This window comes from Zosterops lateralis (assembly GCF_965231275.1).
Source record: "Zosterops lateralis genome assembly, chromosome: 3".
Taxonomy (NCBI): Eukaryota; Metazoa; Chordata; class Aves; order Passeriformes; family Zosteropidae; genus Zosterops; species Zosterops lateralis.
In genome coordinates, this window is record NC_139764.1 from 20,310,395 (window position 1) to 20,592,421 (window position 282,027).

Genomic DNA, 282,027 nt, shown 5'->3' on the forward strand with positions numbered 1-282,027 from the left:
ATTCCATGAATTAAATAACTGTATGCAAAAAGGTTGGCTTTGTTCCTTGGCTTACATCCTTTCTTGGGCACCTGGGTCTCTCAGGGCAGAATGGGACTCTAAGAGAACCTGCAAAGCAGAAAGGCTCCCTGCTTTCTTCCAGCTCCCTTTCATATTTCCTAGCTGGTGTTTGAAGAGCTGTTACCTGCATAGACCTGCCCTGAAAGGTCCTACGGAAATGTGTAAGAAATTCTTGGCCTTTGTTTTTCCAATGCCTTTGTGGAGGAGAACTGCTTGTCTAACACCAGCATGCTACCAACATCATGGAATCTTCCCTCGTGGAGACTTCACTGTCAGGCTTTCACGCAGAGAAAGGAAATAGTGAACTTTCAAAACTCTTCCATAGATTTGCAAGGAAGCAGAATTGAGTCAAATTTGGTTATCTGTGGGTTTAGACAAAGGGAAGTTTCTCCACACTGCTTGTGTTTACAGGAGAAATGCACCAGAAGGTATCCTCCCTTGTTAACTCCTGTCAACAGTGGAGAAATGTTTCTTTCACTCAAAATGACACTGCACTAAGGCAAGTTTGCAAATATCTGTCCTATCCACATTGTAAGCTGAGTAAAAGATATTTACGGCTACAAAAAGTGATGAAGAATTCTTGATGTCAGGGAGCAAGAAGAGACTTAGCACAGCATCTCTCTGCAAGAAGGAAACATCCATTACGTATTATCCCATGCATATGGATAAGTACATATTTAAAGATTCATCTCCCTGGTTTTAGACTTAAATCCTTGTGGAAAACAGTGTGTGTCTTAGGAATCCTGGATGCAAAATTATCATGCTTCTGCTCAGTGCTGTTTAACTGCCGAATTAATCAAGTACAATTGCTTAAGGCCCTAGAGGGAAGGATGTAATAAATCTTGGGAGTATTTGTTCTGGTTTATGGCTGGGAGAAACTGCGTAACATTAAATCAGATGTTATAAACATTTGCAATGGCACATTTTCCTTACTCGGGGCATTGTGGCATGAGTCTTGAGAAACTAAAGAGGGTATGTCCTGAGGACTGGATGCATTTATTCTAATTTTTTCTAGCTGACAGCATTGCTTTGCGCGGGGTGGGAAGGGGCCGGGTGCTGAGGAGCTGCACGCTGTGCATCCCACGCTTTCGGGTAGAGGGCAGTCGGGTACCGCACACGGGGCTGGGAGCCCAGCTCCGGGCTGAGCCTGCTGCCCCGGCCTGGGGAGGGAGAGCGTCCCCCAGCCCCAGATAAACTTCCCTGGAGTGGAGAAACAGAGAGCTGGATTTCATTGTACCCGGATTCTGATACTGCTCTGGAGCAAGACAATTTGCTGATAATACATGGATCTTCTCTGCACTGGGAGCAGGAGCTACAGAGACATGCAGCAGCCAGTTGAAAAAACTATCCTGGCCGAAATATGAATCTTCCTGAGTTTAAAATGGAGCTGCCTTGAGCTGTTTTCCTCCCTGCAGTGGGGGACAGTCCCAGTGCAGCGAGCAGAGTGTGCTGTTCTCATGCACAGCATGTCCTGCCCCTGGGACATCGATCACTGGAAGCAAAGCAAGGAGGCAGAGCCTCTTTCCCGGGAAAAAAACAAGTGTCTGCCATTCCAGCAAAAGGAGCTTTGTCTCACTTTAGGGGATAATGTCCTGAGGCATTTGTGGGGTTTTATGCTTCTTATTTACAAGTACCTGAACAAGCTGGTTGGATCATGCTTGTTCACTGCATGCTTTGCTCTGAACCCTTCAGAGCTGCTTAGAATCTTTGGAAGGTCTAAATGACGTCAGCCTGGATAAGGAGCCAAAGCTGGACTCCTCTTGTGCCAGGGAGGGAAGGGTGAGATGAAGTTTCTGGGTTAAGCCCTGAAGAAGAGCCAGTCCTACTCCTTGTTCCAGCCAGGGATGGGTGAGAAACTGCTGCTTCTGCCTCTGGTGGCCCAGCCTTCCTCTGCAAGAGCTGCTTGATCATTTGCTGGGTGAAGGACTTGGAGGGGCTGTGATTATTGCATTGTCCCAGTAGTTTGTGGCCCTAGACTGGGGACAAGAGCTGGGCTGTTCCACAGGGAATAATAAGCCCCTGTGGTACCAGGTCTTCTTCTTGCTCAGGTGTTTGAGAGTCTCTGGATGATGGGAGGATGCAGCTGCTTGAGTTGCTGGAAAGAGTCTCTTGGGAAATGACTCCAGAAGCTGCATGGCAGAATTGGAGCTTTTGTTGTTCAACTGGTTCAGAGGAAGGCAGAAGACAAAAGGCAACCCAGGGGCAAATGTCTGCTGCTGAGGCAGAGCACGTAGTGTTCATTCATCCCCTTGGACTGTAAAAGCCCAGCTGGGGACCACTGGGACCACCTTGATTGCACCAGTATTAAATCTGGTCCCATGTCATTCAGCTTCTGTGGGCTTCTCAAACCTTCCCAGTAGAACCTGCACAGCTGCTGGGCAGTGCATCAACCGACAAATCAGCCCTGCTTTAAGAATGCAGCTGAAAGCATAAAGGATGCAGGATGGAACTGTGTCTGCAGAGGGGGCTGAGGGTCCTCTGCTTCACGTCTTGCAGCGCCGGCAGTGTAAAGCACATCCCCAAAGTTGCACAGGGCAGGAGCCACCTGCCACAGCAGCCTTGCAGACACCCCAACCAGCTGGCTGCTTCCCAGCTGGTGTTGGAAGTCTTGTTAGGAAGATGTTCCCTGCTGAGGGGCTTTTACTCATCTGAGGGATATTTTTGCTGTTTCCCATTGGGTTGATGAAAGCACAACTTGTGAGAATCAGAACATGCTTGGGCAGTGAGGGACCTTCCCCTCTCTGGGAGCAGTGTCTGGGTGGGAGCTGCAGTGGTGAAATGCCTCAGGGTTTGCCTATCATGGCCTCAAATCCAAGCAAATCCCCAGCTCTGATGCTGGCAGTGCTGGGGATGCTGCTGATGCCCATGAGCAACAGTGCCTCCATTTCTCTGCTCCCTGGCTCCTGCCCTTCCCAGGCCAGTGCACCACACCTGTGCCTCTGACCCGACAGCCCAACGTCACACCAGCTTTGTTTGCAACAGCTGTAGAGAGCAGCAAGGCCACACCATAAAATATGACCAATTTTTATCAGAACAATTTCCTGGGAAGCTTTCTTCTTTCTTTTCTTTTTTTTTTGTTTTGTTCTGGGCTTTTTTTGTTTTTCTCCTTCCGTAACATAACTTTAGGTTTTAAGAGGGGAAGGAAAATAATAAATAGTCTAGAGAAAATAGATTAGTGGGACCATGTCTTAGGACACTGGAACAAAGGGACATTCAATGAAATTAGAAGGTGGTAAATTCAGATCAGAGGAAGTTTGGGGTTTTTTTTAAATGTGAGGTGATTCCAGGCTGAGGATCTCATTGCCTCCAGAGGTAGCAATGGCCAGCAGTGTGGTGGGTTTTGAAAGAGCTGAAACTTGGGTGGGCTGCAGGAATGCTAAGAGTTACCAAAGTCAAGAGAGGGTGCATGGTATTAATTGGGTAGAAATGCTAAGCTTTCATGCAAAGATGAGCTCTGTTTATCACAAATTAGGATCTGCAGTGGGATGGGTTATTCAGTGCTTGGTGGGAATCCAGAGGCAGATCCAAACATCCCCAGCACAAAACAGTGGTGCAGAGAAGCTCATTCAGGGAGCCTGAAGCAGCACCAGAATATGAGCACAGAATATGCCACAGGGCCACCCTTCTTCTCACAGGCTCAAGCTTTCAGAGTTTCTCCTCATGTGAGCAGGGCTTGGACACAGACGCTCTGGACTTGCCTCTAGTGAGAAACTGTGAGTGTCAAGAAACTTGGGTTTTATTCCTCTGCTTCAATGCTGTTGTAAAAATAAATGTCTTTAGAGATATTCATAAAAGTTAATGGAAGTCTTGAATAGAGCTTTTTTCCCCTCCTACCAACCTAATAAAATGTATTGCTTTTTCTCCCAAGTATTTTTATATTAGCAGGCAGCGGCTGCTGCTGGAGAAGGACTGTTCTAGTGCTGTAAAATGACTCCAGATGGAGACTCTCTTGCTGTTCACTGACTTCAGGCTCAAGCAAAGCTGAAACGTAATGCTTGTCCTGATGGTCACCATCCTCAGCCAGGAAATATGGGAATGTGTTTGGCTCAGGGAACAGCGGCAATCTCCCCATATGATGTCTGATTTATCGGACGTCTGCTAAAACAATAGTTTTGGAATAATTTTTAGATTTGCTTTAAGAAAAGGAAGAAAATGAAGATGAATGAAATGGGACTGGTGCTCTGAGCTTGACAGGCGTAGCACAGAAATCAGTCCCCACAGATTTGGCGTTAACAGTCGTACTGAATGTCTGGATCCAGTGCTCATGACAGATCATTTTTCCATCTGCTTGGGAAAGTCATGGCTGCTCTCTCCCAACAGCTGACACGGAGATGCAGCCAAAGCTTCCTCCTGGCAGGCTGAGCCAGCAAGGGCTGTAGGTGCCCACCACCATCAGGACCAAATGCTATAAAAAAAATTAAAAGTAGAAGACTTGTGTGATGCTCACTGTGCAGGGAAGGAAAAAAACCTGTTTTTTCCAGTGTGCATAGGTACATCACTGCTGTGGTGGCAGTGAGGTGAGGAGCTGAGCATGTCCAGGGTGAGCTCAGTCCTGCTCAGGACATCTCTGCAGAGCAGCTGGTATCCAGACATGCTGCTGCAGCAGCAGGAGGGCATCCAGTCCGGAAAGATTATACCATTGCTAGAATGCACAGCAGCAGTAGTGGAATAAGGATTTTCTGTGCCTTAATGCTGAAATGCTTCGGGATTTACCTATCAAGCTCTGAAATGCAAGCAAAGAAAATCCTGGCTCTGGTGAAGCACTGAACAGATGCTCCCTCTTGTTCCTTCTGGTTTGGAAGAGGCAAAGGAAGTTATCTATTAGCTTATCTAGGATAAGCTGTATAGTAAAAGAGTCTTTGCATCATCCCCCCATTTTGTACTCGCAGAGAGCCCACCCCTTTCTCACCTATGAGACAATTTATGCACATTTCATGTTTTCTTTGGAAATGGCTCGCACTAAGCTAAACTTTTATTCCCTTTCTCTGTAGCCTGCCAGGTTTTCTGCTCTTTTCTAAGTGACCCACACTCTAACAGCTTGTCCTGGCTGCTGTGCTATTGTTCTGCACACATGTGCTATCACCGCTATTGCTGCCGGGCTGTTTGTCTTTTGATTGCCTGTGGCTGGAAGATTAAGCCTCAATGAGCCCCGTTACTTTCTCATGGGTTTTCCTCTCCTGCAGCAACTCAGCCTGGCAGGTGACTTTGCCATTGTTGTGCCGTCTGGGGCTACGTACGCACGTAGGAAGTTCACTGGGGAGATTTCTACATTTTCCTTTCCTGCCGAGGGATCTGTAAACACTCTGTCAAAGCCAAGCATTTGACTTTTCTGTTGTCCTCACGGCAGCACGCTGAGGGTCAGCTGTGCGCCATGATTTTCCCCAAGAAAACTTGGGAGATTTCAAGGAGGGGAATTGTAATCCATTGTTGGATACCAGTTCAGTCGGGTTTCCTTCTCCACTGAAAACAGCCGACAGGAAAGCAATTACAGGAGCAGATGTGACTTGTGACGTAAATGTTACTTCTGGCCCTTTTGTGATTTTTCTTTTTTTTTTACTAATCCAGTAGGGTGATTCCAAAGCAAGTCAGCCGGTATGTGAGACACATGGGCCTATGGTGGTCATTTCAAGCTTTTCCTTGGCTCAATCAGATCCAGGGACAATTTGCAATACCTTACCAACCATTTTTAAAAATAAAATCAGCAAGTAAGAGGAATTTTTGGAGCAACTTCAGTATGTGCATCCTGTGTAATTGCCTGCATGAGTCCCACTGCTCTGTCCACTGACTGATGTCTCTGTTGTGAGCAAGGTATTGAAGTGTTGTTTATAATCCCTTTGTAGTAATAAATCTGTAAGTGTTTTCCAGCTCATGTTTCTTTTCAAGACAAGTTAATTCCACAGCCTGAAGTCTGGAAATAAAGCTGGTTTTAACTATTTAGGTCTTTTAAAACACCTCATTTTTAAGGACATTGTGTAATTTCTGCTGTATCAGATGGAGCTGTTACAAAGTGTTTGTAACCTTTCTAGATGCTCACCTGTTTGGATGTTTTGCGAGGATAAGCCCAGTGGGCTGTCAGGTTTGATCCTCAGTCTGGCCAACCACTGGTCCCCTGGCACAGCCCCTTCCCTGAGCAGCCTGATGTCCAAGTCATCCTAGGGCTGTGAATTTTCCTCCCAGAGATCTGCAGCCCAGGAGCTTGTGTCTCCCTGCACCAAAAGCTGGAAGTGTCCTTGAGCTTCCTTGATGCCAGCACAGCAGTGTCTTAGTGCTGTCCTTGAGCTACACACCAGCCTTGGAGTCCCAAAGGGAGTGGTAACTACTGGAGCCCTGGGAGTCAGGCCCTGAGGTTGCTCATCTCTTTATGCACAGGACCTTCATTCTTCCCAAACTCACCTGGCATTGTCTGCCCAAAGCTCACGTGTCAGCTGGAAACTGGACACACAGGTTGTTACTGACTGGTGGCAGAGCCAGGCACACATCTGGTACACATCTGGCTCAGTGGGTTCCCATCTGGGGGCAGAGGACATGTCTTCTCCCCACTTTGCTGCACCCAGCACTGCAGGGGCCCCTCTCCCTGCCCATAGCCCTGAGCACTGCAGCGTGCAGAGACAGCACAAGTAGTGGTGGACATTGGGCCTGCTCATGAAGGAGGGCACTGTAAAGCTGGATTTACTCCATGCCCTTCACTGGCAGAGGTTCTGCTTTCACATTCTGGGGGGTGGCCGAGGAAGGGAAGTTGGCAGCCACAGCTGGCAGGAGTGGCCACCAGCAGGCTGCAGCTCCCAGTGGCACCTGTAAATGTGAGGGCTGACTCTGTTCTCACGTTAAGTTATTCATACACTCATATTTCTGGCCAGAGAAAACTTTCTTCCAAAATGTGCCCTGCCTCATTAGCAGTCCCCACCCAGGGACCTCCTTTCAACTTCTCCAAGCTTCCCAGCATCTCGCCACAGGGACCAGTCAGGGACACAATAGCTCCAGCCTGTTTATTTCATTTCACTTTTCCTCTCCTCTTGGCCGGCAGCCAGCAGAGATGTTCTTTGCAAAGATAATAGTTTCAACTTAATCATTCACCTCTTATGTGTCTAAAAGGAGTTAAGGAGACTGGAAGTTTCCAAGAAAAATAAATGAACTGAACTCTTTCGAGGGGGCCTCTTTAAGGCTGTTTTATTGATTTAAAAAAAAAAAAGGCAAAGCAGCAAGCTGTTCCTGTACATCACCCCTGCCCTATTTATTTTTTAAATCCATGTTTAAATTTGGAGGGACAGTCATGAATAGAAGGATTATGAAGTGTTTCTCTTTGTGAAGGGATTTGTGTTTAGAGAGATGCTTCTAGCATGATACTCTAGTTGTGTTCATTCTGGGAGTTGTAAAGCTGGATCTGTATCTCAGGGGACTCCTTTCTCAACCTGCATGTGGATGACAGGCAAAAATTCATCCATTTATTTGGTTTTGGTTGGTTGGTTTTTTTAAGGGGATTGTGATTCTGTGTGGTTCATTTTGGGTTGTTATTTTTGTCATGCCCCGAAGCTCTGATGTTTCAGAAAGTTGGAGGACCCAGTCCCTTGATGATGGATCCCTTTGGGTTGCCTCTAGCTAAGCAGCCACTATCACCAGCTCCTTTTGGAAACAAGACCTTTGTTTAAGCCACAGAAAACACATCTTCCTTCCACCTGGCCTGGCTGAGAGACAGTGATTAAAACCCATATCTTTCCCATTGGCACATCCTGTCCATGAAGCTGTTAAGAAAATGCATGTCCTTGGGAACTGTTGATAAAAATAAAAGGTTTTCCTTTTGAAAACATTTAACAAAGGCTATTTTTTGCCTTTTTTTAATTTTTTTAAACTGAAAACCTGAAAAAATTGGATGGTTTTGGTAAAGAAGCTCATTTGTAGCTAGGGTGGATTAAGACACCAGCAGTAAGTCTGAATCTGAGGAATGAGCTCCTAAATCATACAACTTCAGGGGAATACGTATTTTCATATAACCCTCAGAACAAAAACTACACTATGGTGGACCCTAAACCATTGGAAGAACCAAATGCCATCTGGAAAGGACCAACAGGCTGCTCTGAGCTCAGGCTGCTTTTTCTTGGCTCTCTGGGATGGGGCTGTGGGTTGTGATTCTGTGATTCTCTCTGTGGTTTTCCTACCTTCAAAGAAGCCTCTTTCCAGAGAAGAGTGAAGTGTCTGAATCCATTTTTCTTCTCCCATGGTTCTGGCTATCCCCTGAGCAAAGTGACTGCATGGTGCTCTGAGCTCTCTGTTGTGGTGCAGCCTTTTGCTCATGCTCAAGTATGTGCATGTATATGTACTTAGCACCCTCTCCCTGCAGCTATGGAGGGGCTCTGCCTGATCCCACCTTTGGAAATAGGTTTCCTTGTGGGTACAGATTGAAGTACTCATGTAAGTGTTCATAAAATAGTGGGAAAGGGAATAAAGTTTGAACTGTCATTCACTATTCATAAAAATTCCTGCAGTGCCGACACCCATTTTCCAGATTTTGACGACTAGGGGAAAAATTGTCCTGCCAGGTGGAGTAGGATTTCTAGTTCTTCTTTTCAGCAAATGAAGGGCTGAATTTAGCATGCTTGGAGTGAGATGGAAGTGAGACATCCGTTCTTCTCCTCCCCCTCTTTTTCCCTTTTCCCCTGGGCATGCAGCACCCTCCTCCTTAGAGAACACAGGCATGTTAATTTTCATGAGGCTGTGATGAGGCTCGAGGCTGGCTGTGTGTTTCCCTTCCCCCTCACTGAGCACTCCAGTAACCACACATTACCCAAGCCCAGCGTTTTCTGCATGACTCAGATTTTTTTTTTAAGAACTAGAATCCAATGGACATTTTCTTCGCTGATACCGCTGGGACTAGAGGTCTTTTTTTTCCCACCAACCTTAAAAACATGCTGATATACTGCAAATATTTTTTTTCCTTTGCAATATTTTGTTGTTATTAAAACAGCATTAACTCCCACAGCCCCAAAGGATGGGATGTCTCCTGCTCTTTTCTCCCTTCCTCAACAGCTAATAAAAAAATAAAAAAAGGTTAATTAAACATAAAGCACTGAGGGACACTTGGACCATCCTTGATGGCTGGGCTGAGCTGGGGGCACTGGCAGGTAGGATGGAGACATGGCACAGGTTGCAGCACCCTGGGGTGCAAAGGAGATAAGGAGAAACAGCTGCCATCCTGACAATGGATCATGCTGGAAAAAACCTGCACTTTTCTTAGACCTGAGGCATCCAGCTGAGGCTGGGCACCCATCAACCAATGCCAGGTGAAGAGCAGAAAACACCTTTGTGAAGGCAAAGGTAGTAGTCCCTCTGTCACCCAGGATCTGGGTCCCAAATACAAACAAAAGTGCTGGGCCCATGATTAGGTTGAACAATAAGGCAGTGAGCTCCCACTCAAAGCCCTCTGAAGACAAGGAAAGAGGTTTTGGAAGGGCTGGCACCACATTTGGTTGCACCGTAATGTGGCACACATGATCTGTATGCTCTCCGGTGCTGGAATCGTGGATTTGTGGTGGGTGTCTGGGTAGATCCTCCTGCTGGCTCGGCACAGGGAACGCCCAGCCCTGAGCTTCCCTGGGAAGCACAAGTAACATGTGGAGCCAATGTGTGATTCCTCATGTGAATCCCAAGGAGTTCAAATGGACAGGTTTGGAGCCGTGGTTCCCATCTGACATTGCCTGCTTGATGTGATTATTCAAGCCTGAATTCCTTCAATTGACAGCCGTGCTATTTCCAGTCTCTTAGTCAGCATATACCACTCCGCTTCCCAGTCTGATGAGACCTGGATTTTCCCACAGTCCTCCTTAAATGGAAACACATTGTTCATCTTCATTTTATTTATTTATTTGGTACAAAAAAACAAGATACTGCTATAACTTTGAAGTGCTGGCTTCTACAACGGTTCCTTTTTGGAGCAATGGGTTTTCCTAAAAGCCACTCTCAGCAAGATCCTTATCAAACTTTCCTTAGCAGGAGACAATGAACATTTCACAGCATGAAGAGGAAAAAAAAAAAAAAGGTTGGTGAGAAGACAAATGCACTAAGTGAAGAGATAGACAGGGTGAAGATGAGATCCCCCAGCCTTGTAAACACAGATTATTTTCTGTCTAACCTACAGTTTCCGGACATTTCACTTATTGAGTCAGTTCCAGAGTTAATTGAGGGGTGAAAATGGGGACCTGGGCAATGTCTGGACACTTTCATTTGGAACCCATAAACTTCACACTCACGTGCCCAAATACCAAGAACCTCACTACCAGTAGTTGCCAGGGGTGGCAATTATGAAGGGATGTGGTGGGGAGAGGTGTCTCTGCAAGCCACCAGGGATGGCTTTCCAAAAGGGGTCATACTGGGATCAGTTTGTTCCCTGCTGGCTGCAAAACCAATGGCTGACCTGTGTGGTGGCACTTGGAGCTGTAGGAAGACAAACCTGCAGGAGCCTAGCTGCCAAGCCTTTTGGGCAAGGGGCAACATCTCCCACAGCCTGCCCAAAACCTCTGCTGTGTCAGATCAATGCCAGAGGATGCTCTGGGTGGGTTACAACCTGTGGTCAGCTTTAGACCTCTCCTAGAAATGCCAGTACCACTGGACAGCTGGCACGGGGGGTAAGCAGGCACAGAAATGGATCATCCTAGCCCAGCATCTGCCAAGTGTGAACAGCACCTGCCAGCCCAGCTCCACGAGAGCTCCATGGGGACAGGCCCTGTGGGTGGCCAATGCCCTGGGTCAAGGCAGGGGCCTGGGAGCTGGTTCTGCTGGGGACAATGACTGCTGTGCTCTGGCTGAGTCCAAGCAGCTCTATGCAGGCGGGTGGCAGCTTTGTGTGGAGGAAATGTGTCGGCTGGCGTCTGCCGTGGGGGTTTTTTTGGGTTTTTTTTTTTTTTTTAGCCTAATTGTATTTTTAATTATTTGTCAGATGGTTTCGAGCCAAGACTGTGCAATCAGTCAATGTTTGTTGGTTAAAATAGAAGTAAACACTAGGTTATATAAACAAAAGAGTGCTCTGGTTTATTGCCTAGGGATAACACCGGCATTGTTGCGTGGATCCTCATCTGAAGGCTTTGAAGACTGCTTGCTTTATTTATTTTTCTTATGATGGATAACTTTGTTCTATTTGCTCAGCTTCTTAAGGGCTTGAATAGACAAGGGGTGAAGTGCAGCAAAGGTGGGTCTGGCTCTGAAGGGGCCCGGTGGGAAAATGTGTTTTTGGATTCTGCTCTCATCCCAAAAATGTCTTGCATTTCACTACCTTTAGATAGCTTACAAATTGGAAATGCCAAGGAATCAGAAACTTTCACTCCAAAGTCAACTCTGCTTTCATTAATAATTATTTGAAGACAGCACTGAGAGAACAAAACACTGCTATGTGGAGCAGAAGGAAGCCTGTGAGGAATTCAGGGCTGAGCGAGGGTTCAGCCCCCATCCACACTGTCAGGCTGGATGTCAAGGATCAGCATCCTGAGATGCAGGGGAGGTGTTCACAGGAGGTGATGGTGAGAGGTGTGACACAGAGGAGAAAACAGAGCTGCCCTCCAAGCAATAGCAGCAATAGAGGAGCCCCGCCACTGCTGGGGAGAGGCAGGTGGTGGGATGGGCAGAGCTGTGTCCCTGGGGCTGGGGAGGGGCTGAGCCTGGCTCAGATGACCTCCAGCACCCACAAAGACAAGATTCAGGGAGCACATATCCTCCTAATTTCTTCATGTGGGAGAGATGTTACAGATTCCCATTTTACAGATGGGAAAATGGAGCAGTAGAACACGAGGACGCACATTTTCTTGCCTAACATGAGACTTGACTTCTTCCTTTGGGCCTGACCTGGTATCATCCCTCGCCTTGTTTTGTCATAAAGTTGCTGCCTGTGCCTGTGATCCGCTTCTACAAGTCCTGGAGATCATTACAAATAGTATTAGATTTATCACTTCTCTGTGTAACGTGCCAATCCTGGCAGCACGTTGTGAGAGCACAACAGCAACAAGAAGCATATGTTCTGCAAGTCAAGTTAGTGGGATTTTTTTTCACTGCCAAGGACAATAATTTTTTTCCTTTTTTTTTTTTTTTTCAAAATAAACATCATGCTGGAATGTGCTGCAGCAAATGGCTTGGGCTCTATTATATTTCATGCAGCTTTCTAAACAATTTTCAATCCTGCTGGCCCAGTGTCAAACAGAAGGCAACCAACAATAGCAAAATCCCATTAAAGCTGAGAAGGTTCCTTCCTGAGGTGAACACGGCCAGAAATAGTAATCTTGGCTCTCTTTTCAATTTGGCATTGGGGACTAATAATGCCTGTTCTCCTAATGGAAATTATCTAATTTCATCCAAGTGCAGCTCCAGAGAGAGCTGGGCTGACGCACAAACAGTCAATATAACAACATTCTTCTTGAAGAGCTGAACAATGGGGCTTTGGTGGGACCATGATTAACAACGTCAAACTAAGAACAAACAGAAGGTGTAAAAATAGGCATCTGAGGAGTTGACACAACGGACTATTTTTCATCTGTAAGGCCAGAGGAGAATAGCTTGTTAAATTGTATGCTTGGAGCACTTCATCAGATGTTGTGTGGAATGAAGAGAAAAAAAATCCATTTCCCATCTGGGTCTGAATGTACTAAGGAACTGCACATGCCTTATTAATATAAATCACGCTAGGAGTATAATTCCCATTAGCATTAAAGAACCATTTTTCAATGAAATACTCTTGCCCCAGGAACACCTAATGAGAAATAATGATGTTTGCTTCATTTGGAGAGAATAGTAAAATACAGTGTGGAGATGGAGAAGGTGGAGAAGCGTTTCTTCCCTCCAGCGCGACAAGTTTTTGTGTCTGCTGTAAGATATCCCCTAGCAGAGCTGTATCCAGCCTCTGTGCAGAAGCCCCCAGAGGTGGTAGGGAATGGTGATGAGGGGAAGGGCTCCTCCAGAAAACTGGAGCAGTGCTATGGGCCCAGGGTCAAAGCACTGCTGTCCTGTTTCCCGCAGGCCCCCACCCAGGCTGGGTGAGAGAAGGGGTCCAGCATCCCTCCCTCCACCCCTGCTTCCCTCCACCCCTGCTTCCTCCCCAGGGCAACCTCACATTTGGAGAGAGCTGAGATGGCTTCAGGCCATCTCCACCCCCTTACCCACAAGGTTCAACCTCACACTGTGGAACTCCTTGTTGTTAGCCTAAAAATAGCCCTCCCCAAAACCAAATCGCCACTCCAGACATTTTTTCTCACATCTTGAGAAAAAGCAGCAGCTCCTACATTTCCCTTTAACACTGAAGCCACAGCTGGTCTCACAGTGTGCCTGATACATTAAAAAAGCAGAAGCATTAGAAGTGGGTGAAACCACCACACAAGTCATTAGCTCTGTTGCCTCACCTGCTTTCCCAGGACTCTGGCTCTGATATTTGCTCTGTAGAGACTGCACGTGCCCAGGGTGAATGTCAAACCCTGTGTTTGTGCAGGCAGAGTGGCTCCCAAACCTCAGCATCACCTTGCTTTGATACTGAGGGATTTACTCTCCTTCCTTGCCTTAAGCACTGCAGCTCCTAATGAAAGTGGAGCCTTGAAATGTTGGACGAAATTCCCACCTCTGGTTAAGCAGGTTTCTTTTCATTTTTACAAAATCTCAAGTAGCCATTCACTCAGTGTTATTTTTAGAGCATGAGAGGGGAGGTGTGTGTTTTCTGGGGTCTGTAAAACCCCCAGATGTGTGCTGGGGCAGTGGGATTTTGTGCGGGACACGACACAGTTAACTTGGCTCTGTGTTGTGGCCGATGGCATCCAAGAATGACCCCGCTCCCCCTTGCTCACCCCGCAGGTCACCCCCTGCTCAGGGTCTGCCAAAATTGTGTCGTTTTCTTGTTCTCCTTCCTCCTAACAACAATAAAACTGATGAAACGTATGGAAATTGCTAGTAATGAAAGCAAATTGCACCAGAAGTAATACAACACCATGTTGCCCTCAGCCTCAGCTTTCACACCTGGTTAGTCCCCAGAGCTCCCAGAAACCAACGCTTTTCTCCATGTGAAAGTCCCAATCCCCCCTCCACACCCAGCCTTGCTTCCTGCAGCCCAGCCCTCAGCTCAGCCCCCTCCCTGCATCAGCCGACCCCTTTTCACCTTCCCTTTGGCCACTGGTCCTTTCAAACAAGATAGGTCATCCTCTTACATGTCTCAAAACACCCGAGATGGGAGACAGACTCCTCACAAGGAATAATTTCTCTACTTCCAGGCTTTGGTGGGTAGCAGTATCCCACAGAATTGAAAGTAGCTTGGCATGATGGCCATTCCTGCCTCCTGTCTGCAGGCATTGCTGCTGCCTGGGTCTGGCAGAGTCCTGGAGAACGTTCAACACCCAGCGGGTGCCCAAAGCATCCATGGGGGTCCTAGGGAGGAAATCTGAAAAAGTTTCAGAGGGAAGAGTAAAGCCTTGTGGCTGAGCTCACTCCCAGCAGTTCCAGTGGCGATGCACCCAGACCGAATGTGACCCAGGAGCGTGGTTGTGATGGAGGATTTTATTGTCAGCTTGCACTAGAGGGTGCTGCTTCGTTAGGGTTTGGGAAAGATCACAGTGGTGAGACCGTCTCCGATGTCTTTATTCCTTGCAAAGTTAGGCTGGGACCTGAAACGTGTTGAGATTCATATTACCATTCAGCGTGGCCCCAAAATGAAACAGATTGCTTAGCTGGGAAAATGAGAATGTCTTGGCTTGGAAAGGAGTTTATACATCTGGGGGGCAAGGATAAACATTTGGGTTAGACACTGTGACAAATGAAAGGAAAAACTGGTCAGTCTTGCCTTTTTTCTCTCCATTCCGCAATTCCTACGTGAATGGATGCTTCAAGGAGCTGAGAAATCAGGAAAAAAAAAAATTAAGGACAGGACAGTGAAGGCAGACATGAAAGATAATGAGACTTTGGAATTCACTGCTACAGCACTGATAATCAAAATCTCATTATAATTTTTTTTTAGAAAAAATAAAAGCAAATTACCTTTTATGACCACTACAGTTTTTTGGCTAAGATAAAGGTAACCAGATCCCAGGCACTGAGATATAAAATGATGTGTTAGAGGTATCAGTAGGAAATTACTTCCCCTGTGTGCTGCATTGCTGTGTTGACTGCACCTCCTCTGTTTTTGTTTCCATTTGCTGAAGGCGTGGAGGAGCAGCTATTGCTGTAGGCAGCATCCCAGACCCACACCTGGGAAAGGGATACCTTACACCACCCTGAACACCTGCCCACCCTCCTGGGTGTCTCACAGGAAGGGGACCTGGGTCTCTCACAGGAAGGGCACCTGGGTCTTCCAAGAGCTGGTGGAGCCTGGCACAGGGAGTCTGTGAGCTGTCCAACTGATGGCTGGACTTCATTTAGAGTGGATTCAATTCCAGTGAGGGAAGCAGAGCTCTGGAGGGTGATATATACATGCTGTATAGCCTGGCACACTTGTTTATGGGCCCATAAAACTCTTTTGGCTGGCACTCCCCTTTGGCATCCACCAGGAAGCATCCCCCTTGGGCAAAAAAAGGTTAAAATGGGACTTTTTCTAAGGGCCTTGATGACATCATTTTCCTGGTGTTTTATATATGGTAATAGCAAGGAAATAGCTGGTTTTAAAGTTGAGCTGATATGTACCTACTGTATTTATATCCACTTTGAACATGAAAGGAGGGGTAGAAGAAAAACAATAACTATTCTCAAATCCAGATGAGTTTTACAGAGTAATTTTCTTCTAGAAACTTGACTTCCTTATGGGGTTGATTTTGCCTTTTATGTGTCTGCATTCTGATATCTTTATTTCCAGCTTCCCCACATTTTTGACCACTGTTGGCAAGAAGGAGGAAACTGTTTCTTACTAAGATTTTTATTAGGCAGTTATTAGTATTTCCTTCTTCAATATTGAACGGCTTTTCTGTGCAGTAACTTTAATGTACTGCTGCTGGAGAAGCAAAGGTCCAAAGGCATGAGCCACATTTTGTGGAAATAGACTGGGATTGTTCTGGCAAAATCATAGAGATGATGATCCATTATGGGAATAAAAAAATAAAGCATTTAGTTTTTATCTTGCATCTAAATATCCAGCTTGAACTGAAGTACCCTGAGCCTGTCCTCAACAGCAGTAGTTTATAGTTTATAACTCAGTTAAGGAGCTGCCCATTCATATCTCAGCTGAAAACAGGTGTACTTACACCCTTCTGCCAGATTTAGCAAATACCTGTGGATGGTCTTTTTTCACTGAGAGTCGAATCACCTTCATTTTAGGCAGTAGTGCTTGTTTTCAGACACTGTGCACTGTGCCAACTAAATCCAGTGTGTGCAAGCAAATACTTCCCCGATGGGCGGTTGCACATGAGAGCAGGGGGTCAGCACTTCTGCACGTCCTGTCACCTTTAATCAGCCACCAGAGGGTTAATTGCACACCAGCTCTCTGCAAACCTCTCCGTTGGTGAGGCCTGGAAAATCGCAACTAGCCCGTGATAAGTCCCCCTGCAAGCAGATTATGGCCTGACTGCAGCGTGAAGGTGGAGTAAGCTATGAAATCAGGATGATTGGATGGTGTACATGATATGATGCTGATGGAAAGGAAAACAAACTCGGGGGCTCTCCATGCGTGAAGGACCCATTTTAGATTGCAGAAAGCAGTTACGAGAAGCAGTGCTTAAATTACTGTGTGACCTGATGAGAGACTAGAACAGACTAGAAGATGGTCACAGCAGTCCTGCCAGCCTCTCTCTCAAATGCATTTTTCCCTCAACACCCTCATCCTGGCTGGCCACATATAAAGAAGCTAGTTTGGGTTACTGTGGCAGTATAAACCTTCTTACTGGCAGAGTTAATTTGACATCCCCAGGGATAGGAGCAGACAGGCTGGAATGCAGGGAGAGTGGCAGACTGGCGCTTGTAACTTCAAGCAGCTCAAACCATCATGGCATTGCAAGCCCACAATTCCTATCTCCCAGCATCAGGTGCCTAAAAATGGGATTCACAAAAGCCAGCACAGTGAGCAGAACCCATAGGAAACCCTGGAGAAGGGACGTTCTGATCCTGCTAGTCCTCACAATGTGGCCTTATTTCCTGGGGGCTGTGAAGAGACACTTCTCTCCAGCTGATATTTCTTACGCTGACCCTTCTGTAAGATTTATGAATCTGCAGATTTTCACACACACACATGCACAAAAAAAAAAAAAAAAAAAAAAAAAAAAAAAAAAAAAAAAAAAAAAAAAAAAAGAGAGGGGAGAAGGAGAAAGAAAAAGAAAGGAAAGATCCTTCCTTTCTTTTGTATGCATGGCTGTGCCCTCCCACATCCCAGATCTCTGAGCCAGGTACTAAAGAGCAGAGGTAAATCCATGTTTTCAGGTCCCCTCTCAATCTGAAGGGACTTGAGGGACTACACAGCATTTGGGGAACTACGAAAAGTCTCTCCCCGTGAAACCCCTCAGCTTCCCATGCTCTAATGTGTTTCCTCAGAAAACAGCAGCTTCAGCAGTTGAAAGAAAGCCACAGAATGCAAACGTGCAAGTGTGAGAACAAGTCTCCAGCTCAGTGGCTGGTGTGCTGTCCCTGGGGCTGGGAGCTTCAGGCTTTGATCCACTCTCACATATGGACCCGTTCAATGGGACCTACTCTGTACTGCTGGACCATATGGACAGTTCTTGGGACTGCTCACATGCAGAAAACCCCATGGAGTTTTCAGACAACTGTAATATAGACATTTCAGAGGAATTTTGCTTCAGAGGAATTTTGTTTCAGAGCAATTTTAGCATTCCCTGTGGACTCAATTCCCATCTAGGATTCCTGGGTGTGCACTCCAACACCTCTCCTTGTTACAAAGCTGCAGGTGAGGGGGAGGATCAGGCACTTCCCTCCAAAAGCACACTCTGACCCGAATTCAAACAGCAGCTCAAATACACCCGCAGACGGCTGAAATCCTGCCCTCCTGCACGGAAACCCAGATCCCGCCTGCTTTCCGACGCCTTCCACGCCTGCTCAGCAGATGACATAACATCAGTCGTGACTTACTGACACAGGTATTCAACTAAATAACGCGTGAGACAATGGAAAGGAAACGCCAAGGGGTTGACCAGCTTAGTCACTGCGTTCGCTTGCGGTTCTGGGCAGTTCCTGCCTGCGCTGCTTGTTGAGCCTTTCAGATAACGAGCTGGGGGAAGCCCCTCCAGCCCCGCTTCCAGCGGCGGATCCCGGCCGGGGGTCTCGGGACAAGCAGGGGCGGCAGCCGCCGGGAATCCCCTGAGCCCCAGCCCACCCTGCAGCCCCAGCCCCGGGCGGGAGGGGCTCCCCAAATGCCGCCGCCTGCTGCTGGCGCGGCCCCCAGAGCGGGTTTTTTGGAAGTGGGAGGTTTTTTGGGAGGGTGGAGAAGCCCCGTCGCAGGGACTCGGCAGATGGCGACAGAGCACGGGCTTTGGGGGGTGCCCGGCGCTGCCCGGGGCGGGGGTGCGGGGGTCCTGCCAACGCCGCCCGAGCGAACCTTCTTCCTGCAGGGCTTTCCGTGAGGATTAAATATTTATTTATACAAGCCCACTTCCAGAGTCATATAACAGTATTTTCACTTTTTAAACGTTTTTGTACATCTCGCACATATAAGTTTCTAGATACAAATATATAGGAAGAATCAGAGCCCGTACAGAAGCCTGAAATCCAATAGGAAAGGCTCAGGCCGCGGGTGACAGAGAAGGAGGCTCGGGCTGCCTCATCCCGGCGGGATCAGTGGGATCGCCCTGCCCGCAGCTCGCCGGGACAGGCATTTGGCCGAAAGGGCTGTCCGTCTGTCCGTCCTTCCCCGCGGAGCGCTTTCCCTTCCCGGGATGCTCCCGGCCCCGTGCCCTCGAGCAGGGACGGAGAAGCTACAGAGCCTCGGGCTTAGTCCTATTTTCCCCTCGTACGAACTCGAATAATTCTTTTCCACCTCCTTTGTCGGCCTCGAGGAAGAAGGAAGAAGAAAAAAAAAAAAAAAAAAAAAAAAAAAAAAAGTCCTTCGAGACTCCATTCCTAAAAAAAAAAAAAAAAAAAAAGCAGCATCGCTTCTGCCGCACAGTTCATTCGCCTCCTTCTCGAGTCCCTCGGAAAGCAAGATTAAAGGGGAAAGTCGCAGCTGTATATTTATGTTTTCATTGCTAGAAGGGAATTGATTTCCTTGCATTTATTTTTGTAGTTGCAATACACAAGGGCGGATTTGCGTCACCAAAGCAACTTGCTGGTCGAGATAAAGTTGCACAAATATTGAAAAGGGAAGTGCTCGCGCTCATTATGAAGTTTTTCTCCGGAAGAAATAAGGATTTCTGCTGTATCCTAAAATACTAAAGCCGCTTCTATTTTGGGACAAATCTCGCAGGCATATCCGCTCATTTAGTCCGAGTTGGAACCTCTCAAAAAACAGGAGATGACCTGGACTGCAGCGAGCCCCGGGTTTCCTGCAGCCTTCTCGCTCCTTGCGCGGGGAGGAGGGGCCGGGAGCGCGCCCCGGGCAGCAGGGAGCCTGCCCAGGCCTGCGGGGACACAGGACACCCACAGCACACCCCTGTCCCCGGGAGGAGGGACAGGCCGGGGGTGAGGCAGGTGCTCCCGGCTTGGGCCGCGGAGGATGCGCGGGGGGCGCAGCGCAGCCCCGGGAGAGCACCTGCCCAAAGCCCCGGCCCTCCCGAGGCCCAGCCCGGGGGTGAAGGGCTTTAGTGCGAGGCGTTCGGTCTTTCCTTTCGGGTTTTTTTAGCGCCCGCGGGAGCCGCGGCCGTGCCCGGGTGGGGTGTGCCCGGTGTCCCCGCAGACGGGCCCGGCCCTCCCGTGCTGCTCATCCACGGGCCCTGCGCCGCAGCGAGGCCAGAACAGCTTTGAAATCAGCTCCTAAAATAAATAATAATAATAAAAAAAAATAAAAAAATCCAACCAAAAAACCTACACACAAAAAAAGGAGAAAAAAAATAATGAACGAAAGAAAAAACCCACTGCGTTTGGTTTTTGTTTGATTTTTTTTTTTTTTTCTCCTTGACCGCCCGGTGAGCAGCCTCGGGCTGGTCCAGCGCTCCGGGGCAGCCAGTGCTGATTGCAGCAATAATTTACCGGGGCGCTTTGCGGCCGGGCTGCAGCGCCCAGGGCACATTTCGTTGCCCGTCCCTCGGGCGGACTGGCCCGGTGGCTCTGCCCGGCCCTGGGAACGCGAGAGGAACCGGAGTCGTTCGATCTGGTTTGGAAAGCAAGAGGACGGCGCGGGGGTCAGGGAGAGATGCAAGAAAAAGGGGCTTTCCGATGTCGAGGCAGGAAAAATTGAGACATAATCAACCTTTTCTCTCGCCGCCTTCCCGTTTCGGACACACCTTGGCAAGGCAGCCCGTCCTCATCTCTCGGTTTTGCCTCGTTAATAAGAAGCAAAGCAAAGCAAAGAGATATCTGGCTTTTCCCGGGGCAGCAGCCTCACCTCCGCCCCTTACAGAGCACGGTTATGGCCGAGGAACGCGTTCTCTCTGTCCCGCAGGTGGTTTCAGTGTTCCCACCTTCATACCTGGAGAAAGAAAAATAGTTTGGGTTTCTGGTGGTTCCACGAAAATGGTCAGAATTTGGGAAAAGCTTTGGAAAAAATAATATGATGTTTTGGAAACAAAATCAAAGCAAAATTGCAATAGTCCGACCCGGCAGAGTGTTCAAAATGACAGCGACTGCTTTGCTTGTACGAAAACTAAAGAAATTGTTGATTTTCAGAGTTAAGTCAGGACAAATGTGGTGTAAGAGCAGAGGGAAAAAAAACCACAAAAACACCAAAAACGCTTTCTATAAGTTTGTCCCTAAATCATCGCAGTGAATATAGCGTATGATTCTGGTGTGCTGGAAAAAATGAGGGTAGTTCTGTCATCAAAGGTTTGAGAAATTGTAAAGCAGTTTTTAAGGTGTAATTGGTGTGCAAGCAGATGCAGCCACCGAGATGGAGAACCTGACAAAAATCAATCGTTAAAATACACTACTGTCAATATAATACTTCGAATAATATAATTAATCGCTGCTAATGCAGGACCCAACGTGTCCTGGGCCCAGAATATCTGCGAGCTCCCATAAATACATATATTGCGTGCATCAGCATAGACTCCTTCCCTTCCAGACTATCCCAGGCTCATTTCTCCGGGAAGGAAACACATTTCCTTGGGAATCGTTTCCAAGAGGACAGACCTGCTTCCAATAGCCAAGAATTTTCCCCGCGCGTTTCTTTCAAACCTTTGGAAACCGCGGCGACCTTGCGCTCTATTTTTTTGTTGTTTTTTTTACGGGGGGTGGAGAAGGTGGTTGCTGAAAGTCGAGAGCTCAATTTAAGCTGGGGATAGGTGTGTGTTGGGGCGCACTTTGTGGGGCAAAGTACCAGTGTTTCTGTCTCGGGGCGGCCCCGGGCCCGGCGCTCCGTGGGCGTGTCTGCGGGCGGCGCTGCCCGGCCCCGCCGAGCTCGGATTGGGCGTGGGGAGGGAGCGAGGGCCGCTGCCTGCCAGAGAAAGTTTTGGGGAGGGCTGGATATTTTTTTTTTTCTTCCCCCAGCGCGAGGAAAGGGGGTTTGGTTTGGGTTTGTTTTGTTTGCGCCGCTCCGCTCCTCGCCCGCTCCGCTCCGCTTTCTTCGTCCGGCCGCGGGTTCTGGGGACCTTTTAATTTTCGGGGTTATTTTTTTTTTTTTTGTCTACTTTTTTCGTCATTTTTTTGGTGGTCGGCTCTCCTTTCTCACCCCTCGGGAAGCGCTGCTCCACCAGCCTCCTCTCGGCCCGCCATCCCTCCCCATGCGCCGGGGGCCGCGGGCAGCTCCGCGGCGCGCACCCGGGAGCTGAACTGCGGAGCGGCGCGTCCCCTCCTCGGGCAGGATGTACACGGCCGGCCTGGCTCCTTTCTACGCCTCCAACTTCAGCCTGTGGTCAGCGGCGTACTGCTCCGCCTCGGGGCCGGCGGCCGGCGGCTGCTTCCCGCTGGACGCGGCGGCGGTGAAGAAACCTTCCTTCTGCATCGCCGACATCCTGCACGCCGGCGGCGAGGCGGCCGCGGGAGCCGCCGACAGCCTTCCCGGAGGGCCGGGCGGGGGGATGCCGGCCGCGCTGGGAGCCGTGCACCACGGCGGTGCCTTCCACGCCGCCGCCTCGCCGCTCCGGCCCACGCCCGTCGTGGCCCCCGACGCCCCCGCCGCCGCCTTCCCGCCGCGCCTCTCGCCGCTCTCGGCCGCTTTCCACTCGCAGCACCACCGCCCCCCGCAGCATCGCTCCCCCGCGGCGGCGGCGAGCGGCGGGGGCGGCCCGGCCCCGGCCCCGGCCCCGGCCCCGGTCCCGGCCCGCCTGCCCGGCGGACACACGCACGGCTCGGCGCCCGCGCCCGCCAGCAAGGACCTCAAATTCGGCATCGACCGCATTCTGTCGGCGGAGTTTGACCCCAAAGTCAAGGAAGGCAACACGCTGAGAGGTAGAGAAATTGGCTTTCCCGTGCTAACGCTCTCGGTGCTCTGTTACTTGTGCTGTGATTAGCGGCTGCGCGCCCGCGGTTTGAAAACTTTCCGGTCCAGCCGAGAAAACAATTATTTAAAAAAAAAAGTTATAAATCGGAGTCTCTAACAGCTCTGACTGAGCCATCCCCCCACTCCCCCCGACACGGCAGAGTCGGGGCTCAGGGCTGGGAAAACAGCGATAGAGTGAAAATAGCCAGCGGAGCGCTCCGCTCTTCCCGCAGCGCCCGGGGATTCCTGTCTCCCGGGGCACAGCGCCTTTGTAAAAGGCTTTCGCTGCAATCCATCTCCCCTCGCGGCCTGTAAACATCCTGACCGAGGGAGTAAATATGCCGGAGGATGTCTGGCTGCCGGGGCACGGCCGCCTCTCCCGAGGAGAGCCCTGGGGGCGGGAGACGCTGCTCGGTGCCACCCGAGCCCCTCCGAGCGGGCTCCCAGTCATGCCGGGTCGTCGGTCTCGGCCGCGGTGTAACAGAGCTCTCCTTGTTCCTGTGCTCGCAGATCTGACCTCCTTATTAACTACGAGCCGCCAAACTGGGGTTCATCTCCCCAACTTGCAGCCTTCCGCCGGCCAGTTCTTCGCGTCTCTAGAGCCCATTAACGAGGCCTCTGCCATCCTGGGTCCCTTAAACACAAACCCAAGGAGCTCAGTGCAGCACCAGTTCCAAGACACTTTTCCAGGTACATCTCGTCCCTCCTCGACCCTCCCGTGGCGCAGGGCCCTCCGTCCTGGAGCAGCCCCTTTCCTCCTGGAGGGACCCGCCAGGCAGTTTTGCAAGGCTGGGGTGTGTGTAGAGAGGTGCAGATTTTGGCCAAAGCCGGCCTGCGTGGGGGGGAGGAAGAGCCGGCTAGGGCCTGATCTAGGGGACCGTCCCACCCAGTGCAGGAGTAATAACCCGGGCTGAGAGAGGAGAAGAGGGGAGCGGGGAGAGGAAGAAATTCGGGTTCCAGACAGCTCCACCCGCGCCCGGGGCAGCGCAGGAGGACAGGACACGTACTCATGGGGCAGGCAGGGCCCTCCCTGCACACTCCAGCTCTCATTCTAATCGATCTAAGGCTCCCTTTCATTATTAACGCCGTGTCCCCCTCTCCTCCCCCGCTTGTCTCTCCCCCTCCCCAGGTCCGTACGCGGTTCTGACCAAGGACACGCTGCCCCAGACGTACAAGAGGAAACGCTCCTGGTCCAGGGCTGTTTTTTCCAACCTGCAGAGGAAAGGTTTAGAAAAACGGTTCGAAATCCAGAAATATGTCACCAAACCGGACAGGAAGCAACTGGCGGCGATGCTGGGGCTGACAGATGCTCAAGTAAGAACGGCCTCGGTTTTATTTCAAACCTTACTTCCAGTTTAGATGGATACCAGGGGGCAGGGAGGTTTCACAGTGTTTTCCCTTCCTTTATCATAAGTGGGGCTGTCTGAGGAGCTGCGCCTGGCCCCGAGCATCTCCCCCGCAGCCCGGCGCCGAGTTTTTTTGCCTGTGTTTTGGGCACCCAGCACAGGCCGGGCGGAGAGACGAGCGGGGCCAGGGCAGACCATCAGTGCGCGCTTTACTGGAGTGCAATTTGCTGTAGGAGGCAGTTTAAGGCAAAGGAAGTAGAAGTGAGAACGCTGTCCTTAATGTCCCCCTTTTTTATGTTGTTTTGTTTTTATTTATTTATTTTTTTTTGTGTTCTAAATCTTTCCCTGCGTTGTGAAACCCCTCGTTCTGAGGAAGTGAAAACACTTCTTCAAACGGAATCATTAAACGCCACTCTGTAATGATTCCACTATTGAGGGCCCGCAGCGCGCAGAATTGTATAACGCTGCGGTTTCTTGAGCAAGATTTGGTTTCCTGGAAGAAGAAGTAGAAGGGGAGAGGAAAAAAAACCCATCCAAACAAACAAACAAACAAACACGGGGTGGGGGGTGTGCGCGGTATTTATATACACAAACTAGAAGGAGGAAAAAAACAAAACAAAGCCCTGCAGTAGCTTAGGGATGTGGGCAGCGGGAGGGGAGGACGGCGGCTCCTTTTCTCTCTCTCTCCCGTTGTATTCCCGGTGTCAGGGGTCGGGCTGGGCGCGGTGCGGGGGGCCCTGCCGCCCGTCTAAGGGCGGCGCGGCCGCAGGTGAAGGTGTGGTTCCAGAACCGGCGGATGAAGTGGCGGCACTCCAAGGAAGCGCAGGCCCAGAAGGACAAGGAGCCGCCGCCGGAGCCGGAGCCGTCGGCCCAGCGATCCGGAGCACCGCCCGCCGGCCCCGGGGAGCCCGAGCGCAGCCCCAGCCGCTCCGACGGCGACAGCGACAGCAGCGACGCCGAGTCCCTGGACATGGCCCCCAGCGACACGGAACGGACTGAGGGCGCCGAGCGGAGCCTGCCCGCCGCCCCAGGGCCGGGCAAGTCCTCGGGCAGCACCGGCCTGCCCTCCCCGCCGCCGCCCGCCGCCAGCCCCGAGCCCAGGAGCGGCCTATAGTCGGGGCGGCCCGGGACCTGAGCGCTAATTTATCTCCCTTCCCCCGCCCCGGGAGCGCGGCAGGGCCGGCCCAGCCCCGGCCCCGTTCCCGGCCCGTTCCCGGCCCGCTCCCGCCTGTGGGCAGCGCCCGGCCCGGGGCGAGGGGCTGAGGACTGGGGCGGAGGGGGAGCCCCGGCCCCGGGGCGGCAGAGCGTGAGGCGGCCGCCTTTCCCTCGGAGCTGCTCGCAGGAGACCGGGGAATCTCCTTTTTTAATTTTTTTTTTTATTATTATTTTTTATTTGAATTCTCCGTTCCCCGCCCCTCGTTCTCTCCGAGTAAAATCCGAGCCAGGGACTGACTGCGAGATCGCTCTCCGAAATCCTCACCTTTCCCCGCCCCACCCCCCCACACCAATTTACAATGTGAAGTATTTTGCCAACGTCCTCATTGGTTGCAACTTGTTGCTTCGAATAATCCGGCCAAGAAATACTGCACTGACAAAATATATAAATATATATATATATATGTATATATAACTCCTGTAAATAAAATGTTTGCTATGGTTTGTAGCCACGTCAGTCTGTTGACCAGGGGCGAGGGCCTGGCGTGGCTGCCCCAGCTTTCTTCACCCCTCTCGAAGGCAGCAGCTGCCTCTCCTCGCCTTCGCTTTTTTTTTTTTTTTTTTTTTTTTTTTTTTTTTTTTTTTTTCTTCCTAACGAAGGCAGTGGCAAGGACTGGATTTGATGACACAGAGCTGTGCCCCGATGAGGAAGCTGCCAATGACACCGGTGGCCCCGTGTGCCGTGTGAGGAGGCGGCTTTTGGTGACGGTGCCGGGCGGGGCCGGGCTGTGTGACCGCCGAGAGCCGGCGGGGCAGTTTTGGGCCTGAGTTTTGGGGTGCAGCGGGGTCGCGACAAAAGCGTTGGATTTGTTTTGCTTGGCTTCGCTGAGCTTTGCTGTCGCTCCGGTTCGCCGCGCGCCTCCCCGCGAGCCCCCGTGACGTCACCCAGGCGCTGTGACGTCACACGGGCCGATGGCGGGGTGGGGGTGGGGTGAGCACCGCGGCCGGGGGGGACACACGGCGGGTTCTCCCCCTATCCCGGTGAGCGCGGCCTCGGGGCTCCAGCGGGACTCCCCGGGGCTCCAGGCCGGGATCGCACGGCTCCGCTCGGGTCCAGAGTTAGCTTCGCCCTCGGAAAAATATAAAGCGCCGCGCTGCTCCGCGCTCCGGCCCTCCCGGGCCACGGGGGAGAACAGGGGCCGCTCCTGAGGCAGCCTGCTTCCCTCTCCTCCCGTGCCAAGCACAGGGATTAGAGAGGCGGCCGCGGCAGTGAGCAGCCCCCGTCATTCCCTCTGTAAGAGAGTTGTTTGCCTCGGCGCAGGAATCTGCGGGAGTCGGGATCCCGCTCCCGGAGGCAGGACAAGGGCAGGAGAAGCTGCCCTCCCCTCCCTCTGCCCCACAAGCTGGGCCGATGGGCACTGAGCCTGAGACATCCCTAGAAAGAAACGGGAGATAGAGGAATAAAGCGAAAGACAGGGACAATGCCGGTGTCCTCCCGCGATGGGGAGGCGGGTGCAGGTCTGGCCTTCGCCTGCTGCTTCTCTGAAAGCTCAGGCGAGGAATCCTTCGGGCCGAGGGGTTTTCCGGGGAGGACAATCTCCTCGGGGCCACCCTTGTTAGCGAGAGCAAAGCCCCGAGGAAAGGGAAAGAAACACAGAATTCCCCCACCAGAAGCCCTGGGAAGAAGGAGCTGGGGCATTCAGCAGACCAAGAGATGTCTTGCCGGACGAAGAAGGGGCGGGTGAATTGGTAAAAAAGGTGTAACCGAGAGGGCAGAAGCAGGACAGGCAGGGTGATCTCCAAGGGGGGAGAGCACGAAGTTCTGATGCGTTTCTGCGCTCCCGGGGCACCGGCCCTGAGCCACCCCTCGGGACAGAGAAATGGAACTGGGGAAGAAATTATCTGGAAGGGCTTTGTGAATTAATGTTCAAGGCTTTTAAAGCCTTGTCGGGGAGGGAGCGAGGAGGTGCCACGGCTTATCGGGGCACGGTTGGGCCCCTCAGTTCGCTTTCAGCCCCGGAAAGCGGCTGCGCCCATCAGCGCGGGGTTTGCCATGGTGTTGGAATCCCCCAAATGCAGGGCAAGGCGCGGGACAGATGTCCAGCCAAACACGACTGTTCCTCCTCCGATAAACCACCGTGTGGGGCGGCTCACGGAACCGCAGGAATCTGTTTGCCTCTGGAGTTTGCTTCCTGAAGACTGGCCCGTGCAGGGGAGAGGGCTTTGGAGCGGCTCTTGTCGGATGAGAAAGGAAAAGCGCGTCGGGAAAGAGTTTCTTTTGCCCTGGGTTAGAGGAATGCGCGTCTCCTCCAGCGGGGAGCTGCCTGCGCGGGGCCAGACCCCTCCACCTCCGCCTCCCCAAATAACGGGGGCAATCCCACCTGGACTTGGGGTCGGGGACAGAGCGAGGCAACGCCTTTATGGCATCATTTTAAGATAACACGGCAAAAAAAAGGGAAGGAAATAATGCTGCTGTTGAGACTCGAGCTTTGGATAAAGATGCTCAGGTCGGAATGCAAGAGATGGGATAAAATTTCTTCGTCCTGAGCCTGTTTTTTGTGCTCGGTGCACCTGGGGGGCTGCTCGGGCCAAGGGGCCAAGTGGCGGAGGGGAGGATGAGAGGGTTTATTCCCCTCCCCGGGCTACAGGGAAAATGGATTAATTGTATCCCTCTCCACTTTGCTCCTGCTGTACCCGCGCAGGTAGAGCAAAGACAGGAAAACGAGTTTGGGGAGAGATGCTCCCATAGAGGGATTTGTTCCCGTCTCTACAGGAAAGGGAGTTTTCCCCATCCCGCGGGGCTGCACTTACTGCTCCATTTCCGCGGGAGAAAATCGGGACAATGTCGTGAGCACAGGCGGCTCCAGCGCCGTGGGCTGGCGGAGGCGACACGACCGCGGTGCAATGCGACACCCCCGCCCCCAGAACAGGTCAAAGAAAGCTTGGGAGAACCCCTATTTGTTTGCTTGTTATGGCCTGGTAACAAAAAGAGGCTCTTGATGTTGTTGGTTGTCTCTGAACGGGAGACGCCTGAGCCCACTGTTTTACTGCCCACCCGAAAACACTCCACGGTGTTTCAGCTGGGGGCAGCCCCTTTCCGGGCGGTCTCTTCGCCTCCCCTGAATCCGCTGTGACTCCAGATCTGTGTCAGGCACGGCAGCCCCCCGGGCTGTCCCCGCCCAGCGCTGGGTGACATTGGGGTGTCTGTGGCGGCGGGGCCGGGGTCCCCAGAGGGGCTGGCAGGAGCTCCCGGCCGGGGCAGACCCTCCGCACAAACTCCTTTCGTTGCTTCCCTTCCCCACTCGGACGCCCCGGGAGATTTTTCGCGCTGATTTCCTATGAAAAGTGGTATGTGAGAGCGAGAAGCGGGAGCGACAGGCGCTGCCGCACGGAGGTTTTCCTGCCTCCTCCTGCCTGGCATGAATGGGAAATGGGGTTTGTACAGAAGCGAGAGGCCTCGCCGTGCCGCTCCCATATCCCAGCCCTGGCAGGGATGCTCAGCCCGGCTGATCAAAGCCGGGTCCGGCCGGTCGTTTTCCCGGGAAGCATCTCACCAAGAACTCCACCTTTCCCGGGCGCTGCGTTGGGAAGTCCAACGAGATACTTTTCTTTTCTCCCGACTCCCCTTACCAGAGACCTCCCATCTCCAGAGACCCGAGTCAACCTCAGAAATAACAGCCACATTAGAAAAAAAAAAAAAAAAAAAAAACAAAAAAACACCCCAACAAAACCCCAAAACAATACTAGAACAAAACAGAAGCAATATTTTAATCAAGCAGTCCAGGGTGTGAGAGGGAGCTGGCCCCAGGTCCCGCCGTGGTTCCCCCCCTGGCTGCTGCTCCCAGCGAGACCCGAGTTCGCCGCCCTCGTTAGCAGAGCGAGACCGGCCCCGCTCCTTAGGAAAATATTTTTATTTTATTTTAATGTCGGGGCTGAAGCTGATGTCTTAAAAAATAATTGTTTTCAGACCCCGGTCCGCTCGGCATCGCCGTTTCACACTCGCAGGCACACACGGCTTTCCCTGAAGTTCATGCCTCGGGACTGCCTGGCGTCGGCAAGACAAACTGCAATCTCCAAAATGTCAACTTTTGCCACAATCTCGACTGAAAAAACCACCCCCTTCTTATTGCTGTTGAGCGCTCATCAGAAATAATGGCTGTTTACACAAAACCTTTATTCACTTTCTTAAATAAACACCAGCGAATTCAAATAAAGCAAAGCCTCAGCTATAATTCAAGCTCAACGTTTGCTGTGTGTATTCTCGGCTGCGGACCTGGAGAGATTCCTCGGAGAGAAATACGAGGTCTCTTTGCATAGTCCACCTCCATTAGCTGAATATGCTGGCTCACCTCGGCCAGGTTTATACTGCTTCGGTTCTCCTTTTCCTCCCTCTTTTTTTTTTTTTTTTTTTTTTTTTTTTTTTTTTTTTTCCCAAGCTAAGGCGGAAATATTTCCTCCCTTTTCCCCAGCTCCTTTTTACAGAGGTGTGGTCCTGACGCTTTTTCTTTTTAAATCAATTTGCAGAAGCCTCTTCCCCTCCCGTTTCACATCCCCGGCTCGGGAGCACGGCCGCCCTCCACAGCCGGCGGATTTTGGGCTGGCGAGCCCGGGGAGGCGATGCCGAGCTCTGGCTTATCTGGGGAAGAAGCGCCTGTAAACGCGGCTGGGGCAGCGGGGAGCGGGTCCATCCATCGCCCCTCCAGGGAACCGGCTCCATCCCAGCGCTGCCCTCCCGCTCCCCCATCTCCGCCGCTCCCAGGCCGGGACCGGCGGCCCCAGCCCTAATGAGATCCATTAAGGGTATTATTGATGTGGAGCTTTGCTGTGAGGTCCCGGCTGGAGGGAAGCGGGGCTCGGCCGCAGATACAGGCGCTCTGATCTGCACCACCTGGCTGAAACCAGAGAGCCGCCACTTCATTAATGGCTTCAGCCTTTGCTAATTGGTGTCTTTAGGAGCCCAGCCAAATTCTGCTCGGCGATCTTTGCAGGCAGCTTTTGTTTTTTTCCCTCCTGCCGGTGACAGTCGTTGAGGGCGCTCAGAGGCGATCCCGGCCGGGAAGCCCGACAGCCCCGACGGGCCGGGCCGGGCCGGGCTGGGCTGGGCTGGGCCGGGCTGTGGGGCCGCTCCGGGCACCTCCTGCCCGCTCTGCCTCCGCCGGCAGCACCCACCAGCCATCGTCACCTTGAGCCAAAGTGGGAACCCGCAGGTGAACCCCGCAGAGCAGAGCCAACCCCGCTCCCGTGGCCTCGGTGGCGGCTGCGGCAGGTGACACCAGCGCAGGCGGGGCCAAAGGAGCCCTGTGAGCCACACCCGCCCTGAGGAAAGCCAGCACAGGGCCCGGGGCTGGCCCTGGCCGCTGGGACAGCGGGGAAAGAGCCACGGGGCCGGTCCCGGGGGAAGGGGAGCGGCAGGGGCAGTGCCCCGTTCCCGCAGCAGCCCCGAGCCCCCGCGGCTCTCCCGGCACAGAGACCCGGCCGAGCCCCTCCCGCCCCCCACCCTCAGGCCCAGCTTCGCTCCCGGCCCCGCGGTCTGAGCAGCTTTTCGGAGACTCGAAGGGCCGGAGCTAATGAAATCCGCTCGCCGCAAATCACAGAGCTCTGCCGTACGCTATAATCAAACTGCTGCTTGCCTTAAAAAACCCGGGCCACCCTCCTCCACCCCCGTTCTCCGGGCAAACCCCAAATCAAAGGGTTCTGGCCATCACACCCCTCCAGTTATGGCTGGTCCCAGGCCATCTGTGCCGGCCTTAGTGCCATGACCAGCTCCTTTCCTCGGCCACCAAAACAGGAGGCTGCTCGGGACCACCCCCGTCTGCTTGGTGGGTGACCCGCATGGCACCTCGGGGGTGATGAGAGGATGGGGATGCTGGAGAGAACAGAGAAGTTTTGGAGGGTTTCTTGCCCGGCAGCCCAAAAGAGGGGTCGGTGGGGAAGAGACACCCTCTCGCAGACACACGGACACACAAACCACATCGGCCTCATTTCCCCGGTAATGTGTCACCAGCCGTGTAAGTCAAGCATTCAGGGGTCAGACACGGCTGATAAATCACGGCGAGCGGGGTTTTATCCTCCTCAGGGCACCGCGGTCAGCGGGCTTTGCTGAGCCACCCCGCGGGCTGTGCCCTGTGCCGGCCCCGAGGCGGAGGGTCAGAACCGATCCCAAATGAAGAGACTCTCCTGTCCTCCCTCGCCCCCCTCGGCGCATTTAAACCGGGCTACAGAGGGCTCTGACCCGTGCGGGGCTGGCACAGACCCCCCAGCTCCACCAGACCTCCGAGCCCGTCCCTGAATGTAGCCATGGGAAGCAAGAAGAGGCAGGATGAGATGCCGGCCCGTCTCCCCGAAAATACCTCAGTACAATTCTAAAATGCATGAGCTCCCAAGCCGGCCCCCGTCGCTAGAGCGCTCCACGCTCCCATGGAGCAGCCCAGGACCTGGCCCCAAGCCTTGTCATTGTCCTTTGACACCACATAAACAAAACATGGAGCTGCAGATGAAAAATAACTCCAGGGAATTACAGCCTGTGTTTTACAAGCAATCCATTTGAGGTTTTCTATTATCATCATTATTTTAACGGCGGTACAATATGTCGGAATTCTCTTTTTATCATACAGATACCCGCAGGTGTGTATTGGAGTGTGCACATGTCCACACATACGCTCATGTTTATATGTAAAAGCAGCCCATTGCAAATACCTGTCTGTATAGATGACTAGACTGTGCGAGGGCATCAATGGCTTTGAAAGACCTTTCAAAGGTCTTTTAAAGGCAAAAGTGCCTAGATTATGTTTAAAAGTGCCTATTATGTTTAATTCCTGGCCGTGACGAGACCTGTCTGGATCTTAACAGAGCTGCCCAGGACAGTGACTGACTATAAGATGACTTGATGAAGCAGCGTGGGCTTAGTTTACAAACATGGGCTGTGGATGAGGAGAAAAGGGTTAGACTGCAGCTGATACAGCAGCCTCTACTCATGGCTCCAGCCCTTCAGCACGGCTCGGGAGTATTTTTACTCGGGAGTATTTTAGTGGTGTAACAGGGAGGATGTGGAGCTTGGTTCTCGCCCGGGCTTGGCTCTGTACGGCTTTCCTTTTTACTGTGGTTCTTCAGCTCTCTAGCACTTAATACGCTCAGTACCGTTCGCTTCACAGCCTTGTGTTCCCAAGGACAAATCTTAATGTGGATCATCTGGCCCAAGTGTCCCCATGCCCGCAGTGTCCCCTCCCGCCCTGTGACCGCGGCCGTGGCGGGGTGGCCGCCGGTGGCTGAGGAGGAGGAGTCCCCTGCTTTATCCCCAAGCCTTTGGGAATGTTGTCCGGGGTGGGGTGGAGGTGGGAAAGGTCCTGACGCCCTTCCTGGAGCTGTGGATTGCTCCGACCCCCGCAACCCACCCGGGGCGGATCGGGCTCCTCTCTCCGGCTACAGTAGACGTGTTTATTTGTGCGCCCACCCCTCCCCATAAATCCCACCATCTATAATCATTATCTACATGGAAACTTTTGCCCCCTGCACCCCCCCAGGACCCACCCCCCCCCCTTCCCCCACCACCCCCCTCCCCAGCCCTAGTTAGCGGTGATGATTTTAAAAGCATGCGATGATCTAAGCCCTAATACTAATATTATGCATCATTTGGACAGGATAACCATGCCACCTTGTCAAACGCCGCCTCTTTACAGAACCCATTTGCCGCATGGCAGAGTCATAAGGGCGGTGATGGATGTGCCGGGGACCCCCCCGGCGCCCCCCGGCTGGGGCAGGAATGTGCCGGGCGGAGCCCCCGAGCCCGCGGCCGGCCCGCACCCCGCCGGCGACAATTTATGGTCTGTATATGTTTGCTGGCTCCAGATATCGGCAACGTAATGGATGGCTGTATTTTATGAATCCGAGGCTCGGATCGAGGGAGCTCGGGAGTCCCTTCCATGTATGGTGCACTCCTGTCTCGCCCTTAATCCGCCCGGCAGGCAATAAACCTCCCCGCTAAATGCGCCGGGAGATAACAGACAACTTTTATTGATTACCAGAAAACGCTCGAAACTAAATAAAGGGTTTTTATGAGGATCCCTGCGAAGACCCTTTCCCCCGCAAGCATTAAGCGCAATATGGACGTTTTACTGTGTGTAAACTGTGAACTTGTTTAGCCGTAAAGGCTGGAGCGGGCGGGGGGCGGATGAAAAGAGCGATGGGAGCCGAGAGGAGCCGGGCTCGGAGATGCCGCCCCGCTGCCAACCCGGAGTGTCCCCGCTGAGCCTGCGGACATCCCCTCGGTCCCCTCAGTCCCTCTCTCCTCTCCCTTGCTGAAGGAGTGGGTGCGGGAACCTCTCCCAAACCTGAAATCCGGGAGCACCGGAGATGCGGAGCTGGGAAAGAGTGAGAGGAACCTCAGAGCGGCGTTTGGAGCGGAACTCGGGGGATTTATCGCCCAGGAGAGCCCCGGGGCGGCCCACTCGTGTTTTAAAGTGGATAATCGTGGTTCCTCCACTTTCCCCTCTTCCCACAGGCCTGGGTGGGGGACATGCTAGAAAAGAGGCGAATTGATGTATTTTATTGTATTCCGACCGTCTTCTTTACAGCCTCAGAGGTGTAAGGGGCGTAGAAGTCCCCGCCTGGGAGAGGGATGATATTAGAACGGGCGGGGAGGGAGGGAGAGGTCCGGCATCAGCAGCCGGGCTCTGCCCAGGGACAAGGTACAGACCTGCCCGTGGTGGCTTCACTCTCCCCGGGGTCTGCACCTCCCCTCCCCTGCCGAGAGCACGGACCTCTTCGGGGAAAACAGTTTCATTCTTCCACAACACCCTGCAGCAGCACACGGGACGCCAAAGGCATCACGAAAATCAAAATGCCCCGTGGTTTCATTCCCGCTGGTGTTTCTGTCCATAGGCAGCCGGGTGGGAAGTCACAAAAGTGTTTTTTTTTTTTTTTTTTTTTTTTTTTTTTTTTTTTTTTTTTCTCCTGCAACCTCACTGCCAGCCTTCAGCAGCAAGAGGCAAACGGTGTTGAGGTTTTTTCACCTTGTCGTTGTCCTGTTTGCCGCGCTTGGAAAGGTAACTGTGAAATCACTCAGTGCCTGCGACTTGTATCGCGTTTCACTGGAAAGCCATAAACCTGTCTCATTCCCTGATGTTTCACGATTTACTTACGAGCATAAGGGAAATGCTTGAGCAATGTTCCCTCTGCAGCTCTCCTCCGGCGAGGAGAAGCCAAGGGAAGATGCTAATATTGCCATCTCATTTTACAATTTATCCCGTCTACCCCAACAAGGGATGTGCACAATCCAAGGTGCCGCAGGGTTCAGTTTCTGAGATCTCAGGGATCACACTCGCCGAGCCAGTGGATTATTTAGCCTGCCCCTCATTGCTGATAAAACCTCGGCTTTCCTTTAAACAAACAAAGCGATCCAGAGCCGTTTGTCAGTCCCGCAGAAGTCCGGTGAGCAGGATGCCCCGGCAGGGATGTCGTGTGTGTGCCCGTGTCACCCACCCGTGTCACTGCTCACCCCGAGCAGGATTGTCCCCTCACCAGCCACCTGCACAGGGAGCCTTGTCCTTCCCCGTGCAAACACCCTCCCTCCAGCCCACCATGTGCTTTATCTCTAATACATGTGCTTCTCTATGCATACACATATAATATTTTGCTGGCCCTTGTTTTTAATTAATCATTTTTCAATTTTTATTTTTTTTAAGGCGCAGGTTCATAAGGAATATTTAGCCCATTAGCTAAATTAGCTGGCAAGAACCAAACCCAAACAGAAAAGACACGGGCATCAGTATCTGCAGAACTGGAAAACATTTGGAAGGTTGTTATATACACTTCAAGTCATAAATTAATAGCCGGTTTATTCTTCAATCAGGAAAAAAGCCATTAAGGTTTGTTCAGCTCTGGTCTGTGGGAAAATAATTTCTTTGATTGAGTTCCCCTTAAAGACCCCCAGAAGTTTTCTCTCCTCTGTCATGAGCAGTCTGCTCTTTCCTGTCTTCCGGACGGAGGGAAGAGTTGGACCTCTGGAGAAAAGCAGCTTTTCAGCATCTTGAATTTCACTTTGCATCTGTCTTCCTACCTGCTGATTTCATTTCTCTTTGCATTCGAGACCTTTCTAAATCTGCCTAGAGAAAACTGTGGGATAATGAGAGTTGTGTATCATCTTTTATCAGCTTTTTCTTCCTTGCTGGTGGCCAACATTGCAGCTCTGAAGAAAACAGACATTTGAAGGCAAGGGGCTGAGGAGTGGGAAAGCACAGCATGGAAAGAAATTCAAGTTGAGGAATGAGAGGAATGGATAAAAAAAGGCAGGGCTGATGACTTTTTCATTGCATAGATTTCCTACAGGAGCAGTGGTTCCCGATCCTGGCTCCGCTTATTTATTTAGTGTGTTTCTGAAATGCATGAGCTCCAAAGCCAGCCCGTGTCACTGGAGCACTCCACGCTTCCATGGATGAGCCCCAGGCCTGGCCCACAGCCTTGTCATTAGAAAGGAGCTGTTCTCCAGCCCATGCACCCTCTGGCAGCATTGCTGGGTCACTCTGCACAATTTACTGACTCACTCCCACCCACCCTGGGGTCACACTGAACCCCAGAGACCACCGGGCTGCTGCTGTGAGGTTGGGAGTTTGATATCAAAGGGCCATTTGCCTTGGAGGTAATCAGACTTTCCCTCTTCCCACTCAAATTTGCAAGGTGCTATTTTAGGGTTCCCCTTGGCTGATGTTGGCACAGATGCAGGCCAGAAGGCTCTGGCAGTGCATGGATTCCAGCATGGTGGCTGTCCATCCCCATGTATGGTAGGGTTCAGGAACTGATGGGCTGCTGAAGCCTTGAGAATTGTCTAGCCCTCCTTGGGTCAGTGCCCCTTTCAAACTGAACCCTCAATGTCCCTCCTGGGCCAAATTTCAATATAGGTCCTGTTCTTTTTAGTCCAGTACAGGTGGTGGTTGAGAGCTTACCAGCCCACAGTGCAACCTCACAAAGACCCACCCCATTGTTTAAACTGAGCACATCAGCACCAGTCCTAAGAAACAGAGAGATCTCTTTCCTTCTCTTTATAGAGTTTGAGGTAAACCTACTGTGGAGAGCTGTGCTTTGTGTGGACCTCTGCCCTTGTGGTGAGACTCACCCAATCCAGCAGCCCGGGAGCCGGCAGTGATGAAAGCCTATGTCAAGATCTATCCTGTGAAAGACACTAATTAAAATAAGGGATTTTCTGCTGGGGAAGTCTCAGTCCTGGAGCTAAGCTTCACTAGTCTGATGCATCACAAACAAGGTTTACTTAGGCTTAAATTTGTCCCCATTTTTTTGCCAGTTCTTCTATAACCATGAGGCAGAAAAAGAATCAGGGCAAAAAGAAAAAAGGGATAGCATTAAGCCTGCTGGTAGAAAAAAACCCTGAGTTTGTTTAATCAATTTCTGACCTTTCAAAAAGAAATTTTAGTGTGATAAAGTATTTTAAAAGCAATTTATAAAAAGGACAACAGGTAAGATTCCTTGAATGAAATTGTTTAAAAAGGATGGTGTGGAATAATAATCAGAAAAATGAGTCAAATGAAAGCCTAGGCTGCTCCTTGTAGGAAAGAGATGCTAAGTGGGTATTTTTCATCTATGGTTGTCTTTTTTTAAAGGCAGTTGACTAAAATATTCCTGAAATGTTCCTGTGTACCAATAATGGGCCCTGCATGCATTTTCTTGAGCAATTATTTAATCTGCTGTTGCACTGGAATGTTGAATTTTTTTCAGCTTTGACTTTTCTAAGCTCATCTCTAGTGCAGTGAAAGCTTTTGCCTTGGTACTAACTGTGAGCAAGAAGTGATTCAGAGGCATTTAGTGCCTGAAGCTGTTGTCTTGGATTCAGCCAGGGTGGAGTTAATGCCTCCAGATGTGGATTGGAGATCACCTGTGACAGAAGGCTGAACTGCTGAACTGCTCCCATCAAAACAGCTTAAAAGGCAGGAGGTACCTTCTGCAAATGAGTATTTCTGGGAACAGTTTCTATTTCTTTCAGATTTGTTTTGTCCCTTGAAGAGTGAGATTCATCTGAAACGCCCAAGAGGGTATTGAAGGAGCTTCATCTGGGGCCATAACCCCATCCTTGTAATCCTCAATGAGATGGTGTTACCTGAGAGAGGTAGTGATGGTGAACTGATACACATTTTTTTATGAATCTTGTGACTGACTCAATTTTCTCTTACTGCCTGGGAATGATATATGAAAATGCATAGGCATCCCATGCCTGACTGAAGTAAAATGTTCTCATCCATGGCAGTGTGGAGCTCCTGAGAGACAATTCCTCCTAACTGCCCTTTGCTGACTGACAGATTCAGTTTGTTCCTACTCAGGCATGTGAAACGAATCCGGCTTTCAGCTGCTGTATTTGTTTTTTGTTTCCAGTGTGGATCCATTTGCTTGGCACCATTTTCTCAAAACTTTACTTTTGGATTGCACTGTCAACATTACTGTGTGAGAGCTGAGCTTGCTTTGCACAGGAGCACAATGCAGACCTGTGCAGCACATGGAGCACATTACAGTGAGAAGCCACCTGTTGAAATAGCAGAGATCATGCCATTTTTTACATATGCACAGCAAAAAAAGTGCAGAGATGGGCTGTTTGAGATATTTCCAAGGCCAGAGGTTGTTGAAATATTGATGGAAGTACACACTCCTTCACTTCTATGCTTCTGAAATACAAAATATCCATTAAAAGTGACAGACTCGAAGCCAAGGCAAACAATTTCGTAAGCTAAACTTGAACACTTTCACTTGCAAGTACTGATCTTGTGATGACAGATTCATTTTTCCAGCTCTGGCAAATTTGTTCCTACTGTAGCCTTGCTGGAAATTACCCTGCAAGTGTTTATAATCCTGTCCTACTGTGAAGGACTCCTTGTGGGATGCATAATTCAGATGAAGAGAGGACCTCGTGGCTATGGGCAAGGTGGGTCTGTGTAAGTGTCATAAAATGGTTTGGGTTGGAAGGGCCCTTAAAGAGAGAGGTTCCCTAGTTCCAACCTGCCTGCCATGAACAGGACACCTCCCACTAGACCTAGATGCCTAAAGCCTCATCAAACCTGGCCTTGAACACTTCTAGAAGAAGGACATCCACAATTTCTCAACAAGTAGGTCTACATTTTGCCTTTTGCACTGGAGAGCCCTGGTAGTCTTATATCATGCTACACATATAACTGTATTTTGACTCACTTTTAAACTAAAATAAAAATATCCAGACAGTGCTTTGCACAGCAGTTTAACAACTGTTAAATGTATAAATAGACATCACATACTAAAATACTGTGTTGATATGAGCCATATAAACAGAAGAGAGCAGAAATACAGTAGTCTTTTTAACCCAATCTAATTTTGTGTCTAGACAAGCTTTACTCAGCACCAGAGTCTGCCTCAGTGCTGCTTTCTGGTACTCGAGGTAGGTGCAGCACAGTCCTGCCTCTCAACATTATTAATTTTCCTAGTGGGCTGATGCCTCTAAGAAAAATGGCAAAAACATTTCCAAGACTGCCACTGGAGTCATGGAATGTTTAGCCTGTGAATCCAGGGGTCTTCGGTACCAGCAAGAGGCTTGCAGTGCTTTTAGCACTATTAATATTATGGTTCTGATCACAGCTGATGAGGGAAGGAAGGAAAGAGAAAAAGGTCAGAGTAAAAGATAAGAAAGAGGTGGTGGAAAGGTATAGAATTTTCCCTTTTATCTGCATTTTTCTGTGCAAAAAATGTAGAGCTTCTGCCAAGGCATTTATTTATTCGTTGCTATGAAAATCGCTTTGTGTCCTAGTTTCAGCAACGTTAATATATTTTTCTTCAGTAAGTGATTATCTTTTATGACCAGTTTAGACTTATATGGAGGTGCAAGAATATGCCATAAAACTCTACACCATAAGCTGTGTACAGGACATATCAACTACTCTAAAGTGATTACATTAATGAGAGAAGAGCCAATCCTTCTTACAACTTCGTGTTACAGCAGATGAGCTCAGTGCTGCTGAGGAAGACATTAAATCCTGCTGGTGCAGAAGGTAGAGAGACCCACTATGTGACTACTGTTTCAAGAAAATATGATGCAGATACAGACCTAGATCCAAGTATGGAAATTGGCTGGTGGGCCCCTGAGGTTTTCTGGCAACTCACATGCCATGGAGGAAGAAGAAACAGCTGCTGCAGCTATCCCTGGAAAAGATGACAGTGAAGGGAACTCAGCCTTGCAGAGGGATCCAGGTCGCTGTGAAGGAGCCATGAAGCCTCAGGCTGGTGCTGTCAGGGAAAGCTGTGGCATCACCAAATGTGGCAGCAAGCCAAGCTCCTGATCCAGCATGTCCTGGAGCAGAGAAGAGGATCCCTGGGGGCAGGAGGGCATGCACAGTGTGTCTCAGACATGTGAATGCACACATGCCCACACACAGACACATACCTGTGCCCTCCCCGTGCCTGGCATCCCATGGCCAGGGCATGAGATAGCAACATTTATGTTCAGCCTGGTTGTGACAAACATGTATTGATACAATAAATAAATGTGGCTGAGGTTTACAGTTCAAACAAGCTTTGAGGAGCCATCACAAATCAGCTTGTCATGTCGCCACCAGCTTTACAATCAATCTCCCATAAAGGGCTTAGGCTCTGACTCCTTTCTCCAGTTTGCTTATTTTTGTGGGAAAACTGGCTGCAAGCGAGTCACTAAAAGATGACTGGACTCAGACCTTTCTGTTTTTAAATGAGCAAAGAACTCTTAGAGTTTAGCAGTAGAGCCCACGCAGAAAAAATAAAAGGATCAGGAGAAAAGCAAACAAAAGCCATCCACCTCTGTGCTAATGGCTTGGGTCTGGCCCTGGCAGTCAGAAAGGCTTGACAGAAATTGCTGCTGAAGCAGGGGAAGTTGTGGGCAGCTAGAGCTGGAGCAGTTGTGTCACACTGTAACAAACGAAGCCCTGATTTGTACCCTTTGAATGCTGTTCAGATAACCCCCATCACACACTTAAAATCAACTTTTGGATTCCCTCACTGTTACCTCCTTCTTGTCCTGCTTCAACCCTGTGTCCTGCTTTCCACCAAGGATACGGAGAGGAGCTTCACCACCTTTTCCAACGGGCTTGGCTCAGAAATGAAGCCTCTATCCTGGGCAAGGCAGGTCCATGTGGCTCTGGGAGGGTGTGAGCTCCGGTCATAAGGTGATCTCAACCTTCTGTCTGGGGTGATGTGAGATATCATCCTGCCCTTTTACCCCATGGTCAGAGACAGCCTGGAGGTGCTGAGCTGTGACCTGTGCCTGCTCCTGCTGGTTGCCTTGGCTGGTTTGCCTTTCCCAAAATGCTGCAGACAGAAGGGGTTCCTTCCTCTGTCTTTGGATGGCCAAGAGGGCTCTGTGCCCCCAGTGGGACAGCCAGGGATCACCTCTTGAGTACCCCTGGCATTTTTGAGATTTCTACCCTAAATGCCTTGGAGCAGGGACTCTCCTTTTGGGTACGGGGACACCTTGCCCAGCTGAATGTGACCCCTGCTTTTGTGGTCAGTATGAACATACCCACAACACAAGGAGAGCTCAGAAACATCACGAATATCATCAATATACCAGAGCATCATGCAGGAGCAACACAGCCTCTCTTGCTTTTACCTTTTCTGCTCTTCTGAACCGGGCTAATGGTTTCCATGTTTTTTCCACAATGACTCCCAAATGTTTTTTCCTGACCAGCATGCTGAATGGCTGTTTCATTTAGCACATCATCATTAGCTTCCCTCCTTGCTACCAGACACATTATTTTGCCTTTGCCTTCACTGAAAGGTATTTGCCATCTGCCAATTTGTTCATGATATCAGTGTTGTAATATTGCTTTTAATAATAACAATAACTGTACACTTGGCTCCCTCCTGGTGCTTTTCATCAGATGTCATAGTGCTCAAAAATCCAAATTGCTCTCAATCCTGTTACAAAACTCATTGTCACCAACTTTATCCCTGAGTGCTGCAGTCCAAGTCTCAGCTATCCAGTTTTAGGCTCTTTTCCAGATGCCCCTGGCACTTTCTGTATGAAATGCTTCTATTCCAAATCACTATCTTTGATTTTGTAAAGCAGTTTTTTACCTATCTAGTTCCAGTCTACTCCTATACTGCTAAAGAAACAGCAAGGAGCTCCCCACCTCAAGGGTAACTCTTTTGTCCTGCACTTTGTCAGCTGTTCTGTGTGGCCAAAACCCCTCCTGCAACACACACTCCCGGGTACATGCCAAGGCACTGAATATCCAAATCACTTATATTTAGACTCATATTTACTACAAATGTTTCAAAGGTAATCTACCCACATCTCAGCAGGTAGCTTTCATGCTGATAAAGTCAGAAATGAGGGTAAATGGTACTGATGCTCCCTTTCAAATTTGGCTAAGATGGATTTCCACTCTTTCTTTCCCATGCAATAATATCCCTTAAGATCTCAGCAAGCTCCACTGAGATGAGTTCTTGATGTTTTAGAAATGAAGCTCTCCTGTTGCCTATTAAATATTTTTTCACACCCTTCCTTCCCAGAATGCTTGCCTTTTTTTTTTTTTTTAAAGTAAAGGTATTAAAGTAATTGCTCCTGAGGGATTTTTTGGTTGTCAATTCTTTCACACCGTTTTAGTCATCGCAGTTCTTGCTTGCCTTAGTCTGGAGAGCCCAAATTAGGAGAGGTGTGTGCAGAACAAAGCAAAAAGTGAAGAGAATGAGAGAAGTGATACAAAGGGATTTTCCAGCTCTGTCAATAAAATTACCACAACAATAACTTCCTTCAACATGTTTGTTGCTAATGGACCTGCATACAGAACTACTTACAGCATAATACTTTCAGAGATTAGAGTTCCTTTTTCTGTTTGCAGGATATCTGTGCATGAGACCAAATGCCTGCAATTTTCTTACTCAGAAATGATTCCTCAGCCAGCTGTGAGCTCACACAACACAAACACAGAGTTCACTTGTCTCTCATGATGTAGCTGCCATCCCCTCCTTTGCCATTCCTACCTCTGGGAAGCCTGGAAGATCATCTGAGCCTGACCAGAGCTACACTTCAATGCTACAGCTCAAGTACAGAAATGAGAAAGGACTCAGAGAGAGACACACATGTCTGTGCACAGCCAAGGGGCCTTCAAATGGAGCTAACAGGAACCAGGGTGAAGGCCAACAAAAGGGGAAGCCTTTCCAAGGGTTTAGTGGATGCTAGAAGATAGCAAAATTCAAGGGGAAACAACGAATTTATGTCAGAATTTTTGCACAGGGACACCAAGGATGTAAACACACCAGGCATGGGAAGACTTAGAAGTCATTAGAGGCAGGACAGTGTGAAGGAGGGGTTGTTTAATAAGTCACCCTGCTTTTAGAACTCCTCCCTGGCAGCCTGAAGCTGTCCCTCTAGAAGACATGACTCAGGGTCAGAATTTTGGTCTTCTTAAGAAAGCTCTAAGAGAATTTTTGAGTGTGAATGTTACGGGGTGAATGGTACTTCAGCTGCTCATTCACAGGCATGCAAACAAAAATTGCCCTTTTCCCTCCTGTTATTGTCAGTAAAGTGCTGCTTCCACCAAAAACGGAATGGAGAAGAAGCCGTAGAAAGGAAATGTCACTGAGCATAAGAACTTCATCAGGACTGGTGATCATAAGACACTTTTCTAACTGTTTACCCAATGCTCACAGCTGAATTTCACTATTGCAGAAATAAAAAGAACAGATACTTCCCACAGGAACTGGAAAAGCCTCGGTTATTTGCCAGGTAATGAGCTCATTAAAACAGAAACCCCTTCACTCTCCCCATAAGAAAATGAAAGTACAACAGCTTACTGTGATTATCAAGGAAAATAGGACCAAGGAGTTGTCCCAAGCTGGAGGCAGGCTCATCCTACTCATCCTTTCCTTTCCTTTTTTTTTTCTTTTTATTTTATTTTTTTACTGGCAGATCCTCCTGGAGAGGCATTACAGCTGTAATCAGGGATCTGTTGCTTGTTATTGCAGATGGTACTGAGGTGAAGATGAATGCCAGACACATTAGGCTTAACGGGATGGGTTTTTAGCAACTTGAACATGTTGATGAAAACAGGAAAGCTAATAAATAAGCCACAAAGGTCGAGACTGTAAAAGGCTTTTTTTTTTTTTCTTTCCTTTTTTTTTTAATGTGTGGAGCTTCTGGGGCACAAACAAATATTGTAGACACATTTTTATTGTTTAAACCCAGTCACATTTGCAATCTGTTTGGACATCTGACTGACTTTAAACACTTCTTAGTGTGAATCCAGGCTAAGAATCAAAGCCAACAGAACAGATTAAACCAGGCTGGTGCTGAGAAAGAGGCACTTCACCCTCCCTGGCTGACCTGGCTTGTGCATGAAAAAGACACCTCTCTTTCACCTCTCTGCCCATTATTTTTTAAAGCCTGAAATTAGGGCAGGATATTAAACAGTGCCATTACTGTACCAGTGCAATGGAATATATCATTACATTTTGTGGTGTATTGTGAATTAGGTCTGGGTTCAAACAGGACTGCAAACTTCAGTAGGTTACAGTGAAGACTCAGGAAACAGATTTGAGTGTAGGGATCCTTTCCTAGCCCCTGTGTGCACAAATCAACCCAGCCACCAGCATTAATATAGTTCTCTCTGTGTCTTAAGATATATATGCATGCACCTTTGCCAAACACACTTTTTTCCTAGGGCTTTTTTTGAACATAAAAACAAGGGAAGAGTGCAGAGGTTGAACCAAGCCCTGTCTAAATCTATGTGGACCTGGCTGGGATTGTGTGTGAGCTACTCATGAAAAGATAGTTTTTCTTCCTAAGAAAATATGAGGGGGAACTTGAACCTCGTCTTCCTGTCTTCGCTTCTGCTTCCAAGTTGCTTCTTGCTCCATTACAGTGGTTCTCCATTAAGGTGAATGATGTTTTCCTGAACTGTCATTTAAGGAGGCATTTTTGGAGCAACTCAATAGCTATTTTAATTTCTGGAGCTGTATTTAATAGCTGTTTAATTTATGAAAACATGGCTTTGCAGAATGCTGACTCAGAAATACTTATATATGAGATTTAAAAAGTAGGATGGCCAGAACAGGGAAAGGAGAGGTGAAAAGTAAAACTTTTTTTCTCGGTTACTTGGAAATATCTTCCCCTCCTCCCCCATTATCTTGCATGTTTGTCCTATTTGATTCCTTAAAAATATCCAATTTTCCAGTAGTTTCAGATGTTTTTGAAAGGATTTGTAAACCTGATGACTCCTATACAGTCGTAGGGACAACAAATACCAGTAGAATAGTAAGTGGGAAATATCAGGCCCTTCTAGGACTAAGTAAAACCATTTTCTTTTTATGGCTGATGAAGATCTACAGAGTTTAAACAGTGCAGGTTATCCTTCGTTTCAGGTAATCCCTGACTTCATCTAAGAACTTCTGATTAGAGAAGCCATCTTCTTTCTCCATGGAAACTGGAGGGCTTGGCATGAGCCACACATGTATGAAACTCCTGTTGTGAGCTACTAACCTTGACAATACTCCACACAGGAGCACAGCAGGCAAGACAGCCTTCAAGGTGTTTTGTGTGAAGTGCTCATTGAGCACAGGTCACACCTGTGTCTCTGCTTACCATAGGACCCTGCTTCCCTTCTCTCAGCGTGTCACTCACCTATGGATCCAAGTCTTTAGCCTTTAAAAGTACATTTCAATGGAATTGATGGTTGGGGATGACCTATTTAGGTACCCGGAGGTTGATAATACCTCTGGGTACTTTGTATGAGAGTTGGTGCTGCAGATAAATATATTTAGGGTCGCATGTAAGTAACTGTGGCTCATTTGTCACAGGAGAAATTAATACTGGGAAATAAATGGATCTGTTAACTTTCAATGTCTATTGGCATGCAATCCAGGCCAGGGCCAGGATGGGGAAAAATTAATTTTTCTTTTTGATTTTTTTTTCTCATTTGTTTTGTTTTTGAAGTGAAGATTGTAAATTGTCGTAAACAGCTAATGCAGAGAAGATTTCTACCTCATGCACACAGTCCACTCACAAATGCAAAACAACCTATAAAGACAAATCACTGAGAGAAATTATTTGCTCTGCTCTAAGACCCTGGATTCTCTAAGGAGATACTTACCAGTGCGATAGTAATCATAGCATTTGGGGTACAAAGCCCCACATGGATTTTTTGCAGTATCTTAGAGCAGTGTTTATTCTGTTGCAACTTATTATAATGAGCTGTCTCACCTGAGTCACTTCACTGGGAAGTCTCAGGGCTTTATGCATGCAAAAATCTACAGGAACAAACATGTGGATAGATGAGCTTCAAGAGAATTAAGTGGACACCATAGTCAAATTATGATAGTCAAAGGCAGTTCAGATTTGGGGCTTAAACTACTTGACAGTCTTCCTTTAATCTGGACTCCATGGAGTTTTCAACAAGGATGATTATCCTGTTTTCAGAGGTCAAATAAAACAGCTTTAAGCTCATGAAAAGGTAAACACACTGATGCCTGCATAACTTTTGTGAGTTTATGAGATATTCTGGCAGCAGGAACACAAAGAACCACCATAAATCCTACTGTGCACAAGCACTTAATTCCTGGGATGCAGTGTGTATGGGTTCCTCTACCCTGCAATGCAACTTCTCTTATTAGGAAATATTAAATCCAGTAGAAGTATAAAACCCAGTAGGAGCATGATTTTATGGAAGAGCTTTTCCCACTGGTTGGTTCTGAGGAAGTTGTCATATTTCAGAAGGGGGTTGAAGATAGACCCAGAGGCATCTTCAGGAGACTGAGCTGGATGGTGCCATTTTGACAGTACATGAACAAAATGTGTAGTTACAGATGAAAAATAACTCAAGAGGATTACAGCCTGTGTTTCCCAAGCAACCCCTCCGGGCTTTTCTATTATCATTATTTCAATGACAGTAAAAGTATGTTGGAAATCTCTTTCAGGGCATTCACACAGAAATCCTTATGTGTATGTTGGAGTGTGGACATGTACCTACATACACGTATAGCTGTCTATATGTAGGAGCAGTCCATTGCAAATACAAGTCATTCTATAAATGACAGGGCTGTGCAAGACTATAAATGCATTTTAAAGACCTAAAGTGCCCAAATTATAGACTCCCATTTTTGAGAACTGGCTGCAATGAGACATCCACAGAGATGCCTTTACAGCAGTGACTGTAAGAAGACTTCATGAAGCAGCATGAGCTTGATCTACAGGCAAGAGAAGAGAAATGGGGTTGGACTGGAGCTGATACAGCTCTTTATCTCTACTGCAGCCCTTGAGAATGCTCAAGGGTGAGTGCTTTTTACCAGGGAGGCACAGTGAGGATGTGGAGCTTGGTTCTGGCTGAGGTTTGCCTCTGTACAGCTGTGGAGTGGCACTGCTTCTTTTATTGTAATTCTTGCATTCTCTTGTTGAAAAAGTTGAGAAGATGATTGGTATCTTGCATGTGATAGTGGGTGTTTTGTGGAGGACTTTGGCTGTTCCATGGAAAGGATTTTGTCTGGACAAACGTCTCGTGGTGGGACTTGATGCACTATGAGAGGCATTAAGTGCTGCATGAATGCAAATATATACAGAACACAAGCAGACCTCTTAAGGTGTATCAGGCCCTCTGGACTGCTACCAAGGTTTGACACAAAGCTGAGAGCAGACAGCATCTATCCCTCGGACTGTTGGGGGGAGGTAGTTGCACCCAGGTTTGCACTGTGGTGTCACTGCCTCTCCTGCAGTGACTGTGCTGGTTCACCAAGCTCCCAGGAACATGGGGAGAACAGGGAAGACCCTGTTCCCTCCCATGTTTTGGGACAACATGTTGCTGGGGAATGGCATGTCCTGAGCATCTCCCACTCCACACTTGGGGTGGCAGCAACAGGGTGCACACTCCTCTGGCGGGGTGAAGGCAGCTTCAGGTTGGTGCCTCTCCAGCCCCCCTGACTCTTAAAGTTATTTCCAGTGACATCAAACAGAAAGGCTGGTGAACACTAATGCCAGCTGGGACCAAATCCCACAGTGTAACCCTAAGTCCTAAAAGAGAGGGAAACCTTCAAGGAGCTGGTGTGTGTGGCTGTGTGGCTTTGTGTGTGTATGTATATAAATGAACATCTTTATTTTATTTCTGACTTGATTTTCCCATTTTTATGTCCTCTGAAGATAAATACAAGTAGATTTCAATTCAATTAGCAGTGGTATTTTGGTAAAACACCCCCAGAAATGAAGAAAGGCTGATGTTATTTTACATGGTTCTTGTCTCCATTTATACTAAGCAAGCTGGGCCTGGGGTTTGTCTAAAACAGAGCAGAGAGACCACCGAGTAGTCTCATCAGCAGAGCACTAATTGTGGCCATTTATTATAGTCACTTATCTGATAGTAGCTTCTTTATCTGTGATAGTTTTACAGGAATAAAATCCACCAGGCATTCGCACCAGTATATAAACATGTTACCTTGTGGCAGAGTGTCTGTTACTTACTGTCAACACTTGCCAGCAAAAAAATGCCTATCTCAGGCTTATATGAAGTAATGATGAGTTTAATACGCTCCAGTGAAAGCCACAGAATAAACAAGGCATCACAAATGTTTGCCTTGTCTGGCCTCTTAAACAAATAAAGGTGACTAAGAAGTACAAACACCCCAGGCTGGGTCTTATCGGGGCGCTGGTGGCAGCATCACTAACACAGCTCCCCTGCCCAGCTAGGGCTGCATGTGGGCTCCTTATTGCAGGAAATATTGGGAAAGCCCCTACCAGAGAAGTATATCCCTCCAGTCTGGCCAAAATACTGCAGTGTGGAGGTGTAATTCCATGGCTGTTTCAAAGCCAGCCCTGGGGTAGCAGGGTGCAGGGGGAGGAGAGGTGGGGGAGGACTCAGCACACAGACCCAGATCTGCCAGTCTAGTTCCGTCCTGGTGTTTCCATGTATGATGGCCCCACTGAGCCCATCTTCTCCCTGCAAACACCAGCAGATCCATGAGGAAGGTCTGTGCAGTGAGAGGGAGGAAGGACCACCTGGTCACTTCTGGGCCTGTCAGATCAAGGGAGGAAAATCACACCAACAGTGCTCTCAAGAGAAAAACACTAAAAATTGATACTGTTCTGCTGCTGTGTTTGGATCAGCCAGAACAAACTAATTTTGCACATAATCACAATCAGTGTGATTGACAAAATTTGATAGAGTGACAAAGACTGAAAGATGGACACTTCATCTGTGAGAAGAGACTTTGTTAAGAAATCGTCCCTTTGATTAAGGAGGCACTTAAGACCATCCATCCCCTGGCTGACAATAAATAAGCTAACACTTGCTTGGCTGCAGTGTTGATCTTATGATAAGTGATAGAAATACATCCCATTTGTCATAATGAAATATCAGGAACAAGTGGAGTTAGCTACCTAAGACAGTTGTGTTTAATGTCAAACTCTGCATGAAATCAGAAAGGGAAAACTCAGTTACAGGTTCAGTGTTTTGTGGAGGATCTTAATTTAGTGATCAGTCACAGCCCATGTGAGTGAATCCACACAGACATCTACCTTACACAGAAATTGCAGAAAGTCTTCTATCTGGCAAAGTTGTTTGGCAAGCAGTGATACCATTCCTCAGCATCACAGAATGGGTGAAAGCTGATGTTCAGCTTTGCAGAGCCAGCTCACCACGTTCTCCATACAAAATGCTATGCATAGAGTGTTTTTGTTTGTGGCAAATGCAAATTTTTCATGCAGAGCTGCCCTTCCTGCAACTCAGGCCATCAGGATGGGAGCTTCCTGCTTTGGATTAGCTGGAAAATGTGAGGCAATTGCAGCTTCATCATCTCTTGCAGTCAACAATGGACTGACTTAAAGCTTTCTTGTCTGCTTCCAGCACGCTTATTTCCAGTGCTGCAAACAAACAGCTGGCTTGTTGGGTGACAGCATGGCTTTCATTAGCAGCTAGGAGATCGTTTAAGCTGGAAACTGTTTTGAAAGGGTAATTTCATTTTGAGTTGCTTTGGCACTGTAAACAAAACGAGCCAGGACCAGATGATGTGCATTGGCAGTTCAGTCCACCTGTTGGCTAAATCCTTCTGAAAATAGCTGGACGTGTGACAGATGTGGGCGAGCGCTCACAGCCGGGGTGTGATGGCAAGGCTGTGTCAGCAGGAGGGATGGCATGGCTTGGGAGGGTCACCCAGCCCTGCTTAGTACTGGATTAGACTAATGGTCATTTTGTGTAGTTACTGATAGCTGGAGACTCATTTTACCCCAATATCTGCCACCTAGACCATCTACCAGCCAGGTGTCTTGGTGGTGTAACAGCACATATTTTGTTTTGCAGCTGAGGTGAGTCAGGGGTACATACCCTGTTGGGGACCTGAGATCCCATGCACGGCATTTTCTCACACAGATAGTGGGCGGTGAGGCCAGGGTGGGTACACTGCTGGTCCAGGGGAGGTATTCCTCCTCCTGTGCAGGGACATGTGCCAGTTCATAATCTGTGTGTTGTGTGGTGTTGTCACCCCTGAGCAGAGATCCCTGCTCAAAGTGAGCAAGCATCGAGAAAATGAAGGGTCAGATTTCCAGCTGCAGTTGAGGGACCTGAGTACCACCGGAAAAAGTGGCCCAGTATTTCTAGCCAGTAGCTCAGTAAATCCAGTTCCAGATATGAAAATCAACCTAATCTCTTTGCACAGGCAATCAAAATCCAGTGGTTAAAATTAATTACCTGTGCTGTTGATGATGCGTGAACCGGAGGAGAGCTGGCTCTTTTTCCCAGGGCTGTATAGTTTCTGTGCTGCCAGTAGAGTAGAAAATACAAAAACAAGGTATTATTTTTGTCAGTAAATGAAACATATCTGACTCAAATTTCCTGCAGAAGACAGCAGATCCATTGATTAAAAGTGTGCCGTTTCTAAAGTCACTTTTCTGAGCACAACCACATTTAAAAAAGCCACAAACCTGAATGGCAATATGATTTTACATTTAAAAAAGAGATTTAGCATGTTACAGTATATTTTCTCTGGGCTGCAGGGGAACTGTTTCTTGCTTAGCTGTGAGTTCATAAATTATCAGGCTGGGTTCATGCACTATCAGGTTTCAGGACAGAGCTGTTTTACAAATAATGCTACATGGTGGTTCTCTTTCGTTGGGGAAACCTTCAAGTATGAGAGATTGATACTACAGGGAAACAATACAGAGGGTGGGCAGCTGATTCTGATAGAGTTCAAAATCTGTTACCACTTCAGCAACTGTTGGTTAATCTCTTGTTTTCAGAGCTGATAACACGACCATAAAGTTCACTCCTGGCTGAATGCTGGCACAGGAGTTTCTCCATCCAGAAGTGAATTCCAGATATGAACATTAGCACTGCTGTTAATAAAACCTCCTCCTTTCCAGTGACAAAAGTGCAAATAAATGCAAAATTTGATTTGTGATAAGAGCTGCTGGGGTCCAGCCAATACCTGGCTTTGTAAAAACAACTCTACAAAGACAGAAAGATAAAATATTAGTACTGAGGCTACAGAAATATGCCTCCTCCGCTGCAACTTTTACAACTGGTTAGTAAGAGGTTTTGACTCAAACCCAGGGACTGCCTTTAGCTCTTTGCTGGTCTGTGTTCAGAAGTACCACTGCAAGCTGACTACGAGGAGAGGCAAAGATCTCTCTCAGCTGAAATCCGTTGTCATCAATGGAATTTGCACAAAGCCCTGCCTTGCAAAGGGCTGGCCTGTAACAATGCTGTCATACCTATGTCAGCTACCTGGGCTGAGATGGCTTGAAGGGAATATGGCTTTTTCCTGCAGCACACACCGTTATCAGCACCAGAAGAACTGAAATTCCTCCTCTGGGCAACCCTGGAAGAATGAGATAGAAGCTTCATTTTTTTAGGTCCAGGAAGCTGTTTTCTCTGCTGATTAGGTAGGAGACTGCATTTAGAAGTTTTGATTTCTAACCTTTGTTAGCTTTCTAATAAAGTGGTTTTAGTAAATCTTTTTGTACTCTGTACTTCAGTTCCAAAAAAGAAAAAAAAGGTGTTGTGGCTTCTGTTAAGCAATTTATGAATCTTAGAGGGGGGAAAAAATCTGCCTAAGTACAATGTAAACAGCTCAATCTGAAGAGCTTTGAGACCTGGGTTAGAGATTACAAACAGTGTCTGTCCCAGTACTCCCTCACTCTTAAAATCTGGCACTACTGCTGTGAGAGTGCTACAGGGATTTCACAGTTATAGCAGACACTGTTAGCAATGAACTGTTTGAAAATGCTAAATGAAGACTAAGTAAAGCTGTCACGAGGTCTTAGTGTGGGAGAGGAGGGATTGCTGATAAGATTAATACTGTGGCTTAATTACTTTTATTTTCCTTCCAGAGATTTTACTGAAGTATAACAAAGTTAATTGTGTAATTTCATTTTGTAACAACAACACTTCCTAAGTTACTCTTTGAAGTGTTGCTGTAAAACCTCTCTTTGGGCAGGTAGCTGTCCATACCTATCCTCACCTGATATTCTTGCTCCCTTTTTCTCCCTGTCATGAGCTGGAACTTACAAAATCAGCTTCCTTAGGAGTGTTTTGATGCTTTTGCTCCTTGTCAAAATCAGGAAGTATAAACCACAAAGAAATATTTATTTTTTTTTAAACAGCAAAATATCTGAGGAAATTTGGAACGGGCTCCTGCATTATCTCCTCCTTTATAGAATAACAGGTTTGTGCCACACACATTTGTGACAACATTTATGCTTGTGAACTGTCTGAAAAAATTAGACGATTATTGTATGTTATGGGATGCAGGTGATTATGATAAACCTTTGGGAACACAAGCAGGTGAAGCAAATCACAGGAGGGAATCTGATTCTTGGCTGTGATATTCTCACAGCACAGCAGCATGTCACTGGGAAGGACCCAAATTCAGGTAAAACAAATAATGCTGGGAAGAGTCAGGCCCTTTGCTTTAAGATTGTTGTAATGTTTAGGCTTAGAAGGATGGATTACAGATTTATTTTTTCAGCCTGAATTCCTTCCCAAAAATCTGTTTAATCCCCTTTTTAATACTTGTTTGAGTGCCAGGAACATCTTTTATTTGCTTCAGCAACAGCAGCCGGTTAGTCAGATGCTATCAGCTACTTCTTCATTCAGTTTTCCTTTGCATGCTGATAAACACCACATAAGACAGGGGAGAGAAACCTTAAGCCACAAGCTTATCCTGTGTATAATAGGATGCACCTTGAAACAATTTTGATGTCTCCATTGAAATCAGCTTAGGTTAAGCCTACATAAATAGTGTCAAAGGGGAACACACCCAGAACGCTCTGGGAGATCATGATAAACACTCCTGATGTTTTGCAGCTGTGCTCATCATCTGTGCATTTCACAATAAAATTTTACAAAGCATCCAGACACCCAGCTGGTTGTATTCACTGTGGGATGGCTTTTTTTGCCATGGCATTTTGTTCCCTATTTGTTGCCCTGTGGGATGGCTGTCTCCACCATGTTGCCCTGCACTATTCCCTTCCCAAATTCAGACCCCATCAATTATTTTTTTTGCTAGATACAGAAAATCATCATAATTTTTTTAGCTGCATTAGAATTCAGGCCTCAACTTTACTTGTTGGAAAATGAGGATCAAATAACTTCCCTCAACAGAAAGCAGATCCAATCTGCAGTTAATTGCATCAAAGAACATGTTTTTAAAGCATATTTGAGCTAGTACTTGCCTATGACTCTGACTGTAATTTCCCTCTGAATTGACTATGGTTTGATTCTGAAACTTTTGCATACAGGATAAAGTCTCAGGATGCAGCAATTGTGCTTCTTGTCCCATGTCTCTACCCAGAGAACTCTGACACCCAAATGGTGAGCACAGCCATCTACATGCTCAGGGGCTCCTTTTGTAAAAATGAATAAAGGAAGCCCAAGTGAAAGGATTCACACCTGAGTCTCTTCTCACTAACAGTATATCACTGGCATAATTCCCTTGATGAAAGCAGAATTCCTCCTGATTTACACGGAGAGCATTAACGAGAGAGGGCTCAGGTCTTAAGTGCTGGGGTTTAGCCGTATTTCTTCTGTCTTCATTCCTTCCCTGATGATTCCCAGGAAATCTCACTTTGGTGAGATAAGTGCCTACAAGAATGTTGAAATTAATTTCAGAACAGCCTGAAATGGCTGCACAGACAACCAGCCAGAGGAAATGCCCTGATGGAGGGATTTATTGCGCTATCGCTGCTTTTCGCCAAGCTGCAACATCTTAATCTTTCATGATGACATTATTATGAACCAGCCAAGGCAGGGCCAGCCCTGAGAGATTGACGGCCCAGCACTTCACAGCTTTTCTGGAGACCTGCTAATCTGTGATGTGACTTAAGTGGGGCTAAATGCAATGTCCTGCAGGTCACCCCAGCCCAGCAAGATACGGAGTGAATGTCAGAGGGAGCAGAGTGTTCCTCTCACCCTAGAAACCAGAGTCCCCTCACTCCAGCATGTCATGGTCTTTGTTTTGGGGGTCACCAGCACATGGCCCCACACCAGTGGTTTTCTTGGGTTTTGAATTTGGGGATGGCAGGTCCTGGAGCACAGAGAGTAGGTCCCCAGCACCAAGGCCATGAAATAACCATGGAAAATGGAAAGGTTTTTAGTTTGCAGCTCTACTGGAGTCTGAGAAGAGGATGGAAAGCACAGGAGAAATGAGTCTTTTGTCCCCCTGTTGGACACAGTCCCATCTTCTACAATATCTTTAGTTTATATGTGTTTCAAGGGAAAAAAGTAATCCTTGCTAACCAATATTAAAAGCCCTAAGTGGCTTGTTTCTTGACAAGCTGTGCATTGCACTTCTGAGAAGCAGAATTAAACATGTAATGACCCTCACTCCCAGTGTCCTGGATTACAATAGCTTTCTCCAATTTCATCCCAATTACTTGGCTTGTAGGCTGGGTCTGCATTGGTCTGGAGAGTCCCATCTTCTCCTGAGGTTAGATGTCAGCGTTGAGTCTGAGACACATTTCAGACAGTTTGCGTCATTGTGTAAACAGTGATAACAATATTTAATGATGATAAATCTCAATTTCACCACAAAACTATAAAACAACTGAGAGAATGAATTATGCAATTTACAGCTAGCAAGAAGGCAGCCAAAGGGAAAGCAAAGGATATGTACAGCAGAGAGACAAATTTAGTGGTCTGAGACTATAGTGTCATTTGTTTTTGTGTTTAGTAGCACTTAGCAGCCATGGTGCATAAATAATCTTTATTGCAGTGGAACCCAGGGGTGCTGCTGGCAACAACTTGTCACTGCCTGGGATGGCTATTTCACATGGCACAAGGTGAATCTTGGGTCTGCAGGGGCATCTTGGGCTCCTGGGTCCCTCAGGGGCTGGTGCTGGGTGACAGTGTCCTTCTACTCCTTCCTGGTATGTGTGAAAATCCTGGCACTCATTTTCTGATCCAGCCTAATGAAACTCTGCTGTTCTCAGTAATTTAATTGCCCAAATGAATTTTAAGTATACAGTCCTACGGATTGAACAATGGAGGGGAAGAAAAGGAACAATAAATGAAAATCACGCAGAGGGGAGCTACAAAAGCTCAAACACTTCTATTTTAGTTTTGGTTACTTGCTTATTTTTAATATAGGAAGACCAAAAAGAGGAAGAAAAGTAGGGAACAGCATCTGTAAACTATATTCCTTCCCTTTTTCTTCCTTCAATGCCTTCCCATTATTGTTTATTTTTTATTTCATTTGTTACAACAGTATCAAAATCCTTTTAGAAATACACTTTTTTCATACAGTTCTCCACTTTTCCTGTGTAAGCCTTGAGAGACAAAAAAGTCTGCACTATTTTCCCAAACCCTCCATCTTGAGACTGGCAAACAAAAAGTTTTCAACAGAGGTTGGTTTTCCATCTTGAAGAATAATCAGGAAAGCTCAAACACAATGGAGATTTTATGGAATAAAAAATTGATATCAACATTGGTACCCATTTTATTATTTTGATCTCATATTGATATAATGTGGATAATATTGCAAACTATTAAAACATTATGTATGCAAGTACTAAAATTTGGCATCTTGGCCCACTATAATCATGGATAAAATGAGGGAGAGAGGTCAGCTTTGTACGCCTTTTTCCCATTATTGGTGGGACTTGGACACCCTGCAGGGACAGGGGCCATCCTGGTCGTTCCCCTGCAGGAACATGGTGACTGCGATGGCAGGACAAGGAGGGATTGCTCATTCCCCAGGGTGGACAGTCATTTTGGAAGATATCATTTTTTAGGAAAGGTTCTTCTTTCCTCTCCAAGCTCCCTGTTTGGGACAGAGGTGCTTCTATACGAAACTTGGCACAGCTCTCAACCCATCTCTGCCAGGACTGCTTTCCTCCTGCCCGTGAAACTGGGATAGTTTTCAGATAATACTTACCTGCCTCTGGGAGTGCTGTGAAAATTGGTGGCCTCTGTCCTTAAGTCCACTGTGAACCACTGTAAGTAGAAAGTGTCTGAGCTTCCTCCAGTCTGCAGTAAAAAAAAATAAAAAAGAAAATCAATACACAAGTGTGAGGAAATGCTGAATTGCTCAAGCTCTCCATTCTTCTGCCTTCTAAGAGGATACTGTAGATTACAGGGTAAACAACTTCTGAAACGACATTTAAAAAGTGATGTGTCACTTGCCAGTGTCCCTTTAACTATGAGAAATAACAGCAGCGTAGGAAAAAATGTAAATTTACCATCAGGCAGATCTTCCCCCACAGCCTAATGCGGAGTTTGATGAATAGAATGAATGAAACGACAGAGGATCCAAGCATTACACAACGGCTATAATTGTGCTAACCAGCTGTAATCATCTGCTGCTTCCAAAAAAAGTTCAGAGCAGTTTGACAGTGTCGCCTGTGCGGATTGGAAGGCTGCAGCAACAAAGTATTTCCATTTGTTATTCGAAAAAAAGAGATCTGTTCCTCAGTGTCAGATTTTGCTTGGAAGGTGCCAAGACAGCAGAGATTGAAGAACAGGATTACTTACAAAGCCGAGGGAAAGAAAAAAAATTTAAAGAAAGACAGTATCTCTTCCAGGAAAAGAAGATTTTAGAGAAGACATTGCTGGGTTCAATTGCACCAGTGGCCAGCCAAATCCTGTGCCTTTTCCAGAGAGTGATGAGAGTACCATGCCCAACCAGGTCCCAGGAACACCCAAACTGGAGGCTTTTTGTCCCAGCCAAAGGTGTTTTTTTCAGCGCAAAGGCTGATACCGGACTGCTATTTTGAAAGTGTTGTGGTGTGGCTGCCTTGGCTGCTTGAGGCAAGGCCTGGGAATTAGGCATAGCAAAGCCCAGCTTTCTCTTAGGCATCTGTAGACAACATGTGTTGGGAGCGGGGGCCGCGCAGCAGCTGGGCCACCTAACTCGGCTCACGGGGAAGGGCAGCCCAGCGACAGCTCTGCACTCTCTGGATCCCTGAGTCAAAGCCAGGAGTTTGCTGCAGGGAGTTTCTGCCACACGAGCCAGTCCTGAGAAGACAGACCCATGGTCATTGCTTCTGGGGCAGTTGCTTTCCTTTTAGCACTCCCCAGAGCTATGGGGTGAGGTGTTTTTCATGCTGGAGTCTGGCTGCACTAAGGAGAGACAGCACAGTGTATGAGGAGGATGCTGTAGTTCCACAGGCATGGCATGACCTGGGAATGAAGATGAATCCTCTTCAGGAAGAACTCACCATTAAAGAGATTTCAAGTGGACTGCTTTTTAATAAATGCCTTTTTTTTTTTTTTTTTTTTTTTTTAATACGTTGATGAGCCGTGGAGCTCTAGGAATGCTTTGTTGTGCATGTTGTGCAGGTCAGATTCATTTAATTTGGAGGTGAGGTAGGCAGTTTTATCCAGCTTTTAGTACTTGGTTTTGTTTTTGGTCACAGATCATTTACTGAACCTGTTTTAAGTGGAAAGGAGGGTGGTTTTTTTTGAAGCCAAAAGGGTTGGTTCTGGCTTGTTACAAAACAGCGGCTTTCAACAGGATCCAAATCTATCTTCAGCTTTTCTGGGTAACTCTAAATGAGTACTTTAACATGGGGATTTCTGTGCTGAGGAAGCAGGGAAGTTAACAACTCAGCACAGCACAGAAGAAGAACTGGCATGTGAGTGTTTCTGATGTCCTGTGTCTCCCTTTCCCTAAAAGCACAGTGAAAAGTGAAGCTGGAGTAGGTTGCCCTGCGCTTTATGAATTGTGATCCTCTTGTCCTTCCTCCAGTTTCCTCCAGCTCCGATGCTGCATGACTGTTTTACCAGAGTCAGTGGGGATGGCACCTCACTTCAGTGGATGCCCTGTTAAGGAAGAAAAAGCCTTTTATGTAGGGCAGAAAAGTTTTAAAGAGTTTAGGGATTGTCCAGTTTATGCAAATAAAATGGAAAATGTTTGGCCTAATCATGTGAGTTGAGTAAAAAGAAAGATATTACATGCAACTAAAGGTTTTGAAAACAGTGTTCCATACAAAAATTGCAGAGAGAAAAAAGAAGAGAGAAACTAAGGTTAAACAAACACACAGATCATATCCTCCAAAATAGAGCTCCAGTAAAGCATTGCTGGTGAGTCCTGCTTCAAGTGGGAAGTCGGACTAGATGACCTCTAGAGGTCCTTTCTAACCAAAATTTCTATGATTCTGTGAGTCATGCACATTTCCTCATCATTTCTTCTTGTCATTTGTTTTGCTAGTTTTCCTAGGGAAGGCCTAGAAATTCAAACTTTAGTCTGTTTTACACCAGAATAATGGAACAGTGACTTCCATCATTGGGCTAGGCTGCAGGCAAACATTCAGTTTCTGCTGCTAAATAGTGCCAGAAAGGAACAGGCTCAATCAATAGAATTTTCTTTTTCCACTATTAGGCAAAACACTAGGATCAGGATTCTCTATAATTCACTTGGTATTCACCATGGTAGAGACATTCAAAAGTAAGCTGTGGTGAGTATTACAGGTAAGCTTACAAGGTGGTCCCTTGCCTCTCTGTTCTCAAGAGAGGTGAGGTGGGAAAGGGAAGGGTGCAGGCAGGCTGCTGAATGTATTGCCTCAGCTCTTGGGCTGGATGTAGAGCTCATTTGACATGGAAACAGCCCTGACCAAGTTAGGAAAGATCTGGGCAAAGCAAATCAGCTGAAGTTCCTTCCAACTGGAGTTCCCACCAGCATTCCCAACGCTCCTCCTCATTATCTATTTACTGAGATGAAGGCCTGAATATTGCCATCTGTGAGAGGCCTGTGGACCACATGAAAAGTTCACCCTGACAGTTCCTCCATCCCAGTGCCCACTGTCTAACCTGGGAATTAAAAAGATCAGCAGACTCGAGCCTGGATCTCAGTGGACTAAGGTGAGATGCTGGCCAGCCTCTCCTCTGCCTCTCCTCTGCTAGCCTTTGCAGAGGTTTGGAAGCATCACCACCTATCAGTGCTGTGGCTCTCACCTGCCTCCTGCTCTACCCCTTGCACGTGTTGGGATTCAGATTCAGTTCAGATACAGGAGAGAAGCCAGTGCAAAGCAAGACTCTGGCCTGGCCAGGAGTGGGCTGGGAGCAGGGCTATGGTGCTTGTCAGGGATCTAGGCTGCTCTGGACGAAGCCAGGCCTGCATTTATTTGAGCTGCTTTGGTTGCTGGTGGAGGCTCAGCCCAGCCCCTCAGCCCCAGAGCTCACTCTCTGGAATTTGGATGGTTTATCTCACGCCCCAGCAGGGTCCGAAGCAGCGTGCTGCTCCGAGCCCCTGCTTATCACGGCTCTGACATGGCTCCTCTAAGCAAATGTTTAGCCCTACTTGACTCAGGATGAGTGCTGTATTGATTATTAACTTTAAACAAACATCTGGTTTTCATTAGGAATGGTAGCAGACCAGAGAGGGGTGCTGTACTGGGCGGTGCGGTCACTTAACAACCATCAGGACTGGCTATAAAGAAAATTTAACATATCCTGTAATTACAGTCTGCACAGCACAGGGGGATTTGGGATCTGCAGATCTGATTTCAGAACAGAAGAAAATGTTTATTGTATCTGCTATGCACATTTATTTACTCAGTAGCAGCAAGGCTTTTGAAATATTGTCTGTGCAAGAGCTTATTCCTTGCTTAGGAGAAGGACTTGCTTGTTTTAGCCAGGAAACCTGAGCGAGGCTCACGGTCAGGATGGCCTCCTTAATGCTTTTACAGGCTTGGGGATTTCAGGGTTTGTCGAACATGCAGTTCTGTTCTGAAATATAAATAACATCTTCTCCTCTGCCCTGCCAGCACCAGCCAGATCCATCTCCTCCAGCCACAAGGAAAAGTTGCAGCCAGGAAAGGGATGGTGGAGATATTGCCCCAGGAGATGGTGGCCCCAATGTTCCCCTTCCTTCAAAGAGGGAGGGGATTTGGAAGGCTGTCCAAGGGTGGACCTTGGTCTGTCCCCACCCTGATGAACCCAAATGGGTGAATTTGCACCCAGTGCCTGCACCCGTAACCCAGAGCCCAGCATCCATGCCCAGCTCCCAGGGAATTATCAGCCAAAGGGACGTTTTTGGGGTGATGTAATGCTGTAACTTGAGCTCCAGCTGAAAAGAAATGGTAGGTGGAGTTTCTATGGAGCCAGACAGAGCTGGGATCCTCTCCCTTTTTTCTCTTTTTCTGGCTCATTCAGGCTGTCTCAATTAAAGCTCGGGTGAATTAATCTTGCACCCTTAATGTCAGTTGCTATTTTTCTAATTCACCTCCACACTCTTAAAGACTATTTCTCCAAACAAAACGGGTCTGTTCTTCAATTTCAGGCTGTCAATTTCATGGGCTGCTGATACATTTATTAGGTGTGTAATTTGCTATTTTTAGGAGACTGCGGGGGAGCAGCACCATTTTTTTTTCTTCTCCTTTGCATTTATAAACCTCTTACAGTTCCCTGTCCACTGAAAATATTTTTACTATTTAAAAGGTTGTATCAAAGTCAGGTATCTTGGTCCAAATTCCTCCCTGGTGTAACTCTACTGACCTCTCTTTCACAGGGACTAAATTTATTCTCTAATGTTCTTTTCCTTTTTTTTTTTTTTTTCCTGTGGACATGAACACTTCTTGGACACTGCTGGATGCAGGAAAGCATCCAACTGTATGGACCAATGGCGCGATCAGAAACAGGCCTCAGCTGCAAGCTCTGCTGTAGGAAATATTTAAACCTCTTCACAGCAAAGCCTCTCCCTTAGTCCCCCTTTTCTCTGAAACCACCAATGCCCACACAACACACAGGGCAGTGCCAGTCAAAGTTTGCTGGCAGACTTTGTTCATTTCTAAGTATTTGTGAAGAATTTGGCAACAATTTGAGACCAATTGCTGTGTGGTGCTGGGGGTCTTATCTACACCCCTGCAAGAGGGCAGTCTTTTTTCCGGTCTGAGGCTCTGAAACAAAGAGATTGGAGAGGGGATCATCATGTCTTGGGAGGATAACCCCTCTCCTGTGACAGCCATGGTTCAGTTTGGGAGATTCACCACCCACCAAGGCCATGCCAGGTGACACAGTGGTGTTGCATGACAGCCATGCAGAGTGGTGGCAATGGGATTGTGCAAGACAAGGGACAACCAGATCACCAAACAGGTGTGTCAGAAATGGTTAAACAATGGAGGAGTGCTCACAGGTTGTAACTGGGAAAGGACAGGGCTGTTAAAGGCACGGAGGTGATGCTTGCACTTCCCTGGGCATGTCACTTCTGGGGTGCTGGAGGGACTTTGGGTAGAGTCCATATGTGGTTCTTCAATTAAAGCAACTAGGGGTAGGAAATGTCTTCTGGCATCTCCTCATGCCCGCATGCTTTTCCCAGCTGCTTTGGAAGATCTTCTGTTTCCTGCCTCTTTCCTGAACCTGCAGGCTCTGGAGTGACTGTCCCAGCTGTACATGGTCATTGCTGTTCACCTTTTGCCATCAGCACTGCTGGAGATGCCTTGCAAAGCAAGGAATGTGAATTTGAAATCCCTCAAACTTCTCCTATGGCATCTTCTGTTCATGGGTGTGGCTCATGCTGAAGCCCAATACTTTCTACTGCAGTGACATCCAGCCTTTTGCTGAGCTGCCATCTCTAGTCCTGTGACCTCTGTCCTTCCCTCTCCTGCCCACACTTGTGTGCACACCCGAAATGCAACAAAGCAGTGCCAAGGGGCTTGATGGACAAGAAGTGAAGAAGGCCATGCAGACAGCTTCAAGCTGAAGGTGTGTGGAGATACCAGGATCAGAGTCTCATAGCAGTAACTCAGGCTACCTAGATGGCCAAATGCAGAGAGGATGATATGTACTGCCTCCATGGACAGCAATAAATGATGCAGAAATAAACAATGTGGGATAGCAGAGCTCTAGGGCCAGACCTCCAAGCATAATTACACACTTAATTTCCCTGTGGGAGGTTAAATGTCGAAGCACCTAAATGCCTTTGGAGATCTGGCCCACCACTTTCTCATTATAAAATGCAAGAGATAAGCTCGCCTGTGCTGTCCACATGCCAGATGGGGTGGGACAAATTCTCTCTGTGCTGTGTATCTGTGCACTGGAATTCCTCTTGGGTCTAATTCTCAGTGTATCCCCACTGTGTGCTGCTCTGGTCTGGGGATGTTTGAGATAGTTTGTGGTTTACTGCTGCTACCAGGAGCTGCTTCAGAAAGTGTCTCAGGACTGCTGCGCTGCCCAGGCTGCTGTGCCTCAGGGTCAGGCTGGAAATCTCCACTGAGTGTATGGCAACCTCTGAGAGGGAAAACCAGTCAGAGATCAACTCCTTGCAAAGGGGCAGGATTTAAATGGAAATGCAGGAAAGGTGACAGCTGTTCTAGAAATGTGTCTGAAAAGTTGCTTTGCTGGGAGGAGGCGGGAAACTGAATGTGCGAGATCACAGGGGCTAAACCCCTTTCCCTGCATGGTTCTCCTTCCAAATAAACACTCAGGGTTAATTAGCAGCCGTTATCTCCACAGATTTGCTCGGTATTTGCTCTGCCGTGCTCCTGCTGCCTCCTCTGTGGCCTCCAAGCCCGGCCAGCCCAACAAATGAAGCAGCACAACTCCTCCGTGTGGGCTCCTCCAGGGCTGGTTACAGCTCACCGAGTGATCTGTGATGGGCACCCCAGACACACAGATCCACACAGCCCCATCCATCTCAATCAGGATGGTCCCAGCCCTTTCCTTTCCTTTCCAGGGCTCAGGCACACTCCCAGCATGGTGGGAGGCCTCTGGGGAGCAGCCAGGGCTGGGGACACAGATGATCAGCACAAGGCTGTGGGTGATGAGTGTGCCAGACCTTGGAGTGAGCAGCAGAGAGGCAGTGCTGCTCTGTGCTACCCTGTCCCTGTGCCTTGGTGCCAGGGTCACTCATGGATGCTTGTCCCTATGGCCAAAGCTCCCTGAAGGCTGGAAGATGACGTGGCCAGAGGGTGGTTTGGTGTTTGGGCCGGCTGCTGGCATTGCTGGCTGCTTCCTCCAGCCCAGAGGAGATACCCTCTCACTGGGGACAAAGGTGGTGCCCTGAACCTGCACTGGATGACAATGGATGGATGACTGGATGCCATCTCAGCACTACAGCAAAAAAATCAAATTGGAAACAAATTGTCTGATTAAAGACTCTTTTGCTGTTCATGAAGGCACTCGTTTCATGTAAACAAATGTATTCATAGACAGTTCTTAGAGTTACAAAGTCGAACACTCAAAATACTCAGAAAAAGGCAAAATTCATTATCACTCTCGCTCCTCCTTATTTGCTGTTGAGAAGGGGAATAAATGGTTACTAGAAAATTCAGACAAAAATGTTGAAACCTCTTGACCAACAACTGCTGTTTTTCAACTGGCTCTGCTGACTGTCCTGGTTTTCTGTTGTCGGGGGGGGGCTCCTTATCTTATTCATGGAGTTGCAGGCCAAAGCAAATCTAAAATATCTTTTCTCCTAATTTAGGAGGAGATTTCCATTCACTCTGGCCAACTGTTGAGTGTAGGGATGTCATGGTGCTTTCTGTCTCCTGTCCATTCTTATAAGCGGCATCCAATCACATCAATTATTTTCTGGATGACATTTATTTTTGGTAAGATTTTTTTTAATGTGAAAATTCGTACTATAATGCAGGGTAACAATTTCCAGCCACATTTTTTTTTTTCCCACTGGTGAACATGTATTTAGGATAAATACAAAATTGCTGTAAAGGGAAATGAATTGTTCTAGTTAAAGCAAATCTGAAAACATTTTAACATTTAATGCTGACATTTTAAAGACAGCCCTTCAATAGCATTATTCAGAGCCAATGTTTGTTTCAGATTTACTTCAGTTTTATTGAAACTGCTTGAGAATGACATTAAAAGCTCATGAAGGAACTAAAATACATCCTTCAACTCAAATATTTTTCCTCCAAACTTTCAGTTTTGTGAAAAAAAAAGCCCAACCCCAAACCAATAGCTATTTCAGGTTCACTTCAAGCACCCCTTTGTGCTCCTCTCTTGTTTTCTGGTTTTGCCAGCGAGCTGAAAGATCAGATTTTGCTTCTCTCTCTGGGCAAACCAGCCTTTTAGTTATTTTCCAGCTACGCTCGCCAGCCACAAAGATCCCAGCCCGGTCTAATGTTTGTTTCGTATTTCTGGGACCAAAGCAGGGGGAGGCTGACTCCTCTACAGCTTGGCACCTGCACTGGGTCCTCATTCTGTCCCAGTTCTTCATGTGCAGTGCCCAGGCTGCCCTCAATGGCGTGGTGGGGGGAAGTGAGGGTTGCTGGCAGCTCTTTGCATGCTGCAGAGTTTTAGAGCGCACAACTCTCTACTTTCTAAGAACAGTGTGCACATGATTACATGGAAGAGTGAGCAAGAGCTTTTGCAACTTCCCTGCCTGCATTCAGCGTGCACAGCTGAGGGGAAGTGGCCAGTGGTGAGCTATATGTGGGATCTTTAGAGAAGTAGGGAGATACCAGTGGTGTAATGCAACACGTGTTCATCACGCAGAAGTGCTCTCTCCTAGTTAATGGGGCTAATCAAGCCATAAATGAGAATCCTTGCAGGACAAGGTGTTAGCAAGAGAGCTTAATTCCTCCACTCCACTGTTCTAACCCCAGAACTCCTGGTGAGGGCACAATGGTATTGTTTTGAGGAATGAACCTGTTGGAGGGTTCCAACTTCAGTGGAAAGTTTTCCTTTTCCAGACCAGCTCTACACCAGACATGGGGATTTTTTTGCATTGTTGGACAGCTGTTTTCCTCATGAGCTTGACATAAAGGGCCTGCTTTTCTCAGCCCTCTCGGAAGGGACTGGGAGGTGAGCAGTCTCTAAAGGCTTGGAACACTGCTGGAAGATGACTGGAGAGGTCTTATCCCCACTAATGGATACAGGTGCTTTGGAGACTGTGGGGAGCTCACAGCAACCCTACAGAGATCTCTGCAGGTAAAACATGGGGATCAGCACAGAAATTCAGTGTGTCTGGGTCTCTGCCTGCTCCCACACTGCCTCCAAGTGTGTCTGTGGTGCCTTAGTCTGGGGACACACAGACCGCAGCTGTGTGATCTACCTGCACTCAGGTCCTGGGGATCAGCCTGACCACAGTGGATCTGGGTTTGGGGGTGATGTGTGCCCCTGCCAGGCAGTGAAACCAGAGGAATTCCCTGAATCACCCATGACTTTTATTTTATAACCTGCAGAGGCCACAGTAGCCTGATTCCTCTTTATTGTGTGCAGCTCCTTGGGAACTGAATGTCCTGATTTTTAAATACAGTTTACTTCAGACTAAAGTCCCTTCCCTTTTTCTAATCTTGCCTTGCTTTTCCTTCCCAAGACTGGCATATCAATAACTCATCTCCCTTGTATCCAGGAGGTTTCTACACAGCAGGAAACTTCAGGGATGGAACAGAAACATAAAACATTCCTGCAGCCGTTTGCCTCCTGCACGCTGCGAGAGACAGCATTGCCCTGACCAGCTTGGGGGGTTTTGCTGACCATCCTGGTTAAGCCTGGCTGTGATAAAACCAAGCTGTGACAACACTTTTTTTTTTTTTTTGCTTATTGGGTAATAGGCCTGAGGCTGGGCTTTGAGTGCTGTCTCATATGGGAGATACATCCATGGGAGCTGTCAGCAGCTGGTTATAGTGAATTGGGACAAAGTTAGCTAGAAATCTGCTGAGGGTAGTGGCAGAACTCAGGAGTCACAGTCATCTTAGCCTTTGCTCCAGGTCTGTCTTTAGGCAAGCAGGAAAAGTCTTTTTCTGCCTTGTTCTTTGTTAGTAGCTTCCTATCTGCTGGTGTGTGGAACAGAGTGTGTCCCTTCATACAGGCATTTCTCTGGGCATTTATGTCCTTTCCTTCTGCTTCACAACATAAATTTTCTGCCATTGCTGTTGTCTCCATCTGCCCACAGGATGGAAATGCCAGACCTTCCAAGTACAACCAGAAGTGAGGAGGACAGCACAATGTTTCAGTCTGCAAGGAGATGGGAGCCAAAATGCACCAGGAGGATCCAGAGTCACCTTTTTGTCTGCCCTGGTGGAGTGTGACCTGAACGAGACCCTGAGATGGAGGCATTGCCTGAGCTCTGCTGTTAAACGATTTTGCAACATTTCTTACATTTCTGTGCCTCTGTTGCCCCTCTTTCCCTGCTCTGCTTTGTCTCTGGATGTGGGGCAGTGGGCTGAATCCCTGAGAGCTGCATGGTGTCCTACTGAATTTGATGGTCTCTGAAGATGTGTTCTTAAGGAGTCCAAGCTTTCCTGGCCTGGCTGCATCTCCTTGCTGACAGGTCTGTCACTCTCTTACAAGCAATACAGCAATTTCTCCATACATAGCCCTGACTTTACACCTTAGCCATTACAAATCCTCTTTTTACTTTAAAAGCATCAGAACAAATTCCTTCTCTCATAACTTTAGTGGATACAGACTTTCAGGGCTGCATTTTTTTTCATTCTAAGAAATAGGATCATATTGCTCACATCCCCTGTCACCTTCTTATCCATTGCTGAATTTAATTCCAAACCACTTTCCTGCCCTGTAAAACCCCCCAGGACTGTGCTTCACCTCCCCTCATTTCCTACCTGTGCACTACTCTCCTCCTGAACCATATTTTTCTGTCTTTATAGGGATGGTCCATGCTGTTTCACTTCTGCCTGCTCCTTTCCTCTGCTTGGGGACAAACATTTTGCACCTCTAAACCAAGTCCTTCCTCAAATCCTTCATCTTCTCCTTAGCTTCCATTTGGGGGGACATTTTTAACCTATGTATTGAAGACTTTTTATTCACACGCACACACATATGCACACACATCCAATTTACATTTTTATTGGCTTCCTGAATTTGCACAACATCAGGAACACCAGCTTGTGATACCAGATAAAGCTCTGTGAAGCTATTCCCTTAGTAAACCAACAAGACAGGGATCTATCATGGAGGAAATGCCCAGTTAGATTAACAGCAGGTACACATAACATTATTCTGGTCATGTATAAATTATAGAAGTAATCAACAGAATTAGAGCACAGTTAAGATGGTAGCTGATTAATTAAAGCACAAATCCCAGACACAAGTAGAGATGCACCCTGCAAAGATCTGCATGGATGGGCTGAGGTGCCTGCAGCCCTGTCTGCACACACAGCATACCTGAAGGGCAATACCAGGAAGATCAATAAAAACAAGTTTCAGATTGTTTTATTCTTTGCATTGACAAAATGGCCATTTCAGCCAAACATTAAAAAAATGCTTGTCAAAAATATCAAATAATCTGACACTTAAGGGAGAAGGATGTGGGGGATCCTTTTTTTCATTTTTAATGTTCTTTAGTGAACAGCTTACATATATCCTTACACACCCACCCACCCACACATATATAAATATAGATGTATGAAAATAGTATGAAATGTAATTCAATCTCATAGCACTTAATAATTAAGGGCCCAATTTAAATAAGCATTTCAGCATATGCTTATAATCTACCTGGCTTCAGTGGGACTTGAGCACACACTTCATTTCCAGCACATGCTTTTATGCCCTTTCTGAACTAGGATTTTACCTGAATGAAACCTAAAACGTTGAACCTTTTCCCCTTTCCTTTCTTAGAGAATAAATGTCCTTTTATAACTGAGATAGAAGACTTTCAAGTGCAACAGACCTGTACAAGATTCCCAACTACATTGCAAAAGAAGTGCTGCTGGCAAGTTATTTCGGTGAACATTTTTATTTGATTTTATTCCATTCATAGTGTGAAGCAGCAGTTGCTGTGCCGCAGATAGAGTAAGAGTTATTTGGATCAGAGCCATGGTTTTGACTACAATAACTTTATTGGCCAGAGTCTAGTTTGTGTAATCACTAAAATTAACACGACTGTGTGAGTGCTGAGTTCAAAGCAGGAAACAACCTCAGATACAGCCACAAAAATTGTTGCAGTCCAATTACTGTAAAACAGATGAAGATAGTGTCCCAGTGAGTCATCCAGCCAAGATTCACATTTCAGAAAAAAAAAACAAAAACAAAACCATTCCAGGGGCAGAGATGAGGACAGAACTGCTTCAGAATAGCCATGAAAAATATGTGCATAACATGGTCTGATTATACAAATTTGAACACTGTTCCCAGAAAAATGAAGCAAACAAAGATCCTTAGCAATAAAGAAAAATTTCTCCTCGGTGAAGAAAATAGAGTGAATTTGGCCTAGTGTGTTTTTCATTAGCTCTTTCCATTAAAGGAACACATTGTGCAATGAAGTTTGGCTTAATATTTAAGTTTTGATTATTAAATAACATTTCACAGTATTTAAGACCAGTAGAAAACATTTCTGTCATTTGTTACAAATCCCCAGGGAAATATTTAAAAACAAAACCAACAAGCAAACATATTATTACTGTATTTTCAACTTGGATTTTCTAGTATTCTGTTGAGCAGGACAATCTGAAAGTAAAATTCAGCAGGATTTTACTGGAAAGTAGCTGAAAGTAGCCACCTATGGTTCAATCTTTATGCTGTCAGAACTCTGCAAGTGGAGGGAAAAGGGAGAAAAGGAGAGAAGAGAGGAAAAAAAGAAAACAAGGAAAAAAAAGATATTGCAGAGTGTGCAAGGAGTAAAACATACATCTGTTAATACTTTAATAACCTCAATTGTTATCTGAAACAGGGTAATTTTCTTGAGAAATACATGTTGTCCTGGTTTCAGGCATGGAGTCACCATGATCAAACAGGACTCTTCCTTGTATCTGATTTTCATTTATGCTAAGATCAATTGCCATCACTCCAGGCAAAGCCAGGCAAACTGGACATATAAATAATTCACTTTTGTTTTCAGCTCCCTTTTGCTGCTAGAGAGGCAGTCTGAGCACATGTGAAAATGAATCCCCAGATTGTTTTTATTCATATCTTTAAACTGAGAGTATCAATGGAACAAACGAGCATTATTTGTGCACTGCAAATCGTTCCTGTAGTTTCTCTTGCTCATAACAAAACGATTCTCAGCTGCTGCTCTGCCTTCCCAAGGTTACCTCCTCCTGAACCTGCAGGCTGGGCTGGCAAAGCCTTTCTCTCACCCCTGTAATGGAAAGAACATGACCCTCTCTGGTTGAAAGCACTTTGGTGATGGGAGAGCACATAGTTCCCTGCAGCTGAGGTGCCTCCTGTGGTACTTCTGCAGCTGATGGGCTGCAAAGGCTTCCCAAATGAAATATTTACTTTGTATTAGGTTCTAGTCTGCTCTACAGAGCTAAGGTCACCACCTAACATCCCAACGAAGAACTGAGCTGGAATTCAGGCTTGGAAAAAGTTGGCTTGTTCTGACTCGATCAAAAGAAGTCCAGACGTGCAGCACTGCACAAACTTGTGTCACTCAAGTATTTCAATCCCTGTTTTACCTCTCCTTTTGCCCCAGACCCACAGTCCTGCATCATCAGTGATCATAGTAGTGCTCTGTATAGAGTGCTCTGCACAGAAATAACATGAAAAAAAACCTGAGACAAACCTGAAGACCAGGAAAAAAAAATTAGCCAGCATAATATATTTTTTAACAAGCCAAACCAGAAAAAGCAGGAAAAATGGAAAAAAACACCCCTGTTGCATCCAGGAGGATGGATAGGATAAAAGTGCTTTGTGCTGCATTCCCAACTGGGGTTCACTTGGACCTGTGCCTGTAGTGATATGCTGTCTATACCATGGACATTTGTAACATGCTTTGAGATCTCTCTGAGTGCAATCTTAGAGCCAAGTAACATGATTATTATTACAACCTTAGCTCCAGATTGAAAACTGCAGACCACTTAATAGTGTATTCTCTCAATCCAAGGAGATAAGGAGCAAAGCATCATGAAAGAGAACTCACATTTGCAATGGGTGAAATAACTTTTTTTGTGACTCTTCTATGGAACGAGTTACGAGAGGGTTTTTGGCCATCCTGAAACATGGTGTCGATGCAATTAGTGCTGCTTGTTGTTGTCTGGGACAGCAGAGGTGAGCAAATTGCAGCTTGTTAGCCCCAAATACATTATGGCCTCCTAATGAACTCCATTTTATAGCCAAACTCCTTTAAATTGTCTCTTGCTGTGATTAATTCACCTCTTTCTCCCCTTCGGCAGGCTGTTGTTGATAGGGAGTGTCCAGTGTTGAATGAGTAAAAAGTACTAATGCATGTTCTTTCCAGGGAGAGATAACCCTTCTCTAAACATGATGAATGCATCTTTTACAGAGGAAGATACCCTGTGTGGCAAGGGCTTATGTATAAGCACTGGCAAGCACATCCTGCGGGGGGGGTTGGTGCAGCTCTGTGGAGCTCCTGGGCTCTTCCCAAGGAATCTGGGGACTTTGGGGACTGCTATTGGAGCCAAACCAGCCTTGCCATGGGGCTCAGCCAGGCAGAAGGGGACAGTTCTGCACACCACAGCTGGGTCTGGAGCTCCTTGTCACTGAGTTGGGGATACCCTGCAAGGGCTTTTCTGTCCAGGGACCTTTTTTTGCAAAGAAATTTAGGGCCAAACTGGAGAAGTCATAACTGGGACCTTGTCATTCCCAGTTCCCCTGCTCAAGGGACTCCTGATGGACTCCTGGTTTCTGTACCAAGTCCTGCAGACTGGAGTCCCTATTTTTAGTCAATCCTTGCTGAGGCAAAGAACTCAAGGACTCATCCCCTCAATGCTGGTATGAGCAGAGCTGGAGAAGGGACCACGCAGGGGCAGAAGGGTGGCACAGGGGCTGCCACCGCAGAAGAAACTCTGCTCTGATTGCCCTCCTGTTTACCCAGATGCTTCCAGCTGAAGGTAGGAGTTAAACAGACTCAGAGTGGAAAGATGATGGTGCTTGGCATTCTGCAACATGGAGTTAAAAGGCCAAGAGGTGCATAAATACAGCGAGCTGACTAAAAGTATGCACATATATTACCCATATATATACACTAATGTCTTTATGTGCATACCCATAGGAACAAACAAATAATATCACAGCACTCACACTCTTATTCATAAGAGTCTTTTTTTTTCCAACTCGTCTTTGGCAAGAGAAGACAGCAGTAAAAGAAAGAAGAGGGAAAAAAAAACCCTTCCCCAAGCTGATTATCAAATAAAATACTGTTTTATTTTCTGTCTAATAAGTACAAGAAGTTCCATAACTCCCCTGATTAGGCATATTATCCTTCTTCAGAAAGTCAGCTTGATTTATGCAGAAAGTGATTTGGACATACTTTCCTCTGGCTATAGAGATTTCATAATTCCTGGTGTATGTCTGGAAAATCTCCTCTCGTCCCGAGTCCAAACCAAATTAATGTCTTCCAGAATGACCTGAGGAATTAATGAGGTTTTTGCTGTCAGTTCTGCCCATGCAGGGTCAAGTAAATCATTTGCTGGCCCTTACTCCAGTGTTTTTCACTGTCTTTCTGACTCCATGTACAATGATAACAAAGTTGCAGATGCCTTTGAAATACGGCATCACTGACACTCTCTGTCCATCTGTTGGGACATATTTTAGGCTCTGTTTCTCTGTCTGCTGTAAACTCTGCCTTTAATGGAGTCAGTAATTGCTGATAAATGGGGTATCAATGAAGTCAGTGTACTGTAGGTTTCCCCATTCTTTTCTGCTGATGTGTGCTATTTAAATCTCTCTGCCATTACTTACAGTTATTGTGTGTTCTCGTCTTTAATTCCAGCCCCAGGATTCTTGGCCCCAGGCACAGTTTTTAATACATAGGAAAACTAGGTACTATGGAGACCTGTTTGGCAGTAAACAAGTTATCCTCAATTCCCCACTCTGCTGTCCCCAACTAAAGAAAATGTGAAACACATTAAGAGTATGTACATTAAGTTCTGAGTAATTCACAGATTTTCTTTCTCTCATGTCATAAATATTTTAAACCAGACCAATTTTGACACTGTAGCCAAGCAATAAAACCCATGTTCCGTCCCCTCTCTCCATCTCCTTTGGTCACCATGTGATAGAATGCCTAAAGTAAAATGAGCCCACACTTGATCATACATTTTATATTACCTTTCTTTATAATTTATCACAGCTTTTAAAGGTATTAAAATATTACTTCAGATGAGTACTACTTGTGCCTATGACACTGTATAATCCATAATCTTTTAGGCTCTCTGCCAGCTATCTCTGCAGCTATACCTCATTTTCTTGCATGAAAAGCAAGAATAATCTGAGCACATCTGAGCACAGAATAATGACTCCAGTTGAAAAAACAACAATGACACTTGAAGTAGCATCTGCACCCAGCTGGTCCTGTCAAAAAAACCCAGGCAGACACAGTCCCTCTCCAAGCTTAAAGAGGCAAAGAGTAGAAGAAATAAATGGGAAAATCAGGTAATTCCATTGTATGTGCCATGGTAGTGGCTGCAGCCTAGACCAGAAGGTCTAGGAAAAAGGGGCAAAGAAATGAGTATTAAGTAATAATGGAAATGCTGCTACATAGGAGTACTGTTCCCAATGCCCTTCAGTCAGTGGATAGTTGATGCCTAGAAACACAGGAAGCTGCTGGTAGTGCCTGCAAGGTTAGGAGTGGCTTTGCATCCTGCCTCAGCCATATGTTCCTTACTCTTCAAGGATTTTTGGCCATACCTTGCAGACTTTTGGTTTGCTGTTTGAAGTCTGTTTCATAGTTCCCACTGCCCTCTGGGAATACTCATACCAGCAATTCTCTTAGAAGCTGATGACTTGACTTTGAAGGAAAAGTCCTCTGCAGCTGGCCCTTGGCATGGGTAAGATGGCTGAGGCAGTGATCAATCTGAAGTCTGTATTCCACTAACCAAAAGGTTATGACCTACAGCAAAAAACCCCACATATTTTGTGGAATTTAAATCTTTATGAGTGGATCAGTGAAACAGCTTTGTGGCATGGAGCTAGTTTGGTTGCAGAAGAGAGGCCAAGGCAAGCAGGGCTGCCAGGATGTCTGTGTGACCAGGGAGGGCACAAAAACATGGAATGTGCACACCTTGCTCTTCCCTCTATTGACACCTATAGGATTATAGACTTGTGTGACCAGGGTGGGAATGCACCATGTGGAGACTTCACACACATAGACCTTGGAGGAGAATTAGGTATTAACTGATTCTCCCACAGAACTCTGAGAACCTGCCAGCCATGGACTGGCAATGGACTTTGCAAAGAAATAACATTTTCCTTGATTAATTTTGAATTTGCTGTCTGCTAGCCTTTGGATTCCTGGATTATAAAATAGAACTCAGCTGCTAGCCATATCCTTTCTACCAAGAGGCCATTTTTAAATTTCTTTTAAAATTTTTAAATTTCTTTTCACTTATTCCTGATTATTTCTGCTACAGATTTTGAATGTTGTTGTCTCTTTTCTACTTGCTTCAGGAGGTTGCAATAAAGCAGAAAACTTGGCTGCTTGTTCCTCATATGTTAAAAAATGTATTTGTGCTCTTTCAGACTAAGTGCTCTTCAATTGCATCAAAAGTTCCTAGGAAAGGTCTTGCTTTGACACACTTGGACTTTCCCCCAGTGCGTGATTTAAAGATATTTATTTGGGATTATTAATGTTTCATAAAATACTTGAAAGTCTTCTTGTGAAAGAAGGATTATTACAATAAACTTGCAAATGGACAGCAACATAAACTTTGTTCCTCTGTAATATTAAGATTTTAAACAGGTTATATTTTGGTTATCTAATTTAAATTCCCATCAAACAAAGTTTTAATTTAATAAACCCTGCATAAAAATGTACCTACCGCTAGATTTACCTAAAACCAACCTTTCAAAATATGTTGTCTTGATTCAGGGGCTTCACATCATGGAAGAATGTGTCTCACATCTTGGGATGTTGCTGAAAGCAATCCCTCTTATATCCACTGTGCCTAAAATTCTGCTGGCTTCATCTTGTAGCCTCTAGACCTTGCTATATTCTTGTCTGGCAGGGAAAACCTGCCTCCTTGTGTAGATGGTGGAGGGGCAGTCAAGTCAACTCTCAATGATCTCTTGGGGAACCCCAGCAGATGTAACCTCTTAAGTCTCTTCCTGTCAGGCTCAGACAGCAAACCCATGAAAGAAATTCTCCCTCTTTGCTCAGGGGGAAGCCTGACCTGCCTTATGCTCTCCCTATTTTGCTGAAAACTTCCTTCCTGGTCCTTTTCCCCGAAAGAAAGCAGCTTCTGGATTTTCATTCTACTGGGACAGATATGGTGTAATGACTCTCATTCACTCTCTTCCCTTTTCAGTTTCTTCCCCATACCCTCTTTTTTTTTTTTTTTTTTTTTTTTTTTTTTTTTTTTTTTTAAGAGAGAAATTATGATTTCAGTGCTTTTTGCTATGTGCAATTTAATGCAAGCAAAAAATTCACATTCTGCCTCTTGGGATGATGTTACAAAATTTTCAGGAATATTACTGCATGTTATAAATCTTCTATTATTAAAATTTTTTGTCGTTTCTACAACACAACAAATACACACTCTCAGCTCTATTTTTAACTCTTGTCCAATTATTTCTACCCACTCTTCTTCCCCTTATTCAGCCCATAGCTTGCGAGATCATTCAAGTTACCCCTAGCCTGGCATGACCAGGGAAAAGGTTGTGTTACAAATTCAGTCACATCTCATTTCTGCCAGGTATGTCCAGGAAATTTGGGGTGTCTTTGTCCCCACCCCTGTCAACCAGCACCACCTGGCTTAACCTGGTCCATGCTGGCTTGCAATGACAAGTGCAAGTAGGATTATGATGGAGCCATTCAGTCTTGGGCTGAGACTGCACAGATTTTCTCCTCCTTTTTTTTCATGAGCCATATTTTTAAAGCCCTCTTCAGACTGGGCCCTTTGTTGTCCTTGTGCAATTCTAATTTCTTGTTTTAACATGATTATTTTTTTTGGTCTTTCTAGAGAAATTATTCATGGACAAAAGAGTCACAACTTCCTTATATTTGGAAGAGTTGGTTTTGAAAACCACATCTCTAGGCGTCTGTTCAGGGCTTAATTATTATTTTTTTTTCTGATTTTCACTCTTTGTTCTTCTCTATTATAAGGCAATGAGATTACTGTTAGGAGAATGAAACTTCAGCACTTTGCTGTGTTGAACCACTGTTTAAATGAAGGCATCTATTTGGGTTGTTTGTTCCTGTGAAAAATGCTCTTAATTAATGCTCTGTTTACTCTCTTCCAGAGCATCTCTGTTACAGTGCTTAAATATACTCAGTAGGTAGTTCAGAGTTTTCCAACTGCTTTGGACAAAGTGAGCACTGAAGTCCTGGGAATTTCTTATGAACAGCCACACATCTGAATATTGAGCTACTCATCTGCAGAATGTAGAACTTTACAATTGCATGTGTGGACATGGTCTGTCTGTGGCTCAGTTCCCATTATCTCGCTCACATCAGGGTGTGTTTCCCAGCTTGGAACCCATGAACCAGATGATTTTTGAGTGCCTCATACCAGGGACATCAATATCTTGAGGAGGCTCAAAATGTACAGAAATGGCAATGGCTTGTGATCCTCTTTAATTTTTACTCCATCATCCTCCATTCTCCTTCAATTTCCTTCTTAGTTTTAAATGGGTTGTATAAAACCTTAATTCAAGGAAAACCTTCCCCTTGCCCTTCACTTGCCCCTCTATGAAGTATGTTAGCAGAAACATCTTAAACCTATAGATTAAACAACTCTTGTTCATCCCATTCACGCATGTTAACCTCCACAGTTAGTTTGTCAAGCTCAGTTGTGACAGTTTTTTATTGGTTTCATATTTATGGTCCTTTTAATGTTTCTCTTAAAATTGCTTAAAAAAAACCTGTTATGGGAAATTTTGAAAAAAATAAGTTACTTTTCCTAAGTATATTTGACAAAAGACTTCAGTTTTTGATTAAAAAAAAAAGAAACCAAAACCTTTAAAAATACAATTAAAGATTTTGTGAAAATATTTAGATTTCCATTTAAATGTTTGTGGGATTATTGAAAATCAAACTATTTTACAGGGAGAAAAAAAAAAAAAAAGTGATTTCCAGTTTTTGTCCAGAAAATTTTAACCCTAAGGAAAATTTCCACACAAATGTTTGCATTGGTCTAAAAGCAGGCTTTTTGCCCCTCTTCTCCAAAAATATTTCAAAAGAAAACATTTCTATATGCTTCTTGACTTCCCTCTCACACCTGTGTAAACCAAATTCTATGCCATTGAAGTGAATGAAATTATGCTGTTTGAAGAAAGAAAAAGTTTAAGCTTGTTGCATTTGAATAGATTGCTTTGTCTTTTAATAAACCTGGTTTGTTCTAAGCAAGACACTCTAAATCCAGAAATTCAAACACCAGCAATTCCACAGTCAGCCCTTCATCCCTACAAACAAACCCTTCTCTGGATTTGACTCCATAATTTAATTTCTTAATTTAAGAATAAAAACAACTGAGGCATGGAAACAGGAATGGATGTGGAGGATCATGAGCCATAAAGCACTGGCTCCTCCTGGGATGTGCTCAGTGTTGAAGCTCTTGGACACAACAGTGTGAAAAGTCTCCACTGCTGCAGTTGATATTGAGTAGAGATGCAGAGAACTTTGGTCCTCTTGTCCTGCTCCTCTTGGAGTCCTGCTCTTACCTTCTTACAAATATTCAGGCCTGAATCTCCCATAATAGAGAAATTAAAATTATGGATGTCACCACCAGCATTGATAATTTGGGAAATTTTTTTGTAGATAACCATGAGAAATTATTTCATAGGAATGGAGCTGAAAATGTCCTGAACTATTATAAGAAATAAAAGAATAAAAAGGCAATAAGATAATAATCTGGTCTTACCTGACAATGTCCAAAATGTGCCATAAAACATATAAAATGCTACTTTCCTTTTTCTTTTCTTTTCTTTTCTTTTCTTTTCTTTTCTTTTCTTTTCTTTTCTTTTCTTTTCTTTTCTTTTCTTTTCTTTTCTTTTCTTCTTCTCTTCTCTTCTAGAAAATTTGATTACTTTGTATTCTTAGGAAGGGAAAAGTATACAGATTTTCTGCTTCCAATTGATGCTTTTCATTTTGCCTTGGGAAGAAAGGTCTGGGAAAGTCACCAGAGCTTCCCAAATATGTAGCCAACCATATTGGATACAGACATTTCCGGAAGAGCTGCCATGATTTTTGGTGGCAAAAATACCTGTCCACAGTGTTGTAATAAGTGCAAGATCTGGAAGCAAGGCAGTGGTTAGTGGGGAATCTGCCTTTTAAGTTCAGGGTCTGAAGACTTGAAAGTTGAGATTTACCCAAATTATACCCCTGAAGACAAGTTTAACGCCCTCTGGTCTTCGCCGCGACCATAAAACTGCACAGAAACATCTTTGCCGCAATCCTGTCTGCAGTGCAATTTGTCCTGATTTTTCCAGGAGTCCCGCCACTGCTATTACTGAGCAGCTGAGATGACAGACAAGGCTTCCATCTTCAGAGCCTCTTCCAGAGAGCTCCTTCAGCTAAGTGCCCTGTGGGTTTTCCCTTCCATTAAGTGTCTCCTTTCTCCACCACTTCCCGCTTTTCAGATTTTTTTCATTTCACGAGAATAAAACGATGAAGGAAAATTAATTTTCATTGCAATGCAGTGAACTGTGAAGGAGACTCTTAGTTGTGGTCTGGAATGCAGACAGTGCTGGCTACCTTCTCAGACCATGGCTAATCACACCGCTGACAGACTGGAGTTCACCGGCTGATCCGAACACCCTGCGAGCCTGGAACACACCAGGCTGCTGAACTCCTTGGAGTGCTGCATGAGAGATGATTGCTGACAGTGGACAGGGAAAACTCTTTTTGAGATATTTCGTCCTGCTAGTCACTCTGGTAGGGTTATTCTGCCATCTTTGAAATGCTTTGTTTACTCTCGTCTCATTAACGTGTAGGTGTAATCGTTTGGTTTGCTTTTGAAGGATAGCTTCTGGTATTTCCACAATAACAGACTGTGGAATGTTATCCATATTAACCTTGGAAGCAGTGGGAAAAGCATGTCCCTGTATGGAGCATGGCCCTGTGCACTCCTGGTGGTTACAGCTGAGAGCACAGGGTAGACAGACAATTGTGGAACATGTCCTTGGAACAATTCTTCAAAACGCTCTGGTCCCAGCACGCTTCTCCTTTTCCTCCTTTGTGACAGCTTCCTGAAAGCACTCAGATGGGGGCTGCTCAGCCTGTTGCCAAGCTCTCATTGTTCTGCTTGCAAATGCCCATGCTTGCATGTGGGCAAGGTACTTGTGTGTGAATGCAAATGCTGGGATTAGCAACAGAAATACCCTCTCATCTCTCCTGTTTTACTCACTTCACCACAGGTTCAGAACAGTCTGACCAGAAGTGGTGATCAGTCTTGTATGCAAAGTCATGAGTGATTGGTCAGAAAAAAACTGTTTTAGAAAATAAAAGGGACACTAGAAAGCTGAGCTGTGTGAAAACAAAATTTTCTGTAAATAATCACAAAAAGTGGAAAACTCAACTCTGAAATAAACTGAACTCAAACTCTTTGTCTAGCTAATCTGTGAGCCTGAAGAACGACATTTGTCTTCACTAAGTCAACTGATCTTCTGCTCCAGGTGTGTTGGCATTTTTTATTTGAAGTGGGTAGGAAATTGATGTGGAAAACCCAAGAAACAATATCAACAGTAACACAAAGCAATTAAACTAGCCATCAATATAATCTAATGATTCTTGGTTTCCTCTGTGAGGTACATCCTCCTCCCCACATGCATACTTAGGAGCAAGGGAAGGATAAATCATGCACTTGAAGGTCGCTCACCTCTGTGTATGGATCTGTAATAGCCTCGGGCACCATCTGATCATCAGCTTTTGGCTCTTAAGTTGCTTAAAAACCAAAGCTACCTGAATTTACCAAGTACTCCCCCAGTGAGACCTCTCTGTGTGTCCACTTTGTGTCCACCACACTTTACAGTCAGGGCTGGAAAGGCAGGTAACCGACATCTGCCCTTTGCGCATAGGCCATACAGCCTCTTCCTCCTGAAAGCTGCCTTTGGGATACCCCATCACACAAGAACATGGAGTGGTTCCAGGGACAGGCTGTGAACTTGGGCCATTACCAAATCAGACACAGACAACCTCAGAAGACATGGACAGTGAAGACTATCACCCTCCTGCTTCCCCTGTAAATCCCAGTGACTCTTTGCAGTCTTTTGGGAAAGACCTGATAGACTGAAAAAAACCTATATCATCCAAATACCTGCTGTGGAAACACACACCTCCTATGACAAAAGCCTCCTCTCCTCAGTGGGAGTGTAGGCCCTACTACCAGATAAACTCAGGAGGCTGTGGCATTATTTATTCTTCCACCCCTCGTGATTTCTCCCTGAGAAAGCAAAATGAATCATGCCAGGTTTGAGATTCCCCAGAGAAGTGGCTGTGTTTGGTACACATGACTTTAAACTCGTCCCTTCCACCCTTTGGTGATTAATGGCCTGTGATCCTCCATGATTCATGGCATCCAGAAGACATTATTTTCTGGGATGTAAGAGCTGGACAGCATGTTTTCCTCATCAGTTACCGACTGTGACTGTAAGCGCCTCATCTACCTTATCTGGGATGTTGGCTGTCAAAGGGAAATGGGGAGATGGGGGAGAGGATCAAGGAGAAAACCTGCTCCATCCCTGACTTGCTCCTCACTCAGGCCAGACACTTACAACTTCTCTCAGCCTCTGTAAGTCAAGTTTTTCCTCTTCCTGGTCTAGCCTGAGCCTTTCCTTGTCCTCAGGCTCCCTGAGACCCTTGAGGGGATGGTGTGGAAAATGAAAACGTTTCAGTGACAGTTTTTAACTTGACATTGATCCTACACACACCTGTCCACAGAGCTGGCTGTGCCAGATAGCTCCAACAGCTGGGTTCACACCTTGCCATGTAGAACACATTTAGGTTGAATTACTACACTTAAACAAATTTTCATTTCCATGCACTTGATATACACTTTCTTCTCTCTTTTCCTCTCTCCCCATTGGCAACTTAAGAAGCCATTTTTCTTCCTGACGCCACCTTGGCACTCTCTCTACCAGCATATGAAAACAGCCAAAGTTGTACATATGGAGACCTCATCCTCAGTTGCCTAATGGATTCAGAAGACATCCTGAATATTCATCATTTCTCTTTTTATGAGCACCTTGGCAATTGCCTCCGAAGTTAAAGACTGTTGTAAATTAAGGAATGGCACTCGGTGAATACCAATTTATCCGTATTTCAAGACTTCCCTCACCCCCACCTCCCCTCCACACAATATTGAAGTTCCTGTAGTCTTTGTGAATACAGGGCATTGTTTCTGTGCTGCTGAGGCAGAATTGTTTGTGCATCCCTGAAGACTGTGAAATGTCTGCACTGGGGCTGCTCATTTAAACTCTGTGCACTTACTGTACCCTCTCTGGAACTCCCTTCCTGGAGAAGCCAGCAATGACCTTCTCACAAGTAATGTTAAACACATGCTGAGGAAGCTTAGCTCCTAGACAGGCCCTTTTAATTATTAGTTGTAAATTAGCAAATAATTTTTTTTTCAGTTTCATATCACTGTCTGCTTTGCTATGTGTGGGATCCTCCAGGTACACAGTCCCCATGTGTTGCCTGAAATATATATTGGCAGAGTTATCTAGTAATGTCAATATTTGGAGCTTTTTAAATTGTGTGTGATTTTTCCACACACACAAAAATTTCACCCCTTCATAGTAATGATAGTGCAGAAATTAAAGCAGAGGGTTAATTATGGTTGATAATTAGAGTGTTCTTTGAACTTGTGTCAAGTTCGTGGGGAAAATCCCTGCTGCAGAGAGCACACTGCTCATTGGAAAGCAGAAGGAGAGGAGTAGCTTTGTCCAAGGTTTACATATGGGATGCAAAAATGTAGAGGATTCTGTCCTGCAAGATGCTGGGCACTCTTTCCCTGGCCTTCCCAAATTAAGTGGAGTCAATGTCTTCAGTGAAACTAATTGGGACACACTGACCTGAAGTGATACAGAAATCCTGTGGCAAATGGAAGGGTCAAGTCTGGACTTCTTGGGTCTCATTGTAGTCTTTTCTCCATCTTGTATGTGGATATCAGTGGATAGGGCCCTGAGCAGCCTGGTCTAGGGGAAGATGTCCCTTCCCAGGGCTGGGGGTTTGGACATGGATGATCTTTAAAGTCCCTTCCAACCCCAACCATTCTGTGGTCCTATTATATATTTCTATGGTTTTTATTCATTCCTGGGCCTTGCTAAGATTTTCATAAATGCAAAGGGTGTTGCTGACATTCATAATTTTACTGGGGATGCTTGCCATTTCTTTCCCAAGGCTCCAGTTTCTGGAACCACATTTATAGGACAAACTCAGCTGTCCAGGAATATAAATGGTTTCTAATCCTTGTTCTTGAAACAGAAAGCTTGGAAAGACAACCAGGAATGCTGTAAACCCAGAGAGAACATGAAAACACCTCTAATATATTTCCATTTATAACAATCTCACTATTTCTAAGTCAAGATTATGTACTGTTTAATTATGGTGTGGAAAAAGCCGGTTCTTGCCTTTGCAATGTTCATGTCATAAGTAGTGTCTGGAGAGTGTGGAGGCTCAGGAGAAGGTGATTTGAGGGGGCTGATGGATCCTGTGGGAGGCCAGCATGCTTCCTGGCCTGCCAGAGGGCTGCTGTGGAGGTGCCAGGCCATGAAGGAGGCAAAGCAGAGCCCCAGGGCCACCACGGGAAGATGTGGCATAGAAGGGGTAAGTGTGGGAGCTGCAATGGATGAGGAAGGAGTATCCTTTCATGCCTTGAACCAAGGCAATTCTCCCAAACTGTTCTCCAGAACCCTGAAGCTCTGTGTGAAGGTGCCACACAGGGCATATATGCATTTCTCCTCTTCTTGCTGTGTTTGGAAGGAGCCTGGGCTGCAGTGCAGAGGGGCTGACAGTGACTGAGAGAGGTGCAGGCAGCTGGACAGATGCTGTAGCACTGGCACCAGCTGATTGTGATAGGAGCATGGCTCCACAACAATCACTTTTGGGGGAGTCTTCACACTTGCCCAGAGAGAAGGAGACAGGGACAGCAAATGCAGGAATTCAGTAAGTTATTTCAAGGATGTCAGCATGGTTGCAGATGCCAAGAAGAGCGAGAGGAGAGGCATCCCACAGGACTACAGGGGACTTTGTTTAGTACAGTCAGCACATCTGGAGATGCATCACAGTCTGAAATACAAGTGCAGGTGTGAAATTATTCCCCAGATGTCTCTGCAAGCAGGGCAGGAAGGAGGCAAGTCTGGATCCTTGCACTGTTGGTTTTACTGCCTCCATGGGCAAGTATAGCTGTGATCTCCTCAGATACCTGCTGCAAATCTCTGTTGGTCTGACCAGACCCTCAGGGGACATTGTGGACATGGGAGACCACAAACCAACTGCTCTCAGGAGTGAGCTTGATGCACAGGGTGGTCTAGGGACTCAGCCTCTGAGATCTGGGATGTGGGAAGCAAAATAAGCTCCTGGACTCTGGAGCCCATTCACAAGGCAAGGAGCCTTTCTTTTTAATTTCAGTTGTCTCCCAGCTGTCCAGGGCATCATCAGAAATCTCTTCTTCTGGAGATTAAGAGCTGTTAAATTGTGTTAGGAGCTGTCCATTAACAGCTTAGCCAGCCTCTAGACCAAAAAGAAAGAGAATAATTTTGTTTAAAAGTGTTATTTTAGATATTCATATATGAAAACATGTATGCACACACACGCAGTTTAGACAGTTGCAGGACTAGTGGAAAGATACCAGAAAAAAAAAGGATATCAAAGGAGTGTTATAATTTTCCATTTACTTTTTACATAAATTGAATAAAATTTATCAGCTATACTCTGATCTATATCACAGTCCCAGTAATTAGATCTTTCTTCTCATTTGTGTTTTTGTGGGTTTTTTGTGCTTTTCTTTTTTTGTTGTTTTTTTTTTTTTTTTTTTTAAAGTGTGCATAAGGAAAGAAACACTGATAACAGGCATCAACTTTGAGGTTTCTAGGACTGTGGTTGGCTAGGAAGGGTGTTTTGCCTTCAGGTACAATATTTCTGCTTTTATTGCAAAAGAGGCTCTGAAGTGTCTCCTTAAACCCAGAAGAGGTGAAATTACTGTGGTAGGAGGTAGATGATTGCTAATTTGTGCAGAATACTGCCTGTGAATCAAGCTGCAGCAGAGTAGGTGAAGCCGGGGGTGATGAAAAGCAGGATTAATTACGGATACAGCTAAAACTTCGTGTGAGTGTGTCATGCTTGCAGCAATTAATCTCCACAGTGATGAGAGACTGCAAATGGGGTTCTTCAGTGAGAGATGGGATTTGATTGGATAAACAGGAGAGAGAGACTGATGCAACAAATTTTAAGTGGTATCTCCCTGGGTGCTTCCAGAGGGAAGGAGGAAATATTTTTCATAAACAAGTAAAGAATAAGAAAATTAATGAGATCAGTCTTTAAAGGTAGCATTAGAGAAACCCTTTGCATGGACACAAGTGAACAACAAATTTGGCTTGAGGCTGATGCATGATGATGACTCAGGAAAGGGAAGCGGTTAAGGCAATCTGAACTGAAAAAGCTGGATGGGTTCAGATTTCATGCATGTGTGTTTACTCTTCCTCTCTCAACATGCTTCTTTATAGCTGAATTGCCAGTTGAATAATTATAATCCAATGCTGTAAAAATTTGATAAGCCTTTGCATCGATGTGTATTTTTCATCTCTGGATCACAAAAAGCTGTCCAGCCACCAAATGAACTTTGTATAGGATGTGAAGCTGGCCAGTGTTACGGTCCTGTCTTGGGGAAATGAAGTACAAAGATTCTAGAGCTAATAAAAGCTTTTCTAAAGAAAGTGGGTAGTTAAAGACTGCAGGCAAGAATTGGCCAAATCCCAAATGGCACTTCAAATTTTTCTCTAGATTTTGCTTTTTTTTTTAATGTCAAAACTTGATCTTTTTTGAGGGTACACATAGAAAGATAAATGAAACATGAGAGAAGTCATCTGGTACTTTCTAGTCCAGAGTGTTTGCTCAATTTCTGAATGACTCAAATACAAACTCTAAAGTAAAATCAAAACTGCTGCTTAATCTTCTCTGTGAATGGTCCACCAGACCATGTCTTTTACTTTCATTCATTAGTGCTTATGGTATGTCATTGCAGTTGGAAACTGCTTTGTCTGTGGCTTGTATTTTTTCTGTGACAAACTTGAGGGGGAAAGGTTTATTTCTTTCCCATTACAGAAATCTGTGTCCTTTCTATTGGGAAAAATCTGTGTCTGACTCTAAATCAAGTTGGTCAATCTTTGAAGATATATATGTGAACATATGTATGTGACTGCTCCCAAAACAGAAATTGCCACTGTCACCAAAAAAACTATATAAAATTATTGCTTCCTGATGCAAAAGGCTCTCTTAAGTTTGTATACATCATGTTAACTGATCATTGTAAGATATACATTATGTTCTTAATGCCATGGAAGTTTAGGGGAATATTTACAATTGGAAATAGTTGTTTAAAAGGTTATGTCTGAAGAATGCAAAGGAATGAAGCAAAGCTCTTAGAAGAACTTTAATTTGCTATCAAAACCCAATTTATTCAATGTCTCCTTCCAGAAGAATATATTGTTAGTTCAGCTGCAACTTTTTAACTTCATCATATTTTATATATTTTGGCCATCATACATTGCCACAAAGTATATTATACAGTGTGATTTAAAATGTGTTCTGATTAGGTACACAGAAATGATCCTATTCACTGTGCAAGGAATGAGGGGGCATCATAAGTACCCATTGTTAAGGTGTAGATGTATTTAATGATCACCTGTTAGCTAAAACTTTTAATCCTATGCCTTGATTATGCTATACCTTTATTTAAATTCTAAGGTATTGTTTCAATTGCAGACACAAAAAAAGACAATGTCTTTCATCTCCCCCACTCCCGTCATGAACCCATTGGAAAGAAAAATACAGGAAATGTGTCTTCACGGAAAATGAAAATGGGAAAAAAAAAAAAAAAAAAAAAAAAAAAAGGCTAAAAAAGCATCAAGAGAAATTGATCAGCTGAAAGATGGAGTGAAAGACCTAGAGAGTGCACTAAGAGAGTGTGCTAGGAGTATGCTGTTATTTTTATTGATACAATGGTACTTATCCAGGACCTAAAATTCCTTTGCATCTTAAAAAGATTACAGGTAATTTAGTAAATGTAGAGAGAAGGACAATATAGACATTTGGAGGCTTTTTTACAGGAAGGGATTACAAAGTCTTGCTCTTTTCAGCTCAGAAAAGAAATGGCAGAGCTGGAATCTGCCAGACCCCTGAGAAATGCTGAAGCTGGCAGAGAACAGGAAGGAATGATTAGCTGCAATGTGCTCATACAAGCACCAGTGACAACGTGAGGCAGCAGTTCCAAAGGCAACGGAGGGATTCCTGGCTGCTGGCCCTCACACAGACCAAAAGTACTAATGAATTCTGCAAGGGATGAGACAAATTCATTAAGGATAGGTCAACCAGTGACTCTTCAAAGAGATTGCCCATGTGTAACCTCTACCCCAGGAAATCCCAAACTGTTGCTTCTCGGAAACCAGCCCAGTGTAATGGGGATGAATCACCCTGTGATATGTGCCCCAGCCTTGTGCTTTCCCTGAGCATCTATTCCTGGGTCATGTAAGAAGTGGAACACTTGGTCACACACACACAGACTGAACTCACCATGATGAACTAAAAATTCTGAGTCCCATGTCCTATATATACCAGTTTCTGTAAGTGATGTTACCACAGAAATCCTTCCCCTTCACAGGCAGCCTGTGGCTTTGAAAAGTTGAAGATAGACTTGTATGATGAAGACTTCCTTCAGTAAAACTATTGATGGGAAAAATATTAAGAAAAATGAAGCAAGCAGGGATTTGGCCCTAGTGAGACAGGCAGAGGTATGATTACACTCAAAATGCAATTATTAATATTTTAACATACCTGACAAAAGATATCTCAGTGCCCCTGTTAACTTTTTTAAATACAGAGTAACTAACCCTTTCTTCCCTGGAAATCTCCAACATCTAAACCAGCAACCAATACTTTTACTTACAAGAGAAGAAAAAAGATTCTTTGGGAAAATCATCAAAATAATTTTTTAAATGAACCCTAGGCTTTATCTTGCACGTCAGGCATGTTAATGCAGATGTTTCCAATTTGAAAATGAAGGGTGAGTTTTGTCTGAAGGCTATGTCTGTGGAGAGCCAGCTCTTCCCAAAGGAATGGGCCTTGGTTTTGCAGAGAGAAATCAGAATCCAGGAGGGTTAAGAATAAGAAGAAATCAGTGCTTAGGTTCTGATAATGAGAAAGGAATTTGATGAGCTTGGAATATTCGGAACAGACATTACAAAGAGGACAAAGGAAGAATGCAAAAATATGATCCTCATTGTTAGAAGCCTGTTAGATGTGAGGAGTAGCTAAATTAGACATTGTGAGGTGGCAAAAGTTCAATCCAAAATCCTGAAATCATGAACAAGGAGAAGAATTGTCTCAGAAGAAGGACCCTGGTGTTCAACACCTGGACACAATATGGGCTCCCTCACAGCTCCAGCAGAGGTGTCTCTATTGACTCTGCCCTCATGTAAGAATGTGGGAAAGCAGAACATTCCTGAAGTTATTGTGTGTAAGCCACCACTAAAGCTCTCTGCTATTGGTGGTATAGGACATTGTTGAAAGGGACAAACCAAAAACTCTGCACATCTGCATCAGCCCCAAGAGATCATGGACGCTCACACAAGCTAGAGCTTTCTCCATGGAGTTATAACAGGACCATAGCCAGCCCAGGACAGGACAGTGTGTTCCTAAGCAAGAGTTGCCCCTCCAGCTATCCAAAGGTTGTGCTCTGGGCCACATGGGAAAATGGATACTGTCCTGTGGCTGCTGGGATCAATGATGTGGTTGCCTATTCAAAGAGAAGATAATGAACTTCACATAAATTAGGAATTCACAGCAAGAAAGCAAAGAAAATGAGTTTTTCCTCTCCAGCTGAAAATTGCACCCATTTCTTTCCTGCTCCAGGCCTTCCAGCTCTCTAACCTGATGAATTATGGACAGTCATTCTTTCCAGCGTTGGCTAAATTCTTTTCTAATTATACATGTTCTGAATAGCACGAGGCAGAGCTGCTGGTAGAACATTTGGTGCAGAGAGCATAATAAATTCCACAGAGAGCTTTGACGTGCTTCACCATAGATGCAATATTCATTTTCATCACCACAGAAGAGATGAGATGCTGAGCCAGAGTTTAAAAAATTGCTGTGCTCCTTTACTAGGATGTGTGGGTGGGATTAACTTTGTTTGTTCAGTTAAAAGGCTGCGTTGTAAGACAACTTCAGCAGAATTAATATCTAGACATTTGTAAAGCAGATTTTACAAACACAAAAGCACGGAAGATGCAAATAAAAGCAGATCTGTAAGATACATAACCACCAAAATTTTAACACTGTTTTGGGATAAAACTGAAAATAACACATAAAAGCATAAACTATGTCAAGAAATTTTAGCGCATGATCTTTTACTCAAAGATCTTCTCTCTGGAAATTAGGTTGTAAAGTGCTTACAATAAAAAGTTGCTCTAAAAAGAGTGGGGGATTATTGTCAAGGAATGATTTACGGAACAAATATATTCAGATTTCAAGTAAAAACATTTCATTTTTTTTTCAAACACCAGGCCTGCAAATCCATCTTGGGACCTCCAAGCAGATTCTTTTCTTGCTTCTCATGGATAGTAATAAAGTTTCTAGAGACCATCTGGGGAAAAGGCCCTACATGTGTACTGATTTTACAAACTGAATATTTGGATTTTACTAAAAGATGAAGAACATGAAGATGAACAGGAGAGGGAATTTACCTTCTTTTTATAGATTATCATATCCCAACTAATGACATGATGGTAGAATATTTAGAGAAGACATCACAAAAGATCAGAAGAAGAGGAAGGGAGGTGTTGTCTGGTCTCATGCTTAGTGCATTAGGAGGTGTTACCTGGTAGATGCACAGCAGGATGCTGGTTTCTAAGGAAGACCTCCTTTTGAGGAGGGGGAAGAATTTCAGCCCTTCCTTTCTGTCCATTGCTGCTGCTTCCATGTATCATGACATGCTCTGGGGAATGTGGAGACTTGGAAGACATAATTTACCTCAGTGAACCATGGCCCACATGACTGATTTGCATGACTCTGCTTTGCGTTGGATGCATCTCTGCATTTTTGGCATGGTCCTGTGGCCAGGGATGCCAGCAGTTTCCTTTCATGGCTGCTATCAGCAAGGAGGCAGCAGCCACATTTCACCCCCTCACAGAGATGTTACTTTTGTTCCCTCTTGCTTTGTTGTTTCGCTTTATATATAATACAAGTCATTCAGAGACAGTGTAAATGTTTGTTCAGAATAGGGGATGGAAAAATGTAAGAATAATTCTGGTAATGGAAGTAGAATATAAACAAAGAGCTTAGAGAAAGTGGAGGAGTAGTGGGGAGGTTTCCTGTTTAAAAAAGGAAAATGGAAAAGTTAAAATGGCTACTTATGGAAATGTAGAATAAACCTTCCACAGCTTAATGTAAAAGGAAGAATTTGGATCTGCTCAGAGGTCCACAAGCTATTTTAACAGACAGTGGCAAAAAGGATAATCTTTCTTCTATTGGAAAAATGACTTTTGTAGTACTTAAAGACACAGGATTTTCATACACGTGAAGTAGAATGTAAGCACTTGACAGAACAGTGGAGACATGGAGGTGTGTGCAGATTCCACCACTCCTGACAGTGCTGGAGTGGGGAGGGAAGATCAGCACATTTCTTTTAGTCCTTGCTGCTGGAAAGGAGCTTCTCAGACACAGGCATGAAGGATATCAATGACAGAATTTCAGCCACAAATCCTCCCTTCTTTCTCCCTGAGATCTTGGATCATAGAATCATTGAATGGTTTGGGTTGGAACGGACATTGAAGATCAGTCAGTTCCAAACCTTTGCCATGGGCAGAGGCACCTCCCACTTGACCAGTTTTCCCTATCCAACCTGGCCTTGAAGAGTTCTAGGGAAGTGGCATCCAAGATCCAATAAGATGCTCCCAAGACCTAAGCCTTGCATCTCTGCAGGCTTGTGAGACCCTTGTTTTGGAGGGTGGAATGTGTTTAGGAGCTTCATAGTCATGCTGATATTGCTGTGTTGACTGTTTCTAATGTGCTAAAGGAAAGAACATTTCCTAGGATTATTTTTTTTCTTAAGTGCATGTGTTTCATTTGTTATTTCAGATTTATTGGTGTTTACTTTTTGCTGAATAATGAGCCTGAGGGTAATGGAAATCTTAATAGGTTAAAAAATTGGAGCCAATGTCATCAAAAGCTTCCTGTTCTCCACTGGTGTAGTGTTGCCACTTTATTTGCTTATTCTGCAGGACAAACGTGTTTGTTGCAACATTTTGGCTAAAATCACACTTTTAAAAGGGCTGGGATTTCATCCTGTGAGCTGTCTGTGGGAAAATGTGAGGGACAAGGCTGTCCCTCAGCCTTGCAGCTGGCATGGCAGACCTGTGCATATGTGTTACCACAAAGCTGGTGTCACACAGCAGTGCTGAGCCCATGTTATCCTGACCAAAGCTGGACACTTCACTGGCGCCAGGCAGGCCCAGGGGGGCCTAGTGTGAGCTGTGGGGAACCCCTGTGTTGCAGTGGGGGCATGCAGAGGGTCAGCTCATTGCTCACATGCTCTCCTGGTTGATGCTACCTGAGCTGAAATGTCACATGTAGCCTATAGATGCTCATGTGGTCAAGTCAAGGGGAAACAAAAATTTGGAGGAATGCATGGTAATTTTGCCACCTGCGACAAGCAGCTGATCAATGTTTCTAAAAACCATGGGATACTTCAGTTTCAGTGCTGCCACTGGTATCTGAGGGTATTTGGTTATTGGGGGAAAACAGATTGTGGAGAGACAAATAGACATAGTACTAAAGGCAATCTTATCCGTGGTATATCATTATCAAGGGTAAGATTGCCTTTAGTACTATCTTTATTTGTCTCCCCACAATCTGTCTCCCCACAGGTTATTTTACCTTTGGGTGTTTTGTGGAGATCACCAGCTGCCCATGACACGACAATGACTTCTTACAGCAAGCTGTGGCACAAAGGGGATGTGGCCTGCACACTGCTTTGTGTTTCTTCAGGCTGGATGGCATCCTGGAATGTGGGTCTCTCTCAGGGAGTTTCACTGCAAACCTGCACTGTGGGTGCTCACTGGGGTGCCAGAGACAAGCAGTGCTCCCATCTTGCCCTGTGCACAGCAGTAATTTGGTCTCCCAGGGGGAACAACACAAACCCTTCTACCCATTCCTGTGACTGATCCAGTCATTTCCATTTGATGCAAGAGACAGGGAAGAAGAAGTGTGTACTTACAGTCCTAAGATGAAAATTACTTTAGCCTAAAATTTTTCAACACATCACCCAAACTGTATTTTCTAGCCTCTGTATTTTTAAGCCTCTGCTAGAAAGAAGGGCTTGTGATGAGCAGCAGGAGTGCTTTGTAAAGGAATTTGCAGGCCAGAGGTGCTCACCATAAATTTCCTTCTGTCTACGATTACTATCATTGCATTTTTGAGGCACTTCTAAAATAAACTATGCAATGATGTAATGCACACAAAAGGGCTGGGGTGGGAGTGCAGAGAAAGGAAAAGAAGCAGCATCTGGATTTTGCCTGGTATCTTCCATAGAGCATCTTGATGTCTGTAATTAGTGTCATGTTATGAGAGCTTAAAAAAATAAAGGCGCCAGAGCTCCAAATAAAACATAAAATGGCTTTGATAGAATAAATGTTACTATCATTGTTTAAAAATGTTGTGACCTGTCTGCTATAGTTTCTGAGAAAGATATTTTCCAGTGCTGCTGCTCTTGCTCTGACTCTTTTTAAAATTCTATTATTACAGATAAGGACAGAGGAAAATCCTCAAGACAGACTTGTTTTAAATCTCTGTAACACAATGCCAGCATTGTCTCTCCTCAAGATGAACTTCTAAATTAAAATAGGCATGATCTTTAACAGAGCTCTAAAACACTCTGTTCTACAGACACTTTATCCCCTTTATTAGAGAACATTAATAATTCAAATGTTATGGCTTAGGTTAGGCATACCCATTTGTCTGGTGTTGGAGTAATTTAGCTGCACTCCACTCTTGAGAGCTGTTTTGATAGCCAGTGGGCCAAATTCTGCAGCCTCTTTGAAAGTCATGGGAATTTTACCTGCATCTTGGCTATGTAGTGGGGAGAGAGATACAACTAAGAACTCTTGGAAACCTTTTCCTTGACCTTTAGCATGCTCAGAGATCTTACAAACATGCTCTCCCAGCCCAATTTTGCAGACTGCATAAGGCAATATTTTCAGTTCAGCCAGTTGGATTTTTGCCTAAGCAAGGCCTCTACTTTTGGGATCTAAAAACTCTACATCAATACACTTGCAAAAACACATATGCAACCCACCTTAGCAACATGACTTCCCCCCAGCTTTAATTTTACCATGTGTGAAGCAGGATTTCTGCAGTGTGCAAATATGCCTCTGAATGTATCACATTTTCAAATCACAGGGATTTACTGTGACTTTCTTCTAGACTTTAGGACCTAAGCCACTTTCTACCTACAGGTTAAATGTAAAACTCATTAGCAACAGCGATTTCCATAGCTACACAGCTATGAAGTCTTGGGTTTAGATCAAATGTGCATGTAGTGGCAAAGAGATTAGTATATAAGCATAGCTTTTCAAGGTGGTATATTTTTTTTGACAAGAGATCAGCTCTACTTCCAAATGCTCCTGTGCTTGAAATACTTGGGATATGAAGCTGACTCTAACACTAATAAAACAGAAACAATGCCCTGAAGAGGTCTTATTTTTTCTCTTTCAGAAGAAGCCACACGGATGGTGAACCAGGAAGAAATGGATTCTGATTCATTCTATAATTTTTCTGGGGTGAAAGGGCTCTACTAATCCTTGTTGGCCACTACATGGGTGGTGCAAACACCACTTCCACATAATGTTGCACCCTATTTTCTATTGAGACATTGGCCTTGCTTGCTTCATGTTGCCACCCCAAGGGAAGTGAAATCATTATAAATAAGGGATATTAGCCATTAGTAATCTCAATATAGAATGATCAGAAACATATTATATGTTACATAATATTATCTTATAATTTTGTGTTATGTATTACATGGATTTGTTAAAAAGAAAAAGAAAGGATGTTTAGCTTCACCAGTGTTCCACTAGAGCAGACAATTTATCTATTAAGTGCAAGAAAAACAATCAGGCTTTCTCTTATCTGTTGGGCTTCTACACTACAAAACACTATAAACAACATACAATTACATTTGAAAATGGGGAGGAGAGCAAAAGTAGCCACATGTTTATTACTACACTCACTGAAGCCAGTCTGCCAAGTGCAACTTACAGAGAAATTTTCTCTGTAATTGTATGGTAGAAAACCCATTTGGTTTTTGGTGCCTTCTGCTGGATATAAGAAAACCATATTCAGCTACTTTCTCATCCACAAGTTTAAGTGGCAAAGAGGATAGTCAAGCGTAGTTTAAGCCAGATTTTAAAAAATATTTGAGAACTTCAAGTTACAGTTGATTTCTAACAGCCCAGTTTGACACCTACTAATGTTCTTGAAAATCCCTCTTGATACCTTTAGGTAGCCAGACACATTCATAATTTGACCCTGCATTTTCCTGACCTTCAAAACTGAAGATAGGGTTCTTATGAATTTTAGAAATATTTTGCCAAAGAAAAGTCAAAACTGACTAACAGTTTCACCCAGGGTAATGAAAGTCTTAGACTGAGAAATATCCTGAAAACCCTCACATGCAGTACACCAGCCCAAATAAAAACCTCACAGTTATGAAAATTATTCAAAGTTAGTCCCTTTCTGCATGGTTTAGCCTGAGTTAGGGGCTGAATGCATAATTAAAAGTTTAAATAGTTGTCTCTGGCAGACTTGGCATAGGAGGGAAGGCTCCATGAGGAATTAAATGGGGCCATGTCCAAGTGTGCTCACCTGCCTTTTGGGGAGAACGTGTTTGAGTGGTTGATGTTGTCCATGGCAGGGCAGGAGATCAGACAGACAGAGCCTGACAGTTGTGCTTTAATAGACTCATTGATCTTGTGTGACTTTTAAAGATCCCGTTTCCACCTGTTTCTCTGAAGAACATCAGCTCTTCTCAGTGTGTTAATCCTCATTTCTGTGCCAGGGGTTCAGCTGGGTTCTTTTTCTTTTGCAGTGAAAGCAGTGACATCAAAGTGCTCCTGGTGTCCGGGGCTGCCATCCCTGGAGCTGACTGCTGGACTTGCCAGGAGCCCAGGGAAGTCCCAGACGGCTCCTCACCACCCTGTGGTGCATCTGAAACACTCCTGGAGATGAGTTGGCACTTGTGGCAATAACACAGAAATGCGTGATGAGGCTCTGGTCAAAGAAAAGCAACCACTGCAGAAGTAGAATGAGGAGGAAAGAGAAAAACTGAGACACTGAAATTGAGACATGGTAACCCTGAGGCCTGATCTTGGTCTGCCTGGTCCCAAGCTTCCCTGAGCCTGCTTAACATGTTCACTAAATTTCTCCATCCCTCAATTCTCAAGGTTTTTTTTAACAAAACCCTCTGTTAGTGTATGTGAGGTGCTGAAAGTGCATGGTTATCACATGTGAGCCTAGACACAGGGACAGTAGGGAAAGGGGCCTGACACTTACATATGCAGTGTCTCACAAATGAGTAGGCATATACAATTCTACTAAATCATTGTGGCCTTCAAATCTATTTTAATGAAACCTCACATAGTCTGTTCAGCTGTTCCTCATAAATCATAATTTTAGCTAAAAAAATAACTTCATATTTCTTCTGGGACTTTGCTGTCCCATAGCCATTTTCCTGGAACAGTTGCAGCTTAAGGGAGTCTTCCCTGAGTTAAAAAATCCCATCCTTAGGTCTGGAGACTGGAGTCAGACTCTGGAAAGCACTGAGAACTGGGAAGGAAAACTCTGGGAGAGGGAGAAATGGGAAGGACACGGTGTAAAGCTCTTTTATAGAGAAACCCATGTAATCTGCAGTGCTGTCTTGCAAAATGCCTGTAGGTGTTTGGTAAATGGGATGATCTGATGAGAAGCAAAACACTTAAAAAGTTAGAATCAAACCTTTCTCCTGTTTGCAAGAACTTGGTACATTTGCCAATTTCCCCCCAAACCCAACTTAATGTTTGTTTTGCCTGAAATACTGGAGTTGTTTTGTGACAGCTGTGCTTGCACTCGTCTTTCTCTCTTAATACTTTACCCTGAAATGATCCCCTGGACTGGTAGAGGCACTCAAAGCCCTGACCACCTTCCATCTTTCTGCTCAGAGATCTACTAAACTGCCTGAACAGCCTCTGGAAGACTTATTCCTCAGCCAAGGAGAACTACTTCATTTCCAGGGTCTTCAGATTTATTTGTGCACTCTTACAAGGTTGTCAACACCACTGCGTTGCTCCTTCTTGTGACCTTTTGAAGGATGAGATGAGACCACACATTACTTTCTCTTTGGTCAACCCGAGGCCTTCAGTTTTTATTTGTTAATTGAGGCTGGATGTAAAGAGATGAATTGGTCATTTTCCTTAAGGGAGTCAATGCATTTTGAAGTGTCAGGCTACAGGACTTGGAACAAAACATTTCCAAAAAATAATGGCTATGAAAACTGCACCGCTAATACACAAGCCTTGAGATCTCTCAATACTGTAAAAATCCTGGTGTGAAAAACTGTTTTTTGTATGAAACCCAGTCCTAGTTTCACAACCATGATGCCTTTTCCCACTGGATTTAATAAGTTCCACAACTGTTGCAGGAGCCAAGTTGCTGGCCTTGTTTGAGAGATGATGGATTTGGCATGACAGGAGTTCCAAGGAACCCTAGTGTGCCACTAGGAGTGTCCCACTCCTTCAGGTGCTCTATGCATGGCCTTGAGCAATCACTGGTCTGAAGAATTTACAGCCATGATGCTGTTCCTGTCCTTCCTGGTAACATTGGAAATTTCAAATGATGCTCTGTTTATTGTCAACCTAACTCTCCTTCACACTTGCCAGTGCTTTTCATTGATTGCAAAATTGCAGGACCTCAACTCCTTGAAAAGTGGGTCCAGGTGTGAGTGCATCAAAGGAAGGAGAGCTTGTCAGGTGCCCTATTTGGGGAGAGACATAGAGCAACTCCTTGCAGCAGGTGAGGAAAATCTGGTTACTAAGTTCTTTGAGAATTTTACAATATTACCCTTTATGAAGACATGGCTCTCTGAGGAGATAAACCAGAAGTAGCAGTAATTAGCCATACAAATGGTTGAAAATGAATCAGCTCCAGTACAGGCAGAGGTATTACAAACATGGCAAATAGTGTTCTTCTGCAATTTCCATAGCTCATAATCTGCTCTCATGGACAGCCTCTTTAGCTGCTCACTTGTCCTTCCCTGCAGGAATGTCTCAGTTGCAATGTCTCAGAGTTGCTTTTCTCCAGACACACCATGAGGTTCATTTTTTGCTCTGTTTCTGTTGCTCCCCAAGTCCTTTGGCCCTCAACTTTAACTCCATAACGTGAAGGACTCAATCCACAAGCCCTCCACTCTTTGTGGCTCTCAGTGAGAGACATCAGGTGGTCACTCTAGTGGTCTCCCAATTCTCAGTTCTCTACAGCTCTTTCCATAGACCTCACACTAAGCAAGTTTCCTCTTTCTCTATTTATTCACCCCCAAATGCTTCCACATAGTCATAATTAGGTCCATCTGCGAAGCATATGTTCAGTTGCAGTGACTTTGGACCCACATTAAACGGCCAAGTTCTTCATGACAGAAAGAGTTAGAGACCAGGTCCTTAATGTTCACAGGAAGACAAATGGTAGAAAGTAGAGTTGTCCTTTTTGCTGACAGCCAGGCATTCTCTGGATGACTATATCCCACTGCTATCAAATAGAATTGACATAGATGAACGAGAAGAATTGGCAGCACTGTCTCTCTGATGTACTTTCAGGATCTCTTGCTCAATAGCAATTCTCCTGTCTGGTGGCAAAACAAGATCAAGTCACACAGAGGTGTTCACCAACCTTGAAGGTTTTCTGTAAAGGCCCACCAGACACTTCCAGTCTGGCTCAATTCATAGCTATTGCTAAGGAGAATTCTCCCTATGACTCCTAGGATGACAGGCTCTTCAGACTTGGCTGGAACTTCCTGTGCATCAGTTTCTGCTCATTTCCTCTTGTCCTAGTGCTTGGCACTGTCAACAAGGGCCTGGATCCATTCTTGATATCACCCATTTGGATACCTACAGACATTGATGAGGTCCCCTCTCAGTCATCTCTTCTCAAGGCTGAACAGGTCCTGCTCCCCCAGCCTTTCCTCATAAGAGAGATGCTCCAGTCCCTTATTCATCTCTGTCACCCTACACTGAACTTGCTTCAGGAGCTCCAAGTCTCTTGTACAGAAGTTTTGTGATACAATTACTTTAAAGCAGAGGCCTTGGTTATCTTTAGGAAAGTCTCTTCTGGTAAAATTCACTTGCCTTGCATCTCCAGTGCAGGTGCCCCCAGAGTAGTTTCCTATACCTTTCTAATCTCTTCCTGGAGTGATACAGGCTCTATGAAGAAATGATTCATTTGTCCAACTTCATAATCTGTCTTGGAAAGATTTAAGTCATGTTATAGAAGAGCCTTTTCCTCCTTAGGTTGATTTTATGGAGTCAAGAAGATTAGTTCAGGGCAAAAGTACCCTACCCTGACTTTCTAAACCAGCATTCAAGATCAGCAGGGCTACATGGATTTTTCTACACATCTTCTCAGGTAAGGCATTACCAGGAAGGAGTGTCTGGCTTTTCTGACCTCCAACGCATTACAAAACCTCTCTCTTTGTCTTGGCTTCACTTAAAAATAAGGTGGAATGAGGAAAGTGTGAGTTTTTGTGGGACAGAGGGAATTCCTTTTTTCATAGTCATCATTGGATCCATGTAGGTGTTTTCACTAAAAAGTGTGCTTTTAAAGGTCTGCAGGTCGCACTTGTCGAGTTTAGTGTGTGATGTATACATTACAGCTGTAAAATGTATATCTTGCTTTTGCAGGCCTTGGTGACAGGGGTTGTCCTACACAGTGTGAAGGGACAAACCTCTGGCTCTCTAACCTTTTTTATCAGCTGAAGGACTGGCTCTATGTGTGGTTAAGTGCCAATCAGTGTGAGTTAGGTCTGTGAAATCACCTCCCAGAGAATTTTGGGAGAAGCCTCTATCCAGTCTATAGAACTTTCCTTAGACCAGGTAGGAAAGCAGAGAGGGTAGAAAGTCCTGAGCCCACCCGCAATCACATTTCCTTGTCCAAGAACATCAGATTTTTGGGATATAGGCTGAAAAATAAAAACATCCTATAAGGAGACTGTTTAATAAGTTGAGGCAGCCAAGTATGTGAAAACTCCTGTGATCTTCTCAAGCCTTGTTGGGATTGGCAGAGATGTTTCCGAAGCACATGGAGGTGGTCAGACACTTGAAAAGGACTAAAGCACCAAGGGCCAGGTGGAAAAAAAATAATCTGTTACATGTTATCACAGTATCTCTTCTTGGTGAGGTAAATTTCCAGGCATTTGTGACTTACTGTATGGTAATTTCATGTGCTGATTCTAGCCATAAATGACCTGTCCTTATTCAGTGTATGTCTGCTTCAGGATTTTATGCAATTCCATGTGAAGTCATTCCACCCACCACACTCCATCAATACATGTGCTCTGCATCATTTAAACCAGTGCTTTTTGACATCTTACTCCTAAAAATAATTGTGTAGCAGATAACATCTTTCCTATGCCTGCACTGCCATGATTTCTCTACCTGTCTAGAGGCTTGCAGAAACAGATGTGTAGAAGGAAGCCTCTTTACAGCTTTATGGCTTTTCAAAAACAGCCCCAGACTACCTGAAACTGATGATGCTTTAGATGAGCTGAGCTAAGCAGTGCAGAGTTGAGTACAGATGTGGTCATATCATAATAACCTCATCAATAAGGTAACAGTTCCCTCTTCACCTAAAAGTCTCCCTGCCCTGCACATCAAAAACTCCTTTGGGCATTTCCAGGTAGTTGATTCTTAAATCCCAGTACAGGTACGACAGAAAAACCTTTCTGACTGGAACTTACAGTGCTTTCCTTTATGAATCAGCTCCCTAAATCTGCAAGATTTAATTCAGGGAAGACCTGTGGTAAGCATAGACAAGGAAATAGTCTCTAATAACTGCAGTTTGTATTAATGGATCTATGAAAGTTCGCGAGGTTTTAATAAGTTGGTCTAATAAGTTGGAATGGTTTTGGTATTGGTGTTGGTGTAGACACACAAGCTGTTCTGTCATTTTACTGTAGTCTATATTGGTGTGTAGGTCTACTGGCAAGAACACTGCCCAGAATGCAAATTTTAAATTATAATTTAAGTGCTGAGAATTGGTGATGGTATTTATGAAGGTAGAATGAATCACAGAATTTAAGAAGTTGTGAAAGTTACTGGCCTTAAGGAATTCGTTAATTCTCTAGTTTATTAATCTTGATTTAGCACTAACATTTCTCATGCCTTCCTTTTGCAAAAATGAGGCCATCTCACTGAAAAGAACTGTGAGCAATATAGTCAATCAGGTTTTGAACATACACAGAAATTGTTAAATTCAACTGTGGCTTAACAGCATTTAAGTTACTCCACATCACAGTGTGTTTTAAGGCTTGGTTTCTCTGGTTCAGAGACGAGTTTAAGATCACAACATACCTCTCTCGAGATACTTGCACTGTCAGGATGATGCATAAACTGATCCTTCACATAGAAGATAAAACTGGCTCTGTGGGTCACAGTGAAATTCACAGGCTCAAATGCCATTCTGGTATTCAGAGGCACCGCTGCTGGAGATCCAGCCTTACTATGGAAGCTGGTGTTTGCTATTTTCAAAGGGGAAAGCCCGTGCCATCGAAGACATCTGGCTTGTTGTTGTAAACCTTAAAATTCCAGAGAGTAAAAGCCATTTTCAGGTACTCAATCACAAATCAGATTTGGGGTTATCAGTGTGTACATGTAAGGTTTAGGATACCTTTTAATCTATGTAAACAGTGTCCTCAAGAGCTGCATGTATTTATGTAGAGATCAAAGAGGTGGCAATGTCTATGGAGAATAAGCACCAAGAAAAATCATAGGAATGGTAAATGATCAGTTGTGAGAAGGAAAACTTGAAAAACTTGATTCTAGACATGGCAAATAGGTTGCACTAAGATGTGGCTCTGACATGTGCACATGGGGGTGGCATATCACCCACTGCTTGCAGCCTCTCTTTACTGAGGCTCACTGCACTAGGTCCTGGCTATGCAAAGCGGCTCAGCCTCCAGCTTTCCCCCACCAGCACCTTCCTGCCTTTCCACCAGCTGCTGCCTGCAGCTGGAATTGCCCCATGCAGAAACATGACGCACTCTGCCATGCCAGGGCTGGGCCTCTTTTCACCACCAGCTTCAGCCTTCTGTCCTGGGAGCATGACCAGCTGTATGGCCTCTTCCCAGAACTCCTGTTTTTTCTTCTCTCCTGTCTTCCACGCTCACGCTTTAAACATCACTGATGAAGTCAGTGAGGAATTTCCTCTGGCCCTCAATTCCTTTCTTTGATGGCTTTGGGCTGGTTCTGCTGTGGCCTGAGAGTGTCCAGCAAAGCATCCAGCAACCTCCACATCCATGGAGATCTGCATTCTGCCCAGCGGCCTGAGTGCTGGAACTATACTGGGAATCAGGCAGCAGTGGCTGGCTGAGCCCTGGATGATGTATGGGGCAAGGACCAGACCCAGGAAGAACAGCCCTGCTCACCTCCACTCAGGCTGCCCAAGTTCTGACTCCATGAGGATTGTCAAGGTGAGGGAATAAACAACCTGCCTGAGGAAAAAGAAGCCTTGGTTAATAGCTGCAGCATCCCCTAAGCTGAGCTTCCTTTAGCACCCACAAGATTCTTTGGAGAAAGGCTACACTTGCTTTTCCATGACCATTTGTGTCCCTTCTCCATGCTGCTCTAGCTGCTAGAAGATTGTCTCCTTCATGGCAGTTCCATTCACGGGAAGATGAGGGCAGCAAGGCCAGTGTGATGAAAAGCTGCTGAAATGTACTTTTTAATGAGAAAATGAAGTGTTCTCCATTGCGGTATGATTACTCCTTCTTTTTCTTTTTTTTTTTCTCAAATTCAGCAAAAAAAGAGGAAACAAAAAGAGGAACATGTGTTCATTTGTTGTAACTGGAGTTTGTGAAATGAGGTCTTCTTGAGAAAGCTACTAAACATTCATTTCAAAGAATATGGACATTTTGGCATCCAAATATTGTAGCGTGTCCAGAATATAATTAGCTCCTGAAGTGGTTTGAACTTGTAAATATGTCTTTAGATCATAAACTGGTCCAGTAGCTATGCGAGCTTTAAAGCTGACTCTTGGAAAAACAAGACTTGGAAGGAGAACTCAAGCCACAATAGACATACACTGAGACCCGAGAGAATTTTCTTCATGCATATGGTTCATCTATTTACATATTTTACTGTAACCTTTTCAAAACCCTTGTGCCTCGGGCAGTGGATGAGATTACTACTAGAACAATATAGGTAACTGTGGATGGTTTGAACGGTTTAGCTGCCAGTATATATTTCATTCACAATTTAGGCTTTAATTTTCACCAGGCAAGTGAGGAGGAATGAGAAACATCTGCATCTGAGTAGTAACTGTCAGAGGACCTTAGATGCAACATTGAAATTAAATCTCACTCTCTGTATGGGGCTGGGAAACACGCTGTCTGTTGGGTAAAGTGAGGTAAAAAGAAGTGGAATGATTTCCTACAAATAGGCTCAGTGGCAAAAATTGAAAGAAGAACCCAAAAGACAAAGGATATTCCTCCTTCTCTTTTCTGACTTCTCAAATATACTTTCCAGGCATGAGAGAACCAATTCAGATCAAACGAGCTGGTCCAGACCATTGCCCAAAACCTAAATAGTTAAAGTCTGCATAGTGCTTTCAAGCTATAAAGTACACTGTAAGTGCTAAGTATTATTATTACTTTGAATCAAACAAAACCCAAACCTGTTTGAGAGGTTCAAAAATATTTGCTTAACTTTTATGTATTTATTTTACATTCTGGCTTGACTCTGCGCTTCCTGTTGTCTCCTGGGACTGAAAGTGCAGATACTCCAATGCCACAAGGTGGCTGTGCTAGCAGTATTTCTGAATTGGCTGGAGATGAGGGGCTGTGGAAATCTCACAGAAAAGCCTTCTGTGAGACTCTCTGCATGCCGCTTAATCCACCTGGAAAGTGGCAGGTGAGGCATTGGCTGCAGAAAGAGCCCCTGCTGAAGGGGGGCAGCCAGGATGGTATTGTACTTTCCCAGCAGGAGCTGAAATTTTGAAGGCAGATCTTTTCAGACTGGGGAGCTGATGCAAGGGCTTTCAACAGGGCCTAGATGACTTAGGGACATAGTTACCTTTGATTGCTTCTCTGCATTAAGGGTTTTAAGACTCTCACACAAGCTGTGATCAATGATTCCCAGCCAGCCAGCAAAAAAGATGTCGTGGAGAAAGGGTGGGAAGAGCCCCATTTGCACAAGACAACCTGTAATTAGTCAAATCCTCACAAACTCTATCTGTTTTCCTCATTTGACAGCTGTCTGCTGGGCTCACCTCTGAGGTTAGTGTGTTGTTTGAAGTTAGATTGAGTCTATTAACCTCTTAACTGCTTCTGGCCCTACCTGGCAGAGCTACACGGTGCACTAACTCCCGTGGAATGCCAGTAAAATGTTGGCAAGGGAACAGATGCTGTTGGGACCCAGCAGAGAAGTGGTTAGCCACATGGATGTTGTTCAGTGCAACAGTCTGAAAGCTCATATTGTGAGAAGCACTTCTCACCGTGTGTAAAGTCTGACACATATTTCAAAGGAAAGCTTTTAATTACAGTTGGCAGGTCTGCCCCCACGCTGAAAAGTGACTTAATTTTTGACCCCAGCAACAGAAGAGTCTGTAAATCAGGCTGCCATTGCAGTACTAACTCAAATAAAGAGCTGCAGCCTTGTTGCCTGCAGAGGACTCCTTATGTGGGCTGAATGTGACCTACCAAAATGACTGTTGAGCTACAGACTATAAGTAGCTTGAAATAAGTCATCTTATGCCTCAATTTCCTCATTTGTAGAATAGGAGGAACAGGAATGTCCCTCTTTATAGCATGGTGTAGGACCTAGTGGGGAGGCCCCTGTCCCAGCTATGATTAACAACAGTGTATTCAGACGATGGGGGCCACAGACACACCCTAACATTAAATCTAGGTCCAGATCTGCACTGGTCATTCTGCAGATCTGCACTGAGTTCAGAAGTGTTTCAGCTCCTGTTTTTAGTTCAGCCCAGTAATGTCACAGCCAGGATTACTCAAAAAGAGGGAAGTTCAGAGAAGAATAATTTGGTCCAGGATTTCATTGCTGTGGGACAAAGGACAACCCCTTTGCAACACTACAACCCTGCAGCTGAAGTTTGAGCTGTAGCACGCCTAGTCCTAATTGCTGTGCTGCTCAGAATAACGTGTACTCTATCCTTAGGCTCCAGCAAACTCAGTAAAAATTGGAGACTTCATGAATAGCGCCATGTCAATGAGAACTCAGGCCCTTTTTTTTTCAGACGTAAGGAGAAACCCAACTTTTGGCTGATTTCACTAAAATAATCTGAAATTGAGCCATTCTATCTCTCTCTCTCTCTCTCTCCCTCTATATATATATATATATATTTTTTTTTTTTTTTTTAAATTCAGTTAGGGGAAAAAGCCATAAAGAAATAACTTCTGAGAAAACTTCAAGTGTCAGCAAGCATTTTTTTAAGGTGTCTACCTCAGCAAGACAGAAATTTTAGAGATTTTAGTCAAGCCTATCCACAGACTGACAGCTTGCTAAATTAAGGTTATGGTGTGCAAGGGGGCTAGAAGCCCAGCCTGTCATGGAGCTTGCACCTTGTCTAAATCCAAGGAGATTTATACCTGTACTTGGTGTTTTGTGGAAAAACAGAGGTGAGGGCCAACGCTGTCACAGTTGTGGTACTTTAGGCAGTCCAGCTAGACAAGTGCTTCCCTGAGCTGCAGCCTGGTGTAGGGAAGCCTCCTGGAAGTGTGGGTGCTCCTGGCCAAGGAATGTGCTAGATTTGGAGTCCTCAGGGGCTGCTGCCTGCAGAGTTGTGACTGGTGCTGCATGGCCATGAGTGCTGATTTCCAAGGGCAGAGTACTAGAATACTGGATAATGTAGGGCTGGGGATAGTTTTAGTTTCTCCAGCCTTTTTTTTGTTGTCTTTTCCAAGCCTGTCTGCCGTCTCTTTTCAGAAATGAAGACACCAAGCAGTGTTGTCCATCTGTGCTCTGTCTTGAATTGTAATTCTCACACAGTGTGGTCCAGGCAGTGGACTCTTTCTCTCCCCCTCCCACATTAATTTTGCACCAGAGAAGGGAGGTAGCAGGATAAATACACAGGGACAGACCAGGCAAAAAAATAATAACTGAGTGACAAGAGAAGGAGAACTAAAATTCCTCCTAGTGGTCATCACAGAAAGCTGATGTGATTTTGTTATTATCTCAGGAAGGAAGTAGCTATGCACAGAGCAAGACAAACGGTCCAGCTGGAACACCTGGACACCACAGTCCCTTCCACCAATGGTCAGATGGCAAAGTGAGCTTTCAAGCAACTGCCAAGTAGTTTCCAAGCTGTTGTTCCTCCAAGACAAAAAACTGGCTTTGCAAGAAGCCAGTTGGATGATTTTGCACTCTGACTGTGGGGTGTGTGTCCTTCAGTGTGCTGCACTGTATGCACATATTCCTCAGGCACAAATTCCCATAAGTAACTCCCTGTCAGCATTCCACTTCAAATGATGAGTTTGCACCAGAGGCACCTTAATTCTCTGCTGTGCAGAGCAGGATGGGCAGCTGCACATGCCTGCAGCAGCACTTAGAGCAGGATGGATTACAGCAGGTTTCATTTTAAGGCTGGTGTGTTTCTTCTCTTTTGGCTTTTCCCAGAGCAGCCATGCCAGGAGGCAACTTCTGGTCCTGATGGATTTTAAAAGGTGCCAAGAAGGACCTAGGCAGATAGTGTGATTTGGCTGTTATAGGTAAAGAAATGCCTAAAACTACAGATAGATTTAAAATTAGAAGCCTGCACAGAATTTTGGGTATATAACATTAATTTGTTTTTCATGCATATGCAAAAAAAATTAATGTCATGGTTGAGGTGCCAGGAGAGAATGCTGAAGGTGGTGTATCATCATAGTCTCTGTAGGAGAGGTAGGTTTGTGTATCAGAGGTGCATCCTAATTTCTTTGCCCAGGGCAGTGGCACTCTGGGCTGCCAACAGGCATCACTGGGAGTGCTCTAGAGCTGAAACTTTGCTTTTTGTCCTTTTGTGTGGAGCCCTTCTCAAAGATTAGGTTCAATTTAATGGCCTCTCAGGAGAAACCAGATTCCTACCAATTGCTTGTGTGAGTACCATATGCAGGAGCTGGAGGACACCATCATAACATACTTGTGATAAATGCTATACAGTGACAGTACATGAGCAGAATGTGAACTTAATTTTCTTAATAAAAATCTGCAAGTCCACATGAGAAAGAAAAAATCTTTTCAGTTAGGAAAGTCCCACTCTGCATGGTGCAGTTTTATTACCACAATCACCCTTTCACTTAGTTTACAAATGTGCTAAAACCCAAATAAATTATCTAAACCATATCGAACCACTTATAATTTGCTGAACCTTTTGTGAAAAAGCTGACAACCAAAAAAAAAACCCTGTTGAAGCATTCCAATAAAAAATTCCACCAAAATAAGGAATTAAGATCATTGTGGACAGCGGCCCATTAAATCACTGCAGCAAGTATTGCTGTTGTGATGAACACCCTAGATAAGGTGTGAGTACTAAAAATAAGTCAGAGTTCCTCGAATAGCTGTACAGCATGTAAATGATGTAGGAGAGAGGCTACATTTATTAACTTGTTTATTATAACAAATCTGGTATGACTTCATGTTAAAATGTTGGCAGGGTGTAATTCTTCTCTAGTTGGATACACTGAAGTTTATATGAGAGGCTGAGATTTTTGGGTATGAGCTTTCATTATCCTGCAAGCAATTGTAGCTGTGCACTGACACCACTAGGATGATAGCAATGATTTAACACGATAGTAATAGCAATACAGTCAAAGCTCTGTCAGAATTTCCATTTTAAACTGTTTGTTTAGAAATAATATTTCAACCAGTTAAAACAGCCTCAAGAACAAACTTGGCATTTGCAGTCAGTCTGGATGCCTGGATGCAATTACTTTCTTCTATTAAAAAAATAGTATCTTGATTTTTTTTATTATTTTGAAAATAATTTTTTGTGTCATTGTTCTTGCTGCCATTGTCCAGATGAAAGAAGTTTAATCTTAAAAAAACATGGCTTTGCAACAACACTGTCCATAAAGAAAACAAATTACTTTTGGCATTAAAAACAGATGAGCAATTTAGGCCTGGATGAAGCTGATCCTGAGGCCCAGGGACCAATGGGAGCTTTGTTATCCACACCACAAGATGTGAGGGTGGCCCTGTGCTGTGGGAGATAGGAGATCTGAGCTCCTGGTGTGCACCCCAGTTTTATCCCATCCATGTGTCATTCCCAGGGGATGGAAAGGACTGGGAACTGCCCATGCTGGGAAAAGATTTTGTCTGCATATCAGTACTACACCCCTAAGCTCAACAAGCAGCAGGTTCGGGTATGGAAAGCATTCCTGTTGCTCTTCCTGGACCTATTGACAAAAAGATAATTCCAAATGTAGGATACAAGCTCGGAGATGGCCTGACTATGGGGTTCCAAACCACAGCATTATTCATAATGGGATAAATTCAAACTCTGAATTGGAATTTACTGAATTTTTTTGAAAACTTCAGACTTAGCCCAACCTTTCAAGGATATAGCTATGATACATTCCCATGCAGGAAAAAGAACAAAACCTTACATCAAAATGAAGCCAAGACTGAGAACATGAATCTTTATTCAAAGGATAAAAAGCCCAATGTGATCATACCTTAACTCAAGCATTGCAAACCCCAGTCAAGACTACACACACAGTAAATCCAAATGCATGAAGGAAAAAAAGAAGGGCAAAACCACCCAGGCAATATTAATCCTCTCTGAAATTAAGTCAGACTGCTATTTCAGAGTTTATGACCTTAAATGAGAATGAATTGATATTAAAAGCCTCATTGCTTTCTATATGCCTGGACTTCAGGGAAGAATTAAGGCTCTTCAGGTGACTTGAAAGTATTTACTGCCTCTGATGCATAACTTTAATTTTGATTTACCAGAGTTTAAAAAGTCAGCGCAGAGCTGATTGTAACAATTTTGTAAGAAAATGCACAAACTTTGAGCTCAGATGACTCATTTTTATGCTTGATTTGTGATTTAGCAGCAGCATATTAAAGTGGTGATATTTCTAAATGCAACTGGAATATTTTCTTTTCATAAGGCTGTTTAATATATAACAAAACACCATAGAAACAAGTGGGAAGCTTGTCTCATTGATTTTAATGGGAATTTGTTTCCCATGAAGAATTTGCTGGTTCAGTATTTTCCTAGTTGTGCAAAAACAATTTGCATGGAAAATAGATTTGACTTACTTGTGCTTTTGATGCTGCAGAAAGAGGGAAAAACATATTTGGGGATCCTTGTGGGGCTTCAAAGAGACAGCAGTTCTTTACTGTGATGCCTGCACCATTTGCAGAGTTGACAGCATTTGCAAAAGCAGGCAAGTGCCTCAGTTCCCATGGTGGGACAAACAGCAGGAGTCACGTTTTCAGGAGGAACTAACCCTGGCCCTTTCTTCCACAGCTGGTCAGCCCAGGGCTGCAGGCATATGTCTGGAAGGAATATGGGCATGGGTAGGGAGAGAACAAATGTGTTTCCATCCATCTCAGCCCCTGCTTGACCGTACACATTGAACATGCAGCCAGAAGAGTCCTGAGGAAATCAGAGGGACAATTCTCCTCTCTCATTTCAGACCACCCTGACACACACCTACTCCAACAGTGCTCTAAGACTTGGGATTTGGGTTGAAATATTGACACAAACCACTGAAAAATTCCAGGGCTTACAGATCAAATTTTCATGGGAAGAAAAAGAAGTTGCGTGTTATGACGACACTGCATAGGATTGTGTAACACTCTTTGGAATGAAACCTCCTCTCGGGCCTGAATAATGTGATTCCTGATGTGTTTGGTGAGAGTCACATCTTTCTGTGGACAGCTCTGGCAACAGCCACACTGCTGCCTCCTCTAACCAGTGTGTCAGGCCCCATCCTGCTGATATCTGTGGACTTATGGCTTCCGTCATCTCTCTTTCCCTTCCTGCCTCCCCAGACAGAGACACGACCTTGACTGAGTCCCACACCTACAGCACATCCATGGCTTTTCTGGGGCCAGCTGGCAGCAGTTTCTTCTTCAATCTGCATTCACTCATGCTTCAGCTGAGTAAGTACCCCAAACAAATCTCAGAGCCTGGTGGAAGCAGCCTTCCCTGGACACCAGGCTGTTTGGTCTCCTCAATGACATATTGGCATCATCCCTCAGCCTTGTGGGAGCTGAGCAGGAGCCCTGGGATTGTTCCTGCCCATTGCAGTCCCAAATGTGCCCATGCACACCCAGGACATCTGTGTGGTCCCCTCCTTCTGTTTTGAGGACAAATCCACCAAATGAAGCCATACTTCTGCCTGTGGAACTCCACTTCCCATCCACTGGCATGGCTGACAGCACTGCTCCCGGTTTCCATGGGGTTGTGGTTTTAAATAACTCTTCTTTTCATTGTAACTTCTTTTATAGCAAATGACACTGATGTGGGCAGGAGCAGAAGAGATGGGTAGAACTTCATAACCTTTGGACTTCCTTCAGATTTGCAAGTTGATGAAAATCCCGAGGGAGCTTTTCCAATATTGTTTTCATACTCTGTATAACTGGAAAAGTGAAATTCTTCTGAATGAGCAGGACAAGGAAAATACTTAGCTCTGATGATGCTGGGAAAATTCTGGGGTTATTTTTATCCACGGATATAATTTCTGGTTGGAAAAAAAAAATTTCCTCAAGTGTTCTGAATATGTGAATTTCTTATCTTCTGTTAGAAAACACAAGCACTGGCAGGAGAAAGCAGACTTTCTTCATTAGTGCCAGAATATTTAACATAGGTTCCTCAATATGGAAAAAAGTAGTCAGAAGAAAAACAAGGAAAGTCATTATCTGTTTTTTTCCCCTTTTAATAACCTTTTCAGTAGCACAATGCATTCAAAGCTAGGCACATTCCCCTCAGTGCAATATGGTCTCAAGACATGATTTAGATGGAAAATTTAAGTAAGATTAATGCAATTTATTATCCGCCAGGATATCCCTACAAACCACACTGCTTGGCTGAATTTTTGATTCTCAATCTAATATTTCAGATGAGATTTCCAGATGGGTGTCTTATTCCTCTATTAGTTTAGTGAGGGTGATATAGAGTTTGTAAAACAAGAGAGGTTAAGCTAGTTTTAACACTTGATTAATCATTTAAATTACTTTGTTACTGTTTGAATCCATTGACTTTTGTTTACCAAGCAACTCCCTGAAACCCAAAGCCAACAAAAACGGCAGGCAGCTTTCCAAGTTGTTAATTTATTCAATGAGTTCTTCAAAGGAGTTCTAAAAGGGGAAAAAAGGAGCAAATTTATAGTTGCATTGAAAGCGTAGAGCAATTCTTGTTCATTGCTTGCTAAAAATGTCCAGGATTTTATGACTCAGAAAAAAAAGCCAATATTCAAATATGCTGGCCAGCTCCTGGAGACATATATTTTTTTTTAAGCAAATCAAACAAGTGCTTAATAGAGCCTGACTGCATGTTCATGCAAATGCTGATTGAAATAAGATCAACTCTTGTGACAAGCCACACATTTCTCTGCTTTTTATGTGCAAATGTGACTTCATCTGAAGTAAGTTTCTGTTCCCCCGCAGGAAAATTCAGCGGGAGCAGGATCAGGCCAGTAGGAAGTCAAGAGCACAGGGACAAAGCTTTTTCAAAAGCAAGTATGAATGGGTGATTAAAAAGTCCCCTTCAGTTACACAATATACATGTGTACAGTTCGCAATTGTCCTCTGGGGAAAGGGAAAAAAAAATCCCAAGCCCTAAATCATGAAAAAAAGTCCAGAGTTCGATTCTGCATATTACAAAGTCCGGCTTTGGTAAATTGATTACAATTTCTTTACAGAGACCTATCAGGAGTAAACCACTAAGTCTTAGACATAAATCTGAATTCCAGAGTCTCCAGCTAACCCAGCTCATAAATGAATTCCTAAATGCTGACTGTGCCAGAAGACCCAGTGCTGCAAAACCACTTGGCAGAAGCCATTAGTTTCAATGAGATGAACTGCTCTATTTAGCTCTCATTCAAAACTTTACAGAAATGCCAGATTTCCATAAACACAGGTTTCCTTGAATTTCCAGGGCTTTGATTAACTGGTAGATGAGGGTGTCTTACAAATATAGATTTGTATGCAGAGTTCAGCTCAGAAAGCAAGAGAGACTGGAAACGGACTATAGGCTTTTCTTTCTTTCTGACTTTTTCTCTTCCTGAACTAACAGAAAGCAGGAAAAGTCCTTTAGAATATTTTGGAACTAAGGCTTTAATAATTAATAATTACTCTGTGGTTTAAGAATGTTGTAGATCATTTTCCTGCCATTTATATCATTGCGTGTTAAGCTTTTTATGACAGATTAATATCCTTCAGCTTTTACAGTATGGTTTTAAAGTACTGAAGCAATGAAAGATGAAAAACGAAAATCCTTATTTTTTCCTCTTAAAAGAAATCAGTTTGTGAAATCTATTAAAGGCAAAGGCTACCTCTTCTTCAAGAGACAACATTTTGATATTGCTTTTTTTGCTTCTTCCCTGTACATTTGTGACCCACCCATCAGTCTATTGTGTTGAAACCAATAATGATTTTTGATACATGTAAATTTATGTTTATGCAGGTTCAATAAGGAGCAGATTTTGTGGTTGGTTTTGTTATTTTTTTTTGTCGCATTCTGGGTTTGAGGCCAAGTTATGGACCAATGACTTTTATAGCCTCAATGTAGGAGCATTAAAGATTAGAAAATCAAGTTCCTCTTTCTCCCCCAGCTAATTTTTTCCCTCCACCATCAAATGTTCCTAAAAAACACATAATCTCTATAGTACTATGGTAATCATCATAAATCTATGAATAAATAGCATTATTAGCAAGAGTGCAAGAGCAGCACAGATAATAATATGCAGCTATGGTTTATTAACCTTAAACCCTCTTAAATCAGTCATGGAACCATAGCAGCCAAGAAAACTATTGTGGTCAAACGCCATGAGCTCCAGCTTGCTTTTAACACTAGGAATATTTCCCCTCTTCTCCAGTTTTTCTACAGCATCTCTGCTCCCTAGCAGAGTTTCTGTAATAAAAATTGTAGTTTATGTGCCTGTTTTTGGGTTAGGCTTTGGGAGTCTGATTCAGCATTTTAAATTTTTTTTTCCTCTTTTTTTTAGGAGAGCACTGGCTGTGTGGGTGCTGAGCCACGGAGGCTGTGTGTGGCCCTGCGGCTTGGCACCCACACAGCCCAGTCCTGCTACAGCTGGCAGAAACTGCTGGGATTTCAGAGCTGCAAAGCACTACGTTGGGCCTTTGGCATTACCCCACCCTTCCTGAGCACTGTCTTTGAATAAGCCCGTGTCCTTTGGCCATCCAGGGATAACGGGCTTTCCAGGGCATTCTGCTCCGCCGACGAATAAAAAAGGTTCCTGAAGCCTGTACGTGCAGAAATAAATGTGGTCTGGCTTTTCTTGGAGAATTCCCCTCGTTTGCCATTGGCTTTTCCTATGGGACTTGCTACCAAGAGGCCGAGTTTGGGTGCAGGTGATTGACAGGGATTGTTGTGTTGACAGAAGTGGATTCAGCCCATGAGGAGAATGCTGCCACCAGAGCAACCAAAGGAAGCACAGCAAAATCAGCAAAAAAACTGAAGGCAAAACTAAAGAGCATTAAATTAACCAAACTATGCAAAAGATGCAAAGAAGACCTGAAAGGAACTAGGAAAACAATGAATGATCCTGCTGAAAAATGAGAGCTGCAATGTGAGGATTTCAAGAACTTCAAAAATGAGCTGAGAAGTTTGATCTCAAACAGAATGGAAAAGTAATGTTTATAGAGCACTTAGAGTCATGACATGTATTGGGATACAAAATCCATGCCTCAAATATTCAGATTTCAGGTTGGGATAAACATAATATTGAGTATAAGCTTCAATTTGACTATTGAAACTACATGATCCTTTTTACCAAGGAATGACTGGTGAAATAAAAAAAAAAAACCCTAAACCCCAAACCCCAGAGATAATTTACTACTGTTGTATTATTTCTCCTTACAGAAAAATCTAACAGGAAGAAACCACTGAAACATAGTTTAGGTCTGAAGAACCATGTTTCTTGAGTATCTGTAAATCTATGAACATCCGGCTGCTTTGGCTGGTTTCTGTGAGCCCTAAAGCCCCAGCTTTGATGAAATGCCACACACAGATCACAGACCCTGCAGGAGAAACTTTGCCTTGGCATGGCACAGAGGCTGTCTGTCCATCTGAGACTTGGTGTCTGAGAGCCAGCCACAAACCTTGTCTTTCCTAAGAGAAATGGACTGATTTTTCTTCTTTTAAAAGAGCCAAAGCAAGTCCTGCTCCTGTAGCCAATGGTCTGGTGTGCGGAGCGCTCAGGCTGAGGGACCTCTAACAGTGCTTTCCTCACCTGGGTAAAACACAAACCTGTGCCTTCTATAAACCCTGGGAGCAACTTCAACAGAGATGCTGAGGTTTGTTGTAAGAGTAAGAGTGGGGGAGTTCAAGATTTAGGCTGATTAAGGGCTAAAGAGCAAAGGCACGTAAGGGAAATAGCTAATCCCTATTATGAGAAATTACTGCAGGTTTTCCAGTGCAAGCTTCCCTCATCCTGCAGTACTACAAGCAGGCTTGTTAGCATCATCCATTATTAGTAGCCAAATCACTCTCTGCATTTTGGAAGCATTGAGTATTGAGGGGGCCTTTGGAGGAGTTTTGAGAAAAGCTGTAAATTGTGCTCTTCACTGAGCAGAAACATGTGGGACGCCACCATCACAATATTTAGTACATCATTTATACCATCCACAGGTGGCATAGACACCACAGAATTTCCTTGGCAAAGATTTCGTGTCTTCCCAGGACTAGGAGGCTTGTGCAGATCAGAGGGAGTGGAGAATAAGAGAAAGGCAGAATTTGCCACATAGAACACCAAACAAGCCATTCATTCACTTTGTGTGTTAAACCTTGTGCCCTGCCAGCTGCAGTCTCTCCTAAAATTAGGGGCACCTGATATCTTACTCTTTTATGTTTGCAGAAAGATGCTGGTGACAATAGATTATTTTTATTGTGCAAGTGCAGCAAACCTGGTGGAGCCCCACAGATTATGGGGTATGCAGATAGGCAAGCATGTGCACATATGCACAGAGATGCAAATCCATTAGGGATTTGTTTGAGAGGGGAATCCACCTCACTCTTTTAGGAGAGGCATGGGGACTCACTCTAAGTAAAAAATGTTTCAGTAAAATTCACACAAAAATAAAAATTCATGCATTTATAACTGGTTCCTAATTTTAAAAAAGGGAAAAAAAAGAAAGAAAACCATAATTTTCAGTTTTCCTTGCACATTTGAGTACATGAGGAATTCTGCCAAGAATTTTTATTTCAGATAACGGATTCCAAAACCCCATTATCGGTGTGGAGGAATTAATACCCTCTGTTCGTGTTTTTGCCAAAACCAAATGTGGAAAATGCTCAAACCACACCTGTTTCAGTTCTACAGCACATACACTTCTGCTTGCCAGCTCCCTAGATGTTAAAATTAGTTAGGGGATTTCTGATACTATTTTTTTATTCTTTTCTATTTTGTTTTATTTTTCAAGGCAGTTACAGGACAACAGTAGCAAGGGTATGTGGTTAGCTCATAGGGATGTGAGAGGGAAAGCAGAAACACTTTAAAGCTCCAGCAGCAGTTGCAGAGAGGAAGATTTGGCTCTCATATTGAATGCTAGTTCGTGTGAGGGTGTTACGTCTGTGTTGTGGGCGTCAGCAGGGGAATATGAAGTTACTCTGCTGATCCAAGAGGGTTTGCTCAATTCTCATTTGAGGTATGGCTTGATAGGGCTCAGCACAGCACCTGAGGATGTCTGTGTTGTAAAGAAGGACAGAGAAGGAGAGGGTTTTTTTGAAAGAAATGCTCAGTGTAAGAGACAGCAAGGTTGATGACAAATGGTGGTGTCATGCAGATGTTTTAGGGAAACAAACACTTTTGGAAATGCAACAGCAATGTTAATTTCAGTGTCCTCCTGTCTCCTCAGGAATGCAAACTTGAATTTAAAAATTCCCCTGTTATTATACCCCCCAGGCTCCTGTATCAGTCAAGTGGATAATTACTCAATTAACACCTTAGACTTCTGCTCAATTGTCCACTATCCAGCCACTGGCCTTCCATGGTCTGACTGAAAAAGTGAAATCTCTCTGGTCAGCAGATTTGAACAAACTCTGTGCCACATTATCTAACAATCAGGACTTGTTTTGTCCTCCCCCTAAAATTTCTATAAAATGTGCACTGTCTATAAGCTTCTACTTTCTAGTTACTTTCTAGTTATCTGTAAATATTTTTGTCTCTGTTACACAGACTTCCTGGTTTAAACTTAGAATAAAATCTGGTTAAAGATGCGCTGAAATGCACAACATCAAGGAAAAATATTAACCAGTGAATTACACATCATCTATACTACATTAGCACAATTCATTACAAAATCAGCATTTCTACTACAAAAATGATGAGTGAAAACAACTTCAGAAAAAAATGAACAACTTTCCCAGGATTTTTTAAAAATTATTTTTAGAAAATTGCTGTCTTTAGTTTGCTAATTGCTGTCTTTAGTTTGCTACATAATGTCTGCTGGAAATACTCCACTCTCTTTACTTTTGTTTATACTCATATTGTTCTCAAAATTTTCACAATGGTACTGTGATTTATCCTCTCCTGTGGGAGGGACCTTTTGCTATTTTAAAATTAAAATGCAAGGTGCCTCATGCCCTCCTCCACAAAAAACCCCTTCTCATTTTGTTTGCATTGTAAGAAACAATAAATATAATTAAATGATCTCATTATTCACAGGTTATGCAAAACTCTTACACAGAAATTTCCTTCATGTCTTATGAAAGAAGCATATTAAACTGAGAAGTCTGCTAACTGTGAAACACTGAAGGAAAATTAGAGAGCATCAGTACAACAGTATTATAAAGGCAAGGAAGACATATTTTTGCAGAACGGTTTTCAAATTTGAATTTGACATCTGAATTCCAGAAATTCAGATCTAAAAATTACTCTAGGAACCAAACACAAACCAATTTGCGGTCTTTAATAGTTTTTCCTCAAACTAGCAGGTCTTTCCCTTTTTATTAATTTGAGAAACTGAATCCTACTGTCTCTTCAGTGTCTCCCCAAAATGGTTAATTTAAAAATATCCAACAGATAGTTTAATTCCCATTGTAGGCTAATGAGTTTGGGGCTGGGTGGGTGCTATTTTTTGCAGATATTTAATAGGCTGTATAAACACTTGGCTAGTTTTCTTTTTCCTGAAACACGAAGATTTCAGCAGGCAGCCACTTCTGACTAATCAAAAGAAGAGTTTAGAGCACCCCACTTCCCTGCCCATGCTCTTGATGGTGACTGTTTTTAGGGCCCTGATGTTTATTTGGCTCCTTACACCATTCAGTACCTCACATGCTCTATTATATTGTGTAATTTTTGAAAGCCTAAATGTCATGGAGTAGTAATCAAAAGCCTTAAAATGTCTCTTATATTTATGTAGTCATTTTTATCAAGCGAGTTATAATCTCACCAGAGGATGTAATCAGATCTGTCCAAGGAGACTGATGTTCATAAAACAATGTTGGCTAACATTATTTCTTTTCCAGGCTTTTACTTCTTCTTTGATTATATCTTGTGTCAGTTTTATTCCTGGTTCTGCAATTGGAAACCCACAATAACAGTGCTATAATGTTTCACAAATCTGCTCATGGTCAGCTCTCCTGTTGATTCAAACTGTGAGCGTTTAGCTTTTTTTTATATTATTTTTTTTTCCCAAGAATCCAGAAGTTATTTAAGTAATTCAGGAATCCTCTCAAAAACTGTGTGTAGAACCAAAGCAGGACACTATGTGCTGGCAAACACAGATGAGTTATGGCAACAAAACAACTTACCACCCACCCTCTGATGAGCTGCCTGTGCATTGTGACTGTGATGGGGCTATCCTGAGGTTAGAGTTACACCACATGAGTAGGATGAGTTTTCAGCTCAAGCATTCCAAGGTGGTTATAGTGCTTTGGCTGAGGAATGGCAACTTCTTTATGGTGTTGCCATGGCATTGTGCTAAATCCAAAACTAGTCACTTATAAAAATGGGGCACAGGCTCCTAAGTAATTTAGGTTCATTGAAATTGTATTCACCACTTCATTCAGTGATCCAAACACACACACATGCAAATACCCTTTTTTCCATTGACAGTCAGTGAGGCTGCGTAGCAGAAAGCTCTGGTAGCTCTGCTACTGAACAGATATATCCGTGATCCAGTAGAGCACACTCTACGCTGGCTGTACAACCAGATGGTTTCCAAAGCTCTTCTGCATGTGCCCCAAGTTTATCAGAACATCACAGTTGTACCTTTTTAAAATCCTGTTTCCCTTCTTTCCTGGCTATTTATGCAAACAGCATTTTGAAAAACACACATAGACACTATTCTTTCCTGGCAAAATTGTTGGAGTTTTTTGTGGTTTTTATATTCTATTGGTTCAGGAATGCTTTTGCACTTAACACCTCCGCAAACTTTTTTTGTGACACAATATCTCATCTGGTAGGTCCATTTTGAGATGGCTGGCTGGCGTGCCAAATACAAGCTCCAAACCCTATCTTCCCCAGGTGCTAAATTACCTTTCCTGATAGTCTGAGAAAAATCTGGGGGGGTATTTGGTTTAGGCTTGAATGGTACATTCAGATCCCAGCCATTCCCTCTTCCGGACACCCAATAGCCCTGAGAATATTCCAAACTGATAATGTCAGTCTTGAGCGAGATGTGGTCTGAGAAAGCACTTTTCCCTGCATTTTTCTTGAGCATAGATCAAATGTGGATGTTGTGGGGAAAAAATAAAGAGCAGAGGTCTGTATGGATAGTCAAGACTGTGGATGTGCTCAGACCGCAGCTGCCCACAGCGTGTCACCTGCTAGAATGGCACAACACATCTTTGAGCATTCATTTGAGCTGCCTGTGCTCTGGCACTTCATATACAACTTGTTATGACTTCCAAAGGGCACCTCACAGCCTGAATTGCAGTCCAGAGGCCATCCAGGAATGCCACCAGCAAAGCATGAACTTAGCCAGGACAGTTTTAGCTGGCAGCCTCCTGGTGAAGGGGGCCCAGCTTTCTGCCCTTGTACCATCCCTGCTCTCTGCCTCGGTCCATGTAACCAGCAGTGCTGTCCTGCTCCCCAGCCCAAGAATCTCAGGTCATATTGTTCCAGGTACCCTGGGCGGCAAATCATCCAGACATCACCAGAACCCAGGTCTGTGGGTCCATTCCCATCATCTTGGTGGGAAGAGATGAGATTGTCTCTCCTCAAACAACAGCTCATCACCAGCTATCTGGGCATCTGCCCTGATTCTCTTTGCAAAAAGAGGAGACTGCTTTGCTTTTATTCGTGGTGTTTGGCACTCTGTTTTTCTTTCACTAGTGTTTCATGCTCTGATACAGACGTATTTCTCCGGAAAAGCTCCTGTGCATCAGGATTTCTGTTTTCATTTATGACCTTAAGGGAAAACATCTGTTGCTGTTGCTGTCTTGCCATTTTTCTTCAGCTTTCCTCATAACTGTTGTTTCACTTGTGGTATCATCGTTCTTTCTGTATCCCCACTATCTTTCTGCACTATATCTCCCTGTCTCTGTGATAGGTCACATGCTGGTGTCAGTGTTTTCCGGGACAAAGTCAAATTCTTCATTTTTAGGAGGTGTTTAAGTTAATCTCTTGTCTGTTACTGCTCTTTGGGGTTTTAATGTTCTATTATCTTGTTCCAGACTAAATTTTCTCATCTGAAATAGTCCCAGAGAGAGAACGCGCCTCAAAATTTGAATTTTCTTGTTTTTCTCTACAATGGAGAATTGCTGGACTTTCTCTGGCTTGTTTTTTAGCTTTTTTAGTTGTATTATTGGTGCCTTGGTAATGTTTGTTAACAGCTGTTGTAGGAAAATATTGTAAGCAAAACAGAGGCCCAGATTTATCTGATTTATTCTGTTTCTCTAAGTGCCTTGCCATTGTTTTATAAAGCCAGTGGGGAGAAAAAGAGGACAACTGAGATCTTAAGTGAGTGAATTTGTCCTCACTTCTCTTTTGAATAAACCACCACCAAATTACATGGTGAGACTGTAGTGCAACTGTGCTCCTCTCTGAGGCAGTTCAGGAAAGGGTTAGAGTTAGATGAGTGTCAGTCAAACCACAGAGGGAAGACATAACCCTCAGCAAGGGTGCCCCTGAGAGGCTCATCAGCACAAGACCCCCACAGAATCTCTCCTCTGTGTTTTATTCCAGTAAAAGATGAGCAGAGAAACACAAATGCAGGAAGTCTAGCTTGAGTAAGTTTTGTTTTATCTTTAGGTGACTTCACTTGAAATTTAAAGGTGAATTCAATGCAATTCCCTGACATCTTGGGTGCTACCACTGAGATGTGCACAGGCCATGTACTAAGAGATATTGTCTGGGCTTTCAGTGAGTGATACAGACACTGATTTCTTTTCCAAGCATGTTATGAAGGGCTTAATGTAATTAAGCTACATTTGTTGGTGCAAGAAAAAAATCAGATTCTCTTGAAAGAATTTTGTGGTGGTGGGTTCAGAGTTTAGTTGTATTCTCTGAAGAATAATGTGGGCAAGCATGGTGCTTCTCTAGCCTAGAGAGTAAAATATAGAAAATTGGTTTCAGGAAGTTCCGTGCAAACTTTTTAGATGCCTTAGCTGAGTATAAACAAAAAGACACATTGCTTGGAATAGACAACATTGATATCACAGATCTTTGAGACATCAAGAGTAGTGACAACAAGACCTTCCAAGACAGCTCATCTGCAGGAGTCTGCACATCTCACGTTCCGTTCAGCTATCTACCATTCTCTCAAACGAAAAGGACATTTGTCCTTTTCTGATTACAACATCCTTATAAAAGGCAAAATTTGCAAACCATGCTGTGCCTGTTCTATGAGGGGAATTGTCAAACGTCACCCTGCGGTGGCCTTTCACCTCTGGATGAGCTGTAGGCTAAGATTTGGATTTTGTCTTTGAAAATAAGCAGAGGCTTTACATGGGGTTTGAACTCCTCCATGCTCCAGTCTCAGGGGCTCTTTTCCTGTGAAATTAAATGCTTTGCCAGGCTGGTCTTCATGTTATTTCCATCACTAGATGCTGCTTGTGCTCTGCAGGCTCCCTCTAGTTTTTAATTCCACCTAGGATTCAAAAAAAGGATTAGATTGTAATGGAAATCTAGAAATGCTCATGTCAATCCCTTTCTTCTTAGAGTTATGGGGAGAAAATGACAGATATTATTGCTGAGACACAAGCCAGTCTCTCATCTTAGTATGCAAAGTGTTTTCCTAGGGATCTTCCACAGCCTTTATACGAAGGGTTTTCAAATTTCAAGCCTAAGTTGTGAATAAAAATACCTTCCTAGATTTCCTAGATGGAAAAAAAAAAAAACCCTTTACTGTAAATCTCTGATGGCAAATCCTTTTCTCTCTCATAGTTCAGCAGAATTCCACTTGAGCAGTGCAGCAGAAAAAAAAAAAAAATCCCAATTTTATCAAAACAAACCTATGAAACTCTTTTAAAGGTTTTAAAAATCTTTAAAGGGCAGAGACACCTGCATCCACTCAAGGAGCCCCAGCTTGAGTTAAAGACACAGATTGTGTGTTGTGGAAGCTCCAGCCAAGCAGTGAATGATGAAAAAAGAAAAACTTCGTCTAATTTCTTGGCTTCTGCAGTCTTATCAGAGTGTTCTGCCCAGCAGAAATGAGCCCTGTGAAAAATGTATATCCCCAAGTTCAAATGTGCAGTGTAAAACAATATCTAAAAGAAGTTAATTCCAACGCTTGTTCCTTAAATAGTTTTCAGTGCGAGAGATGGTTTTATAATCATGTGTCTATGATCAGAGACTTTTGGAAAGACACCAAATCAAAACATCGGCAAAGAGAATGGGGTGATGTGGAAAACTGATTTATTCATTCAGAGTCAATAAAGTAAGCATGCAGTAGCTGGATTGTAAATAGCCCTGTGGAGAAGATTTATAAGTCTTAACATGGGGAGACAGGTTTATCCCAGTTAAAAGCACATTTTGACTGGAAGAACCCGTCACCATGTTTATAAAATGGGGCCTTGCATGCAAGATGTAACCTTAGGCCTGTGTGAATTTGAAATGGGCAAATAATGTCAGCTGCAACTGTGTTTTTCAGCTCTAAAGTGGAAAGCTAAAATTGACCTGAAAATATAAAGAAGGAAGATAAAAATTCTAAGCAAAATAATTCTAGGCCTCAGCAGGAATATGTACAGTGCTTAAAACTTCCCTTTGCTCCAGATTGCTGTGTTTATAAATCAAAATTATATGTCCAGTGGGGAAAAGGGAAGTAAAACTGTTTCCAAATGAAAAAAGGACAAGTGATTCATTTCTGTTAAAATCATAATTGAAAATACAGAATGTAGACATGCTCTTGGTTTACTCTTGTTTTTATTTGTAACATTTGCTTTGTTGCAGTTAATATGATCAAGAGACTGAAAAAGAAATCATTTAAAGAAACCATTTACCACTATAAATCTTTCAACTATTTGAAAAATAATACACATTGCAGGCTTTCTGCACCCTATAAAATAGAGCTTCATCTTTACCAGGGATAAATGCACTTCCTTCGATTTCCTGATAGAACAGGCCTTTCCAGTATTTCATTTATTAAACAAAAAATATCTTTATTGACTGTAGTGTATAAACAACTCTGAAGAAACCTAGTGAAATCTAATGAGGTATTTCCCTTTGCAGCATGACAAGGTTCAAATATGTGCATATGTGCAGTAAGGAAAATAAAATTGACTCTGACAATCAGATACCCCAGCGAGCTTCTATCTTTGCAACAAATGTGCTCTAAATTCCAATGTGCTTTGACAATCACCATTTATTTCAATGCATCCTCCCCAGACACTCATTCTGGAGAGCCAAATTCCCGTCTCGTGGAAGTCAGAGGGAGGCTTGCCATAGGTATCAGTGTTGGAAAGATTTGATCCTCACTATGTTTAAAAGCAATCAGATGGATGCAAAATGAAAGGAAATGAACGCGTTTACCCCTTGAAGTTCCAAGGACATTGAAAAAGCATATGTCTGGTATTTTTATTTTGGAGCTCTCACATGCAGACAGAATAACAACTGCTCTTCAGAGTTAGCAAGATGCCTCTTCAAGGCCTTCACAGGCCATTTAGGGGTGCAGACCATTATCTGCCAGTGTAATAAGTCAGATTTGTCTCTCTAGGTAGAACATGCCCTTCTGAAATAAAATATTGCTCCCAGGAAATCTCTCTGTGCTAGAGACTCTCCTAGGAATCTGGCTAGACATATAAAGATGTGCTGCAAACATAGCCCATTGCACCAAGAGGTGGATAAGGCTCCCTTATGGATAGGGAAAACTTGAAAGCAAAAGGAATACCAGAACTGTTGTGGGTATCTCTGGACAAAAGGAGGACAATACAAACAGAGGGGTTGCATGTGAAAAGAATCCTTTTGAAATTCAGTCACTCATATAACTCTCATTATCAATAATGAGAAGTCATTAATGATGGTAACGAGGAGATAAGGCAACAAAAAGAAAGATAAAGACAATTATGTTATCATAAGTTATTTTTGAAAAAAACATTTTAACATATGTTGAAAATAAATATAGGTTCAAATGTTAAATTCATTTAAACATTTAAGTAGATATCACTGGTCTTCTGAGACGGCTGTGTACATCAGCAGGCTTAGGTCATGGGGTGAAGATAAAGACTAAGCAACTAGATTAATGCCACAGAGCCAGTCATCCTACAGCTCTGGGAGGTCATATCAGTGAAGGAAAAAAATCTCCAACATACCCTCAAGTTCCAATAACTTTGCCTTGCAGGATCAACTCCTCACTCCCTCCATGTGACTGGTCACAGCTCAGCATTGCAGGAAAAACTGTGGACATTTCCAGTCAATTTAGAGAACAAACAAAACACAAAAGAATTGTGATGAAGCTGGGAACAGCCTTCAGGCAATCCCACAAATTAGACAAAAAAATTAAAGAAAAAATGTTCACTGTACATGGATCACATAATCCTGGAGAAAAGCCAGTTTCCAACAAGAGAACTTGGGTATCTGTGAAGAGGTGAAAAAAGAGAAAAATCAGTTCTTGCCTTTTAGTACAGAAAAAGGTTTGAGCAGCCCTTGAAATGCAGTGGTGTGCTGTTGATTCCCATTTCATGGTTTTCCATGAAGGGATGTTCCATGCATCTACTTGTTGCCCTACTATTGCCGAGGTGTTGAGCCAACACATAAAAGGAAAACTGACAAAAACGGAGAGTCTCCCTTTCTCAGATGTCATGTTAGTACCTCCAAGCAGCCTCTTCACTTGAGGCCTCTTGTATTTTTATTTCCATTCCAGCTGTTCCTCAGAATGATTGGTAGAAAGGTGTGACTCCTAGGAAGACTTAAATTGCTCCTCCAGCTGTTTGGTTTATTATCTACATTTTAATATGGGCAAAGAGAAGACCATTTGAAAGGGAAGACCTTTTGTGGCACAGCTCCAACATATTGGTTCCACCCAGCAGTGTGCTGTGCACTGCACTGTTGGTCTCCTGCACTTATCTCTGACAAACTGTGTAATTACTACATGACTGACAGCACTTCCCATTTCCTAGAACTGCTCCAGTTTAGAGTAAATTTCTTTTCACAAAACTAGAAATACACTTGGTAACACTTTCATCAAGTTGTTACCACCCACCAGGGGGGACATGAGCTCATGGAGTGGTAGCTCAGAACCAAACCAGTTCTTCGTTGTAATTGCAAATTGCTAAAAAACTTTGGGTGAGCGAGTTCTGGTTACTCAGACTGACTGGTGCTGTGCAACTCGCAAAGAGACATTTATAAGTGTGCTGTGGATTGGGATACACTTGGCAGGTGTGAGAGCAGAGATGCTTTTTCAGAGAGATAAACAGAATTTTTTTCACGTAGTCAAAGCACAGATGAGGAACTGGGTGACAGAGAGATTGCGTGACTTACCCAGGGTCATACAGGAAGATTGTGTCAGTGCTGGAAACTGAATGTGAAATTTCCAGCTCCCAGCTAGCTCATTAATTATTTTATCATCTTCTGCCACAATAGGAAGATTACTGAGAGTGCAGTCATTCCTCACATAACTGCTGTAAATGCTGAATGCTTCCAAATGCACATAAATATGTAGGGAAAGAGTAGATTTGAAAAAGATGTGATAAACATTGCATCCTGTATTTCCTCATTTGTGTGTTCAAGTGGCCTAGTTGCAATGGTACTAACATTACATGTCAAAACCCATGGGTGGTAATCCAAAAACCCTGGAACACTGTCTTCAATATGTTCATATTGTCCTCTGTAGATGGTAATTTCTGTCCTCATAAAATTGTGGCTTGTTTTTTTATTTATGTGTAGCAACACCCCCTCCCCCTGAAAATATCCCCTAATTTCTCATCTTCTACTAAACAAATCATCAAAAAAAGTGAGAGCTTGTGGAATTCATCAGCTTTGAAGGTGAAGCAGTTAATGCAGACTCCTACCTTAGCCAGCCTTCATATTGTTACTTTGCATTTATTCTTGATGTTGCCATCTTTATATTTGCTTTGCTTTAAAATCATTGCTTATGCTTTTTTAAAGGTGAATCCATTCCAAATGTACTTGGTGGGGCTATGCTTAACATTTGCCAGTGGTCTCAAAAGATTTGAAGTAGATTTGAGGAGTCATAAAAGCAGAAAGGATGAGCAGATTATCTAGTCTGACTTTCTGTGCAGCCCGTACCATAGAATTTCACTTACCGGTTCCATGACACCCCAAGTTCTTAAGTAAATCTTTGGGATTTTGGGTAAACCAAACAAAGCTCCAGAGAGGGAGCCTTCCAGTCAACTTTCCTACCCAGCCATGTTGTTTCTTGCTTTACCTTTTCTAATTGCCTTTGCAGTGAAACAGTAATAAACAATGCACAAAGGCAGAAGAATATCAGCTGGAAAAGGGTCACTAGTAGTTGGACTGTGATACATGATACTCCTGAAAAAAAAGTCAAAGCAATTTGGGAAAAAAATGGTATGATGAATTACAGGAAATAGTAAATTACAGAGAAGTGTATTCTCTGCTACTTTTTCATAAATCCCTTGAAACTATTGTCATGAGATGATGATTAGAAATTTCAGTAACACAGTGGTAGAAGCAGCCTGACTCAGAGACTGTATTTTTGGTTTTGTCTGCAAAATTTCCATTGTAGAATGTGTGAAAAGTGCAAGAAAGTGTGTATATGTGAATTAACATTAATCCATGCAAATAACAAATAATTTAAACATTGTAATTTATCTTCAGATAAATTATTTTTAACTTTTAAGCCAGATCTATGGACCTGCGCTCATATAGAGATTAAATGTGGCCACCTATTTTCATTATAAACCACCATTACAAGTAGCTTAATAAAATTGTGTAAATAATTTATACTCTTTATCATTTCCCTTCAATCTGCCAATGTTTCCTTGAGCACAATTTTGTTACAGAAGCACCCTTAGCTCCTTGGCCATCTAAGTATAGCTACCAACCAAGATTTCTGCAGTGCTGTCAATCCAATCTCTCACTATTTATTATGTTTTTATTTGTTGTTGTACCCTTTTGTAAATAGACAGAGGTTTACAGTTCAGTATTTACTTACTCAATCTCCCATGCAGCAATAAACTCAAGTAGATAGTCCTTAACATGCATTTCTGCTGGGGTTTGAAGTGCAAGTCTGCAGTTCTTTATCTATTTACAGGGCACGGATCTCCTATCAGAGAGACGCCTTCTGCAGGAGAGTAGATTCCTCATTTCCCCTCTGTTTAGTTTTGCCCATCAGGATCTTATACACTGCTCCATAAAATGGACAGAAAGACGCCTATTGATTAATGCATTTTCTGTCATGCTAGAGGAAAATGAGAAAGGCATACTGATTTTTCAATTTGCTGTTAAGACACATTTTGAAATTCTGTGGTTTTGGCTGACACTGTAGTCTTGGCAGAGGCTTCAACCTGCAAAATTAAAACCTAAAATGTGCCACTTCCCCAACTCACTGCTATTTATTGCTCATACCAGAAGCACTGTGGCTCTCTGACACAGCAGCCATCAGCCACCTAAGGCAGATTTTCAGCTCCTGTCGTGAGTCCCCTGGACCCAGCCTGCTGAGTATCTGGCTCACTGCCTCCAACACCAGCTACATGGCATTCGAGACAATGGCAGCAAGTGTGTGGTCTGTCAATGACAAAAAATAATATTAACACATCTCCTTCTGTAAGGAAAGAGATCTTGGGTCTTTCTCATGTCAAAATTCCAACTAGCTCCCAACTTCTCCTGAAACACTTCCCTTCACTGACTCTAGGTTTAAATGTCTGAGTGCACAACAATGTCTACAATAGCATTTCCAAATCGAAGTGCCAGTGCTGGGATCCTGGGAAAGATTGATGGGAATTATGCCCTTAACTTCCCCCTTCCAGTGCCACATGACCACATAATTTGCATTCCTACAACAATCGCACCTCAATTCCATGTGTGTCAGTTGTGGGCAACAAAACCTCAAATCCAGCATTTCACTCAAGCTTATGCTTGATTTATAATTATATGAAAGTTCTGATTGCAGTCCCTGCCACAGCCTGAGAGTCTCGTATCACCTGACATTTAAACTGTGCTCATGAGTTGGGTCCTAATTTCAAAGCCAGGCAACCAAAGAAATTAAAAGTATGAATTTCACAAATGGTTCATCTGGTTTCCTTTAAGAATGAGGTTGCTTGCAATGCGTGTCTAATAAGGACTATGGTGGGTTGCTGTGGGCACCAAAGTTTGGAGATAAATGACATGGATAAGGAGAAGTGCTTTTTACATGAGCTGTTAAATAAAACTCTTGAGTTTCAATAAATAAACACAGCTATTTAGGAAGTGGTGACAATGTGCAATCTGCAAAAATGGGAAGCCTCAGAGGTGCTGTGGTAATAATGCAGTTACTTGAAGCACATTGAAGATACAAATGTCTCTGTGGTTTTTTATTTGCTTCCACTCTTTGAGTCATTCTGAGAAACTTCACAAAGCTGTGCACATTCCAGTTATGGCCAAAGCATGATACACTCCTCACTGTGTACAAAAAGCTTTGCTCCAGAAGGCTACAGTGTGGGCTGAAAAGAAGTCTTTTCCAGGCACTGGAAAGTGCAAATTTGAAGCACAATGTAATGGAGAACTTTGTTTCATGTGTATAAAAAAAGAAGAAAGGCAAACATTCTTGTCACAAAGAGACAATTAAAAAAATAGGGAAGTGGCTACTCTCAGGGCTGAAGCATTTCTGTCATAACATGTGCTGCTGAAGTCACCAAAATGTGGTGGTGGCGGTGATGGTGTGGCTTTATCCTAGCTGGGAAGGGACTGTTTGAGAGTAGTATTTTAAGTATTTATTACAAAATCATAAGCACAACCAAATCCCTCAGAGGATTAGGGAAATTAGTTAATGAAACAACAGTTCAAAATAATTTTGCATCCCTCAATTTTGAAAATCAAGGAATGGATCCAATTAAATCAATTTCCAGAAGTCCTCAAGAACAAGGCGGCATTGGAAAGAAGTTGATTCTGCCCTAGAAGACTCAAAGACAAGAGAAAAGCAGATCCAAATCTCTTCAAACAAAGCAAACCACCAAAGCAATAAACATGGTTTAGTTTACATTGCTTAAATAAAGATTTTTTTTTTTTTTCCTCTGGATGCACTGTGAAGCAGCTGTGTAGTTAGTGATCAGGATTGTTAGATTATAGATTCAGATCTGCACAAAATCAGCTGCCAAACACTTCTTAATGCCTCAGTTTACTCAGGGTCACAAAAAAAAAACAACCAAAAAAAACCAAAAACAAAACCAAAAACAACACCAAAACAAAACAAAAAAACCCACAAAACAAACAAACAAAAAAAAAAACAAAAAAAACCCACAAAACAAAACAAACAAAAAAAAACCCAAACCAAAACAAAAAACAAAACAAAAAAGCAAAACAAACAAACAAACAAACAAACAAAAAAACAACCCCAAACCCAAACAACCCATAAATTTATCTAAGAATAATGCATAAAATAATCACCACAAGCAGAGTTGCTTATGATCATTACTGAAAGACAACATTTTTGTTATGATTCACTGAAGTTCACAGGACCCTTCAAGTCCAGTCAGAGTTTGCACTAGAGGTCTGACCGTGCCTGCTCCTGCTCCTGTCAGTTATTTGGGCTTTTTCTAGCTTTCCCAAGAGAAGCTGCTAAACACTTCCAACAAAGTCTGACTCTCCCCTCACTTTTCTCTGAGCCATCCATCTTCCATCAAGCTCCATGCTGATAGATCCCTGAAGTCATCCGTAATCCCAGAGAGAGCCCAAGGCTGCCATGCAGATACAGAGATCTGCCTGGAGAAGGTAGGGGGCTGTTATCACAGCATGAGGGCCTCACAGGTCACTTAAAAGACCTACTTGGGGCTCTGCCTTTGAGTCTAAAAGGAAATGCACTCTTGTGTAGGCAGGTTAATATCCAAATTTGCAGAGGAATTCAGTTCCCCACACCTTATTGGTAGCAGTGCTAAGTACCCCACAGTATTTCAGTGGAAACCTATGGAACCTCTTCAGATAACAAAGGCCAAGCCTGATTCTCAATGCTTGCTGGAGCAGACCCAAAAGCTGAAATAAAGACCTGACCCCTGTGGCACACACATGTGACCCATTCCTCTGACAGCTTGTGGAGGAAAAGGCTGGAGGTATTGAGCACGTCAACACTTACCTAGGCTTGGAGGGCAGGGTGCTTTCCCATAATCAGAGGGAAGTGTTGGAATGTGTTGTTGCTATGTTTTTTAAGTCCTTTTGAAACTGTGGCCCTGAGGAAATGAGGAAATACAGAGGATGAGGTTACATTGTTATTATTATTTCACATTTTTGAACACAGGATTATATGGCTGGATTCATATTATATTAGCTTTGTAAATCTCTAAAAACACAGGGCCTACAGTGCACACTCAATGCTTTATTCATTAAATTAATGTATTTCTATTTTTAAAATTTCTGCCTATCTAGCAAGCATTCCTTTTTTGCTCTCTCTTTCTCTCTCATACTCCTTGGAATATTCTTGTCTGAAAACGCACATGTGCAAACTTCTATAAATAAAAAAAATTAATTTTTGAGTAACAATTCAGTTTTCTGTGCCCTCCTTAATTTTCAACTTGATGTTGACAGCCACTCTCTGACCAGGTTTCCCAACAGCCTCATACAGCGAGCAGCCAGTGCCTTAAAAACAAGTGGGATCAGTCCCTTCAGACATCCAAGGGGCTATCCAGTTTTCTAGAGATGTATTTTCCACACAGGAATGTGTTTCCAGGTACTTCAAGTAGAAGAGGTAAGAAAGGCAATCTCCATGTACCCCCTGAGACTGGGAGCCTGAGCCTACATCCACATACATCAATTTACATGATTATCAGGTTTGTTGACTACAGTGGAACTGTTCCTGAGTTATGCCACTCTCAGGAAGATCAGAGAAAGGCTCATTAGGCTTGCTGCGCCCTAAATCCCAGCACAAGAAAGGTTATGATATTGCAACCACAAGAAACATTCTGTCTGCCACAATGACACTGCACTGCCTCTCTCCTTCTGGTATTTTTTTAAATGCAGCTGTTAAAGCTTTCTATACTGATTTCTAAAATAATATCTTCATATATGTATTTAGTTTAAAAAAAGTCTTGTGTGTGTTTTGTAGTGTATAATACATAGCAGAAAAGAGCTGAAGAATCATCTCACTAATGTTAATTAGCCAATCTGCCATTACTCCTCTTCAATGGAGGACAAGAGTTGGTTGACTGACAAAACATTCCAATGCTGTTTCTGTGTCTTCAGGTAGCTGCAGGGATAAATAGAAATGACAAAATGCATCAGGTCTTAATTCTGACAGTTGGCCTAGGAGTTGTTAGAGATCATCATTCGTCTGCTCTCTGATGTACAGGCTTATATGGGAAGAAGCCTTGCCCCCGTGGATATCCCTTTTTCTTCCTCTCTGACTATTGTCTTATCCTACTGACAGCTGTATTTGTCCTGATTTTACTCCTTTTTTCCCCTTCTCAAATTGCCAGGATTCTCTTTGCATCACTAGCAAATTTAAATTTTCTGACAGCTCACCATCCATCCCAGCAGAAACACTTTCTTCAAAAGTCACCTTTTTCTTCACCAGTTTTCACAGATGAGTGAGAGAATGTAAACTAGTTGACTTCTAACTACCATCACAGTATTTCCTCAACAATCCTTAGGCAGCCACTTTTTAAAAAAACATTGTAAATAAAAAAGAAATTGTCAGGAAAAATTCTAGATTTCAAATAACTATCCAGCACTGCACATTGTGTCCAAAACACCACAGTAAGATAGATACACTCCATGTTGCTGAAACATGAACTGCATGCACAAGTCAATGCTCTTGCCCAGTAAAATTTCCTCCAAAATACACAGGAAATTTCCCAGCATCCAGAGGAATCACTTCTCCACTCTACTGCTCCTTGAATAGCCACTAAATAAACTCCTCTGCTCATCACTGAGCTGAGCAAAGAGGACAGCCTGTGCAGCACTGGAGTGCAATGCTCCGCCAAGCACCCTTTACTCTGTGTCACAATGGCCTCTAGTGGATTAGCAGCAAGTGACAGACAGCTGTATCATCCACCCCCACCTAAATTTCCTTTATGGTTTCCTTCGGGGTAAAGGGAGGACACCATGCTGACATGTGCACCTGCTGCATTTAAAGTCAGAGCTGCAGCAGGGTAGCAACAGAAAGAAAACTACTGTCTTCACCCAGATGCTTTATCAACAGTCCCTCTTGCTTTATCAGTAGAGGATAACTGGCTCCTCAGTGAAAAAGAAAAAAAGAACAAACTCATTTCTAACAGGCTTATTTGGCTTTGACTTCCTGCTGTTTTTAATGTCATCTGATGCAACTTCATTGGGGTTGCTTCTTTGGGTTTCTTAAGAACAATGAGTACAATTTGAAGAGATGAGGAAAAATTCAAAGGAGAATGTGTTTTGAAGTCAGCAATTGTCTTTCACAATACTGGCTTTTAAAGGTCCACTGTTATGTTTGTGTAATTTATGCTTCCTGCTTCACAGAACACACTGCCTTATCACTGAAGATTTTGTGCTGCTATTTGTCTGGTAATGGCAGGGCAGGGAAAGCGTTTCCAGACAGTCATCTTGAACTTCTACCTGTTAATCTTCCTTTCAGGAGTCAGCACAGACTCATTTTTAATAGTGGTTCATCCCTCAGAGGTGCATTTGGGCTAAAGTGCAAGGACGAGTAGTTCAGGTCTACGGTCCAGTGGGTACAACCAGCACATCCCCACCACCAGAAAGCTGCCACAAGAGTGGCTGAGGCTGGGCATAAACAATCTTGAGGAACTTTCTAATATGGGTTAGGGAAAATAATGGCAACTTTTTAGAAAGAAAAGTCAAGTGAGCAAGCTCCTCTTTGTCAGGGTCCAACCTGACCAGCTACTGCAGTGAGGAAGGTTTTTCTCTCCTCAAAATGCAGTCTGACATTCCAATGTACCTTGTACACTTAGAAACAGAGAAGAGAAATTCTGGTTTAGTTAAGAAAAAAAGAATACTTTATCATTACCTTCACTGAGGTCTTTGAAGGCATTAATCAGTCTTCTTGCAAGATAACAGTGTGACTGAAAGGAAGGAGAACCAAGCTGCTGCTTTTGTAGCACTGTCTCCTTTCTTTGGCTGCAGGATGTCTCAGCTTGTTCTAAAAGGTTTAAGGTACAAGCCAAGGTGAAGTATTGTCCTCTGAAGAACTATGTATGGTCCCTCCTACAGCACTTCCCACAAAGATCAACACCAGGGATTTCTTATGGGTAAATCGATCACGAAACTGGAAGAGGGAGTATCTGCCTTCTTCAGGAACTCGTGGAGCTTGGTATAGTCTGTACCTTGTAAGCACACTCAGGTAGAGCTCAGTCCCATGCAAAGCCATGTGCATTGTTCAGATTCAGGGAATCACCTACAGAAAAAGGCAAGCGCTTAAGGAAAAATGCATTTTATCTTGGCTTCAGGAGCATGGAAGGGCTGACAATTCACCAGCAAACACTCCTGTTCCACAGTGGTGGGGATGGACACAGGGAAAGCAAGATGATTACACTCCCTCTTTTCCTTGATAGTTTCTCTGTCTTACAAAAGGTGATTTTAATTCCTGTGCAATATGCTTAGATGTAGGAACAAGTATGAACACTCGTACGTTAAGTGTCTGATGTAAGAAACCCCTTACAACAGGTCTATTGACGGGAAACATTTTCACAGACTAGGTCCTGGAGGAACTTGCTCTAGCACAGATGTTCCTCAGTTCCAGACATCTTGGGAATCTCTAGGAGCACATGAAGGCCCTGGTGTGAGTCAGTGCATGGAGCAGCATTTGGACCCTGCAAAGAAGGCTGCCATGCAACACAACTCCTTTAGACACCACAGATTGCTTTGCAAATGAGAGAAGCTTAACTACTTTGAGCAGTTATGCTCACATGTTTTGGCTGTTTTGCTACTGAGACAAGTTCTGTGCCCTGCTCTACCAAGGAAATAAAAACCCTAAAACTTTAATTTTCTATCAGAGGGCCTCCACAGCAAAAAGATAGAAGAGGAGAAACAGAAAACACAAAATACAAAGGCAGGCTTGTGTCTTTGCTGAGTATTTTCATTGTTTTCCCTGTGGGGCCAGTAGGTTTTTACAAACAGCACTAGCACATTTCATTTTGACAACGAGTCAGACTTTCCAAGTCACTACACCTTTCACAACATACTGCAAACTGTCAGTGTGGTAACTTCCTTAAGTTTAATGAAGTTACCTTATGAAATCTCTTGACAGAGCTGGCCAAAGCCAAAAACAAGCAAAACCAACAACACCAACACCAACACCAACACCAACACCAAAAAAAAAAAAAAAAAAAAAAAAAAAAAAAAAAAAAAGCGCTACCCAAAACTTGAGAGGAATCTCTAATGAAATGTGATACATGCAATTTGGAAAACTTCTGAGAGAAGAAGGAAGAGTTGTGTGCTGAAAAATAGTGCAAACTTCTGGCTAAGATTAGATTTCTGCAGGCTCCCAGTACTAGTCCTGAAAGCCACAGGTAGATCACTAAGCTTGTGAAATCCAGACACTAAATTTGAGCCTAAATAAAGTTCCAGGATGGATATGTTCTAGAAGATTCAAAGAATTGTTATTTGAAGCCTAAATCTCTGGAAAGCCTTTTTGTGCAGCCTCAGGACTGCTTCTAAGCATCCATTTCAAAAAAATCAAAGTCAGTCTTTGGGTAGCCACACAATGAGCATAGAGAGGTATCTTACCCTTCACTGTACAGCTAAAGAAATTCCAGGATAACAGTGACCAAAATGAAAGCATGTCTGTCAGTGACTAAAAGCAGAGACACCCACTTAGACCAGATTAAAAAAACATATATAATTTAAGGATTAGCAGGCTAGCAGAGTTGGAAGGATTTCAAGCTCTTTACTGGGCTCAGGAGGAAATCTCTTTTAATATTCTATGTCATTCAGAAGTAGTCAAGGATTAGTGGTTTCAGAGGAACAGGTCAATACTGATGCATGAAAATGCTGAGGAAGGTCAGCACTGTTTGTCCTAGGTGCTGTGGAAAGAAATAGGTATTGCATCTTTATCTGTACTGTTTGAGGCCAAAAAAGAGTATGTAACAGGAGAGACTCCTCCTGACAAGCTTTGTTTAAACTGGAACTCTGTTGATTTACAGATGTCTATGCTGAGAAAATCTGCTGCCTGCTATTCAATGTCTTTTTTATGGTCTCTCCATTTTATTTATTTTTTTTTCAGTAACTTTATGTAGATCATTCCTACACAAGAGATAGTCTGAGGAAATCCACATTTTGATCACTTAAGAACTGATCTTGTGTGAGATCTACTGTTGCCTTCAACAATAGCAGGTTCAGCGCCCTGTTCATTAAAGGCTGGATAAAAATTTTTAACAATGATAAACTTTAAAACAAACAAACTCAGTCTTAGGAACAGTACTTGAGTTTGCTAGCAAATTAAATATGGTTTTGGTTTTTTAGAGGTTTTTGTTTTGTTTTCACTAATGGAAACAGCAGGACTTGGTAGGCTGCTTTTTCTGGTCTCTGACTGGGGCTGATTTTGCTGAAATAAAAAAAGTATGCATTTTTCAGAGAAAAAGAAATTTAATTTCCTGAGCAGTTCTATAAATGATTGCAGATCCTGATCTGGACTAGAGAAAAGCCCTTTGGACTAGTCAGGCACAAGCAGAGAACTGAGCCATCTAACTGATAAAGTCCACTCAGACCTTGGCAGGTGGTTTGTATACCTGGACAGCAGTCCCAAACTCTCAAGTTTTTATGTACCAGCAAGTGAATCCAAGAATACCATGTCTCTTTTCAAGGTCTTGTCCTTATATTTAATCTCTGTTTCAGTAATAGCCACTAGAAGGAGGAAGAAGAGGTTAACAGATGAGTCCATATCAAAAATGGCTTTTAAGAAGGCATCACTGAAGGCCTCATTCTGTACTGCTGAAGTCAGCAGGAATCTAACTGCTATCTAATGAGGGGGTTGAAGATGGAGGAATTAAAATCAGGATCAGCAAAGTCAAATTTCACTGTGCTCAGGAGGCAGGGGCTTTATTAAATCTGGGGGAAAGGTAAGGGAAAGGACACAGAAGAAATTATATGAGTTTCTGAGTAAGGTACAGCCCTCCCTTTGCAACTCTGTATTGCTTGAATATGTGCATTTATTTCTTGTAAGAGAAAAGCTTTGACAAAACTAGGGTGAGACAGCTTTCACGTCTGCAACCATCTGATGTCAGGTTTGGTCTTCAGCAGCTGCTTTTTGAGGAGTTTTTAGTCCATTCTCAATTTCTAGTCACACATCTTCCTTTTGATTCTTTTCTACAGCTTGCTGGCAACGACAGCACAGGCACTGAAAACTCCTGGGGGCTGGGATGAGTTCCCTTGGCAAGCAGTGAGTAAGATGGCTTTTGTGACCACAGCCATTTCTGTGAGCAACTCTGACTTTCTGTGAGTAAAAGGAGTCACAATTTTGCTGTTTAAGCAGCAATGAAAAGGCTGCCTGTGTACCAGCTGGTTGGTATTTGAACAATTAGACTCTATTTATCTCCTTTACTAAACTTGATCATACTGAATATGATGATAAATAAACCCTGATGAAATACTGCCTCATTTACTAAAAGCTTGTTTTAAGCATAGAAACACTTTTGTCAAGTGCTCTTTAACCATAGGGCTGAACTCCCAAGCTATCAATATTTAAGGAACTTTACCTTCTCTGTTTTTTTTTTTTTTTGTTGTTGTTTTTTTTTTTTTTTTTTTTTTTTTTAATCAATATCCTCTATTTATCATACTTATTCCCGTGGGAGTCACCTAATTTTATAACTTCAACTTAGGATAGAAAATCACTGCTTTTGAAGCCAATGTCAAGGCATGACAGAAATGTGACATGATCAAGCCATTATTCCACATGACACATAATCATAACTGCTGCTGCTGTGGCACTAGTACTGAAAACAAGGCAAAGAAGAGAGAAGATAGCTGCCTGGGGAATATTTGTTATTGTGTGCAAGCTTCCCCATGGTACAGAGCCCACAGATACTGCTACGATAGAACTCTGTCAGGAGTTCTGCTAGGGGGATACTGGGACAAAATCTGACACTCTAAAATATGTTTTCTATTGACTGGCTCCAGACACCTTCAGCTTCCTCATGTTAACTTGGACTTTCCATTTTGCTTTACTAATCCTTCTATTTTCCTCTTTTTTTTTAATATGAATGAATCCAGTTCATGACACTGAGATCTGGCCAGATGGATTAATTCAGGAGGACATGAAACTATGTATGGTTGTGTTTATTTGTGTGCAAAAGTCTCTGCTCATAAATTAAAACCCTCTAAAAGAATCATGTGCAGACATACATGGTCTCGCACACACTTATGATTTTTCACGCCCTGTATAAGAGAATCTCAAGCACTTTACAAATCTTTAAGAGTGCATTGCACTCCCTTAAAATGAGTAATGACTGAGAACACATTTGTAGGACCTCAGTTTGGCCTGCATCACACATCACATTTTCGTGTCTGTTCTAGGAATTACCCAGTGGAATTCAAGAAGTTCATTTAGTCTGGTAGTCAATCCAGCCAATTGCTAGAAGATGATCAATTGGCCCTTTTGAAATATAAAGAAATGAAAAGCACCAATAATCTTTATTTCTTCTATTAGTTTTTTAAATTATTATTTCTTCTTTGTTGTTTCTTGTATTAGCCTTTCTCCTCTAAACTGAACAGTTCCAACATTTTCAGCCCTTCCTATTTGGAAGTCTTCCAGTAATCACTGTCCTTCTTTGAATAATGTATGCATGTTCAGCATCAAGTTTAAAATTATCATGATGTGAAGAAAAGATAACATTTATTTTAAAAAATACTAAAAATATATTAATTTGGTATAGAAAGTCAGCATTTATAGGGCATGCTGCAGAATCCCATAGGAGCCATGAACTGAGGGAGTGCAACATTAGCAGCTGGATGTTGGACAAACCATCACTCTTTCAGAATCAATTTGTTAAATACTTAATGGATGGCTTCTAAAAATCTGGACCTAAATGTTTGCCTATAGAGCAACAGAGGAAATCTGCAATAGAGTCTGAAATAGACTCCCAGTCTTTTCATTCCACTGCTTGATGTTTCTCCAAAGCATTTATGCTCTGAAAGCCCAGAGACAAACTCCAACAGATCTCTCATATGGCAGCACTTGAACACAGAACCAGTCTCTTCAGGACAAAATGAAGATGGGACATGATGGTCCAATATATCTGAGCCTAAAATGGCACCTGATTATTTTTATTAATATTTTTTATCTCAAGCGAAAGAACAAATGGAATACTACCTCAGTCTTTAAATACTTCCAGGATAGTTCCATCTCATCAGAATTGGTGGAAAAATTCTTAAAAATAAGTATAGAGTTAAAGTGACATATTTATGAGGTGAAAAAATCAGTGGAGAAACTGTCACTGGGATCTCTGTTTATTAGGTAAGTGTTCTCACGCTCTCATGGCACCTCACATTCAGAGCTCACTCTGGGGAAAACCCCAATTTGGAATCATGATGCACTTCTGCCTATTGCTAGAAATCAGTTTACCAAATCTTACATTCAAGATAAGCCTTTTTTATTGTTCCTGGATTCAAGATGCCCAAGGGACTTCAGCAGGTGTTTGTTCCATAAATGTGAGGAACTCCTTTATATTAAATTTGGAGGGAAAGATCACAATAGAGCCAAAATCAAGACAAAGTCAGGACAAATAAAGCCGAGGATGACTTACAGGGGAAATGTACTAAGAAAGATTTAAGTGGTGTAGCCCTATGTACTAATAACTACACATAAAGCAAAATAGAGTAGATTTAAGAAGTTGGGCAGCATGAGGGCTTTGACTGGCACAGATGGACTTGCATGTCAGGTTTTGATCTGCTTAGACCAAATGATGACAATTGCTATTGAAAGTAGTTTTATGGAGCAGCTTTGTAGCAGAGTACAATTCAGATATGGTTTCCACATGCAGCTTCTACAGCAGTGTCTTCTCATTCCTGCCTATGTGGGACCACTACTGACCTTCAGTGCAAGAACCACCTGTATTTTTGTGAAATACACTTCAGTTATGCACACCATGTTACCATGGTTTAGGGCTGTGTGGTACAAAGTTCTAGGCACCAGGAGAATTGAGGCCATTCAGGACTTTGTGAGTGCTAAACGTGGAAAGTTAGGTTTTTTGCCAAATGGCAGATAGTAAATCTATGTTAGAGAAGAAGCCCTGCTCTCCTTGTATTCAGAAAACTCTGAAATCAGCCCTTAGTTCTGCTACATGCAATATGCACTCACGTTTGGATACTTAATACTTGAATGCAAAGCAAGATGAAGTAAATGTTAATATCCACTACAGTGCAGAAGTGTGAGTAAATTCCTACCCCAAAATCTGCCTTAATGACCCTTCTCGTGTCACTTGCCATTTCTTGCACTATTTCTTCATCCAAAAAGCACTACAGATATTCCTTTCCATATCACTTGCACTGGTGTAAATTTGTCATTTACCACAAAGGTCTGTTGCAGTGAGAGAAGCATCAGTTTCCTCATGCATTTGTAAACCCACTTTCTAGATCGCCTCTGTTTGCAAATTTAAAAGAGGAAAACGACCCTTTATTTTTACTCCCAAGAAGCCTGACAAGTCACTAATGAAGGGTAATGTCAAGGAGCCACATGAAGGTCTTATTAGGAAAGCTCACGGGGAAAAAGTAATTTTTTTTTCCTATGGAAAAATACATCCCTGGGAAATAAGGATTTCAGAGGAGTTTTGTCACTCATAAAGAAAGCGTTCCTTTCTGATGAAAGGTGATCTTTCCAGCAGATGTGCTATGAGGGTTGGTGAAAATACTTCATATCTCTCTTACTTAACAGCATTTTAATGTACATGAATAGGTAAAAATACATTCAGATCATGATGACTACATATTTTTGGATAAAACAGATGGATAAATCTCTTGAGTCTGAGCCTGATCTTCCATCAGATTCACACTGATATCAGCATTGCTACTTCTGTTTTTTGCCAGAAACACAGTCACATAGCTGTAGCCAGGGGTCTGGAAAAAAAAAAAAACAAAAAACCCGAAAATTTTCAGAACAGAAGCTAAATTCATTCTCTGGCCTATATTTCAGTTATCTTAGTTTTCACAGTTGTATTTGGATTCCTCTTGCTTTCCATTACTCTTAATGCCCTACAGTTTAGTAGTAAGAGAAACTCTCTGTAGTCTCCTTGCCTGATGGCAGATCTGCCTTGGCAATGCCCTCTCCCTTGTGAGGCACATGAGCTGAAAGAACATTGTGGAGATGACAAGAGTGGATTCAGCCTTGAGATCAAGGCCATAAAACAAGGGCAAGGCACAAGATTGTGGTCAATTTATAAACAGAGCAGAAGCAAGGCTGGGCAAAGGGAACAGTGACTGAGGCTGAGCTGAAGGAGCTGCAGCACCTACTCACTGCATTGGTGCCTTGCATGAATGCACCCACAGGGATCTCCTGGAGCCACAGCACCCTGTAGAATTATCTGCCCTACCTCTTAGGGCATTCTCGAGCCCAGCTTCCAGCCGTGGACTTCAAGTGGTTCAGTACTTCAGTACTGGACTGGCATCGTTCAAACAGCGCAGAAGGAGAGTGTCACAGCACAGCCTGTCTATAGCTGGACAAGATAAATCTGGCCGTAACATAAACCCAACAGAACAAGTCCCTGGGTGAGCAATGATAGGACAGATCTGAACTCAAACAGGGACCTCAGCCAATCATGTTCAATCTGGAATGCAGTCACTGGCTAAGGAGCTGGGTGGTGCCAAGACACCAGCCAATCAGCTGTCCAGGCCCAGAAAAATTAAACCCGCTATGTAAGAAGCTACTGAACAATAAAACACGTTGTTTGTTGATGACTTTTGGTGAATCCTGTAATTTCTGTCTCCAAGCAACAACCCCACGTAACAGGAGAGCACCCATGTGGTGGTTCCTCATTCTTACATCACTTCCCTCTTGGCCTGGCATATCCATGTGAGACAGTGCCATAAACTTTTGTTCACCATTTTTGAAGTGGCAAATCTCTGGTACCTCTACCTGCATACATACACATTTCATTTGAAATGAACTCATATTTTCCTATAACATCACCATAAACTTAGGTTCACTTTTATCAAGAACAGAAATTTGCATATTGCTGTCTATTTTGGTCTTCTTTTTCTCTATTAACTGTTCCCCTGTATGTAAGTTAAGGTGGAATAGGTTCCACAGTATATAGGAACTATTTTTATATGAGTGCAATTTCTTACATAATGGTGCAACTCATTAAGGAGAAAAGATTATTTAAGAAGAAGATAAAAGCTACTGCATAAAAGATTAATTTGCACAAATGTTTATCATCTGGAATATCATCTGCCTTTCCCTTTATTTTTAATACTTTCAGTGCAAACAGATGTCTATGGAATCCCCTTTTTAAATATTTTTCAGCAACATGCTATAGATTTTCTATGTGCAGTGAATGGAAGAAAAGCAAAATTTACTTTTGGCAGCTTCAGTCTATCAAGTTCATAAACTTTACTGTGTCTGTCTTGTCCAGGATTAGAGACAACCTGCTCCAAGTCAGTTTCCCATTTGCACTTAATTAGGGAGTTCATTTCAGAGGTCAATGAAAAATAGCAGAGTACGTTTTCATAGTAACTCTCCACACAATAAAATTATTTCTCAGGCAATTTTCCAATTTTCTCTGGAACAAGGGCAAAAAAAGTGGGGACACAAAATAGAGTTATTGGATACCTTATCTGGAACTACCCAACACGTTGTCCATTATCCAAGGAACACATAGTACATTCTGGATCTGAGGAAAGAAGCCAAACATTGCATCTTTGCAGACAATTTTCCTATCCACACAGCTTCATTTTCTTTAACAACTGGGATAGATATTTTGGAAATGTTCTGAAAGGTAGGAGACAGTCTGCACAAGGAGTTCCTCAGTATCGGCCATACTTGCATATATTCAAATTGCTGTGGATAACAAGGTGTCCTTGTGAGAAATGCTGGAAGGGAACTTGGATTCATGAGGAAGCAGCAGTGAAGAGAGGGTTGAAAAACACAGGGCTGTTTGACGCTGCATGAGGGTGCTGGCATTGTTGGCAGGAGGAGGAACAGCTGAAATGATGCCCATTAGCCACTTCATAAAGTTCCTCAGAGGCACTTTCAGCATGAAATTACTGTTATCAAGCATAAGAGAGAGTGGACAAATTTCAAAGATGTGCCTGAACATCTACAAGAGTCCACAAAGGGTGCATTGATCCTGGATTTTGAACTGATGTCAGTTCTATTTTACAAGTTTTCCTGAAGGAAAACTATTTTGTAGAGTATGAAATGTCTCCTTAGAAGACATTCCCAGGAGTTCTTGTAAAGACAGATTCTATTCACACACCCTGTCAGTAGAAGAAACAACCGAGTGCAAAGACTTGAAGTACCTTGAATTTGATCTGGATGTGGGGAAAGGAATAAGATAATTTGTGCTTTGTCATAACCGAAGACCTAATGGTTACAGATTCACATACATGGAAGTATGATTTCTTGGACCAAAATCTGGTCAAGTAGGTACAATCTTCATTTCTCTACTGTGGTCCTCGCAACAATGAAGAAAGAAGGAACAAACTGAGAAAAGCCTATACCTCGTTGGTTAATGAAAAACTTGAGCAAAATTGGGTTATCATTTTCATACATGCCATGCTTTGACATATGAATTATGGGGGGTTTTGATACAGGAGATATATTTAACCTGTGCAGAACATGGAACTGCATAATCACAGAGTGTGTCAGATTAGAAGGGACCACAGAGTGTCATCTGGTCCCATCTGCCTGCTCAAACAGGGCCATCTCAGAGCACAGGGCACAGGATTGTGTCCAGATGGTTAGTGAATATCCCCAGTGAGGGAAGACTCCACAACCTCTCTGGGTAACCTGTTCCAATGCTCCATCACCTGCACAAAAAAATCAATTAATAAATGGTCAGATAACCTACACAATGTCCACATAACTGACTTTTGCTACACTGAACATACTACAAACATATTTACTTGCCATTTTAGATGACATTCTTTGCTTAAGGGCTAGTTTTTATGTCACAGAGGGCAAGAATCTTAATTCACTTTGGGCCTCATGTTTTGCCTTTTTGCAAAGACCTTAGCTAAAATTTCCAGTTACCTGGAAGGATGTGAAATGTAGAAATAAGTATAACTTGTACCACTCTCTCAGGTTCCTGCCTGACAGTGGTCTGCTCCAAAACAGAAACACAACTATATATACACAAATTCAGCAGCAAAGGCCTCAAAGATAAATCCCTTGGGGACAAAGGCAGCCTAATAAACTGTGGCCAGAGGAACTTACTCGGTGTTTTTTTTTTGTTTTGTTTTGTTTTGTTTTGTTTTGTTATTAAATGGAACACAACATAGTAGTTTTATTTAGGACACTGAATCAAGGCAGGACGTAACAGTTGTAGGTGCTTCCCTAAATCATGTTTAACTTTCTTTTTTGGCTCAAAGTAATTCTTTCTAAAGAAAGGAAAAAAGATGTAAAGAGTGGTTGAAATCATCTTGCAACGCTGTATCACATTTCAGATAATTTACGCTCTCAGTCATGTCAAGCAAACAGACATTTCAGATTGATCAATGCAGTAATTGAAACAGCAAAAATGAACTGGAGATTATTTTGTCAGCAATAGCGTTCTTTATGAGACTGAACAGTGATGCCTTAAAATGGGATGTATCCAGGGAAAGCAAACTTCCTGAAAACGCTGTAGCCATTACTTTAAAATAATATTATTTAGCCTTCATGCTCTATCCCATGTGGGTTTTCAATTCCCTAGAAAACCTTCTTTCCAACACATCTTTGATCCCAGTCTCAAAACCCTGACATTTTCATTTTGCGAAGACTGGATATACAACGGACTAGTCAAGAACAGAGCCAGGTGACCCAAATTGGTGCAAATTGGTACTGCTCCATTGCCCTCCACATTGATGTAGAGAAGACAGGAGCCTGGCTGAAAGCCTTTCAAAGCCTGGCTGCTTTGCTTTGCTGTTTCATGTAAACACTTTTTTCAGTTTTAGTCTTATTTCCTAAGGAAATGGAGTTTATGTGATTGTGTTCCCTGCTCGTGTTTGTGTGTGTCAGTGCACGAGTGAGTATTTGCTTGTCCTTCTCATCAATTACTTCTGAATTTGTCAGTTCAATTCAATAGAAACTGGAGAGGACAGAAGGTCTAAAGGGACAAAATTCCGTGCTAATGTTCTTATTGAGGAAAAGCTAATGAGCTGAGTCATTGTAGCATTCAAAAAATTTGCACTGGGAAGGACTCCTTGGACTTGACTCCATCACTTCTGGACTTCTTGGAGCCACGTTCTCAACTAAGCGGATTTGCCACATCAAAACTTGAGCATTCAAATCTTGGATCAACCCTGTTTATCCAGGCCAGTGTTTCTGAGGAGCTTGGTAAGCCTGGTTTTCCCTATTTGCATCAGAGCATATGTACACTAATTATCTCATCTGGCTGAATTACTTAATCCTCACCTGGCATTCACAAGCTTAGCACCGCTATTGAAGCTGCTCTCTTTTCTTCCACTTGAGCAAAACAAAATCAGGCACAGCATTTCCCAAGGTTTTATATTCAGTTGCACTCATTTGCTTCTGCTCTTGCCAAGGGCCTCAGACAGAGTGAGCAAACAACAAAGGGAAAATTATAGATGATAGTTCACAATCAACCTCATAAAACTATCCTTATTATTCCTGTAAAAAAATAACAGTATAAAATGCTAACTACTTCACTGTTGAATCTTTGTGACAGATGAAGTGGTCGTGGGAGAGGCTTTGGAGAGGTAACAGGCTCATTCTTTAATGGACTGATTCATTTAGCAAGAGTGGAAGAGAACTGGAAAAGAGAAAATGAAAATTATGTGAGAAAAAGAATCCTACCATTGGCCAAAAAAAAAAAAAAAATAAAAAAAAAATTAATCTTTGTGGTTATAACAAAAAACCCCACACCACACCAAACAAACAAAACCCAAGCTGTTGGTTAAGCTTTGTTTGATAAATGTGGAATGGGGAAGTTATGACAAAATCTAAAAATGGAAATGTAAGATAAACTTGAACAAATTATGATCTGGAACTGAGCAGGAATCTGGTATGCAAACGATGTATTTATGAGATTCAAAAAGCTCTGGGGAGGAAAGCAATTTTTTCTTCCCCATTGAAAAGAGCAGGTGGAGTTCTTCAGCAATCCTTTTTATTTACTCCATGAGATAGCTTATGTGAAGACAAGAAAATGCTGAGAGCATCCTGACCCACATTAGTACAAAAGGCTCTTTCCCTGTGTGCAAGGCAGGTCCTTTCTGTATGGAGCAGCAGGTAATGACAAACTAAACCTATGACACTTTCACATCCTGAAGTGTTTTGCTCCACTGGGAATCAGCATCCTTTGGAAACAACCTTTAGATCACGTGTATTTTCTTAACCTATGGACACCATTAAGTTAAGACTGAAGCACAAATTAGTCCACTTGTGATGATTGCCTGATCAGGAAATAGGTGTGCAGGGGCCAGACTGATCCCCACTGTTGAACTTACCCCTCTACTGATTTAAGCAAAATTTGAACAGACCTTTTTCTTGCATAGCAAGACTTGCTGACTGCTCATGGTGACCTCATCCATTTGGCACACAGTTAAAACTTCTTAAAGGGCCTACAAGAATAGTTTTATGAGGTTGTTTGTGAATTAGTATCATTCCTTTGCCCTTTGCCCTCTGGTGTCCTGTTTAGCTTGGACCTCCTGTTAAGTATTGGACAAAAGGAGCTCAAGTCAGCAGAAAACCCTGGGAAGTGCTGTGCATGCCTTTCCTGCTTTCTACAGTCACAGGTCTCCTGGTTGTTAGAGCTTTGTGGATGGAGCTATGTCTGTTAATGCCAGATAAAGATGTATTCCCTTAAATCATGACGCAAAGTTTGCAAATAGAAATTTTCCTGTACCTTTTGACACAAACATAGTACAGGGAAAAAAACATGTGAGCTATACTGAGAGGTGTCACGCAAAATTTGACTGAACCACTTTTTGTATCCATAGGTAATTAGTACATTTACAGAAGATTCATCGTTCTCACTGTCCAGAAATAGAAACTGAGACAGAGGAAGCTGAAATGACTTGTTCAGCTTGGTCTATATGCAAGCAGTTCCTATTTCAGAAAGAACAAAAAAAGTTTTAAAATAAAACCGAATGCAAACAAACTGCAAGACAAGTATTCTGTATCTCCTTTAAAAATAAAGAAATGCAGGGTGGAAATGTAGTGCTTTATGTTCAGAGCTTACTGGACAGCTAGACATTCTTAGGATGAGGAAGGTACTGATGATGCAGGTGTTTGCCTCACCTGAGCTGAATGCTGAGAAACCTCAGGTCACTTCTTTATTTTGCTCCTGATTTTCTGGATAACTTTCAAGACCTATATTTGTTCAGCTCTGCAAACAGGGTTTGAAATTAGAGGCACCAAAATACTCAAGGATGTGAGTTTTCAGCTCCCTGAGCATCAGCTCTGCTACAGTGTAATGGACATAATTACACTGCTGTACCTCACAGTCATATCAAGTTCAAACACATTTTTTTACCTTAGATTTGAAACCTATAAGTAATTTCACATTGGTAAGAAATTTGCAGGAGTGAAGGCACAATTTTCCACAGTTAGTCAACCGTAATTTGCTATCTAAGGATCTTTCTTCAGCAAACATTTAAATGCGCACTAAAAAGGCAGAGGTGCTTTGATTTGATTGGGCACCTAAGAAAAAAAAAAGAATATTTGTCCAGATAATCCAAATTACTTGGAACAGCAAAACTGAACTATAAATTGTCAAGTTTGGTGGATAAACTTTCTTGCATGCTGTCTAATGCTCCCAGGAAGAGGAAGAAAACAGACTGTTTCCTGTTGTGGTTGTCCTTGCAAAGCAATGCAGATGCTGTAACAAAGTTGATAGCTTGCGTAGTAAAATATATTGCACAGCAAAATAGACTCAGTTCTGCAGGAAATCTCTGAGATTCTCTGAAAGGTCTATTTAGATGAGAAAAGATAGGGCTTGAGTGAGTTAAAAATATACTGTGGTATGCAATCAGTGCAATGTTATTCATTTTGATATTAAACGAGATTTATTTGACAGTAACACCATATGCTCAGTGGTGCTGTCCACAAGATGACAATTCCATTTTGTAACAACTGTGGAAGTTCAAAAATTGTTTTCATTCGGCTTTGGAATAAAAACAAAAAAGCCTTCAGATCTATATGGAATGGAATTGCACTGAAATGGTTGATTTCAGATAAAAAACCCAGCCTTTTCTTCTGTAAGGACTTTCTGCTTCTAATGGGTTCCTTGGTCACCCAAAGGAGGACAGGAGGAAATGGACTCAAATTACAGTAAGGGAAGTTTAATTGGATATTAACAAAAATTCTTCACTGCAAAGCACTGGAACAGGCTGCCCAGGGAAGTGATGTATTCACCATCCCTGGAGTTATTTAAAGGACTTGTAGATGTGGTGCTTACAAGACATGGTTAGTGGTGGTTGCCTTAGCTATGCTGGGTTTATGGTTGAACCAAATGATCCTAAAGGTATTTTCCAATCTAAACAATTCCATGATTTTAAGGGATAGGACCTTGGAAGAAGGCTGGAAGAGCTGCGAAATGGATTATCTGTAACTTTTCAGAGGCCCTCAGAGTATTCAGGAGCATTGCTTAGTGAAGTGTCAGCCTGCTGAGAACATTTTCATCAGCACTAATATTCAGTTCTTGATATTACTCAGATTTTTTGTATTGATTAGGCATGACTGTAGTATGCAAGCTTTGTAGAGGATGAGACAGGAACCCTTTTCTGATGGGAAAAGGAGAAATTGAGGATTTTGGCAACAGGAGAGCTCTGGAAGCAGCTGAAGTGAACATGGCAGAAGTTGGGTGCTATTGCAAAAATGTCCAGCAGTATCAGCACTCGAAAACATCAGGACAGTTTTAGAATTCAGTGGATTAGAGGGATGCAGTCTGTTACTCACTCCACCTTAGGTCTTCTTTTACATCAATTGTAGACTGAGAAATGTAAGCACAAAAGTATACAGATACCATTTTTCCATTTAAAAAAATGTGGCAAAATATTTTCTTCTCATAGTTGAAAGCCTGGGGTTTTATCCAAAATACCACCAATTGTAAAAACTTCAGGGGTGGGGAGTATTGGAAAGAAGAAAGTTTCAATTAGGAAATGCTGCTATGACATTTTGTGGAGATTAGTTGCCTCAGGTATTGATTCATGTGAATGAATGAGCACATTCCCAACTGCCTGACATCGTGCATCCCTCCTAACCTGCAAGCAGTCCCTGTCTTGAAGGAAGGATGTCATGGTGCATTGTGGCAGTCCTCCCTGAGGAGGAAGTGTTTAGCTGGGACCTCTAAATACTTGAGAAGACTGAGGCAGACAAATTCCTGTTCTTGTGAGCTGACAGTAACATTTCCTAGAAAAAGTTAAAACAATTAGCAGAAAGTATGCATTGTGACAAAAACAAAAACAAAAACAAAAACAAAGTTTAATATGAAATTTGCTACTGAAAAAAATGTTTGACGAGAATGATGTTTTTTAGCAAGTTCTGCAAATAATTGGAAGGCCCTTTGCCTGCAAAACTGTGCCCTTCCCCACCTCTCTGCTGCACTGGTGCTGCTCACAGTCAGACACAGGGCACCCTGTTTCCCAGAGCACACACAGGCACATGTGCTGCCAAGTTTTTAGCCAGACCAGTTCGACACTCTTGGCTCTGGCTGTCTCAAAATTGGGCACATATGGTTAATAGGCAGCAGCACCAGTGGAAGAGTGGAACTTGCTTTGAACTGGCAGGTGACAGGAGCAGAAGTATTTGGCAAGAAAGGCCCCTTGTGGTGGTCTTGTGTGTGTGTGCGCGTGTTTTAATTCTATGTTCAGTTTCTCAGCAAAGCACACAGACAGAGGAAGATGCCTGCACAGCCACCACACCCTGCTCCTCCCTGACTGGGAGCTGGGATAATGCCTGGCCCAAGGGCATCAGATGGAGGACACTGTCACCAGTACCCAAGGAAGTCCAGGCCTTGCAGGTGGAGAGGTGTGAAAACACAGTTTGGCTGGTGGAGAATGGGTGTGTGTATCCCCCCAGATGGCCTAATAAATGCATTCTTCCAATTAAGAGGAACAATTATTCATTAACAAATCAGGTACTAAAAAATTACTCATTTAAGACAATTACTGCCACTTCCTCAGCTTTTCACTTCATTGCTGCTTATGCAAGTAAAAACAACAAACTAAATGGAGACCTTATGGGCACCAGGGACCAATTAATGCCACGTGACTTCCTCCCAGGCTTCCATGAAAATAACTGTATTATAATGGTCTGTGATATTAATATCAGCTTTGGGAAAGTTAGGCAGCAGCTCCATAGGGAAGGATGCAGCATGAGCTATGTCCTCTGGAATGTGCAGTATTTGACAGAAGAGAAGTGGCATCTTTTTATAAGTTGCATCTCTTCTTGCTATTGAAACAGGAAAGTCAGCTAGAAAAATACAATTGCCTGAGGGAATCTGAACAAGTTTTTGGGGGATATATTTCCAGTATCTGTTGGAATAAACTTCAGAGCCTCCTTGCTTTTAATGCATTTATCAATCTACAGATTAAGTCTAAGGATTAATATTTGAGCTAAGTTTGGGATCCTAAATTTATACCGCTTTGGACTTCACTTTTCAGGTTTTGCTCTCTCAGCTTAAATAATTTTGAGGATTTGCTTTTAATCTCACGGCTATGTGGAAGCCCACGAATGAGATTTTGTGCTGCAGGGTATGTGGCTCATGGCTGTGAAGAAGGAGCACCTCTGCAGATATAATTGTTAAACTGTGTGAGGACTGCTTCACAAGAAGATCTTACTTTGCTTCTTAGGCTGACCTGGCTGGTTTGAAACACAGTTCTGCTATTTCAAACTGCAGCTTGCAGTGACACATGCAAGAGATGGGATTTACTGCTCTTCTTACATTACTGACGTACAGGTGTTGCAGAGGAGCCCTGGGCAGAACCTATGGATGCCAGTGGAGGCACTCTAGGGTAAAAGCAGTAATGTCCCCATCTCAGTCTGCTCCTTGGACCCTACACTTGCTCCTCTGTTCACTAGGCACTTGTGCCTGTGTGCTTTTCCTGCCATGGCTTTCTCATGATGGGCTTTCCTTGAGCTGGAGGGACACCCTGCCCCTGCCCCGAGGACTGGGCAGCAAAAAGGCAAAGGCATTGGGTAAGACCCAGCAGCAAAGCAAGAAAGCACCACATAGCAGTGAGTTCAAAGGTCTGGCAGGGAAAGAAGCAGCCACAGCAGCCTGGGTGAGCACAGCTGTCCAGCCCACATCCACTCTGCTGAACCACGTACCTGACTGCAAAGGACAGACAAAATAGTTTCATGTGCACGTCAAAGCACCGAGTGGAAAGAGTACAAGGAAAGCAAGTGGGAGGAGAGTGTGTTTTAATGCCTTTCACGATAACTTTGGCCTCAGTTTCTGCATCCCCACAGCAAGAATGTTAACTCCAAAGAGGCACGTTAGTAAGCAAGAGCAGACAGGGTGAAGGCAGTCTAAGAACTGAGCATGAAGTGGGTTAACTGAAAAAGTGGGTCTAAATAGCATCACATTTGGAGGAGTGATTTGGGTTAGACGTACACTTCAACTCAGCTCTGGAAAGTTCAGATACTGGTTAAACTTTGGATAAACTTTTGACCCCTTTTTCTTTCAGAAATCAGACTGGAATCACACAAACACAGACTCTCTCTTGAGCTTTCCAATACTTCTTGTTTTTGACTGAGCCAGTCATAGAAGAACAGATTTCTTCACTATACTCCTGTACTTCTACTTCCAAACTCACCCAGTTTCTTTTTCTTTTTGAAACCTGAGACTTTTTTCATTCTATTCCATATAAGGTTTAGATGCTAGCTGAAGGCAAGTCCAGCTCTATCCTGACTGATTTTCTCATCTCTGGGAATAACTGTCATCTTTGCTGGCCCTTTTCCCATCCAGTGTTAAATACTTTCATTAATAACTGGAGAATTAGTCCAAAAACAGAGATTTTGTTTCCCAAACATCAACTCTTGCTCTCCTCCCTACCAGAAATGCATGGCTCTGATGGCCCTCACCCTGGGCATCTCTGCATCACCTGATGCTCTGTAATTTTTTCATTCTTTCTCTCCTAGTCTTCCTCATTTGGAGACTGCCAGGCAGCTTTTCTTGCTCTTTGTATCTTTTGCTCCTTTTTCTGTGCCCCTGAGTCCTTTCTCCTCACGACTCATGAGCAGAAGCTCCTACTATTTACATGTGTTTTCCCCCACCACTGCTAAAAGGGGAAGAGGGAAATATCTTCTGAAAATATCAGCACTTTCTTTAAATCCACTCATGTCATCTGTTTGCTGATTCCTATCCTGTAGCCTGTGACCTCAGCAGTGCAGGAGTTTTAGTTCTGTTTTCTTCATCAGGCTGATTACATTGTCAGCACTTAAAATAAACAGGAATTAATAACAGTAAAATTAATCAACACTTGGGAGTGTAACCACCCTTAGAATTGATGGAATCAGCTGGTAGGTGATAATTAGAACCAGCCAGAAGCTTTTTCTCAAAACTTACATGTAAACTTCCTCCATGTTAGAAACCACACATTAAAATACTCTCCCACAGCAAGCAACTTTGCTTGGTTTTTTTATATCCTCACAGTGTGGAAGGTCCTGTATAGACCACAAAAACAAAGTAAGAGTATCCAATCCTCACCAAATATTGCTTTCACATATTTCTGGCTCATCCAGACCTAGAAAACCCCAGAAACACAACTAAGCCTGAACTCTGGAAATTCTGAAAACTATTTTTCAAGCCCTAGAGAGGAAGAAGGAAACATATCTGAGTTCTTGTATTCTTCTTCCAAATGGATGTTTCTGTGGTTTCTCTGCCAGGGAGTGCTGCAGTGACTGGATACTGACATCAGTATCCCTTGTGCTGCTCTCTCCACCTGGGTGGGGAATTCAGAGTCAGTGCTCTCAGCTGGGGGGATCCAAGCTCAGCACTATGCTGTGCACCCATTCCTGCAGCCAAAGGCCAAGTCCATCTGTGCTGGAGATATTATTAAAGTTATTTAATGATTTCCATTGCATGCAAGCTGCATTTGCCTTCAGAGTAACCCAAGTTGCTCAACTGCATAAAGAACCCAGATTTAACTAAGGGGGTTCCCTCGATGGAGGTCGCAGTAGTGACTTGAAATGGATTTAATTTTGTGCTTTTGGGTAATTTTCCTTCCCTTCTTCTTCCTCTCTTTAGATTAGGAGAGGTAAGGCTTTATGGTGCTGCTGTTGGTTGAAGTGAGGAGTGTGTTCAAATCCTACAGGCAGAAGCAAGATGTGAGCACCCCAGCTCAGGAAACAAGTGTAGCAACTTCGCAGTTGTGCAGGGAACATCTTCAGAATGACTCGGTGTTGTGGCTTTGATGATTTCTTCAGACACTGTGGGTAGACTGACAAATTGACTTTCAAGTGAAAGGTCATTGAAAAGAATTGTGGATAAAAGCATCTGGATTTACAATTGAAAAGCTACAGAAGTTCAGTTTACAACTCTACTGGGTTCTGTGCGTAGGAGTTTCTATCATATAATTTGGCAGCTTCTTCTGCCTCCTGATTGGAGTTGTAGAAAATAAAAATTCCTTGTGGTTTCTTTCTCTTTTTTTCCTCTTTTTAAACACAGTGGAGAGTTGTGGTGTTTTGGCAAGTCTGATACAAAGAAATATTGTACTGGCATTGTCTCATATTTTAGGTGACCTCAGGCCTGAACTATACAAGTGAAAAAAATAGGTCTCTGTTGAATAGAGCACACATGTGCTTGAATCAGATTATAGAGGGAGTGTGAAAAGCAGAGCACACACACATACACACACACACACACGATACATTTATTACTGATGTTGTGGGCTTAAATGTAATGCCCAGTTCTCACCCCAGGATGCAAATCAGGAGTAGCTATGTGGTGTTAAAGCCTGCTCTGCTCTGGTGTATGAGGTTTCTCTTGGTATTCCTCTCCCTAAGCTCACAACTATAATAAAAGGGTATTTGCAAGACAATTAGGTGGCTGAAATTGCTTAATCTGTTCAAACACTCACAACACAAGACTCCAGTGGGTGGTTGCCTTTCAGAGTGTTTGTGACAAGGAGTTTACGGACCACTTTTTTTTTTTTTTTTTTTTTTTAACTTCTCTCTCTTTCAGGAATCAGGATGAGAACTTAAATCCTGGAAATCCTTACCAATAAAAGCAAACACTGCATGCAGAAAGGCTCCCTGGCACCCCCTCCTCCCTTCCCCTTCTTTGTGGGACATTAAACTAAACTAAACAGAGATTTGTGCCTATCAATATTGACTTGACTGATTTCCCTTTTCCTGACTTCTCTAATCCTGTGGTAGATTTTCTGTGACATTTGCTTCCGGTAGCAGATTCATATGAATGTTCTCTCTAGAAACAGAACATTTCCAAATGTCTATTAAAAAGCAAAACAATGTGGTCGAAGAAAATAATGGGGAATGTTTTTCTGCACAGTTTAATTTCAGCAGCTTCCGCTATTTTCTTCCTACTTGAAAAACTATTTTTTTCTCCACTATGTGAGGGCTTCCCTGTATAAGAAAACTTACTTAATAGAGCTATTAAGCAAAATAGTGCACCAAGGCTCCTTGCACTGTCTTCTTTGCAGGAATTAGTCATCCAATATGCCCCGAAGTCCAGACTGCAGTCATTAGCAGAAGCCTGACGACCTAGGTTAGTATCTAGGGTGGAGCTGAGACAACTGCACTCATTTCCTTCTCTCCATCAAAAGATTGCTTTGACCTCAAGGAATAAGACAGGGAGCTGCCCTGATTTTGCTTCCAGATGCTTCTCTTGGTCTTTATGTGACAGGAACCAGGCCTTGGAGCAGAACTCCTGCTGTTGGATTAGACCTGTCCCTGTCACATTAGAAATCTCAAGCTGTGGCCAAACTAGAGAACTGGATTCTCTAAGTGGCTCCACTGATGGCAGAGGAAATTTGGGCAAGGTGTTCTACAACCATTAGAGCTAGAGTGGGAGAAATCCACCTTCTTCCTCTTCCTCTCCCTTGTTCTCTCTCCTTTTGATGCATCCACATTGCACAATGTGTCCCACATCTGCACTGCACTCAGACCAGGTGAGAGGGAAGAACTGATGACCAATTTTGAAATGTTAGCAAAGAACTAACCATGAATCTTTTCTTCTTTTTTTTTTTTTTGGATTTCAGTGTTTTTTTAAGCACTACATCCCTATTTTGTTAGTGAATAGTATAAATATAAGCCCAGAAATAGAACAGCTCAAGTCCTCTTGTGCAGGTCCTACACTGATACAGTCCTCAAAGAGAATTTGGTGGTCACTGAGAGACCATGCTGTACATCCTTGTCTCTTCCAAATTGTTGTACACAAACCCTGGCTAAGACCTTTTTTCTAGGGAAGCTAACAACTAAATACTCCCTTTCTGCTCTGAACCAGCATTGCTGGGAAAAGCTGCTGTCAGTCACAGGGCACATAAGCCCTCCTGCAATCCTTTCCAATTGCATCAAGATGTGTCCATGGTCAGGAATAAATGATAGCCAGCACTAAGAGCTGAGGTTGATTCCTCTAGGCATGAAGTTGCAAAGGTCCCAGCTACTCTACAGAGAGGTGGGAGAATTAGGGTCATGTACTGGTCTATGAGGCTGACACAGGACAGCTGATGATGAAATGCTGCTGTTTTTTGGTTGTGCCATTGCTCAGCAGATTAAAATTTAAACCTTTGTTGCTATAGAGTGATATACTAAAAGGCCATGCTTTCACTGAGGACCCCAAATATAAATAAAAATTGCAATGTTTTCATCAAAAAAGAGTCCTGTGGACTTGGAAAATGCCCCTTGAAATGAAAGTGCCCTGCAATAAAAGAATGAAGGTTTTGGTTGCTGTGGACCTGTGCAGGAGAGGAATATATGTTAGCACAGGGTCTCAAGGTTTGTCTCCTCTCCTAGCTTCTCTCTCTTTCCTGCTCTAGTCCCATCCTAAAAGTGAAGAGTCCTGGGAAACATCCCACTTGCAGGATGAGGGCCACTGAATGGTCTGGAAAGCAGAAGAAACTTGATTGTTCAACTGACTTGCAAACTTAGCACTTTTTCCGCACACAAATAGAGTATCATTAAAGTGAAAAATCACTGAGATTTCTATTTTTGTTTGGTTTCTCCCCCTCCCCCTTTTACCAGTTTTCCTTCAACTCTGTTTTCCAGTGTCACTAAGTCATTATTATCCAGATACAAATCTCACAGTTTCACTGAAGGAGAACGTGCATTAAAATACCAGATCTACCAGAAAACATCTGCAACTTGCAAGTCTATTGTACTACTATTATATGAGCAAGCCATTGTAAATTCTTTTAAGTCTGTAACTTATTTCACGTTAACACACTGTGTGTTTTACAACACCATTTCAAAGTTTATGGCCTTTTTTCTTTAGCCGCTTGTTCCAATTGCATCTTATATTTCATCAAATATGGTAAAGAAACCATGAGAATAAATTGATGCTCCATATGAACCCCCCTATAAATGGATCTTGCCAAATTGCTGTAAAATGGTTTTCCTTTTGAGCCCTCCAGAATTGTTAGTAGGTTTCTGAGGCTAAATCCTACAGGGAAACGTTATGAGCATTTAAGGCCTCCAAACTTTATGCTTCAGTACAAAAAGCCTAAGGGCGAGGATTTAAAATGGATGAAGTGGAGAAATTTGCACTTCCTTAAGAAAACACAGAGCATTTCCTTCCGCGTGTCAGAAACGAAACCAGAAAATACAAAGTAATTTGTCAGGAAATTTTCCTTCCATAATTCCCTCTTCAGCCCTTCCTCTCCCACCCTTCCCTGCTCCCACTGCAGCCCTGAGAGCCTCATTTTCCCCTCCTTGCTGTCAGCTTCGTGGCTGTGTGTCCCAGCTCCAGGCGCGGCGATGGACGATGGACGGCGCTGGGCTGCTCACCTCATACAGCTTTGCTGTAATGTCTCCCTGTGTTCATAGCTTGCTCCTGCCACCCTCTTCCCTGCTCACCTCCCCACCCAGGCTCAGGCCTGCAGACAATCCTTCAGGAGATAAGTACCCTTCAGGGACACCCGCTCAGCCGCAAACAACGTGGCCTCATTTGGCTCTAATTGGACGCTGGTGTAAAAAGAAAAAAACACTTGTCATATTTATGAGTTACTGTGAGTTAATAATACACTGGGATCCATTAGTTAAAGCACATTTGCTCCAAACATGTGGCTTCAGCTTTTTGTTTTTCATTCAAGCAACATTTTTTCAGATGAAATGCAGTTGCCGTTTTCCTCCCAGGCACTCAGTGAGCCTCAGGGAGTTACAGCATCAATTATTTTTCTCCCCATATGTGGAACAAAATAAAGAAAAAAAAAAACAACTCTGAGTGTCCTAGCCAGAGAAGCTGGAATTATTATCCAAAATAATAATAAAAGAGTATCAAAACATCCAGAAATCAAAAGCTGTAGCCAGCTGAATAAATGTAGTCAAAATTGAAAACATAAAGTCTGCAGAAGATTCTTCTGCAAATAAAATGGGCTCTGCTCTCTCTGTATTTTTAGCAATGTCCTCTCTTGCCTGAGCCAATTCTTTTACTCCCAAAGTCTGTCCACTTGAGAGTGACTTTTCTTTGACTGTTTTTCAAATGATAAATTCATTAGTGCCTTGCAGGTGGATTTGCCTGAATTTGAAAACTTCAGAAAGGACTAAAATGACAAGCAAAAATAGAGCACGAACAGAAACTTGTTTTCATACTCTTGCTTCGGAAATGGTGCTGCGTTTATGTGTAATAAAAATCAAGATGTTCATCTTTCTTCCTCTCTCCCTCTGCAATATTTTTTCAGTGCCGAAGATGTCAAGAGCAGAATTTACCCTTCCCTTGATGCCATCTTTTTTTTCCCCTCCTGTTTCATCACAGCTGCATGGACTGCAGCCAATTCAAACTGTACCTTCGCACTTCACTGCTTAGGACTCTGCTGCACTCTCTTCAATTTGACAAGAGTTTTTAATGCAGATAACTGAGCAGACAGGCTAAAACTTCAGACTGGTTACTGCACACCCCAGGATGCCCACACCTCACAGCCTTATCCTTACATAGGCTGATTTCTCTCACATCAGGAAGAGGCAACAGAGCAAACTCTATGAAGCCCTGCTTGCTGTCAGTACCTGTGGCTTTATTTGGAAGCTCCACCTGCTCTTTGGTTCAAGATGTATTTTTTTATGTATTTCCACCATACCTAGGAAACATTTATGAAACATCTTACATATTGCTGCTGCTTTATTAGTAATAAATTTTCCTTTCATTTATAAGCTCGTATTAAGCAAACAGCTCCTCCACTGCTGACTCAGCCTCGAAAGCTGCACTTTATATATGTCAAACAACATACATAAATTTATAAGGTGAACAATGGTTGTATTTAAGTACTGATTTAGTAATCATGAACTTCGCTGGCAGTATCCTTTGGAAACTAAATCCATAAATTTTATTAGTATTAAATGTTTCTAATGGGAGTTGACAAATACTTGAACTGAGTTGCTTTTTCTCCGCACTTGGCAAAAGGAAAGGGACAAAAATTCTTATTACACAATGAGAAATGCATTAATACTAAAACCCATTCATCTCAATTTTCTACAAATATAATTTAAGACCTTTTACAACCATTGGTGAAATTACAATGTGCTGTGGGGAAGTTGCAAAAATTTTATGAGAGTAATAAAATTGTCATTGTAATACCATTATAGGGTGCAGGGACAATATAGATATTTGGGTTACCTATTGTCCTTATGCCAGGCTGAAAAAGCTACATGCAGGACTTATAGCATGTAATGGAGACAACTGCTGATACAAACCAGAGAAAGGAAATCCAGGTCCACTTTAGCTGGCCTAAGACAAATCCTCATTAGAAACACAGACTCAGAATACCCTTCCCACTTGTGTCAACAACAATGAAATTTAAACGGTAGGACTGTTTTACATTTGTGTCAATGGTAGCACAGAGACCAACTAATTAAGCAGAGATTATGTGCAATAAAACAGTGTTGCATCCAAACCCTGATGTTTTTAACTTCTGTGCCATACTTTCTAGGGTTTGCACTCAAGCCTGACTGAAGGTAATCATGGTGGTCCCCCTTGTTCATAGCCAAAAAAACTTCTCAGGTAGCTCATGTCAAAACCATGAAATCTTACCTGGAATTAAAATGGTGTTAACTTTCTAGAAGTGGAAATTCCTTTCTCTGAAGAATAGTGTTGCTGGGCTCTATCCAGGGCAAGAGTATTGCTTTCTCCCTTCCTGTCCAAAGGACAAACAAAAGGAAAAAAAGAGAAAGAAAACAAGAGAGGCAATTGCAGCCTTGTACGTTAGCAACATTTCACTGGCTGCATTCAGGAGAGTAATAAAAGAATTGAAATAGTTCAAGCATCTGCCCTTGGCTGAGCGATTTGTAATTATACACTACAGACTCTACTCCCTTGGAACAACTGTCTTTGATTCCTATCTCCTTTTATTACAGCTGAAATACAAAACTCCTGATGAAACCATTACATTTCCATGTGAAATTCACAACTATAAGGGGAAACCTCTGCAAACTTGCCAGACTTTTGAAGGGGGGCAGAAACATATGGGCAAAGGTTATAAAGTTCCCTTCCAAGTTTCAAAGGTCCAACCACTTGGGGCAGCCTGTTCTGGAGTTAGAGATTTATTCTCTTCATTTTAGTAAAATTTTGGAATGGGAATAAGGAAGTTAATTTTATTTCCTGTATATTAAGAGTCACCATGCTGTGAACTCCTGAAGTTCAGCTGATCACTCTCCTGAAAGTTACTGACTGCTTAATCCTCACCAGGATAATGAGAACCATGGTAAAATCACCCAGGAGACATTTTCAAACACTCAGAGAATCAGCGAGATCTACTATGCTTTTAATACCCCTTAAGGTTTTTGTCCCAATTTTAGACAACATTCCTCCAACAGGTGAGAAAGACTCATAAGCCTTGTTAGGACCCTTAAAGGGACAACTGGAGCGGGCTCTCTTTGCCCAAGTCTTCCCCAGAGGAGATGGGCAGGGAAAGAGGGAGATGTCAGTGGGACCACATTGAGGCATCTATTTTGAAATCCCCAGAAGATATTTTGAAATCCCCTCGGTGCATAGGAAACATGACTTCTGCAAAGAGGGTTCTGGTCAATGCCATTTTGGGTCTTCCTGGAGGGAGCATCCTGAGGATTTAATTTAGTGGTTTCTAAAAATGCCACCTGAGGTAACGCTGCTGCCTCTGCTGTGTCCCACAGGGAGGTGGCAGTGCCAGGATCAGTGCTCACCAGGAAAAGCTGCCTCTTCACTGGCCACAGACAAAGCGTTTAACAGAGCCCCCTCTGCCCATATCCACACGTTTGATATTTTACAGAAAGCAAATTCAGAGCACACCTTTCTGTGCTCAGGCAGCCTAAGCCTGCCCCCTCATCCAGGGAAGTTGCTCAGCAGCCTGAGCTCCCGTCACGCTTATTCCCTTGCTTCGCACGTTGCCAAGAGGCAAGAAGGTATTTCCCTACACTGCAACCTTTTATTTTCTGTTCTTTTTAGTCTGGCTAATATGTCTTCTTGGTAACCACAGTATAATAAATTTCATAGAGCATGACCAGCATACTTAGTTCATATTATTCATTTGCAGTCATTTATTTTTTCCAGCTCCTCTTCCACTCCGGGTCCCTTCTCCCCGGCGCTCACTCTGTGGAATGATAATAATACACACAGAGTGCCGGCTGGCTGAGAAGGACTTAAAAACAACAAGTAAGAGGATCTTTCTGTGCTCACACCTGTTTTAAGATTTGTTATCCTTAAAAAGAAAAGCTGTAGGGATTCACTCTCTTTCTTCCTTGTAGACCCCAGTGGAATATACCATTAAACCACAGGGAGGAGAGAAAACCTTCAGTGCACTTAAATATACTTATGTCAAATCCATCTCATTCTTCCTGCCTTCTTTCCTCAATCTAGCCACCGTTCCCAAGGGCTGGAGAACATTACAACCCATTCACTTTATATGAATGGGCACAGACAGACTTTTTCACCATTTCGATATGTCTACATTTGCAGGCATATCCTGTAGGCCAACTGAAACAGCCTTAATTTCAATTTACTGTCTCCCTGAGGAACATGCCATTCTCCTGAAAGTGGAAAAAACCCTCAACGGCCATTCCCTGCCCCCCTTCCCTCCACCTCAAGTCAAGATCTGAATTGGAGGGAAAATTTCTTCCAAGATTAATGGACTGCCATTCTGATGCTTATAACAGGGCACATGATCTTTATTAAACAAGTAACGAACAACTTTCACCAAAATACTGTATTTGGAAGGTGCTCAGTGTTACTGGACACGACTCATCTAAATCTTTTTCCAAGTCCCTGTAGATTGGTGTTATATTAGGAAAAAGAAAACATTCCTCAGTGGTCATTTAACTCTGCCTTGTTTTTCAGCAGTGCTATCAGTAATGATAAAAACAACACTAATAAAAAAGTTGCCAAGGTCTTGACTTGCTGACTTCAGATGCAGGCTAGGATCAGCTCAGTAAATGGGAGATTCTCCCACCTTCCCAAGACAAGTGCTAGAGGTTAGCTATTGTTGCCACAAACCAGAAACAAACCAGATAACAAATAAATATTCAGTGGATAGCTGGAGTATGAAAAATAACCAATACAGCTTGCCAGACCTTGTTGGTTACAGCCTTGATTTAGAGTAAAATAACACGTATAGCAAAATAACAAAATAATAGATTTAGGAGAGGAAAAATAGTTTCTTTGCAGAAGCACTGACGTCTTACTGACATTCAGGCTCTGTTGGTACCTCGTATTACAGGATTTCACTGGGGCTTTGGCAGTTGTCTGGAAAAACTGCCAACATAGAAGCCAATGTGGAGTATTGCTGGGGTGCACAGCTCAGCGAGTTTGTAATTAATCATTTATCATCCAACAGTCATGGCACAAACCTAGTCCTATCTCCCAGTGCTGTAAATACCACAATATTCCAGCAGGCTCCTTAGGAAAGTATCAGACACTGGAGCATATGGCCAAACAGTGATTCATGTTATTACACTGAAGTTGTTCTAGCCTTGCTGATGTATTGCTGAGTACTTAATGGTTTCTGTGCAGTCTCTTTAGGGAGGATGATAGTTCAGAGATTGATGGGCCTGGTCCAAGTTGTCCAAGAGGTCTGATGCTGTAAATTTGTTCACAGAAGTGCTGCATTTAAGGCAGCTCTTTCTGGTGTGCTTGTATTTGAGATGTCTGGCAAAGAGCAGGCATAGGTGGGCATAAAGGGGATGATCATCTGGTCAAAGGAAGCCAGGAGCATAAGAACTGTCATCTCAGCCTCCCACAGAGGGGTAAACTACAACGACATTACCTACCTCCATTTTGGAAGTTGAAGCTGTTCCTTTTCCTGTTGTAGGCAAGCATTTTATTTATTTTAGCCACACTGCAATTAAAAATAGCAGCAAACCAAGAAGTGGTTAGAGAGAAGGCACAAAAAAATTGGCCTCAGTGGAGAAATGAGCTTTGCTTCCCACAGTTACAAACAGCCTCTGCTTAGCAAATTGGATGTCTTTTCAGATTGCAAATGACTCCAGAAAAAACAAAGTCTCAACTGCAACATGAAGGCCAGAGTTAAGTCTGCTGTACGTGACCATAACTAAGAAAGGAAGACAGCAGTCTCAGATAGCATTTTCTTCTCTGAAAATGCCCATCTTTTGATCTGCTTTTTGAATTTTCCCATTATCATTTAATGGCAATGGTAAATCTTTCCAGGGAGTATCCAGAGAAATTCTTACACACAGTCAGATTCAGGATATGGCACAAGGCCATCTCTTAACCAAATTAATAAATACTTTACAGCAAGCCATGAAAAGTCTTTGGAACCATTATTCTGAAAGTTTGTTCTGGTCATTGCTTCTGTGTTAGCATTACTCCATAGTTCCATTGCAATCACAGATGCTTGCATAAAAGAAACATTATGCTGAGACTAATGCTTTTCATACTTAGGGAATCTTTTTCTTATTAGTAGCAAGCAATGAGGAGAGTATCTCTCTCCCATTTCATTCTGAATGCATATCATGGGCTTTTAAAAGATACATATAGTTAAAGAAGGGCTAAAGCCTGACCTACAGTCTGTCGGAGACAACTTTCAATGCTGCATTTGCTCCATTTGGGTTTGCCATGGGCTGGAGGTATTGGAGGCTGCACCTGAGAACTGCACAAGGAATGCTGTTTGATCTTACAGCTACTTTCAGTGACCTGGGTGGGAACTGCCCTTTGCAGCTCCACTGCCAGTGGAGCAAGGCGGTGTCAAGCTCCTGCAGCAATTTGTACTCTACATGTGCCTGTACAGCTGAGTGTAAAGCATTTGTTATTATAAATCAACCTGGGTATTATGTTAATTGGCTTGATTCTTAACTGAGGGGAGACTGTTTTTCAAACACCCAGGACAAAACCTGTTAAACCTCAATTAGGATACAGCCAAGGAAAGTGCAGATGAGTCTGGAGTAATTACCAGACAGTGGCTCACAGGCAAGTTCCTGTTTCAGCCAGAACAGGTGATTTTGAAACCTGACCTCCAGCAGCTGCCGGCTGGGCAGCACATTTGCTCCTTGGGGGCTGCCCAGGCTAGCCTTTGCTCTGTTAACAGCTCTCTGCTGCACATCAACAACTTAGCACCGAGTGGGCGAGGGGAGCTCTCGGCTTTCAGACCCAGAGGGTGGCGAAAGGCAGGACCCAACCACAGACATATCCCTGCAGGGAAATGGGGACCAGGGCTGCCACGGGACAACCTCTATGCTGCTAACCCACAGCCCTCCTCCAAAGTCTGCAGGATAAGAAAAAGTGATATGGAATTGGGCAACCTATCCATCTTTGTATTCATAAGTGGAGTGCCTGCCTTGTCCCAAGGGATCATCCTTGTCTACCTGTTGCAAAGATCTGGCATTCCTGTGCAATACAGTCTGCATGCTTAGGGAAGGGAAGATGGGGTTGTGGCCTTTTGCGATGGGCTTTCTCTTTAATTAGAAATTATTTTTTTCCTCTTTATGATCTCCTGCTTCATGCCAGCATGTGAAGATAGACAAAACGTGGGGCTTGTAGGGAGAGGCTACATCAGTCCTGAAGAAAACATGGACACCTTGAAAAAACAGGCAATCTCTCCTGTGTGTTAAATCACAGCCACTGACATGGTGGAGGGCTGGGGATAATGTGCACTCTAACACCAGAGCTTTCACATGAGCTTGGATAGTTTTTTTCCACATTATCCCCATTTCACATTCAGAAAAATGAAGCTTGGGGTAAAGGATGAACTTGCTGAAGTTCACCTGGCAAAGCACAGGATATAGAATAAGTTTTGTGTACTGCCTGGTCTCTACAGCCAAGGCAAACATACTCATGTACATTTAAAGAGAAAGGATCCTGTGAGCAGAGCTGGAGCTACAGACTTTTCTTAAACACACAGTCAAAGAAGAAATCATTTTCAGAGAGGAGATTATGCACCTGGAAAGCCAACTGAGTTTTAATGGATATTAATGTCTTGCAAAAACAAAACAAAGCCTGGAACTTATTAATTTACCTAAAAAATAAAGAACATTTTGGTTTTAGTGTTAAACAAGAGTTAATTTATCCAGCACATGTTTGCTACTCCTCAGCTAAAGTGCTTTGAATCTGATGCACAGACAATAAATTACAGAAGGCAGCATGGTGCAGTGGATGGAGGAGTTGAGGGGACAGGGGTAAAGGTGAGCATGCAAAGTGTTCTGTAGCACAACATCACCAGCACTGGCTCCCAAATGAAAGCTGAGAGACCCAGGTACCAGAAAGCAGATGGAAAAAAACTGGAATGCAGTCCCATCTGTGGATACTGTTTCTTTTCATGGTTCTCACCACCTGACCCCCTTTTCCCATAAGTTCCTCAGTGAGGAGATCAAGGTGAATTACTCTGGATGGGTGAGTCTCGACAGAGCAAACACAGCTGCTGGCGGGGAGTGCTGCTTGGAGAAACAACATGGAGAAAGCAGGAGGTGAAGGCTTTTATAAGCCAGCCCCACTAACAGCACTTCTCCTTTTCACTCTCCAAGGCTTAGTTCCTGTCCCACTGCAGTCAATGATAATTTCCCTCTTGACTTCAGTAGGAGGATTGAGCTTCTGGAGGGCAATGGCTCCTGACCCTGTTTCTCCTCCTGTTATGTTAGGCACTAAGCCTGAACAGCTTCTCTTTTGCAGTCTTAAGTGTAACTGACTTGTATTCCCTTCAGAACAGTCTTCCCAGCCCTGATTTGTCTTCCCCATCAGTGGGTTCAGACAAAGAATCAGCTTGCACTGTGCTGTGGCATTGCCAAGGTGAAAGGGATCTGCTCTGCCCCAAGAGCAGGTTTGGGGCAGAGCCTCAGCCTTTCACCTCTGTGGTGGAGGTGAAAAGAATTCCTGTGCCTTTAATGAGAACACGGGGGCACTTCTGTACATGTAACCAGCCAGAGTGTACTTCAGCTTTGTTCAAGTCTCCCATGTTTGTCCCAGCAGTTGAGTTATACACATATTTTGCTATGCACATAATGCATAGCTTGGCCAGCAAAAGATAGGAAGGGTAAATGATGGTATGTTTACCTTAGCTCATGGGGATGTCTTAGTGGTTTAACCTTCAAATGTGGTGTGCCTAACTTTTCTCTAACCACAGGTCCAAGTCCCAGCTGGGCTGACTCAGCCTTTATCTTCCTCAAGATAATTTCAGCCCCATTCACTTCACAGTGGGTGGGTGTTTCAGATGAAGCTTTAAAAATGAGAGTTTTGTCTGGTCTGGATGGACCCTAATGATCTCTTAACACTTTTCATGAGAAAAACATTGGTTGTGGGCCAGAATTCCCATTCTTTGCTGCAGCAGCATAGTGGGAGCACGAAGAGAAGACTTCATGAAGCTTGGAGTGGAAAGGCACTGACATGATGGTGAAGCACACATGGTGAAACTGCAAGCCAAGACTACTGTACCCCATGGGCACACTTGGTATGCCCTAAAAGAGCTGGGATTTGAGGTCTCTAGCTGGCTAGAAGGTCTTGTACAGCCCACTGAAGTAAAAATAGGTTGCAAGTGCTTTTCCCTCCCTAAGAGATTTAATCCTACTGTGGAATAGGAAGTAAAAGCATTCAAACAGTTGCATGAGAAGCAGATGACAAGGTATGGCAGGTCAGTTGTAGGGCACTTGCGCAAGGATGTAAAAGGCTGATTGGTCAGAACATCCTCTGAGTATATGGGAAGTATAAGGATGTTCATTGCTCTGTGAATAGCTCCAGATAAAAATTCCATCATATTCCTAAGAAGCCTTTCCAATGACACATGTCTGCCAAGATCAGTGTATTCCTGCAAAACTACTTTTTGAAAATGCACCATTAAAAAAAAAACCAAAAAAGGCAAACAAAAAAAAAATCCCAATTAGCCATACCTTTCTGACAACATTATCACAGAAATCCTGTAATTAGCACAGTTTTGGGTTCCTTCTATCAGCTACAAAGGGAGCAGTCCTTATCCATATGTGACAGGCTCCGGGGAGTGGGTTAAACAAAATAAAATAATTCTGTACAATTTTGCCAGAGCCTAAACGATTATTTAAATCAGTCAAAAAGAAAACAGGTTTTCGATTGCATTTCCCTTCAGTTCATCCTTCAAAGCTTAAATGCCTCTGTCCTTCCAGGGCTAGCACAAGAGAGGATAGTGGCTTTGTGTTTCTGTCCAAAGCGGAAGGAACGGAAAGGACATGAAAGATGACCAGTTTGTCTGAGATCTCTATCCATTTTGCAGGCACAGGTGGTTTGATTTAACATCTGAAATGCTGGACCCTGATGCAGACTGAAGGCAACTTCCAACTCTCAGAGAGGAGACTGTAATTAGTACAAAGAATAGGGAGTGCTGGCAGGTCGAACAGAGCTGCATTTCCAGAAGAAGGTATTCGTTATTGTAGTCAGCACACTTTTGATAAGGCAAGCACATCTCAAGCATTTAGACTTAAATAAACACACTGATTAATGTCCTGGAGGTGGAACATGACTTTCCACTGACCTGTATCTCTGAAAATGATTCTATTCTATTCTAGAAGGCAGATCTGTGCAAAACATTGTAAAATAAGATACCCTGAAAATGTTGGAGATGGTTTGGAAGGGCTGCAACAAAAGCTTAAAATTAATAGTGTGGTCCAATCAATGTCAGGGAATTTTCTCCTTGGCTTCTTCACTACGTGGCCAATTATATGTGTGACTCAAACAAGGTTTCTTTCAGCCCTCCTGGTACGGTGAGGTGACTGTAGAGTATTACTGAAATGTGAAGTGCTTTGAGAGTGTGCACCAAAGTGCTACAGAAGCGCTAAGTGGTATTATCAGCTGTGAATAGATATGCTTATTATCAGCAGACACTCTTCAACAGTCCTGCTCTACTGTGCATCTGCAGCCAGCAGTGATCTCATTTCATACAGCAGCAGCCAAAGAAATAGGTTGGGTTCTTTAATATTAAAATGCATTAGGGGTTAGTAAGCAACTGCCCAACATTTTTTTTTAATTTGGAAGGGACATGGCTCAATACACGGCTGAGTAAATTTACAAACACGCAGCATTACTACGTTCTGTTGGCCAAGTCTGTTTTACACACTAAAGAGCTTAGTAATATAAATATTTTAATTTAGAAAATGCTCCTTCAGATAAAAGGGGAGAATTAAGCCAGTAAACTGTTTCATGCTCCAGGGCCCAACTGAGCCATTCACGTGCTCACCTGTGCTGTGAGCTGGCAGAAATCTGGTACAACTTTCCAATGGCTGCATTCATCTCACCCGTGTCTGGAGTAACAGATCTAAGACTGACCTATTCCAGACAGGACTGCAAAGAGAGGGATATGTAAATACACATAAAAAAGCATAGGGCTTGGAAGGCTTGGCTTAATCAAAGGAACAAGGGAAGGAGGAAGGGGAGATGCTGGCAGCAGTGTTTATCTCAACTCATTGCTGAGAATCCCTTTTCTGTGCTGACTGTACACCCGTAGCAGCTGGCAGAGTATCTTTAGATCAGGCAACCTGTGCTCCTTTAACAGAAAGACCTCCTCAAGTTATGTTATTGGAAACCCTGTGTACAGAGAAACATCAGTCCCTGGAGTTCTTGAAGCTTCAGTAAAAGCCTACAGCAACAGAAAAAAAAAGACCCTAAATTTTGTTTGTAGCTCTAAAGAAAGACTGAGATGAATAAAACTTGGGAACTGAATCCCTCTCAAACTTCAGGATATTTGAAATTTAAAGCGGGATGTTGCAATTTGGACCTTTCTTTTGTTTTGAGCTCTTCAGCAGCTTCTTGCAGTGCAAGGATCATAAAAAGGAACCTCCCATGATCTGCTGTCCCTGTAACTTTAGTCAGAGATTAAAATGAAATTTTTGAGAGGTCACAATCATACACAAAGGAGGTGAGCAGGAGCAGTGAGCACAACACTTCTCCTAAAGGCATGTGACTGAGCATGGTTCTCCTGCAATAACTTGCACAGAATGTTTCAAACTTTGAATCAGAGGAATTGCCATGTTATTTGACCTTTTATGCTGCCTCCCAGGAAAGCCAAGTGTTAAAACAAAGCAAGTAAAGGAGAATAAAACCCTAAAGCAACCAAAACTGATGCAAGTGGAAAGATTGTACGTGCACTTTGAGAAATTGAATAAAATCAGGTACACTCAGCAGTCTTCAAGACAAATTGATATTACAAGATATTTTCCTAAAAACATGTTCCTAGCAAGCAGTGATGGCTTCTAAGCCAACAGAAAGCTTTCTGAAATGAACACATTTCCCTTGGAGCAATCCTAGAACTTGAAACACACCTTTTGCCTTCATCCTACAACACAAGACACTTAAACTTTGTTCTCATTTAGTCTGGAAATATTTTCAGTTGATAGAAAAAAAGAGTCAGCATATCTGTGCTTCTTTACAGTAGGGAGTGCTCTGGTCTATCAGTGACGGCAAAGTTTAAACTCTTGTCTAAATGGATGTAATGTAATTGATGTTACAATCCTAGCAAACAGATTTTCAGTCTGCCTTAGTCACCATACCTCTATGGACTCAACATTACAGTCCTTTTCCAGTGTCCTTCCAATGCATGGTATCCACCTATCCAGAGACCTTTTGCACTGTTGTTTAGTCAGACAAGGGTTCTGTCCTGGCTGTGGACAGGCAAACTGAGGCAAAAACTGGTTTGGGTAGGAAGTTTAGAATTGATTGCATTGATGGTCAATGGGTAGAAGGCCAGAGAAGCTGGCTGGATTACTAACTTTTGGTCTTCATAATACTGGACAATATTAATAAAAATGAAAACAGCAGCAAGCCTGGCTTAAATGAAGAGTTATTCATTTGGTCCCAGAGCATATTTAAATATTTTATTGCACAGATGGAGCCCCTACAACTTGCTTTCCTTCATCCCATAAAGGCCCTGTTTTACAAGGATGTTTGCTGGCCCTGGGGAGGGCTGGATCCGGTTTCCTCTCTATTTATGTATATTTTTTGGGGGGAGGGTTGGGCTCAGGTAAGGAGAATCGATTACTCAAGCAGGACAGAGAAGCTTTTCCTCATTCAGGGCCAAGATTGCTGCCTTTGCTCTTCACCCATTTACCACCTTCAGGTTATGGATGTCCAAGGGGTGTTTGCAGGGCTGCAGATCTCACTCCCACCTGTGTGATGCCAGACTGGAAAGTGTTTAAAAACACACTGGTTGAAATCTCTACACCCAAAAGTCATCACTCCTGGGCATTTTTATTTCTGCTCTGCCTGAAGGAAGGGTAGGAGATTGCTGGGGAAATTACCATCCTATTTATTTAAGGTTTTCCTAATAGTAATTTTTCAGTCTTTTGGAATTTGAAAAGTCTGCTAAAAAGCAGACTGCAAAAGATAGGTCTCTCTTTCCCACATCAAAAAAACCCTCAGGTTTTCAGGAGCATCTTTCTTCTGTGTTTCTTGTTTGCACATTTGTTGGTTTTTTGCACAGTACAGGATCTTAATCTCGTGATTACATACATTCCACGCTAACTTCATCTATTTGGTCTCCATGCACATCACAGCCCTTCTATGGAGTCTGGGATGCATCCCTGCCCAGGATGCAATGCAATAAAGAACAAAACCCAAAACTCTCAGGTTTGTTTGTTTGTTTGCTTGTTTTGGTTGGGGTTTTTTTTGTGTGTGTACAGGTGTTTGGTTGTTTGTTTGGGTTTTTTGGTAGAAAACAGAATTTTTGAAATTATTTGCATGAAAGAAGAGCTCAGAGCCTGAATGGATAGGTTCCACAGACAGAGCAGGACACATGGGGAGTGATAAACTCTAGCTGGCTTGCATAAACCAGGGAATTTGGAAAGGTCTCCCCCAGCTTCTAGATAAGAGATTTCCTCTTGAAGGCAGTGACAAACACCATCCAGACTAATTGTGGCTCTTTGCTTAACAGCACATCACTTATAGTGACAAGCAGCAGACAGAAACTCCTCCAGCAGGCATCACTGCTGAACACACTGCATGTCTCATGACCTGCAGGGAATGCAGAGTCTGGACATGAATCATTTAAAAAAAAAAAAAAAAGTAGAAACCATTAAAAGATTTCAAAACCCCACACACCACCAAAAAAAAAAAAAAAAAAAAAAAAAAAATCCACTCCAAAAAACCCCTTATGATTTACCTGATTTGTAAAAGTTGAATTTCTGTGGCTCAGTTGCCCCATAACAGAAATTCTTTAACTACCAACAAGTCACTTGCTAAGAGCACAGTCCAGCAGGAACAGAACGACAACCCGTACTTAAGAAACCTCATCAAAAAAGCCATCTCAGCAGCCACCAGCAAATTCTGCTTGCTGAGCATATAAACCCTTACCTTATGTTATGCATTCCAAAGGGTAAGGATAGCTTTTCCTTACTCATTAATTTTTCCCTACTTTTTGGAAAATAAAGCAGGATGTGTATTGAAGAATAGGACTATCTTTCTTCTGTGTTACTTGTTTGCCTATTTCGTAGGGGTTACAGGATCCATGGGTGCATACATTCCATGCTAACTTGATCCATCCTGTGTCCTTATGGCCCCTCTATGGAGTCTGAGATACACCCTGCTCAGGATGTGATGCAATAAAGGACAGAAGTAGTCTAGATATGCTTGAGCTTTCTATGCTCAGGAGAAAGACCAGATCTTTTCCTAGAGCTTCTCACACCATTATTTTGTGTACAATGATATTTATCTGTGATATTTATCTTTTTAATGAACAGAACATTTTTGTTGTCTCTCCTATTTAACACAATGAATCTTGGTGGAACATGTGGTAGGGCAGGCTTCTCACTGATAATGTGAGATGCCTAAATGTGCTGTGCTGCAAGGCATGTGGGAGGAAGAAGTGGATAAACTTCCTCCCTTTGTTGCCCAAAGTGGATGATGAGAAAGAAGTAAACCCATTTTACCTATATTTAAACTTGACAGCATTGCCTTAAAAAGTCTCTTTCACCTGGAGAGCAGGACAGCTAAATCCAGGCTAATTTATTTTCATTTCAGCCCCTGAATTATGCCTTCATTTTTATACTAACAAAACTTGCCTTCTGTTCATGGTTGAAATCTGGGCACTGGGTCCATATGCCCCAAGCAAAGCTCTGCCTTTGAACATGTACAGGGTGTCAGGTGAGCAGAACCACTCATGATGATGGTTCACATGCAGAGCTTATAGATAGTGACAGAAGAGCTTCTTCTGAGTCTAGCATGAATCAGTATGAACCTTCACCCACCACTGGCTGCCTTAGCCACAGCCAGGTGACATTCAGCATTTTTGAGAGCCCTGAAGCTGGAGAAAGGCAGCGCTGGCTTGGGGCCTTGTGGAGGCAGGAATTGTACCGTGTGCTGGAATGGGGAACGTCACAAAACAAAACAAAACTGCTTCCCACTCAAACAGACAAGAAAAACGACAGGATCTTGAAATGCCTGGACACTCCCCACAGACTTTACCCAGAGTATATCTAAGTTTGTTTTGGAGTAACAGCTATATGTCATTGAAAAATTACTTTTTCTCCTGCAGATAATTTATAGACTATCCAGGAGTGACCTGTCATCATGATCTCTGCCTTGAAAGCAAAATAAAAGCAAACAATAAAGAGTTTTGCATGGATTTATGTTGAGATCCAGTTCTTAATTAAGCTGTCCAGAAGCTGCCGAGTATCCAGTCTGTTCTTAGGGTTGATGGCATAAATCCAGAGCAAACCTAGAGAAGTGAAAAGTGCAAGTCCTAATGGGAGCGGAAGAGATTATTTCTAGAACTAGGAGAAAGTCACGGTGTCAAAATCCATTGGAAACCAGAGAACCTTGTTCATGGAGGGTGACAGACTCATCTGGACTGTATCTATCCCATTTATTTGCTTGCAGCACTAACGATTTGCCTTTAGAAAAACTACAAGCCATCTATGTATGAATCTGTTTTCTAGTCCTGTTCCATTTGTGCAACAGAGAGGAATCCAGCAGATCACAGTCACCTTAACAAATAGCAAAATTATTGTGAGGAAGAGCTTTACACAATCTTCAATTGACTAGCATGAGGAAGACAAGCAACAAGACAAAATTCAATATAACACAAGTGCAATAGGCTAATTTCATCCCCTGATGGCCTTTCATGCTTCAAATGGTAGCATAGATTTAGTCAGAGGTACTGGCTAAGTGCAAGATGTTAGTACTAGCTTGAGAGATCTGCCTTTCAGAGTTTGCAGTCGGTTGTGTGAAGCTCTTTTCTTTTTCTGAAAAGAGATGTCTAGGCACATCCTATATTAAGTGAAAAGTCTATTATTTATTTTTTTATTTGTTTATTTTTATGGAGGAAATCCATCAGCTCTACATTTCCAGGACTCTGATACAATAGGCTGTGCCCCAGACACTGAGTCTGTGTCCAGCCTCATCCAGCCAACAAAAGAGTCAGTGCTGGTTTCCCTGGTGCCTGGGCAATGATTGACAACACTCAGACTGTCTCACTGGGGCACCTGCAGATAACCACCTGAGATAGATCAGCACAGGAAACCATTTCCACACAGTGTGAATGTGCAGGTGGTGAGCAATGTAAGGAGCATGATTATTATCCCTTTTCTAGCTAACTGTTCTGGGCCCCCTGCATGACGTCTGCATAGTTGAAATGTCATCACTTAGCCAGATGTTGAAGTCACATCTATCTAAATCCAGCTGGATATATGGAAAGTATTGTCTCTTCTGACAGGCATAAATCAAAGGGCATTTGTATGAATAAGGGATTATTACTAAATCGTGCACTTTCTATTAATAGATCCCTATTAATGCTGCAGGTGTTAGTAGTAACTGCTCTTTGAAGCATTACTTAATCAACCCCTTTGCAAATCCCCATAATCTAGCTCTCATAAAAATACATGGATTATTGATTGAGAGGACCTCTGGGATCCCTAAAACGAGGTTCAGCTCAGATGCCTGTGCAGCACAGGAGACGCACTAAGATCGCTCCCTGGAATGTCTGCCAGGTGTTTGCAGTTTCATGCATAGTGTGTCTTGGAAATAATAAAAGAGCTGGGGGTGGAGGGGAGGTAATTCCCATCCAGGAAGACCAGGCTCAAGCAGAGGAAGGAGAAGGAGGACCATTAGTAATAACTGGAGAGGTTGAAGGTGCAAAGGTTATAGGGTGGGCTACTTTTGCCTCTTTGGGAAACTTATGATAGTGAAAATAGAGAGCAAGCAGATCTAACATATGCCAAATTGTCCTCAAAACTAACACACATTGCAGTCAGGTCTGCAATGTGCTTGGAAAGAATACAAGCAATTGGGACAAGCCCTTAGAAACATGCTGGGTACAGGTAGCTAGGAAGTTAAATCAGTGTTTAAGAAATACATGAAAGGCCTTAAATAATAGATTATCTCCAACTGCCCAATGTTGCTATTTAAGGATTGCATCTGCAAAGCTTAGTGTTGGTGAGAACTGAGCAGGTGAAGCTAAAGCACACTCATTTTCCCTGCTCAGCAGACATATGGGGTTGAGATCTGCTTGGCTCAGGTCTGCAGGACTTCAGGGCCATTTCAGTGGGGCTTGGGCAGAATGCAGTTGTTAAAGGGTGGGCTAAAGCCAATCTGTGTGGGCTAGAGACCCAGAGATACTTCAGGTGTAAAGAACCAAGGAAAGTTTTATGCAGAATAAAAACAAAGCCAGCAAGTAACACACCCTGCAGAGCCCCCTGCTCACAACACTACCCTGCTTCCTGAGCTGCTCGTGCACTGGGGGCCCACTCCACCATAAACTATGAGGAGCTTAAGAAACCTTGAAGAGATATCTTTGAAACTGTAGTCCACCCCATTCCACCCACAATCACCTTTGGCAATCCACAGTCCCAGGCACAGATATTTGTCAGTTCAGCTCCTGTATAAACTCCATCTCACCAGGCTGAGAAGAGCAGTGCCCTTGCATGGTATTGCTGTGGGCTGGAACATCTGAATGGGGTGTTCTGCAATTTCTCTGCCTGGGCCAGGAGGGACCATGGCTCAGCAGCCTGGTACTTTAGAGTGGGAGAAAGGGAAGATCCACACACACCTCTCCTTCCAGGGAGAGGTGAAAAAATGGGAAATGCATAAACAGGACATTAATCAATCATGTCACAGTCTTCAGAAAGTAGTGGAAGGTGAAGACATTTTCTCAACAAGGAGGAATAAGAACAAAAATTGATCCTCCACAGAACTGCATGAGAAAGCACTATTTTTCAAAGTGTCACCATCTGTTCTGTGTTATGGGGAATAACCTTGATATTATTACATTACAGGATTCTTAATATACAGTAGTGTGTTAAATCTCAACTAAATGTACCAAGCACAAGAGACACACACAATATCACCTGTGGCTGGAACAACAAACACAGTTCAGGAAAGTGCTTCTGTGGGGATGCAGGGCTTGTTAAAGGTGCTTAAAGGTAAACACATTGCCAGAGGAGATGCCAAATGGACTAGTTTTCTTGAGCTATAGCTTCAAAATCAAATTCTTCCACCCCAATTCTCCAGCCTTTCACAGGGAAAGGATATTAGGGCTGGATCTCCTGTGCCTCACCAAACTTCAGCTGGTTCAGCAGACTGGTGTCCTACTGACCATGTACAGCCTCTCATGGCTTTTTTCTTTCAAGAGAACCGTCTGAATAAACAAGTACTTTCTACAAGGCAAGGAGCATTGCTGCTCTGCTGAGCACCTCTGTCAGGTTACTGTACCAGAAGGGGAATGGAAAAGATGTGAAAGTGCTTTCATGCTGTACCCCAATATAATTCTTAGGAGAGTTCAACTCATCATTTATATTACAGCACACACAAAACACCCCCGTGATCAACAGAAAAAATAAAACCATGGCAGGATGCACAGCTGTCATCCTAATGTTTCTGTTTTTCCTTTTCACTCCTGAGGTGGGATTTTTTCCTGTTCCCTTTCCACTTTTGCCTTGAACCTTGGAAGATGAACAGCTAGGCTTTTTCAGTTAACTTTCCCAAATCATCCTGGAGCACTTGGAGTTTTTGCCTCCACATCCTAATTAAGGGTATATCAGTGTCCCATTGGGACCGAGGCAGTTAACGAACACCATCCGGCAGGTCACTTATAAACTATTTGCCCTGAGATTGAGGGCAAACTCTGGTGAATTCCCAAGGAAAGAATCAAATGAACCTGTTAATGAGTGGAGCATTAGGAGGAAGAAAAAATAAGGCAGGATCTGAAGCCTTAAGGAAATGTAGGAAATAAAGGTTTGTTTATCTAATGGTTTTACTGGTGTCAATGCACAGGACTCCCCCCCCTCCCCCCCATTTTAAAGCAGTTGCAAACAAAAGATTCAGTTGCAGATAAACTTTTGGGACTTGACTTTTACATGAGACACTTGTAATCATTCCTGAAAGATGGAGAGAAAGAGGGATGTGTAGCACATTAATTTCAAGTTAAACCTGGCAGCCAGGTTTCCTTATATCATCATTATCTCAAGCATGAGAATGAGCTTTAGTCCCACCTTAGCCTGCTTTATCTCTCTATTTAGTAAATTGGATCCTCTGCCCCTGGAATGTTTAATTTACTGCCATTTTAAAAAACACTACTTTAACCTGAAAAGTAGCTCTTGGGACATTGCCAACCTATAAGACATTTTGTAAGACCCTAGTTTAGTGAAATTTTAATAGATGATCCAGATAAGATCTCCAGTGTTAGTCCACCTGTCTGTGAAATGACTCAAGGATCAGAAAAAAACCACTCTTGTCCTTGAAAAAAAAAAAAAAAAAAAAGAAAAGCAAACCCTAAAATGCAATCAAAAATTCACTTGTTGTCTAAGAGCAACTAGACTGGTTTTTGTGTCCATGCCAGTGAGTGGGGTTAGTCTTCACTCTGAGCTAGCTTAGGATGGGGACAGTAACTTTAACTTAGAATTTCCTTATTTTTAATTCTTATAATAATTCTTCATGATTTGTCTCAAAGCCTGACATATAGCACCACTAAAAGCTGTACTGCAATAACACAAAAATGGGTCCAAAACTAGAAAAAGTTTGAGCTGAATACGGCTGCATGATTAATGATCTTTCAGATGAGAATGAAAAAAACAGATGCTTAAAAAAAACCCAAAACCCAGTCAATTTCTAAAAAGAATCAATTTTTTAGTTAAAGTATAGGAAAGATCACTTAAAATACTTTATCACAGCTTGTTCTACAGGTGAAGGAAAGGATCCTACACTGTCCTAATGTTGTTTTCTGTTTATCTGCAGAAAACTTGTGACAGGATCTCCACTGGCATTTTTTGTATGGCTTAGATGGAGACCAAAAGCACCACACACTTTTTTTTCAAGCCTGATGCAGCAATATGGAGGGGAGGACTCACTGAGGGTCAGAAGCTTTGCAGTGAGGAAAAAAGGAAGACTATAAATGAGATTTTCTCCTTCATCTAAGTTCTTCAGACACAGAACAAGGGAAAAAAATCTTAGCTCACTCACAATTGTCACACAGCATCACTGCTAGAAAGCACATCTTGCCTTTTCTAAAGCTGCAGCATGACCCATAAAACTCCTTGTTCATTATTTTTGCCAAAACCAGAAGGTCCCCAGAGAAAAGGTAACAAAGAAAGGCACAGAGGTCCCTGGAATGCCTCTCTGACTTGAAACAAGTGAGTATCTAAACTGTACGACTGTTGTTTCCACTAATTCTGGACTGATAGCCTCCCAGAGACAGGGCATCCTGAAAGTTTTCAGTTTGGCTGTATCCCCTCCTCCAGGTGGATGGCATTCAGGTTCTTGTGTCTGCTGAAATGTATTGTCCGTATACTGCTCCTCAGAAGAGCTTCCTGTGCCCTTTGTGGTGTCCATTAGCAGAAGGCTAACAGACACAAGGTGTCTCATCGCCTTTCAGCCACCCTGGGGGAGCATCGGTGACAAAGATGGAAATATAAATCAGAGCAGGGCCCCATAACTGCTGTTCCCTGCTGGGCAGCAAGGAATGGGTGCAATTCCTTGGGTGGATCAAGCAGAAGGCTGTAAAACTGGCATGCTACACCCAGTCATGAAGGCTCTCTGGCAGCAGAGATGACTGGCCTCTGCTTCTGGGCTTTTGTGCTGTCCTATGGGAGGGAAATTCACATGAAAGTTGGAATGGTATTCCTGCATGATGATCCCTGCTCCCAAAATATGACTTTGTGACACTGCTGTTGTGCAGTCCCTTCTCTGTCCTCCAGCCACGGCAATCTCCATGAACCCCAGGCTTCACTGTCAGGACCATTTCATAAGCAATATCTTTAGAAGCTGATATCTGGCCCATTTCTTTCCCCGTGCCACACCTACAGGATATTTTCCACTTACTTCTCTGAAGCCAAGGCTTTCTTCTTCAAGTGGAGGACACTTTAACAGGAACATTAAATATGTTATGTATGAGGACAGCTAGCCAGCAACCAAGAGAAGGGAAAATTTGATAAAAGGCAGGAAATTGGAATTTAATAACCACAGTAATAGGTTCCTAATGTTCACTGGCTCCCTCTTCTCAAGGCCTTACCTGAAGTACAGACATTTCTCAGTGCAGCACTGAGGTCCCTGTACTGACTTTGGAAGAGATGAGTGATCCTCACTGGAATCTCCAATGCTGTAGCCAAGGGATCTAAAATGTCTAGATATTTTTGGTCCCTTATCTCCCGGGCTAACCCATGCCTCTAGTTTTTGAGCCAGAATTCCTTGTTCAGCTCAAACATAAGTCAACTGTCTTGACAGAGAAATCAGTAGAATTTTCTAGCCATTAATCCCAACAGAATTGCTCCATATCTTCTTACAACACTCACAGGACTGTGCAAGTTGCAACACCAAGGTACAGGAATTATCCAGCTGGCCCCCGCCAAGCCTCATCTGGCTTCTTTGTCTCACAGTGACCAGACCCAGCTGCCTGGGAGGAAAACCAGTTCCTACCATAGCCATGGTATCTACCATAAGTTACCCCCACAGATTGATATACTACAGTGGAGGTTCAAGAGGATTTTCACTTTCTCACGTTGTCCTATTCCTATTTCTGTGTTTTACCCACAATTCAAAACATCAAGGGAACTTTCAAAGCAACACTCTCTGTTTCACAATGTCGCGGTAAATCAAACATATGTAGACCGAAAACCTAATAAAAAAAAACTATGAGGAGTTTTAATCAGAAGAGTATATTGAAATGTAGATAGTAAAACTGCTGTAACTAACTGCAGATGCTAAAGAAACTATAAAGCTGCAGTCAGCATGATTTGCCACATTACTGTGTTAGAGCAAAGACTGACTATAGTTTTACTATTCGACTTAATAAACTGGCTTTTTTATTATATAATGCACCAAGTTGCTGCAGTTTTACTGTAGTAAATACAATTCAACCGTAGTTTAAAGAGAGATGCTATTTTCATTTGCTTTTTTTAATACACACAGTAAAGTTGGGAGAAGTGCTTTTGTAACACTTCTTCTGTGCCTTTCATTTACTTTTTCCTTAATTTTGTGTTTGAATACGTGGTTTCTCTTTTTGACTATTTTGCATTTTGTTTGTGCTTTCCGTGAAATGGTAAGTTGTCTTCAGTTTTTTTTGCAAGTACAAGAGTTTGATATTTGAGACAGAGAAGAGCGGCAACATTTGGATTCCACATTCAGACAGATATAATGGTTTCTGCATTTGAAATGCAAGGTATTTTGCCCAATTCTCATTCTGAAGTTTCTGTATGAGAGGTTTATAGTGCTGGGTAGTGGTCATTTGGTCCATCTGGAAATCAGCATACTTAGAAATAGAAGGATGAGCTGTAAGGGATGCCTGGTTTTCCTTATGGTGTTATATTTGTACACTCAGCTTAGCTCTTTCCCTCTGTGCTTGCTTTCTTTCCTTTCCACCCACCCAGAGAGCAGCAGTGTGATATTCTCTGAGAATTATGTGCTGGTGCCAGACTAACAGTCATAGAAACCACAGAAACAGAAAAATATGTAGATCTTACTTTCCTATTCCCAGAGGCTAGGATGACACAGCTCCAGCATGGATGGGGAGAAAACATGTTAATAATAAAATAAAAAAAAATCACATTAATCATCAAACTAATACCAACTGACAGTGATTTTCTCCATGTGTCATTGTTAATTGTATTCTTACTGCTTTACATGTGAATATACATCTCAGTAGTCAGCCCCTGCAGCCAAGGAATATTAGAAGAAAACCCAGGCCCGTGACACTCATTTAAGCTGGTGCATTAGCATGAGCATTTAAAAGATTCACTAAAGTTTAGTATCACATGCTGGGTCCCCCTATTCTCCAGCAGCAATTCCCAGCTGTGGTCCAGGAGCACCACAGACATCCCTCATCCTGGCACAGGATGTAGCATGGGAGATAGTCTGCTTGGGTTTCTTACTCAAACGTTCACAACTTGGCAAGGAAATCCTGGCCCAAGTAGCCAGAAATCCAAGTGTGTCCTTAATTCCTTGTACACCGCTCCAAAGGCATTTGGATAAAAGCTGAGGGTTGACTTACCTGTTTTCCTCACTATATCTCCCTAAAGTCGTCACTACCAAATTTTATCACTGGCCAAAAAAATAAAGATTTGAAATTCATCCCATTTTTCGACCTTTAATAATAATAAAAAATAATTAACAAAGACAATTGGGAGTTATTTTTTTTTTTTTAATTGTACTTGATGTCATTTATTGCCAGTGCAATGCATGGCCAGAAGAAACTGAGCTGACTTTGCTTTGAACAAAGACAGTTGACCTGAGCAGTCAATGCCCTTATTGTAGGAAAGCTCTGGTCCAAACCCAATGTCTGCTACTGAAACCAGCTCTATCACTGCGGGAGCAAAAACTTAAAACTCAGAGAAGTTTTGGGTGCAGGCAAATTCAAAGCCAAATATCAAGCTCCTGCAAAAAAAGGAAGATAAAACACTGCAACAACCATGCCACTCACTCCTTTCAGGTGAAACGCTGGAGGGAAATGAATCTTCAGACTAAAATCTATGAATTTAACTTTGCATCTTGCATAAGCAAATGAATCCTTTGGCTTTGAACATCATAGCATCAAGTCAGGCTGACTACTGAGAAGCAAACACCACCACCAGCAGAAGCAAAATAGGCATAGCAGAGCCACTAGATATTTAGCCATATTCTTTGTCATTTAGTCATATTCATTTGTCCATCTTTGTCATTTTTGCTTCCTTCCTCAGTTATCCTCCCCTTAACAGCTCGGAAAAAACTGGCAGCTATTTTAGGTGTCGCACTGTTATCACTGAGATGCAATCCCTGCTAAACCAACTATTTCCAATGCATTGCCAAGTAAACCCTGGGCTGACCTTTGACTTCATCTTCTGAAATATGACCATAAAAATAATGAGCCTGTAAACTGCTTTTGGCAATTATGCTGCTGCTGGAATGAAAGGACGTTGTCATTAGCATGCAGCTTATGAACCCCAGCTTGCTGGTCCTGGCAGGCAGCCAGCCTGGGAAACTGAGCCGGCCTTAAAGCTGACACAGGTTCAATGGGATAATTAGGCAGCCTTTTTGTTTGAGTTTGTTGATATAAATGTGGTAGAGATTAGCCTTTTCCCCCTCAGCTCTGGGTAATGGTCAGGGCTAACAGGTGTCAGGCTAATGGTGGTGCGGGAAATTAATACTTGGTTTCCTGGTACCTTCCTTTGTTGTTTTTCCCCACAGAGGAATTCCTCCAAATCTTCTAGCACTTTGCAAGCACCTTCCCTCCCTCTCTCCTTTCCCCTTCTTATTTATCTTTGCCCAAAACATTTTATCAAGAAGAGCACGCCATTGTGTCACATACAAAAAAGCTGGGAAGTGCTGACTGGAAAATAAATTACCATCAATCACATCGGTCAATCAGCCTTCCATTTATAAGGCAAAGGAATAAAACTTAAATTTTCAAATGGCAATTGACCAGATTTTTTTTGAAGTTCATGGGAAATCTCTGGGGAAATGAGCCAAAGCAGAATAAAGGACACCCAAACCGTCACACAGCTCTGAACAAACTACAGTACCACTTATAAAAGCGTTTGGGTCACTTAAACATCTGGTTATCTTAAGCAACTTGGAACAGGGTTCTTGGCACTCAGGAGGATTGAAAATGCCAGATCACCTAACAGCTCTCTGTAAGTCCTTAAAGCAGAGTCTATCTGTGCTTTATGTCAAAGTAAGTGAGACAGCAAGAGAAATGGTGAGCATGCCTCTGCACATGCTGTAGCCAGCCAATAGCCCATGCAGAAAGCAAGCTTTTATACTCATTTTACTCATACACACTGCCTTTTATCTCAAGAGTTGCCAAAGCACTGCAAAGGGGCAGTGAGGCCCTATACCAAAATCACTTTTCCCATCCCCAAAATGGAGCTACTTTTGGGGAAAGATCTGCTAACTTGTGCATCAAACACATATGGCAGCTTAGATGGGAGAGGTGAAAGCCATATGAAAGGATATTTTCCTGGTAACATGCCATTGTTTATGCAGGACATGGTGGTAGGTAGCCTTTCAATTAAAAGAAAACACAGCAGGGAGGACAAAACCCCCATTCTGTTAAGACGTGGCAGAGACCCACCAGCAGCACCATCTGCTGAACCTCATGGTGGTCTCAGTAATTGTGCAGGCTTTCCCTTCCCTTCTTTCCCTCTGCTCTTTCTTTTTCCCCATTAGTATTCCCTGTTCCCAAGACCTACAACCCTTGTCTTCCCAGTTTCCCACCCTGCCGTCAGCTCCACACTCTGCACCCACTTTCTGGAATACACAAACCGTTTGATTTCCTGTTGCCCTTCTCATCTCATCATTCCAATTCTCTCCAGATCCATGCTGTACCTCATCACTGCTCTGCTTCAAAGTGAGGCTGGCCCACGAGTCAATTCCCAGGCATAAAAGGCACACTTTTTGCCCTGCTCCCCTTGGGATGCTGCAAGGACACTGTCCCTTTCAGCCCCTTCATTTAGCAAAGGAGGTCACCTTCCCAGTGGTGCTGGCCCCTCTGATTTTCCAGAGGCACAGAATACACATCTAAGCTGGGAAGGATGAGGATTGCTGTAGTCCAGCTTCTGTTCTGCCTGCCTGCAGAAGAGAGATGCTCATGCTTTACAAAGCCTCTTGACAATACAAAGTGGAGTCACAAGAATTGAGGGTTTATCTCCACTCCCATTAAAGGCATTTCTTGAAAACCTACTGGGTTTAGCTTAGGCCACTGGTGCAGCTGTGAAACCATGGAACTCAGCCCAGGCCATGTATTTCCCAGCTTTGCAGGCCCATGCACAGAATACCATGGGCTGTGCCCTGCCCAGACCACTAGGCTGGAACTCTCTCAGGGCCATATCCATCTGCAATGCAGTCACAATTTAAACCCACCTTTACCATGAGAACTACAAAGAGGTCAATATATGGGGCATAGGAAAGAAGAAGCTAAGAGATATTTTGCTGTCTGCCTTGCCCCCAAGACCTCTGTGAAGAAAAGAGATCTAATACAAGCTCCTTCTTCAATAGCTGAAAGTGAAGATCCACTGGTTGGAATTTGGGAGTTGGAAAACCTTTCAGTGGGAGATAAACTGTAAGCCTTTAATGGTGTGAATAAATTCCTTGGAATGTATTACAGTGGGAAATTCTCCATTTGTTTGAGTCTCTAACTGAAAAGCAAATACATTTCCAATTTGAAATTTCTGATTGAAAACAATTTGTTGGGCTAAAGGCCAGAATCACTGCTGAAATCTCTGGCTTTTGTAATAAAATGGATCAGACTAGGTAATCACAAGGATTTCCTGCAACCCAAAAATATATTTATTTATCTATTCCAGAAAACAACAGTGAAATCATATCGTGCCTACTAAGTCCTGTTGCATGCAAGAGGTATATCTGAGTTTGTGCACCATAGCAATATTTGGGTTTCCTCAGCTTTGGGCTCATCACCTGAATATGAAACACTAAAGAAAAAAGAAAAAAAAAAAAAAAAAAAAAAAAAAAAAAAAAAAAAAAAAAAAAAAAAAGTAATAATCAATCTCCCTTTGTCAGGTTGCCAAAGACTGCAAAATAAAGGCAGCACTCATTTTACAGAGATTATGACAGACCTTTCCCTTAGCTTTGCTCACTGTGAGTAGCCCAATAATGAATTTACCATGAAAGTCAAATGGAGAAGGGTGATACTTCATCCTGATGAAGTCTGACACCATGAGAAGATGATACAGCCTGCCCTACAATGGTAAAACCACAGAAAAATCCCATCCCCAAAACCACACGTAGCAAGAAAACAACATTCATTCCATCAGCAACTTTGATTAAACTATAATCCCTGAAAAACATAACTTATGATTTTTCTATTTGTGGAGGGGTTCAAAAATTTTAAGGCACACACTTAATGTATTGACAAATAAGAATGTAATGCCAAGACTTCTGAAAGATAAACATCTACTTCAGATACTTGCCTGTGGTCAAGGCAGTGCCCCAGAATCTAGAATGGCCGTTTTAATGCCTGGGTTGGTCCAAGCTGGCCCTGGTTTTGATTTGGGAAGGTGCAAGTAGAGCTCTGCAAGCTCCCAATCCAAGGCAGCAAAAGGCATGGCAAGAAATGAGGAAGGAAAACACCTTTGCCAAAGGACACCCAGAAAGTCAGGGGACAGCAGGGCAATACTTTGAAACAAGAAAGTGACAGAGCAAATAGGACTAAGGAGATTTACTGCTGATTCCTAGAGGATGCCAGCAGATGAGCATGGGCAGGGGAACATTTGCAGCATCAAAGCAGTAAGTGTTATGAATTAAGGTGGTAGCCTGGCAATGGCATAGCCATAATTTAACATCAGGCTGCAGCACAGAGGATCCTGACAACCTGCCAGCACTGTAGGTGCAGCCTCAGAGTTTGCACCATGACATTAATTCACATGTAATCAAAGTCTTCCTGTAAGAGAAATATCTCTTGCCCCATTCACAGTGTATTATTCATGTGCTGCACATGAATCCTTTGCTTAAGTTAGTGTCCTGCTCTGAAGGACCCCTAACTTGAATGACTACCTTCTATAAGGTCCTTGAGCACTTTAGTACTTAGCATATAATTTTAAAAGTCAGTACCAAGAGAAAGAGAAAGGCACATGCAAAGAACCCACTTGCAGACAGAACCAAGCGTCTCCAAAAAATAAAGCGAGGGCAGGAGAGAAAATGGCCAAAAGCCCCAAATAAAGATTTAAACTCTCATTTCTATCAACTAAAGATTAAAAAAAGAAAAAATTGAACACTAGATCATCATTAAGAAGTGGATTCCAGGGAGGGAAAGTAAAAACATTCAGACCCAAAATTCAAAACACCACTGAAATGTGGAATCTGAAGATGGGAAAGGTCAAAGAGGATAGGGGTCTTGCCCTGGAAAAGTTTGTTGTTACAGACAGAAAGAAAGAGGAAAAAAAAGTGAATGTTTGCTGTTTCTTCTAAAACAGAGTATTTAAGAGATCTTTTAGAAGCAGGGTAGTGGGAAGTGTGGGATAGGATTTCACAGCTTTTGGCAGCTGTCTTCTGCCTTCTTTCTCCATTCACAGTGAGAACAGATTTCTTTCTAAAAGTATTGGCTAATTCCATAGGGAACAAGGATGCCTCAGGAGTAAAACACTGATGAACTCCCATTTGCACCAGTTTCGCACTGAGGTACATTCAGTTGACTTCACTGGCATCAGACCTCATCTGTACTGACCTAAAAAAAAAAAAAGAACAAAACAACACACCAAAAAAAATCAGCCTTGCAAAATCTTTGTAAAAGGTAAGCTGATACAATGGTTGGGGATTTTTGTTTCTCAGTATGCAAGAAGAGGCAACTACTTGAATCCAAGGCATCTTCCAAGTGAGTCCTTATATCCCATAAAAACTGCCTCTCCCTGAGCCACTATACAATCTGCTTTTTCCTTGCTCTACAAAAAGTGTTTTTCCTTGCTTCACAGAAATCTCCCTATAGAAGTCACAAGAACGAATAGTCCAACAGTAAGGAAAGGTTAAAAATATTTCCAGATGAGCTCTTTTGTGGATAGCAGTTGAGAAAAATCTATTACAGGATCCTGAATGCAGGATATACAACATCAGTAAATTAAGCATCCCACACAGAATTCAAAGACCTTTCCATGTTCACATCCAACTGGGTAAACACAAAGACTTAAGGAAAGAAGCAATACTTGCTGCTGGGATGGAGGTGGGACTAATGATGACTAATGCACTTGTTATGGAGCATTCTTTAATTAATTCCCCTGGGAGGCAGTGAATCTTGTTATCTAATCTTGCACACACATCCCTAACCTGCACTTATTTTCCATAAGTATGCTAAGCACTTTCTGTGTCTAGAGGAAGCCAAAGCATGTATGGCTTTCTGTGAGAAAGACAGCTAAGGTATTTCCCTCAGAGGATGGCAGGCACTCTGGGAGGTGAGAAGGAAATTTAAATATAGCTATACTGAACAAACATGTCCAGAAGTCTGAAATGGGGTGAATTTGGAATAGGTCATCTCACAGTCACATCAAGACATGGGAAGATGCTTTCCACCTGGGAGGAAAACTGAGAGAGCAGATTTTCAGCTACACCAGAAGTAAAGACTAATAGTACTTTCAATAAAATACTCCAGCAATGGTTTATGGTTTACAGTGTGATCACAAAAAGAAAAAAAAAAAAAAGGTTATCATAACTCTTTGAGAGGAAAGTATTGTTCAGGCAGAATATTCTCTGAAGAGATCTTGGAAATCGTTACAGTTCATTTGATAATATATTGCCTAATAATAGTTTCCTCTTCTCTCATGCTCCCTTCAGTTGAAGTGATTCGTGATGAATTCATACTACATGATGAAGTCATCCAACAATCTCTAAGTAACAGTCAAAGATGTTAGTACTGTTTATTGTTCTGGCTCAAGTGCAGCAAGAATCTAATAACATAAATAATAAATATGTCAATATTTCATAAGTACTGTTCTCTACAGAAAAAAGATATATATAGGTGAAAAATATTGAAACCAGAGAGGGGAAAAGGCTGTAAATAATAAAACATCATAGATAGAAAAATTGTATTGTGGAGAAATTACTATTTATTGCAGCTGCATGTAGTAACATCTGAAAGGTAATATATATAGCTTTAGGCATATAGTTTTTATCTTGTATCAGATTTTAGTCAAGCAAGACAAGGAAACTCACTAAATGCAATTACCATTTGAGCAGGTAATGACAGGTTTGACCAGATCTGGGCAAATCAAATACAAATGTCACATAATTGGTGAAAAATTATTACCACTGCTTACATTATGGCTAAAAGGCAGCTGTTTAAAACTGGATGGTTTCTAAAGCCATACCTGCATATTACCCAAGAGCTTGAATAGTTATTACCTGATTTTGCTTGTTCGTGACGTGATTTTTCCTGTGAGCAGGGTTTTGGTTAGCTGGAAAATAACTATCCTGTAAACTTGTCCTTGCAGAAGTCCATCTGAAAAATGTTTGGGATCTATAGTTCTGGTTTAGAGTCCCACCACAAAGAAATATCAAATTGCCTTGATGTTGGCAGGTGCTGAACACTAGGAAGACTGAAGGAGTGGCAGGTCCATGTTACCAGACTTCAGTCATTTGGATGTGACATTTAGGCCACCCTTGCCTGTGTTTAGAGGGCCAGGGAAACCTCCACTGTATTTCTCCCCTCCAGTGAGCTGCCAAGGCAGAGAGTCAAGAGGGATGAAAACAGCTTTGGGGCCCAGGCATCCAGCCATATTTCATCCTAAACAGATATTTGGGATCCAGGTTTTCACCCTCACCCGCTCCACAGAGCTTCTGCTTCAGATCTATGCTCAAATTGCTCTTAACACTTGGAACAGGCAGTGTTCTAGAATGGCTCTCTCTTCCTTTATTGGCTCTCGCTTTATTAATAACAATAACCCTACACTCAAGCATAAGCAGAATATCTGTGTATGTGACAGAGCAGGATCTAAACGCTCCGAGACTCTAAGGATAATAAGGTTTATAAAAACAATGCACACAAGAGGAAAAACGTGAATTCCAAATGCCCTCAAAAATAAAAAAGAATCACAGAGGCAAATGCAATTTTCATTTTTTTGTAGTACAGCACAAAATAAAGAGGTACCCCTCCCTCACTTTCTTCATTAAGATCAGTCAAAAGACCCTCAGTATTTAATGCAGAAATGACATACTCATTAAATGTTTGTTCTTTAAAAACTCTCACTCTGTAAAGCGAATTCAATCTGGTTCTCTTTAGATCCCTATGTTAAAAGGCCTTATGGTGGGTTTCTCATAAGCAATCTCCTAACCATTTCAGCTTGCTGAAGGTATAATGTGGAAAAAAGTGCACTTATTTGAAAAGCAAATCTTGAAAGTTTAGCCATTAGCCTCAACACCAATAAAATCTTCTGGTTCAGTCTGGAGTCTCTCAAGGGTAAATGTACAGGTGCTAAGTGCTGAGCAGCTGCAGCAAGTGATGAATTTAGGGAATGGTATGAAGTTTAAAAAACAAGATGACCAAATGAGATACATTTTACAATCAAAGCCCAAGCTTATGTTAAAAATTAGAATGCCTTTATAGATGCTTTTGTTTTTCCCCTGAGCCTTCTAAAATCAGTATGGCAGCTAATGCAGAACTAACAGTCAAAGTATTGAGTACTTCTGGCAAGTTCTGGCTCAGTGAAAAGCTGAAGCAGAAAACATTTGTGGATTATTATTATTTTTAATATGTGTGGTAAAATGAAAAGAACAAGATTAATGGTCATACCTTACTAATTTACATAAAAGTCTCTTCATCCTACTCAAACAGCTCTAAGAAACTACACAGTGAGTGTGAAGAAAGTTTGCACTTTTTCCTAATAGCTCCCTTTTTGGCTCCCTCAATAGTGAAGTAGAAAGAAGTAAGGTTAAACACATAGAGGAAGGTTTGGGTCCTTTCTTGGGTTCATGGTACCTGTTAAAAAGCCAGACAATCAAGTTAAAAGCACAAAGCTATATCTTATGTTATTAGAGACCTTTCAGCTATTATCAGGGTCTTATAGTGAGACTATAGGTAACTTCCAGATCTCCAGCTCCTATTCTTTTCCAAATATTTTTTTCCTCTGATCCTTCCCATTATTTTATCTCTATTTGTTGTCTACAATTCTTCTTTTCCCTATGAAATCTGACAGACACCAGACACAAAACAGAGCTCCTATTTCTGCTTTGCTGCAGGCCTCTACCAAAGGTATGAAAAGGGCTGCACAAGCATTATGTCCCTTTCTCTGCCCTGTGGGAATGCAGATAATATTGGGGTTTTGGGTACATGGCATTGGGTGGTTAAAACAGTGACTTCCATGAGCATGAAATGTTATTCCAGCACAGAGGAAACACAGAAACTCCAGCCAAACCACCGTGCCATGTTCTAACGAGATGCACTGAAAGGAAGTTCCAGCAGACACAAAGCTTTCAAATCCCTTGCCTCCATTCCCTTGTCTCCCAATGTTCCTGAAGAATATCAGCATTGGAAACAAAACCATCCTATCCTTGTTTTGAGAAACAATCTTTTGGAATATTTCCTCTAGCAGGACCTGCAGAACCCTGAGCATCCAGTTCCACTGACAAGGAGAGAAACATCTTCTATTCCCTGATCTTCTTAGTAGTCACTGAATCCCTGCTCCAAGAGATCCTTGCAGCTGCTGACTGAGGGAGGAGAGCCCAGATAACCAATAACATCTGCATATTCAAATTATGGATCCCATCCCAGTAAGGCAATGAACAGAGTGCTTCATGGGAAATTCTTGTTTCAGAAGCAAAATAAATGAGGTTAAATTTAAGACCACATCTTGACTATGCCTGCACTTGGTAAAGCTTGGAAGAGGCTTTCCAGATCTTCTAGTCCAACTGTCAACCCACCCCTAACACATATCCAGAGTCCTCTGAATTTGCACTTTTTCCTGACCACTATTCCCTTGCCAGAATGGCATAAAGGATCTTTAGTGTTAGTCACTTCCTTAGCCTGTAAATAAGAAATTGTCGGATTCAATTAAGTGTATCCATGCTGGTGCAGTATTAGCCACAAAGTGATGTAGAAATTATCTAACTTCCTGACCTGGGAATTTGAAGATGTAAACATTATATTATCACAATTTAGAGTCCAACTAGTGCATCAGTCCATCCACCCATGCAGAAGCCCTCCACGTGGAGCTCAGTGGGTGCCTGCATGGGAACTCAGAGCCCCCCTCTCTCTCTGCACTGCCCTATAGGTTTGGCTATAGAGGCTGCTTTGCTCAGCTCATGCTGCTGGGAATGAGAAAAGGCTGCTCAGCAGTCTTCTGAGTTACACAGCTTTTTTAACTGGAACCATGGTGCAGGGCTATGGCTTTGTGCAGAGCAGCGTGGCATGTGTGGGAGGGCAAGGAGCCCTGCCACAGCACCAGGTGGGGAAAAGGAGAATCCTGTGATTAGATGTGCTGAGAGAAGAGAAAGCAGCTCAAGAACAAGCCATGATGTTTTGTTAGAAAATCAAGCTGAGAGTGAGTCTTTCCTAGATGTCTCTTGAGGCAGAATAACTTGTTTGTCTATTTGTTGAATAACATCCCCACAGTAGCACAAATGGGAAACCTTACACCTTTTCCCTCTATTTAAACACCTGCCTCTATAACCTACATGTCAGGCTCACCCTGAAATTTCCTCCAAGCTGTGTGTGGCCCCTGGCAACATCATAACATGGTGCAGTTGACAGAAGTGTTCCTTCCAGAGAAGCAGGAACTAGGCCAGTCTTGAAGCAAAAAACATGTATTAAAAACATCAGTCTTCCTTTGAAAGTGATCAATCTAAATGTACATATTGGACCAGCCATTACCAATGTTTTGCTTTTATTTTTCTTACAAGAAAAATTAAGCAGCTCATGTAATGAATTAGTGATTTTCTCTTCCATCATTAAGTAATTTCTAGAATGAAAAAAAAATATTCCAAGGCCAACTGTATATTTATCATGTTCAGCGCAAAATAAATCCCATACCAGGTCTTCCATCCTAGGCTTCCCAAACTCTTGTACACACTTTATAAACACTATTAATCATGCAGAACCTGTCAGCAGTGTTAGCAGAGCACATAATGTATTTGGAACATTTGCAGCATAACAGCTTTGAATGTAAAGGTCACCATCTCCACATTAACTCCATCAAAATAATTGGGTAATTTTCCTTTAAAAACACACAATACAGTTTCTCCCGGAGATCCCAAGTGGCAGCTGGATCTGACATCTGTGAAAGAAAGCATGGAGCTGCATGTATAGTATCACAAAGCTGCATGGAGGATCAAAAGAATGTATTTGCTTATGTTAGTTCCTGAACAGAGGAATGTCAAACCCAGGAATTACACCAATGCATCCAAGTCAAGCCCATGCAAGCAAAGCATTTTTTGCAGGAATGATATAGTCCTCCTCCATCGGTGAGTGGGATCCAGCTGGTGTTCAGAGCGCCTGAGGAGTTACTGTGGCTGAATAAAGCCCCCTTCCTTCCTCCTCTTCCTTCTGCTGGGAGCAACTGTGGATCTCCTCCGCTGGACAGGGAGCTGACCCCCTCTGAAGGCGTGCCAGCACCACCAATCAACTGGTGGGGAAGCTGTCAGCGTGTCCTCCTCGCCTCTCCTGCAGCTCCTTCAGCTCTGCCTGTCCCATGACCCAGGGCTGCGCCTCAGCCTTGTGCTCCTCTCTACAAAATCTTGCCTCTGACTAAGCTGGTGGTCAGCCACAGACACACAGCCCTTTTATAACTAGAACAGTAAGGGATGGGTGACAAAAAAAAGGGATCATCGGTCTCATCCACCCTTGCTGGCACAAATCTGTTCCCTGGTCCCTCTGGACACACTATTGCTGATAGTGGCCTCCTTGGTCACCTGGGCACATGTTCAGGCACTGTCAACCAGCACTCCCACATCCTCTTCCACTAGGCAGCTTTCCAGCCAGTCTGCCCCCAGCCTGCAGCACTGCAGGGGGGTACTGTGGCAGATTTACGGACAGAAGGGTGCAAAGATCACCAGACAAAGGGAGGGATACAACGAATGAAGAAACACACAAGCACTTTTACCTAACAGCTAAGGCCATTACTGCAAACACCAAGATTTCTGCAAAAAAGATGAACAGGGAACCATAGGCCTCACAGTACTGCAGAATTATACTTCTCTGAAGATAAAAGTGCTTTCTGAAGTTATCCATATAAGATACGTTATTTTGTGTAGTCAATTATCAATACAGCAAATGAATTCCAGCCAGTGGGCCAGTTTTGAACTTTTCCAGATTTGTTGCTCTGGAGATTGGAAGATGACTCTTACTTGGAGCCTCCTACAGCAAACATTTTCACGTGCTGGTTGCTTCAAGCAGTGGTGTGAATCCTGATATCTCCTTCATGATCAGACAGCCATCTTCCTCTGGCTTTAAAATAACTCCTTTCATGATGACATTTGAGAGGCCATGACAACACGCAACACTCACCCCTCAGAGCCAAGTTAGCATATGTGTTACCAGGTTGGAGCCATGAAGAAATATATCTTCCACTGTTTGTGCTCTGGACTGAGAGTTTTATGGCCCTGGGAATATAAACCTGTCTGAATGAGCTGATGTTAGAGAGAAAAGTCAAAACATCCAGCCCATCAGGATGACCAGCGCTACTGATAGAATCTTCATGGAATTATAAGTTATAAAATCCCTTAAATCTGTCCAAATTTTGGACTGGAAAATTCATCAAGTCTGTTGTACCCAAGGAAAAATCCAGAAATAGATTCTTTCATCATCTCTGAATTCTCATCCAAAGGCAAAGTGGTGGTTTTGAATTTCCTGGTGTCCTCATCCCTAGATAAGGTCACCATGTCCTCCTTGGCTCTGCAGTTTCGTTTCCTTTCCTAGCAACAGTCTAGGCCAAATAGCTCTTGTGCTGGCCTTACATGGTGTGGTGGGAGAAAAAGTGCTTTAGTTAACAGACATTTGATTCATTGTTGTCACTTTTAATGAGTGCTAATAGCTTAGATTTTGCAGAGGAAATAGCTGCCCGGTATAACTGGCCTTTGGCCACCAGTTTGTTTCCAAACAGCCTTGGCTTGCTTTGTCCATTAGCCAAATCCAAATCCCAGTCTGAAGGAGGACTGAGGCTCTGCATTTTACTGTTCAAGCCTTGTATTGTCCATGGACCACTCTTAAGCCATAAAACTATACCTTACAAAGGGATCTAAATGGGGCAGCAAGAGCATGATCCAACATATTGGGAAGGAGACTGGGAGAGTGACACGTTCAGGAGATTTTCCTTCATGATACAGATGGCAGCTACTGCCCACCCTACCAAAGTCACAGTGAAGGGCTGCCATTTGGCTTCTCTGGCAAGTTTTACTGAGCACAAACACAAAGCCAAGGCAGTGGGCACAAAATCTTGGGCCCAAGAAAGGAAATGGCAGCCACTCCCTCCCAAAATCCAGCCTCAGAGGCAGAGTTTTGGCTTCAGGCTCTTTCATTAGCTCAGAAAATTACCTCAAGTCAGCAGGTCCCACTACCTTTCCCAGGTTTCCAGCCTGCAGGGAAGCAGCACATTTCCAACCCTTAGTGAACTGCTCAGAGGTGAAGGACCCAAAGACCTGGCTGAGCACCCGTGACTCCTTTGGTACTGCTCTTGCCCAAAGCAGAAAGGAGAATGCTGGAGCTGGGACGGCACAACAAGCTATTGCTTCTGATAAATATGATAAAAGCCGCCCCAGCAATCAGTAAACAGTGGTATAATTAGCAAATGTTTTTCTATTTACTTCCTTTAATATGCAATAGGGGGAAATGAAATAAAATGTCAAGGACTTCATCAAACAGATGGTTCTGCGCTTATTATTTTTCTCCGCTGTATTGTTTGCGTCAACTAAAGAAGAAACTCCTTTACGAAGTGTGACTCATGGATTCCTGGGAAGCTGCATTCTCAGCAGGGGGAGGATAGCAGGGAAGGACAGGAAAGGGGAGGGAAGAGGACTCAGCTCATGAGCTTTTATTAGGAGCATTATTATGTCTCATTAATTAATCTGAGCGCCGCTTTAGTGACGTCTCGGTCTCATTTCACAGGAAAAAATTACTCTGGATTGCCAAGTTAAATAGACAATTACAGGAAGACCAAATTATGCCTACATTGCATTCCCTCAGGGCACCAGGCCAAGTTCATGTCAAATCCATAATAACTAGACTACCCTCACTAAAAACAGCTCCTGTGGACATACGTCATGAACCATTTGTAATCTACACAGAGGATGTATTGATCTTCCTTGGGCTTCCTTTCTCATAAACTCATAATAGCAAAGACAGGATTTTTAAGTGTCTAACTCTCTGCAGCACATATGCAGAGCATAAGCTGCATTAACTCCAATAAAGCCTAATTAAAGTATAACCATTAGCTGTTTAATTTCCTTTTTCTATCCCAGGGGGCAGCTGCTTAGAGAACAGGAGGAAAAGCTTAGTACATTTCAGAGGAGGAATGCAAAGTAAAAAAAACCTTGTATTTTCCCTGAAGACAGACATAAAGGTAAAACCCAAGAAAGGTCTCTCTTTACCAGGTTAAAAAAACCCACCAACTTTCCAGATCTACTTGGACTACAGAAGAGCTAGGAGATCCCTACAAAATAAAGGGATGTGAACAAATGTGTCCAAGAAAATGCAATGCTCTTAAAAAACAGTTGACATGAGAACTACGTACACCTTTGAATCCCACTATCAGAATTCCTTCTCCCACCTGCAAGCCCCAGCTCTTGGTCTATTCTTTCTCTCTTCCCCTCACGTGCAGATCTGTCGTTTTCCCCTTGCCCTCACCTGATGACTCCCAGCTGGAGGGGCCACATTGTTCCCAGTCCTTGTACATTCCCCAAACAGTCCCCTCAGCTCTGGTGATTTGGAGCCCCCTTTCAAGCATAAGTTTCCTTACTCAGGACAGTGGGTACTAGCAGCTCAAGAAAAAACTGGTGCTGATTGAACCAGAGCACCAAGAGCCTGGCACAACCATAACAGTGCAACTCTTCCTTCTTCCTTGCAGTCCCAATTTTTCTCAGCACTTCTCTCAGGCCAGTTGCAATCCTTTGTAGTTGTTGTTGTTCCTCGGCTCAGAGTTCACATATGAAGGAATGATCTGGATGACAGCGCACCCTGCTCATCTACTAGGAGGGGTCCCCACTCCCTGCTCCAGCACACCTCTCCTTGCCAGAGGAGGCACAGCCTCTCATTCTCTTGCCCAAAAAAGGTGGAGGTGAGCCGAGCTCCATGTAGCTCTGTCACCACCCAGACCTAGCAGGTCACTGCCACCGACAGTGGCAGATAAAGTCGCCTGCAATGCAAATCCCAGCAGTTTCCAGCTCAGAAATAACACTTTCCTCCTCCTTCAGCTGCAGCTACATATTACCAAGCACACCAGAGACTATTCCTTTCTGCTCTACATTCTGATATTCACAAACACATTTTTTGCTCTATGTTCCTGTCATCTCCCTTCGCACACCAAAGAGTTTGTTTTGTGTTTTAGGTTGTTTGGGGTTTTTTTTTGGTAGAACAGTGAAATGAACTTAACTGCATGGACACCCCCCAAAGAACAAGTGAGTATGAATGTGCCCGCCAGCCTGGTGTAAATTTTAGTGTGGTGTTGCACATCCCTTCCATTGTTCTTGGCAAATCAGGGTGACGCCATTGCCACACGGCTCACGCTGGTCACAACTGGTGATATGAAAAAGAACAATCAGCCTCTTCAAAAGGCCTTCCAAACTATTGTGGGGATCCTGGAAGGGGCTTTGTTTTCTCCTTCTTGCCCTAATGCTGTACAAATGAGCAATGAGTGTTATTAAATCTCTGTTCCTTCCTCAGGCAGCAATGCTCTTTTCCCTTTTTCTCTCTACTGTCCCAGTTTAGGATTTTTCACAATCCAAGCCAATCTATTCAAGTGACAAAGCAGATTGCTTTGCAGCATGGCCTCCAGCCAAAACTGTGACCTTTTTAACAGTGAGGTGAAATGGCAACATTTTGATTATCATGATGCTTTTGTTTTGGAGCAAGTAAAATTGTTTTTCATTCTTTAACAACCAAGGATCTTTTTACCTTACCAAAGGTTGCTTGGTCTAGAGAAGCAATTTTGCAAAATTGTCCAAAAACAGTAACAAGCTGTTTCATGTTTCTCTCTGACATTTATTAAACGTTTTGTCAATTTCTCACAATCCTGTTAATATTTACTTTTAAAAACTACTGTTGAATTTTTAGATAACACTGCAGAGAAGTATAAGAAAGCCCTCAGCACCTTATGCCGTATTTTTAGATGCATGAAGCCTGCTTTCTTAGAATTTTTAAAATTTGAAAATTCATCAAAAAGGGAAAATCCCAATGAAAAATAAAAACTCCAAACACAGTGTTTGTGGTGGAGGCTGCTCTGCAAAGGGCTGCACACTGATAAAGGCTTTCCTGTTCTGAAATAGCAATAGGAAGAGGTGGAAGCATCAACTTCTTGTTTGGTTCTCAGCTCCAGCTCCAAGCAAAGGCAGTTTGAATCATGTTGCCCTCTCCATTGCTAACTCTTGTAAATTTAACCATGTCTTTTTACTTTTTTTTTTAAATAGAGGGTCCACCCATTCTGCAGTCACTTCCCTTCAAAATAACTGAGGAGTCACTAGTGAAAGGAGATTTTCCAACAGTAAGAGAGGAATATTGAAGCAAGAAGAGAAATTGCATGTAAGATGGAGCTCTGCTTCTTGATTGCTAATGAAAATATTAATTTACAATAATCCTTTGGAAAGATTTCATCTAATATCGAGATTCACAGAAGATCATGCTAACTTTCAATCTGTTAAGTCGGACTCTTCTTTTTTATACCAAAAAATAAAACAAATCTTTGTTTTGTATTCCGCACCCACCGAAGGATCCTGTACATATCTTGAAATAACTTTACAGGGAATGGAAAATCTAGAGTAATTAGAGCACTAGAAGTTTCTTAAAGCCTAGGGCTTTCCTTCTCTTGCCTTCTCCTCCACAGAGATTGGAAGTGCGCAAGAAAGGTTTGTGAGTTTAGGAAGGTGCATGTTACCCATTTTACCCATTTCTTAAGGCATTTACACTATTTACTAATGAAGGTGTAGACAAATGCACCAGGTCCTGACTCTCTAGGAAGGTAAAGCCCACCTTACACAACCTCATGTGAAATAGAAGAGCTCTTTTTCTGCAGGTGTGGACTTTTGTCTCATTTTCTATTCTGGTCAAATAACCATGGGTTCCTCCATTATTTGCAGTGTCCTGCCCAGTGGAGAAGGTGTTTGTAAGGAGGGCATTGCCAAGCCTCACAAGTCAACAGCCTAATTTGCTGGTGCATGCTTTCTCCAAAGGGCCTTCCCTCTCTTTATGGTCCCTCTGCCACTGAGTGGCTGGGGAGAAGGTGTTTACAGGCAGAGGTGCTGCAGCACTTCCCCTCCTCTGGTAGTGCGAGGCAGTTGTAAAAGTCATCATGTAACGTCTCACTTCTCCGAGGCAGGAGATGTCACACAGCATGATGAAGATGCTGTCTGGTGCATACTCCTCCAGTGGGCCAGGAAGAACATCTGTCACCAATATTTCTGCTTCAGCTCCGTCTGCACCTGGTTGCTCTTTCTGCAAGTTCCTGTGTTATTTTTCTTCCATATACTCAGGCACCCTGCAGTGAGTTTGTTATCTTACACGGATTGCCATGGACGAAGTGTTTGTCCAACAGTTGCAAGAAAAAGCAGAGAAATTAGCACCAAGTAACAACACTTTTTCCAGAACAGAAAACATATGCTTTTGTGGCTCCCAAGATATTCTATGTATTGTGTGTCTTGATGTTTTGCTTTTTACGAGGGTACAGCAGGAAAGGCTCAACTTCTGGCCCATTAGAAAGAGCCATGGCAGCGTGTCTCAGGGTGGCAGGATAGCATGAATACACATTTGTTCCAAATGCTGTCAAATAAATCTTAGTACTGAGGACAGGAAGGAACCACACTGCAAATAAATTGAGAACAGGGAATCTGTAAGAAGACATCAGAGTTAGGATGAGATAACAGACTGGGCTTGTGATGCCTACTGCACAGAGGACTCATCTTTCTCTTTCACCTCCTATTTCAGTACAACATAAGGTTTGAAAGACCACAATTTTCCTTGGAAAGGAGGAATTGTTAAGATGTTAGAGAAAGAAAGTATTGTCTTTTGTTTACTCATTCCCTGCTTGTTTAACTCACCAGAGAAACCTGCACACAGAGCAGCTAATGCTTTATCATTCACGTCCCTTATCATGCCCTGAGAGCACGTATTGTGTGTGACTCATAATTAGTTTGTTTGTATAATAATAAAAGGAAAACAAGTAGCCCCATATCTCTGTCACACTAACAATGAGCTGACACATACTTAATCAAAATAGAAGATCCTGAATTAATTCAAGGAGGTTGACTTTCACGAGGGACAATTGGAAAATTCTCCCAGAGCAGTTAGTCACTCAGGCAGAGTTCAGCCAAACAGATGATGAAATCTGTCACATTCATTCCAGAATTAATAATTTCCCAGAAAATATTCAGTTGCTTTAATGTATTTCCAGACTTTGCCACAAAGCAGTGGATGAATGAAAGAGTGATGCATCTAAATACTAAAAAGCTCAGCGAGAAGAAAAAATCTGTAGGGAAGTTTGCTCACCCTTCTGACACTAAGCCAAGAGCACCTTCCTGTGCCCTGGCAAAGCCTTCTCCAGTGGAAAAGTTTAGGGGGAAAAAAGACACCCAGTTAACCAGTTGTCGAGAAAAAAAATGACGAATAGCATAATTTATCAAAGAATCTCATTTTCACAGCTGGCCCTTTGTGAAAGCATTACAGGCAGAGTTTGCTGGAGCAGGAAAACAAAGTAATTGCTGGCCCTATGGCTGCTCTGCACGTGCTCAGGATGGGACTGGCTGTTCCGTTCAGCTTTAGGTATTCCAGAAATACTACATCATCCACTGAAGCAATACAGGACATTTTGAGTGGACTCTAAGCAGCACTGTGAGGTATAGAAACAAAATGAACAGATCCAGGCACCTTGTCAAAGGATGACCCAGTACAGCAAAAGCCTGCTCTATTTACCTGCAAGAGACAAAAGCAGAGGAAAGGTCTTCCATTACAGAGCAGAAAGGGAAGAAACATGACTTGCTGGATACCTAAAGTTCATCCATGATGGCTTCTTTATTCTACTTGAGCAAATACATGCCTTTCTCTAAGGCTATGCAGGAACCTTACACATAGACATCTAAGTTCAACATTAAATATGGCAAGGAGAAAACATTCCCTCACTTTATACTGTGTCCTCTTTTCAGGCTTATATCCATTACTTGTTTGTCCAAAAAAGAGTAATTTGTTACACAGAATCAGATCAACATAGGTTCCTAAAGGAATACTTGAAAAAAGGATTAATATGTAGAAGTCTGATGGAAGCACCTTTAATTTATCATATTAAAAATGCACAGGTTTTCTCTTGCAGGTAATAGGAAAAAACCAAGGGGTGGTGGTTTTATAGCTCAGCAAGAGTCACTCACATGTCTCCTGAATTAGGTGAGTAATAAAATTGTTATGAAATTTATTTGGAACAAGTCATACTGCACGTGCCTGACTGACTTTTTTGAAGCTTAATGCCTGCACTCCTCAATTCTGCTTCCTTTCAGACAGTCTGGCTTTTCCTGCTGATTTGCTCATCGGAGTCCTACTTGCGTTTACAGCACCACAACGGAAAACCTGCAGGGACTGAGTCAGAAATGATCCATTCCTAAGCACAGACTAGCCAAGTCTTTAGGAAAAAAAAAATATTCAATGTCAGATGATTAGTGATATTATTTTCATTACTCTGAGCAATGAATTACTCATGTTATATTGGCAGAAGTAGGGAAAAAAAAAAGAAAAAATGCAAGTCATGACTTAAATTTGTCTCTCTTGGAGTAGGTAAAGGTACAAATTAGTGGAAGAATCATGCAATGTCATGGACACTGTTGCTTTATTTCAGAGGCCAGCACATTTTTGAGGGATTAAATGTGATGAATAAACACAGTCTTTCCCATCTCTGCTTGAAAAGCTGTGGCAACTATAGTGTTAACTCACAATATTTGACTTCTTCAGCCTACCAGGGAGCTTCCTGGGGAAGCCAGAAGGAAGCTTGTGGCAGCATTCATACTGACTGTCACTCCAGCTTCAAGACAATTCATTTATCACCAAAAGGACATGTTGACTTTTGGTCAGTAGTTTGGCGATTTATGCCCAGAGGAGGCTAAAATTTCCTGTGCACACAAATCATCTCATCTTGTGGCCATCTGCTGACAAAACCAGGTAAGCCACCGTGTGTCTGGCCACCATTCAGAAAAAGTCAGGGTGTCCTCCTGGGGGTTATGACTCTTCACTGTAGAAGTTCAGGTGTTTCCAAAAGTAATCCTAATTTACTCAAATGATAACATGAAACAGCATTTAAAAGAAAACTACAATTTTAAAGCTTAACGAAAACAAAAGCCTTAACCCAAATCTGTTTATGAAATAGCTACTAAAAACAAAGAGTACAAGCAAATTCAAGGAACTTTTAGTATGTGACTGCTCTCCCCATCTGCACCACAAGTGTTGTGACAGCCAGGGTCTTCACGGTCATTTGTCACATAAGGACCAACCATTCAACTTTCATATTCAGCAGGGGAATGAGAGCAGCAGCCACTGCTTCCCAGCAGCCACAGCTGTTTTGTTTGCAACTTCCCCCACGTGCTGAGCCCTCACTACCTGACTTCTCTGGGTGCCTGCAGTGACATTTGGGTTTGGCCATAAGCTGATGGCACTGGGATGTCCTCCCCCCTGGTGTGACTGGTGCCCCCCTCTTGCCGCAGGGTCATGAGGCTGGTGCTGGATGCCCGAGCAGCTTGGCTCACACTGTGCCTGATGGTGGCCCAGGTGTCACCCTTGTGCCATCTTTGCCTGAGATGACCATGAATGACCTGGTCTCTGCATAAGACAGAGTCCTCCCTCCCTCTAGCAGCTCCTCTGCCATCCTCTGTGCTGCCTTTTGGGATCTCCTGGTGCTGTGAGCCAGCTGCTGAAGCACATCAGAATATCCACAGGCAAAGATGGTACAGAGGGGTCCACTTCATCTGCACAGGCACCTCTCTGGCTGTGCCTCTTACCAGCTGTACACAGGGCAGCACCAAAACCAGGCATGGTGCAGTGAAATGCCCAAGACACAGCAGAAGAGGATGCTTAAGCCATGTGCAGTCACCAGCAACAAGCAGCACACGGCCCAAGCACCACCAGTGAAAACTCCCTTTGGTTTTGTGTGCTCACAGAGCCCAGACTGCTTTGGCACTCTGTCCAACATTCCCAGGTCCTGAGCCTCTGCCCCAGGTCTTTGCTACCAAGTCAGTGTAAAACAGAGAAGGCAGTGTTCACTGCCTGAGCCCAGTGCCAAAATCAGTTATCAGAGTGCTCTTGCAGCAGTGAATGTCATCATTTACACAGCAGCTAGTGAAGTTCATCCTCTCAGTGCAAATATTTATATGATGGACCTATGGCAAATGTCTCCCTTCTTGACACTTCCCTGTATTTACATACTTAAATAAAACTCCTCAATGACTCCCCAAAATGAGCCGTACCAAACACACCGTTGGACTCACAGTTAATGTCACTTGTAATCCTTCTCCTCTGAAGCAAATCCTCAACATCCATTAAAACCACTTAAACCATCCATTAAGACCAGTCTTCAAAGCCTGCCCTCCAACACCCTGTCCCCGCTAACTAATCATTCCTCCTGTGGTCCTCCCTCCTCCTGACCAGCAGGAATCACTTGTAAGAAACGCTTCAAACCCTGGCATACAATTACAGCAGTTTCCTACTGATCCCATTACTCTTGTGCACACCCCAGCACCACCACCTGGGCTGCATTTCAGGCAGATGATCTTTCCCTTTGTCTACAATCATCTCTGATTAGAGTAATTTAGAAAATTCCTTGGGAAAAAAAGATTTCTTGTGCAAATATATGCCTTTCTCACACATAGACATGTAAGTTCAACACTAAATATGGCAAAGAGAAAACATTCCCTCACTTTATATTCTATACTGTGTCCTCTTTTCAGGGGGAAGAATATTGGAGCAGGGTCATGTAACAGGATATAAAGTGGGATAAGCAGGTTGCAAGGCTAGGGAAAGCAGTGCCTTTTTAAAACTCAGCTGCATACCAGCCTAGTGAAATTCAACTGGCTGGTAACAAAATTGTGGATCCTTAGCACCTCCAGTATTTCCCATAGCAAAAACAAAACAAAACAAAAACAAACAAACAAAAAATCGTGCATAGAGAAAGAGAACTCAAGATGAGAAGACAGTGACATGAGAAGAAAAACCCTTGGGACCACAGGCAAAGAGTCACACAGAAGTGTTCCCTGGGTGGGGCTCTGGTGGCCAGCCTGTGATCACACACTCATCCACCTGCACAGAAGATCCTCCCTGATTGTAAAAAGCTCACAGTCTGAGAAATAAGGACACAGCAGCAAGGTCACAGTAAAAGCTTGGAAGAAGCCAGAGGATGATAAGATGTCACCAGAACCAATGCAACAGATTGGTGGCTCTTGATCGCAAAAAGCACTTGCCACAGGTCTTCTCAATGACTTAGACTGGTTTCTGCACTTGGCCACCAGACAGTGAGATTTAGCACTCAGAAAAGATTAAGTAAGGAAAGTGGTGGCTTTGTTGTGTATTGCTACACAGCACGAAAGCAAGTGTGGCTCAAGAGGTATAAAAGGTATAAATCACATCTACATGGCAAGAATTCCTTTATGACCTGTCCTTGACTCCTTCAACTAAAAAACTACTCCTGCTGAAAGTGGACCACACACATTTGGAATCTCTTTTCATGTGGGCCACTCAAGAAAAGGTACCAAGGGAAACATCAGAAAAAAGAAAAAAAATTTGATACAGGTCCAGATATTTATTTTAAAAGGTGATTTTATTATTTTTTTTTTTAAGAAAAAAGGCAAATGATTGAAACCTTAACATTTTTACATCCGAGTAGCAATTTCAAATCAATTTTGGCAGCAAAACCATCTTATTTCCAAGAGTGAAACAGCAAGTCAAAAGAAGAGAACCAAGGCTTTGGGCACTAACCAGGGACAGAAGGGGCTGTCTTTAAGCTCCACCTCAATAAGAGCTTTGCTGTTGAAGAATAAAGCAGCATTTTGAGGTACTCCCATAAATGGTGGAAGAAAGGCAGGGAAGGGGCAGGCTTGAGACCCTGCAAGTACAAGGTGTTCTTGTGGTACTGTTGACAGTACTTAGAAAGGGTTGGTGGGCAAGACATAATATCTGAGAGCATTTATCTATTTTCTATCTATCCCCATCTCTCTTTTAATTTTATTCTCAACAAAGCACATGGAAAGTTACAGCTTTTTTCCCTGGGTAGAAAAGGAGCATGCTCTGAAATCTCAAAGCTTTGCAGGACAAGAAAACTTCTCTCTGACCAGCTCAAAGGAAAAACCACATCACCTACAGGACCTGCACAGGCACACTCAGGAAATATGACCCTACCTAGAGCTTGCTAATGCTACCATAAAAGAATTTTTCAGCCCCTGCAGAATTCATGTACCTTTCTTGGCTTTATGACTTTGGCAGTTTCTTCCATATTCCAAGCAATAAGTCTTGTCTGCTGCATTTCTTTCCTTGCATGGCTACTTTTGTAGAGCTGAAGTATTTTCCTGCGATCATTCTTTGTCATAGATATGGGTCAGACTTCAAAGAAATAGTCAGACTACTATATTTGCAATTTTCCTTTCCATATCCCCTGTTCTGGTTCAGCAATTGGTATTTTCCACTCTCAAACTTTTTTCCTATTCTTTATAGAAAGTTTCTATAATATTAATTCCTCATACATAAAAGTGGAAAACCCACAATAAAACCTTCATCTTTCTCTTCCCAAGAGAAATAGTCTAAAATAAGAAATTTTTTTTATATAGTGTCCTGGATTAAAGGTATTTTGAACAGAGAAATTTGGTTGGTAGTATTTGATTCCTGTTTTCATAGCTGCAAAGGAAAGAAGAGAGTTTCTACACACAGCACTGAGACCCTGAGGGTAGAGTCTGAATAAAATCACATGAAATGTCTGTGTTGCAAGACATAATCCATACCAACACCACAGATCACAGTGGCACCCTGGACCTGACCCATCCTCACTGACATTAAATCAAAGCAAGCAATGTCCACAGGGATCCTGCCAGGAGACCTTCCCACCATCACCCCACTGCCTGGGGTCTGATCAAAGTACTCACAGAATCCTGGGCATGGTATTCCAGCACCATCACCCCATGGAGCCACACAGAGCTCCATAGAGGCAAAAAGCATCTTCTCTGCATCCTGTGCCCAGTGATGGGCTGTCCACACCCTTCACCTGGACAAGGCAGCAATTGCAAGGAACAATTTCCCTTCCCATGCAAAACCCCAGGGATTGGAGGCATTATGTGCCCAATGGAATGGAGAAGTCCTGTAGATGCAAAGCAGGCACTGAGAGCTCCCACCTCCACATCTCACAAAAGGCAGGAGATGGGAGTCTCTCTCATGGCCTTGCTAAAAAGCAAGTCTGGCTTGCCATGGATGACCAAAAGTTGGGGGACGAAAACCCCCAGAGCTGCCATCACTCTTTTTTTCCACAGTCTAAGGAGGGAAGAGAGTGGCTGCTCACCTCACAGGTACATGGTGAGCTTGGCTCAGCTCTCCAGGAGAGATCCGTCTGTGTTCTTGTCCCACTTAGGTCCTATTTCAAAGCCAGAACTGCCCTTTCTCTGTCCTTTTCAGCTGATCATGATTGTCACTTGGGTCTCCTGGAAGACCAACTTGCCAGGGCATGTAGGGTCATCTGGGGGTTCAAAAGATGCAAAAGGAAAGGACTTCAAACACAAGGCTCTTGGGCTTGCAGCTAATTTCTCTTCCCCCATCTCAACTGGTAGTACTGACAAGCACATTAGAGGATAGTGTAGAGTATTTCCTTAGCATATTGCAAAAAGGTGCTAAGAAGAGGGTTCATTCAAGAACAGAAAAGCTGCTTTATGACTGCCAGACACCCACACATACTAGGACTTTTTCTCCACCAGTTTATGAACCTGTAGTTCAAAGACAAGTAGAAACAACTAACACCAAGATACTCAGTGTCCCTGTTTGGCACAATTCATGTGTGCACAATAAACAAATTATATGCAAAGCATATAATCAGCTTCTCTGCTCTACCAAAACCAAATTACTCAGGACAACATCCCAGATAAATGACAAACAGCTTGAGCTCTGTAATGCCCCATGAAGAGCCAGCCTCCAGCTCTGTAGGTCTGAAGCAGTATGTAACCTACTTTGCTTGGCAAAGAAGGTCTTCTGGTTTGCCACCTGTGCAAAGAACCACCACCATCTCCAGTGCTTTTCTGGCAACTGGTCATGCTTAATCTGCTTCATTAGTACTTGTCAGGACAAACGACATTTCTCATTAAAATGTTCAGCTGAGCTACTCTTACCAGAAGTTTTTGGCTCACAAAAATCTCACTGTGGAGCTGAAAAGAGAGGGGGGAAGGGGGAAATGCACTGCAGGCACAGATCTTGTGGTTGTCTTTGGCAAAAAAAGAAAAGGCAACCATGAGAATCTGTTCCTCAGCAAAGACCAAGTTCAAGGCTGCTTTCCATGCTGACTTCACAAATTAAGTTTATGTAGAAGTTACAACTTTTGGGTTGAAATATAGCCAGTCAAATGAGTAACCAACACACAGCTGAAATCATAGAGATACACAGAAATCTCTGCCCACTGCAAAGGTTGGGATTAGATGATCTTTAAGGTCATTTCCAACCCAAAATGTTAGATGGTTCCATGATTCTATGAAATACCTATGACACCCTTGTTGAAAGCTGGAAATGGAAATGTTTGTTAAAAAAAAAGTCAAAAAATTAAAAAGTACCCTTCAGTGATTAAATCAACCATTGGACTGGGATCCAGTATGGAATACATCTTGAAAAAGAGTCTAAATAATAAGGACACTGTCCAAAGTAGCCAATAACTAGAGCAGAACAAAAACCTTCTAAAACAACTCTACTGCTTATTCGCACATCTGCAATGAAACGGAAAAAAGAAAAGGCAGATTTGGGTAGGAGTAAAAACAGAGAGAAAGAAAAAAAAAAACATTATTTGTCTGTTTGTGCAAAGCCTCTGGGTGGACATGGCAGAAGAAGGGATGAGCTTTGCCTGACAGTGTCATTAGATAAAAATCATTCTAAGACAGAAAAGGTGGTGATGATTAAGAGATGGATGAATGGATGGAGGCCACAGTGAGACACAGCATATATACAAGTAAAATGACACCATCATCTCAACAGCCCAAGGGAGATGATATGATCTGCATCAGGCCAAAATCAGAGCCCAGCCTATTTTACATTGCAGCTTTACCTCTTTGTAAAGACCTGACAGTATTGAAGTCTAAGCTGAAATAACACACTGCAAGTTTTCCTTTCCAAAGGGGAGGAAAGAGAGGATTTAATCAAACCATACAGATTGTCTTTTGCCTTAGCACAGCTCTCATAAACTCCCAGTCCTTTTTAATGTTTTGAAAACAAGAGATAGAGTAAAGATCATTATTATTCTCATGGGGAGGTGCAGGGGCCCAGCCTTCTGCTCAGGTTTGCTTGATTGTCCCCATGAGACCACCCTTGAAGGCAACTCCCCCCAGCTTGGGAAAGCATGGGGACATGGCATTAGAACAAGGTGACAGCAAGGGACCGGGGGGCCACCATGGGGCTGAGACCAAGTGTCACTACCCAGCTCAGCCTATGGCCACACCAGGTGCACCAAGGTCACAAATTCTGCAAGTTCTGTAAAAAATAACTTCTAAATAGTTAAAAGACCTACCCCCTGACAATTCTTGCATGCTATTTAAAACTCCTATCAAGGAAGAAAAACAGGAGACTCAATGCACAGAAATACATCCCCCCACCTGGAAATAATGCTATAAAAAGGAAGTAACTTAAAATAGGAGTTGGGCTGCAAAGACGCTCAACAACCAGCTTCCCAGGCTCTGGGATCCTTCCCAGGCTTCCCAGTGGATCCAGCTGTAATAAGCACTCCTATTTCAGCATCAAGAAGAAATAAGACAGGCCAGTGTGTGACAGCTTGTCAGTGGTTGCTCAACATTTAAAGGCAGAGCATTTTGGGACCCTCCAGTTCCATCGTGTGTGCGTGACACAAAGGCCAGAACAGCCATGGCCAGTCAGCTGTTCATTTTGTGCTGCTCAGTGACTACCCACAGCACCAGGGCAGTTTCCAACAAAGATCTGCTGAGCACTGCCCAACTCTTTGTCAACTGCACAAAAAGGGGGAATATACAGCCAGAACTTATCAGGCAGCTTTGCGGGTGCTCCATACACTGTGATGGAGCCAGAAGGTGAATTAGGGTCAAGAGCGTTTTCTTTCCATGTGCATGACCTCCTCTCCCCATCAGACAAAACTGATTAGAGGGGCTGTAAGGATGCAAAAGGTCCCTCTGTCACTTTTCTATTAGCACTTGGCAGGATTTGATGAGCAAATTATCTCTATCTGCAGTATTTTAAGGTGTGAAAAGCTGGCTGATACTGGATCTGAAAAATCAAGAGGTGGCCTATGACTGCTGTCACAACAGTGCTCTAGGCAAGTTGGATTTCTTGAGTCCATTTCCATAAACAAACAAGAATCTGAAATGAGGCAGGAGATCACTAGAAGCACGTGAAAGAGAAGAGATAACACACTCTTTGGCTCAGCTCTTGTAAATCATCATATTACATGCTTGCGGTTAAAGGGAGCTGTTTTATTGGAAAAAAATGTTTCCGAGCAACTTTTCTACATAAAAATAACTCATTAATGGAGAATAACCCTGGGAAACAGCTGGAAATATCTGCAACTAAACCTCAGTGCAAAGTGAACCAACTAAACCCCAGAAGAGATATCGTGGAGATATGGGCATGTGCTTCTTGCACCTTCAGGTCACTCATCCTGCTTCAGTGTTCACTGAGATCATGCTTGCAGATCCTGAGACATCAGAAGTACAAAAGCTTGCTACATCACTAATAGTTCTGCTAAGAAGGTTAAAAAAAGTATTTTGTGCCTGATTAAAAAAAAAAAAAAATATATATAATAATTCTGGTTTGAGAAAGGGAGATGAATGAAGTTCCACTAAAAAAAGACTGAATATTGAACCAAGGGAGCAAACAAGAACACAGATTTCATGTTGTTTTTTTTAAAGCAGTTACAAATATGTGAATTCAGTAGGGAATCCTTTAATTTTCCATCTGTATTTTGTTTTAACTTCAAGTTGTCTTCCTTACTTTGTTCTCTCTTCTCAAAGGTGCAGCAAAAAACCTCAAAAAACCCCCATAATATTCCTCTGTATCGTCTTTTTTCTCCCTTGGCTGCCTCTCTTACCAGAAAAAAAAATTCAATAAGATCTGTTTGAGGTGGCCTGGTCATGTTGACAAGCGAGTCTTTAACCAGAAGTAACACAAGTATAATCAAAACCACATGGGACTATTTCAGGGAACTATGTGAGCTGCTGGAGTGAAGGATCTACTGTACATGGACAAATTGGTGTCTCTCTCTGCTGTATTCCTCCAAAATGGCACAAATAACCTTCCAGGGTTTTAGGACTGAAGTTTGCTGGCTTGGATGATTTATTTACATTCATTATTTATTTACATAAAAATGATTTACATTCAGCCCTTGCCTATATAAGAAAAAAATGTGACCACCCTTCACCTCAACATTAGCAAGAAGATACCCCACCTTCTCCTACCCAGCTCTCAGAGGTAGTTTCTCCTGGATAAACACAGGAAGAAATAGCAAGCAGAGATCTCACATAGCCTCTAGGCTACAAATGGATCATTATCTACACAATGCTTTTCTTCCTAAAACCCACACATTGTCAAGGTTATTTATAGAACCTCTCCCAGCAGTAGCAGCTAGCAATATAAACAGCCAGTAAATTTCAGGGGTGCACTGAATGCAAAGATAATTCTGGTTTTGCACTTTCACTGGGTATTTTGGGAGGTTTTGTCTATGAACTTGGAGCCTTGTGGGGCCCTCAAAGCCAAAATAATAAAATTCACACTGTTAAACATTATTCATCAAGCTGAGAGGTTGCAGCATCATGCCTGGAATGGTGGGTGGCTTTTTAGCAAACACCCTTTGCTGCTGAGCAGGGGGCAGATCCCAAACTGAAAATTGCCTAGTGCTTTTGTGAAGTTAGGGTTTACTTAAGAGAGATTTTTCAAAGGTGTTGCTGAAAGGTAACAGCTTAAATGCCCCTTAGTGCTCTTGAAAACCTCTTCTCCTTTATGAACCAGTTCACAGGTCCAGCCCCTCTACACTGCTCAGGCAAAGTGGCGCCCTGGTTAAATGTTTAATAAGACTAGAAGCGATGCCAGGAGCTCCCATGTCTGCATCCACACACTTTTCTGGGCATGCTGTCAGGCTGAGACAGCTTTGCACCATGTGTGGGCAGCTACCAGAAGACTTCAGCACGTCCTCTCTTAGAGGATATTTTGCAATAAGGTCTAGAACCAGCTCCAAGATCTCTTTTCTCCACGTTTCCCAAAACTTCCCATGGGTTGGCTACAAACGCCTAGTGTTTCTTTTCCTCTCTTCCCCCAGCTCTTAAATGGGAATGAGCCTTTTTTATTTGAACACTTGTCCTTCCTTGCAGTAGTTCTCAAAAAATCATCAGCACACTGCCTTAGAAGCTGACTGTACAAGCATGCCTTAGAAGCTGACTGTGCAAGCAGACAGGACACAGGACTGGGAGTCAGAGGTTACAACTTCCCCCCAGCCCTGCTTTTAGCTGGGTCTTGCCTGCAGAAGGACTACTTACCTGTCATTTCCATGCCAAATATTTGGCCTGCAAGCACTTTGGCTTAAGGATAACACCTTCTTACATTTTTGGATAGCATCAGCCTTTTTTGGATATTTTGGACAGCATTCACCTGCTTTCAGGTGAATCCAACCACAGCAGCAAAAGGCAGCCCACAGACCCAGAACATGATTGTTACAGTACACAAATGATTTTCAGCTGAAGACACCAAGAACTAAACCCAGTGAAGTTAAAACAAACGGTTTCAGTTGAAGACACTGACTGCTTGACCTGATGAAATTAATGATCTTGTGCTACTCTACAGTCTGAGTTTTCCCTACTATTTTCACTAAGTTATTCCTGCTAACCTCCAATTAAAGATAAAGTTTGGTAGTTACACAGCTATGCAGCACTGACACCGAGTTTTCCAGCTGTATAAATAAACACTTGGGCAATTGCTTTTGATTTAGGCAATAGTTTTAATTGCTACTATAGGGCTATTTAAAGAAGGGGCTCTTCCTATTAATGGCTAAAATCGCTAAAAGTTGATGGATCTGTCATCATTCCTGATGGGTGGATGCCAGCATCACAACTCAATCCCATACAACTGGCTCTCATTAGCACCTTTCAGGTAGTATGTGCCTGAAGAAAGGTCCATACCTGAGTCAGGGGATAACAAGTTTTCTCCTGACTCTATCACTTCTAGATACTGAAGCTCACAGATGCTGCAGTTAAGTCAGTTGGCCTGCAAGTCTGAAAAATGTATTTGGAAATTATGACATGTGATATTTCTCTGAATGCTACAAAAAGTGCTGTGTTAACTCACCACCTTGTTCTTCAAAAACCTGTGGTGTTGACTCAAAAGGAGGCAACAAGCAAGGCTCAGAACAGAAAACAGAGAAAGGGAATGTGGTGGGGATAATGAGGCCAGGCAGAAAATCAACAAGAAACAAGAAACATTCTCTCACATATTCATGGGAAGTTTTCCCAACTAACTTTGATTCACCTTTCTTCCCTGATCTTATATCTTCAACTTTCTTCATGACAAGAAGTATTCAGGGTTGATATACAGAGTCATTTGTAAAACTGTGAAAGTAGTTTGCTCAAGAGAAGTTGCAAAAAATTACAACTCTGGTCCAAGACAGGACACAGCAAGAAGAACAGTTATGTTAGTTCCTGGCAGAGGAAAATAAGCAGGGCAGGGCCTGCAGGAACACAGCAATAGGTAACTCTTTCTCGGGACAGATTACAATGGTGCTATCTATTGCACAGACTGTACACTTATAAGCTTGACTTTCCTCATGAAACTTCTGGGCTTTAATTGCAGATGGAACAGAGAAGAAATAAAAGAAAAACAAAAACGAGCAGTTTCCTGAAAGCAAAGGAAGCAACAGTAAACTCACTTCTAAATTTTTAATGGTCACCTACCCCTTGAAATTGAGAAAGTATAGAGTAAGATGTGCAAGAATAAAATACTTCCTATTTAGGACACACCTGAATAATAGGTGGTGATCAGATTTTAGCTTAAATAAGGGTATAGAGACATGGAAACCCAACAAAGGAGCGGATGTCAAATATCTTTGTGACATGACAGGAACATGGAAAGTTTGGAAGTAATATTTAGTCAAGCTGTTCATATGCTTTTCACAGATGAACTGAGAACTTTTTGAAAAACACAACTATGTTAGAAAGAATGATCTTTAACAAATATTTGGCTCCATGGCATTGGTGGCAGCTGGGAAAAACATAAGCCATAAGAAATCCTTCAAGACCTGTTGTCAAATAAGCATTACAGGAGGTTGTCCTCTTTGAAAACAGGTCAGTTTTGAGGGGTGCAAGTGTTTGGAAATCAAGAGATAGACTGATTCTACCTGCACTGAGAAGCGCAGGAGGGATATGCTCCCAAATGAGATACATGTCTGTGTTTGATGGGAATCCAAATCTGTTGAAAAGAAAGAACTTTTTGGTTGAGTTCCCAAAAGTGTTTTTCAGCCTGCACAGTGCTTATAAGAAGAAGTAAAAAACAAAAAAACCAAAACAAAGCCCCAGCAAACAGTTAAGTAGAAGCCCTACAAGATTTTGCTCAACAAATATGAAAATATATTATCCAAAATTAGATTGCATTTGCCAATACCCTGGTGGGGACATTAGTCTGCTGGTTGTGCTAGGGCAAGGTGGGCTCTGAAACACAAGTGAAACTCCGTGAACCTGGGTTTGGGATGCCCACTACTTCTCAGTGACAGGCAGTGAGATGAACTGCTTACAATTATTTGGTTGGTCCACCCCTAAACTGACTGGGCTGGGATTTACTGTACAGTGAATTTTAACTCAATGTCCCTAGTTGAGACAGCGTACTGTATTTTAATTTGGTTACTTAGAAGCCTTCACCAAGAGTGAGCAACATACTGTAGGAAGAGAAGCAGATAAATCTAATTTAAGCACCTTCCCTGTTTTGTCAGGAAAGGGACAGGTCACCATTGTTTGGGAATAAAAGGTCAAAGTCCAAACTTTGCCCAGTCATGCACAATCATCACAGAAATCCATTCCTCACTGTCAGCAAGAGACAATACAGAAATAAGTGCATGATGACATCTACTTGTGTTAAAAATAGCAAAACAAAATAAACAAAAAAGCCCCAAATTAAACAGCAACAGCAGCCTGTTTAGTTTAAACATCATGGTATTGGCCCCTTTAAGGAGATGAGATTTGAGCCTCTGGGAGTCTCTGGGTTGAATCTCCCAGGCTCTTGCAGCAAAAGGATCTCTCCGTCACTTGCTGCTCTCTCCTTTTCCCTCCTTGCGCAGTCTCACACTTGCCCCAGGTGGCTGAGCTCCAAGGCACCATTGCTAGCCAATTGCCTGTGCTATATTCTCCTGGGTGGAATAAAGATTCCTTTAAAAATAATTGTGTTTCAGTGAGGAGGGAGGCAGAAGGGCATGCTAGCCCCGAGCACAAGGCTAGAGCTCCAGCTAGGGAAAAAAGCTGGTCTGGGCTGTTTGTTTGCCTCTCTAAAGGGCTGCTTTAGGGTCTGACTCCAAGTTCAAGATTTTCCACGCTGAACCTGATTTGAACCTGAATCAGAGCCCAAGTTTCCTTTGGCCATAAATCAGTTTAGGGACAAGATCTGTCCAAAGACACATGTGAGCAACTCCTGTTGAAGCTAAAGGCTGGTGTGTGCGTGCACATGTCTTTGTAACTGGAGGAAGGTCATGACTACGTGCCTATTTCATAAACTTGGGGTACTTGTTTGATGTGTTTTTTGCCTTTCATTGTCTCTGTACTCCATAGAGATTCTTGTTTCTCAATGTTTAGAAAGAACGAGGCTTCTCTGGACACTAGCTGTTCCTCGCAGAATACATCATATGGAATTCTTGCTTGATTCCATCTCAATCAAATGTTTAAAATCAAGTCCTAGAAATGAAAAGATCCAGGGCTATGTCCCTCTGCCTGGCATGCACATGTTGGCTCACTGTGGATGATCGGAGTGAGCCAAAGCTATTCAAGATGTTCTGCAGGACTGAAAACTTTGAACTATCTTCCCTGTACCTTCTACACTGCTTTGTGCCACCTCTCAGCTCTGTGGGGCTTCACACATCACAAGCGTACAGCAAGAGGTTAACTTGGAGCAGCTAGAGGGTTTTATTTTAAAATAAAGCAAATAAAAATATTTCCCCTCAGAAGAGCCATCTCCCAAGATTTTTATCCATTCTGAGATGTATTTTTCTCCATCTGAAAAGAAAGTCTCTGGATTTAAAGATAAATCTAAAAGTGTTAATTAATCTGCAGGTATTACAACACAGGAAGAAAAAAGTTGCTGGGGGAGCTGTGTGGCACAGACATAGAGCATGTGGAAAGTTTCTTTAAAAATATTTTTCACTCTGTTGGGGAGACTGCTCAAGAAGTAAAAGCCAGCTTGAAATGAGTGGCAGCCTCACACCTTGAATGAAGCAAAGATCCTCCAAAAATACAGAATTAATTACTTCTTTGAGCATCAGATGAAAGCTGTGTATCACAGGCATGTCTTCAAGGGAGCAGTCTTGATATACATGTAGTGGTTGCTCTATTCTGGTCCCTCTCTACAAAGGGTTAGTGCTGTTTCCATGCTGATGTGACTTAGAAAATGACGGAGTTTGCCTTCTGGTCGTGATAACCTTAAATACTCAGCCTTTTTATATACTGTATTCAGGAGCCTCTTTTTGTTTTCTCCTGACAATTAAAGAAAAAGTCAGTTCAACATCAAGTATAGACTTGCTCTGTGTGCGGAAAAAAAGCTAATACCTCCAAGAACAGCACAGTATGAAGTGGATCTCCATTCCTTCCAGCTCTCAGGGAGGAGGGAAAACAACACTGGATCATATTTAGCTTTGGCATAAGCGGGTGCAATTCCCAGAGGGATTTGCACCCGCTTATGCCAGGACTGAGTATGGCTCATGGAGCTTGCAGGGTGGTCGTGTAATTAAATTACGTGGTGGTTCAGCGTGTTTCTACAATGCCAAATGATGCAATATTTTTACAAAAAGGACAGATCTGCATTATTTAAAACAAACCAATTGATTATCTTCATTATCAGTTTGTCCTCGATATTCAGCAAATTTTCAAACCATCATTGAGGTATCTTAAGCTTTTGTCTTTGGACAGGAGCACTGACAGTCTGAATTATACACTGCTTCCTCCTTATTAGAAGTTACTCATAAAAAAAATACTGCCACTGTGGTCTACAGTTCAATGAAGTCCATTGTAAACTCCCCAGTATAACATAAACCTCCCTAAAACACATAAAATTATTGGCTTCCAAGACCAGTCTTACTGAAAGAAAGCTCTGTATGTAGTCTTTGCTTAAAACACAGGTATTTGGTAGGATGGAATTCAAACTCCCAACTCAGTTTTAAAAGGTTAGGTCCAAGGAAAGTTGACACAGACCATGTAATTTTAATTAAAGAAAGATTTTGCTCCTTTATGGCCAACAGGGGCATTGTAACATTGACATATTGATGCTAAATAATTATGAGTCCATAAATAATTCAGTATATAAAAATGTTGTATGGCTGGTGCCAGGTAGCGAAGGGAAATAGCACTGAAATAGCTGCCGTGCCAGGTTACTGCTACAATGCCAGAGGATAGACAGGTAATGTGATCTAACAGCTATCCAAACAGGGAATGCCACAGGCTGCACTACCCACAGAGAGCACTTGGAAGTGGAAAACCAAGGGCTGTCCAGTTTTGTCACCTCAGTATTTAAGCACAACTGTCACAGATGAGGACAAATCTTTAGAAGAGGTACCAAGGAGAAAGGCAATAGAGAAATCACATGCAGAAAGAGAAATATTAAAAAGCAAATTGATGATGAATTTAAGACTTTTTTAATTATTATTCTAGGAGCTAGGAAAATACCACAAACTTATTTCCATGGATAACCATCCACCTTTAAGACAGAATTCAGTTCAGATGTGATCCTGACCCTTTGGTTTTCACTCCCTATGAACTTTGAGAAGTCAAATATTCATTGGCACGCATAACTGGGGAAAATAAACTTTAACCTCCTGCCCTGGAGTACTGATGCCAGAAAGATGGTATTTTTAAAATTTATTTAAAGTTTGATAAGGAGTCTTTCAGCTCTGGACCAAATGAAACATATCGCACAAGTTTGCAATGGGAACCATACTCATGGGGTTTCCCAAATATGTTTCTGCTCTGTGCTATTTGCTGTGATAACACTTGAAACTGTCCATGGCTGCTTTGAGATCAATAAATTTTTTAAGCAATGAAAATGAGGATGATGGGGAATCAGAGGCCTCAGGCAGGTACAATCAAACAATCTGTCTAAGGCTTCACAGAGAGCTGCACACAATTGAACATTAAATTGAAATGATCCTCATTTATTTAACTATAAGATAGTAACCATATGCCCAAGTTTCCTAGGAAGGCTCATCAACTACAAAAGCTCTGTGGCTTGAAAAATACTTTTCCCCATTTGTTTTTCAAGATTATCCTTCCAGGTTTCATCTGCTACTTTTTTCTCCTTTCCCTTTGGAAAGGCTCAGTGGCTCCAAGTACCTCTTGATTACAAGAATTATATTGATTCTGGGTTATGTGGTCCAAAATGAAAGCAACTGACCTCATGTCACCAATAATGAGTCAACCAACACAGCTCAAACATAAATATCTAGTAGCAAACACCTTGCATTGGATAAAACTTGTTTGTTTTATCCAAAGACAACGGTGGTACTAGGAGATGTTAACAAGTCAAGGCTTGAAGAACAATTGCTGAAGAGGAATAAAAAGGAAATTCTTGAACTCCTTCTTGCATCTGCCAGAATTAAGACTACTGCAATCCAAGAAAACCCTTGCAGCCAGCATACTGTATGGTTTCAGTAATTTACCCCTGAAGACTTAGTTTTCCATGCTTGGATTTGGTTCATCACCTCTCTCACACCTACCTTCAGATCTTTGTGCACTCTCCAAGCTGCCCCTGTAAGTGCAGTCAAGTTTGATTTTCATTAGTGTATTAGAGCAGAAAAAATAAAGAAACCCTTTCCCTCAAGGAAATAGTCTTCAAATATCTGTGTTCCCAGATCAGTGTCTTTACATTTGGTGCCAGAGAGACACAGCCAGTCCTACACCACTGCTGGAAGGCCAGGCAGCACCAAGGCTGTGAGAAAGCCAGGTCTCCTCCAGGTTCTCACATGCCGGCTGTCGGGATGCAGGCAGCCACCACTGCCAGGTCCCGGGAACTGCAAGTGGTTTATGAGCAGCAGAAGTGCAAAATAAAGCCCAGGGATTCTTTCATGTGCCAAAGGCTGCTGAGGAGGTTGTTTTGTTTTAACCCCACTCAACTCCTGTCACATCTCCGCTGCAGGTCCAGCCTTTCTTCATCTTCAAAAATCAAGACGTTTCCTTTCCCATAGTTTGGGAAAAGAATGGGCTGCTTCTACTCCAACCAAAAAGGCACCTCCCACTGAACGATTTCTTCCCTCTCATTCCTTTCCTCCCTCAAAGTGACAGCTGCCTTGTGGATGCTGTTTCAAGAACCAGTGTTACAGGCAGACCTGACAGCTTGTTAGTGCAGTTTGCTTGACTCAAAACCTTTGTTTCTCCTTTTACAAAAAAGGGAATATACCCAGATCCCTAGTCTCCTTTCACAAGTGAAACCTACACTTCAGTTTTGGAGAGACAGAGAACCCCAATGTCTGCCTGTGAACTGGCTTCACAGGGCTAGGGAGTGGTCTGGACAAGAGGGTACTCCTGAGTCTTCATGATGACTCACAAGAGCTTGCACTGGTCACTCATCACCACATTTATTTAGGAGGGGAGCTTTGCCAAGGCCTCAGCACTGGCCAAATTCTATCCCATCCAAACCAATTAGGCTTTGGGGATGTTTTCAAACCCAAGAGGACCAGAGCATGTTCAGGACAGAGGGCACAAGTGCTCAGTTCACTGCAAACAAGACACAAGCTACCCACCACAAACTCACGTGCACACCAAGCATTGGGAATTCTAATAAAATTATCACTTTACTTTTTGCTGAATCCTGCCAGATGATAGAAAACCAAGAGAAAAAAATGCAGCTTGGAGGACCATCTCATGAGTAAAAGGCCTAGGGCATTTAATACAGAGAGAGGACTAAATTGTGCAGAGAGGAGGCAAAACAATTCATCGATCAGAGTGCACAGGCTCAGGAGAAATGAAGACAAAACCCAAAACAGAGAAACCTAAACAAGACAAAAGCAACCTGGATAACACAGTCCACAGTTTATTGTTACAAAATGAGCCTGGGCCTGCAAAGAGGCACTGCTGACTTCTGGGTGGCTTTTCCACCAGTTCTAGGATCCATTTCCCTGATGAAGCAAAGGAATCCTGGTAGGGAAGCCACCAACACGGCTACTGCCACCTTGGTGGAGCCAGCTTTGACAATCACATATTTTCGTATACATTTGTTAACTGGTCAGAATTAAGAGTCAGAGTATTATACCACCTATATGCTATGAAGCTCCATGGTCCTCTAAAAACAAACCAACACACCCCCCAACATTATTCCCATGGCCTGATACACTCAGTCCAAAGGAAAGAGCAACGTGTGCCTGTGCAGATGGTTTGCTTTCCAAGAGGGCTTTGTGATTTGTCAAATTAACACCTGGAGAATGAGACAAGGAGGAGTTTCATCCCCAGGCAGAGTGGGCTGTGCCCCAAGTTTCTTCACGACCTCTTTTGCAGAAGTGGTTCCCAGAAGAGGGAGAGATTGAGCTGATGCACACTTGCTGTGTGTGGCCTAACTCCTATTCCCAAGCTCTTAGCTCCTTAATTACCCTCCTTTCGAAGGGTCAGGCTTTAGCTAAAGAATACCCTGCACTCAGTTATGCCTCATCCTAATGAATGCTAATAAAAAGCATTTAGATGACTAACGCAACATAAAACTCTGCCCTATTTCATTGCATCTGCTTAATAAGAACCTCATTTAATATCAAATTACTGCCTGCTCAGCCAAGGCCTTGCACTTGTGGTAACGAGGCTGTGAGGCGGGAATATCAAGAGCTGCAATATGGAAATTCCTCACTGATATTCTCTGCAGGGCTGTGCAATTACTTAATTCATTTAGCTGAGCCAGTCTGATGGCTCAGCCAACTGTTTCACAACACGGAGCCCAGCGCTAGGCAACTGGCCTCCCCACGGGCCATCCTGCTGGATGGCTTTTCCTGGGACCCAGCTATTAACAGTTGCTTGGGGGATTTCAAAGAGGATCACAGATAGTGTTACCAAATGAATGGGCTTGTAGCAGTGAACATGAAATCCTGCTTCCTCCCAGTCAATCAAATGCCAGTCAGAGAATACCCGGTGAGGCAGCAGCCACAAAGAAACAGCATGGCTGGGTTTAACCTCCCTTACTTGTATCAGGGAGCATCAGTGCATGGGCAAGCATCTTCATTTAAAAATATTCCCTCTTGCAGTTTTAGAGAACAGTCCTCCAAAACTCCATGCTGTCCCTCCTCCCCACAGCTGCTTGACTCAGCTGGCTCCTGTAGAAACTAAAGTTCTCCATACTGCACCTCAGATCTTTTGGGAAAATTTTAAAAAATGTAAACAGTGATGATTCCCAGCTCCCATGAACAATGACTTACCAGAAGCGCTTTCACACACATTCCTCACAGCTTTAATCAAACCTTAGGCAATAATATTTTAGGGGAAAGGATTTAGTCAGTATACTTGAGTTACGAGAAGGAACCATACAAAAAAGAATGCTAAGTGTTACCATTCATAAGCTGTGAGTATTAAAAACAATTAAAAAACACCCTATCATTAGTTTGACTCTGTGCACAGTTTTGGAAAGTCAAGATACTGAAACATTTGTCCAGTCCTGATTGACACTTGTAAAAAAAAAAAAAAAAAGCTACTGAAAAAAAATGGAGAGGGTGTAAAAAACAACCCACAACCCACAAATGTGTTTCAGCAGCTGCCTTGTAGTGGAATTTAAAGGTTTTATTTGCTTAGTTCAATAAGAAGCAACAAGATCAGAGAAGACGTATGTCTTCACAGGAGGAAAGTGGTCTAAAAAATGTGATGAACAGCAATAAAAAAATTACCCATGACACTCAAGCCAGGCTGACTCAGGGTATACCATGATGGGCACAGGCTAACAAGCAAAGCAATAGCTCTGCCGGTATCGTTTTCAAAACAGATGTCTGTCTCAGAGATATGGTTTCACCAAATAAGTTATTGAGCTCAAGGAAAGATGTGGGTGGAAGGCAATGGATCTGCAGCAAGCCAGACTATGAGTGGTATTGGACAGGGTATGGTACAAGGGCAGAGAACAGCAAGAGAAGGAAAAAAAAAAAACACCCTGAGGAATCCCACTGGTGAGAGAAACCTGCCCAACTCATGTGAGAAGCACAGCTGGGCAAACTCCTGCTGTGCAGGGACTCCCTCCACGCAGGGCATTGCCCTTGAAACAAGAGAGCTTGTCCCTACAAATCCCTGTCTGAATGGTCTTATTTTCACCATGCCTCTCCAGCCTTGCAGGCACCCTTGCAGACAACGCACACATGCTAACACTGGGGGAAAAAAATCCACTGGAAAACAAATATTCTAGAATATATTTTCCTATAAGAGGAAAAACCACACCGAGGGCCAGGAAACCCGCATTGTTTCAAGGCTCTCCAGGGCCAGCAGATGTCCCGAGGGCTGTGGAGAAAAGCGTTTGTGGGAAAGGTCAGTGCCTGCATTACACACCGGGGCTGCTGCCTCCACGCCACGTCCACCTCCCTGGGAGGCAGAAGGGAGCTGGATCAGGGGCACAGGGTAGCAAAGTAGCACTGGAAAACTGGATATGTCTGCGACAACACACTGATATATGTGAGAGTCTGCATGTTGTAGGAAACAGTGACCCCCTTCCCTTCCTGCTCCATAAGGACTTCTGCAGATGGCTTTTGTGGTTCCAAAGCTGGAGCAATACAATCAGTTTCTGCCTTCACCACTGCTGTCTTGAACAGGTTTACTACTTGCACAGTTTTTACACTCCTGCTCCTCATAAAATGCTTGGAAAATAAAAATTTGCCCAACTTCGGTAACTACAAAAAGCAGTTTTGCACAGCAATCCATTGCTTTCCACATTCACCTTTTCCACTTTCTCCCCAGGAAGAAAAGCTGGATGATTTGAAGACAATTTTCATCCTCCCTTGCATGTAAAAAAAAAATAAAATTATTCCCTTTTTATGACCTCTCACCTCCAATCCTCCATCTACTTCCCTGCTCTGCAACCCATGGATTGACACCAGCAACATGCCAAACACAAAATTCACTAGCAAACTGAGGGCCTATCAGGATTCAACCTTTGAATCTTGTCTGATTTTCCTTTCAGTGGCAGGTTTCAGTGGATTTCTGGAAAAGACCAAAATAGTTCAGATTTGACTTAAAGCTGGAAATGTATTTCATGGGAAGGACAGTTGGTGGGAAGAACCCAACACTTTTTAATCCATGGATACACAAACCATGCCCAAACTTTGGATTGGAGAAGGATTCCTCCTCCAAAATGGCCTAATTTCTGGTTCAATTAAAATGAAATAACCTTGCTCTACTATCAGCTATGTCATGTCTTCAGATTCAAAGCCAGGACATGTCTTCAGCTGCAAGAGGCTCCACAAGGCTCAAAAACATGAACCCTGCATCTGGGCATTTAATGTTGCTTATACACCTGAGAGGGGACCACTGTTATGTTCAAAACTGCTGCTGGAGCTTATCATCATGGCAGAGGGACTTCCCAGGGGCACCCCATTGTGCCCAGCCCAGAACATCACAGTCTGGCTCTGCTGGTGTGTCCTTCAGAGGAGTCTGACAGAACAAACCATCTGGAAGGGACTTGCAAGCATGAGCAATGTGACTCCATGAGACCTATGGCATCAAAAACTTGAAGCTGTTTAGCACCTCCCTCAGTAGCACTGCAGCTGTATTATGACACCCTTCACTAGCTACTTCCAAGTAAACTATCACCTCCTGATCAACCACTAATACATTTTAAAAGTCATTCTGTTAATGTACTCCATAAGTTTTTTTGACTAGCACAAGGCATCTTTACGATGAAGTTTCCCTACTGTAATGCAAAATACCAGAATGAGTGAAGACTGGAAAAAAGAAGAAGTCAAGTCTAAGCCAGCAAGGCTTAGAAACAGACAAGAAAGCAGATGAATACCTGTGCAGTCTTCCAGTAAGAGATGACCTCCCTGGGCTTGTGTTCAGCCTGACAGCTCCCCATTTGCCAGCTATCCTGGGTGTGGGGAACAGCAGTGGGATCAAAATCACAGACCCATATTGAAGAAAGTCCCCTATGGATGAAGGTCCCCACAATGCACTGAAAAGGCAAAATCCAGGTGACCTCTGGACAGATGTGCACTGGGAGAAAGAAAATACTTTCCCACACCAACAAATCCCTTCCAAATCCCTGCCTCACTCTGTCCAAGCCCAGAAGCCAGCAGGGCCTGCTGGGTTTGTAGAACTATGGACAGAGAAGGTGAAGAGGGGTAAGTGCCCCCAGTACTCAGCAAATGGTGAGAGAGCCACTCAAGCCTTCATGACCACCCTTCCCAACCTGGGTATGATGGTCCCAGCCCACCAGAAGCTTGTGCAACCCTTGGCAGGCTGTCGCTGATCAGGGATGATGCCTGCAGAGCACAGCAGAGAAGTGAGCATATGGAAGGACACAGTGTCCTCTAGAGGTGGAAAAATACCTTATGATTTGGTCACAGAGTGAGCACTGGAGAGCAGGATTGCTCCATAAGACCAGGAGGGATTGCTCCAGACTGGCAAAGGACAAAGATAAAGGACCACTGCTGGTCAGGGGAAGGACAGTCAGGCATGGGGTCACACCACCTGGTTCCATTGCAGCACCCCCAGTACAGTGGAGATGGCCAAAATTCACTTACTCAGATCCAAACTGCATCCATAAAATAGCTCCTCAATGCTCCCAGATGTCAACTCCCAAATCTGGCAGCTTTGCTGCCCATCACACCTCTTCTACTCCTGAAGGGGGTTTATAGCCATTTAAGTTGCCAAACATAATCAGCCTGGTGCTGGGTGGTCACACGGGGAGGTAGCCCCACACAGAGGGGTGGCTGCTTGGTCTGGGCTCTTAGAGCAGGTAAAACAATCTTTGTGGGGATGAGGAGGGAAAAAAATATATGCAAGTGCTCTGTGAAGTACTGCTTTGGGCCAGGAGCTGTTTCTAGTGTTTCTAAATAGGAGGAGCCCATGAGTTTGAGTAGTCCTGTGAGGCTTCATACAGTCATGGAAAATGAGGCTCTTAAGTGCTGTAAACTGGCTTTCAGCTAGAATCCTTATGAAACTAGGAATGTCTTCTACGTATCTTTCAAAAGTAGCCATGATTTAAATAAAACATTGTTGGGAAGAGAGAGGAAAAACCTAACATTGCTGGAATAGGCTCAACATTCTTGCCACAGGCACTGTTCCATGGAAATAGGTGCTCATACAGAAGATCCAGACCTTTCCCCCTGTACCACTGCAGTGTAGCTGGTGATAAACACCAGCCACCACAGGAATGTGGGCAAAAAATCCCTGCATAAGGAAGAGCATGCTGAGTAAAGACACAAACCAAGTACCTGGAGCAGCACAGAGGCAAGACCAGTTTCCCTGACCAGTTTCTAGCTGCCCTCTCCTATCCCTGCTGGAGTCAGCAATCAGCCTAAACTCAAAACACTGGTGAGGGGTGTCTTCCAATCAGAAGGATAAAATCAGATTTGCAAATGCTGTGTCTTTGGAAGACACTATTGCATTCAAGTAAGTACAGAGGTCTGAAGTTTGACAAAAGAATGAAAGACAAACCCACTCACATCACCACACCATTTCCCTTCCTTATCCTCTCTTAGCTGTTGGCTGCTGCTGCTATTCCCTCAGAATAGATACCACAGAAAGTGTCCTGCCATTCACTCACCCCAGGAGTCCCAGCAAAGCCTGTCTTGGTCAGCCAGCTCTTGAAGGTCCATCTTTTGAGCAACAAGCTCTATTATTGTGAATATTACTAAACAAAAGAGCATTCAGCAACTCCCTTTAGCCCAAGGAGGAGAACAGCTGTTCCTCCTACCACCCTTTTGGCTTGGCTTTGGACAACACAAGGCTGGGGAAGTCAACCACAATATAAAGAATTATTTATAATCTGGTAATGGCTGCAGGGCTACAGATACCAGGGAGCTCTGCTCCATGGAGGGAATGCTCAGCATGCTGATATCCTGCTCGTTCACCAACCAGCAACTGAGAAACCAGATGTCCACAAGAGAGACTTATAAATGGTTAGCCTTTTCTAAATCTCCAAATTCTAGCCTAGGTGAGGGAGGAGAATGAAAATTGAATTCTAGTGAGTTTTTTAACCAGCTCTGACCTGTGGCCAAGCTCGACCATGTATGCACTGGCTGAACTGATGGGTTGTGTCGTCCCAAAGCAGAAGGTTACCCTCCCACTGCACCCCAAGCATCTCCAGTAGGTCCAGTGGGGCTGGAACAATAGATCTTCCTGCTCAGGGAGCAGGATCAAGGCAGGCTGTAGGATTAGCTGTGAGCTCAACACCTTGGGCACCATATATTGCTTACATTTTTAAGTAGCAAAATGTACCAAGAAGTGAAAATAAATAAATAAAAATAATTTTAAAAAGACGACTTTGTGTAATTCCCACTCGTACAGGGTTTCTAAGCATGAAGCTACAAAGAAACAGAAGCCAAAGTCCCTCAGTACTAAGTTCACCCGAAGATACAAAGCTCTATTTTTCTAGAGTGATCAAGCCAATGGATCTAGGCTTGGTAGAATATCAGAAAAATTTCCAAGTCAGGAGAACCAGTGGCTCTCTCGGGCAGGGAGAAATAGCCTTACTTTCAGGATATATGGTTGGGAGCTGCACTGCTGCGGAGTGCCCAGAAGGTGACAGTGTTTGTTAAAATTTTGTCTCTACAGCCCCTGGACAGCCGCGATTCGCACCTGAGCAGGACCCGGCGATTCAGTATTTGAAAAGAGCTTTATTAATGGAAAAATGTAAAAGCTATTGAGACATAATTATGTCGGTTTGGTTAGTTTTCTGCTCTCTTTTTGAAGAACCTGTCTCTGAACCAAGCAGAAAATGCTGTGACTGAAGCAAAACTAATTTTTGTCCTTTTTTTCATACATGCTTCAAACCACAAAAGATATAACATTTTCCTTGGAGTAAATTAGGATCTCATCTCTAGATGGCTTTGTATCTGTCACTACCGTTCTCCATTTCCAGGGACAGATGGTACAAATTCATGGCTTTTTTCTTGTCTTGTCTTTAGATTTCTCTCATTTGTGTGATTATTCACTGAAATTATTTACTATTTAATAACACAAGAACTTCTGAGCTGGCAAAAAAACAACCAACTGAAACCAAAAAACAACCACTGAAATGATCTTCCCTGAAGAGCTGCTGTGTTAGACAAGCAAGCAAGGACTGTGTGAATACACATGGGAACATCTGTTTCTGGTCCCTAAACTGTAATTAGAGCAAGGACATTGCTCATGCAGACATGTAGCACTGCTCAGTGCAGTGCTAGCAGCAGCATCCTCATCAGGTTTTCCTGGCTTGCAGCTTTCATTCTGGCACAAGTCACCACCTGAAACAAGCAGGAACCAGCCCAAACACAAGTTCTTACCTCACCTCAGAGGGTTTACAGGCTCCTCAACCTCATGAGGATCCCCTGCAGAGGAAGATAATTTTCTTCTCTCCTGGACAGGTTCCCTCTGCAATTTTTAAAGAAGTGAAGGTCACAATCCTGTCTCACCTCTCAGAGAAGTATTACTGCATTGAACAGAATAACTCAAGGAGCAGATTATAGTCCAGTGAAGGACAATTAGTGAATAAAAGTGCCCCAGAACCCCCAAATTTGCCGTATTTTGCACATTAATTGTTGATATTGTGTTTTAACTTGTTCACTTGTCTTGGCAATAACTATGGATTTTGATGATTTTGTTTACTATTATTATCATTACTGGCAGTCAAAACAGTTTCCTTGGAAGTTTCTACCTCCTTTCTAGGAATACAGTATGCTTAAAAATATATCCAAGAGATGACTAATGCTAGTACACATTTCTGTGATTTCAGACTGTCTTATATTTGTCCAGATCAATAAATGGAGAGTACAAGCACATTAGAGGTGTCATCTGAATAGTTTTGCTTAATCTTTTCTAAGTTCTATATTCCTTTACTCACATTCTTGGGGAGCTTGAAAACAACACAGCCTTTTTTAATTTTTACCAAGATCATCTTGTCTTTAACAACTTTGAGACCGTATTGCAAGACTAGAGAGGAGCATTAGTATGAACTGTCACAGCCTTCCCTGACCCCCTGCATAACACAAGTTTAAAAGTTTCCCCTTTTAATTTTCCTTAAACTCTGACTGAGCTCTGGTTACTGTTAGCCAGCCAGAAAGAGCCACAAGGGCACACTTCTAGCCCATACACATTGGTCCCAAAGTTACCCTGAACAGCTTGATTTGATAGCATCCACTTCCTACCTGCTACCACCTCATACCTTTTAGATATAAAAGTCAGGTTAACACTCTTTTGGATTGGAAATAACTTAATAATTTCCATTTATAATAGCAGAAAAAAACAAGATGAATCCTAATCATAGTCTATAAAATGAGGAAGATTATTACATTGTACTCCTCTCTAAAGCACAACTTCTTCACTAAAAGCCAAACCTAATAAAGAGTACTCCTTCTCCAAACTCTACAGTAAGGAACAGTTTCTCCAAAGAAAGAGACAGGAAACCAACTCTTTGAATCTCAGGAACCTGAAAAGCCTCCTGAACAGCAGTGAAAAAGAAACAGCAGCAACCAGGCATCCTCTTATAGCATCAATTTTCTCTCAGGTGTTTTGTTTAGGACACACCTACCTCTATCTGGTCACCCATATGATAACCTCCAGCTGGCTTTCCTCTTCAAACAGCTGTACTTCTCTACCTTGAGCTTTTTCCTGATTGTACTATAGAATGGGTCTTCTTCCATCTCCATGAGAAGCAAGTCCTCATGGCACCTCTCTGATTGCACTGCAGGTGTTGGATGACTTTCTAAGAACATAATGATCTCTTAACTCCCCTGCCACTAAAGCTATTTGAAAAAAAAAAAAAAAAAAAAAAAAACATGTTTTCCCTACACTACTGTGTGTTGGTAACAATCAAGCTGTGAGACTTCTATGAAAGGCATTGAGTGGTCCTTCTCTGTACGTGCCTGTCCCTACAAATACACCAGGGCTCCATTCAGTATTGGCAGAATTTTCTCTTCTGGAGTGCTATGACTTCACATGCTTCTCTTTTCCTTCCTGAAAAAAGGAGTTATTTCCCTTATGATGGGATGGGGAACAAAGCCTGAAAGAGTATCCTGCCCAAAAATGAGGGTGTGGTATCCCTGGGATAGACCACTAGTGGTGAAGCTTGGTCAAAGATCTCTGAGATACCCCCTCGAGCACCACTGTCCCTACTCTCCTGGAGTTCATCAGCTGAGAGTGGGAGATGAACCTACGTCCTTATCACGCTAAATATTTGCCATTCAAATGAGTCTGTGAGCTCATCTTGAGTTCTCTGACCTAGTCAGACACCTCTGCTCTGGTTCTGGAGATCAGTCTCTTGACATGGTTCATGCTTCCACAGAAATAATTATTCCTACAAATGGGTTTAGGCAGGCAGGAACATCTCTGGCCTACCCACGCATGGAGATTATGGCCCTTCAGAAAGCAACCTTCAACCTCCTGAAGAGATCAGGAATCCCAGACTTTCGTGGGTGATGTGGTAGGAGAAGGACTCTGACACAAGGATGAATATCCTCCAAGGGAGCAGATGTGGCACAAGACCTTTGGAAAAGTCCCAGCAACCCTGCCTGCTGGTGGGGGAGGGGAAATCCTGCTTACAACAAGATGTTCCTTTCTGCAGAGGAAGGTGATGACAGCTGGGATGAGGGAAGGACAAAAAAAATGCAGTGCAGCACCCTGTGTGGGAAAAGGTCGCTCCCCTGCCTGCCACAGCCCAGCTCACACTGGGAGCCACCAAATGGGTCACTGGCCCCAGGCAGCCCACACACCTCTGTCCCTGGGCAATTTCCATCTACCTACATTCAGGGCTGGCTCCAGGGATGAAAAAGCAGCAGCTCTTTCCTTGGAGGCGTGGGCAGAGGAGGCAGGAAGAAGTGGGGAAGGCAATGGCTGCCTCTGCCAGCTCCCTCCACGTCTGGGCCATGGCTGAGCATCATCAGGAGCCACATGAGTGGGAGGCTGCTGCAGCTCCTTGGTTCAAGTGAGCTACTACCACTACAGGGCAAGTATCCCACCTGCTTTGAATGGCTTCCTTGTCTCCTTAATTCCCTCCTCTTCACTCTTTCTTGCCCATTCCCTCTAGTTTCAGGGAAGAAAAGAGAAACACAACAGAGGGAGATATTAATGAATCAATGTCATGGTTGTTTATTAAGTTTTACCTGTTCAGCAACAAATCTATGCTGTGCCTGTTGCTTTAATTAGCTGTCTCTCAGTCAGGAAAATCAGGGCTGTGAAGAGCTGATATGGTGCTGAATAATTGTTTGGGAAATAGTTCTTGGGGTTGGACTGGGAATTTTGTTACTGCTGTTAGCAAATACTTCCAAGTCACCAGAAAGAAGCAGGGCTGGGAGACCAGCAGTGGGATCCTGTGCTAGGTGATGTGGGGGAGGCTGCCACCAGCATGCAACATACAGTGGCTTAGCTCTCCCTTCCCATGCTGGCAGTAATGCCCATAAAGAGTAGGGAAACTGGGGCAAGAAGGGACAAATTTGAACATGAAGGGGGGCCAAGAGAAAGTTAATGACTATCAGGTTGCTCTGTTGCTCTGCTCTTCCAGTTCATAAGGAGAAGGAAAGCCTTGCCCAAGCATGACCCAGCACTGATACGAGAGCCCTCTTTCATCTATTGTCTCTCCACATACACAAAGAGCAAACCATACTTTCCTTCAGTTTGAGGAGAGAGGAGAAGAAAGACACATTTATTTCAGAGGGAGACGCCAGGCATAAGGACTCTGTCTTATTTTGTGCAATGAGCACCTAACACCAGATGACATTTGCCTTTCAGCTGGGTGGGTGGCTTTTACCTTTACGTGCACCATACACAGCCAAGGCTTTTGCCACACACAGGGAGACACTGAGCCTGAGGTAAAACCTTGGAGCAAAGTGCACGGCAGCAGGAGCAGCCCAATAAGTAGAGCCTTCACTGAGAGGTGTGAGAAAGGAACAGGCAGTGTATCAAAAGGGTAGGTGTTTCATCATGTGAGAGAACAGCCCACAAGGAAGCCAGGAGTAAATCTATTGTTGCTGGGTGGGCTTAATGGCTCCTGGAAATGGAATTGTATATTCACAACTTTTTGGAAACTGGAACAACTTTTGAGCTGCTGTGGGTTAACCCATTCGTGCCCCCCTGGCCTTAGCCTTGTGCAAACACCCAGTTTTGTTTCCAGAGCAATTACAGGACACTAATGTGAAACACTTCCCAGGGGACAGCCAACCCAGTTTCTCAGCCCCCAAAGCCCAGAGCAATTTAACCAAGCACAGGAGATTTCAAGTACCTGTCCAGACCTCTATCCCCTGGGACATTAACCAGGATATTATCAGCATCCACTGATGACTCCTATTTTGCACCTTCAGAGGACTTGTCCTCTGAGTGCTTTTCAGCCAGACACAGAGGATTCCCCACAGAAGTGCAGTGAGCAGAAAAATACTATGGAAAATACAGGAGACACCCTGAGACACTCACAGGTGGTACCTGTGGGACTGGTGACAAGGCCCTTGAGATGCTGGCTGCAGCCTGACTGCACATTTTGGATTTTCCCAGCTCCTGTGGATGATTCACAGGCAGGGAAGGAGGTGTGAGATGCTCCCAAAGGTCCCCTGTTGGTGGTTTTTGAAGCTTGTCCCTACAGCAGGACATACTAAGGAGGTCACTGAGCCTACTGCCTGTTGCAGCCAGGCTGTGCATGCTGCAAGGATGCCATGGGACACATCTGCCCCATGGAATGACAGGCAGAGGAGCCACTCTGAGATTTGACTCTCTGAGAGCTCAGGACCACTGGGTGTCATGACTGTCCTGTGTGGGCTCACTGCCTCAGGTGGTGTGACACAGCTCTCCTGCAGATACACCTCCATCACCACACCAAACCTGTCTGCTACTGCACTCCCCAGGCCTGAGATACCTTTCTGGATCTGACTGATTGTCCCTTTAATTTATCTCTGCTTAGGAATTGGTTCTTGAATGTTTGTACACTGCAAATAAACCCCTTTAGTTGAGGCTTCCCAACCCTGTAGGCTAATGCTTTGACACAGCTCATCTCTTGGTGTCTGCCAGGCAATGAGTTGACATGTTTTGCAACAAGCAATAGAAGGCAGCACAAGGAAACCCCAAGCCAGGAAAGGTGGCAACCTACCCAGTCTGAAACTCAAACAGTTCCCAATTTTGATAATTATGCATTCAGAACATATTTTTTTAAAAAAAAACCCTTGTAGCAAGACCCACAGGGTGTGTTGATATTAAGAACCAAATCCTACTTCTTAAAATAAGTAGAGGGAGACAGCATCTCCCTTTTGCATCAAAACCTTGGCTCGTCTTGCTGGTTACATTGTTCTCCAGAATTCAAGCCAAGAAGAAATCTCATAGTGTCCAGAATAAAGATTAAATTTAAAATCCACAAGAGCTGGCAGGTTAACCCCAGCAGAGCCTGGAGATGTGTATTTAGCCTGTGTAAATTTTAATTCCACTATTTGACTGATACCTATGGGATAGTCATTCCTTCCAGCTCACTTGTGATTTCACATGGGATGCTGCCCTCCATTAATATTTCAGTTTTCCTTTCAGGAGGTGGAAGATGATTCACAGCACTTAGTATCTGATAAATGTAGGCAGCATCAAGACACACATACTAGTGTGTAACAGATGAATGGCCATGATAGAGAACAGGCTCATCAGAGGTCGTGTTAGAGCCAAATTTATGTGTGTGCACACATCCCAGGCAATACTGCAGACAGGAATGAATTAACTCCACAAGGAGAGCACCCTCACCCAAAGTTCCCCTTCTCGAGGCACAGGGAAGTGCCAAGGCATCTCTGCATTCACCCACTGCTGCAGCTGAGTAAGCCAACAGCCTGTAAGTGACACTGTGACTGCCCTTGCTGATCAGCCAGCCTCTGCACACTGAGTCTGGTCTTCTTTACTGGAAATAAAGATCATTCTGACCCCACTCTGCAGCTGTGCTGACTCAGGGGTCCAGCAACATTCTCACACATACTGAAACCTCTGTTGTGGCCATGAGGCTCTTGGAGCTGTACCTTCATGCCACAAACCTGACTAATTTCATACCTTTTGGGGCCTGGTGGCTTTTACAAAGCAGACACATTGAACAGAGTGTCAGGAAGAACTGTGGGAGGCAAATGTCAGCAGTTCCCTCGGTCCCATATGTGCCTCTCAGCCACACAGCTCAGAGTTCCTGCTGGCATGATTGCCTGATCGATAGCTTGGGTGTCTCCTGGTGCCCCAGCTCACTGGCTTTTCACCCTGCTGCTTCACCAACACAGCTTTCCTGACCCTTCTCTCTGTAAGTCTCACGTCTTTCAACCACAGCAATATATGCCATTCTCAAAAAACACAGGGAAATACATTTGTCCGCTTCTCAGAAACAACTGAGTTTGTTTATACAGCTGAGTCCATGTGTGAAGATGGGGAATTGAATTATTCACTGCATGTCTCAGACCTTGATGACTAAATTGGGATTTGCTTCTTTATCTTCCAGGAAGAAGGGGAGGTGGAGGCTGAGGCAGGGGAAAAGTCTAACAGAAAGAGGCCATGCTGTGTCCCTGTGCTCCACTGCTGGGAGCCCTGTGGATGCTATAATTAACCACCAATAGCAGGCAGAAGCTGGGTGCTACCATGGGAATCACAACCTCACAAGCCTTGTTATTAAACAGTCACGCATGGTGCTACCTCACTTACATCTCTCAGGGTTTGTTTACCTTTTTTAATAAAAAGGAACAATAACTCCCAGGCAATTTCCATAAGATTTTAACACGTCTGTGTTAAACATCAGACTGGAGCCTCTGGATTACAAAACAGAAACATCCAAGCTTTTTTATGCTATTGGAAAGGTGTTCTGAAGGGAAAGGCCTGGTTATGCACAGGCTATGGAATGTGCAATGGCACTCTGTGCTCCCCACAGTGACTTTGGGATGCACACAGAGATATCCTTATGGAGATCACCTGGCAGAATGGAAAAGATTGGGAACCTTTAATAAACTGACTTGTACAGGATATCTCAAGCTGAGTATGCACAGATAAAAATGTCTACATTGTCCTAATGCCCTCTGGAAGCTTTTGCATCTTAAAGAAATGAATCATGGAAGAGGTCCCATTGGGTACAGGTGAACTAAGCAGTTTCTCACTCCTTCCCTCTTTTGCCCTACTGCTCAGAGTGAAACCCTGACACCATTTAGCTGCTTGCTCAATGTTCAGAGAACCTGAGAAGATTCTGTACTATTCGTGTAAGCTTGCTGTGCATCCTTCCATTTCTCACCCTTTTATAACGAATAATCATTGGACAGAATGGATTGAAGTTTATTCTTTAGCTGAAAGACAAAGAGCCTAGAGATGCATGCACTAAATTGTCTTACCTAGAGGTGGAGCAGTCTTTCAGGATTTGAATGAGGCAATTACCTGAGAGAATGTTAAAAAAATTCCAAGATCATAGGAAATCTTGACCACAAGATATTAATTTTCAATATATTCTGCTTCCCCCAATATTCCCTCCAAGTGAGATTCAAACAAACTATGCAAGAAAAGAAAGTTTTGAAGAGATCAGAAAGAGAAAAGAGAAGCTGAGGAACAGCTCAGGAGAGCCAGAAGAGGGCTGGGGCAGTTGATGCCATGGCTGAAGACTGACAGGTGAAGGTTTTACAGAGCTCCTCTCCTTTCCTCAGAGCTTTGCTTCTACCACCAGGCAACCAGGCACTGCAGCACTCCTTGGAAAATCTTGCCATGGTCACCACCAGTGTTTGGGTTGTCCCCAAGTCCTGCTCTCCAGAAGTAGAAGGGTGCAGGTCCCCAGTGGTCCAGGAACTTCATTACCCATGAACTTCATGACTTCATGACCACTTATCCCAAGGCTATCCCACAGGCTTCTTTCAAAGGTTACCCGAGGGGACCATAGAACACTGTCCTTTGAACAAAAATTCATGGAACACACTGCATGCATAGAAATGTACAGACCCCAGCATGGGAATCAGAGAAAATATGAACAAAGATGGGTAAGAAAGGGGGAGAGAGGAATAAGAGTAACCAAACTGATTAATTCACATTTTCCTAGCTGAAGTACAATAGTCAGGAAAGCATTTGTTTATTTGTTTTCTTGTGGCATTAACAGATTAAAAAGCTTCACAAATCCTTACTACACTGGTGCTAATTCTGGAGTGATGGATTGGAGCAAACAGAAAAAAGGACATATTAAAGAAGCCTATTTGATTTTGGGTTGCTTCCAGCAAGTCCCTGCAGCATACTATGAAAACATCATTAGAAAATTTTACTCCTTCACTTCTATAAAGACTAAAGATATTGCCTCCTTACTCTAGTCCAAGCAATAATTAGTCCCACCCCAAACCATTTCATTTATTGATAAAATAAATAAAGCTCTCTATTTTCTCCTTTCTTCCCCATATACTGAACATAACCCAGACTGGATTCTCAAAGCTACAAGTGTAACAAAATTTACGGGTTGGCTTCATTACTTTATTAAGTAAAGTATTAAACACACCCAGTTTCTCTGCCCAGGATTCTTGGAGATTTTTATTTTGTATTTCAATATATGTTGGGAGTTTAATGAGTGTGAGGAAAGGACATACTCTGTGTTTCTTGCTTGTACTTATTTAGGTTGTAGTAATCCCCATTTCAAGTTTACACAAGGGCAGATGAAGAGTGCAACACAGTCAGGAGAGGCAGAAGTTAGCTACACCACTCCTCCCACTTTCCCTTTCCTCTCATTTGATGCTCTAGTCCATTTGACAAGTTACATCCATGAAACTGTCACCATCTGTTGAGAAACTTTAGTATTGTCTCCTGAGACAGACACATCAAACATTCTGTGGGTCCCATCCATCTCACAACATCCTGGAAGGACATACTGTGGACAGAGAAAGCTTTATAAAACCAGTCCCATGCCAACAGTGCAGTCAGAAACTCTGATTTCTCTGCTTTTTACTGCTTTTTTGCTAGATCCTTTCTGTTTCACAATCTGCAAGGAGATTCCCCCAAGAAAGAAGACAAGATGTTGCACTCCCCCTTCTTTTCTTCCCTGTGTGAACTTTTACAGTTGTTTTGGGACTCCATGTGTCACACTGCTGCAAATGAGCTGCAGTGTCATGAAGAGAAAGCTAGAGGAAAAATGATGGTGAGCTGGAAGGGAATATCTGGGAAGACCTCATGAATAGGCTTGTTCAGCGGAGGGGACTTCCATGGCATCACAGGTCCCAGCAGAACTCTCTGCCAAAACCAGATCCCCTTCAGATCCCACAGCAGTTCCCAGCACTGACTCAGTCTGGGATGTACTGACTTGTCCCAGAGATCATATAAAGATCATATAAATAAGTTCCAAAGAATTCACAGCAAAAGCACAATCCAGACTGCCCAATTAAACTTCAAAATTTCCTATCAAAACCTCTTCCCCCTGTATACAGCGCTAAGCCCTGCTACAAAATGTGGTACATGTTGTTTGCTAAATGGTGCTCTTTTTTTTTTCCATCAAGGAAAAGGAATTAAAAGCATTTTCATGTAAAAGACACAAATTAACAAAGCTGCCCAAGCCTGTTCACAGAGCTCGGAGTTTACAACAAGGACATTTCTAAGGAAGGCAATTCTTATATTACCAGCAGTACATTACTGAGAGAGAGCCTTCAGCAGGAGCTACCATTCCCTTCAATCCCTGAATCACGCTCCAGTTCCCCAGCCTGTGCCTTACCTGCCCTCTTCCAACACTCCCTTGCAGTTCTACTACTACAATTGCCAGAGAAACGAGCAGTCTGGAACAACGAGGCATGTTTGTGATTCATTCCTTTGTGCTGCTCATCGACTTTCTCCCCTGTGCATCCATCAGTGGTTACATCACTCTCCTCAGGCACTACATCCCTCCCAGGCTAATACCTTTGAATATAAAGCACATCTTGAGTTAAACATTAGCTACACACTAACTGGGGCTTGCTTTCTGACTGAATAATCAGCTTTAAACTAAAAGGTTTTCTGCAGTCAGATGAGAAAGCTACAAAGGAGCTGTTTAGCAATCCTCTTGAAAGCAAGCTTTCAGTATTGGAAACCAAATTCTATTTTATCTATTTATACTTGTCACTAACAATTACTTGAAAGCTCTATCAGCTTCCAGCTTTAATGATGTACTACCTGCTACAAGCATTTGGGAACGGGGGAGCAGATCATAACAAAAACAAAGTCATTTTAGAGTGGATATGTATTTCCATAAAACCAATGTAGAACAGAGTTCCAAGAAATATTTTCATGTGCATCTTGACCAGCTACTGAGATGATATTTGAAGTCATCTCCCATTTGTGCTAGGCTGAGTTGGCTTGAGTACCACTGCAGGAGCAGAGCACCTCAGTGTCTTATCAGAAAGGCAGCATTCATCTCAAACATGGTCTTCTAGAGGCAGCCTATCAAGCACAAGCTGATAGCAGAGATATGTAAAATCTGGAAGGCAGATACCATATATTTAATTATATTACAGTGAAAGGTGAGGTCTGGCCCCTTGATGCCTGTGACCAAGCTTCAAAATCCTGCTCCAACCCAGCAGCAGCAAAAGACAGGATTTCAAAGCTGTTTCTTGCAAGGTGTAGCATCAAAAAGGCCACCCACCCTTAAGAGTGAAATGAAGGACATTAGTTCTAGAGAGGTCTGTTGTCCATACTTGTTCACAATATATTAAGGCTGCCTGGCAAATGCTTGTTTTCTTCTCCAAGGAGCCAGCTCCAAGAACTGGGCCTTTGGAAGCAATTTTGAGGACAGCTGCCTGGTGGGAAGCCAGCAAGGAGAACAAAGCAAATCTTTGGAAGCTGAGGATGGTAAACTCTGTCACTGAAAAAGGAAAACACCTATCACTGGAGTAGGCTGTAGCCAACATCATAATCTCAGAGCATTGCTGAGGCTGCATTGGTCTCCCTGACCACCAGAGGATCAGAAAACATTAAAAAGAAATCTAGTTTGTCTAGCAGAACTGGTCCCTTTCTATGTCACTTGATTACAACACCAGGAAAAACATCAGTATGTAGATTATTTTCATTTAATATCAAAGTGGGCAGAAGTCACCCCTCATTCCCCAAGTATCTTCTGAGATGTGGGTGTGTGACACAGCCTTTCACCCTCTTTAGCACAGGGTCCCTGTTCTAGGCTGTGATGGAGGAAAGCTCTCAGACTTGGAGGATGGGACTTGACCTGCGTGAAGTTTGTTGTGGGGCTGCAAAGAGACTTTTCTGTGCCTAGCTCCTGAGCTGACTGGCTGATGGCACAGTGGTCTTGGATATCACAATTCTGTGACTCTTTGAAGTTCTGGCAATGAGTACCAATGCTTGGGATTACTGGAGCTAACTTATTCCTGTGCCTGAATGGGACCATGATCCATCAGAAGCTTCTTGAGGGAGCCCATCATGACCTTAGCGCATTATACATATGGGGCTGTGACCATGCCTTAGTAAGCTGGGTGGTTTTGGTCACATTTTTATGCTGATAGTTTGATGTGAAGCAGGAGCTGTGAAGGGCTTCTGTCCAAAACCCACTTCTGTAGGCATGATAACAACAACTGATATAGCAAACAGGGACAAAATCAAAATAATAGAAAAACAGGGAGATTAAAGAACAAGACAGAAAAGAAAAATCCTTTCCCATACTTTTCTTTTTTCCTCCTTTCTGTTTCAAAGCCTTTGCCAAGTGCAGTGCAGGGTTCAGATTTGCTGCTTTTCTGTCTTTGTTTCAGATGTCCTCTCTCAAGATTGATCTCAGCAGTCAAAAAGAGAAACAGCCTACATCTGAGGCCCTGTGAGACTGAGCACAATGAACAAACATTCCCTCACTCCACCTCTTCTCACTCCTGCCACTCTCTCTTTGAAATGGCAATAGGCAGGTCTGGCACCTGCAGCTGCTCTTGTGCATTTTGCAGGTGCACAGGAGCACTGGGCAGTGATGTGCCATCAATACCATCCAAAGCTAGGGAGGACAGAAAAACAGAATGCTCAGGGGAAAAATAAAAGAAAACCTACTTCTTCCTTTCCTGCTCTCAGCAATGTCACAGCTGGTGAGGACTTCCTAGGAGAATGATCACGATTTTCACCAGTGCCAATGAGAAAATGCTGACTTGCCGTTTCCCATCATAGTAAATCAATGGGAAAATTATCCAGCTGAAATATTAAAACAAGTTCTGAAAATTCAGGATGAAAAAGGACACAGGTTGGGCACAGAGGAATTCACAGGGACTGTTGATGAAGGCTGTATCCCTGTATTTCTCAAAGAATGCCCAAGATCCACTCATACCAAGAGAGATGCTCAAGAGGCAGCTGCATGCTGAGATCAGAGCAGTTGCCCTGTGACAACTAGGAAGAATTTGGTGAAAGTCCTCTAGGATGGTTATATAGCTAGAAAGCCTTTTGCTCCATAACCTCTGAATAATTCAGCTACATTTGAGATGTGCTCTTCTTCCAATCTCCTCTTACAAAGCACTTGGGAGGCAGAAAGATGAGGAGGGAGAGCAGCTCGAGGGGAGTGCTGAGGATTTTGTGCTATCCCCAAGCAAAGTGATTTTTTAAGGGGCTACACAGTTTGCTGTTTCACAGCCCCCTTGAGCTCTCCTCAAGGTGGATAATGACACATGTCACAGGAGTTTTCTGAGATCAAGTAGGAGTGAAAATGTCTCAGGAGCCTTTTACACAGTTCATCAACTCAGTGAGCACAGTTTGTGCCTGACTACCTTCCTTCACTGAAACCAAGGCTGTTTGAATGGGTAAAGTCTGGAGGTTATGTAAAAGCTATTAAAAATGTTTGCAATGAGAGAGGCACAGTGGGATTTTTTTATTATTATTGTCTAAAGGTGGCAGTTACTTTGCCTTCTTTCACAGCAAACCAAATGTTAGAAACTCCTGCACAGATGGTCAGTTTTGATGCATTTTTCCTGTCCTAGAAACAGGATTTGTCCATCAAATTCTCATCTGCTCTCCCTATTTTTTGTGATTTTTGTCTCTGTTCCATGTAGTTCCCCTCCAACACAGGCATTCAGGTGCCATTTCAAGATATTTTTTTTCTTATATGTCCCTCTCCTGAAGAGAAAGAGGTGGCATTGTACTGCCCAGTTCTACATTCCCAAACAACACGGTCCTGGATGATCCTAAGAAACAAACTACTGGCAATTCTAGTTTTTAAAAGAGCTGTGATCCCAGAGCAGAGGAAGGATCACACATTCTCACTACTGCAAGGCCATGAGGGCTTAGAGCAATAGTCTTAAAAGTAGAACTGATCAGACCTTGTTCTGCTGTCACCAACTGCCTATTGTCATGCTCCCATCCTGACCTTGGGAAGGAGGAATTCTGCTTCCTGAACCTGTTCACCACTCCCATGTACCTCTATGCTGTTTATCCCCTTGTGTTGCAGCACTTGCCTCTTCCCTTTGCTCTCTGATGCTTTGCAGTGACTGAGTTCCTGCTGCTGAACTTGCAGGCATGTTTTCTTTGTAAAGCAAACCTGTCCTCTGCACACAGAAGGTGAGGTAGGTTGCCCTTTAACCACAACTACAGTTTTGCTTCTGCCCTTCCAACTACAACCAGGGCTCTTCAGAGTCTCCTTGCACATTGGGGGCTGCAACACAGCCTTGGATGTTAAATTCCCCCATTTGATTTGTCTGCACATCCCAAGGGGGACCCAGAGGGGCTCTTCTGAGGTGGGTATATCATCAGAGTGTTGCTCTCTGGCTCTCCTTGTCCATCAAGGCAGGACAAGGAGCAGGGTGGGCCAGTAAAGGTCTTTGTTTTTGCTATAAGGAAAGCCAGACAAATCACTGATGTTTTTGTGGGTGTCAGGTCTTGTCTTGTAACCCAAGGCAAGTCTAGTGCACCTCTGTTTTCTATCAGAGTGCTGAAACAAGGAGTCACCTGCTATGTTCTGCACTAGGGCTGAGGCTCAGCCCAGGGAAAGGCACGGGCAGAACAGTCAAGTAAGGCTTGGGGAAAAACATGTATATATGGTGGGAATTGCTTTGTGACGAGCAGCATGGATACTGCACACACTGACCATGAAATAGGTCAGTTTGCCCACTGGGTTTTGTTTAAATGAAGCTTTAGGGGGTTTTCCACCTAAAGTGACTAAGCAGGTGCTCACCTCCTCAGCTGATGCTTTTTAAGCGGGCTGTGGAAATGGTGGCAGCCAGGCAAGGAGAGTAAAGGAAGGACATCACAGACCCTGTTCATCCATGCCTGATGAAGATCTTCTTGAGGCCAGCATGTTATTAGCCCCACAAACGTTCATCACACTCTGAGGGCTGCCAGCAACCTCCCAGAAATGGCTTAAGAATAATTAGTGAGATGGTATGACTGGAGGTGTTTTGAAAAGGCAAAAAGGTTTTAATTGAAGCAAAATAATGAGCTATACAAAACAAAAGAACAAAATCCTTGCACAGGGCAGAGAGGTCCCTTGGACCTGCTAAGACACTCCAAAGACACCCCGAGAATCTCTGTGCTCTCTCTTAAGTATTCCACGATCTAGGAACGTTTTTTGGCATGCTGCCCAATAGAAAAGAGCTACATTCCTTGAGGAGCAGCTCAAGGGTCCAACAGGTGCTTTTGTCTTGCCACTGGGCCAATGATGGTGAGAAGAGCATAGAAGTTTCTGGTTCATTTTCCTTATAAGTTCCGGGGTGAGGCTTAAACTCCTTTCCTAATATGAGAACACCTGCTTGGGTGTGGGGTGCACTGGGAGAGTTTCTGCAGCTTGGCATGGGGTGCCTCACCAGAGCAGTTTAGTGCCACAACACACTCCCAGTAAGAGTAAACTCTAGTGTCCAGTGGTAGCAAACCCCTTTTGTTACTTGTGCTTGGACTCATGACCTCCCTTTCTCAGCTGTGAGTGTGAGCAGTGATTTAAACAAAGCAGTAAAAGAGAAGAGGAAGAAAGCAGCATGGAAAAGCCTGCAGCATGCCTATGGAGGCAATAGAGCATTGAGATGAATTTATTTGATGGGCTCTGTAGCAAGGGTGAGACAGCACCTGGAATTTATGTGATCATTAAACTTCCATGTGCAGTGGCCCAGTGAATCCAGAGCAGTGACACAAAGCCATCAACCCCAGAAGCATCACTGCTGTTTATCAAACTCACAGCTTTTTCCCCAAAAGTGAGTAGTGGAGCGAGGAAAGAAGTTCACATTGATTCTTGTGTGTAGTCCACAGCAATTGCAGGCAATAATTTCATTGTCCACCAAATGTTATGCTTATTTTAAAAACCCCAAAAAATGAAAAAGAAAACTGATCAGGCATGAAGGTGCTATTCAAGCACTTTCAGAGTCCTCTGCATCTTCCAGTGCAAATCCACTGATTCCCAAGTACAGCCAGATACAGCACGGCACCAGCTGAGCTGAGAGCTGAGATGGGACAGGATGGAAACCCCATTACACTTTGAGATTCTGCTTGCAAGAAAAACTGTGGTCAAATCCAGTGTGACTAGGGAAATGTATAACTTTGCCAAAGTGCCTTTGACAATAAGGATTCCTTTTTGTTTCAAATGTTTTATATAAATGACCTGCCACTGTTGTTTTATTTTACCATAACTACATTAGAGATTAAAGTGTTTGGGGATAGAAATTTGCTTTATCAAATTCCTGAAAACAATGCCTAGCTTTTTCTGGAAAGAAGATGGACTGAAACACACGTTTTGGCTCCATTTGAGTGTCCCCAGTGTGCCTTTGGAAGTGAGGAGCTGAAAGCATAAGTCCTTTCTGGATCCTCAAAATAACTCACACCCCCATCTGTAAAATGGCATGAACTATTGAGAAATGAAAGGAAGCTGCTGGAAGGGAACAGCTGAGTAGATAAAATCTGAGCAAAAATCCAAAGTGCATCTAGACTGTGCTGGTGAGTAATCAGGCAGATCCCAAAAGAGCAATAATTGCCAGGGAAGAAATCTGAGAGGATAACTAAAAGTCTCTGATCTACAGCTGTCATCTGTATTTTTCTAATACTCAACAAGTATGAAATACAAAATTAAGAGCTCAAGCTTGACAGTATCTCTGTTTGTTGAGGTCATCCATTTGTCAAGATCAGCTGATGTATGTGTGGGTGTAACAAAACACCTTTGTTAGCAGGTGAGGAGAGAGAACTTCCCATGGACGCATCCAATGTTAACAACTCTGTCCACCAGCATTTAAAGTTACATCACTAGAGTATATATATTTAGGAAGTGTCTCCAGGTGGTTGCTGGGAAAAGTCAAGATTATAATTTAGGAACCTGCATTTCTACCTAGTTTAGTTACATATAAATGTGTCTGTGCTTGACTGCCCTGCCTAATGGTGTGAAGGCAAAAGGCCAAAATTTATAGGCTTACGACTTCATGTCTATGCCTTCAGCATAGCCTCAGGTTCAGCTGTTCCCAAGTGTTCTCACAGAATTGTGCTCCTGTGGGTGGCTTTGACTGAGTTTTAGTTTCTGTTCCAGATGAGGCAGTGACAAGGATGGGAAGGCGGGAGATCAGTTTGCAACCTGAGCACAACCCATCAGGAGGGGGTGCCGGGAGCATGTTCTCCCCAACAAAGCCTGATGGAAAGGCATCCACAGTCATGCTGATTTTCTGCCTTGGTATTCAAAGCTGAGGGACAGGATGGTGTCAGAATGAAGAGACATTAATTGTATCAGTCTCAAGGGCACAAGTGATCTGGTTTCAGGCATGATTTTAAACAGGAAGTCCTCAAAATCAAAAAGTTCAGCATTATACATTTGCAGTTTAACAATTTGGCCATAGCCTGTTAACTTGCCATATAACTGCTGATGATTTGTTCATTATATTAGCTTAATTGCTGTAAGCCTAGTGTGTCTGAATCAATCAAAGTTGAAACAATGGAATTATGTTTTTACATAATCACTTTTGACTAGAAAGCAAGCTGTGCAGAAGGAGGTTCCACATGATGTTCTCAGATATTTTTTCAAAGGAATGATAATTAATTCTGCACTGCTGCTTCTGAAGAGATAGAAGAAGATGGGGAAAGATAATGGTGGCAGTGGTTGCATAATTCCTGCCCATTCAGTTTGCTGCAGCACGCTGATAATGAACAGTCTGAAGGATAAAAGCTACTGTGAGCCCGAGCCCAAGACAAGCTTAACACACGCATCAGGACAAAATGCACATCTCCATTTTCTCTGCAGGAGCTGGACCACTTTTATCCTGATTCACAATGACAACTCAGAGCCATTTGCGATGGTTCCGTGGGGCTGAGTGCCAGCAAGCAGATTGCCTTGGAAAACATGTTGGAGTGCAGGGTGAAGACCATTTACCATGCACAGCAGACCAGAGCTGAATAATCAGCTCAGCATGTCCAAACCCAGGCTTTAAATCCTGGCTAGCCACCTTGACAAATTGACATTTATTCCCAGTTCTAGCAATGGGTTAATCTAGACTAAAGGTCCTGATGAAGAGGTTTCTCTTTTCCTCACTCATCCTTCCCCTCCCTGGAAAGTTTCCTTGCAAGGTACAGAGGTCTTGTCACCTCTGCTGAGATGAAAATACATTGGAGAGTATCTTGCTTTGCATTTAAAGGCACATGCCATGTCAGTTCTCTCTCTCCCTCTGAGCTCATTCTTAGAAGTGGAAGGGAATTTGTAAGGAAGTAGCAGGATACATGGAAGAGCAGGTCACATGTCACTCACCAAGTGCATGTCAAGTTTCAGTAGACAGTCAAAATGTTTTGGAAATCCTCTACTTTGCAAGATTTCTGAATTTTGGAGGTTTCTGAGCAAAGCAAGATACACCCCTATTCAGGGAAAATGGTAATTTGACAAGACCTTTGATGAGTAAAAAATTAAAATTATATTATAAGCTTATACTCTAAGCTTTGTCCCAGCCCAGAAATGGTTGGATACAAGATGTCAGAGTGGGTTTGGGAGACACTTCTATTCAAAATAATCTAAAACTTGTATTTTCAGACTGACTCCAAGCAGAAAGCAGTGGTTATAAACTGTTATAACTATGATTTGTTTGACTTTACGTCTTTGATATTAACATGAAATAGAAACTAGATGATGATCCTAAGCCTTGAAAAATGAAAGTCCCAGAGTGAACTGTCTCCTGCTTTATCCAAGTTACTTCACTCCTTTCCAATGGTGTTGCCATCTTTCCTGTCTTACTACATGGTATTGTACCAACACAGCAACAGCCTGCCTTAGCTATAGAATGAGCAAACCCCACAATGAACAAACATGTTATTCACCCAAATACCTGACATTAATACAACCCAATTATATTCTTATATAGCTGGTTCTTGAATCATGGAGGGAAAGTGGCTGTTTCAAAATATATGGAAAAATCTTGTGAATCTATGTTGTGTAATATTGCAGTACTTGCCTATCTATTATTAATTATAATTTATCCTTATTGCAGAATCTGGACAATGAAATGCCTCTGTTTTATCTTGTAGAAGGTTCTTCCACTTTAAAATAATTTTAAACAGAAAAATGAAACTATTTTTAAAAAAGTAATGGATTGTGGGGGTGCTGGAAGTACTCTGAGCATATCCAAAGGCTCTTGATGAAAAGGACTCCCATTCTCTGACTGCAGCAGGTTCAAAGAAAAAGCTGCGGTGATTTCACAGGACTTGAGAAAGTTGGAGCATGTTACCCCCCCACCTTTAGAGGGGCAACACGTTGCAACGTAGTGTGGAGCCTCACAGAGGACAGCAGGCAGCAGCAGGGTGAAACATGGAAGGCTCTTTATTATCTGACTCCAAAGGCTTATATACATTTTGTACAGAGGGCCAAGATTGGCCCAAGGAGGTTACAACCTCCTGACTCCATTGGTCACTATGACCATCAGTCAAGTTCTCTCTCAGAGAACAAGAATGCAAAACATACTGATAAGTTCTAAGAATACACATTGTTTACATGCAGCAGCCTGAGAATCAGGCTGCTAAGACTCAAACACCTGAAACCAAGAAATGCAGGGGTGACAGGAGCTAATGCCTTTAGTGACTGGGTAAGGTAACCTAACCAGCAAACTCTGATCTGAGAGCCATCTCAAAACTGTGCATTACTCCAGCAGAAGAACAAACACAGAGGTGCATTGAGGGACCTTGCTGTGGCCAGGAGCAATGCTGAAGCTGAGGCAAAATTAACACTGATGCTGCCAGATCCACCTGTTACAAAACCCCACCCAGTGCATTGACAACAAGCACCAGCACATCTCCAAGGACTCCACCAAAGGACTGTGTTATCTCAGCCTCCATTTTAAGGAAAGGAACACAAGGAAATTATTTGCCTAAGCACAGTTAGGCAGTACCAGGAAGAGAAAAATTTGTTCTCCATCTGTCCCACACTGTTCCATAACATCCATAAATTCCTTGTCATGCTGAAGGCATATTAATGCCCCACAGAGTAACAGGATGGTGAGAACCCCAGATTAGACCAGATCCAAGCTGATTCTGTCCTCTGGGGAAGTGCAACTCTTTCCAGAGGTGCCAGTTCATGTCCTTCAGGGGGGCTTTACCATTTCTGCTGTGGCACTGTGTGAGCAACATGCCTTGCATGGGGCACCCACACAGAAACCTGGGGTCTTTAAACACTACACGAATGCAAATAATACTCAAAGTATGGCAGCTGAAACAAAGAGGGGGTCTTGCAAAAGGAAGGGTGTTGCCAGTTCCTTTGTCAGAAGGAGATATTTTCATTGAACCCAGTAAAGCTGACTGAGTTTCAGCAAAAAGGGCTTGCCACATCATTACAGCCACTTTATACTCTTAGATCAGCTCATGCCGTTAGAGTAGTAACGAAAGTCAGAATATCTTTCAACCCAAGCAATTAATTCATTCAACATCTGATGCCACTGAAGTGTAGGTAGAGCCCTGGTTACCCCTGTTTCCCATTGTTTTCACTGTATGTCATTAACAATGTAATAAGCAGAATAACCAGAATAGCCACACCAGAGAAAACATTGTTTCTGACTAAGGACTTCTGGTACTGGCTCCATATGGAAAGTGCATAAATAAATGGACTAGGGAAAGCCATGGTTATGGAAAATGAGCCATATCCCTCTTTTGTTTTCCCTTTTCTCTTTCTCAAGCTCTTAACAGGGATCATCTCTTTCTGGATTTTCCCAGGAACGCGGGAACCACAAATGTAGAAATGTGTCACGTCCTTCAGTCAGTGGGAACAGAATTAAGATGTCTCTGGGAGGAGTCCAGGGAATCCAATGGCAAACCCCAATATCAATCTAAATAAAGTCACTCACGTCAGCTTTGAGGTATTTTAAAATGTATATATTATTGGTGCCTGCAGAGTCACGAGGATTGAAAGAGGCTGGGGTGAAATGACTTGCAAACACACTGCTGCAGGTCAGGAGAAAGGAATGATGCAGCAGCCCCAAGCATGGCCTGGATTTGGCCTGGGTTATGGCATTGGAAATTTACTTTGCTAACCTCTTAAAACAGAAAAACAACCTTTCAAGTCCTGAGGTGTCACAACACCTTCCAGACGAGAGTCAGCTAAGAACCCAGCCTTGGGATGATTTGGGAAATTTCCTATCAGATTGAAGGGAAGCAAAATTGATGTCTCAAGTTGGCAAACTATACAGAAAGTCTTAGTTTGCTCTGTCCTTTGACATATTTTCAGCTTTTGGAACATAAAACATTAACAGTGATTAACGTGCAGCTGGCACAGGCCAAGGCAACTTGTCATAATTCAGTACATCGCTATTAAGATATTCTCCAGGGAGAAGTGGATTGGAGACAGCTGGCTTTGCAAATTTACACCAGATCTTGCCTTGGTACTATGAGGAAAATAAGATATTCATAAAAGTATTCTAGAACGCCCAGATCTATACGGAGTTGTGCCAAAAACTCATACAAAACAAAATCATTATTCAATACTTATTACTATTCTATTTATAAAGCTTCTGTCACTCCCTGGCAAACAGAGGTAATGGCGTTTGACTTGGAAGACAAATCACAAACCATGGAAAGTGGAAAGTGGAAAGTGGATTGCAAATCATCAGCCTGAGCTTGTCGCAAGCTGAAAAGTGTTGGTCCAAACTATTCTGAGAATCCTTATGAATAACAAATACGTTTGAAGAAACCCAGATCATTTCATGCACAGCTCAACCAGAGAAAAACAGGCTAAATTTATGAGTATCACTCACAGTGGCCAAATTAATCAGCTCTGCAATATGCTGCAACTGCGACCAGAGGAAAGTATCTAGCATCAAGCATGAGTAAAATTTCAAGTGGCATTCCCCACCAGCAAACTGCAACCCCTTTGACTCAGTTTCAGGCTCATTCTTTCCCAGGGACGGAGTGATGGAGATGAGTTGTGCCAGGTTGTCAGTATGAACACACAATACCTCTGGTGTTGGGTGGGTTCTTGAGAGCATGTACTTCACAAACAAATGGCCAGCACTTGGGAATGTTGGCAGGATATGACACAAAGAGCTGACCACTCTCAGAGATGAAAATGGCATTAGGACACCCATGATTCATGGCACTGACTTTGGCACTTCCATATCTCTTTCAGGTTGTTCTTTACAGGCGTGCACTGACTCAGAGGAGCTAAGAGCCTTGAGTTGGAAAAGGCACTGGATGTTTGGGGTTGGGCTTGGCAAACTTGTTGTGACCTTGGCAATGAGAGTCAAGAAGAAGTAAAATTGATGAATTGGGAGAGGGAAATAGCAGCCCAATCAGAGCCCTCGTAGCGCCATGAGCAGAACTTTGAGCAGATCCTTTCCAAGCCAAAACTTCACAGAAGTATTTGTAGAGAGAACATACATCTAACTAGTTCATAATAAAGCAAGTAAGAGTCATCACAGAAAAAATGCCACCAAGAGTAAGGGTCCTGCAGCCTTACAGACCCTGCAGCTTGAGGTTTTCTTTTCACTCCTGTCCCTTATTTTCTTCATACACATGGTCTCTTAGATCTCTGCCTTCTCTTCACATACCATCTTCCTGACCTGGATTTTTCTGTTCCAAATTTCTGCAAACTCTCTGGCTTTTATATCACCAATTTCTGTCTTCCGCTATCTAGATGAGCTTGCATTTTCCTGCTTTATTTCTGTGGCCAGCGTCTACTCAGGTTCCTCACAATGCTATTTTTTCTGTGATGTGATCACCTGGAAGCTCTGGTCATGGCATTAAGTCTGCCAGAGCTCTCAGACACAAGGTTTGGGTTTTGAGGTTGTCCTGTGCAGAGCCAACTCTAATCCCTGTGGGTCCCTTTCAACTCAGGTTACTCTACCATTCTATCTCTAAGGGACAGGCTCAGGAATTCAAATACCATGAGGAAAAAATGACAGAGCCTGTGGTGTCTTCTCTCAGACACATCAAACCATGGCACGCAACCCAACAGAGCCACAGTCAAGGTTAGCCTTGTTAAGACCATCTGGTTAGTTGTCTAAATGAAGATGTGGGTTTGGGTTCTTTTGTTTCAAATTGCATCATTCAAATATGATCCACCAAGACTCACAAAAATATGCACAGTCAAATAACCCTGGGAAATAGAAAAAGAGACAGATGGAGAATCTGCCTGGGTAATTTTCTCCCCTGTGGCTACTGTGCTGTTTCTGCTAGAAAGGATGTGGAAGGAGGCAAAGTGAATAAATATAAACTGACTTTGTGGGATGCATAGATAACTGTAATATTTCTCTAAGTCCACATGAAAAACACCAGTGAAAAGAAAATGGATTATCAAAAGCCAGAAAAGAGACTTTATAACTCACACAAAAAGCAAAGAGGAATTTCTTTTTTTCTTTTTTCTTTTTATCCAGTAAAGTTCCTTATTCAATTTTGCACAAAGAACGCTTTCTGTCCTTTATTTAATAACTTTAAAGGGACCTTCCTCTACACCTGAAGGAAAGTTCATGGAAAAGCATTTAACCAACAAGAAAAGAGTTCAGTTGTTGCTTCAAAGAGGACCAATGAGATTCTTTATATTTCCCAAATAGCTGCCTGTGGGTGAACCCAGGGGCTGCTCTGTCTCACTTTGCAGAGCTGGGAAGGTGCTGTTGAGGGGCTGAAGCACATTAGGATGCACAGCACTCCCCAAATGACCTCTGAGCCACAGCGTTACCTTCCAGTGCTACCCAGTGATGGACAGGAGCTCCATCAACATCCCAGAACCAGAGAACGGTAATGAAATATTAGCGGCCAGAACCAAGAACCCACACAGTCAGGACAAGCCCCTTTTCCAGGCTATGCTCAGGGTCAGGCAGCAGAGGGTGGGGATGCGGGCCAGGCAGGTGGCACAGGCAGTGCCCAGAGCGGTCACCGGGTGCAGATGGCTGAGCCAGTGCCCGGGGGAAGCAGCGTGCCCTGCTTTCCTTAGGTGACATTCAGCAGGGGGATGGGCAGCTGCTCACTCGTCTCCCCCAGGGAGGTTTAGATCAGTCCTTTTCCCCTGCATCTCCCGCTTTCCCCTCCCCAGGCACGGCTGCTGTCCACTGTCACCTCCAGTGATTCCCAAAGGGGTGCTTCTGCCATCTAAATCATTTACTGCCTTTTTCCCAGTTCCCCCCCAGCCAAGCCTGTGTGCTTTCTGGTGCTTCTTTGGTCCTTTTGGGCAGCTGCAGTGATTGACCCAGGTCAGACACAGAGCTGTGACACAGAGGCCAGTAGTGTGCTGTGATAGCTTGCCCACAGCAGCATGCAGGTTTGGACTTTTCTCTTTTTTTCTGCTTGTTTTGCTGGCTTGCCCCATCACTTGTTCCTCACTGCATTATGGAAAGGCTAGTCATAAAATCCTGAATGTATTTTTCTTAGCATCTCAGGGTGCTTAATCAAATGTCAAAAAACAGCTATTTCAGAGAACTAGTTTTGTTTTATGTGCAGAAAGTGAAATGCAGGGAAAGGGAATTCTGCCTATGTTAAGTATTTTCTTTGCGTTTGTTCGCAAAGGGAAGGAATTAGGCACTTAAAATAATAATAAAACCTGTAACATTCATTTTGAATGTTGTTTACAGTGGGGGCTTATTTTTAGGGCTTCTGTTCTTCCTCCTCCCTTTCTTCCTCTCGCTGAATAGAAAGGAAATTGCCTAATTTAGTTGGGTTGCTCAGTTGGCCATATTAGTGCATCTCACTCAGAAGAGCATCCCTGAGAAAAATAGCATGTTTTGAATCCTCACTTATGTCAGTCTTTGCCTTTCTGCTTTGTGTTGATGAGTGAAGTCACTCTGAAGACATGATTTATAAGCCATTCTCCTGCTCTCCATAAGAGTGTTAGATATTTCTCAGCTGGAGAATTGCTGTGCTTGTAGCTTGACCTCCAGATGTAAACATCTGCTCTGTTTGCCCCTTGTAAGGGTAAAATTGGAACATTTTCTTACATGTTCATTTTTGTTCTCCAGCTGCATCTGTCCTTAAAAGCTAGATATGGTGGTCTCTGAAATATTAGGAAGTTCCCTTATGTGTTATGTGAATCCGTGTTAGATGCGTTCTGTCTTTTGCAGGTACAGTCACAACTGAAGGACCAGTGAGTGATGGCAGTGGCCATTCCCATGTTGTCAGCAATTGTCTTAGGAAAGCAGCAAGAAAAGTGACTTTGCAGAGCTCTGCAGTGTCAAGGAGGCACTACAGTTAAACAGAGCACTTGGAAAACAAAAATATTTGTATTTAAATGATCTCCATCCAGAAACATGATTATTGTCAAAGGATGAGTTTTCCAAAATGGACTGTTAAAGGGACAAGGTTTTAACTTGGCAAGACTGAGGGAGACAGCTTGTGGGTCACATAACAGAGCATGTGGTAACTGGCACAGTTGAAAGTTTTCCTGATTTCATCCCCTAGCAAAGGTCCAGCACAGACAAGCCCTTAGACTCTGTTTCAGTTCTGGTCCCCCAAAGGTACTCTGTGCAGATACAGTGACGTAGAGAGGATGATGTGCTAGCAACCAGAACAGACTTGACTATTTTCAGCAAATCACGTATTCAGCACAAAGCCATCTTTTCACATGTTTCATCTCTCAGCAATTACAACACTTCCCAATTGCAGCTGTTTTTCAGCAACCTCAGATGTGCTTTCTCAAAGAATGAGACACTTTTTGAAAGCCTACCAAACCATGCTGGTGGAAAGCCTTGTCTGACAGCTCTTGCTGAGGAGGAAGTGAATAAAGTGTGTAGCACGTTAAATATCTCTCTTCAAACGAATTACTTTAAACCCATTTCCTCCATCCTCTAGCAGAGTTCTCATGCTGATATGGGGCAGTACCAGTCATGTACTGCTGTTGTTGCACAGGTCAAAGCCAGTGTGGAGAGCAGTCTGGCACCTTCCTGAACACATAACCCTCCCCATCACTTATCTGACTTACCCTAGGGACAAAGTCAGCCCTGACATACATGACTGTTGCATCCATTATAACTGTTCTACGGATATGAGGGACCAGAAATTAAAGGAAGAGGGCTCCAGAGCTATCCTTATCTTTCTGTAATCTGTTATTTCTACTGCATTTGTTGGTCTAGCCTGCAAGGCTCATCCCTCATCAGGAGAGGTGGTGCTAATTTGCCACTCACACCCATTTCATTACAAACATGCATCCAATATGCAATTTACTCCCCCAGTTATAATCACAGCTGGAATTAGCACAGAGCCTTCCTAGGTGTTTCTTCTTCAGTGTTTTTGCAAGCTGCTGCTGGGCTGAGTTTGGCATATCCCAAGGAGGATCCTTCCAGTGAGACAGAGGATGAACCCCATGCTACACTGGAGACACTGTACTAGTCTCAACAGCCCCAGCCCCTGCTGAAGGAAGGGAGGTTCAGTGCCCAACATGTGCTCATTGGGAAACAGGTTCCACTTGCCTAGAGAAAGCATGTTAGCAGTAAGCAACAACAATACAGGAAGAAAAGAGCATTAATTCCTTCAGTTCTCTTTTCTAGTGTTCAGCAGGAAAGCACTCTTGAAAACAAAAAGATTGCTCAGTCTCTAAGACAATGGATAATACTCCCTGAACACATGTATGTAGCTCTGAAGCTTAATTTTTTCCAGCTGGGGAAGGAAGTCATTCAGGTTTGGTCTGGCTAAAATCAAGCCAGCAGGTAAATTTGTGTATCCATTGTCCATGGCTGGTACTTGCATGACCACTTACTCTGTTACTCAAAAAGATTCCTTGCAGGTTATCAATAAAAGCACTGGGTTTGCAGTGTCAGCTTTTCATATCTACTGCTGTAGTCCAGAAAAACAACGCAGAAGAAGAAGTCTTGCTCTGTGCTCAGGTCAGAGTGTCAGGTCAAACTCATTTCTCTCACTTCGTATATTTCAGTCTGAATTTTTAAGACTGATTTGGTATGAGTTTCTGGTATTTTTCCTGGGCAGAACTATTGCAGCAATCAATGAACTTAGCACAAAACCAGTTTTTTCATTCATCTTTCACTTCTTTGCTTCTCTGAGGAGCTGTGATCTCTTCCTCCAAGCTGCCTGAGATGGGAAATGTGGGGCTGAGCAGCAATGGGGATCCTCAAGCACTGTGCTGGACAGTGAGACACTACCAAGGCAGGGGCAGGCAAGATCCGCTTGCACATAGGGAAAATCCGGCCAGTCTGGAAACCTCTGTCTACTCTTTTATGAGAAAAAAAAAAAAATCAACATTGTCCAGTGTGGGGCCACAGCACTGAGGCAGAGACAGGAGCTTTCCAGAAACATGAAGACATAAGAGAAGAAGGAACTGTGTTTCATCCCAAAATGAGACACGTCATGAAAGCTTTCAAACAGGAATATTTTCCCTAGCCTTCCCTACTGCCTTTGAAGCTTTCCATTGGAAATGCTGCATTTTCCCACTCCAGCTACAACGGCACAACCTCGGCATGCTGGTGCACTCCCATTGGTTCATAAATTTCATGATTTTCCCCTTGATGGGCCCTGACAGCTCTGTGGTGAGGGGTGTGAAACTGCTGTCCCCACTGAGTCTTGGCGCACGCGATCTGCGCTCTGTTACCTGCACATCTCCCACGCCATAAGGATCTGCTGTAGGATGGATGGAATTGTCAGGACCAGGAGGACTGGGGCTCTCCAAGGCAAGGAAGAGGTGAGATGGCCCTCTGGCAGGAGCAATACACTTTACACCTTGCCTCCAAGTAAGTTTATTCTGTAGGACTTGGGTTACTACTCTGCAAATTTCACTGCTGGGGATTGTAGACAACAAGGAAACTTCTCCCCTTACCTACAAGAGTTGCCTGCAAGCACAGTTGTTCACTGTTGGGTATATGATAAGCTAAAGATCTGGGCCTAGCTACTAATACAAACAATCCTGGAAATTTTCCATTTCCCTACAATTTGTCTTAAGTCAATCTAATAGAATCATAGAATTATTGAGGATGGAAAAGACCTCAAAGATCATCAAACTCAGCTGTCAAACTATCACTACTACCACGTTCACCACTAAACCATGTCTTCAAGTGCCATATCCGTGTGGCTTTTGACCACTCCCAGCCATGGTGACTTCACCACTTCCCTGAGCAGCTTGATAACCCCATCTAGGAAAAAAAAATCCTAATGTCCAATCTAAACCTTCCCTGACACAACTTGTGGCCATTTCCTCTCATCTGTCACTTGTTACCTGGGAGAGGAGACTGATGCCCACTTTCAAAGGCAATGGTAGAAGATGCTAGAATTAAATAGCCCATTTAAAACTGAATTTTGCTCCTTTTGACACATTCATTATTATAAAGTTTTTAATTACCATCCTAGACTTTGCAAAGGATGTAACTTACATCCCTTTCCTCGAACATATTGGACGTAACAAAGGACTGACATGGAGTTACAACACAGAATCCTGGCAGCAAAGAGTTTATCCCAAACTGCTGAAGCTGGCCAGATTTTACTTACAATACTGAATTTGGTTTTCCCACTGAAAAGTATCTGGTAAATTTAGCTGTGACAACAGCCCTAATGATAATAGTGCATGACTCCCATGGGAAAAACTATTTGATTTAAATACACATCACTCCCCTTTAAACACTCTGTTTACATGATAGAGATGTCACAAACACATGTGAAGTGAGACAAGTCAGGCTTCTGGGGAGGGGGGAGATGACGAGGCAGGATGGGAAGACTGTGGATGCTTTTAAACACCGAGAAACAAACAAAATCTTTAGGAAGTTGGCCAGCAGAATTTTCAGATAATACTTCCTATAAGCCTTCTGGAAAAAATGTATTTATGCAAGAGATACAAACTGTGAAATGGCAAATCTGCTTTAAATTTTCAAAAAGGTCTATTTGCTTGCAAATCTCTCGTCAGCTGCAGAGAAGATACCAGAAAAGGATAGGACTGAAAGTCAATTTGCTTGCAAATCCTACAGATAAAGACAGCACTGGGATACAATTGAGAAAACATGTACATCATTTTCCTCATTTTGTCATTTAGAGCTTACAAAATTGTTCTGGAGCATATCAGCAAGTGAGTTTTAGCAGGTTAAAAAAATGACAGTGTTTATTTGAACAAACTTTAGATAGCAAGTTGTCTACACTTTGCCAAAATCATGGTTCTGTGGAAGCAAAAATAAACTGTTTAATTTTGCTTCCAAAAAATAATGAAAGATAATAAACTCAAACTGCTGGAAACAAGAGTAGTCACTATTGTTACAGCTTTTGAAACAGTAAGCTTTTGTCTAAGTTATGTCCAAATCCCAACAACAACCAAAAACTTAATATTCATAATAGCTATGCAATTTTCCCCAAATTTCTTTTTTTCTGCTCTTCTTCCTGTATTTGTTAATAAAAGCTCACAGAAGCAGAAAACCATTACATTCACTTTGCAGATCATATGCCATGCAGACAATTGTGTATAAGAATTGTCTCTTCTATACATGCAGATGAGTTACTTATTATAGAGCACAAAGGATACAAATGTAAATTACGCAGAAGCATTTTCATCAAGCGTCTCAAAAAAAAAAAAAAAATAATAAGCTTCCAACAGCAAGATTAGCAGCTGGTGTAAATGCAGCTCCACATTTCTCTTTTCCTTCTGTCAGAACGAAGTCTGTCTTTGCTCTGGCCACAGTCTGCAGGGGCTCCCCACCCCAGAGCCAGTGGCAGCTCCCCACTTTCTCACACAGTTCCCACGGAAGAAGGGGATGTGAGGAGACACCAGCACTGCCATCTCCAGTGCCCTTCTCCAGGCCTTGTGTTTACACTCACTGCTCCCATGGGAAGGGCAGGGACCTCTGGCAAGCAGCCTGCCCTTGTGGGGCACCCACATTTTGTCCCCTCACACACACCCATCTCACACAGGTTCTTTCTGCTGTGGCTCCAGAACACCTTCCCTGCACTGCAAATGACACCAGCTCTTATGATAAGACCAAGAGAGAGTTGTCATTTGGCTTAACAGTCCCTGAGAGCTCTTTCCTTTGGGGTCAGTGTGCCCACAAGTCAGAGCCTGCTGCAGTGGCCATGGCTGGGAAAGAGGGAGGCATTTCTCACAAGGAGCATGAGTGAAAGGAGTCACAGCCCAGCTTGAAGAGTCTTTGCAGCACCTTCCTCTTTCCATGAGCTGCCTCCAGTCCAGGAGCCCTGCTGGACTGAAACTGAAAGCCCTTGTGCCGTTGACAGCAAAAGAGAGAAACTAAATCTAATCCAACCTGTTCTTCCTTCCAACCACAAAAGAAAAATAACTAATCCTAGCAGATCCTTGAGAAAGGGGGAAAAAAAAAGAATGGCACAAACTCCATTAATTCCCTACGAGATGTGGCTGTTGCCTTTGGGCAAGAAATGGGCAGATACTCAAGTGAATGGCCCCAGAGACAAGAGGCTGGGCCATCCTGTGCTCCCCTTCAGCTGGCAGCCCTGTCCCACCCCTGCTGGCTCAGACATTCCTGAACTGGAGCTGTCAGGCTTCAGCAGGGGCCAGTACAGATTCTGCACTTCACAGTGGCTTGTTTGCATCTCTGAGTGTACGTGTATGCTGCCAAAATTGAGTTAGATTGCCTGAAATTTCGGGACTGCCTGAACAAAATTAAGTTTTTTTCCTCCCAGCAGCCTCCAGGACACTGGCAGAATCCTGAGAACACCTGTGTCCAAGCTGCTAAACCAGCAAAGACTCCAACAACAAACCAAGGCAGTGGGGACTGGTATTCAGACTGATAGTGCTTCATTAAACATTCCCATCGGTTGCAAAACTACTCCAGGATGGACTTTAGCAGTCATGGCTTAGTGTGAGGAAGTGTGAAAAATTACTGCAGAATGAAAGCCCAGGAAAAGAAAGGCTGATTTATTCTTTCTGTGTGAAAGCACACACTCCATGGGGGTATTTTAGAAGCATTCTATTTTTCACAGCTATTATGGTGGTCAGCGTGGCCTGAAGAGACACCTGACAATTTATTTGTCTCTGCTTCCCAACAGGAGAAGAACAAGGGTGTTACTGATGATAAATATGGCATCTTGCTTACTTTGCTGAATTTAGCATCAGTAAAAACTTTAAATTACAAGGGCTGGATAGGCAGATAGCCCTAGAATGGCTTTGTCTTTCACAGTGTAAATCTCACTCAGGTATGTGGGAGGGACAGGATTTTTTTCACCGGCTGAACACACTTTCTTCCATTATCTTTTTCTCAAAGTAAAACATGCTATACCCAACTCACAGGACTTCACGTACGTGGCTGGTAAAAAAAAGTCATCCCTGTTCTAACAGCATAGGAGATATCAGACAAACAGCTTTGCATCCTGAAGAAATATAATCTACATGAAGAACAGAACAGATTTGTGGCTTAGGCACTGGGTTAAGATGCAAAAGGATTGAATTTCACTCCTGACCATTGGCATTGCCTGTGCCTTGCAGCAATTCCTTTCCTCTTGGTGTGCTCCAGCTCCCTTTCTGCCCTGGCATCAGTCACAGAGGTTCTGCAGAGACAAATTCATCAGGATTGAGTTCCAGAGAAAAATAGTGGCATGAAAAGCTTCTGCAGCTTCCACTTGTTTTTGTGCTTACTCCCAGATGGGGTGAGCATTAATCATGGTAGAAGGTAGGTAGGCGGTACATTGAAAAAATGTATGTTTTCATTCCTGAAATATAAATCAGATATTGTTTAAGCAGCAGGATCCTAATTTAACTGCAAATTTGGCCAAATGCAGATTTTTGGATGAAAATTCCCAAAGGCTGGGGTGTTTACCTCTGGGGTTATATACCTGGCAGATGTCATGCCTAATCTATTCTGTCAAACACACAGCTTTAATCAGGCAGTGTAATAAGAAGGCTAAGCACAACCAGATCACAAAGGAATTATTGTCTCCAGAATGCTAATGAAAGATTAGCTCTTCAATTCAGCCTCTGAATTTTGAGGAACCTTTTGTTTTGTTCTCAGGTTAAACTAAGGGCAGAATAAGGAGTAAAACATGCAAATGAGGCACTGTCATGAGAAAATAATAATTTGTTTCACTGCAATAAGAAATCTCATTTACATAAAATGAGAAATAATTAAATTGGAGCTGAACTGTGTGCCCTATCAATTTAATTGAATCTCAGCTACACGTCTGTGGCTGATTTACTGGGGCTGGTTCCTAGAAAGCATTTGTTATTAGTCATTTTTGCAGCAAAAAGATGAATCAACAGTTCACAACTGTGCAAGAGAAATAACTCCTGAAATAAACTCCTGCTGAGCACCACAGATCAATACACACAACAGCAATGTGCCTGCAGAGCTGTGGAGAGTTCGGTCAACAGGGAATTTAATACACTGGTGAAGAATATTGAGAAATATGGCTATAGCTATCCACTCTGATTCTTTTAGCAGGCCATATGACTTCACCACACAACTATCCTCCTTTATAACTACATGAATGAACAACATTAAGCCCATTAAGAGCCATTTGTCTTTCAGGACTTGAGTTTCCGCTCCAGGAGTGTCCATCCAGCCAATTTCTCTTCAGAAAGTATTCCAGATCTTTCTGGCATTAAAGGCTGAATTTCTCTTCTTGTTTGCACTTAATTTCAATATTCCCTGACTGGATGGCCCCCTTTTTTTTTTTTTTCCCTGTTAAATTATATAAAGTGTTGACTAGAAAAAAAGACTGGTAATAACTTGCCTTTCACTCTTTTCTTAGAAAAGTCTAGTAGAGTGAAAACTCTGCTTCCTTGCTGTGAGGAACATCCGTAGAGCTTTACACTATTTTACAGGTCTTTCTGAGATCCCTCCAATTAAGTGCAGACACCCTGACTACACAGCGTTTCCAGCTGTGACTTGATCTCACCTCTTTTGATGCATGTGTTTCTTCCAAAGTGCCTCAGCTTTCAGGGAAGGTTTCCAGCATGTCCTCCTACATGGTAACAAGGTCCCTGGGTCTCCACAGCTGCTTGTGAATAGACATTTTTTCCTTTACTGAGCTGAGGAGCCCTACTGATCCTTTCAGTATCCCCATTTCCAACCAGCTACACCTGGAAAATCGCATTTTCCCTGTGTCTGCTTTACATGAGAATTCTTCTTTCATTAGTCGCAACATTTCACAAAAAAATTCTGATGAAAAATACTCAGACTATGAGTTGTGTGTGACCCAGCCCTCTCAACAACATCTGATGCAAATCTGCATCACATGGTCTGGTTTCAAAGCCATGATGAGACTGAGTTCAGGACTCACACAACTGCCTGGTTTAGGAGTGACTGCAGAAAGTTTATCCTAAAGAAGGATGAAATCACTAATCTCATGCTGTACTTCAGCAAGCTTCACCAGCTGCAAACACACTGTTTGTTCTGAACTTGTGCTCTGCTGCTTCCAACACATCTTCGGAACTACGTGCCTCAACCTCCCACTTGCAGGCCACTGATTCAGGTGAGGTCTCCTCTCCTGGGAGGTCAGGGCAAAAGGGAAGAGCAGAAGGAGTCACCTGCATCACTCAGCATCTGTTTGAATGAGGAATTGGGAATTACAGCTCTGCAGTTGGTACAAACTAGAGTTCTTGTGCTACTAGCTTTTTGGCACAGCTCAAACACATCTTTAGAACTCAGAGAACAGTGTGGAAAAAATGGGTGGTACGCTGTCACCACCATACAATAAATGCTTTCGTCCTCAAAAGACAGTGCAAATTATATGTGTTGAAGTACTCAAAGTTTGAGTACCCTGTTAAAACTAGAGAAGATGCCTCAGCAGAGAGGGCAATAAAGTATATACCCAGTCAGTACCAAGGCCCAAAATGTCCTGACTGCAAGAACAATATTTCCAAAAGTTCATAGGCGTTATTCAAAATCAGCTAAAATCACAATCTAAGAGCAGAAACACAAGTCCCACACCCACCAATGGACATTTTTATCTGGCTGATTAAATTTAGACAGACCTTCAGTGGGATTGCGAGTTCATGCAAATGGCCAGCCTTGCTCCCCACAAAGATTAAGGCCAGAAACACACTTCTGAACCCTTGGCTGCTAGTATTAAGATTAATTCACCATCTAGAAAACATGACACTGTTAGGGAAATGAACATCAGGTTCATCTGTGACCAGAGACATTTTTTGAGGCAAGAGCTTGGAGGAATTTTTCCCTTTCATGAATTTGGGAGCAACTTTAGCAATTCTGCATTAACTTGAATTCATTTAACTGAATTATTTACTGGAAAATATCTTCATATGTTTCCCATGAAACATTTCCCTTAGTGAAATGTTCATCATTTTTAATCTGAAATACATTTTTTTTCAAAAGTCCCCTTTCCTTTTAGTTGAAACAAGAATAAAATATTTTTTAAAGAACTGTAAAGGACATATGAGCATTTCAAAATGTATTTCATGAGGATTCTCCAGTCTTTGCCCTCCTAATACTACCAAGAAACAGTTAAGATCCAAAATTCGAAGAGAAAAGAGTGGACAGCTCAGTCAAGTTCCAGTTCCTTCTTCTAGAGTCATCACCTCCATCACTACCAAAGTTTCTGGCAACGTTTCTGGCAAAAGAGAGCTCAAAGCATGTGACAACTACATTTTGAGAAGTCAAAGAGAACAGAAGAAAAATAAGAGGGGCTAGTGCAAAAGTCCAGTTCCCTATTGTTTGTCCTTTGTCATAAAGCTCTCCCTGGGGGAAGAAAAAAAGGTGTATATTCCTTATTGCTTAATTTAAAAATATAATACTGGTAATGGCCTCAAACAATACATGTTTACTGTCTTCTGCAAACAAAATGACAAAATGTTCAAGAGCTACTTTCTCTTCCTTAGTACTTCCCCAGATTCCATTTCTCATAAAACTTAATTTATTTGGGGAATAACATTTGTGACAGCTATCTTCTCTATTAAATGTAACTGATAATGAGCATATCTTCAGAAATGACATTGAAAAGGTAAGGAAGAGAAGAACTAGCAGGCAGCACTCTCAAGCCTCATTTCCTATACCAACATATTATTTTAAAAGCTCATGAAAGAGTAATGACAAGTGAATTTGAGGTTGAAAGGAGCAAAAGGAAAACCAGATCAAAAAAGAGTGGTAAGAAATGTGGAATGAAGACTGGTAGCTTTCTTTCTTCTCATGGAGAGGAGTTTCTCTGGGAAAAGTTAGTTTATTAGTGATGGCTTTACACAGAGGAAGATGTCTAGAAAACAACTTTTCCAGAAGGTGATGTGTGCAACAGATGAAACACTCTTGCAATTTCTCTGATCCAAATCCAAGCTGACCACAGCCTTGGGAGAATAAAAACTTCGGTTATCCCGACTTGCTCTTCCCCCCCTCCTGAAACACACGTTTTAGAGAGAGGACCTGTTTGTACTTTGCATATGAGAATCGTTTCCTGCTACTGTTGCACATTATGAGGTTAAGATGCTCCTGATCTTAACAGTATTTTTTTTTTTTTTTGCTTAGCTTTGTATACACAATTATGAAGATCCATTCTAAAGGTCAAAGATCCTCTCTTCAGGGTAGATCTTCCCCCGACCTGTGCCTGTATCTTATCAGAGTGCATTGACAGAGAACTGATTCTCTGCTTTGATTGTACCTCCATGCAGTCACTAAAAAAATTCTTTAGGGGCATCAGCGTTGTACCCATGTAGAAGATTCTTTTCCTACAAGATTTTTGAAAGTATCTGAAGAAGGTAGCACCATTTTCTTCCCTACTGAAAGCAGCAGAGATACCATTTTAACTTTAAAAGTAAGTCTTGGATGAAATACTAGCCCTTAAAGCAACCTCCTGAGATCAAAATTCTTTGTAGGGCTGGGTTATAGGTATTGTCCATCCTCCTCTTGATAGATCCTGATTGTTTGATTGATTGATGAGAAATCAGATTTGCTTTTCCAGGCTCAGCATTATCTCCTTTTTCTGGATAACTAGTAGTCTGAGTCAAGTGAGATCTGCCAGACGGACCATTTGGATTACTGTGATATTTTACAGGGCATTTCTTAGTAGTGAACAGGGATCTTCACAAAAAGGCATTTGGTCTTGGCTAGATCTTGCACAACCACTTTTTTTACCTTGATACCTACATCAGTTTGGGGAGTGAGGAGTGAACAGGACCACAGGCAGAGAGAAGAGATTGGGTGGATTCACGGAACAATTCTGAGTATAGTGCCACACCATGACTCCTGCTTCTCATTTCAGTGGTGCTTATAGACCCTACAAGGCTCCTCATTCAGGTCCCCACCAAAACTGTCTCTTGGTAGTGGCACAGCCTATCTCACAAAAGCTCTGTTATTGTTATCAGGGTATTTTTATCTTTCTAGGTCTCAGACACATTGGAGTCTCGCTGACAGCAGATGACGGTGGCACTCCCTGGTGGGAGGAAAAGTGCCAGCAGTTCTGGGAACAGGTAACTCACCAGGGGCTAAAGTTGCCTCAAAACCCACCCCCTGGAACAAAACACTTGTGTTTTTTCTGCTCTATTATAATACTTGGGGAAAGGGTTGTAGAGGGGTCACCTTCACATGTGGAATGGCAATGGGCAACTGAAAGAAGGAGAGAGATTTTTGCTAATTTGTTCCAAACAGTGAATACTTTGGTCATTTTGGCATTGTGACTTTTTCAAACAGAAATTGGAATCACTTGGTTGGGAAATGCCAGCCATGTGCTTCTCAAGGAGAAAACTGTAATTAAGCCCAAAGGTATAAGTTATAAAGGAATTTTATTGCTCTGGGAACCTGACTTATTTAGAGTATAGGCTATTAGAAAATTTTTGTTTTAAATGGAGAAGTAGCAAAATAAGTTTGAGCACATGTCCCTCCAATGCAAATATTGTTTCTGTAGGATGTGGAAGCCACCATCTTCAAAATATTAGCCTCCATTTTCCAATCAGTACATTTTTAGCATAATCATGGCTCCAGAAAGGCAGGAAATGTTTCTCCTCTAACCTGGAGGCAATCCTGTGCTTACTGCCAGTTCTTAGCTGCATAACCTGCGTGTGGAGACGGAAGGATTAACCTGTCAACCCACACTCATGGAAGTGCTGGGGGAAAAGAGCTGTATTCACATTGAAGTCTGCTTTGCAGTGAGGTCATAGCTCTGTAGGAAAGGCAAAACATGTTGACAGGGCTCTTCCTGTCAGCTCTCCTGGTTCACCCAGTTTGGTGAGCCCAGCTCCAGCCAAATACCATAAATGAGTGAGTCAATGCAGCACAGACTGGGCAGGAGACATCACGGATCTCTTCAGCCACGCACCATTCACACATTTTTAAAGGTGAGTGAATGGAACTTATGTTCTCCTTCTGCCACTTGATTAAGCAGAATAAACACTGTGTACTGCCTAAACAGAGAGAAAATACAACCTACTTTTGACATCCATCCCATGAGATATAAAAAACTGTCAGGCCAAACACATCAATCACATTGCACTTATTTGAATAAAAATGCAACTCAGTTTTCCTTTGCTTGTGCTGCTACCACCGACTTCCTCAAGCCCTGCCATGCTGCTGCTGGTGGGACCCAGGTGTCAGGAAGCCTCCCAGCAGGACACTGGTGACACCTCTCCAGCTGTAGCAGAGGAACCCAGTTAAGGTTCTGTGTCCTTGGGGTATTCGCAGTTCTGAGAAATTGTGGAAGACATGTGTCTGATGTACCCTCCACTTGCTGAACAAAACTTGGATGAGTTATTTTATCTGAACTCCCCTTTCCAGTGGAAATGCTCCAGTGCAGGGGGACACAGCAGCTCAATGACCACCACCACAATCCACAGCCCAAGGGAAACCTGTTGGCATCTCTGTTCTCGTTTTACATCTAAATGCTGCGTGTGGCAGCACCTCAACACTCAGGAGCAGATCAGAATTTAGCCTCTGTGAGCCTCTCTCCCAGTACACTGGCATAAACCAAGATTAATTCAAATGGCCTCAATGAATTCACAGTGCTGAAGCTACAGTGAGTGAGCAAAGGGGCATAAGCTGCTCTGTCTGGGTACAGAATTTTTCCAGGAGCTGGAATTACCATCCTGAGTGTGCCCTGAGCTTCATTCCCTGTTTTCATGCCTGCTATGGAAACACAGGCCAAAACCTTAAAATTACAGTGGCAGGTCTTCCTTCCCTCACTCATACCACATCACTTGCCAGGGGTGTAAGATACCATTGTCCTTTACAAAAGCATATGAATTCAAAGCTCTTTCGTAAACCCTGGGGAGCCTGCAGAGGCAGAGAGCACCAGGGGTTGGGACAGTGACTGACACCTTGCACAGAGCAACCAGGCAGTGGATGACTTGTACCTTCCTCAGCCCTTTTTCCATTCCTCCACGAAGGCTGAGCTATACCCTGTCCCTACAACTTGCTTCCTGTATTCAGCCTAACAGCTTGTTTTAGGACTAGCAACTTCATTCTTACTTTCCCTCACTGGATTGTGATAAAAAAGGAAGCAAAATGAGAAAAACAATGCCAAAGAGGGAATTATGTATACAGTGCACAAAGACTCAAGACTAATATTTATTATAAACTGTGTTTGTTGTCTAATTATACACCAGATTATTCTGCTAGAGATATTTTTAAAAATAAACTGGTGTGAAAGCAAGATTGTTTTCTGGTAGTGCACAGTTCTGCAGAGACTTCTAGTGTGGACTTGCTACCTACAATAGAAGGTGAATGAGACTTCAGTACCTACAGGCTTTTTTGACCTCTCTAGACCTCAAATTCCCCATAAAACAGAAATGTCAGAACATATTTATGTTTTCAAAAGGCTGTAGGAAAAGTGCCCTTGCTTTATCTGATGGTTCATTTAATTCAGAATACTCTTTTGAATAGCAAAGTGATCATCTTTCACAGCTAGAGCTGTGAGAACTAATTAATAGCCTTGCTTTCAAATGTGTGAAGAGCTACGTATGTGTCAGGTTCAAGATTAGGCATGATCATATTAATATATTGCCTAGAGCACTTGGTCCTTATGTCTGAAATGATCAAGTCTTTATAGAACAGCCCAAAGAAGTGCCCAAAGTCTGTGGAAGAAGCAGGGCAGGGAGTCAGGAGCCCCCACCCCAGCCTGGATCAGCTTTTGTACTCCCCTATCCACACCTGCAGTGAAAGCCCTGCCACTGCTTGACTAAAGCTGCAGTGGGAAAGAGTGAGGGCGGAAACAGCAGGGAAGAAGGAAGAGCAGTGGTCACTCCAAAGGAACTGACCCTGCAGCTGGGTTAGGAACAGGACAGGCACACATGGCTGGTGGATGTTGGGCAGCCAGGGTTTGAGAGTACTCCCACTCCAGTCAGTACAGGGGCTGTGCTGAAGGGAATATGTTCACATTTGAAGTGCAATGTCACTTTAAAATTCCTTCACAAGAAGGTCAAATTAAATTATAGCTGTGGGGAAATCCCTGTGTTTTAATTTACAAGGATGCCCAGAGGAATGGAAGAAACAGAAACAGATAAATAGTAAAGCAATTAAACACAATATTCTAACATTTCCTTTTTGTTTGCTTATAGTTAGGGCATGGTTTAGATAAAATCTATGGCTCTGAACAATGTTTTATCTCCTTTGCTCTGAGCAGAAAGACTGGAATCTTCTACTCTAGACTTCCTATTGCAGCATAGCCAAGAGTTTCTCCAGGATGGATCCAAAGTTGTACTGCTTTTCTTCCCAAGCCAAAGATGTTGTTCATTCTTTCCCCATCATAAATCTGGCCACTTTTGCAAAATAATTCAGTAAAAGGCAGCTAGATTCTGCACACAAACTCCCTTAATTCCACATATGTCTCTCTCAATCCCACATATGTGGGAGTATTGACTAGGTTGGGGAAAGCAAAAAAAAAAAAAACCAAAAAAAAAAAAAAAAAAAAAAAAAAAAAAAAAAAAAAAAAAAACCAAAAACAAAAACAAAAAAAAAAAAAAAAAAAAAAAAAAAAAAAAAAAAAAAAAAAAAAAAAAAAAACACCAAACTCAAAATTCCACACTAACCCCTCTTCCACCAAGAAAAATGGGAGAATTCAGGATGAAAGCCATTTGAATGTAAAGAATCACTGCACAGGGAGAGAGGAAAGCCATTTCCCCAGACCAGGTCAGGCCAAGAACTGGCAGTCTAAAACTGCAGGAAAAGAGAAAAAGACCTCTAAGGCCAAGCCCAAATGCAGCATTATAAGGATGGCAGCAGCCAGCTACATCAGAATTCAAAAGCAGAGAAGACAATTATTTTTCAAAGATGGTCTTAAAAAGCTGGTTCCAGGTTGTGGCAGCATGTGACATTTCAGAGTTCCTTCCACCTTCTTTCTTACACTTTCTGTATCAGTTGTGCTGAAATCAGTCACACAGGCTAAAGATCAGGCCTGGAAAGCTAAAATAACATTGCCCTGATGTCTCTTGATACACTGTGCAAAACCTCAGCCTAAGGTCTTACTTCAGGCTTTGCTGTCCCTGTTACATGTTCTCCACCTCATGCTAAAACCAAATTCTCACTCTAGCCTGAGGGCAGGTCCCATTTCTCTTTTATGTAAGCAGGAGAACAAGCCAGCTGCACCAGTGAGCCAGCAAAACCCACTTTACACTTCCCATCACGATATCCACCTGCTAGCAGTTTCATGCCAGAACTGATAGCCTGCTATAACATTTTCCTAAACTGGAGTTTTCCCACAGAAAAAAATACTCCAGTGATGGCTCAGCATCACTTCCCTGCAGATCAAAGTATGAGCTTCAGCACTACTATGCCGTCTGATATTTCAAAACTGCTTAAAGCAATCTCCTCAAAGTTGAATACTAGAGAAATGTAGGGGTGATTCTTTTAGACTGCAAAGCCCTGGAGCAGAGGCACTCCCAGCTGTGTTTGCAGCTTGGTCTCTCTCTAACATCAACGATGGACAAGTTTTTGACCTCAAAAAAGAGTTGCAAATGTTGCAGCTCTCCAAAAACCTGAAGGGGGATTCTTCATCTCAACTTCCTCTCCCAGTCCTCGCTCCTCTATCCTCTTAACTTAAAATAGACAAAAAAAGGGAAAGTCTAAACCAGGGGTCAGTGCTAAACTGTGCAGGTTTTTTGTTGTTCCTTCTCTTTCAAACTAAGGGATGATGGACATTTATTGATGGTGAGCCTCAGGAAGACTCAGTCAGCCTACTGCTGTTGGAATCTGATAGGTTCATGCCACTGTTGCATGAAGTAGTACTTCCTCCCCTTGTTTCACTACAACTGAATTCAGTAGAAAGGAAAGTTTAACTTCAGCTCTGCACCCACACAGAGCAGCCATGTGGCCCAGTGTTCCAACACCTGCTGCAGGGGAAACAAGAGGCCCTGGATTTGGCCAGTGCTGTTCAAACTACAGGATGCTGCCCTCCATCCCATGTGACCCTCCTCTTCTGCCCTCATTTCTCACACTGACCACTGAAGAGTCATACAACAGACATCACTTCGTGTTTTGCTAGCTAAACATACAGCTGAGCAAGCTCAAGAAAACTCAGATTTCTTGTTTTTCGTCTTTGTTGCAAATCACCACCAAACCTTTAGTGCCTGGGACAAAGAATTCTATCTGCAGCCTTTCAGACCTCTCCAGAAGTTCCAGTGTAGTGCAGCAGCACTATGAGATGAGTTTAAACACCCATCTAGGGAAATGTGGGCCATGCTGTGTATGAAAACCACCATTATCCACACTGAATCACTAAGCGACAATTCTTCATTGTTTCAAGTCTTACTACAGTAGTGGTTAAAGTGACTGTGAACGAATTTGGTGTCTCACAACTGCAAACACAAAATCCCTTCCACTGGCAGGATCTTCCCTAGCAACACTGTTCTAAACATGTTAGTGAAAAAGGTCACAAAATTTTCTCCTCAGTTCAGCTGTTACTTACACTTCCTTGTATTATTTTTTTCCCAGTAACCCCAACAGTACATTGCTGTCAAAGCAGCTGAGTCATGTTCCATGCCCTGGAACATTATTTAGGCCTGCAGAAGACTACAAAAGGTGTTGTAGAGAAGACAAGGCTTGTTTTACAGCAGCTTGGCTGTTCTGTGGAGCAATATCAAAATACTCCCATTTTATATGGATAATTTATACAGACAGACGGATAGACAGACATCTCCACAAATATACTCAACACGGCTGTATTCTCTCATACACAGGAAGAACCTCAGAGCCAGGCAGGATTTACCATTTGAAAAATGAATACTCCCAAGCTCATCAGCACTGTAAACACAAGCACAGGGACTGCAGTCAGTATAACTCTGCAGAAGGACCCACATGTTCTGCCCTGACGGACTGAGATCTGTGATCTCCAGCCAGCACACAGTCACCACGTGTCAGCCCAGACATTCTTTGCTCCATTGCAATCATTTACCTTGAGCTAATGTGTGGCAGAAGGGCACTGAAAGAGTTAATTGGAGTGCTGCTGTGCCCTAAAAAAAGCAACCCAATGTCTGTTCTTACTCAGCCCTCAGTGACTGTAGGGCTGTTGATCACAGTGCTTTAAGACCTGATGATTACAAAAAAATAAAACCTATTTGTCTACTTGCCAAGCAACATTTTTTGATCTAGAAATTCCTAAATTCCGCAAAAGAAACCTCCATTTATGCTTTCTTTGCATATGACACCCATATTAGAAGAATTATCTCAGAGCACATCCAGGTCCAAAAAGGTAGCTCCTATTTTCTCCTTTTATGGTTTTAAATAATGAAGGATTTCCTATTTTAATAAACATTTTAGCCCCTTCTTACTGAGAGAAATGCTGCAGCTCTTGCCCAATGAAACAAGCAATATGAGCAGGTAGAAAATGGTTTGGTTGGAGTTTCTCATGGATTGAAGGTCTCACTGAAGATGTGAGAAGGAATGGAAGAATCCTTACCCTGCCTACAGACAACATCTCAATACAGGTGCAAAGTAAAATAGACAATGAAAAATTGTGTAAAGATCTAATTTCTTATATTTGAAATAACAGAGCACAGCACTGGAATGTGCTCCCTCATTTCAGTGGCAGGTCTGTGTGTTACACATCAATTCAGTAAGCACCACAGAGCAGTGCAAGGTACAGAACATGGTCACATCTATTTTCAAGTATTCATTATGTAAGGAGCACCGGGGAGCATGAAGGGGTTATTGGGGTTCATTTTGAAAGTTGAACTCCTACCTCTCATATCTTCCACTGTGAGGTAAAATTACATACCAAATACTCTCAGGTTCTGTTCAGTTCTTAGTCTGCTTCAGCTTTTATTTTCACTCTGTGCCACTCTTAACTGAGAGGTTTGGGCAAGCCCAGGTCCTCCAAACTCCCAGGTTACTCCAGGAACACCCTGCAAGTCTTTCTTGTGTGTGTTTGCCCTATCAGGACCTCTGCAGTGAGGGCAGAGCTGGCACAGACACAGCAGTCCCTGACATAGGGTCTCATCACTTCTGCTCAGCCTGTACTCTGCCAGTCCTGCCACCAAAACCTACAGGATTGGCCTGGAATCCCATAGCTGCAAAGAGCAGGATTTAGCTGTAAAGAGGAGGTATATACCACTGAGGCAAATAGCTTATCACATCTTCCCCCAGAGTAATCACTGGGCAAACACATCCACAGCACCACCCAGAGCAGGAACAGACCAGTAGCAAACAGACCAGTTCTCAAAAGAGAAGAGAGAAAAGAAAGTGGGAAATAGTGGGGAAACTCTTCCTCTTTTATATGGAATTAAAGGGGGAAAAAACATGACTCCTCTTCATTAAATGAGCAGCCGATGTATGTATAAATGAGCATTTCACATGTAAATCCTGTTTGACTTTCAATCCCGTATCTTGCCTTTGCAGAAAGATCTATCACACACAGGTGTCACTTCACCCCCAGCTGATCCCAAGTGTCCAGGTGCCCTGAAATGTTGGACTTGCACAATGAATGTCGCTGATGTTGCTATTTTACTCTTTTGGTCATCTATGACCTATTTTTAAGCCTCTCCAATAGCCAGCACTTCCAGCATCTTCTTCCATGCAGGCTATTTTTAGAAAGCACACTTCATACTTACACTTACATCTGTCATCAGGAGATCTACGGCCAACATCTTATTTATGTTACTGTACTTTCACACATTGTCAGACCTGCATTTCAGCTGAATTTTGATGCTGTGCTGGAGGTCATGTCTGTGGTAGCATTTGGCCAGGCAGTCTTCTAATGAAGGCTCTGAACAGCCAGCTCCAAGTGCACTGGCCAGGGAAGGGGTCACCACTACTTTGCCACCATAACAGCACCATGACAGGTGGAGGAAAAGACCAAGTGCTCTCTTTGAAACAGTGAAATGTGGTGGGAAGGACTAGAGCAAGATGGTTAGGAGAACTAGAACTCACCTTGGATAGCCTTTGAACAGCTAATGAGGAATGATCAGACATAAAACTTCTTATTTGCAACTAAGCATATTTTTAAAAGCCCAGAACACAAAGAGCAAGCCCATGGGAAGGTTACACAAAATTTGTCAGTTTTAAGTAGAACATTTTCCCTTCTGTAGAAATTGCAGTCTTTCACAAAAGTCTCACAAGAAGCAGAGGGAGTCACTCATCACAGCTGGAGACACAAATCTGACTTTCCTTCAGGTAGGGTTGGTGCAATGTGGCTATCCATTGTCATTTGTGTAATTTGGAGAGGATCTGTACTACTCCCTCCTTTATATTTTGCCTTGAGATTGGTCTATAAGGCTAAAAATAGGCCAACAGGTCATATAGGAGAGCAAGCAGGTCCTGGGACAAGCCTGGACCTGGGACAAGGAGAGCAGGCATGGGTGACCCAGCCCCAGAAGCCTCCTGTGAAATGTGGGATGGCTCGAGCCACATCCTCAGCTGCAGAGCAGACACAGCCATTAGCCCTATGTCCCAAGGGAGGAGACAGAAAATGGTAGTAAAAGCAACCATTCTGGGTCAGACCAAACACCTATCTAGTTTCCTTTGGTACCCCCTACGTTTCTGGTTTTGGAAATTATAGGGCAGCAATAAACCCATAGGATCATTAACCATGCTGGTAATTTCAAGTCCAATTAGCAGGCTTAGGAATCAGTATGGAAAGGACACCAGGAACTGCCTGTGAAAGCCCAGTTTTGTTGCATTGCCCAGGATTTCAGAATAAGTTCTGTAAAAGCATGAAGACTTAATGCCTGTTCATTTTATACAGTTCTTTAATTTTGCTCTATCCTTTGTATGGAAACAGCCAGACAGCATAACTCTAACCCACAGCATATCAATGTACCATGAGCCTGGTGCTGCCGCTGGCTGGTGAGCAGTGGATCTGGCTGGAGGAAGGCAGCAAGATCTCTCTCTAAGCCCTTAGCCCTTTTCCTGGATATTGTTGTTTAATCCTTACCTCCCCTCTGGATGATGGGTTATGGAAACTATCACATGTAGGACCCTGTAGCCTGAGACTCAGTGTGGGTTGCTGCTGTCCTGGTAGGGAATTTAACAGCTGCAGGATTACACTACAATCTTCATGTAAATCATCCTGTGTAAAAATAAGGAGGTTTCAGCCAGTTTTTGGAAACAATGCAGCCCATTTCAGGCATTGCAATTGTTTGGACGGCTGGGAGGTTTCTTGTGCCAGGCTTGTGGGTGGAAGTGTGGGCAGAGGTGGAATTACAGGGCATTTTTTCCACTGTTCCTGCCTGGCACGTAACTTCACCGTGGACATCCCCCCGTGTGTGAAAGCCTGGCTGAGCAGCATCCCATGGGGATCTTGGGTCAATCCCTCTGTAATGCTGATTAAATACAGCAGGCACTTGTGCTGGATCAAACCACCTCTCCTCTGTTCCAGTCAGCCAGTTCTTCATCAAAATCCATTCCCTGAAATTTACAGGCAAGACTCTGTACACAGCAATCCATGTCCTGCCTGCACACTCATTCCTTGGTGTTCAGCCTCAGGAACAGCTTTTGACAATTTTCTAAAGAACAAAATGTTGAGGTGCCAGCAGACCAGGGAAAACAATGAGAATGCCAGAGCTGAACATAAGAACCGTGTTAAAGCTCATCAAAAATTTTGCCTGTGCCCCCTTTCTATAGCATCCAGCCTGCAACGGCTTCATCATCCCCAGAAACATTTTGCAGGGAAGAGTTCACATCATTGTAGCACCAGGCTGGGGCCCATTAATTACTGTCCTTTTATGACATGTTATGACACAATGTGGATGACATCACACCCCTGAGAAGCGTTACATTTTCAGTGATTCCTTTGTCTAATTTGAAAGGCCAAACACTATAAGAATATTCACCTGGAAAAGACATCATGGTAGAGAAAGGAAAAATCTCTCTGCCTGGTTCAAAGCCTCGGTTTCCCTTTTTGAAACAGAATTACATCATGCTAGAAAATAATCACTGGGGGATTCACAGGCCAAGACACAGGGTTACCCACTGGAGACCCTTTTGTGAATCCCATGAACACTTTACAAATTGGGAAAAAGCTTTTGTCCTCTTCTGTTGCACGGAATTCCATGGGTACCTTACACCCCCAAACACCCACCAAAAGACACCAAGGCTAAAAAATCAAACACTCAAAAAGTTGGTTGGAGGAATAAATTAAGGTGATCTTGTCTGTTACAAGAATTCTTTAATGACAGGATGCCATACTACTTTTTTTTCCCCAAGCTTCCATTTTATTCAATAAGGAGGTTTTGAGGCAAACCTTCCTTTTCTCCCACACGCTGGATGTCCCATGCCCCAGGTCCCAAATGCTGTCACTGTTTGCCTGTGGGCCCCTGCACCAGATCCCTTCAGTGAGATTTGGCAGGAGGCAGGGACCCAAAAAGGAGATCTCTGCCCTTCAGCTGCAGAGGGGCTCAGTGGGTGTCCTGTGCCAGTCAGCGAGCAGAGGATGCTGAGGGCCACATCCTCACTCCAGGCTCTGCAGCTGCTTTCTGGCAGTGGAGGACAAAGGCTCAGCCTTATTTTAGGTCCTGCACAAGACATGCTTTCGTACTCAGGTCTTTCTGTTCTTTCCCAGACCCATCCTAGTGCAGGTTTCTTTACTCTCTGTCCTTACTTCTGACTCTTTGCTTATGTTGGCTCTTTTTCCAGTCTCAGTTTTCCCCTAATGCACTTGGCTCCCTCCTAAGCTCCTCCATTGTCTCTAAGTTCACCATTCCTGTGCCGTTGTCCTCCTTCCCTCACAGCATCTGTCTCAGTACTTTTCCCCCCAGGTCCTTGTCACAGACTACCACAACCATTCTTCTTAGAGGAAGCCTTTGCCTTCTCTTGAATTGACACTATTGACACTTATCCTGAAGTTTTGGCCTATGAAAAGATAAACCAAAAAGTGTTGGTTTGGGGTGCTTTTTTTGAGAAGCTTTTCTTAGGTAATGTAGCAGGCACAGACAGCTGCAGCTGTCCCTCAGCCAGCACTGTATGAAATAGCCTTCCCTTTATCCTCAAAGGTTCACATGTGGGATAGCCTGGCTTCCCTTCAAGTCACTGCCAATAATAGGTGTAATGTATTCCCTTTCCCAGGGCTATACCCACAACAGGAGAGGTGGATCTGAGTTCAGCTGTTCCCAGACCAGAGGGGCTCCAAGAGCACAACCACCATCACCCAGAGCACAAAAACCATCACCCAGAGCACATGCTCTGCACCCCATACCCCAGCCCACACAAGGTATGTGATCCTGGGCATTTGGTGAATCTGTCCCCACACACAAAACCTGAGTGGTTTGTAACCTGCTGGTATGGTGTATCTCACCCAAGAAACATATGAAATATTGCGTTTCCAATTAACCAGTTTCAAGCATTTCAGGAGCCACAAAGCAGCTGTGAAGGCATCTGACTGAACTAAGCAAGCCCAAACCTCAGGTGTTTGTTCAGCTTCAGATCCACAGGCACAATAAGGAAGAAGGAGTTGAGGAGTAGAAGGAGCATATTACTGCAGACAACAGAGAATTTCCCTTAAATGGCCAGATCACATCCTTTCCTCTCTTCCTCCACTTGGTTTGCCTGTGCAGGTAGGGATAAAAGACCTAAATTCTCCAAGCTCCAGTCTCACCTGATTTTGAATAAAACACACAAGCAAGAACATCCATAAGCAATGGGTTTTTTTGATTGTTTTTCCCAAGACTGACTTTATTTGATGATTTAACTCCCAAAGCCCCTAGTGCACTCCCTGTAGGTTAGAGTGTCTTGAGAAAAACTTTTTTTTCTTTTTGAGGAACTCCTATAAGCATCCACAAAGTGTCTCCATTGTAGCGCACTCTTGACAATGTACCCACAGACAACCTGATGGCTTGGAGGTTGCTGATTGTCCTACATCCTCTGTCTGTGGTGCTGACTGTCAATTTGCCATTTCTTTGTGGTCTCCTGCCTATCTTGAGCCCTTTTGTTTCAGACTGTGGAGTTTCTTGGAGGTGGGTGTTTGTCCCCACAGCACCCAGCACTGCCATACTCTGGGTAGGAAGCAGACAGTAATATTGCCTCTTCTCCCCAGGTTTTGCGTGGAAAAACTCTCAGGGAACATTGCAGCTGCTCACTGCTGCAAAAGGGACACTTCTCCATCAATATATTTCATCTTTTATCATCTGTTCCAGCTGGGATCTCACTGACACAGAGGAGCAGGAAACAAACCACTGTCTAAACATCAGACGGTGCAGCAGAGACAGGAGGGAGCGCTCCACAAAGCAGCTCCCACCTTACCTGTGCTTTATTACCAGAGCAGTCTGCTGACACTGCACCTGCTGCTTCTAAAAAGTGGTAGAGGAAATCTTATAATATACCCAGCTATTACATTACCACCCACGTGGCACGGAGCAAAGAACTGCACAAAGCCCCCAGAGACAGATTGCTAGGTTATAAATAGGTGCAGGACCTACATAGCTGGAGTGACTGGTAGCTGCAGAGCAGGACTCCAAATTAATGACATTTACGAAGTTTCTGGCTGCAGCTGGTTTGATGACTGGAAATAACTGGCTCTGCAGAGTGGGCAGCAGCAGCAGCTTCCCTGCGAATGCCGGCGGTGAAAGCGACACGGCAACAGGCACATCCCGTCAAGGAAACTTGGGGGAATATGTGCAAACCAAATCGAAGGCATGTGGAAGGGGAAAAGGTATTTTATGTAAAATAGCCCACTTTTAGGGAATGTTGCATTCACAGCACACCTGTATGCAATCCCAAAGCCTGTACTGCTTGTCCACAGAAAGCTGAGAAGTGAAATAGATCCAAGAGCAACACGGACAGAAAATGAAGGCGTTTGATCTATTTGCTCAATCCAATCCTCATTTCTTCTGCCTGTACAAATGGTTCTGACGCCTTCTCATAAGTAATTTAATTTAAAAAGCGTGGGGAAAGTGATTTCCCCATAGTTTTAACCATGTTTACACCATAAAAACCCTCCCTTGTGCTCAGGACGCGCATTCCCTGAATCACTGCTCTGAGCCACAGCCCAGTACCCCACTTCAGACATTCCTGGGAGAAGCACATTTGTCACCCACTGATGGCTGGGCTGGGAGAGCAAACCCCTCCTCTGTGCCTGGAGGGGTGTGTTGGACAGGAAGCCACCTACTCCCATCCATGTTTGCTTGCACATGAAGAGTCATTAGCAACTGGGCAACAGCTGCATCCACTGGATTAGTTGGGTTGTTGTTTTTTTTTTGACTGAATAGCAAGAACAGAAAGTGTTTCTAAATACCATTATTTTCACATTTCAGAGTTTATAATCTGTCAAAATAAAGATTATTTTATGCCTGACAAGCTGCTCCCAGCAGCCTGTGAGCTCCAATACAGTGCAGTATGTCACTCTAACTTTCCTTAGGCCTGTTCTCACCTGAAACAGTACACAATGACTGAGCTAGTTCAAAAAAAAACCCCAACCACAACCCAAAACTCCACTAAGCGAACTTAAATCAGCTTGTATTTGCAGTGAGACAATGGCAAGCCAGCAGATGGCTATGACAGATTAGCCGAGGAGAGGCAATCTGGACTTTTCCAAACCTTATGTAATACAGCTTCGTATTTTGGCTGAGGTTTTAACACCTTCCTAGCTCCAAGAGCTTGCAGTAGCATTTTCTCTTCATGGGATACATCCCTTGAAGCCAGCTCTGACTGAGGGAAGCAGACATTTGTACTGACATAGCGCTGGGAACTCTCAGATGGGATTCAGTCACATTGTGCTGTGGCCATATATATTTATCCTCCTGGCTGCAGTCCATATCTCTATATTCTTACCCTGAAATACTGGTTGTCTAAATAGCATGGCAAGTATACTCTGGTTTCTAAGAAAGTCTTCCTTAGGCATTTAAATTTTACATATTACGTAGGAACTATAGATAGCTGGGTTGCAGAGATTTCCCATAAGCCATGGATACCAGCACTGGAAATGGAGGATAAGGGTACTTGAGCTTCTCTGAGATTATGGACCTTACTGACTCACAAACAACCCATTTCAGAACCTTCCTACCCCTTAAATATTTGTCTTGCATTTTATGGAATTATGGGTCCTCTACCCTGCACATGCAGCCTCATCCCTTTTCTTTATTACCCCAAAGTCTTGACTGAAAATCCCTCCTCTAGCAGGAAAGTGCCCTGCAATGGACAGTATCTTAAAAACAAATTCTTGGTTTCACATCTAGTCAAATATTAAAGAGTTTAAGAAACAAATCAGCCTTGCATCTCCAGGCTAACAGAGACATTGATCTTCTTTTCCTTTTCATAGCTCCTTCCCCAAACCCCAGCTTTTCTGGGGGTTTTCAGCTGGTTTGTTGGGTTTTTTGTTGGCTTGGGGTTCTTTTTGCCTTTTAGCCCTATTTCAGTGTAAAATTTCTTCTTTTCCATAACCCTCCTTGCTCACAGTTAATCCTTTTAACATTCTCTGGATCCTCCCAGCACTGCCCTATCCTATTTCTCTTTCTACTTCAAATTCAGGAGCAAACACATGACCTTCACTCTTTCTCTCTCTTTTCCTTCTCCCTCCTGGCAAGTCCCTAAAATGTTTTTCCTCTCAATGGATCTACTGCTTTCAGCTTCCCAAAGCCCCTGTCACATGGAATCTAGAATCTCAGAGTGGTCTGGATTGAAAGGGGCCTTAAAACCATCCAGTTCTAACCCAGTGCCATGGGCAGGGACACCTTCCACCAGCCCAGGCTGCTCAGAGCCCACTCTGACCTTGAACATTTCCAGGGATAGGACATCCCCAGCTTCTCTGGGCAGCCTTTGCCACTGCCTCACCACCCTCACAGTTCAGAATTCCTTCCTGATATCCAATCCAAACCTACTCTCTTTCAGTGTAAACCCATTCCCCCATGTCCTATCAGTACTTTTCCTTGTAAAAGGTCCCTCTCCAGCTCTCTTGCAGACCCTTTCAGGCACAGGAAGGTGCTGTAAAGTCTCCCCAGAGCCTTCTCTTCTCCTGTCCTCTCCAACCCACCTGTCCTTGCTTACTGAAGGCCATAACATTTTTATTGAGCATTTTGAGTTACCAGCCAGCTTGGGGAGTGTCCAGCAGGCTGTGTTGGAGGAGATGGAGCACAGCTTGGCATTAGATGAAGTGAGGGTGCCCGAGGAAGCCATGCAGTGGGAATGCTTGGCTGACCAGCCTGGGAGCTGGGCACACCAAGCTGAGCACATCCCTGGGCTTGTGGAGCCAACAGACCACTGGCTTCCAGAAAAGCTTAAATGCCTCCTGGAGAGCTGACAGCCTGGAGCTGGTAGTGCTAATGGCAGGCCTAAAAATACTTCCCCCCGGGAATCCAGAGTGCACGGCACTGTCATTAGGACTTCTCATTTCCAATGGAGTCAAAAGATGTTTAATCTATAAAAAACACCCGATCTCATGAGAATTTTCGAAGAAATCTTCTGCCAGTTCCAGCTGTTACTAAAGTGCTTCAGATTAGGTTTCATACAGAATGTAAGTATAGAAATACACAAAAAAGCCCCAGCCCTTCCCATGGAAATAGCACCTGCAGTGTCCTGTGATAAATGCTGCCCTTCAGCAGCCTGAGCTCCTCATTCAGTTCCTGCACATACAATACAAGCTGGGACTGGGGACTGTGGAAATATAACACAAAGCAAATTTTGATAAGGTTAAGATGGGGCAGGTAGAGTTTTGCACCTTAGCTTTCCCCACAGCTGGTAACATTGTCTGGAAGCAGCCAAGCAGATTCCCCAGTAGACCTTTGCCTCCCTGTAGCTCACTGGAGAACATAATGAGGAGCTGAAGATACTGAAAACATTGGGCACATGTTAGGTTAGAAAATACCTCTTAGCCTGCTCAATCAAGCAGTATTTTAGACACTGGGATTTGAAAACCTGGCCCTGTTTCGAGCCCTGCCACTCATCTGCTGTCTAAAGCTGTGACTTGCTTTCCCACTGGTGACATTTCTCTTCTCTTTGGAAAGCCCTTGAGTGCTGATAAGAGCATGCAATGAGGGCTAGTGTGGTGCTAACTGGAAAAAGTACAAGAAAGAAAGACAGAAAGAAAGACAGAAAGAAAGACAGAAAGAAAGACAGAAAGAAAGACAGAAAGAAAGACAGAAAGAAAGACAGAAAGAAAGACAGAAAGAAAGACAGAAAGACAGACAGAAAGACAGACAGAAAGACAGACAGAAAGACAGACAGAAAGACAGACAGAAAGACAGACAGAAAGACAGACAGAAAGACAGACAGAAAGACAGACAGAAAGACAGACAGAAAGACAGACAGAAAGACAGACAGAAAGACAGACAGAAAGACAGACAGAAAGACAGACAGAAAGACAGACAGAAAGACAGACAGAAAGACAGACAGAAAGACAGACAGAAAGACAGACAGAAAGACAGACAGAAAGACAGACAGAAAGACAGACAGAAAGACAGACAGAAAGACAGACAGAAAGACAGAAAGACAGAAAGACAGAAAGACAGAAAGACAGAAAGACAGAAAGACAGAAAGACAGAAAGACAGAAAGACAGAAAGACAGAAAGACAGAAAGACAGAAAGACAGAAAGACAGAAAGACAGAAAGACAGAAAGACAGAAAGAAGAAAATATTTCTTTCATTACTATTTTGCCCTGTTTCTTTTAAGGCAACCACATCTCACGCATCTTGAAAAAGATGCAAAAAGGCTGAAGCAAAATTGTTGCCTTAATCTGCAACTAAAATATTTAGTGGGAAAAAACTCCAGCTGTTTCAGGAGTGATTGCTGCTAATATCTCAGTGAAATCTAAAACAGTCCACCTCAAAAATCCAAATTTATAATCATTTGGGCCTCAGGCAATGCAGTCTAGAAAATTTGTAGCAGGAGCTGACAGAAAATGTCATGCTGCTCTGTGTAGGGAGAACAACTAAAAATAAAGTAATATCAAAGCTGAGACTACTGCGTCATGCTCTTTGGACATTGTTTTGATCTTTCAGTGCTCCAAAAGTAAGGCTCATAAATTATAGATGCTATTGGGAGCAGCATGTAAATACCACAAGACAGAAACAGGCTATTAGAGAGAAAGCAAGGAATAAAGAAAGATGGGAAAAATTTGAGACAGGGGGGAAACCAGTAAATCTGTTCTTGGCTACAACTGTATACAGAGAGGTTTTAATTGGAAGAAGTAGCTTTTTCTGTCAAATACAGCGCTGTGTTGTCATTGACATCCCACCAACAAATACAAATGCATGAGTCAATGCTCTGAAAAAACACAGGGCAGATTAATGTGTCATTATCTCCTACAGACCTCCAAAATCACACAAGTGATTGGAGAGGATGAGATCTTGAAGCCTCCCTCTCTAGCACAGCATTCTCCTTCAGCATCATGACCATCATTTCAGCACTAGGATCTTGCTTCAAAGGTGTCAAACTGCCACAACTAAAATATGCCCATATTTTTCACATTATCAGCAACACTTTCAACCATTTCCTGACTCAAGGAGGCTGTATCTTGGCTCGATCTAGCAGATAGCAAGGAGAAAGAAAATCAAACCAGAAACCAAGCGGTGACACTTTGGTACATGTGAGTGCTCTGACTCTTCATTTTGAACACCACAAATGGACAGCCCAAACTGCTGATCTCAATCTACTTCCTGCCATTTCACACAGCTAAAAATATTTGACAGTGACACACACACACACACACACACACACAAAAAGGCAGATAGAATTATGAGCTATCATTATTTAATAGTATTTTACTAAATAACCTAGTAATGAAGAGTCCATGTGAAAAAAAAGAATTCTAAAAGCCCTTGGCTTCAAGAGGAGAAGTGAGCAACTGTACACTTGAAACAACATCAAAACTCCAAGCTATAACACACTGCCAAGTGCAGAAGTTGTTAGCTAATAACACAAATTTAAATTTGAAATAACAGACAATTAAAAAAACAATTAAGTGTAACACTAAATAAAGGGGGTTGGGTTTTTCTAGGATGTTAAGAAAGGAAAACAATACAGAAAGAATGGAGCTATCTGTAAAATTAAGAAAATACAGTAGTAGTTGATAGATCCTTCTCTGCTACAGAAATAGGTAAGAGAGCACTGGCTCCTATCATATGGTGATGAAATATGGTATCATATGGTGATGAAATGCCCTGGGTTATAAAAATAACAGGCGAAGGTTAATGAAAGCTAATGTGGATTCAAGTTTTAAAAATAGTTGTCCAAAGAGTTGTTTAGATGACTGAAGCTGAACCTTGAAGCCTCTGAAGCTCCAGGAGAGGGCAAGAACAGATATATTGTACCAGAAAGGCACAGTTTTGACCAAGAGAAGAGGATGGCTGTGTGGGACTGGAACAGAGGTCATGGTTCTCACCCTTCTGCCATAACTTCCCTCCTGGACCAAAGAATGGCAACATGTGGCACTCGCCAAGGGGCCCCGAACTTGGGCAGACACCAGACCTCCAACAGGCAATGGAGCATCACTTCCAAACACAGGTGGGTTGTTGTGGCATTCTGAACAAATGGTCCTCACCCAGTGTTATTTGTCAGTTTATGTCAGCTGCAGCACAAATGAAATCACCCCTGATCCTGGGTTACAAATGAGGATCAGGAAGGAAGGAGGACAGGCAGTGATGGTTGCTGGCCTGATTTGCTGAGCCAAGAACAATCTCCTGCTCTGGGAGACGTGACTGAGGGACTCTGTACCCCTGAGGGAGGGACCCAGACCATGCTCACAGGGAGCCAGCCACTATTAAAAAAGGCTTATGTTAATGGCAATTATCAATCCACTGTGACTTACTGTGATCAGCATAATCAAAGCATGCAAACAGGGGAATATCAAGAAGCCAAATAACCTCTCATTTGGCTCTGTTGCAGCTACTGCTGTGCTGCATTCTGGTACCCACATGCCTAGAAAGCAGTCGGGAAACTGATGGGTTCAGTGGATAATGAAAACAGCTAAAGATGGAGGGATGTACACAGCTCAGTCTGGAGTATTTATGGGAAGAAACATTACAAGAATTTTCTTCACAGTTTAATCACCAGTTTCCACAACTGCCAAAACTAATGGCTCTTACATTCAGCAAACAAAACTATAGTGGGAATGGACTGATGGAAGATGAATCCAGGCCAATTCAGCCTAGAAATAAAACACATAGCAAGGGAGGGATGACTGGTATTAGGATCATGTATCTCATACCTTGTGATGGATCTTCAGATGAGGGAAAAAAATCTCATCATCTGAAAGCTATTCTCTAGACCAGTTCTGAAGTAGACTTTGTGTTATAGTTAAATCTGAGGAATTTTTCTGACCTTTGCAACACCAGACCTAATCATTTCTTATATGTCTATTTTTCTCCAAACAATTCTGCTTGTAACCCTAAACTCTTAAAATGTAAATTGGTATTGTTGGCCCAAATACATATTTTCCATTAATTTAAAAGCTTCTGTGTTATCCCATGACCTCACAATAGCTCCATATGGATATATGTTTGTACATCTGTTATGCTGATTGCTGAAAGAGTAGTTTCCTGGAAGTAAAAGGTGTACACCTGAAAGCCAGGCTATATATTAACCTGTCTTTAACCTATGATACTCCTCAGTGGGATGATGAAAAGAGAAATTTGGTTTTAGAGATTGAGAAAATGCCTCAAATGCTCATCAAACCTTATCCATAATCACCACTGTCCATAAGTGTGGATATCTTGAGGATTAGGTGGATAAAATATACCTTTCAGGGGGAAAAGAGCTCACCACCAGCCTGTTGCAGCTGGACTGACTCTGAGAAAGGTACAGGGAAATGAGGATCATTTTGCAATTCCAGACAGGCAGAGCCCAGATTCAGGTTAGATCAAGCATCTGAAAACACACCAAAAGAAACCAAGTAGGTGAGCATCTCTCTTCAAAAGTGCCACAGGGGTGTTGACAGGACAGTGTTGTTTCACAGTTATGGAATTGTTCATGGCAAATTTGCCTATACCTCTGTCCATGGCAAACCAAGTCCCAGCCACAGTTTACCCTTCTTTGGGCCCAATCCTTTGCTGAAATAACTCAGCTGCAGAAAACAGGTTACCAAAAGCTACCATATAATTGTAATCAGTAAAAAGAATAAAAAATTTTGGGATTATTGCTTTCTTGTAAAGGGATAATAGGAGATCTTAAAAATCAAAGCTTGGATGGCAAGAGGAATAATGTAGAAAAGAAGACTCTAGCTGCTTTATTTCCATGCGTGGAAGGAAGAGCAGTGTCTTTAAAGGCTTCCATTTTTACAGAGGTGTGTTCACTGATATGTACAACTCACTGCTACCATGGCTCAGGTATGGGCATTGTGAATGTCAAGGGCAGAGATTTCAAGTGCACACACTCAGCCTACTGCACCAAAGTCTCCTTGGACACTGCAAACAAAGGGAAAGGGACAGTGGATAAGTAATCACTGATCTCTTCTTGCACTACTAATTCAAGAGCACACATTATGTTGGTTTTTCTTAATGAAGTGCCTCTATCTATTTTCTGTGCCCACATATGTTGTTTCTTCTTTTAGCAGGTTGAATGCCTGCCATTCAATCACTGGGAGGGATTTGCCAGTATAGACCCAGCAGACATTTCTGTAGTCTGAAGAGGGAGAAGATCAGGATTCCAATCCCCATTTTATAGTGGTACTTCTGCTATTTTCAGAGACGAGAAAGAGCTATATGATTTTCCAAGATCACCACAAACAGAACTCTGCTCCAAATTTTTGTGGAGTCTTTCTCCCTGTTCTGGCTGCAAAATATGCATTGTATATCCTCTGATAGTTCAAGCAAATTAAGTCCTGTTTTACAAATGGAAAATACAGCAGTCAGCAAAAAGGATGAAGCATGCATTTTTATATAAAGCTTCATTTAATGTCCTTTGAAACCAATGCAAAGCCCTGCATTGACGTCAGTGAGCTTTCAGTCAGACTCATACCACTGTAAATGTAAATTCAAGCTTTCCAGTAGTAGAACTCATGTAATAAACCCCATTTCTGATGTACTGAACAGTGCAATCAGGCTTCCCTTTGATCATCCACAGCAATCTCCTTCTGTGGGTTTTAAAGCACGTTATAAAGAGAGGAAAGCATCATCAGCCTCAATTTACAAGCGAAAAAGAAGATGCAGGAGGAGACAAAATGATTAGCAAGGCTGGCTACTACGTCAGTACAGAAATGAGACTATAGCACACACTTCCTGACACCAAACTGGGCTCTTATTAGATAAGTCACACTGATAAGAGGTTCTAATTTATTACTGATATATCAAACAATCCTTCCTCTTTATCTTCCTAGGCAGATCTTTCTGCAGGAACAAGCTCCAAAAGCTTCTGACACAAATTCCAGTTGATACCGATGTTAAAAACCCCACAACCAAGAAAAAGGGACTCCCCCCCACCACAAGTCATAATCAAAAATGACATGTTGTACAGTCCTTGTAAAATAAAAATGAAAAATTTGGTTTTGAAGTTAAAAATTTCCATGTTGCTTTGGCCAGGTTTAACACTTTGTATTGGCCTTACACAGTGCACAGGTGTAAAGACTAAATTTTGATCCATTTGTCTTAGGTGAAGCAAACACAAAATTATCCAGGCCTTAAAAAAAAAAATCCGATTCATTCAAATAAAGCCCTTATCTAATATTTTATACATGATTTCCCCTGCTCAAAACTTATAGCACTGTCTTGCACTGACAGTGATTTGCAAGTAGTTTGCTTTCCCTAGATTTCAATGGACAGGGTGAAGAAAGCCGTGTCATATTGCTTGCCAGAGATCCTCATCATTTATGCAGAGAAAAGCCTGATTAATTAATCAGTCTTTAAGCACAGAAGAGGGAAGGAAAGTGGAGATACACAAGCACTCCAAAGGAGACTCTGCAAGGAAGTGTTATTTTTAATATAAAAGACTGGCTCACAGCACAGCGTTCAAAGTCAGGAAGACTTAAAAAACACCTTCTATTTCTGTGAGCAGAGCAGTCGCAGTCAGGAGAGCTGGAGCCCGCTGCTGCTCGTGCATCTGCAGCAAAGCCTGTTTATGTAAGCTGCCAGGCATTAGTGTACACAGAACCACAGAGCACAGAGTTTGTAAACAGGCAGGGAATGCTGTGGTGCCAGGGACACGCACATCCTCCAGTTCCTCTGCAGGATGAGCGGGAAATGCCGTGCGCTGAACCACCTGAACTCGGCACTCTGGACCGCCTCCGCAAGTCCAACCCAAAGCTGCCAGATGAATGTTCCCTTGGACGTGTCCCTGCACATCGGTGTGACATCCCCTGGCAGGTCCAGTTAGGCTCAAGTGCTGGGTATTACCTATGTGCTCCCCCTGCAGCAGCACGGCTACTGTCCTTCCCCCTCTCCCAGGGCTGGGAGCAGAGCTGTGGCATCACCTCAGTGAACTGAGCCCCAGCCCAGGGTGAGCCAGGGGGTTTCCAGGCCCTAAGGAAATTAACCTCCTGGGTTAACTAATATCTCTCTTTTCTTCTTTGGTGGGTGGCTGTACCCCTTCTGTTATCTCCCTTGCTGGGGATGGAGGCAGCACCTCAAGCCCTCCCGCTATTTTCTCTTGCTGCTCTGCCAGAGCCCAGGTTCTGCCAGGGGACACGGGTCACTGCGCCAAAACAGCAGTGCATCTTTCCATGTTATAGCAAGATACTGCTACAGTCCCCCCATGTCTCCAGCAATCTCTGTTTCTCTAGGGTGCTGTTATGTCTATCCCTAAAATCCAGTCCTTTTCCTTAGCTATTTCCTGTTCATCTAGATGACCACAAGCAATAGCTTTCCTCTGTGTCAGAGGAAAACCTTCCTTTAGATTTTTTGTGCCTTGCCCCAGAGGGGGTCTCAGATGGCTGAGAGGCCTGGCTGACAGCTCCACTGGCATGAAACACACGAGGATCCTTTATGCAGATGGCATCTGAGATAACACTGTCTGTTTGGACCTAAGGAGGTCAAAATCTTAAACTATTTTAAAAGAGGCTGTTGAGATGCAGCTAGTGGACTGACAAAGTCTGGGGAGAGGCCCATGTCCCTTTCTTCCTGGATGGTGGTGATGGGGCCTGTTCACACCTCACAGATGAACAGCTCTTACATTACGACAAAAAATATAAAGGGCATCTGTATTTATTTGCAGCAGCGCTTTCGTAAGAACTGCCTGGAGCAGTTATACTGGGATTGTGTCTCCACAGAATTTATTAATCATCCATCAAATACATACGTTTCTCCCCTGGGATTCATTCAGAGGGCTGGGGGTAGATGGGGCTGAGCCTGCCCTTCTTGGTGGCAGGTGGGAAAAGGAGTTTTTGCCTACTGGAAAGGCTTGGAAATCACTGCCAGAGCAGGCTGTGATTTAATGCTAGGAAAAACTGTATCCCCTCTGTAAATGTACTTGGACTAGATTTTATGTAAGCAAACTCAGAAAAACCTTACTCATTCTTATGTCACTAATCCAGGCACCTCATAATTTGCAGAGGGTGGGGGGAGGAGAGGAAAATCGACACACTGCTGCTTGCCAGCCAAAACACAGCACTGATTTCCCACTGCTCGGATTTCATTAATTTTCTGTAAGACAACAGCAGAGTATTTACCAATACACAGGAAGCCACACACATCCCCCTGCAGGCATTTATTGCCTTTGCTCATCAATAACTCTGTGTCTAACTGGACGTCTGTGCACAGGCAGATGGAGAGGCACAGCTCTCTTGACACACCACGTTTTAATGGTCATAATGAAATGAAAGCATGCCAGTGGCTGCTATTAGGGACATCATCCCTCTAATTTCTGTGTTGTTGAAGCTCAAACATTTTACAGATCAGGATGTAGTGTCTTAATGTATCCTAGAGACAAGTCAATCTTCCTCTGCATCCTTGTGCCTTCCCTGCTCTTGCCAACACAGCACAGTCATTATCTCCTCCGCTTTTCCATCCTTCCCACTGCCCACAAACACTTCAGAGGCATTGAGTAACTCAGTCACCAATTCTCAGAGCTGCCTCCTTACCCGCTGTGAGAGTGTCCTTCTGAAGAAGAGCAAACAACTGCAGAGTGTCTTTGAGGAAGTCAGACAGCCTGAGTGCACGAAATGTAGGGTCTCTTGATCAGCAGGAACACAAATGGACTGAGACTCAACACATGCCAGAGCCCCACTCAGGGATTTGGTAAGCTCTGGCTTCATGAAGCAATGGATGTATTTTTATCTACCGCTGTCAGGACCCAAAACCCATCTCTGCATAAGCAGAAATGTAACCAGTTGCTAAAACCTTTCCCAGGAACCACATTACCCTCAGACACAATGATCTCATCATGCTGGTTGCTGGCTTTGTGGTTCTCCTTAACAACTCCTGGTTCTCTCACTCCTCTTTCCCTGGGAGTGCTGCATTTTTCACACACAGGCACGTAATTGCCAAGGCCAAATGCTGACATCCATTCTATCCAAAGTTATTGCTCCACAAGCACACAACCATGAAAAAGTCCCAGCACCACAAATCTGTCTCGTTCCTCCTTAGTCAGGCCTAACAAGATTTTAGGACCACAGACAGAAGGAAGGAACTGAACAAACACATCCACCAAGCAAGCCAAAACAGAAATATTCACCAAAAAATGTTTTCGCCTTTGGAAACCTTGGTACCAAGCTGGACACTTTGCTGCCAGTTGTGGAAATGAAAAGGTAATGCCCTGAGAACTTTCTGCCCCATTACCTGGTGTTTGGTCAGAAGGTCTCCCTGCCTCTTCAGAAGGGAGTATTCACCACCCAAATTTGGTTTTAGTGACTTCCACACAGAGCTCCCTTCAACCAGCATCTGCCTCACTCACCCAGGGGTGGGAAATGCCTGTACCATCAGCCCTGACACGTCCTGTTCACAGCAGCACTTTCACACAGCACCTTCAGCTTTTTTCCAGCTGGAAAAAACAGAACCTCCTCCCTCCAAGGAAAGAGGAAGAGGAAGGTGAGGACTCCTCACTCACTGGTCACACCCTGTTGTAACCCTCCAGGAAACTCCAGTACAAGCTCAGGGGAGCTTCACCCTGCGTTTTTACCTATTTGGGCTGCACCAAGTAGGGGAAGATGTGGATTTGGGATCATGAGAACCTGGAGGATGGTGACAAATGCTCCCAGCTCTGCCCAGTCACAGCCACAAAAAGAACAAGAGAACAAAAGTCAGTTTGGAGCTCCTCCTGAGGAAGCCAGCTCCTTGTTTTCTGGTGTATAATCAAAACTCCAAACCCAGGGTGTCACCCAACCCCAAACTCTGTCAGGAGTATTTCACCACAGCTACTGCTTTAGCCCCTTCCAGCAATGAATGCATGAAAACTGACACCAAGTTTCATAAGCTTTAGCTGTGCTATGATTCACACTTTCCTGCAATTATTGTAATTTAATGACATTGTTATATTATGATCCTATTACATCTAATTAGATAAGACTGGGGCTTATGATGAGACTGTACCTCACACCAGACGATGACTATTTAGTTTTACGTGACATCCAGCATTTTAATTCCCATTTAATTTCAGCTTTACACCAAGTTCATATCACATTTCTGGAAAGGCTGGATTCCTGTCTGTAAATCTGGGGAACACAGCCCCCTGAGGGCAGAGGCAGCACAGGAGCCACATCTCACCATTCTTTGTCACTGAGGTTCAAGTCAGGAGTGTCTGCAGACTTGGTGGGGGACAACAGGCTGAGGACTTGGTGACACAGACTTCAGTAACTCAGTATTGGCACTTCACATGTGCATAAAACAGCATCTCATCCGCATTGAGCACCCCCTTTGTGAGGGAAAGCATCAGGAATGTCAAGATCTCTTGGAAAAACCCACCATTATTTTAGGATGAACTAGAACATTTATCACAGTATCTGGTGCAGACATTTTTGGGCAAGGTATGGGTGTCCCAGACCCAAGGCTGTTTCCAAGTCCCTTTTTAAGCTCTGCATAACAACTCTATCAACCATCATTCCCTCTGGTGGAATTTTTCATTCACAACTGCCCACTTCCACTCTTTCCAAACAGTTAGAAAATGTTGTTTCTTGAGCAATCTCAGCCATAACCTATGTCCTCCTAACCAAGTCCCCCCTTCATTATCAACAAGGGACAGATGTGGAGAGAGAATCATGGCTCTGCTTAATATCCAGAAAGCTAATTAGTCTTTAAATGTCTTAAATTTGCTTCTTTTGAGGTATTAATTCAACTTTTCTCAGCCCAAATTTTATGCTATAAAGAAACACTATTCAGTTCTGCCTGGCAGCAATTACTATGGCCCCAGTTTGCTTCAGGATTTATGAAAAGGCTTCTATAGATTCTGGCAGCAGATTTGTTTGTTATTTTTATGGAATACTCATAGACTGCAAGTGATCACTGCAAGAGTGTTGCTGCTAAAGAACTTCCTTCAGGCTGGCAGTAGCTCAGTTTCCCTGCCCATGCACGCAGACCAAGAACAGCAATGCCTTTAAATTGAAACTGTGAAGACTGACCTGCCAATGATTAAATTCCTTACATGTTAAAAAAAAAAAAAAAAAAAAAAAAAAAAAGGCATATTTGAATAGAGGACTGCAAGTTCCAGCCTCCAGATGGGATTTCTTGATGCTGAAATCCATGAACTGCTGGCACATTTTTCATACGCCACAGGTATCTCTCAGCTTTTGGGAACCTACCTGGCTGGAATGGATTTGAGGAGTGACCTGACAATAAAATAAGATGGACTTACCCTGTCACCCTTCAGCTGGGCCACACAGTCAACAGGAGATCAGAGTTAACACTCAAACTCAACACCAAATTAGTTTCTCAAGGAGAAGTTTTAAGACCATGCTGTCCACTAGGGAAAGAGGAGATGACAGGAAAAAAGTGCTTCAGAAGTTGAATTTGTCAGGTCAGAGTAGCTTAGAAGTCAGGCATAAGGTTTACTTTTTACTGATTAGAAGTTAATTTAAGTTATTCATTG

At 43.4% G+C, this 282,027-nt stretch overlaps 1 protein-coding gene and 1 long non-coding RNA gene across 4 annotated transcripts; one reads left to right on the plus strand and one right to left on the minus strand.

Annotated features, from left to right (window-relative positions):
- The first annotated feature begins 21,027 nt into the window (after window positions 1-21,027).
- On the plus strand, window positions 21,028-25,447 carry HLX (H2.0 like homeobox). The gene is made up of 4 exons (XM_083858389.1): window positions 21,028-22,479; window positions 23,021-23,200; window positions 23,640-23,824; window positions 24,626-25,447. Exons 1-4 carry the CDS (start codon window positions 21,894-21,896, stop codon window positions 24,968-24,970), a joined length of 1,296 nt encoding a protein of 431 aa, XP_083714515.1. The 5' UTR covers window positions 21,028-21,893; the 3' UTR covers window positions 24,971-25,447.
- A 92,057-nt stretch (window positions 25,448-117,504) lies between these two features.
- On the minus strand, window positions 117,505-229,370 carry LOC310907812. 3 transcript variants are annotated; one of them, XR_014589729.1, is made up of 6 exons: window positions 229,256-229,370; window positions 219,903-219,990; window positions 126,501-126,594; window positions 120,776-120,829; window positions 120,565-120,649; window positions 117,505-117,905 (listed from the first exon to the last, which is right to left on the minus strand). It is a non-coding gene; the product is annotated as an uncharacterized lncRNA (long non-coding RNA). The 3 variants fall into 3 exon arrangements; XR_014589730.1 differs by lacking the exons at window positions 219,903-219,990; window positions 229,256-229,370 and adding an exon at window positions 154,648-154,800; XR_014589731.1 differs by lacking the exons at window positions 219,903-219,990; window positions 229,256-229,370 and adding an exon at window positions 152,412-152,539.
- Between the last annotated feature and the right edge of the window lie 52,657 nt (window positions 229,371-282,027).

What these genes read in the sequence shown, in the direction of transcription:
- HLX (XM_083858389.1), top strand. Translation starts at nt 21,894, where the DNA reads ATGTACACGGCCGGCCTGGCTCCTTTCTACGCCTCCAACTTCAGCCTG. An exon ending in GGAAGGCAACACGCTGAGAG is followed by an intron (nt 22,480 to 23,020) that starts GTAGAGAAATTG and finishes CTGTGCTCGCAG; the next exon opens with ATCTGACCTCCTTATTAACT. An exon ending in TGGGGCTGACAGATGCTCAA is followed by an intron (nt 23,825 to 24,625) that starts GTAAGAACGGCC and finishes GCGCGGCCGCAG; the next exon opens with GTGAAGGTGTGGTTCCAGAA.